The sequence below is a fragment of the Myzus persicae genome, unplaced genomic scaffold, assembly GCF_001856785.1.
Source record: "Myzus persicae strain clone G006 unplaced genomic scaffold, MPER_G0061.0, whole genome shotgun sequence".
NCBI lineage: Eukaryota > Metazoa > Arthropoda > Insecta > Hemiptera > Aphididae > Myzus > Myzus persicae.
In genome coordinates, this window is record NW_019102823.1 from 505,609 (window position 1) to 793,966 (window position 288,358).

At 28.8% G+C, this 288,358-nt stretch overlaps 7 protein-coding genes and 1 long non-coding RNA gene across 14 annotated transcripts in view; 5 read left to right on the forward strand and 3 right to left on the reverse strand.

Annotated features, from left to right (window-relative positions):
* Window positions 1-29,209: 29,209 nt before the first annotated feature.
* Window positions 29,210-179,452, reverse strand: LOC111033179 (orexin receptor type 2-like). Its single transcript, XM_022313820.1, has 8 exons — window positions 179,172-179,452; window positions 158,648-158,940; window positions 154,975-155,134; window positions 63,026-63,173; window positions 53,178-53,435; window positions 51,283-51,424; window positions 31,719-31,831; window positions 29,210-29,509 (listed from the first exon to the last, which is right to left on the reverse strand). Exons 1-8 carry the CDS (start codon window positions 179,199-179,201, stop codon window positions 29,334-29,336), a joined length of 1,320 nt encoding a protein of 439 aa, XP_022169512.1. The 5' UTR covers window positions 179,202-179,452; the 3' UTR covers window positions 29,210-29,333.
* A 16,334-nt stretch (window positions 179,453-195,786) lies between these two features.
* Window positions 195,787-199,401, reverse strand: LOC111033188. The gene is made up of 3 exons (XR_002604382.1): window positions 199,232-199,401; window positions 196,702-196,703; window positions 195,787-195,797 (listed from the first exon to the last, which is right to left on the reverse strand). It is a non-coding gene; the product is annotated as an uncharacterized LOC111033188 (long non-coding RNA).
* A 2,925-nt stretch (window positions 199,402-202,326) lies between these two features.
* LOC111033165 (peregrin) lies at window positions 202,327-233,474 on the forward strand. 5 transcript variants are annotated; one of them, XM_022313777.1, is made up of 20 exons: window positions 202,327-202,471; window positions 202,605-202,787; window positions 202,973-203,119; window positions 227,375-227,619; window positions 227,678-227,898; window positions 227,961-228,088; window positions 228,195-228,375; window positions 228,464-228,645; window positions 228,724-228,865; window positions 228,938-229,142; window positions 229,221-229,410; window positions 230,184-230,376; window positions 230,485-230,603; window positions 230,674-230,983; window positions 231,045-231,396; window positions 231,974-232,121; window positions 232,252-232,367; window positions 232,657-232,904; window positions 232,962-233,101; window positions 233,197-233,383. In XM_022313777.1, exons 2-20 carry the CDS (start codon window positions 202,741-202,743, stop codon window positions 233,381-233,383), a joined length of 3,501 nt encoding a protein of 1,166 aa, XP_022169469.1. In that variant the 5' UTR covers window positions 202,327-202,471; window positions 202,605-202,740. The 5 variants fall into 5 exon arrangements, with proteins under 5 accessions (XP_022169469.1, XP_022169467.1, XP_022169470.1 ...); XM_022313775.1 differs by having other exon boundaries at window positions 202,352-202,471; window positions 202,714-202,787; XM_022313778.1 differs by lacking the exon at window positions 202,327-202,471 and having other exon boundaries at window positions 202,741-202,787; window positions 233,197-233,474.
* Window positions 233,475-234,819: 1,345 nt separating this feature from the next.
* On the forward strand, window positions 234,820-241,069 carry LOC111033187. Of its 2 annotated transcripts, none has more exons than XM_022313829.1 (8): window positions 234,820-235,092; window positions 235,506-235,730; window positions 235,971-236,003; window positions 238,725-238,978; window positions 239,136-239,198; window positions 240,238-240,455; window positions 240,521-240,787; window positions 240,849-241,069. In XM_022313829.1, exons 1-8 carry the CDS (start codon window positions 235,010-235,012, stop codon window positions 241,029-241,031), a joined length of 1,326 nt encoding a protein of 441 aa, XP_022169521.1. In that variant the 5' UTR covers window positions 234,820-235,009; the 3' UTR covers window positions 241,032-241,069. The 2 variants fall into 2 exon arrangements, with proteins under 2 accessions (XP_022169521.1, XP_022169522.1); XM_022313830.1 differs by having other exon boundaries at window positions 235,974-236,003.
* Window positions 241,070-241,146: 77 nt separating this feature from the next.
* Window positions 241,147-245,633, reverse strand: LOC111033186 (DNA polymerase delta subunit 2). Its single transcript, XM_022313828.1, has 9 exons — window positions 245,029-245,633; window positions 244,256-244,383; window positions 243,924-244,189; window positions 243,682-243,830; window positions 243,495-243,610; window positions 243,342-243,434; window positions 242,121-242,313; window positions 241,670-241,780; window positions 241,147-241,292 (listed from the first exon to the last, which is right to left on the reverse strand). The coding sequence occupies exons 1-9, from the start codon at window positions 245,210-245,212 to the stop codon at window positions 241,177-241,179; spliced, it is 1,356 nt and encodes a 451-aa protein (XP_022169520.1). The 5' UTR covers window positions 245,213-245,633; the 3' UTR covers window positions 241,147-241,176.
* Window positions 245,634-245,785: 152 nt separating this feature from the next.
* On the forward strand, window positions 245,786-255,237 carry LOC111033185 (probable helicase with zinc finger domain). Its single transcript, XM_022313827.1, has 16 exons — window positions 245,786-246,647; window positions 246,720-246,836; window positions 248,563-248,767; window positions 248,826-249,017; window positions 249,098-249,827; window positions 249,891-250,098; window positions 250,161-250,532; window positions 250,590-250,816; window positions 251,537-251,660; window positions 251,724-251,842; window positions 251,907-252,053; window positions 252,114-252,444; window positions 253,275-254,293; window positions 254,380-254,489; window positions 254,551-254,770; window positions 254,833-255,237. The coding sequence occupies exons 1-16, from the start codon at window positions 245,981-245,983 to the stop codon at window positions 255,157-255,159; spliced, it is 5,115 nt and encodes a 1,704-aa protein (XP_022169519.1). The 5' UTR covers window positions 245,786-245,980; the 3' UTR covers window positions 255,160-255,237.
* A 4,748-nt stretch (window positions 255,238-259,985) lies between these two features.
* LOC111033183 (polymerase delta-interacting protein 2) lies at window positions 259,986-263,306 on the forward strand (the record flags this gene model as incomplete). Its single annotated transcript, XM_022313824.1, has 8 exons — window positions 259,986-260,038; window positions 260,281-260,439; window positions 260,579-260,657; window positions 260,722-260,899; window positions 261,089-261,252; window positions 261,324-261,529; window positions 262,513-262,615; window positions 262,693-263,306. Coding segments are annotated over 8 exons (957 nt in total), but the record flags the coding sequence as incomplete, so codon positions are not given.
* Window positions 263,307-265,735: 2,429 nt separating this feature from the next.
* LOC111033162 (E3 ubiquitin-protein ligase HERC2) overlaps window positions 265,736-288,358 on the forward strand; it is a 23,076-nt gene continuing 453 nt past the window's right edge. The window contains exons 1-75 of one of the 2 annotated variants that reach the window (XM_022313766.1): window positions 265,736-266,181; window positions 266,250-266,414; window positions 266,497-266,728; window positions 266,796-267,053; window positions 267,124-267,291; window positions 267,354-267,465; window positions 267,532-267,663; window positions 267,729-267,926; window positions 267,999-268,222; window positions 268,383-268,480; window positions 269,106-269,210; window positions 269,271-269,474; window positions 269,556-269,725; window positions 269,995-270,195; window positions 270,257-270,497; window positions 270,562-270,669; window positions 270,764-270,851; window positions 270,937-271,103; window positions 271,267-271,422; window positions 271,477-271,662; window positions 271,743-271,878; window positions 271,939-272,080; window positions 272,148-272,330; window positions 272,388-272,553; window positions 272,778-272,904; window positions 272,978-273,173; window positions 273,244-273,313; window positions 273,377-273,519; window positions 273,602-273,738; window positions 273,800-273,982; window positions 274,042-274,315; window positions 274,374-274,572; window positions 274,631-274,785; window positions 274,863-275,054; window positions 275,136-275,274; window positions 275,382-275,593; window positions 275,651-275,756; window positions 275,982-276,185; window positions 276,266-276,798; window positions 276,865-277,068; window positions 277,158-277,305; window positions 277,396-277,550; window positions 278,467-278,664; window positions 279,857-279,991; window positions 280,108-280,320; window positions 280,401-280,562; window positions 281,026-281,256; window positions 281,323-281,565; window positions 281,636-281,791; window positions 281,915-282,140; window positions 282,200-282,394; window positions 282,456-282,544; window positions 282,608-282,745; window positions 282,809-282,974; window positions 283,047-283,223; window positions 283,367-283,513; window positions 283,581-283,823; window positions 283,889-284,100; window positions 284,179-284,444; window positions 284,534-284,748; window positions 284,848-284,948; window positions 285,022-285,128; window positions 285,194-285,371; window positions 285,515-285,664; window positions 285,740-285,843; window positions 285,906-286,012; window positions 286,072-286,199; window positions 286,335-286,622; window positions 286,689-286,887; window positions 287,019-287,213; window positions 287,461-287,595; window positions 287,679-287,844; window positions 287,905-288,068; window positions 288,134-288,288; window positions 288,357-288,358. The exon at window positions 288,357-288,358 is cut by the window's right edge and continues 88 nt beyond it. In XM_022313766.1, coding sequence (XP_022169458.1) covers window positions 266,004-266,181; window positions 266,250-266,414; window positions 266,497-266,728; window positions 266,796-267,053; window positions 267,124-267,291; window positions 267,354-267,465; window positions 267,532-267,663; window positions 267,729-267,926; window positions 267,999-268,222; window positions 268,383-268,480; window positions 269,106-269,210; window positions 269,271-269,474; window positions 269,556-269,725; window positions 269,995-270,195; window positions 270,257-270,497; window positions 270,562-270,669; window positions 270,764-270,851; window positions 270,937-271,103; window positions 271,267-271,422; window positions 271,477-271,662; window positions 271,743-271,878; window positions 271,939-272,080; window positions 272,148-272,330; window positions 272,388-272,553; window positions 272,778-272,904; window positions 272,978-273,173; window positions 273,244-273,313; window positions 273,377-273,519; window positions 273,602-273,738; window positions 273,800-273,982; window positions 274,042-274,315; window positions 274,374-274,572; window positions 274,631-274,785; window positions 274,863-275,054; window positions 275,136-275,274; window positions 275,382-275,593; window positions 275,651-275,756; window positions 275,982-276,185; window positions 276,266-276,798; window positions 276,865-277,068; window positions 277,158-277,305; window positions 277,396-277,550; window positions 278,467-278,664; window positions 279,857-279,991; window positions 280,108-280,320; window positions 280,401-280,562; window positions 281,026-281,256; window positions 281,323-281,565; window positions 281,636-281,791; window positions 281,915-282,140; window positions 282,200-282,394; window positions 282,456-282,544; window positions 282,608-282,745; window positions 282,809-282,974; window positions 283,047-283,223; window positions 283,367-283,513; window positions 283,581-283,823; window positions 283,889-284,100; window positions 284,179-284,444; window positions 284,534-284,748; window positions 284,848-284,948; window positions 285,022-285,128; window positions 285,194-285,371; window positions 285,515-285,664; window positions 285,740-285,843; window positions 285,906-286,012; window positions 286,072-286,199; window positions 286,335-286,622; window positions 286,689-286,887; window positions 287,019-287,213; window positions 287,461-287,595; window positions 287,679-287,844; window positions 287,905-288,068; window positions 288,134-288,288; window positions 288,357-288,358 — 12,986 coding nt within the window. In that variant the 5' untranslated portion in view covers window positions 265,736-266,003. Of the gene's footprint in view, window positions 266,182-266,246; window positions 266,415-266,496; window positions 266,729-266,795; window positions 267,054-267,123; window positions 267,292-267,353; window positions 267,466-267,531; window positions 267,664-267,728; window positions 267,927-267,998; window positions 268,223-268,382; window positions 268,481-269,105; window positions 269,211-269,270; window positions 269,475-269,555; window positions 269,726-269,994; window positions 270,196-270,256; window positions 270,498-270,561; window positions 270,670-270,763; window positions 270,852-270,936; window positions 271,104-271,266; window positions 271,423-271,476; window positions 271,663-271,742; window positions 271,879-271,938; window positions 272,081-272,147; window positions 272,331-272,387; window positions 272,554-272,777; window positions 272,905-272,977; window positions 273,174-273,243; window positions 273,314-273,376; window positions 273,520-273,601; window positions 273,739-273,799; window positions 273,983-274,041; window positions 274,316-274,373; window positions 274,573-274,630; window positions 274,786-274,862; window positions 275,055-275,135; window positions 275,275-275,381; window positions 275,594-275,650; window positions 275,757-275,981; window positions 276,186-276,265; window positions 276,799-276,864; window positions 277,069-277,157; window positions 277,306-277,395; window positions 277,551-278,466; window positions 278,665-279,856; window positions 279,992-280,107; window positions 280,321-280,400; window positions 280,563-281,025; window positions 281,257-281,322; window positions 281,566-281,635; window positions 281,792-281,914; window positions 282,141-282,199; window positions 282,395-282,455; window positions 282,545-282,607; window positions 282,746-282,808; window positions 282,975-283,046; window positions 283,224-283,366; window positions 283,514-283,580; window positions 283,824-283,888; window positions 284,101-284,178; window positions 284,445-284,533; window positions 284,749-284,847; window positions 284,949-285,021; window positions 285,129-285,193; window positions 285,372-285,514; window positions 285,665-285,739; window positions 285,844-285,905; window positions 286,013-286,071; window positions 286,200-286,334; window positions 286,623-286,688; window positions 286,888-287,018; window positions 287,214-287,460; window positions 287,596-287,678; window positions 287,845-287,904; window positions 288,069-288,133; window positions 288,289-288,356 lie in introns of both variants that reach the window. The other variant, XM_022313765.1, reaches the window with a different exon arrangement.

A 288,358-nucleotide genomic window follows, 5' to 3' on the forward strand; every position in this document is an offset into this window, starting at 1 on the left:
TGAACCCTAAAAAAATGAGATGCTTTCTATTATATTTTGGTTATTTTGAGGTAAAAATGATCAATAAATACAAAAACCTTGTACTTTACCTATACTATATATTGAGGAATATTACTAATATTAATATTGCTATTATCATTATGTTCCCAGCTATAACATAATATTATGAAGCAACCTCAGCTTATTTGTTGTATAGAACAGGTCGCAGATAAGTAACCTACTATATAGTTATTACTTATTTTTTTAACATTATTCGTAATAATACTATATTATAAATTGACGAAATAATTTGAACACTGGGTAACGACACTTTTCTTCATCTATGATAAGATCACTTATAGTTTTATACACACCCTAGTCTTAAACGTGTTAAAAAGTTAAAGGTAGGTAATTTAAAAGTTAAGTTTATTTAAATTTTTTTAAATTTGATTTTCATTAAGTTAATTTTTAACGTAACTGGTTTTTATTGATATATAAACTTAATAAATAACGAATTACTTTTAATGAAATCTAAGTTAAGTAAATTTATAAATAATTGAATAATAAATATAATACAATTATTTTTTTTTTTTATTGAACTTAAACCCGGTGACTACCATTAGCTGTTGTAAGGGTTCTGAACTGTGGTAGGGGTAAGGTTGGTACGGTAGGTTGTTTTCACGATTTTTTTACAGTAGGAAGCAAACATGTGTATGTGTGGCAAGGTTTTTAACTACTATGAACCCGGGTGGTCACCCATCTAGGAGATAGTAGCTGAGGTCGTTGCTTACTCCCAGTCGCATTCCACGCGACTGGTAGCAGCCAAACGCGCCAAGCTAAGCCACAATACAATTATTATTGATAATGTATATTGCATAAATATTTATCTTTTATTATTTTAAACCATATTATAACTGATATAACTGGCTATTTAAACATTATACAAATAAATTTAAAAAAAATTTAATTGTAAGTTTCCACATAACTTTTAACTTAACTGAGTTATAAAATTAGGATAACTATTGGCTTCAAACTTATTAAAATGTTTTCCATTAACTTAACTTAACCCAATTAAACATTATCATTAACTTGCCCAAGCTTGGATGTAAGGATAAAGGTTTTGAATTTTCGATTTTATCAAGTTTGAAACGGGTCATAAATATAGTGCAGCAATCACACACAGATCATAAACAATTTTGTATACCGTTCAGCGTTATCCCCAAATGCTCGAATCTATATAATATAAAGAGGTTAAACAAAAAAACTGACGAGATAAGAAATGATCCTGTATAATCTTTTACCTACTCAAAAATCTTTTTCGATAACCCAAAAGTATTATTGGAATACAATGTAAAAACAACGGTGTATAATATATATAAATATAGGCTTAACAAAGGAAACTTCAAATATTTACTTAACGACAGTTTTGAATATACAAACGTATAGAATCTGATATAATATTACAAGTACACTTGCGAGTAGTGGTGTATTAGTGATTGCAGTTTTGAAGTAAATATTCAACACACTAAGTGAATATAAATTGAAAATGTTTAAATCTAAAAAAAAAATCGTATTCGATACGAAGTCTAATAACAATTATCCAACAATAATTATAATATTACCGGTATATTTATTTTGGACAGCGCTTTATAACGCCAATTTGGGAACACCGCAATAACCCTACAGCCAAATAAACCAATCATAATAAAATATGTACATCACATGACGTTATAGTGTTATAGAATATTAAATATGTTTGTCACATATTATACACATTACGTGTATAAAATATATACCTAATAATAAACATAACTTGAAAACCCACTTTTAAATTAGTTTTATTATTTATATGACAACATCATGATTGTACTTGAACGATTTTTATACAACGAAAACAGGAATGGACCATTCCATAAATATTATTATAGTAAAATAGAAGGTACAGTTGTATTTCGATGAGGTTCAAAGTCAACTATCGTGACCCATAAAAACATAGTTTAGATGAATACACTGAAAAGTTAACCTACCGTATTTACTACCACAATCGTTTTGAATTGAATTATTGTAGAAGATCTTTTATTTATAAATCATTGGTGAATCAAATTACAGAAAAATAGGAATTAAGAATTCGGAATTACATTTTTTCGAACATAGGTACTGGTATCCACCCAGGCGTTTGAAAAGGAACTGGTGTAGGGACCTACTCTCTCCTTAAATCGCTTCCCACGGGGTGTCGCCAATGGGCAACTTTCCCCTCCTGTAAATCAATTCCTTTTACATTTACTTACTGTATAACTTGTAAATACAGATTGTAAATATTATGTTTTGTTCAATAAAAATTATTATTACAAAAAAAAAAAAGGTACTAGTGATTACACATGTTGATAGCCATTTCCATACTATATATTTTACACGTTTTTCAATTTTTCAGTATGAAGATTTCTAAGTGAACTTCAAAACTTTGAATGTCCAACGTCTTGAACATTTCAACTTCAATCGCCCATAAAACATAATTGTAACTTTAAACTAAAATTTTTCTGTGAATAAACTTACAAGGAATCTTGTATCAAATACACAATCCTTAGGTGATAAAATTTAATAGTGTATGGTTGTATGACTTGCATGAATCTTTACTACACTATCATTTCCGTAATTATGATGTGTTTTCTAAAAATTTGCCTAGAATGCTTAAAAATAAAATTGTAATTGTATTTTCTAAATTTTTTAGTTGATATAAGAAAAACTAACTAGGAATCTTGTATTTTATTGCATAGGTTCTTGTAAACAAAATTGTACATATATAAATTTAAAAAAACAAGTCGAATAGGTATTTTAACTATATATTCGACTATAAATACCACAGAAAACACTTAAATGTCCTGAAAATAATATAATATAATATAATATTTAATTATAATATAATAATATTATGTAATAATATATTTGGTGAATATTTTGAGTCTCGTCTATTACAGTTATTCATATTTGAATAAAACAAAATGTATTTGGTTAAAGACCCGTTTTGCGTCTTGCGTAAAAATTTCGATTTTTCCTATATTTATTTTTTTGGATTTTCTTGACAATATTTGAAAGTTTTGAGAGTTTCATTTAACTCCCTAAATGTACCAATTCACTACCAAAAACTACCCTCAAAGTTGAATGTCAAAGCATTCTTCTTCTGCATAAAACGGAGACTCATTCACACACACAAAAAAAACATCATTGTTAAATCAATTCATTCATCACTCAGTTCAGGATCAAAAAAAAACTATTATGATTTACGAACTTCAGGCACATCATAATATATAGGTATAAAATATTAATTTTAATTTTAAACTTATATTCAATTTGAAGTTGTATGTCAATGTCACGCGTTTAGGGTTGTGCAATTTCCGCAATAATGCACGAGAAACAATTACTATTTATTTATCGTTATAAAATAGATTATGTCATGCTTCGAATACATTTCCTTACTTCTTGATCAAGTGCAAAACATAGCTAAACTCAATTATAAGTAAAAAAATGGGGTAAGTGGATGTCGCTCAGCTGTACAGTAGGTTACAAGTGGGTCACTGTAATGGATGGTGTTAAATTTGAATTCAATGGTATAAAATCATAATATACGAAAAACGATTCTGAGCGAAGACAATATTATTTAGTAATTTAGTATATTTTATGATAATATGATTGTGATTAAAGTAATTCATTTAAATAGTAAGTAATTAGTACTAAGCAGTAAATTAAAATCATTAAAAAAAAAGAATAGGTACATTTGAAAAGTCATGGTGTGTATAAAATATAATAATATATTTTAAAAGTTTCAAGTACCCAATAATATTTTCAATTTGCAACAAAATAACATAAATCATTATTCTTGGTTATTCAATATTATGTAATATCGTCCACATTTGAACATAAAAAACTTTTTAAAAAAACTGTGCTTTTTTTTAATTTTTTGGTTACAGAATACATACTTAAGTTGAACTTTGTTTTAAATTTTTAATTCTTAGCTATAAAAGTTGAACATTTTTAAAAATTTTAACTTACAGTTATTTGTAAGTTTTGAATGATATGCATTTTGTCAAAATTTGAACTTTAAAGTCTTATAGCAAAAAAAAATCGTGCTGAAATATTTTAAATATTTTTCAATTGATATTTTAAATAATATTATGCGCCTTGTATTAAATTTCCAAGCTTTTTGACCCAACAAATTAAATTGTATTGACAATTATAGAAAAAAAATTTAAAAAATTTAAAATTTAAAATGTCTGTTTATAGCTCAAAACAAATCAAAACATTTTGAAAAATTTATCAAGTATGTAAATTGATAATATAGATATACGGTGAGAATTTCAAGTATATGCAATTATTTGTTTTTGAATTACGACAAAATAAGAAAATTTTCTCTACTTCAAACTCTCATAAAAATTTAATTTGACTTTCCGTCAAAATTTATTTTTTTGATAAAGGTGAACAAACTTAGAAGGAATCTTGTATTAAATTTTAAAATCTTAAATGTAAAAAGAAACATTTTTATGAATATTTCCAACTCAAAATAATTTGCGTTTTTCCTGATTTGTTGAAATTCTATATTCAAACACTAAAAATATTGTGGATTTTGCTCGACTTCTTTTTAATTTTCACCAACTAAAACTTACGAGGAACTTTGATTACATTTTCAAGTTTTTTAAAAAAATTTTATAAGTGTTAGTTTAAAAAAACACAAATAATAATCAAAAATGTCATATGCCCTTAAATAGTTGAACACTTGTCAAAATATTTTGAACATTTTATGGTGTATAAAAACGCGGATTTAAAATTCAGTGAAAATTTCATGTATCTACAATATTTTTTTTAGAGTTATAACAAAGACCAAAATCGATTTTGTAGAAAACCAGGTCTCCGTAAAAATGCTCGATTTAAAAAAAAAAATTATTTGTTTTTAATGCCACTTTTGAAAACTGTCATTAACTTTTTACTTGTGACCCCCTAAAATACCAAAATAGATTCAATTTCCTACCAAAAAAATGCTGTTGAAGGAAATCGAAGCATTTTTACAAAAAAATTTGAATAATAAAACACACATTATTGTAAAATCAATACATTCATTTCACCGCTTAAAATCTACATTCAAATAAAATTAAATTGAGTAACCTATAACCTTTAAACCATTTAAAAATAAATATTAAAATATATTTTAATTATTTAAAAATACATAATTCTTAATTATATTACCTATTTTTATTGTAAAACGAAAAATAATGGCCATTCAATTGTGTTTATGAGTATTAGCAATAGCATATAAAAATGTATAGTTATTGAATAAAAAAAAACCTTAAATTATTAGACAAGATCCAATTTGCTATCAAAAACAGCAAAACAGAAACTAAAATTGAATTTTGGGTAACGAGATTTGCATGAAATTTAATATTCCGTCAAAACCTCATTTTCGACCAAAGTGAAGGTCAATGAATAATGAGTGTTATGACAGTTGGCCTTTTAACTATGGATATACAATATACATGTATTAGTAAACAATGTTTATAGAGTTGTACTATATTTTATTTTAAAATAATATATTATTATATTGCGGTATATATGCATATTTTATACATTATTAGGTTGGTATATTGAATTAGAAGATTAAATTGAACGGGCGTGGTGCCAGGAACATTTTCCACAAAATTATTTATTGACGGATGTCAGCACCTCTGCACAATCGGACCATAATCGAATAATCATAATCATTGTTGTTTATTTGTTAATCAAAAAAACAATTCAATATTATTTTTACAGCGATGGAATATTTCTGCTATGAATTTACGGTTTGTTATTTTTCAGGAGTTTTTTTATTTTTAATTTAGTTTTGTTGATATTATAGAGTAGAGAAGTTCGAAAAAATATATGAAAAATAACCACTTTATCCAAATAAAAATTATGATTATCTTTTATCTATTAAATAGATAATTTTATTGGAGTTTATTTTTGTCTTTAACAAAATAGATTTTAGGTTTATTATCGTTATCTATGCCCAGTTAAAAACTATTTATCTGGACTCGCTAATGAATTGTTCACATATTTTACGTATTTTAGTAGTACGATAAAACAACCGTTACATTGTTACAATATTGAAATCCAAACAAAATTAATCCATAGTTTTAGGCGCCATTATTTTTGTAAAATATTTGAACTCAAACCTTGAAATTACTCTTCTGAACAATTTCATAAAAACGATTTAGAATCATTTCATTCTAGACCCGCAATGTACCTAAATCACAATGACAAAAAAAAAAATACTTTCTTTACAAAAATGAATGTACTTGATACTGCCGCAGCATGGTAGATATGTCTTATAAAATAGAACAGAGGTATTCAAAGTGTGACTCGTGACTCCAATAAACTGGCGTCTTGAGTATTTAAGGGCAGCCATGATACAGAAGAGGAAAAAAAATAATGATGATGACTATTAATAAATTATTTTATTTTAAATCTGAAAAATATAACATAAGTTTTTTAATATGCACAGTTATTATTAAATTTGATGACTAGAAATAATTCACTTTCTTATGCTATTATATATAAATAATTGAACATTAAAACATAGTTTTTTCTGCGTTCTAACTAATTCTAGAGCCATCAACATTTAGTGAAGAGACAAATAAGCCGAGGAATGAAAGCATTTGTATACTTCTTCAGAGCTCTGATATAGAGTCTGCTTATATTTTTTTATAAACTGTTGTCATGAAAAGCAAATATATCATTTTCTGTGTAAAATGTTCCACACTTTTAAGGTGCATAGTATAATGTAATATTTATATAGTTTTATAGTCCACAGTTCAAAGTGACGAAAAAACGAAATGTGGTGACTGGAATACTGTAGAATTAACAGTTGTTTATACAGGTGAATCGATCAGTAAGTGCATTATTTTCTAGACGGCCGACGAAAGAAGAATGTTTTACAATTTATTTGATAAAATCCGCAATAAATAAAAAAAATCACTGAGACCACTCTTAGCACCCCTCTCACTTTTGTACGCCTTGTTTTGCAACAAAAGCAAATACCTTCTCCGGTTGTAGTGCTTCCAATATTTGGCTGTGGCCGTGCAAAACTATTTATATCAACATGGATATCATCATGGTTTCTCAGAAGCGCTACCGAGAAGCTTTGAGTCCTGTATGGATAATAGATAATTAAATTTAATCTTGATAAAATAAAAATACTATGATAGATAAAATCAATTTGGTATTAAATTCAAATATTATATTCGAATACGTGCGGAAAAATAATATAATCAATTTATAAAACAATTAGTCGAGCGTTTTGAGCAATCGCAATCCACATTTTTGAGACTATTTCAATGATATGTGATGTAATTTTAATTTTATATTATAATTCAGGTCTTAAAATACAAAATCAAACTATTGTTATCGCCTCAATATGTTCAATATTTCAACCATGATTTGTGCGTGTCTACTTTTCTTCTAGCATTATCCTCCTCTTCTAATTTAAAATGTAACTTTATGTTATGCGAAAAGTATAGACTGTATTCATCGATGGTAAAATACATATAACACACGTGTTGATAAATTAAAATAATAATATTATGATTTATGCTCTCACTATAGGTACTTATATAGTAGTTGTCAGACGTCATGTACACACATTGTATCATGTATACACGTTAAGATTAGAACAATTTCATTAAAAAAAATCTATTAAGCTATCTAGCTTTCTGCATCATGGTCGTTTGATCAATTTTCTCGGTAATTTAGTATAACTATAATATTATGTGTTCGATGTTATATTATGTTACGATCAATTAATGTTATTAGTTATTACGATAACGATGACACGGCGTTATGGATAGGCATTTTAAGGGCACCACCGTCAATAATAGAACTTCAATAACTTCTATAATAGAATATAATTATGCATTTCTGTCTAGACTACAGTTATGTCATGTCTGCTCGTATACTAGTAGTTGCGCCTGTACGTTGTGGGAAAAGCTAGTATAATAATATGGCTTTCACGGTATTCTGTTTCCATGCGATCCGTTATCTCGGTATCTTTTATAATACAGTGGGTAATTTGGTTTGTTAAAATATATTATGAGTAGTATATAATAGAGCATTCAGAAGGCTGCCCTTGCTGCCCCGCTGCCCTTGCTGCCCCGCTGCCCTCACTGCCCTTGCTGCCCCACAGCCCTTGCTGATCCTTAAGCCACTGATCCTTGATTACGTACGTGTGTGACGTATATTTACCCCTCCACCTGAACCCGTCTACTCATCACGTGACCGATACATATTTTGTATATTTGCCCCTCCACCTGAACCCGTCTACTCATCACGTGACCGATACATATTTTGTATATTTACCCCTCTACCTGAACCCGTCTACTCATCACGTGACCGATACATATTTTGTATATTTGCCCCTCCACCTGAACCCGTCTACTCATCACGTGACCGATACATATTTTGTATATTTACCCCCATAACATTACATCATAACATATAATGAAATCACTAGCTTTAACGAAATTTAATTTTAGCTGTTAATGAATAACCGATCTATAATACAAAATATCTTAATCGTTTAACAACAAATTAAAATACCTATTAGTGAATAATACATAATGAAATTTGTACCTTCTCACGAAATTTACTTTAGCTGTTAATGAATAACACATTAATAATCAATCTATACTAAAAAATATCTTAATCGCTTACAAACAATAATAATTAAGTAAATATTATAGTATTATTGAATAACACATTAATAACCAATATAATATATTAAAAAATGTCTTAATCACTTACACGTTAGACTCTTAGATAGCTTAATATTATATCTCCTACCAATTAATGGACTCATCCGCACCCGTCTTAGCTCTGCAAGAGCCGACATTCATTCAGTCTGTTCTCAGTCTTACACAATTGTAATTCTCCTCTACGTTTCTATCAGTCTCATAAATTGTTATGAGAAGGTACAAATTTCATTATGTATTATTCACTAATAGGTATTTTAATTTGTTGTTAAACGATTAAGATATTTTGTATTATAGATCGGTTATTCATTAACAGCTAAAATTAAATTTCGTGAAAGCTAGTGATTTCATTATATGTTATGATGTAATGTTATGGGGGTAAATATACAAAATATGTATCGGTCACGTGATGAGTAGACGGGTTCAGGTGGAGGGGTAAATATACGTCACACACGTAAGTAATCAAGGATCAGTGGCTTAAGGATCAGCAAGGGCAGCAAGGGCAGCGGGGCAGCAAGGGCAGCGGGGCAGCAAGGGCAGCCTTCTGAATGCTCTATTATATACTACTATTATGAAAGTTTGATATGTTAGTATAAGTGAGTAAGTATATATTGGTAAATGATAAGTTGAAATTAGTTAATTTTATTACATCTACATTCTTTAAATTATATTATAGTATATTATTCAAAAATTCGACAACGCAATATTGTAAGTAATCAAGAATAAAAAAAAATTCAAATTTTTTTTTTTATTATTATTACTATATTTTAATTGATGGTAATGTTTTTACTGATTAACCTGTATAATAAATGTATTTTTCAGTCACGGATAATTACACAGCTGCGGCCGTGACAGTCTCTTGGAAACTCACAACTCTGATCGGTTAACTTAGTTAATTAGATAATTTACCAAACCTTATTATTCTGTTTTATACTAAAATAAAATATAAAATTTTGAAATTTAGCAATTTCATCTTTAAATATTACACAGGGCACATAATTTAGAATAACATATACAACGGTGACGACCCGTCAAATCTAATAATAACGATTACGGGCAATATCAATCACGACTCTCGGTAAAGCTCAATAATATCGGTAATTAACTCTGTCGTATCTTTCCTGGTTATTTTTCATATACACGTGAACGTCATTAATCATTTTTTGAAGTAGATGATATTGTTTTTATTTTCATTTAATTTCTTATTTTTATACAGTGGTTATGATAATCAATATTCTATTCCCAATATATATTAATATATTATAATACATAATTTCAGGGGTGTTCAACCGAAAATATTATTATAGAAGTTGTATTTTGTATGAAAACTATTTTACGTAGTAAAGCATTTGGTTTTGATTTCCTTCAAAAAAGTAATTAAAATACTTTCTCATTAATAGAGTTTGCACGTGTTGATTAATTCTTATAACCTTAATATACTTTTTACTATTTAATCTAAATATTTATTTTTTCCAATTAACTTCAAGACAATATTGTATTGATAATTTATTATACTCGCTGCTATATATTCAATACCTTTTACTAGCTGGTCATATTTTATAAGCAAAGTGTCTTTAATTGTTCATTCACTAGAAAATATAAAGAGAAAAGTCTTAGTGCTAGAGCGTAAGTTTTGAGCAAAAATTTAAATTATTATTCTGAGGATGGGGTTCTACGCAAAATAATAAGATATAATTATAATATATTCTCAATATTTTGACATGACACAACAGGGGATTTAATCTTCATACAATTTCCGTGATGTATTGCAAGTAATACGCTGAACACTTGAAGCTGCACGTTTCCCGACCAAAAATGTGTTATCGAAAAAATAACAACACATCGTAAAACCGATAGTCTCCAATTATAGCCCACCGGCTCCAAATCAAGTTGACAAAACAATATTATGTACCTACGTTTTTTACTCGCTGCATAAGCTAAATAATATAGTATAGGGTCCTCGTAATAGAATTTCGTATTTTTATTATTGAGTTAAGGCTTCGACATCTGAGGTCATAAACCCGAAAGATATTTGTCGGTTTTTACTGTGGCGGAGGATACGGTCGGTTTGGAACACGTGTATGTGGGGTAAGGATTCATCACTAAAAACATGGGTGGTCACTGAGCTAACGACGCCGGCCGATGATTGACCTCAGAACACGTTAGTAACTGCGCCAAACCAGGCCCCTAAATATATTATTATTTGAAGCCTCGGAATCTAAGGCTGCAACAGTTTTGCAAGGATTACATTATATTATCTTAAACTGCATGAATATTAGTGTAGTAGTTACAAATGATTGATTAAATTATAAATGTCATTGTGTTATTTATGTTGTCCGGATGTAGGGCTTCAAACAACGTGTCCGGTACTACTGTTTCCCGTTTATCTATTTTATAGGAGAGACATTCTGTTATGATATGTTTGATCTAGAGAGTTGTGCCACAACTGCAGGTACATACAGGTGGGTCTTTCATCTTCGTCAGATACTGGTTGGTTGGTGATGTGTGTCTGATTCGCATTTTACTGACTGACGATCTATTTCTTATAATATTATTATAAAATATAAAATGTCCGAAATTATTAAGCATATAAAATAAGTGCCCTCGCTCTATTATTATATATGAAAAATAGTCATAGCGGGATACATCACCAATATTCCCCCATGAATACTACCATGCCATATATATAGGCACATACAGATTAGGTCTATAAGAATTGTTGTTTGAGTTTTATGATTAATAAGCAACGTATTGGTGTAGAGGAGAAAGGGGTATAGATAATAATTAATAATAATACAAGTTGTTCAGCATTCAGTCCAATGCAGTTTACCAAGTACCTATTAAATCTTTAATATTGTATTATTTTATATATTTCGTAGTATAATCACATAGTTAAAGTGTGATACCTATTATATAAACTATGCACCACACGTTGGAGATTTGTTAAAATATACCCTCCATATGTGCCGCGTGTATTCTATTGTTTTTTTTATATATCCTTCATTTGGATAGGAGAAGATGGCCTCCGAGGTTATACCATTTTAGCAATGGGACAGTGATGAAAAAAAACCAACAGAAAATTTATCTCTCCAGTTAAATGTGCATCCTTAAGCTTAAATTCGTGTTAAATGTGGCTTCCTCTGAAACGAGAACACAATTGGCATCTACTCTTAAGACAAATTAAATTATTTATTTCAATAAGTTTTCACGGGGTTGCGGTGTACAGAGATAAAAAAATCAGTGAACCTGGTCCGTAATCGGTCCGTCGGGTCTCGTCGACCGTATGATTACTATCAAATCTCGATTATTATTTATTATCGTTACATTATAATATATTACACATAAATAAATTTCCACTGATTTAATAAAACCTATTGATATTTAAATTTAAAACTAAAGCAAAAAACGCTTCTTTTGATCACTTTATTCTACAAACGAACAATTTTAGTGTACACATTTTAATATTCATGTACCTACGAAGACGAGGTCCTTGAAGGTTAATTTAATCTATCATTATTGTAATATGCATTATAAATAATAAATTGTAGGTATAGTCATGATTTGATAAAATCCATACACCTAGTAAATATGACAACACATTTTTACAGTGACTCAGAAGTAAATCTTAATCCTCAATATTAAATAGTTTCAAAATTCGAGTTTTTAATTTTAACTTTGTGATAATCTAAATCCAAGAAGGCAAGCCAAAACTAATAAATGTCCACCAAGGGGAAATTAACTAGCAGTGGGATTAAGTGCATTAAAACTTGGAAAAGACACTCAAGAAATGTCCGATAAATGTATTGGATAGATTTAAAAGTTTCCCGTTAACATTTTTCTGGAGACTTAACATTAAATGGGTCGATAATGTCTTATGTGTGTTGAAAATTGTTCAGTCAAGTGTTACAGGGAGAGGGCGATTCGACAGATGTTAACTCAGCATCACACATAAGTTTTCGAAACACGAAGAATGTCGCTGTCGATTTGTAATTAGTTTATTATTATAATATTTTGTTGTATCATATGTTATAAGATATCAATCAGAGTTAACTTCAAGGTAAAAATGTAATAATCATTGTAACCAAATGAATTATTATAAAAACAGAGAGTTCATTTATTTGCCATTCAAATATTGTTATGACTTATTAGAAATAATTATTTTTTACTTTTTTAAAAATAAATGCTCTAAAGTTAACTCCTTGCTTGTACATTCTTCCCGGCTTATTTTTGTAATTGCTATGCACTGGATGATTGAAACGAATAATATACGATATAACAGTAAAACTAATAACTATATACACCTATTATATTATTCTACACGTGCGTCCTTATACGCGTCTATCGGCGCACTTACCGTAGAATCTTTTTGAAATCTCACGCAGTCGACAGTAAAAATTTAATAACACAGAACCACAATACCCGGCAGCGTATGGATTTTTATTATTATCATGGTGGACATCACACGCGTTGAAAGAGCGGTCAACAAATAACACTATTATTATTATTATACTACAGTAGGTCTGTACACAAAATAATACATTATATTGTAAAGGCGTCGCGTATTATTATTATTATTATTATTGCTGTAAAAATGTATAATATTGTATGTCTGTACAATATAATATTGTACGCACCAATAAAGTCTACACTCAAAGTCTCAAAGACATAAAAGCAAACGGACACCAAGTGTGGATTCGTTTGAAATCATCGCCGATCTGTTAAATAGGACCAGCACCGGTTAAAGCGGAAAACAGGACGATTTTTCGTTCCTCAAAAAAAAAAAAAAATGCTACGAAATCTTTGTAGTAAGTTCGCACATCGCAGTTTTAGGTATACGACATCAAATTTATATTGGGACCGGACTTATGAAGAAAATGCGTACTTTTGTATACTTTACTCGGCACAGTGATTCTGATTAAAAATCGATGCGTCATTGGAAACCTCAGTTCAATAATACATTAATATAACTGAATAAATATAAATAAGCAATATAATAATAAATTAAATATAATATTATAAATAACTGAAAATTCGGCGATGAAGCATCAAATCATTCGCTCCAGACACATTATTAATTATCTGCATATTTTAATGGTATAATATTTTAACTGCAAAAGTGTTCAGGTCGTTCATTTAAACACTTTGTTATACATACTATACACCTAATAATTTGTATACTTAAACGTGCAGAGTAGATTCATTTCAAAACTTTTAAGCCATAAACCACACACTTGAGTGATATTGATTTAATTTCACCGAGGATATTACTATAATACTATTACTGTGCTTATGTTGTAACATTAAATTATCGTGGTTTTTGACGCCATTGGTTTTGCTAAACAGCATTGACGTACGTCTTTAATTTCGAACTTTGAACTTTTCTGAATTTCCGACCTCGACGATTACAACCATGAAGACATCGTAATGATTTCATATAATTCCATATAACGATGCGCAAATATTTCGAGATTCCAGTATGTTGAGTAACGTAATTAATATTACTACCAAAACTGGTGTCAAATGATTGGCATTAATTTTACTTATGTGTATTCTGTGTACTGCGGTACTATGTTTGCGTATGTATAGTAATAAATCGTCATGTATATTATAAAAGTTTATAAAAGTATAATACCTACTGTAAACTCGTTTCGATATCAATGTTTCTCGCTGTCTTAATTTTATAATGCGTATGGTAGTACGAGTATAGATTATACCATAGGAAATGGAAAAACTAGAAATTGTAATACTTAATTGTCCTTAAGATTTCAGTGTTCGCGTTGGCGGTGTTTTGTGCACTTGATTATTAGTGGGAATTATAATTAATATTTTTGTCTTATTAACGTAGCATACTGTAGTTGTTGTTCAATACGAAATCAGGGTGATTATTCCATTTTCCACACTTAACGATTCTTATATTGACTTAATTATAATATTATAATTATGTCACCTGTACGGCTATATGGAGATGTAGCATCTTCACAGATTGGTATACTGTATACGACAAGGGCGAGGGAATAAACAACGCAATATTAATTATTGTGTATGATGTATAATATTATGCAGAGGTAAAATACATTATATTTTATGAAATCACTTGTATAAACTATATATTGATAATACATTCGTAGACCATTCATCGCTTTTTATTATCTAATCGTTTTTAGAATCCATGAAAGTTAATTGGGTATAAATGACCCATATAATATTGCATTAAATCTCTGGTATTAATTTAAATAGTTTCAAAAACATTTTTAAATATCACTTATTTAAAAAAAATATTTTAATAATGAAGTAAGGTAGTTAGAAATAAGAACCTAGAATATATACATTTTAATGTTATCATAAATTATATAGGCCATAGCGCTGTTTTTTTACCATTTTTTCTTAATCAATAATTAATTAGAATCCTAATTATAGGTCCCAAGTCAATATTGTTATTTCCTATTAAATCATTCTTTTTAGTTTATCTTCAATTTATTGTACACATAATATTTGATATTTACTTTCATATATATTATAGTTATTATACCATATAAACCAGGTACATTTATATAGGTATTATGTTAAGTAACTACAACTATCTTATCCACTATCTACAGCTTTAGGAGACAAACCATTTCACTAATATTGTCAATTAAATTGTATATTTTTTGGAATAATATTATATTATATAAAATAAAAATGAAATTTCCGTTGGTTCTCGTATTAGAAAATTTGGTTGAACAGATTCGGCTAATTTTTAACAAAAATATTTTTGATAGTACGAATGAGGTTTTTGTTAAATAAATGTTCAATTTTATTCATATTATAATTAAGTATTTAAATAGAAAACAAATTAGGAAATATTACGAAATAAAGGGTTAAGTCAGTTAAATTGTTTGTAAAACATGCACGCAAAATATTTCTACAACATTTATTAGCAGTTATCACTAATTTTTACGATGGCTCTATGAACGATGAGGTGGTTGGAGCTGCAGGTGCAAATAATCACGTAAAACAAGCCAAAAGTTAGACAAAACTGTGGGACTTGGGTTTGGAGAATTTTAATTTTGAAAACTAATTAAAAATCTTCAACAACTCTATTAAAGCATGGCCGTGGAAATTTATTATTATTACAAAAATTAATGGCGTATTTACATACAGTGGAACCTCGATAAGTCGAAAAAAATTCCGTTCCTTTCCGAAAATTTTGATTACTCGAAAAAAATCTATGAATAACTCGAACATTCTAATTTCTTGAATATAAACAGATAATGACGAATAATTTCATAAACATTTGTCTTTGTGGCTTAGTCCATTCCAATAATTTGATAATAGCAAATCACAAATTTTAAGGCAAAATAAGATAAAAAATTATCTATTCTAAATTTGCAACACGTTTTATTATATTTTATAAATTTAAATAACCTATATAATCAATTTTTTTTACATTGTATATAATAATTAAAAACTTTAATACATAGGTAAGTCGAATTTTTTTCTAAAACCTTGGTAAGTTGAAAACCTTAGTAAATCGAATACCTCAATAAGTCGAAAAAATTACATTTCCGTTGAATTTCGACCTATCGAGGTTCCACTGTATGTAAAATACCAAAATTCCTATTTTTCAAATTATCGTTATTTGATCAAATAATTTGAATAAATAAAATCCTCTCTGCTATACCCTAACCAACACAATGACTAATTGATATCCATTTTTAAAATTAAAATCCATCGAATCCAAGTCTTTCAATTTTGTCATTTGCTTTTTGGCATTTTGTCATTTGAATATCATGGCTTAATTTGGTAAAATCCACATCATTGACATGAAGAAAGTGTGGAAATTTATATGCGGGCAGTGAGCCGTATGTGCCTAGTAGTTAGTACGTCTTGATAACTAATTTTACGAATTACATACAATTCGCAATTACTTACAATCACATACACTGACATTCATTTAACTCTCACACAATAATACAGCTCAAATATAATTGTTATGTGAAATGCCAAAATATTACTCCTTAAGACACGTCACGCTCAGGTCATCTTAAATTCATTTTAAATATTTAAATATATTCTGTATTGCTGAATTGTCCATTTTTAGGTATCAAAAAAGGATTTTTTTGACATAAATATTAAATACACTAGATATAAACTTAAGGCATGTGAAGAAAATTTGCTTAGCGAGCTACACAGCGTATACTTAAATCAGCTAAAAACGATAACACTTAGATAATTAGCAAACTATAACAGTCTAATGACTAATGGGCATGCAATGTTCCAGAAGATGTCACTGTAAATTAAGTGTAAAATCAATATAAGTACTCCTGTCGACTGTCAAGCAGCGGGGAAAATATGTTATTCGAAATGTCACGGATTTCTGCTTAGTGAAAATAAATGATTATATACATTTGTAAATGTTAAATGTTTGTTAAAAGTAACAATAACTATTTCCGTTTTAATTTTTAGTATTATGAAAACAATAATAATCAGTTGAGACGAATAATCTATTTATCATACTAAAATAGATACAATATATATAACAGATAAAACGATACATTTATTACAATTATTTTCCTGATTTTTTCGTTTTAGTAATATTTTTTTATGTTTAAACTTTATTTAATTTCATATTCAGAAACAAAATAATTGATTAAAACTATGCTAACTGTTGTTACAGAAAGAGAAAATAACTAATAGTTAAAATGGGGGGAGGGTGCATTATTACCAAGCTTCATACTTTCTTAAGTAGGCGGCGAGAACAGCTTGCCGTTTATAGTCACCATTCCGGGATATTATGGAACCTAATGCTATTACAATAGTATTTAACGAAACAGTTTAGAAATTTTGGAAGGGTTGTGCGTTTTGTATAGATTGGGAGTAGGTGACCCGACAGGACTAACTATACTAACCAAAATACTATTATTCATAATGATCCCGTACAGGATCCACGCAGGACGCCGTCATACGAAACAAAAATCTCAGAGTGCTAATTCTATTCAACAGTAGTCATGAACCCAACTGTTTACAACGGTGGAAGTTATCGTTCCCCGGAGGCCGAACGAATATAACATTATTATCCGTCATCGTATTGAGTATTTTTTGTAATATTGAGGCTATAATGCGTATGCATAGTTCCAAGCACTAGCACAAAGATTATTATTACCGTACACCAAAATGTGTATTTAAACGGTCGTAATATTTTGTACACAAATCTTCGGTATCGGCGTAACGTACAACGCCGCGTCTCGTCGGATCTATACTTCTGACGAATTTATCATAGTTTTAATGCACCTACATAAAATATAAACTCGTCTGTACGCGTTCTGCTGATATAAGTACTGAGAAATATTATGTACAGTATACCTGTGCCCGTCAAAATTCTGGTTTGAGTTTTGGCTGTATGTTAAAACTCGGCTCCTCGCAATGTACAATAATTATTAATAACTATTATACGTTATTCCATCTGTTATAAATTGTTCTTCAGTTTTGATATATCATTTTAATATTACAAGTCGTTAATCTGCACACATAGATTTTCCTATTGAAATATTTTTGTTTTTCAAGATTATTTTTAAAATTAATTAGAATTTTCTATTTTGACCTCTCAGAAGTACCAACTAGGTTAAATTTTCTGCCAGAAATCACCCTTAACTATTTAGGTACACACGCACACACAAAAACTACACATTATTGTAAAATCATTCAAGTAAATAAATATACATCGTATTTCTTATACTAACGAAATCTATAAATAAAGACAATTATTGACAATCCATAAAAAAAGTGTATTCCAGTTAAAAAATAATGTTGTTTATTAAATTATATAGGTACATGCAAATGTCGACAGTAAACAGATTTTATGCTCGTTATTATTTGTTTTCGCGTTTCATAACATCTAACTAGGTTTATATTATAAATTATTAGCATTCTATAAATAATTCAATATTCACAGAGAAGTCCGATTGATACGTAAGCATAAGTTGTGTTTAAAAAATGTAGGTTAATCTGTGTTAATTCGCATATCATATTATACGAGTGTAAAATACAGATAAATATAAGTGTGCAGAGATGCATGCGGCTGCTCACATCAAAATCTGCAGTTGGTGCATTCAATTCAACTGGGATTTAGACGTTATTTTCGCAAAAATAAATTAATGTATGTAAAGGCGGACGTGATTGAATGCGATTTCCGAAAGTCCAATATTTACACCGATAAAAAGCACTTACCTTATATAGTATTATCATAATAACACGAGATATTATTGTACATCTTTTCTAAAATATTTACATGGTATATTATATAAATATATTTTGTTTGTCGTTTAATATTCACGAACTGCGTGGATGCGAATCCATCGCATTTATGCAATAAGGGACGAGCGCCGTACCGCATCGGGTATAATTATTTTTGTTGTAAATAAAATGGACCGTTTGCAGCTGTTCGAGGTATAAATTATAATAATAATAATGTGTACAATATATAGGAGCTTTAACGAGGCAAGGGTATACAATATATTACATTTAATCGAAATCACACAATCATTGCAGTTACATGGCGTGGCAACCACGACAGATTACATTGGAATCAATATTGTATTATATGGCAATAGAATACATTATTATCGCGGTTGATCGAAATGCAGCATTCTCCATACCACGCATGGATGACATCACCTATATAACTGTTATGATTATGATATTGACATATTGTCCTATTATGATATTAAATGTTTATAATGTAATAATAATTAGTAGTACACATAGTATACATTTTACCAACGTAATTAATGAAAATCCATAATTTTAATATATCTGCACAAATTTTACGAGTTTGTTGAAAATTGAAAAGTTAAATTTAAAACTATGAATTTTAACAAACACAAAAACTGAATTTTTCTGATTTTGAATTTAGGTAAGTCAATAAACACTATAGTTATGTTAAATGACTGAATCTCTGGTACTTGGGTAATGCTGATTTTCTAAGATATTAATTAATAAAAGAAATGAGAATTATTGGCACATTGAACTCTGTGGTGACGCATTTCATATTATTAAATATAGGCATTGAATAAGCTGCCAACCTGACGTTCCCGTGCCAATAGATAGTGACATATCACCGATTTTTTTTACGTGTTCCTATAACAGGCTATAATATGATTTTAACGCATTGAGATCCATTTATCGTGAAGCTACACATATCTTAAAAAATGAGTGAGGAATTCTTAAATTAATTTATATTTTGTTATGAGCATATAAATGCAAGCCTGGACAATTTGATGATCATTTGTAGTCGAGTTAAGTTAAGTTAATTGGAAATATTTAAAAAAATTTTCAGTTTATAGTTATCCCATTTATTTTTTCAACTCAGTTAAGTTAAAAGTTATATAAAAACTTAAAATAAACTCACTAACTTAAGTTATTTATTTATTTTTGGTATTTATAATTAATTATAGCCAGTTATATGGCCTGAAATAATAAAAAGTGAATGTTTATGAAATTTTATTTAGCTCGTTGATGCCCAGGCTTGCATAAATGTACTAATTTACAGTTATCAAATTATCAGTATAATTCCGAAGAAATATAAAATTAAAAAAATTAAATTCTTCATATTTTCTGTAATATCGCCAGGTTCATAGTAAAATAATCATCTTATATGGCTATATATATATATATATTATATATCGTAAAATATATGAAATACCAACCCGAATTTATATTATATTGTTTTCGACACCGTTTAGGAATACCTACCAGCTGAAACGCGACGTTTACTAGTATATTATATATTTCTATACGTCTATTTCGATGAACACGAATGGTTGACACGTATTCTTTTACTTATAGTGTATATATAAGCCCGAAGTATAGGTACAAAACAATATATCCAAGAGAATCAATCGGCCTTTTATGTTCTCCCGTCACGTCCGTCGCTCCTGATCGTTGATGGTTCACGCACGTAAAAAAAAACGAGCAAAATTAAACGATATAATGATAAAAAGAAAAAATAACAATAATAAAAAGAATCCATTTTTGAAATAAATCGTTTACTATTAAAGTGTGCACCGTGCCGACGCGCGCTAGAAAACTGTTTTGAAAAACAAAGAACATGGTATGTGTATATTTAATCCCGTATTTGATATAATAATTAATATTATCATGCAAATGGATTGAATACTTTTTCATACATTTTCATTACGTTTGGTCCGTGGAAAATCGAGAAAATTATACGACTAAAAATCACACACATATAATTATAGTTACTACCGAAAATGTTATAAGTGTGTGTACCTATATATTACGAAAAAGAATCATGTATATTATATTTCAACGAATTGTGATTATTTATGTCTGATGTGTACAGTAATTTGATTTATATGACAATCGGACGCATAGTAGTTTATGATCAACCAGGAAATAATTAATGAATGTTTGCGTATGCGTTCATATTATTATAATAATAATTATCAAAATATAATAGTAAATGGATCCCTAGCTAAGAAATATAGTTGATAATTAAAATTAATATAAGTTTATTTGTTCCGTATCGACAACCTATTAATTACTATATTTTATCATAAATTATTATAATAAAATATAAAATATCTATTATATATTTAATTTGTGTTTTTGTTAACCTTGTATTTATTTGTGCATAATGTGTATTATTCTTATAGTGCAAGTAATGTACATAAATCATGATGGATAAGATATAGGTTATGAACAATTTATTTGTTGTGACGTGAAAATTGTATTATTATTTCAAAACTATATTAATTAAAAATACATAGGTACTAAAATCTGGTGTGTACACAATATTAAAATAGGTACCTTACATGGCCACCATCGTGCATCTTAATTGACTACGTCGTTATGTTTTGAATTAGCTGAAAATGCAAACAAACAATGGCTTTTTCGCTGGTACGCATGGGAGTAAAATATGCATAACATAGGTTATATACATATACATATGCATACTGCAGTATCTCCACTCACTAATCAATATTAGGTATATGTGATTTGACTTCCTCTTGTCTGGTTCTTTTGATCGTTAATATTATGTAGTATACATATATAGCATTCTTATATTGTAGTTATATGTCTATGGATGTAAGTATGAATATTAAATGTGTGTGTTATAAATACTGCTCACTCGAAGTGCGTTTGTGTGCGAAAGCTTTTAGAGCGAATATCACGTCGTGCAAACGAATATGTGAATAACTGCAGCATCCGGTATATTTGTATGTATACGGTTTAAAAGTTAGTACCAATTTTGATGTTTAAATAAATAACAAGACAGGAAATGAAAAAAAATATATAAATAAAAACTTAAGCATCTGTAGGTAGCCAATCAACGAAGTTCCCGTGAAACGAAAAAAAATCATCTTTAATTATTCGCACTGGAATCTCATCGCACATACAAGATCAATATGTTAATTTTATAATATTATACTATATATTATAATATATAAGCACTAGCCATATAATTCGACTTCGTCCGAGGAAAAATGAACAAATATAAAATACAGCACTGTACAGGTGTATCTCGGTTTTGTGTGTACCTACCTCAGTTTAAAAGGCAAATCGGAGTCGGTGTATCTCGCTTTGAGAAATAATTCAACATAGATGGGCAACCGCAAGTCCCGGATTGTGATTAGCACTTGGTTTATATGTTAGCGAGGTTCAAACCACTCTCTAAACTGTTTTGTATCTCTAAGAACAATCTATGAGATTTTCGTCTAAATCAGTTGCGAGTCGTTCTTGAGTAGGTACCTATATAAGCTACAAATATACATTTGGTTTTAAGATGTAATTCCTTTAATCGAGACCATAAAACGCGAAGATTTGATGCATGTTTTTATCTCATATTTTTGAGTGACCAATAGCAACCATTTATATAGAACAAAATGCTAAAATCTACTATTAGGCCCTATTATAATCTCTAACCAGTGGGAACTATTTATAAACAAAAAAAACATGTTCGATTTAAATGATGAATCTCAAAATTTTAGAAACATCCTCCCATAGTGCGCTCCATACCAGAAAATGTATATGAAACGATTTGACTTTTTTGCAAATGTTAATCAATATATCATATTTGAAAAAAATAAAATGTATAAACTAATCTTACTAATCTAATGTAAATAAATTTAACGTGAGCTTATAACCTTGTGGTAGTTGATGGTAAAAAAGAAGTGAAATGTGCATATAGCTATATTATATGAGATACCCACGTGAATTACGATGGTATGAATCTCGCAGGTACTATTCTTAGAAACAAATTTTTTGGTCCATCATGATTTCAACAATGTTGATTTTACAATGTCGTACATTAATTTAATATTATTTTTATCTTTTTTTTATTCAAAAGGTTTTGAAACTGATGATGGATCACTTTGGTTACGTACTTACATTATAATTGTATTTATATTTAGACGAACAGCATCAGTTTTCGTGAATGTCACTACAACATAAAAAACGATTACTGCTCGTCGGTAGTAATTCAATTCAGTGTGGTTACTTTTCGATAGTATTCTGTTATGTGAAATCGTTTTCAGTACAACTTGTCGGCAAAGACTACTGCATGTAGTACGCAAAAGAAAAAAGAAAAAGTTCCAAAATCAATCAAAAGTTTTTATAAGTGTGTATTTCGTTTATATCTATATTATAGTACACGGAATGATCGAGTGATTTTCCTGTATTAGGAGGATTAAACATTGAAATCTTTGATTTCCTCGAAACATTTCACAATTATGGACCACCAAATAATATCAAAATAATAAATAATAACTGAAAATTTAAGCTAGAAATTAAAAATATTCACAATTATTTTATTAGTAGACCTTTACTTTTTTTTTAAATTATATTTTTTACTCTCTTATATACATTTTCTAATTTAAATTGTATTGTTCTATTATTGTAATGTTTATCATTATTTTATAAAAAATGTTTGTATCATTATCATTATCATGTTAATTAGTTACAACTTATCAATTATTTAAGACTCCCTAATCTCACCACAAGCATTGCTTATAGTTATTAGGGATCAACATTGCTCAAATATTAATTATGTTGTAAAATTATTATAATATTTTTTTCAATTTTTTGAAAATAAAAATATGAAAAAAATTATTTTTGAAGCACCTTAATTCGTTTGTACAATATATACGTATATACTTGAATTAGAACTAATCGTTATTTCCTCAAAATAGTGTGATTAGATCCATTTGAATTGGAACAGATGCGATACATTTTAATTATTATACAATATTACAAATATTATTAATATTATTATTCAAGTTCCAAGTATCTATCTGTTCTTTAACACCTGTATATTCGTAGTATATTATTTATTTATCATTCCGTCACTTTTAGTTCAAAATGGTATAAATTAAATAATAGAAATAAATCGCACTCTTGTTGGCGTTCAATAAGTTGTTAGATACATATTAATAAATTATATATCTATTATAAAATACGATACTTAAGTTATACCTCAAACACAATTTTTTATTATATTTTATAAATTACTTGTACCTGAGGATGATTTTCTCCATGATTGATAAATTCCAAAAAAAAAAATGTCTTCATGTATAATATTGTATAGCATATTTATTAAAAAATACACAGCTGAAATCCGTAATTTGTAGCCAATGAATGAATTACTCCATATATTTATATTAATGTTGTTGGGTTTTATCACCCTGGGTTTTAATTGTTGGGAATAACCTCCCAGCTCCCTTCTCATGAATAATATCATTGTTGTGTATTTCTTTTTTGTTTTATGATTTGCTTATTATGCCTTGTAGCACTAAGATTGTAAAATCTCTTTTAATAATGGTAAAACAAAATATTCATGTATGGAAGGGTTGGTTATTAGTTTTACTAATTATATTTTGTCGATGAGTTGTTAACTTTTAAGAACATATTATGTACCAAATATGAAGACTACCATTTATAGTTTGGAAAACACCAATAATTGAGAAGTTTAATGCACAATCAAAAAAAAAATTATAATAATTACAAATATATACAATAATTATTGTTAATAATAATAATAATGGTCCTTAAATATTAACACCCAAAGCCACTTACAATTTAGTGACTAGTAAGAAAATCAATTACACGATGAGTGGAGGATTTATTTTAAGGTGGGACACATATTTGGGTGAATTAATAACTATTAAAATATGACGTCTTAAGAGATTACAACAGCGTATTGTATGCAAGGGCAGACTGGGAGTAAAAATTTTCACTAAGGAAGAAGGAAATTTGGCCCGAATTTTGGGCTTATAATAAAATTTAAATATAGTTTTTTGTCTTATACTTTGTTTGGTGTTTTTCCGTTTTTCTTTTTATTACTGAAATCTAGAATACAGTTATTTTTAAAATGTTCGAAAGTTATTGGCTCAAATGTACTCAAGCAGCCCAAACTTTTGCAGGCCCAGGTGGGGATCGCCCACCCACTACCCTAACCAGTCTACCCCTGCATGTGTGTCATTTTAATGTATAATAGTGTTGAATTACACATTTAAAAAATATTGTTTGAGATAATTATTTCTTAAGTCAATTATTACCAATACCTACACACACGCACACACACACTTATTATATAAATGTCTACCAATTATTTTTCCGGGTGTATTATGTATAATATTATATTGCATTTAATATTTATACATTCTACGCGATAGTCATGTATTTATGGGTAAATGCAAATAATATAATGTTCACTTCATAACTGAAAATGCGTGTTATAACAAATCGTATTTTATGATTATTGTTACGTAGTAAGTATTATACGTCATGTAATAATAATATTATTAATGTAAAAATCCAATAAACTTTCATTCATAAATCGCTTATTGTAATAATGATAGCCGCAGGTTTTGGTATAATATTAAATACAACATCTGAAGTTGAGCTCGACTTCTGGTTGCGTAGGTACCTGTGTGCAACGACAAAAATTGAACCCGAAAGCAGGTCATAGTTATATATATAGAATCGTTTGTTCGACTTGACGTCACCTCTTTTATGACGTAACTATAGGTAATACCACTGTGCGTGGCCAAAATCCAAACGTAATAATATATCAATATATAGACTACGTATTCCTGATCTCGGAAGCTGGGAAAAGGGTCGAGTGATAATATTTTATTGATTTAGGATATTTTTTTTCTTATGAATTATTTTAAGTTGTATGGTTATTTTAGGAACAAAAATCGGTTGCAAAATAAAAAATGTACCTATCCATTATTAAATCCGTTTTAATTTATTTTGGTAGCTGCGTGTCAACAGACATTTAATTATTTTATCAGTTGTTAATGTAATTAAACCGACGATAATGTTAAAATATTAAATTATTTCGTCTAAAATTATTGACCGATAAATTTATTATTGTACGTATAATGGTTTTCGGAAAATTTATATTCGTCGGGTGGCCTGAAAAACAAATTAATACGTATGAAACATCATCTAAAACGGAAATCGCGGGGTATACATAAAAACTAATCAATTGGAAAAACACTCCGTTTATCTCTAGGTCGGTAAGGTAAGTGGAACTATTATGTAGTAAATACTAAATAATAGTATTAAAGTTTGTCGGTAGCGTACACGAACATGAGTATGAACAGTAATCATGCTGTGGTATAGAAAACCGTACGGAAATAAAATAATAACGTCTCGTCTGTCATATTTATTTTGTCTGGTAAAACCATGTAAAACGTAAAAAGATAGTGTTTTTGCTATATTACCTTTTCACTTGCACATTTTAAATCATATGTATATTATTTAATTATTTAGTATGTTCGTATTAGTACTTGGTTATATTACTTATAATAGTTTGCAACGTGTCAACATTCAATTGTTATCATTGTTACGGTGAAATGTATATTATCACACATTCAGTGGTGGTGGCAGACAGTAGAGAATTGTAATTATGTTGTATGTTTATAATTGTATGAATTATATTTTATTACACCGTGTAGGTGAATTAAATTATATTGCATTATTGTGCTGCAGTCCAAGGATCGACATGCTGAAATTGAAAGTCGGAGTTTTCAGAATGTTATAGGGGCGGGGCGTTTTGTTTGTCTGGAAATATATGAAACTACTTTTCTATATAAATCACGAATTCTGGGAGAAAAATTACTATAACTGCTTTATACAGTATTACATTTTAAAGAAACCAGAACATTCAATTTTAAGCTGTTGCGGTGGTGGGATTTGATATTTTTTCGAGTGGTGGTCGGTGGGGTAGAAATTTTACATTTGGGAAAAAATACCAGCGGAGACAAATAGTCACCAGGTGGACAAGTTGGGATACGATAAATATAAAAAACATAGTAAATACACTATTACACTTATAGAAAAGCGGTTAGTGAACACCCGTGTCACACCGCATAAATGACTAAATTATTCGACGATTAAAATATTACAAATAAAATATCGCTCATAGTTATGGAAATGTTGACGTGGCAGCAATATAATATTCATAAATAGTCAAGTGTAATTACGTCTTCGTCTATCATAAATTCGATTATTACACGACGCAAATTAAAACAGGTACGGTACAATGACTATAACATTATACTTCCTATAGACAAAACCAAATAATTTATGGGACGCCGCTGTACGTAAAATGTAAATGTATAATATATTACAATAATGTCAATCCGTCACTCGAGCGTAAGACCAAACATAACGAATAAAACGCCCAAACAGTTGTCGTCAATTATTTGAGATGTCTCCGTTTTATTCCGACACGACTTATAATTAGAGTGCAATAATTATACAGTGTCTCCCAATGGTTTTCCGACGTCAATAACAATCATATTGGGTTCTGTATTTCTCGGGAAACACTGTACTTGCCGGTGCTGTGCTAATTTTCATTGACGCCTTAGGGCAATAATATATGGCAGCCCCTATTAAACATGCATATTTGAAAATTTGTCGCCCTTTAAAAATTCACGACCTCTGTAATCCTAGGGCACTTGCCCAATTTGCCCCCACCCCCTCGAAACGGCTCTGGTACCTATACATACATTAACTGTCAACCGATATAGTATACGCAACATCTAAGCAATATAATATTATACAATTCAATTCCAATTTTCGATCGGTTATACTATGTCGTTATTGTAACGAATATACAAAATATGTATTATTACGACTGCTGCCGTGCTGAACTTGTAAGTTTGTGATTCGCTTCCCACGAGGATAATTACCGTGCAGCCGTGCCAGGTATATAATATTATAATAGAATACTATTTCTGTTGAGTTATATTGTTAACTGCACCGCAAAAAGCAATATTGTAATATAGGCACCTATAACATTTTCTACCGTGTGTCGGTTCTGAAAATTGTAATCAATATCTTAAACTATTACTGTAATGATAAAAAAAAAATGAAACATACAGTTGATTTAATATTATGTATTATTATATACACAAAATATATACTAACTATCATAATATATACACATACGAGTTATAAAATAATTAATAATCAACACACGATGAATAAACGCGAAAAGAATACCATATATAGTATATTAAGTATATTATACTTGCATTATATAGGTAGTATTAAAGTATAATCATAACAATATAATATAATATAGTATTGAAAGTATAAAATACATGGCGATTCGCCAAGCATGCTCTTCTTACTTTATTCTTCATAACCCAGTTACTCAAATATTTTCAAATTATTGATATTTTTTGTACAACTTTAACAGTATCCTGTAAAGATTACATCAAGATTTAAAAACAAAAAAAATGATTCACTAAATAATTTACAATAAAAAGGGGAAGGGTTTTTCTCATTTGAAAAACAAAAGTTTTTATCGCTCCAAGGACTTAAATAGTACAAAAAAATCTCAAAAATTTGAAAACATAGTCTTTAAGTAAGTATATTTTAAAATTCCAAAAATCAGAATTTGACTAATTCATGATTAAGTGGGAAAATTGGGGCGAGTGCGCTTGGCGAATCACCCTGTATAATGTATATGGTATAGAAAAACTCAAATATATTAAAAACTATATATTTGAAATCATGGCAGAAGACTTGGGTAAAATGTATATACATATATTATATATATATATATATATATATGAGTTGTATTCTCTAGGAAACAGCCATCAGACTTTTATCAAGGGGATAGGTATACATTTAGGTGGAGGGGAAATGCTAGTGGACCGCCGGACACGTGCGACTGGTATATATAATATAATATTATATCGATAATTCCTAGTGCACTCACCAGCAGCACGTATTTTTTTTTCCGTGCACACATATATATATATATATATATATATGGGAATTCGTATTATATAAATGGGCCGAAGTCGACCTCAAATCGTATTTGTATATATATATATATATGTACACACACACACACACACACACACACACACACACACACACACACACACACACACACACACACACGTACACAGAGACACACCACACACACATACAATAATATATTATCGCCAAAGCCAAAATAAGAAGACTAAAAAAAAAAAAAAAATGGATCGCTTCCGAGCGAGTACAATATTATTATTATAGTATCGTTTCCGTCGAGTCACCATTATAGTATCATATTCACTGAATGTCTTCAGGCGACAGTCCGAAGCTCACATTGTCTGTCTTCATCGTGGTCATCGTGAAACGGCAAATGTACGTGCCACTTCGAGACGTGTGTGCTCCCCGGCGCAGGCGATTCTGCCTGTTTGAACCCCAGCAGAGGAACAGCCGTTTGAATTCGTTACGGTACTTGCCTGCAAAACGGAAAAACGGATGACAAGGTATTTTTTAAAATTTTTTTTCAACTTTTATTATATATGGGTTCGGTCTGGGGTGGACAGTATCGTCTTGTCCAATAACAATCACCAACCCTCCTCTCCCCTATACGAGACTACAAAGTGTGGCCTCTATAAGGATAGTACGAGACCCCGAACTATATTATGTTATTAATTATTATATGTACAGAGTGTTCCATTTAGCGTAAGACAGGTATTATTATTATTATTATGTTGAGATACAATGAAATCTACAAATAATTAATATATCTTTAAAATGTCATTTTTTCTATGATGAAAATGTATCAATTTTGAATTTTTAAGTGGTAATACCAATATTTAATACCAGAAATTTCTGAAACTATGTTTTTCAAGAACTTCTTCGTCAATATTTTATTTTCATTTAATAGTTTTTGAGTTAAAGGTATAACCTTGTCAAAACACAATTACAGGGGAAGCTTTTTGGGTGTGTTTACATTTGGCCTTATTATTTCATGGTCAATCATCTGTATATTTATATACAAGCATACTTATTTCCCATTTTTCTTCAATAATGCAGTTATTTAAAATCTAATTTTGGAAATGTTTAATTAAAAACCATATTTTTAAATTCTTGAGATTTTTTGAAATACAAACTTCTGTTTTTCGAATTAGAACTCCTCTTTTCAACTATAAACTATTCAGTAGATAATATTTCTGAAAAATTTGATATATCAGAATCAATATTTGTTTTAGTAGTTTTTGAGTTATTTAACTTTGGGTTCTAAGGAAAAAAGATCCATAACAATAGGTTTTTAAAAGATCCAATGCTTACCCAAAATTCTGATACGATTAAGAATCATTAACGTAACGTTACATTATCATTAAATTGGCTATTAAGCGATTTAGCAGGTTGAATATTTTTAATCTTGACATTTTTAATGTAACGAATAATAATAATAATTATTATTATTTTTAAAATAAGTCATAATGAAAGCAATATAAATGTATATACTATATTAGTATATGTATTATACTATATAAAGTCATAGTTTATTGTCGTCAATTATAAATTATTTGTAATAATTATAATCTTATGACAATTTCTGGATAGCTATTTAGCCTACTTATTCTAAATATTTTAATATATCAACTGAGACTTGTATCACAAATTATATTTATTTTTAAATGTTAACCATTTTGTCTTTTTACTTTTTTGGTAATAAATTACTTTTTTTTATTATTTGTTCTGCCGTTGTTCATTATCTCCAAAAACATATCTTCGAGTTCCTCATGAGTTGAAAATTGTGATCCAAAAATCGACCTAAGCCATTTTTCTGGGTCATTAAACTTTTTATATACGCATTTCGAAGTTTATTCTCGCTATTTATCTGGACCAGTACTAAATATCATGCTCAATCGTTCAATAAATTATTAAATACCTACGGCAATAATGTTGGAAAAAAAAATATAAGTTGAGCGTTCTCAATTGAGTTCTACAAATTCCGTTCTCAGTCATATTTTACCGCATATAAGGACCACTCACCACGTTCAATAGATATAATTTAAATTTTATATTAGTATGTACTTCACTTATTTACATCTACAGTAGGTATATAAACTGAACAAGGTACTATTTTGGTATCTCATATTATATAACAACTATTTAATATACCATATTGCATGGCTATTATACAGTGTGTACCACCGTTCACTGTGTTTTTCAGTTTTTCAGTTTCCCAGTTTTTGCAAACCTTAAAATTGTATAACGTGGTGGGCCGTATAAAAATAAGTAGAGGAATGGCAAATGTGAATTATAAAAAGTTGAGGGATGCCATCTCACAGTACCCCCCTCCCCCACTTCGACCACTGGTCGTATAACAGCTGTACCTACTTTTCAGTACAACTTTGAACTGAATATTTTTGTAGATTTATAATATAAAAATGTAACCACTTCTCTCAAATCACTTCGGGGTCTGCTACTGGTAGGTACATATGTTTATTATAATTTTAGTAAAAAAATAGGTTAGGTCCAAAATTTAAAAGCAGTGAAGGCATTATAATAGGTCCGTTGGAAAATCAAAAGCAATAGACAAGTAAACGATAAGAATACATATACATTTTCAACTACACGAACTGTTGAAAACTATTATGAATATATTATTATAATGATAAAAATCATTTTTTTGCATTCAATGATTTGACTTACCACTCATGAAGTTATATATCAACGGGTTCACTGCACTGTTAGCGTAGCAGAGCCAATGACTTAAATTTGAAACTAGAGCTGTTGCTTGTGTTTGTTGAATGCCCACTGTAAATCTATAAATCAACAGAAATATGTTTGTTATAAATTATTATGATATAAGCGTAATGCCTGTACTATGTTATGAAATGGTTATCATAATATTATGTGTATTAAGTAAATAAGTATAGCGAGTATAACAATCATATTATTATGTAGTATAACTGTAACAACTCTATTTTCATTTGTCATGTCTTTTTAATTAAATATCAAACAGTTCATATTAAATTTACATGCACGTATACAGAATACAGATTCACCGAACATCCGTCTTGGGAAATAAATACCACGAAAATAAAGTTTCTTTGATTCTATTGTAATAGCTATGTAGATGGTATTGCACTAAAAATGTAATGTAATGTCACGACTAATATATAGGTAATATTCACATATTTAATTGTGTATGTATTAATCAATATTTTTTTTACTCGTTGAAAATAAAAAAATAATTTATAAAATTTACCATAACTATTAAATTATGTATTATGTTCAGAATCGTAATAGAAATTTAAATACTGTACTACTTTAAAATGATTATATTTATACAATTATATACAATTGAATCTTAATAAATAAAAATAAACTCGACTTACACATTTTTCGAGTAATTAGTATACTTCAAACATAAGTTGAAACACTTCTAGGGGTACAAAAATAACTGAAATTATACTATGTGGGTTTAATTTAAATCCAAATAAGTGACTAATCACAACTGTGATGTGCTGAGCCATTGCTATCATAGTTATTTTACCTAATGAATTCCAACGTGTAACATCTATTAGGTATCAGTTATTTAAATTACGCATTAAAAACATATCCAATAAGTACGAAAAAACATTAAAATATACTTTTCAAGTAAAATATACAGAATTTCAATTGTAACTTATCATACTTAGTAAGAATTTGGGATTGTTAAGTGATTTTTATTTTAAATACATTTTTAAGGAACTAAATTATTAGCAGTTTGTAGTTTATTATTAATTATTTTAATTATAGTGACGCCTATCTCTATTTAGGTATAATGACTATATACAAGTCGATAATGCAAAACATGTTTTTTACATTTTCATGAATTTTATATTATACACCAAAATGTCTTATTAAACAATGAGGAACCACTATTTTTGTCTATTTAAACGTGCCCTTTTTCTTAGAAAAGTGGGGTTTAAAAAAACAATTTTATTAAACATTTTCTTTCTCCAACGTATTATTTTCTGCAAAACAATCTATTTTTATTTTATTATAAAAGTACTATTTCCAATGTAAACAATATACATCGGGTATAAGTCCGATGCATAATGCACTAATGTGTTACAAATCTGGTATTAAAACTTTGTAGACCGCGTATTTAAGATGTTATAGGTCAGGGACATTGCATGTTTATATTATATTATATGGTTTTACTGTCCAGAAATAAAATAAAACTAGGGGATTGATACAGCGACCGCTATAAAAAAAGCAAAGTAATTTCGAATAATCAAGGGTCCTCTCTAGATTCTGAACTACGAAGTCCCGAGACAGTTGTCATCGTTAATTTCCCACATTCCAGCTCATCTATGTTATAATGCTGATCCGCGACTCTAAAAATATTTGCTTGTCAAATTTAATACAATTAACCAATTACTTCTGCAATGACTATATACATTTCAATAATTATTAGAATAATATTAAAACAAAAATGTGTATCATCAACATTTTGCAGTAAAATCGAATACAATAGTACTATAATAAGTAAGTAGGTATGTGTAAATATCGAGTCTAGATATTTTTTTGCTGCTTGACGTGATATTATTAATTTTTTTCAGTCCAAGTGATTGTTTTGTCACGCAGTGGTGTATATTTAAGGGTATTGTGGGGGGTCATTGCCCCAGACATCACTTTTTCGGGGCCAGCAAATTGTACATATGTATTGTAAGTTTTTATGGGCTTGAAAAATTGCCACTATAAAAACACTGTTGGGGGAGAGGGGGGGGGGGGGAGGTGAAGAAGACTTTAAAAAAAAATGTGTACCAATAAGGGCAGCAAAACCCTAAATACGCCACTGAAGGTGTCATGATAATATTTCTGTAGTTCATATATATATATATTTATATAAGTTGTACAAATAAATAGTGAGATTTACATTATAAAATATAGGCACAAATCGTAGATGTGGCGAAAAAGTAAGTTAAGCTATTTCAAACGAAATTTTAGTGAAAAATACACGCATAACATATTATAATAATGTATCAATGTTGTGCAATATTACTTATTATTATAATATATCTAACAAATGGTTTCTTATGTGTGAGTCATTTATTAATTTTGTCACATAATGACATGATGTTGTAATATTTATATTTTATAGGTCTTGGCACATTCATGATTTACACAATATGCACATCTACATTCGATGAGCCCTTATACTCTGAGAACAATACGTAGTTGCACACGTTTTACGGAAAAAGACCAATTTCATGTTATACACTATATTGAATTTTCTTCTCCCTCGTACCAAAAACAAAACGCACAGCAGCAGAATTTATTTAATCTCTGATTATCTCGACGGCGTACATGTGTACATAAAAAAAAACTTCGGTGGGCGGGGAAAACGATGGCATGCGAAATAAAAACACTCATCATCATCATCTAACCAGTCATTACACGCAGTGAAATAGCGTCGTTTTATAACCGTCTTGAATATTTTATTCGTCGTTTTTATTAGCCGTATAATAATATATATTAAGTCAATGGGCTCGTCAAATCGAAATGTCGTCGCTATAATTCTTCAACCTCACCGCCGTCTCACCCTCTCTCAGAACCCGTCACGAGTTATGTCACTCGAGCTACAGCGTAAGTATATTATATACATAACAGTTTATGTATATAACACACGCGACCACCATTATATAATATAAATACTTTTATAGACATAACACATACATTATTATACTATACGTATACATAAGCAATAAAGAGTAAAATTACAAAAAATCATCTGGTAAAGTATTATCTTGCCAGGGCATCACACGGTGCCCATGCATATTATATTATGTGTGTGTGATAGTGGGTGGGGGAGGAGTGATTTGCTCATAGCCCCATCCGTAGAAAATCCAATTTTTTTCCAGAATTTTTCCTCGGGACTTATTATGATGAACCTCACCGGAATCTATAGGAAAGATGTACTAATTATTCGCAAAAAAAAATTGCCAAAAACTAAGCAGTTGGGGCTGGAGACATGTATGTACGGTATCCTGTATAGTATACACTATACACCTTAAGCATGCGTGTATTGTATACGATGACTGTCCTCTCGATATTGTTTCGAGTATTGCAATTCGTAAGATCACAACGGATGGAGATGAGCGAATCCCGTATTTTTTTACGTTACATGCGAGATGATTGGATTTGACGAAGGATTTTTAAAGAAAGCGTGTCAGCTCTTACTCTAAATGAAAAATAAAACCTATTAAACAGTATTATTTTAGATAAAAAATTAATTGGTTGGTACACTTTCTTTTAGCTTACTATCTACGGCCAACCCTCAAAGGAATAGGTTGTCTAAATATTAACAAGTACATTCCCAATGCAAAACGTAATGTATTATTTCTATATCATAGTACATAATTCGAAGTTTGCTCAGTTTACGCTGGGTATAATAGGCTTTTAATTAAATATCCGGTTTTAGATTTCTCAGAAATAGAATCCCTGCACCTCCCTAATAATTGTTCTTAATGCCCGATTGTCCCAATTTTCTTTGCCTAGGGTCCTTCCGACCGCGTACATTAAAACGTCTGAACCCCTCACCTTTCCTAGCTCACGTCAAACACCGAAACTAACCGTTTAATATACCGTGTGTCTTCGAAACTAGGTACGCTCTATAACTCAGTTGCCCACATTACTCAGTACCGTTTACGTATTTTAAAATTCTGTCTGCGGGAGATTGATGATCCAATAGTCTAGTTTCATGTCCCACAAATAAAATTCAAAAATATTTACTGTGTAATGAGTAATATGGGTAATTTAATTGTACAGTTTACCCTGTTTTCAAGGACACACGGTATATACATGGCACTTTCCATCCATCTTTTCACAAGACGGTGTGGATATTTGCAGACGTTTTCGCTCCACAATATAATAATAATGTCTTGCTGCCGCTGTTGACGCAAAATTAACCTCATTAAATCGGCAAAATTAAACAAAGTATATGCGTATAAATATAACATATATATATATGTGTACATTATTATATCCATTAGCACGCACGCTCTACACACACACTCTCTAATGCAAGCCGTGATTCACCAGGTCGATTTTCACTTGATTTTAACGTTGACAATACTAAAATATAATAATACCCATAAACACATACAAAATAAGATTATATTATACACTATCAAGCGGTTATTTGTACGTAAGCATCCATTTCGAATGATATCATGCCTATGATCGTGCCACAACGACGTCAAAAATATTTATATGAGAAAAAAATCACGGGCGCACATTAAAATTTGAATCAATAATTTAATGCACACGAAATCACAATATATTTTATTTTATCGTTTACCTAACTATAGTATAATATGACAATAATATATTATATAATGGAAAGTTATTGAATTTTAAAAATCAATCACTGTTAGTGTCGTCACAAGTATAAGTATCTACGTATAGGTATATAGGTATCTAAATCGACTTTTCTGATAGAGAAATTCGATTACGCGGTATAACAATATCACGGAAAATCGAGTTTTCGGCCGGCCATTTTTCCACCGGGTAAAATATTGAGTCCGGTCCAAGTTGATTGTTGGTCTGTCGATAACAGTAACAAATAATGTCAAATGCGCATACCTACTGCAGCCATATAAAACTGATACACTTTGGTATGCTTTTACGCAAATCGTTTTTATCCCTCGAGAATACGACAACACGCGCCAACAATAACTCAGGTGTAGTTAAATATACATTTATTTATGAACGAAAACGACGAATTGAAATGCAACGCACAACGACGAGATATTAAAGAACGTCTTAACAATATTTACATACATTTTCCGAGTGTGAAAGTACGTTTATCGACTACTTGAGTAGTTAAGTGGTCTCTTACTATAATTTTTACAAAAAATGGAAAAAAACAAACACCGCGATCATATTATTTGCCCAAACTATTATGAAGTGAATGATGCTCTAACTATCATTTTTTATTTATTCGTAATAAGTTATATAAGTTATAAATTTAAAAATTGAAATTCTCATAAAATATTCCCAGGAAGATTAACATATAAATCAAATATTATAATACATATCATTTTCATTTGCAATACACGTATTTATAGTACCTATGTAGATGTTAGTTTATAAAACAAAATGAAGATTATATTATATTTCGGTTTATATAGTAGCGTGGATATATATGGAACTGAAAATATAATTTAATTTATCAGATAAAATATTTATATTTCATATAATTCGTTGAATAATAGTAATATATAATATTATATTATACAGATGTACAAATCCGTCTATTTCACACCATAAGCTTCTGTACTGTATTATAATAGGTATATCCAAAATAATTACGATGTTATAATAGTAGCATTTATTGATTTACCTAAGATGAAAATAAAAATATTTTTTTCTCACCATTTTAATGAACATAATATTTTGTATTAAATATATTAATCATAATATTCAAATGATTCAAATATTATTTCAAATTCCTTCTTTACAGTGATCCCATTTCCTAGGTCCACCATCCGATTTATTTCACAAGCTACTGCGGTTGATGGTCACCGGCTACTTCATATCCACCTGCCAGCGGACAACATTTAGTATTTGCGGTTTGCGTGATCTCGCAATTATAATTTTATAAAATTATAATATAATATGTATATTAATATACCAAGGTATCCGATTTAAAAAAACAAATTTATGTATCTTCATTTTCATTAAATATTGAATAATTGATTCCAATTAATCAAATACAATTATAAATATAATATATATTATTTTATTGATAAAAATTATTGATGCCATATTGCAAAAAATGTACAAAACGCTCATGGTTGGGAACGTAATAAAAAATATTTATTTTGTCAATAATTATCGTTTTATTTGCTATGATAATATTGCCGTTTATTTTTTACATATTATTATGTATCTATATTTTTTACCAACCATCACAAATCATCTGAAACTCATATCCAAGCAGTATGAGATGTTATAATGACGTACAAAACAAACATTAATTTGAATCACATATATTATACACCTAATATAAGCTTTTACCATAGATTTTCTTATTAATAATATTAAGTCTGTAAAAATGAAATTTTTTTGTTTTTAAAATTTAATGGGACTAAGTTAATATTATAGCATATGCAGCAGTCGATTAACATTATATTTAACATTTTACAGAACTCAATTTGTTCCATACGGTTTTATTGGGACCCAATTATATGAATCCGAATCCTATACCTACCATTTCGATTCCGATTCTTTGTGCTCTGCTATTTCTTTCGTACTTATATAATATATTATATAGCTAGTCCCCGTTACCCCTGGAGACGTTTGTATATAACAATATTTAATCCTTACAGTGCGTATTGGTCTTTTGTTTTGTCAACAAATCGTTTTAAGCCCCGGGCGTGCACAAAAACCAAACTTTATCGCGTAGTGCAAGCCAGCGTACGATTCTCCCGTGAGAAAAAACAACACACATTCGCAATAAATGCTTACACAGCACACCTTTATGAGTATTGTTGCATAATATATTATAATATTATGCAAATATCATTGTGACGATGCATTGTGACTATTTTTTGGTCAAAATGACAGAGGAGTTATAAATTATATTATAAGTCACCTATATATATAAAGCTGCTTCCGTTTTGAGTACCTATTATTTTATAGTTACACACATTATTATGTACTATGTGGAATTTACTGGTGAAATGTATGTAAAAAAAGAAAATAGTTGAAAGCAAAGACAGTTGGTATGTCAGACATGGTCAAAAACTTGGAGCAACATAAAAAACAACCGGTTGGGTAGTACATTTTTTTTCTAATGTGAAAGAAATGGCATAAATTAATTGATGGTTCCCAGAATCCTTATTGAGTGTTGTATAGTATCTGTTCTTAGCTAATTATGGGAATTATATGCGTGATGCGTTTGAAAAGAAGTTTGTCACAGAGTTTTGAGAAAAATGGTAGGTAGAAAGCTGACGGGGCAGTATGAGGAGGGATTTTCTACTTGTTAATCAGGTTTAGGGAATAAGAAAATTACTTAAAGTAAGAGTAAGTAAGAAAGCCTTAGTATTAAGCATAGTATTCTGTATGTGAGAAAAATGTATTTTTTAGGGAGTTAACGTGCTATTTTAGTGGTAATTAAATCAAAACAGGAAAACCTTATGTTTATACTGTGTATAAAAATATAATGTTTTTTAAAATTTTTATTTAATATATTTAAAATAAATTGTTTATTGGGAAACATTTAACAAATATATTGAGTAAACACTTAATACAGGATGTAATATGTATAATATAGTAGTACATAAACTCAATCATAGAACATCTGAACATATTTTGTTCCAAGATTAAATTGTATATTATATTAGTGCCTAAGCGAAAGTTATTGTTCTAGAACAAACACTTAAAATCAGGGGTCACTACACTCACTCGATTCATCGGCAAAATAAACAACTGTAAAATGTATGCAAATTTACGTTTACCGTACAATATTAATTGGGTAAATTTACCGAAATCACATTTCTATACCTTTAATGTTCAAGTATATATTGTCTTCGCGGCCAACACGTGGTGGTTTACCATGACGGGAAGGCGCGATCCGATCAAATTCAAAATAATTAAAGGCTGATTTGCATAAAACTCCCCATAATTTGCATACCTGCGTCCCATGGTAGGTACATACATACAATACATAATATAAACACAAGAATTGCCAGAGCCCCCGTGAGAAAATCGTCACACAGATCGCGTCGTGTGGTATCTACATGCAGGATGTTTCTGCAATGAATATGTCATTATTAGAACATTAGGGTTGACGAATTTTTTTGAGAATCGTTTACATACTGTCACATTGAACTTAGACTGTCGCAGTCCTTCAGTTTTGCCCTTATTCGTCGGTTCTTGTCGATGCTCTTTTGTACCATTTGCTGATAACTGCCAATATTGGATAAGCTCACGATATCTGTCATACTTAATACATATAATTGACATCCATTGATGGATAATTCTGCATATTGTGTACTGATACTTTTGAAATACTGATTGGCAATGCTACAAGACTATACAATGCAAATATTAGTAAATAATAATTTATTTGGCAGTTTAACCTACTACATACAAAATCAGTTATTATGCTTTTATGGTGTGTTAGAAATCATTAAATCCATTTCACTACTATACTGTTTGCCATTTTAAACATTATCAACAATCACCCTGAAAAGTGTACCCTTGGATGAACTATGACTCGTACCTATGATGTTGCTTGTGAATGAGTGAGTATCATATTATAAAATAAAGATAGCTTGTCAGAAATGTCCATGTATATAAAATATAATCATAAAATGCATACTTTATACTTAAAAGAAAAAAAATATAAGTAGAATAAATGGCAATGGAAAAGCCTATCAAAAAGTGTCCAATGCGGCCACCTTTACCGACATTTCAGTTCAAACCGTTATTAGGTGACACATGCTATTATGTGGGCAAAAATATAAGTAAATACAACTAGGTTTACACCTCAAATGTCAAAAACATTGGATAGAACAATATTCAAAACTAAATACAATAAACGTCAATATTCGAATATGGCGAAACTCAGGCATAAAAAGAAAATACTAATCTATTTTAAATTGCCTTTAAATATGGCACATATTCACAACACAAAATCACCTCTTGGCCAAAAACTATTCTCTTAGAATATATGAACCATGTGTAGGGCATTAAACTGGTGCCAAAAATATGAAGATAAGTATAACAAACATACACCTAGGTAGAAATACTATATATTATGATAATATAAACCATCATAACAGATAAGAAAGGATTATTACAACCAAATACATCTCTAATCGAACACAAATATCAGTTTCAAGAAAACTAAATTGCAGAATTTAATTTTGGTTAAGCTTGCCTACATGGTTACATACTAGTCTGTAAATATAATTTAAATTAAGCTTACCTATATACTATATTGTAAATATAATTTTTATAACTAATGGCCTTGAATGATAATGTTATTTTAAATTTTAGTTTAAAAAAAAAAGTACAAATATATTATCATATAATGTCACCAATTTTAAAATTTTTTTCAGTTGAATCGCCTTTTATGGACACGAAGCTACTAGGTATGCCACTATAGAGAAATGTTAGCTGTTTACTCGAGTAGAGGCCTTTAGTGAACTTTATCATAGTATTATATTCTACAAGCGACATTTGAATTCACGTAAAGTCGTGAATTTAGTTTTACTTTTCAAAACCAATCACATATCATGTGGTGATCCTCGACTGTAGATAATTTGACGCCATTTAAAAACTACAGAAACATTCTGCAGCCGTGTAAACCGAATTCGTATCTAACTTTACAATATACACCTATACTTGTATACATAAATTATATATATTTGTACATCTGTATAGTACTCAAAATCCCAAAGTTTACCCCGAACGAATTCAAGAATCTCAATTATAATTTGAGTAGGGATCTCTTTTTAATTTTCTCGAATTTAAACTTTGAAAAGGTTCAATTCATCTGACTAAAAAAAAACAACAAACATTTCATTGTAAAATCAATATACTATGTAGTATGTACCTATATTAATGCTTGCTCCATATAGAATCTAAAACTTTTAATTTTGAAATGTGTCGCTTTTGAATATACCTATAGTCTATACATTATGTTTGCGTAAGCTCGGACACAGACAATATAAACAATTTAATTACATGAATTCAATTACGTTTCGTTTCAACAATAATTTGAATGCTAATATAAATAATATATACAATAGGTATACTATATAGTATATATTCAATTTGAAAAAAAAAACCAAAAAATGTACAACGCTAATCAAACGGTTGATTTCGTTTGTGTTTCATAATATTATTATTACTATTACTGTAGTAGTGTCGATATTATTATTGAGGCGACCCCACGGATGATGACGCCATGACGTGCACGTGATGAGCTACTTTTGAAATGCAGGTTTTGGCTCCAAACATAATACACGATTTTGGGGACGGTAAATACAATAATATGCGTGAGTCCTAATTAAACTTGAAAACACTGCGACGAATATATAATAACATTAATAGTGCTGTTTACTTTTCGCTTTTTCGTACATGCGTGTACGTACATATTATTACGTGCGAGCGATGACGGACGCGTACCCGCTGCAGGTAAACTTTTTGAATTATAATAATATCACGCCAAACCCGTATTTATACTTGAATACCGTAAGCTGAAGAGGGAACTCTCCGTAAACATCCATTAAATGACAAGGAAATTTGTATAAACTATAAAGAATCAATTATATTATATTACGTTCTGTGTAGGTAACAATTTATTCTGCAGGGATATGTTTTTTTGATCAGACATAATATTATTATTATTGTGTATCCGTGCAATGACGTATTTGATCTATCACTCCCTTCTTCCCCTTGAAAGTTATTTTTTCATATGTAATTATGTGTATATTTATAATATTGTGTCTAAAACTGTGAAGACGGCATTCGACAAAATAAAAAATCAATATTATTATAGGTAAAACAAAGAATAAGAAAATTTGATGAATATGTAGAGTAAAATACGCATAAAGACGTTATATTAAAACAATTATACTGAATAAATAAAAGTATTTTTTTTTTTTTTTTTTTTTTTTTTGATCTTAAGCTTCGGCAACTGAGGCCATTAGCTGTAGTAGGATTTGTATTGTAGGTTTGTAATGTATATTTTGGGACGATAGGGGGGAACACGTGTGTGTTTGTTTTTGGCAGAATTTCGAATGGGGCACCCGTAGGTTTCTGCCATGCCCCGGGGGTGGGGGATGGCAGCACTTGTTCTCCGGTCACCGCGACTTGTCCGGAGAAAAATGCCGCCCGGTAGCCGAGGATCGAACCGCGACCGGCTGCGTCGCAGCGGACGCGTCAGACCACTCGGTCACCTCATCCCCCAAATAAAAGTATTGTCTTTGTTTTCTTGGGAATTTTTTTTTTGATATTTCAATTTTTAAATTTAGTTTGAAAATAAGTAAAATATTACAATTTATATTTTATCATAACTCGTTTTAAAACTAAAATATCATAAAACAGTTCAAAGAGAACATAGATAATACAGTTACTTTTAAATTTGATTATAAGTCAGTTCACTCCAATACAAACACTAAGAAACTCAACATGTACTGTTCAACGTAAATTTGTAGGTACCCACCTACGTGCATGAAATTCCACCATCTGTCAATGTAACTCACGTGTTTGTAATGTTTGTATTCATTTTTGAAAAACAGCTATTGACTATTGATTTTCAAATGAAAACTAAATTCTCAATTTCTTAATCAAAGAACACTTTTCTACAAACGATTATGTTTATTACAATATCTATCGACATAGTTTTGTCAGCGGTCATATTTCAGATAAATGGGTGAGTGAATTGTAAATTTTAATATTAAATAGAAAATTATTGCTTCAATAAGTATTTTATAACGAGCCATAAAGATATTCTTCCTCAGAATTAAAAGTGAACTGCAGTTCAGACAAATTTGAAAGTGAAAAAATATGTATACACTCTTGAGAAAAAGCAAAAAACGTTTTTAAAATAGAATCACACGATGTATAGTACACAATTCTACTATCACTCCTCGGGCGGATAATTTAATGGAGTACGAATAGATTCCCTGGTACTTGATTATCTAAATCGAGATCTGTAAATTTATTCCAGGGAAATTAAGAGATATGTATGAGTTCCCATTTCGACCAATATCAATGATGAAAAATGAGAAAAATAAATATTTATGGGGTAATGATGTGCGAATATAACCAAAACCTCATTGGCAGATATCAATTTTTGAAAGCTGTGTGTTTCAAATATTTACTTTCCCCTCAATTGTCAACTATGGCCTATAGTGTTTGAAAAAAAGTAAACTGACAATGATTGACAACATAAAAAAATTAAATAAAAAAAGTTTAATCTACTTTTAAATAGCCACGATGACATGATGGTACACAATAAATTAAAATAATGAGGAAATTCGCCGAACTTAATAACTAAAAAAAAAAATGTTCGGTGACTTGCAGTCAACCTATCCAAGGTAACTCTATGGCAGCACTAATAGGTTGAAGTTGGGGAGTCAACTTATTCGTCCCACAATAATAAACTCGAGAATCAACCCTCCCACGCTGTACTTTCATGTAGGCTTGTGAGATCAGTATTATGCGTATACTTAAACTCGGCAAGACATAATAATATTCGTTATTTTATTATTTTAATTGTTTTCAAAAGGTCAATAAATAAAAAAAACTATTAAAATATGTAGACACATTAAACGCCGTTTCTTTGGGGGTGGAATGGGTCTGCATTATCGTTAACCAATATGCGACCAAAAGTTTAATGACCAAAAGTTGTTCGATCGTCGTTTATTTTGCTATCCTATATTCACACTTTTCTTTTTATATTCACGACCTCCCTACCAGAGCAATAAAAACGTACGTTTCATTCATAACACACAGTTGCAGTGCGCGCATACTCCACGGCAACGAATGACACCCGCCTAAGAAATATTCGCTTCCGGCGTCGATAAATAAAGAGGCCGTGGGCCTCGAGCTTTAATCCGGTAGATTGGGTTTTCGGGATCGACGGGTGCGTCACCGGAGGCGGCTTTTTACCGTGCCCTGGACCGGAAACTGCCGCGATTTATCAGTCGAATGGATTACGTCCCGGGCCCGACTGGCGACTACATATTATTATTACACCAAATATACACACGAACAGATACCGAAATACTTTTCGGGTATTGCGAGTGACGGGATTTGGTGTTTGGACGGCCCACGCATGTGAATATCATAATGTTGTTGTAACGTTTTTTTTTTTTTTTTAAACGTTATTCCTGTACCGATTCCCACACATCTTCATGTATTTCGATACAGATGACATTTTGTGGAATATTATATACGTATATGTATGTATGTACATAGTCGATATTGTGGTATTTCGATGACGAAATTGCGTGACGATAACGCAGTTTTGTAAACGAGTCTACGAGGGTATATTAGACAGGGAGAAAGCTCACCCCGATTTTTGCCTCATAATAATTTTTAGATTTTTGGAATTGCTAAATATTTTTAAGGATCATTTTTAAAAAAATTAGATTCGTTTAACATTTAAGTCGTGTCATGTGATCGATTCAAGTTGTATTTTGTTTAAAATGAGAACTACTCTTTTTACTTTGAATGATTAAATGGATAATTTTTTTGAAGATGATGATGCACATATAAGTATACTAAAATTCGGACTAGAAGTTCGTGAGTTCTAAAATTTTGAATAGATAGATTTTTGAAAGGATAATAATAGTTCATAATAATGAATTTAGAAAATATAGGTGATACCTATGATGATTAGAAAATCATGTTAATTACCTTAAATAGTATAGTTTGTAAAAATTCTCTGAGCATAATAGTTATACTACATATATTGTTATAACTAAATATTACATTTATTGTATAATTTGTGTAAAACCGGACAAATATTAAAGACTTGAAGATTGATAACTCAGAAACGTTACAATCGACATTTGATTTATACGCATGTCAACATTTTAAACAAAATTGCCCACTTAATAATATTTACTGTAGAAAAAAAGAAGTGATAATAATGAGCCATCACAAGACAGTCAGACACTCCTTAAATTATAAAAAAAAAATAGTATCATAGGTACATTGATATCAGGGTGCACCTATAAGTTATATTACAATATATTATATGGGTAATATAAATATGTATATATTAATATTATGATACCGATGTGGTTTGATTTGTTTCTGAAGAGTTTCTCACTATTTTGTAGTTTTTGTCCACGTTTGTAGTCTAAAATCCTAAAAGTACGTATATGCTGTACAATGTGAATTCTGATTTATGATTTTTGAGCTAAATCGAACAAATTTAACACGTGTCGACCATCGTACAGTTCAAAGTTTTGATACAGCATATTTAATATTATAATATTTTGATGATAGTTTGTATACATACAAGTCTATAGACTACAACGTAAGTTTTAATGAACACTACGTGGTACCTATACGTTTTACGTTTAGAAAATGATAAAGTACAGTCCTGTGGTTGTAGCCTAACAGATGTCTGTTAGAATGGCTCTCCATAATAGGTAACTTTTAACTTTGTGTGTGGCGATTACATAACAGCTGTTTTTACCCATTTTACCTGTCTACTTCCAAAATACGTTATTAGGTATATTATATATTTTCTTCAGTGTGTATTAATGTTATTTTGTAATGAACATCCATAGCTCCAAAAAAGTTAAACCGATCAGAAAACAAACGAGTTCAATTTTGCGGGCAACAACTTAAGAACTGACAATACCAGATGTTCGGAATTCCTTAATTTTCGTTCGGTCCAATGTTCCTTCTCTTCCTATTCTACTCATTTTAAAAATATTAGTGATAAATTACATAAGTTTGAAGATAATTAGGTACAGTAGGTATACTAGTAGGTATGAAAACTATAATGGATAATTATTGTATTAAAATATCAAAGTTAAAATTGTGTATAATATGTTTTTCTACGTGGTATTATACGCCAGTACTGCGTTTTCGAGTAAATACAAATCGTCCACGGACTGCATTACGTAGTTACAAAAGTTAAATTCAAAATTACTATCGATGAAGTAGGCATTACAATGTCTAATATAGATATAAAAATGAGACACGTGAGGGAATAATCGTGATGAACATAATGCAATTATAGCTATACGGGACCAGTGGTGTCGGTGTGACATATAACTAGGTATTGTCCGGATATTATAAAACACAAGCATGCAAAATATTGAATAATGAAAAACAAATTATTTTCAACACAGTTTCGGTTTATCATCCAAGTTCCCGTAAGACCGTACATAATACTGCTTCTGGTACTGTTTTTGCAAGGAACAAATAAGATTCCGGACCAGAGCAAGACGATTCCCCCCGAGGCCGGTGAGTGAGACTACGTGTACCTATTATTGACTAATCCCGCTTCCACATATATTGAAAATAACGGACTAAATACAATTGTTTTGTCATCGAAGAAATGTTCCAATGATCACACATCAACTGTGCACAAAATATTGAGCCATACCCCTCAAAACCACACGCTAAAGTCACACGTGTTCCACAGAAATGGTCTTTAACCCAAACTTTCAAAGAAAAGCAATATTTATACAATCTTAGAAAATTCATTATTATTTACCAAATAATTAATGTTGGACAACTTTCTTTGTGGACTATACTAACATTTCGTTTAATACAATTTATAAATAAATGTAGTACTTTCCTGGGTATTGGGACCAACAAAAGTTAATCTCTATGTCCCTATAATAGTCCGTTTCATTCCTCAGCTCCTTAATATAAATATATATTAGCGTGTATAATATACACGACATACTTTGTGATGTAGGTGGTGTGGAAACGAACTACCGAGAAAAGGTTTTATTGTTTCAAACAAATTGATTAACTTTCCTTTCTACGCAGCCAATATTACACTGAGTGTACATCACTACAGTGATAAAAATATTACAGCTCCATAGGTGTATTATATACAGTTGTATAGTCTCGTATCCATTTGTGTAAAATTTTTTAAACAAAAATCGTTTGTATAATATAATTCGAAACAAAATACTATAGGTAACCTACTTTTCAAAATTGCATATTTTCAAAATATGTTGTAGTAATATAATACAATACTAGAAAGCTGATCCCTCACGGCTATGACCGTGACAAATTAAATGCCCGTGGATTTACCCCTTCTTGAACTCTATTAAATGTAAGGTGTACAGATTTTGAACACGGCGTTGTTTTGATCAGATATAAAATACGGATGTGAAATTATATCCAATCATAATAACTATTTTATTTACCAAGTAATATTATAACAACTGTGAAAACCCTATCAAAATCGGTCCTTACTTTTCGAAGTATTTCCCAGACAGGCAGTGAAATCTAACCGTGCAATCAGTATAATAGTATATATATTCATGAAATATTACATTTCGTTTAGTACGTTTATATGTTTTAATCACAGCGTATGTACCTATACAATTATAATACTTTTCACTTGTAATACGGATATTTGAGATTACTATTTGCATTATTGATATTTATACATCTTAAACGTTTTAAATTTTCATCCTATGAGTAAATACATTTTATATTTTGAAACAATATACTAATATATCTTTAACTATCGTAAGAAACTCACATTCAAACACAGATAATATTCCTACCATCAAGTTTCATAATAGATTCACTCTAATGTTTAAAATAACGAATCTAAATGTGATCTGGGCGTAAATTTACTATGTTTTTCACTCGTAAGACGAAGACAAAAAATGAACGTGTAAAATCTTCTTAATAAACTTAACAAATTTTAATTGTTTGGTAAGACGCTCTGTACAGTGCACATACACTCCGTAAAAAAGAAGATATTTTAATTATCGATTTTTCATAAAAACAAATCCATAGAGAATAAAATAGAAACCTTATACGTTTATACCTATAACTATTGAAAGTTACGAATTTACATTTCCGATGAACCAAGACGGAAATAACTTTTATATCCAATGACCGCCTTTACGATTTGTTTTCTTTGCGGTGCACGACGTTTTTCTCTTTCGAAATAAATTCCACCGTTTCGATACGCGTATTTTATGCAAATTACATCATTTACATATTTCTTAGTATTGTCACGGAAATATACTTGATTTTCTGAGAACGAGTGGCACTTTGACGAATCATTATTCGACGTCCCGAGAAAAGCATTTTAATTAGTCAAATCGGGACGGCCATCCTATGTGTTTCGCGAACGGCTATTTCTATAAAAAGACTCGTGTTCATGGTTCTATGGTAAAATAATATAATACATCGTCACCGCGTTGTGTCACGTGGTTGACGAAACAATTAGCTGTACCCAATTTCAACTGACTTTGATTTTAATGACATTGTGAAATCAATCCTTATAATATTAAGATGCCGATCGAGAATAACGTAGGTACAATTCGCTATATTAATTTGATTTTAAGGTAGGTAGAACCGACGAACATTTTGCTCCTTGCAATTGGTGAGACTTAAATATTCAAAGCACGTGAATCAAGAGGAACATGATGTTAATTTTTCTGAACAGCACCATTTGGACTTCCCTCTTGATCGTCCGTAAAACAATATAGACTCGTTTCAGATCCAAAAAGTGCTACATTGAAATAAAAAATTGTTCAACAGAGTAATTTCCAATTTTTAACTATTCTATCTTTTGTCATAATGATTGATTTTTAATTACTGTCGAATCTAATAGTTAACGAAAGTGTTCTAGGTTAAGTCTTATAATTTGCTTTTTGTTCTAGGCAAATGTAAAAAAAAATACTATAACGTCAGCACCTACTGACAAATGTCAGTTACAAACTAAAAAGTTCTACAGATAGAACCTTTCTGTTGGTAATATTTTTTTTTTACTTGGATATTTTTTGTTCAGAACTAAATGTAGTTTCCCGAAAACTAAATATGGTAAAACAAAATTTAGATGTGTCGTGATGCTGAAACCAAAATAAATTTGATAAATGTACAAAAATTAGTATTGATGTAATATTATAGCCTATAGGGTTTCCTAATCATTGGTGTTTTCTAACAATTGTTTGAATTATATTATGGTTTTGTTCAACACAATTTTCCGTTTCAGATAATATCGTTAGTTTTTCAATTGTTATTAATTTTTACACTAAAACTATATATTAAAATATATTTAATTTAATTTATTTTCTTTCAGTTTTTCAGAAGGTACCAAATTTGACATGCAGTAGTTAACGTGTTATCTATCGAGCCAATATGATTGTTTGCGAGATTGAATTATGGAACATTGATAGCTAAACCGACATATTAAGTATAAACAAAAATTGATTTAGCGTATTTTTGTTCTGAATTTGCGTATTTATCTATTATAGTAGTGTTTAGAGTTAATTAAGTAAATTTATGACTTTTAGCTTTTAAACATATCAAATATAACACTATTTTCTACAAACCAACTCTATAGAATTTTTTTTTCGAATAGTGAATAGTATATAAATATTAAAATAGCACAAGCATCATTGAAGTAAGCATTAAAAATATATTTTATGATATTCATAAAGTCACTGAATTTGTGATTTTTGTTTTAGGAATAATTGAGATTTTTCATTTAAATTAAATCCGTAAGTCGATTTTCGTTTGATATAAAATATGCATATGATTAATTATTTAGTTCGTCTCGACTGTAGCACCCACGGTTATTGATAACTGTTATACCACCTATACAACTTTGTTTGGATTTATTTTGTAAGATAAATAAAATATTTTATCTTCAAGAAACCAACTTCACAAATTCAAATGCCACAAAATTCCCCAACTACAGTGATTTTAGCAAACACAAAAAAGACGAATCTCCTAGCTGCGATGGACTTGAACAGTGCCGAAACTTTCGATGGAATCCTCGGACAAAACCCAAATCAAAACAAAAAATCCTGAAATTTCTAAAATTATCTAATCTAATAGACCAAATTTAATCGTATTATTAAACTAAGAATAGAATGTATAATAATTGTAAATAGTAATTAAAACATGTCAACTAATGGTCTGTGCTGCCAATCTGCAATTTAGATCAATAAAAAAATATTATCACAACCTTATTATCTAATTATATAACAGAAATAACCAGTTATGGAGCCAATTTATTGAATTCAAATTGTTTGCATAGGTACTTATAAATATATTTTATGAAGCACGTAGTTATTAAATGTTTGGTTCTAAATAATATTTTATATACCAATTATTATGTAGCCTGACTGGAGAAAAACAATGTATCACATTTACATATTATTCAAACGACCGATCGGTTATGGAATTTATTACTGCTAAATAAACTATTAAAATATTACACTTGAAATTGATTTTACAACTATTATTGGTTATCAAAAGATTTTTGTAGGGTGATAGTATACGTTAATATAAATCATATTAAAGTAAATGGACTAAGTAATTATGTATAATGTATCTATAAATATACGTAATATAAAATATATTTATTATAACGTAAGTCACAACACTCGGAAGTTAAACATGTGTCTTTGTATAAAGGTAAATGGCTGTTATCATAATTCACGTATCACGTGTGTAGTGTGTGAGTACGTTTAATATAATAATATGATACCGTACAGGTAAAGTAGTATTTAATTATTAATTTCACCTCAACAAGTTCATCAGGTGCACGGGAAAGAAGCACAGTGCGAACATGACCACAACTGCCACCAACATTTTCGCCGCTTTCCTTCTGGCTTTTATCTGAGCCATCGTGCTGGTACACCCCATCGTCGCCGTCCGGTTGAACCCTGCGAAATAAACTTCCCAGTGAGTAAATTCGTACGTGTCTTGCGCTCAGGTGGTTTTTCGAACTTATTAAAACTTAGTTTTAACATTTTTAATATAAGAATATATTCCATCGCTCAAGAGCACCTGGAAAATTTACACTGCGGTTTACAATTTCGCGATGCACGGTTTAACCACGAGTACCGTGATCATACGTGTTGCAGAAGGACTGCGGTGTTGATAAATAAATAACACCATTTAATAATGCATAATGGCTTAGTGCCTAAGAAGTAAAAATGTCAATATTTTTTTGCTGAAAATCGGGAGACCTCTTAATATTTTCTATATTCAAAAACGCTGTGAGTGGTATATTTCAAACAGTTTTTTTATCTTGGTAGTTTTTCACAATATATTGAGACATTTTGAACAAGACCTATCCTACTCACTAATTTTGTTCAATTTAATAACCCATACTCTGTTTGCATGTAGAATGTGGCTATTTCGCGTATAAGACTAGAGTGGGGAATCGGGGATTTGGGTAGTCGCAATGGTGTGCGACGCGTTTTGGTTTGTGCGCAGTTCTATTATATCGTTGAACGGAGTAGACAAACGAAACATCCAGAGTGTGTCTACAGAAAACCAATCAAATATGTCTTAAATAGTACTTTTACTTCTATTTTCCGATCATCTAAAAAACTATTAGCATTGCCTATATATTTACACTTCAAATTTTTAATGTTGATACCTAGATAATCATTAATTATGATTGAAAAGTAGGGCTTAGAGTAAACGATAATTGCTACCTAGCTTTTAGTTTCTACGCCAAAGCGTATCTACGTACGATCCACATGGCTTGGACTGTAGACACGCTTTTAAAAAATATAAAGTACTTTATGCACTGGACTGTATTAATAGTATACATTGTTGTTTAGTATTACGATTGCAATAAATTTATTTTCATGCACTTTCATATATTTTTTATTGAATACTTAATTTTTTTTAATGTCAATAAATAAGACGAGTTTCGGTGAAGTATATTTAAGACTATAAATCGAGTGGTTATTTTTGTACATTAATGTAATGTTATAGTTTTATTTGTTATTACAATAATACAATAACACAGTAATTGTTTTATGCAAAATATCTCTTCTTCCACGATAAATAATAGTGTACTCAAGTATTTTACAAGCACGCTTCAATATTTTTCTCGAAAGCTGCTTTCATTACATGGTTCTTAAAGCGATCACGACTTCAAACGTTCTAGACGTATCATTTATTAATTGATATCGTTAAAAAAAATAAACAAAAAATAAACGGTATTCTCAGGAAGGAAAAAAAATGCAATCTAATTTTTATTCTGCAGAGTAAATAGGTTGCCATTAAATTTAACAAAGTAGAATGTATAATATTAATCAAGGTTGTTTTTTTTTTTTTTTTTGTTTTCGAAAATGACTTGCTATAAAAAAAGATATTCAAATATTATGTTGATTCGAATGACAACGGAAACTATAAATTGTATCCGTATTTATTATCATGATGTGTACTTTGGGCGTATTGGGTTTTTACGATAGGTACTAGGTTATTTAATTATTGTCGTAACGTAAAATCGTGTTACTCTAAAACGATGAGCGATTCACAGTAATATCGGCAATATACACAGCACACATGCCGAGAATAAATCGAACCGTTTTTCCCGCGTAATATCGTTTTACCGGCGCCTGTAATAATATTACGTCAGGTATGAGTCTCCATAAAAGTCGGACTGCAAACACTCACCGTTGTAAGCATTGGCGTTGAACATTTGCACAGTTTCCGTGTGTCCGGGTATGTTGTCGGATTTCCACAGAACCCGGACAATCTGATAGTAGGCGACCGACATGAGCAGTAGGGGCAGGATGTAGAGGACGATGGTCTTGGCGATCTGGTAGATGGTCTCAGACTCTTGGCTCCACAGAGCTTCACACTGGGTCAGATAGATGGACGAAATACGCTTCGTCTTTTCGATGGCTTCCAACACCAACAGCTCTGGAATGTCTGAGAGAAGAGCACAGATTACAACGACCGTAGTTTATTTTTATTATATTGTTGTAAGTATTATTATTGTAATGTACAATGCTGTACATAATGGTTTTAATACTACACGTATAAATAATAATTATAACCGGCGATAATATTTTAATGTGACTTGGTGAGGCGCGGTCGTGCGCTCAATTTGCGGAAAATATGCTCTGAGTGAACATACCGACCGGCGTCGCTAGCTCCCCGATGGGTGACCACCCGCGATTCTTAGCAACGAAATCCACAGCTAATGGCCTTAGTTGCCGGGCTTTGGTTCAATAAAAAAGGTATATATAATAATATGTAAGTAATATGTTTAGTACCTAATAATATAAACTCATCTACCAACACACAATAAATATATATGTATGTATATATAAGTAAAACTATATTTTGTAGCAATATAAAATATTTTTTGCAAAGAAAAACATCTTTCTAAATGACATTCTAAATTTTTATCTATGCGTATTAAAGTATACGGATTCATAAATAATGAATATTGAACTATTTAGATTCATCGTCCGTATCCATAAAAATAATACTACCTAGGTACATAATAAAATAAAATAGTAAAAAATTTGATTATTTTTGCAAGTATATAGTGTTAGTATAGGCACTTCAAAATATATAAAACTAATGATATGTTTCTCAAAAATGTACTAGCATATAATAAGCATGATGAGCAAAAAAAAAAATCTCCCTATGCTGAGAGTATTTACAAACAATGACTAGCACAATTTTTTATTGTTCCAATATTATATTGTACATTTTTAGATCCATTCACACGCTATTTCAACTACACGGGCCCATTAGTCATTTAGTATTCATACATGTATAATATATACTTAAGATGGTTTCTAGTTAAAGCTAGACTTCACATCTATAATATAATATAATATAATATTATTTAATGTGTTATAATGTACCTATACCGGAATAAAATGTATGAACAGTGAACACATGATATAATTACAAAAATAAACAGAAACACAATTAACAATTGGTTTTATAATTAAACATACTTTATTATACATGTTATTTGATGTGCTTCCTAATTATATTTGAATAGAGAAAAATAAAATATAACTAAACATACCAAAGTATGTAGGTATAAGGTTTTTAAATGAAACAAACGTTTTATTAGCATTCGTAATTTAGGATTTTAACAAGTATAATAAAGAATAAATACAAATGAATTCAGTACCTTTAAGTAGTTTTTAATAGTTTCTACATATATAAATACCCGTTAGTGGTAATAACGTTCATATTTCTTATGATTTTCAAATTAAGTTTACCCTGTTGTCCATAATTTGCGGATCACTACATAATACCTACAATCTTGTACTTACATACATTGTTGTAAAAATGTCCTATTGGATATTAAAATAAACTTCAATATTATTTTGTAAAGTAAAATGTGTTTAAATTCCATTCGTTTACGGTATTTTTGATTTAATATTATTATTTTGTAATGGAAATGTACAATCTATACCATATGAGTGTGAATATGTACATATCTACAGTACAATAATTAATATTTTACTAACAATATCAGGGTACTCATCACGGAGTTGAAACTTGGGCAGGTACCTATTACCTAATGGTACTGTCTATACCGAAAACGTTAACGTAATTATCATTTCGTTGTAAATTATTATCGATTACTTATAATTTTATGCTTGTAATTTGTATAACATCATACCTAATAAATATTACTAATTTATCTCACGAACCAGTATTATGTAATATTGCTTATAAGTATGTACAGTATTATGTTATGTCATATAGTCATATATCATATAATGTGTTATATGTTTGAACGGAAATTTAGAAAATGTATACAACTGTCCCCATGTAATTTTTATAAATTTTATCTTCGGTAATACAAATAATATTAATATAATATAATTCAATGAATATCCTTTAGAGTAAAGGTTTTTTTTATTACACCGTATCAATATAAGCTACTAACCTAATCATACATTGTTTTGTATTATGTTTTTTTTCGACTATGTTTCATGGCTGGTGATTTGCGCGTCTTATCGTGAATTCGATATGTTATATACTTATACGGAAACCTTCTACCCTTGTAATTTGTTACCCCATTTCAGGTTTAAACCGTTTTGTAAATATTTTCATTCATTAGTCACTAAACATAAAACTTTTTTTCCAACGAAAAATTAAATCAAAAATGTTGACATGTTTAATTTTTCATTATGTTATTATAATAAATATAATATAATATGTATTTACTTATAGCATAATATTTAATATCGTAATACCCGAAACTATTGTTTATTTATGTAATAAGCTATCATACTGTAAAGTGTAATAACGTAAGCATAATATTATCAAATTGAACTTAATTTTTTTATAATATGTTTAAATGCAGTGTATTATGAGTCATAATGTAATATCATAATTTATGACTCACGAGAATGATAATAAGTAATTAATAACAATCAATAACAACATCACGCAATACATTATATATTTTGTTATCAACTATGTCATTAACTTTATTGGCAAGATGGTGGTTACAAATATATAAATATCGTTCAACTGTTTGGTATAGACCATTTCCATAAAGAAATTGCAAATTATTTTGATTTGAATAAATATGGTATTATGTTAATATTAAAAATTGAATTCTCAGTTACTCGCATAAATCACGAGTTTAAATGATCTTGTATTTATTATTTTATTATCTATAGGCATTTTCGGAGGTAGCGAATATTATTCCACCATTACTGTATATAAAAAAGTTTTCAATCGTAATGTGAGATAAAACATTAAGACAGGTGCGGCGAATGGAAAATGCCTTTTTGACTTTTTGTCGTATTTATTATACTTATAAGTAAACTGATTAATATTGATGTACTATTCTGCGATGTTCAATGAAAACCTTTGGCAGTTTTATTTCGTCAACTCGACGAAAATCTGTTGTTTAAGCGTATTATTCAAATTTCTAACAGTACTTTTTATAAATTGCCGAAATAAAGTGTGCTTACCCAATTAATTTTTCTGTATTATTCATTTACGGACAAGTTTACGAGCTTAAACTTGTCTTTGCAGCATATCGTTGTTGCCCGCTGTTTGTTATAATCGTTAATACAGCGGTGCAAGTTTTGTCAAACTCTTGCGATTGTTGTGAATAATTATGTGTAGGTACAGTCGAAACAATTGTAGATACCCGGCATTTCATTTGAGAACTTCCCCGGGTAAATCAATTATACAAATGACTTACGGGCAAATGAGGACACATAAAATAGATTTTATTGCGTTATTCACGTTATCTCGATCTAAAGTTATTACTTATTCCATGTTATATATTGTACTCAATTTGGAGATACATGTGCATCAGCATCGTGGATTATGTCTATATACCTGGTATATTCGGTATGTACGAATAATAAATATTTAGACACGGTATCATATACCCACATGAAATGCACATGCAAATCGACCAAATGAATTTAGACATCATTCAATCATCCGCGACGTAATTAATTTAACAGATTATACAGTTATTGCATGCAAATAGTCCAACGATTAGGAAGTTCAAGATTTATTATAACATATGGTTCTGCAATTCATTAATATGATAAATGTCTGTAGGTACTCGTGAATATGTTGGGATAATATTACGACGATTAACGGTTGTATCTTTGAAATCATATTATTTTATATGGATAGTTGACTGATCGCAAACCGTATAGTTACTACTTAACCGATTGCTCTAATATAATTCGCCTATTTTACACAGGTAAATAAAAACGATAAAAAACGAGGTAGATTCCGTTACCATCAAAATGTTGTTTCATCAGATTATTATTAGATATAGTGATAATCAAGGCCATAGCCACAGAAATATTTCGGGGGGGGAGGTAATCTTAATTAAGATTAGATACTGTAGGTATTATGTGAGTTATACATTAGGTTTTACAAAAGTACATTAAGATTAGTTATCGCTTATCTAACACTATATAAATTGTGATCACATTGTAATCACAGTGACACGTATCAAATATAATAGGCACTTAAAACTATTCAATATTATTTCAAAAAAAAATTTCGGGGGGGTCTGAACCCTAACCCCCCCCCCTGGCTACGGCCTTGGTGATAATTATATTTGAAGATGTATATATATTTTTCTTAATTGAACTTAAGTATCGGAAACTATGGCCATTAGAATTGTGCAGTGGGGTTGTTGCAGGAACAAGTGAGGAGGCGAGGATTCGTTACTAAAAACCAGAGTGGTCGCCCATCCGGAAGCTAGTGCCACTAAGCGATGCTTGACCACAGCACACATTGGTGACTGTGGCCAACCACCTCGCCGCGTACCAGGCTCCGAACATGTATAGTATACTATTATAATGTTATAAATAATAATATCACTACTTTGGGTTTAAAAAATAAAAAATGTACTGGGCACTTCTGTTACAATTACAGTTCGTAAGAATCTACATAATATAAGAAACAGATTTATAGTAAGATAGTACTTACGTTAAATTTGTATAATAATACATTGTAAGTACTTAGTTCAATTCAAGAGGCGAAGGAGGGGTCTACATTGGTTATGGTCATTAAGCGCCATAAAATATTGTTATGGTTATACTAGCTGCAGTGTTACCTGACTTCACACTGTGGATTATAATTAATCTATCTTTTTATCGTTTTCCATATTTTACTTGAAATACCAACTACAAACAAGACTCATATTATGATATTCCAAGACATATTTTTTATGCAAGCACAAAACTTTGGACACGATTCAATGAATACTCAGCTGACGTAAATCTAATATCATGAAGATTAGTATTTGCCTTTATATGTTTACATCAAAAATAAATCCAGGAACAAGAAAACAAATCAGGTTTACAAATAATATAAGCAATCATTGTTATCGTGTTTATAAGTATTTGATTTTCAATTTTTCTTTTTTTAATATACTTTCAAACATTTTTAAGCGCCATATTATTTCTACGAATTATAATAGTGAAATACTAAAATATAATCCGTAAATAGTCAACAAATATTCGATTTTCGTGAGCCAAAACCAAATCCATGCGTGATCCACCTCATCTCAATCTATAAGGGTTGAAAACATACACTATAAACAACTTCCGAGTATCAAAGAATCTATTGATATAAGATAAAACATTTATTGGAAACGGTCCAGTAGTTTTTGGTCCATGGAGAACAAACAAACAGAGGAACATTCGATTGCATATTTATCGATTACATCTCCGTGTACACTACGATTAATGTACAGTTTATGTATTATTATGCGTATAATATTTTACATACATATTGTAGTAACGTGGAGGTAAAAAGTACGTGACTCCACACAGGTGCCAACTTAATGTAAAAATAGCAATCGTAAGTGACCCACTGGATGGATAATAATTGCAACGGAAATAATGAAATACCAATCAAATATTAACATTATATTATGGTGATTAATTCAAATTTAAAACATACCCACCTTTTTTTTCACACAGTAGTTTATCTAGCCGTGTGTACTAACGACGAAATCAAGTATAGTATGAACGGTATACTTGAGAGTAAAAATAATGTAACATTCTACACACGTTGTAGTTCACTAAAAATATACGATTGAAGTATAGCGAATCTTTTCACGCCATTCAGCGATATGCAGCCATTGAAGACGTTCTCAATGATTTTTAAGTTAAACTATAAAGTATATGACGATTATCAAGACGAGTAAACTTAATTGAGTCAAATTAATTATGGTAATAGTTGAAAATTGATAGATTTACATACAAATCATTTTACCACTGTTGTTATTAATACTACAGTATCCTCTCAACTTTCCTCTTTAATTACTTTCTAGACTACAGTAAATACACACTGACAGCGTAAATCCTCTGAATTATTTTTGAGAATTCGTTGGAGTTAAATTATTGATTTTTTTTCTTTTATTAAATTTAAACTTTTAAAGCAATAATATATGTGTATAATATCAAGACGAAGCAAAAAATGAAATAAAAAATAATATTCTACAACAAAAAAAAGGTATTCTTCCCGTATACCTTAAAGATATTTGTTCTTTTTATAAGTTAGTTGTTTTTAAGTCTATTCGATTTTACTTCTCATTTAGTAGGTAAGTTAAATGTCTGGGTTAAAATATGATAATATTTAAAAAAGTTTTTGAATGTTTTCTGTATTAAAAGTTTATTATTTTTTAAATTGTTTTGTTATGCAAGTCACACGATTTAAGTCAAATAATAAATATAGATACATTTTTTAATTAATAGCAAGATTACAAATGTGTTATATGTTATGTCAGTTATTTTTCAAAATGAATAAAGTTTGTTTAATTTGTTGTACTATTTTTTTTAAATATCTGATCACCATATGGTCTGCAACTGTTATGAAATTATTTAGTCGATTTACTTAGCTTGTTATTAACCTAACCGTATACATACACAGCAAGTAAAATCAAAACAGAAAAATCGATTAATAGAAAAATGTTCTCACTGTACATTTATACTTTGTAAGTATAGGTACTTAAAAAATAATTATAGATTTAAAAAAATAGAAACTATTATGAATTTAGTATTTGAATAGGTTTATGCCTATAGCCAATACAAATCTAAACCCATATTTAATGTGACAAAGTCACGCGTTTAGAATTGGGTAATTTCCTGTAACCTCAGGAATGGCCTGTTATATTGAAAAATTCATGAAAGACAATAATTACTTTCTATTAATTATGATGTTCACTAAATGCGCAATTGCATTCTCATTTTATAATAAAATTAATTGCGCATAGTTTAATAAATTATAAGTGAAAAACCAATTCAATTTTAATTTTCTTTTAATCATTCAAAACTAATTAATACAAATAAAACAATTAAAATCAAACAAATTCGTGCATTGCAAGTTTGTGAGAATTTACGTTGGAATGTTATAATGTAAAATTATCGTAGATGATAAAAAATTTAAATTAAATAATGTCAAATCAACCATGATTAATAAAATATGCATATTGCATAATATGTGCTAGATGTGAAAATATGCACTCTGCACTTATGATGCGCATACATATAAATAGGTGCTTAATAATTTAAAATATCTACTTTAATTAAGTATGTAGATTGTAGGTAAATTACTAACAACAGCTACAACTGAACTTAAAAATAAAAATCAAAAAGAATTTTACAAAAATGTCCTTTTGTTAATACTTAAATGTTTGGTAGGTAATCTTAGTTATATTTTTGTGGGTATACATTTATACAATATTTTATCTTCAAAGCTTACAATAACAATTAACATTCCTTTTTTTCAAATCTTATTTATTTATTTTATTATAACCGTATCTGGTGTACGGAAAAAATATATATATCAATATATTCAGCAATTCTATTAAAAGGCATTATAAAAGAATGGAAGATGTATCGTGTATGTAACTTATAAATGTATGTATATTTATTTTAAAAGTTAAAAGGTGAAAAAAATTCGAAGTCATTTGGTGCTAATAATATTGATTCAATGGTTATAAAATTACACAGAGTTGTATTACACATACATTTGAGTTCCATCCCAAATGAAATTCCTAAGACCCAAGACTCAACGTCTCAACACATTTTTGTACAGAAATGCTTACTCGACAACACACAAATAAGATTGAAGATTAGTAATATTAAATTTAATTATATGAGCAATATTGAAATTATTGTATTTACTTTATTTGCTGAATAATATTTATTTAGATATCGTTGGTCTATTAAAATAACATTTTTATCCTAAAAAATATTTTAACTAAAAATTATAAGGTACCTGATATTATATTAAAAAAACATTTTAATATTTTATATTCCCGGAATGATCCGGTTCTCATAACTCTCTGGGAATTTTCAACCTTAACGTGCATTACAATAGCTCTATCTGCATTATTTTAATATTTTATCGTGTTTTCATAATATAGTGATATAATGTTGAATGTTTATCAATGGCATGTTTTATTACGACTGTACATTACTTAAAACGCATTAAAAAGATTACTTTTTATTACAATATTGAGAAAGATTTTGTAGGTAATTGAGGATTTGTTACATCTGTAAAATATTTACATTTTAAATAATGAATATTTTTATTATAACTGCATAAGAAATTAAGCGTTGAACTAATCGTGCACGAATACGCTGATCATCTATGTGGGTCTTATGTACTTATTTAAAGAAAGTAGAAAATATACCAAATATTTTATTTCCACATTTAATTAGTTCAATTTTTTTTATTATAATATTATGTTGACGATGACTTTTCCACTCAGCCGACATTAACAAACATTTAATAAAAAAAAAAAATTTGGGTATGCTCCTATATAATATTCAAGTTTGTTGTTAGTTGTGTAAATAAAACCCTGATATAGATACTTTAAACTCTGAATAACGTATTTATTATATCTGCTGAAAGAAATTAAATTTCGGACGACGCTTCTTCATAGCTACCCTACAACCGTACAAGATTACTACTATTATTCTTTTACCGTTAAAAACGTAAATGCCAACTGAATTATAAAGTGTTTTAAGCTAAATTCATCCCTCGTACACTTATATAACGGACTAGGACACTCGATACATAATATATTTGTACAAATCGATATATTAAAAAAACTAATTTTCTGTTAACTTTTGTGATTTTCAATTCCTTTTAAAACAATTTTTTTATATAACTTGAATACTTATATACACTGCAAGTAGTACAATATTTAAATATTACTATGTGTACAGATTACGTGTCAAAATGTTCGACAAAAAAAATATGCTGCTCATAGAAGTATTTGGTAAACATAGGTGAACTATAAATAAATATGTTTCAAATTAGAGTATTTTTTGGAACATTTTGACACGTATATATTTCAACATGTCACAGTGTTTCAAAGGAAACAAAACGAAGCGAAGCATGACTGCAAGAGTACCTACTACATGACACGAGAATCAAATACTCGACATTCGTCACGCTTCGCTACAGATTAATCTGGGTGGTGTATTGGAAAAACATTTTAAAAGCAAAAACAAACTATTGTAATTTAAATTTCAATTCTGAGAATTTTTGGTGAATACTTAATACTGCAATTATTGCTGTCATTTATTCATACATTTTTGATTTTTGGCAGAACTTTATCCTTCCGTTTATAACCCATGATAATAACTATCTGTTAGAAATATACGCTCTCTAGACTAAACTTCCGATCATTAAAATACCTATACTGAAACTTTTTAGCAGTCTCCCTCATTTCTTCCGAAATCTAATTGATTAGGGCAATATTAAACTCGAATAAAAAGACTTATTTAAAAAAACTACGAGCTCGTGTCATAATATAAAATAATAAAATATTGCACAATTATAGTTTTTAAATGATATAAGAATATCAAATATTAAAAAAAATTGACTGTCGAAATCATGGATGTTATATCGTTATTAAAAAATCATTTCGCTTATACACCGCCGCCGTACTCCATGCACGGGTCACCCCGATAAAACCTTTTACTATCGTCTCCCTTTCTACACCGAATAGTTTATTATTTTATTACCTGAGGCGAGTCCCACGATCCATATGATAATAATGGCTGTTCTGGCACGGCTGGTGGTAGATTTGAACTTTAAAGGATGACAGATGGCGTACCAACGGTCGATGGAAATCGACGTCAGCGTCATTACTGACACGGTAACGGAGACGGTCTGTGTAAAAAAAATAAATAAAAAAACAATATTACAAATCGCAAAATAAAATATAATGTACAAATAATAAGTCTTATTATTCCGGAAAACTGAAACCGGACCAGGAAAAACACCAGTCACCATTAACATTATACAAATATAAGATCTCGTGCTTTAAACATGTTGATATAACATTATTAAATCGAATATAAAGTATATATTTAATATAATTTAACAATTCAATGGCGTAATCATCGTTGCATAATATTATATATCATACATATTATGCATTTTAATTGACATCTGTATCAGTATGCCAACGTAGATTCATAACGTTTATAGCAATTTATTAGTTTCCTCTATTTTTTTTTTTTATAATTCATTATAATGTACCTATGGTTGCGATGTGTACATGGTACATCATAACAACCCGCCTACTATTATTTTCTCTATTCATCTCCCACCTGGAGTCTTAAAATATTTACATATGGGTTAAAATATACATTTGTTTTTCAAAATACTTATCGTAAGGAAAACCATAAATTAAACAAATTACATTATATTTAAATTTTACAATAAAGTATCTACCTCATTTAAGCACAATGCTTGTGGTGGTGGTAAAAAGTTACATTATTTAATCATAGATACAAATAAATATTTTTAAATATTAAAACTAAATTTAATGGTTATTACACAGAAAAACACGAAACAGTAAAAAATAAATTTAAGGATGTTACATTTATTTTATTTTTAAAGAACTGATTCTAATTCATTTTTACATATTATTTAATAAAGAAAATAACCATGTATTAATTTGGTTTTTTATACTTGTAACTCTAAGATTCCCAGTTGAAGAGTAAATTAGTTTTTTTATATTTAGTGGCATTGTATTATAATATTTTGGACATAACCATAATTATTGTGCTTAATGTAAATTATACTTAATTGAAGTTAAAAGCTATAATTTTTAAAATATGACATAAATTACCTTTATAAATTGCTGACAATCTTGAATTTATAAGAAATATTGACTAAAACAGTTAATTATTGGGTTTCTGTTGATAATTGTCATACCAAAAAAAACTATACATATAAATTCTAATGTATGTGGTTGCAATACATTAATAATTTTCTAAAATCATGTTAATTTAAAAAATATTAAATGAAAAAAAAAGTTACTCATGGGGAACAAAGAGGATGAGACACTGAATGTGTGTACGGCATGTAAAGGCTTTTTTTGAGGGAATTTACTCTCTTCACTGATCCAACAAAATACTATTTGACGTCATCGCAGGACGTGTCATTACTTATTTAATGACAACGTATGTCGTGGTTATTTTTGCTTTTAGTATATTGTACAAGCGTTTATTATTTGCATCTATCCCATCTTGCTTGTTAACGGTATGTAGGCACAATATATAAACAACGAAAGGTTGATAATATAATATTATCATTTATCGCCATTCATTATTTTTGGCAAACTATTCACGTACTTGCAGGTTTGTTAGTAAACACGATAAAAAAAAAAAAAAATTGTAACAGGTCGTATCATTTTCATTGTTTTTACGATGAATAAAATTTCACACACAATAAGGCACGCGTTCGTCACGGCGTAAATAATGGGCGTAAAATAAAAATCGTTTTAAAACACTAGGTACCTCATAAATTTACAGGATTGTTATAATATTATCGTCATTATTATTCGCCACCCCCCTTCTCTGGTCTTCGAATATTGAGATGTGCATATATTACTTTAATATTTGGTCCGATTGAAATATCGACCGACTTTACGCTTATGTATATGTGTTTAATAATAATAATGTGTCGCATAAACGTAATTTATCAAATGCGAGTTCCGTTAAAAATATTTTTCATAAAAAAACTAAAAGCACGGACCAAATTGAATATTACTCTTTTCCTCGAAGGTTATATATTTGTTGATGATAATACCCTATCTGCCACATATTTTATACAAGCGTGGGCTGTCACAAGTGAATAAGTATACATTTGATTATTGTTATAAGAACTAAATAACATGTTAATATTATAAACCTACAGTAGTACAATTAAACTTGTTGGTTAATTATATACTTAGTTTTATATCATGCAAGAACATAATATTATATTATAAACCAGTAACAGTGGTAGCCTACTTTTAGCCTTTAGGTGATACATTTCAATGAATTAAAAAAAAAATGCATTCGCTTTGATATAATATTTTAATATGTATATAACTTTTCACAAGTCGTTGGTGATCTAAATGACTTAAAATTTTTTTTTGAATTGTGATAGTTTAATACATATTCATGTTTATAAATAGCCGATAATTATATTTACTATTGTTGTTACCCAAAAAAAACGCTTGATGTTTGTAACTTATATAATATGATAAAAAATTGGTGTACATTATTTTATTATAGACAGCATCTCTTAAATAGTATTAAAATATAATATTACAGCTTGTTACAAAATGTTTTCTTAGCTATTACTTAAATTCAAATAGATTTTTTATGTTTTTTATTCTAGGTGGAATAAATGTATCATTTGCAAAAATAAATTTCCTGGATTTTAAACTCTAAACACATAAAAGTAACCAATAAATGATGATTTTTTAGTCGTCTAGACTGCACGATATTATACAGTAGTTATAATTATTATTTTCAGACGGCACTCCATGTAGGCAATTTAGGTGCATGTGTATCGCGTTTCAGTGCTTTTGTGTACTTCGCGTATTATACAAGTTATAATACTAACATAATATTATTAATATAGATATCCCTGCCAGACATAATAACATAGTCGTCGGATTATTCATTTCCAGATATTAACTTCTCCTAAGTTCCGTTATCTTGGTACTCATAGCTATATGTACTTAAAATATCTTCATCACAAACTATTATTTATCTTCAAAGCTGGTTCTCTTGCATTTGAATATAAAAAATGTTATTCTCCCAGTGTATTCTATACTATTTGTTATCCTCTGCGTAATCGCAGTATTAATATTTATTTTTTCTTAATAAAAATCATTATTTTCCATATCAACATAATTTACTCGGCTCGATCATGTAGCTCTCCAGCGTGCACACGACGTGTTATCGCTTATCGTCGAACGATAAATAACTCGAGCGTAAAACTTTAACCTCCGCGAAGAAAGGTTGTATACACATTACACATATTATCTGATATAAGTATATAGACATTGAAAGCTAAGTGATTTGGGACGCGGATACAACCGCCAAGTTTCAAACACGTAAACACACATACCATATACAATATACACTATACATACAATGGCTTTAAATTCAATATTTAACTTTATCGCCCTCTGTGGGTGACTATTTCATTTACGACATGACAGCTAAGCCGCTTCGTTGTAGATTGCGGAAAACAACAATGCGTCGCGAACACCCACCTATACGTTACACATGAATCCAATACAAGTATTAGTGCGATGCACAAGTGCATACATCTGTGATGTAATACAATAATATTATGTTCAATTTGGATAAGCTTAAATCAGTGTGTATTATTATTATTATTATTATTATTATTATGATGATTGTACAATAAATACGACCTCGCTGTAATAATATTACCGATATGTATAACTTGCACGAACGCACGTCAATTATATTTTAATTTCTGCGAGTAAGTATAACCGACAACCTGGACCATTCACTGGATACGGCTCATATGATATCATAATATAAACAATGTTTTTTTTTATTTCCCTACAAAGAAGTACTAGCTGGGCCTCGCTGAGAAAAACTCATGATATTATATAACAATAAGATTGATATTTAATACAGATAGAAACGTACCGGCAACGTTTTTAATTATTATTGCCACGTAGTGACAAATCGCGAGAGCACTCATATTAGTTAGAAGTTTATTATGATGGAACTATAATTAATATCTCGATTGTAAAACTATAGTTATGTACAATTTAACTGCCGAGGAAACTGGTTAAATTTTGCAATGGCTGCAATTTTCCGGGATAACGAAATCGAATTATTAAATTATCACGGGGGTCCTGCACTCCTGCACACATACATTTTATTTTCAACCGGCCTTTTAGGATTACCATTTACCAGAGAACAATAATAATTAATAAGTAATACAACTACGTTGCGTGCAACGAAAACGACTACACAGCTTATAACAACTCTACATTATTATTATTATTATTATTATTAAATTAACTCGACATCTTTATGCCTCGAAACCGTTTTTGTACCACTCATGCATATTTCGGTGAATATACACGGGACTGATTCAGCCCGACCGACCGGGCAAAAGGTCTTTGAACACTATTGTCGTTCCGTATAATATTAATATAAACATTTTACCGTCAAATGTTCGCATACATGCAACCCCCGCACCTATTCTACCCCCGTCGTCGGTGTATATTTAATATTATATTTCGGTGAATTATACGCTTTCTGCATATACGATAATACACGTTCTGTGTATACCTATATTTTTTGCGTGTTAGCCTATATATGTGTGGACGACGGTTAAATTGTATTTTATAGGGCGAGTTTGTGTAGATTACCACTGCAGAAAAAGGGTAGTCGACGGCCTTTTTGCGCGCAACACGTGACCGTAAATCACCTCACCGCCACCGCCACCGAAAATAAAATGCCTGTTCGATCGCACATAATATGTGGTTAAAACACAATATAATATTTTATACGCACACACACACACACACACACACACACACACACATACATAACACACACTAGAAAAAAATCTTTTCATCTACCTACGCGACTACTGTGCACCTCGCAATGGCCTTTACCCAGCATAATAGTATATTATAATTTTTAGGGCTGGGTCTTATATTTTGAGATGTTTTTTACGACCACAGCAGCGGTGCATGGCTTATATCGTGCAACAAAATAAAGTACAAAACAAAAACCCAGACGGGATACGAGGACCTGCATAAATCATCGCGTTCGAAAAACGATTCCGAGCGGACCGTAACAGCGGTTAAAACCAAGCTTGCATCAGACATTTCTTCAACGTTTCCGATGGTCATTGGAACAGTTTTTCCTCGAGCTCAAACTATCGGGAAACCTACCCTCTTCAAAGTATTCTCTAGACACAATTTTCGATACATAAATGTACTTTTGTTTACTTATATATTATATTAAATGAAAAAAAAAACTACTACCATTGTATCGCTTTAAACTATATAGTTACCAAAGTGAATTTATATGTATCTACTGATGGATTGCGGAAGTTTAACTCGAAAATCAAAATGTTCTTCGTCTGAATGTGAAACGCGGCCTACGATGTGCTACGTGTGTATAATATGCGACTTGGAAAATTGCTGGAACATAATATACAATATCTATACAATTAATCTAGTTTTCGTAAAATTGGTTTTTCAGCTGTGGTTAAGTACGCGATCCACATATACGTTAGTTGTCGAATAACTATTAAAACCATATCACGGATTACCTACCATATTCGTGTTGTATTGGATACAAGGTGATTAATCGAGACGCATTCATGTGTTACTGTCTCCCTGTTAATGACGCTTTATTTCTCTTGCAACTGCATGTAATAAAACATGTTTGTAATGTTTTATTTCCAACCGAAATTCTATAGGACTCCTGATATTTTGAGTGTTGGCATATTATGATTCCGGATCAGTAAACCATCACCATGATGATGATTTACTGTTCAACAATCGTTGCCGATCTGTCGTCGTCCAATGAATGGAGCATCTGTTCATCACCATTCGCATAAGCTCAAATCAATTTTTACTTCTGTTTTTTAGTATCGGGAGTTAAGTAGATCAGTAAATCATTTTGGAACAATAAAAATCTGCGTTCTAAGTATCATTATCCTTTCAATAACACAGCCCATTGTTATGATGAATATTACAGTGCCTACGGGCTACTGACTAGGGGCTACTAAGCATACTTCACAGAAGGTATAATTCAATTTTTTCAATCATTTTACCAATAAATATACATTTTTCTAGTTATTTTACATGTTGGAGAACAGAAAGAACACTTTTCATCACGAAACACTTTAGCCCTAGATTTTCAAGATGTTAATCTTGATATAAAAATGTGTCTATACTTATGTAGACAAAGTAAGTATTATTTAATTGTTTTACAGTTAAAATGTCAATTGAAATGTTTCTAAACGGTCACCGCGTTTTGCGTTTATGTTGTTTAACTGCACAGGAAACGTAGCTTTTATCGCGTTTTAAATATTTCGAAGAATTGAATACGATTGTTTCGTCTGAGTAAACATTGTTATGCACTTTTAAGCATTAACATAGAATTTACGCTTAACGTGTTTGTATTTGATTTGATAAAATATATTTGTTTCATGATTTACAAACAACTACAGCCTTTTTTTTGGGGTTTTTTTTCTTATCACACAACTCACCGCAGTCAATGCTTGAAAATGTTCATAACTTACGTCTGCTTAGGTAGGTGAGTAAGCACAATATTTTATGTATGGAGTATCTAAATATACACATAAGTATTAGCATACACTTGTGGTTAACAATAGAGAAATGAATTATCTGGAAAACCGCTGGCACCGTTATTGTAATACGATCCAAAACCATATATTTTGTACACATTACAATACCTATTATGTTTTACGTCCGCATGAACGAGGGGAATTAAAATTATTTGCGCGTATGTTTTATATCGAAAACAATACAATAATGCAACGAACGGAATGAAAACAAAAAAAAAAGAAATTAAACTGTTTGCCGATTTGATAAATTCGTGAAATACATAAATGATATATGTACACACTCGCACGTGATGATAATAATAATTATTGTACTATGTATTATTATATATTATTATTTTGTAACGCTGTTCACAAAAGGCGCACTGTTACAGTTTCCAGAGAATTGTGAACAATGTCCGTGTGGCTGGATAAGTGAGGGATAGAGCCGTGAATGGGTAGGTGCGACGTCGATGGCGATTATTATGTACGTGTTTAAATTATTTGTGTTCACTAATGGACATCCGTTTTGATATACAACACATATTTACGCCCGTCCGATTATTATATTATTAGGTATAAAAAGAAGTGTGACGAAAAAACAAAATTCGTATTAATGAAAAAAAATCCTGTTCTTATAAATACTACACGATTTGTATGCGTTGTTGATCGATAGTTTAGTTAAAATAGTAATTGAAATATCCAAATTAAGGGGTTGCAAACACGAAGAAGTGTTTAAGTTTTAAGTTACACATCGAGCGAGCGGGGAAAATACGAATTCGAAAAATGTCATAAAGAAATAAGTGTGAAAAAAATATAAGTACATTTAGCTCGCTCATTATTTCGTCCTTCTTGTGGTGTGTTCGGATCAAAATATCTGATCGAAACATAATATAGGGTGACATTTATTATGGCTAGGCGTTAGTGTCCAAGAATCGCTGTCCATGACCAGCGCCTACAACTGGCCAGCACTCTACGTATACAATCAATCGTTTTTTTTTCGTTTTAATAAAAAACTGTTCAAACGTCATAATAATTGTTTACATAAAAAAAATGTGAGTTTGTGCGTGCAAAGGGATTTGAAAAATATGCTTGTGACTCGTTCAAATACCCACGGGAGCTTTCGTATAACATAATAACACCATTTTTCGCTTTTCATAGCCAGTAATTAACTACGGCATTGTTATTATATAATAATGTTAACACGTTTAAATTAAATCGGTCGTAGACAAGAATTTAATATTGTTTGAAACTACAAAAATAATGAAATGCCAACCGAGTGCAGAGTGATTCTTTAACGCAACGGACATTTCATTAATTATTTTGAATTAATTAGTCTGCATTTAATTTTACGGTACAACATTATATGATATTGTAGTTTTGAGTTGTGTTAAAACAATGACATTTAATTGGCACGTACAATATATAATCTATTGATTTTTGCACAATTGATATGTCAACACATTGCATTGATGCATATTGGTTGAATATAATATATATTATATTCAATTAAATAAACATTTAGAAACTGCCATATTTGTAATGTATGTGTACTGCAAAATTGCAATGTATGTATTATACTTCAATTAGGTGTTGGGTTTTAATGAAAATGAATTTAACTATTTAAGAACCATATGTCATTACAAATATGGAACAGAGAATTGCACAATACTACCAGGAAACTTAGCTAATGATATTATAATGTCATACTCTTCACGGTCGTAATCGTTCTTATACTTTTTTAACGTAATTGCTGATCAGACCTGAAGTATAAGAATCTAAAACAATGTTGAATTCCGACGAAAATATTTAATTGGTATGTTTAAAATTAAAATACGTTGTGACTGATTAATATTTATCTGTGGTTTGCACTTAACAACAACATAATATATTTATTGTAAGGTAATTCACGAAATGTATTGTGAAATATATGAACAACGGTAATGAATAATTATACATACATATATAGCATGATAGCATAAGAGCTCCCACCCCATAGGTACATTAATATTATGATGATCGATTAATAGTTTATAATGAAAGGATTTAATAATTTATTTACATAATATAATTAAAACTTTTAAATGTTAATATATTATAAATTGTGTTGACATTTTTCCCCTGTGAGTTTATAATATACTACTAGCTGGCCTCGTGCACTTCGTTGCCCGCCAAAATTGCCAAATCATTCAAACTTTGTTCGATTTGACACAGATGAACGATCTCCGATTGGTTTTGTTTTTATTTTCAATTTAAAAGTCTAAGCGCTAAAACCTTTACTTATAACAACAATTCTTACACGGTTTAATGGAAATAAGTAATAACCTAACTGTGACATGTATAGGCGTAAGCACTGGGCTCGACCTAAATTTTTTTGAGGACACGGTCGAATTTTCATTTATATTTTATTATAATAGTTAATGATATGTTCGTGGAAATCATAGAAATGCTATTTGTCGTGAAAATTTATTAAAATTAAAAATATTTGTGTGTACCACTATGGTATATACTCCAATTTTATTTATCTAATAAAAACATTGAATACAAATACAATAACTATAAAAATTAATACCATAATAGTGTTAATACATCTATGACACAACGTGTTTATTTAATATTAATTAGTAAGAGGAAGCTACATCAATACTACAGCAAAAATTATTTTCCGAGTGTAAGAACCACTCAGGCTGTAGTTCAAGCTGAGCAACACAATTTTCACAGTATACGTAAGGAGAAGAATATCGAATGTGCAACGTTGTTTTTAATTTTTCGAAATCAAAAATATAAAAATTTGGGCACCGTCAAAGTATTAGGGCGCTCTAATTGTTCTACCCAGAAATTAAGTCTGCGCACGCCTATCATGTGTATAGGTCACTAAAGATAACTGACTCGTAACCCATTCATGATCGTCATTTCAATAGATAGACCAAACCACTCTATCGTTTTCAAACCCCACGTCTCCACTTATATAATTCAGAGCCAATGTGCTCTATCAATACTCACTAAAGTAGTAGAGTATTACTTGAACGTCATTCGATTTAAAATCGTTTCACGGCATTTCACCACTTATATACGCAATTGCATCACTTATACATATATATATATATTACATACATCGTCTATTTTGTGGTTTTATGAGTGTAATATGGAATTGATCATCTCGCAAACCAAACTGTTGAGAATTGAATAAAATACATATAATATTATGTAACAACGAAAAGCCTGCAATACATTACCTATATTTATTTATTTTTATTTATCAACAAAACAATTATCAGTAATAATAATAATATAGACATTATAACAAATAGTATACGCTGCAAACAACAATAATCGATATCACATTCAACCAAAGATATCCAGTATTTGCTTATTTCATAAATATTATAACTACTATTTTTTTGTATTATTTAATATTTAATGTAATATGTAAAAAGTTATTGGGCGTTAATATCTACAAAAATATTAATGATTTCGTGCCATGTTGAGATTTTTATACTGATATATCTGCAATATCTGCAATATTATATAATATTATAATTAATATTTCATACCAAAACAATGGAACTGTACCAGGAAAATAAAATTTAATTGTACTTATATATAGTACCTAATAAGCATAATTTTCATTTATTTTCACGTATTTGGAAAAATGGATTTTATATTTGGATATTTAATTTAATTGAATTATTTACAATTCACATTTTATTGCAGTAAAGTAACAAAAGGCATCAATTAAAATATTAAATATTCGTTAAAGAAGGTTATATATATGAAAATAAAATGACATTTTTGTATAAAAATTTTAACTTCAACATTTGACGAACTCATCCTATCTATAAATATTTTTTTCTTTGAAATAACATAATCAGCTAGATCTAATAATCTATAACATTATTTTAATCGATTAAGTTACTAGTATATTATTAAATTAAATTAAATTTTATATTATCATAACTATAGAATTTATAAGTCAAATAAATAGTGTATTAGCTTTACGTAACTTAGAGATTTCAGTCGTAGGTACTTCGAGAATCTCTCGCAACCGTGCCAAAAGTTCTCAAATCTAAATTAGACGCTTCTAATATTAAGGCACTCTTGAATTTCAATCGAACTCCGAAGAGGTCTCACGATTATGTTAAGTGAACATTAATGTTAGAGTTTATAATTACAATATCATTAGAGTATATATTACTCAGTAAACAGAGTATATAATACTATACTATTATTTATTAAAAGTTATAATAGTAAAATATATTTTATGATAATATTAGAATAAATCGAATTAAATAAAAATATATCAAGATAAAATACCTTAAATTACATTTATTAAGATAATCGATTAGATCCATACTCAATAACAACAAAACATAAGGAAAGAATTCAAAATTGCATATATAAACAGTATTTGTAGGCCACGCAGGTCTAATCATATTATAATTTGAGAATGTCTCGTTGCGCACGTCTGAACACTAACCTAACTTGCTAGAGAACTATACTCCCAAAAAGGTAGAATTTAAGATTTGGGGTAGAAAAGTGGGGAGAAGGGCTTATCCTCCCACAAGGCTCCCCTATTTGCGCCTATGTCGAGCATAATATAACACATCATCATAACATCATACATAACTTTAAGTTTTAAACCGACTTAGAATTAAATTTTACACCTTTTTGTGAACTGGTAATGACATTTAATTGGTTCAAAAAATATCAAAATATAATGGTAAAGAATAAAATTATTAAAGAAATTTAAAATAGGGATAAATCAGCAAGATGTAAACCGTTAAAAATATATGGTTCTTAGTTTATCTTATCACTTAGGTACAATTTAAAATAGTTTTTGTGTTTTAACGATAGTTTACATTATTAACGTTACTTATTACAGTGTCAAATTCGTTGGAGAAAAATGAAAATTAACCTGTACTATACCATAATACAATACACTGACATACTACTGTCTACTACTCAATTAATTTTACTAACAGTGAAAATCTGCCACATTAGAAAAAAATTGTTGATTTTGTCGAAAAATTGATTTAATTTTGAACGGCGAGTAGGTAACGTCAATAATTGTAATAATAATAAATTTTGATTCTAAGAAAAATTTCAAAAATATAAACATGGAATATTTTAAATATTTGTACTATTTATTGTGTACAATTAATATGCATAAATAAATATTATGCATCTGCATGGCATATATTAAATTGTTACAACATAATATTCGTATAATAATCTAATAATGTTCAATATTGTTCAAACGTTCAGCCAAAACTTCGATGTTTGAATAATAGATTTTTCACGTTAATTGTTGTAAATTACTGTGATAGGGAGGTTTTATTGCAATTTCAGTGCCTATAGTTGGTACCTATTAAGTATATTTAATAGTAAATGTAATACTAGATACTCTTATTGTTACACTAATTTTACAATATTGTAAATGTCAGTATAGGTACCTAGTCAACAGTTACCCATTAAAGTTTATGATAGTTAATGTTTACTGTTATAAGTTTAAATTGTGAAATAGTAATATTTTTAAGCTATTTAACATAACATAAGTATGAATCTGAAAAAAATACTTTAATATATTCGCACTACTTAACAAATACAAAATTGAGTTTTGAAAATGTTGAGATAACTATAATTTAAACGTAGTAGGTATACATTTAAATATATTTGAAAATTACCTCTAGACGGGTGTGTAATAATTTATGTGCTAATTAAAGAAGATTAATACCTTTATAAGAAACATTATGAGTGATTCTGTTACTAAATATTTTATATCTTCTTTGAAAAATTAATGTTTAATGCCACATATATTTTAAATGGGAATTTTGTTTTGCAAATTATTTAATCTCAAGTAGGTAACATATTAACGTGTATGTTATATATATTGGTCAAATTTCGGTTAAGTATTTAGTGTTGATGATGTAATACAATTATTATAATTTAAGGCAACATGAGTGGTGAGGGGGCAACATCCCTTTCGAGTAAGTGACCACTGGATAAATTATATCCTCCTCCTCGAGAAAATCCTAGGTACGCCTCTGTTGAATGGGTTAATCAAGTTACCAATATTCATATTATTATTAAATCTTTTATGGCAAATATACCTTCTATGTGTATGGTCTTATTACACTTTAGCCAGTCTTTCGTGTTCATGCCTTCATGGTACTAATAATATTAATTAGGCATTGTGGAAGGCTTTCTTCCGAACACATTGCATAGGCACACGTGTAATATACGTAACAGAATATTGATATTATAACTTACAAGTTCAATGCCACTCCGAAAATGCGGGTATAATGATTATAACCTCTAAATCCTAATCGTCGCTGAATAAGCGAAACATTATTTTGTGTTACATGTCTGCAATCTGCATAATGGTTTGGGATCAATGGCAGAAATAATTAATCTAAACAACATTGAAACGTGGACACGGATGTAGTGAAAATAAATAAAATATAGCTAGCCACAAGTTGCAATAAGCCGATTTAAATCAATAAGTAATAGTGAGAGGTATATATTACTGACATGAATTAATGTATAACATAATATTTTTGATATCGTGTAAATAATATTCAATTATTAATAATAACATTTCCATTATGTTTCATATATTATTATTTTTATTATTATTGAGGAGCTGTATATCACGACCTGTTTTTTTAAATTTTTATATAAATTGCGAGTATATTCTTATATTTTTACATAATTGTGGGCCGGAATATTTTTTATTCATACATAAATTACGCATATAGGGATGTTAAAAAAAATGAATATTTTCCTTCAATTTTACAGACTGGTAATATTGGTATGGCCAAAAATATTGGTTTTGCTGTTTATGGTTTTTTGTTGTTAGAAAAATGTATTATTCAAAATTAGTTATTAAATAGCTGATAAAAATGTATATAAATTACCGCACAAACTTTAAATGAATAACTTGTTTTGTTTGAAATTGTTACATCTTTTCTGGTAGTTAGGTAATTTATGTATCTTTTATTTTTTTTCATAATTCGTCTAATTTTTATTTCCTGATTTGTATTATTATATATTTTTTTAAATGTCTCGAAACGAAATTTACTTGCGTTTCAAAAATACCCAAGTTGTATTTTGTGCAATACATGGTTGTGACCTTTTTTAGGGAAAGCAATTTATCCACTCCAAATTATTACGACTCACACTTTATAATACACATCAACCAATACAAACACCCCTGCCATTGACAACAAAAGCTAAACTGATCATTGTTATCCTTTATGATTTCAAATTTATTATCACTGATATTTCTATGGAGATGTTTACATTCAAAAACCAGTATTCAACATACATTATGAGTTGGAATCTGAATGCCTCCCTTTTCCCTTCATAACCATTTAATAATTTTGCCAACGCCACTAATCAAGTCAGTTATCCTTGCAACTATATAATATCTAGTTATAAAATATTATCTTTGCCATAAACCACGCAAAAAAATCGTATAAATATGTGATGTATAGCATTTATGTGAATATATGATACGCTGCATCACTGATGTGTATGTTAACTGATTCAATCGTATCGAGTGTAACACAGATTGTACGGTTTTGCCAAATTAATATGGTAGACAATTAATAATATAGAGGATTTTTCACGCATTTTAAAATAATATTTTCTTCTCTAAAATATTTTCGTATAAGATGCATAGTGGCTTGACAAGGTGACGACATATTATATCGTGCGTGTTCCTATCATGTCTGACTTTGACATCCTTTGTAATAATCTATGGATTTATGCACGTAGTTTTATTAAAGTTTATCCGACGTCGGATTTGCGTCATGTATGACGTATAGATACTATGTAACCAAAACTTGGGAGTGAAAAAAAAAAATGTGATGAAAAAAATAATTATAATACCTAATAATACTACACGTGATATTTTACATCAGTATTCACGGTAGAGTAGTCAGGTATGTCATACACCTAAACGCGTTACGTTTGTACGATTTTTGACCGGCATTTAATGAAGAAATCGTTTTATTTTTTATAACACACATTGACAGTGTGGATTGATTTATCAGGCTTTCATACAGATACATCGTGTTCGACATAATATAGACTATTATAATACGTATGCGAACAGCATTTTTTTCAGCCTGCACGTATATGGCCAGCGAGCATATGGACCGCACATAAATCTTCTATTTTTCTCCGGTTGTTTTTCCCGTTTGTGAACATTTACCATAATATTATAACGAAATGCAATCGTATTGTTGTACCACAGTGACAGGATCCAAACTTTTATATTATAATGTATATATATATTATTACTATTAAGCACGACGTGCGCGCGATCACCATTCATCACTGTGGCGCGACCCCCGTAACCTTAGTCCGTAAGTGGGTATAAGCCCACGTGTAATACTGTAATGCAATTGTATAGGTTGGTCGACTTCTAGGACGACACATTGATATGACAATAATTCAACGTATATCACCCTGGTGACGAACTGTTCCTTTTTTATGAAGTATAAACGCAAGCAGAAACGAAAGACGTTATGGAGACTGCGAACGAGGAGAGACAATCTTGCCGCACTTCGTTCAGTCCACAGATCAACAAGTATTAAACTTTATAAGTTTATTATACTTTTTGATGTATAGATATTATATAGTATATACGATGGCGGGAAATGGGAATAGACAATATTCTTAGGAGTGGTGTGGGGAGGGGGGGGGGTCTTTAGTCCCAAGATATTTTTCTCATAATCATAGTATTAGAACCCTATATAGGAGAAAGTCACCAAATATAAATATGTATCATTATTATAATATAGTACCTACATCGCTCATGTACTGTTCTAAGGGCCTCGTTAATATTTTTTTTATAAAATTACCTATCTATAATAATGTGTTATTATTTTAAGCTGATTTAGACTATCTTCACAATAAATACCTACCTGTAAACAGTGACTTGGCCAAAATTTGATTTTCGAGTTGCTATTATATTATGTTTCTACTTTTTTTGGCTGTTTATTTCAAGTAAACACTCAATATATCTTAAAAAGTATTTTTAAGTATTTTAATATCAGCAACATTTTTATTTATACAATTTTTAATGTTACCTAAATAGTTTTAAGTTTTTTTAAATTTTAAATTAAAACATACATTTCTCGTTTTAAATCTTGAAGCAAATTGTTTTCCAAGAGTTTTTAAATAAAATCCGATTTTTGAACGAGTAGTAAATTATTAATTATACGTAGCAGTTTAAAGTTAAGTTGAGCGGAATAGTGGACCAGCACTTTCCTTGGTACCTTTGTACCACTCCTTTCCACTCATCTAAACTTCAAACTCTAAATACTTATATAGTTATATAATAATAAACTAATTTTCTGTTGTTTGATTTATTATATTGAATCGAATTTTCATATTACCTAGCAATGTATTATACATTTTAATAGTTCACAGAAAAAAAAAGCTGTTTCAGAATGTACAACTAAAAAGGTAGAAAGTAGGTAAAACTTCAGTGGTACAGTAGGAACTAGGAACCTCTTTGTAGCGAATTGGATCTAGTTGGTACTTTTGAGAATTCAAAATGTTGAATCTTAAATACTTTTAAAAATAATCACAAAAAAAATACACAATTTAAATTGTATTCTTGAAATAATTGTTTGGTGAATCTTGATCATAAAAATTTCGACCCTCCTCGCTCAAAATTGTTTTTCGTTGTATATTAATTGTATACAATGGGGTTTATCAATTTATTATCAAATTACAATTTGACACGTCATCCATTACAAAAGCTTATTAATGACAAAGTACACTTAAGCAGGGAAAGTAGATCAACTTTCCCCCTTTTTTAAGAATTAGTTCCAGTATTAACTACTTATTATACTCTGTGCCAGAGAAGGAATCCGTGTCCCAATCAAAAAAAAAAGTTCGAATCTGTGCATCCCCCACTTCCTGGACATGTCTACGTCGAACGATCACAATCGTTAGAGGTGGGCATAAGGGCATATTTTGTTGTCTCCACTCTTCTTACTAACATACAACATGACAAAAATAACATATTTTACTCTGTGATTTCTAAAATTAGATTGAGTTTACTTTTTACACAATTTTAAGGCGAGAATATTATCTAGGACATCTTGGAGGATTTGATTGATACTATTATTTTTAAGTAAGTTATGGCTATTTTTAAACCACAAATTTTTTGAACATTTTAAAATGATCATACCTAGTGTTATTGTGAACTTAAATTATATTTATAAATTATTAACTACAAAATAATTACAACATTTTCACGATATTAACAAATTGTGTCTTTCAATAGTTACTCAGTATAATTGTAATACATTGTAGAATATTTATAAATTATAATTCAAGTACTTAGTACTTACACAGTTCTACTATATATTAATGATTAATAATAAATATGTGGTTTATAAAATTTGGTTGCTTAGGCCGTTAATGTGTTTTGGTTTATTGCTGAATTGCAGATTCCCATTCCTTGTATATGGTGTGATTTTTAAATTGTTATGGATTTAAATTCTGAGCGAAGCGATTCATCGATGACACAATAATTGATGTTATTATTTTTTGTATCTGTGCCAAAAGTAGTAGAAAAATTCTTTGATTTTCAATTTTGGGGGTGGTTTCTAGTACCTAGCAAATTTAATCTAGTTGGTACTTTTGAGAGGTCAATATTGAAAATACCCAACCTACTGTATTAATAATATTAAAATAAATTACTTTCATGGCAATAATATTATACAATATACTTGGTACATAGACTGACAGAGGGTTTTGCTCAGATTCGTTTTTTGAATAGATACAATGATTTTTTATTATTGAATTTATATTTAACACATCCGTTGCAGTGACACACTTGACATCTAACTTTTCAACAGAGCAGTACCCATAATATCAATTAAAACATTTTTTATACAATCACTATGGTTGTGTATCATAAATAAAAGAAAGCTATTTCTAATTGTGATCCAAAACCATAGAACAACTAGGTTCATAATTTAAATATTGAATAATTATAAATTCAAATTATGTTTACTAATATAAATATAATAATTGACAATAATTAATTAAACAATTCATTTGCAAACTTTATATAAGTGAATTCATGTTAATGTTAATTAAATGAAAATGTCATCTGATGACGATATAAATTCTATTATATAATCAAGATGCAATCATCAGTGGTCGCGCACTGGTTTGAAATACAACAAAACCGACATTGTCAAATGGAACCATCGAAACTGAAACGATTTTCATACACACATTTTGAGAATCAAATGATCAAAATCAAAACTATATTAGGATGTTTTAGTTTATAGTTAGTTATTGCATTGTGCTGTCCATGTAAAATGGCATATCTAGGACATTGCAATATAAGGAGATGGCCTAAATATTTTAGATGAAAATTAGATAGATACTGTAACTATTTTTTTTTAATTCAAAATTTGTATAGATGAGTATTTTAATGTTATTGTACATATAGTAAACAATATTATTCATCAAGCATGCTCACCTATTTTTTTATTCAATAATGCAGTTATTCAAAATCTAGGAATTTTTAAATAATATACTTAAAACCCGTGTTTTCAAGTAGGCACTTGATATTTTTTGTAAGTACAACTTAAAGAGTGTTACGTAGAAATGCAAACTTTATTTTTTTTCAAATAAGAACCCTTGGTTAATCTTCTATAGACATTATTCTATATTTATAGAGGACATTTTTCCTTATTTAAACAAAAAAAACATTAATTTGTATATTATACAACTATAGATTGTAATTATAATCATTGTAGTATGAAGTATGCATACCTAATGAATATTTTATAATATGTAGGTGAACAAATAAAATGGTTATATTTTCTGACACACGAATATACCTGTTTACAATGGCGTAACGCGCAGACACACATTTAGTTGTTTCATGTTAACGAGTCAGAAACCCTTTTGTTGAAAAAATCCGAAAGCGTCAAAGTTGAAATGAAAAGTCGCCAGCGACACCGTACGAACAATATTTAACTGAGTATAATATTGTACAGAAAAAGTAAAATTAATTGTAGTAATAATTATTCCACATTTTACGGGTGTAGGCTGGTTTGAGTCTCAAATTAATGAACAAAAAGCATTATGATTGTTCGGTTGGTGATCATTTAACGAGTCTTATTCGTTATAGGTAACATTTTGTGTAGCTAAAGTAAACATTAAATTTAAAACTCTTCGGTGTTGAATACTGTTATTATTATAATATTCAACATTTATTTACTTCAGTCTTTTCATTTTCGAGCTCCATTTTTCCATCTTTTCATAATGGAAATTATAATATCAGGTAGCAGCTGGTTTTATATAGGTGTATAACTCTGTTTCCAGTACAATTTATCAACAATACATTTATATTATATAATTATTACCATAATAACTACCATGATTGCACAAGCAAATATTTCTATACTATTCGTAATATTAGGAATTGTTATTTTGTTCATTTCATTTTGATTTAACTTACTTTGTTTGTTTATTAAAATATAAAGTAATTTCAAAACTATATTATAATACAGCCGCAGCACTGAACGAAAGACGTATTTTATCAAAAAATCTTAGTGAAACCAAAATTGAATAATATTATTTTATTAGCTTTAGACAACGAGGCATTATTTATTAATGTATGACTCTATAGACCTATAGTATCTAATCAATTACACTACTAAACATTATACAGTATTATAAAAAACGATGAGTAACCAAAAGTAATAATAATGTCAATAATCAGTATCTATTTCATATTTTAATACCTAGTACAAAAGCGATACATTGAATGAAAGCGTAGTAGTCAAATTAATTAAAAATATATGGCTGCAGAAAGGATATATTATTTTAGATTCTGAGCTAAACGATGTATTGACTTTACGATAGTGCAGGTACATATATGTGTTTTTTCTTAACTATTCAATTTTTAGTAGAAAAAAATGCTTTAATTTTGCAATATCTTTTTTGACAAAAAAAATGAATATCATATGGATTGTAACAGAAAGTTCTGAAAAATTTAATTAGTTTTGCAATTTTGTTCAAATCGATATCTAAATATTTTTATTTATTGTTTGACAAATTTAGTAAAACCCGCAACAATATGTTCATTATTATGACAGATGCGAAAATTCATAAAATGTTAAATTTTCATACAAGTATTTTTTACTGGAACCAAAAAATGTAAATACAAGAATGGAGAAGGGTAACTACTGTTGTACAGTTGTAGGAGTCGAGGGTACCTACAAACACCAATTTATTTCTAATCTATTACCAGAAACCTCCACAAAAGTTGATGATCAGAGCATTTTTTCTACTATAAAAAGCGTTTTTAGACACAACAAATAAAATAAAAAACACATCATAGTGGAGTCAATATATTTATCACCATGCGCAGAATCTAAAATAATATACAATCACAATTTTTTTTACCGACATTTTAAGGAGAAATTAGAAGATTTTACATATTATATTATAATATTTTATACACTTCAAGAATAACTTTTTCAAAATATTTATGATAATGATATACTATTACCATAGAGTATATATTATATAGTATTATTGCAATTACCTATTTATACTGCGAGTTATCCACACCGTTCTACGGCATGTCGGTATTGAGCCATAAAAGTATTACCTACTCTAATATAATATTGTGACAATAATAAATGATATATCATAACATCAATTTAAACTATTATAATAATTAATGAGTGGCTTGGTGAACCGCGGTCGTATGCTCAAACTGCTGCAAAGCTCTGAGCATACGTACCGGCCGTCGTTGCTTGCACTCGGATGTGTGACCAGTACTGGTCACCCAGGTTTGAGCAACACGTCCCTGCCAAACATATAAACGTGTTCCAACCAACCGCCCCCACAACCAAACACACACACATAGTACCAGGCCTTCATCAAAATAATAATAATAATTAATGATCATTTATTTATAAAATAACAAATGTAATGTTTTTAGTAAAAATTAATTCAACCTACCTTGTTACTAATAGTAAAACATATTTTTTTTTATTATTATTATTTGAACTAAGCCTCGGCAACTATGGCCGTCGGCAACAGAGACCTTAACTCTAGATTATTTATATGGTATATAAGTCACATATTAAATATTATTGATAAGGTTGGACTTAGTAATAAATGTTATCATGTGTTTTATGCGGTCCGGGTGGAAGGCTTCTGACAGAATGTTTGAAATGCCTGCTTCTCGTCTATCCGTGAAACATATTACTAGCTATGTACCTATAACTATTGTAAAATATACTTAATATAGGCTGACCGCCTTCGCCAGGACCGTGTTTCGTGTGTGATGATTCATATGTACATTGTACACTGGCTTACTCAATGACGAGGTATCTCGATTCCAACTGTACGTCATTCTTATCGTTGGGCTAAGTGAACCGTTATCTGTACATTTTATATTAGTAGGCTTAGTTATTGGTGTCCTATATAACGTTTCTGCATATTATTGTATTTAAAAAACATCTTTAAACATCGATAATTTTATGTTGACAGCAGTAGTCAGCAATTAATTACCAATTTATGTCTCATACAATCAGTGATGGAAAACAAACTGCGTGCTTTTTTTTTTTTGAAAAGAGCATTATCCATTTGAAACACCAGATGTTGGCAGTTGTTTTAATTAATTATCAAAATATTTTGAAATAAAAAAAAGGACCATGTTATTCGAAACATTTTGTTTGTTATGAAATCTTAAAATACAATGTTTACGCATATTGCTGCACAATATATTATAATGTTACAGATTTTAGTTTCTGAGCTGAATATAATAATTTTACAACGATATGTGTATTTTTATTGTTTGTATCTGAGGACACTTTTCCTAGTAGAAAAAACCTATCCCGAGGACACTTTTTCTAGTAGAAAAAATATTCTAATCATTAACTTGAGGGAGGTTTCTCATAGCAAATTATATTTTGTCCGTATTTTACCAAGTCAACAATAGTGGGTAGACATTTCTTAGTACCTAATGAGTATTTTTTTTAATAATCGGGAAAAACAATAAAAACATTTGTTAAAATCTTAACACACATTATTATTTAAATAATCGTGTAATTATTCTGGTTACCTCAGAATTGTTTTTCATTGAATGCAAATTTAACACAGCCATTACAGTTAAATACTCGATTATGAGGTACACTCTTCACCTATACAACTGTACAGCAGGGCGGTTCTTACTTGACAGCTATTTTTTTCTTTTAAATCGATGATATCATTTTCTGAGTGATACTAGAATGATACGGCAACATTTTTGTACCCCGGGAGAGAGGTATTAGATGTACGCATTAATAATCGAAAAATGTATATTATTATACTTTGAAATCCGTTTGTTCGGTATCATACCCCGAAAAGAAATAATAAAAAATCCGTGTATATATTTTTTTTTGTCCTGTGTCTCGGCGCGTAGCGTCCGTCCGGCGTAATTCACGTTTCGCGAAATACTCGAGATGCCATCGCCAATAGTATTATTATCATTGTTGTTATACGTGTATATGTATATACACACTATGCCACTATGCCTGTCTCCCTCTCCCGATGTTTGTTTTCCACGGAGGGCCCGCAAAAACCTTTTGAATAATTCTGACGCGCTTATAACACGACGGCTATAGGGTACGTCCGCAGTTATTAAATTTATGTTTTCTTGCTTTCACTCGGGGATCGCCGCGACAGTGCCGTAATTTGTTTTTTCACCACCCCGTCATTCCATCGTCGACAAAGACAACTTTGTCTGAAAATCGAATCTCGTACTACCTGTCGTATATACACCACGGATCGAAGGGAGGCTGAAAAACTAGTGTTGTTGGAGTAATCTATGTACAATATTATAACGACCCGTCGACCGTAAGTCCTCGTCGGAAGATACACAGGCTCACAGCGGATGTTGCTATTATCATTATGTTATAGCATTATGCTATTATTAGTATTATTAATATTATGCAGTAATATGTCTTATCTGCCAACAAAGTTCACCACCATGGGCTAGAAGTTTCGCTAAAAGCCGGTTCGGTGACAAGCTGTGGTCAAAGTTGTTTAAAATAAAATGTAGGGGAGATGTATGTATATATGTAATAATGTAATATAACATGTATTAAAATGTTAAACTGTTCAAATATCAAAAGTTACGCTTAAAGTTTCAATTTTCTATCCCTATTTTCACTAGGCGTTAAACAGATTAAATTGAAAGGCTTATAAATCGAATCGTGACTATATATTGTTATATAACATCAGCTCAGGTGACATTACCAAGATGGGTTGGCGTTCTCAAACCAAACTTTATGAGAGTCTAAAATTTGTGAAATGTGAATTTAAAAAAAATTCTGACTTTCCCTTCCAGTGCGTATTGTAATATAGTTGTTACTTGTTCTCAACACATTGGCACAATGCAACGCGGTGTGAGGCTTCTATCATAAACATTGATTTTTCTATATTATATACAAATGAATTCTACATAATATTATTTTAATATGTTTAGGCAATCATCATAATTCATAAGTGAATATCGTGTAGTGACGACTTTCGAAATTTAACACTATACCGTTCTATACAGCACACTCTTATAACGAAACACACAATTACATCTAGCTTCCGCGGTTCGTATTGTAATATAAAATACTTAAACTTTAAACTTTATTTGAAACCCGAAGAGGGTTTTGCACTTTTGTGCATGCAAACAATGTGGTAGGTACGAAAAGAGATTTTCGAGTTTTCACGACAGAACGACTACGACTCGTTGATGATGTTATTTATATTTTCCTGAACAAATACAATGTAGTATGTATACATAAATTGTTAAACAAGTAAGTAAATATTGAGTCTTTCCCTGACAATATAATGATATATATATATATATATACATTATACATAGTGTTTCATAAATTCATCGACACGAGGTGAAATCATGAACCAACATTTAACTCTTCGTAATATTATTGAGGATGTGTATACGCAAATACTGATTGTGCCGCCGTTATCTCCTATTTCAACCACCTCCATCCCACCCAGCTATATTGTAATATTGCATTTTATTAATTAATTTAATTATTTGAATTTTGTTTAATATTTTCGGAGCCGTTGTTTGTTGAAGCGTTTGCAGGAATGTCGGCAGTTGGGTGGCGGTATTTTATATTGGTCGGAGGGTGGTAGACGTCGGAGTGCGGCGAAGGCTGTCGTGAGCGAGTCAGGGTGAGAACAATCCGGAAACTTTGTAATGAGATTCACAGACCGTCTATGCGATAATGGATAATATAGCCGTAACCAATAATACTGTAGGTATTATTATTATCTGAGCGCAAAGTGTAGTGCTCCAGACCAAGTTCAAACAACATGCAGTGTATCTTTACATAAACCAATTCACCCGGTTTTTCTCACCCTCATATTCCTGCTCTCTAGAGTCCTTGGATTTTGAAATATTAATCATTGATTAAGCCAAAATATCTGATGATAATGCTGAACAATAAGCCCAAAATATCAAGCTGTTAAACACGGGATTTCAAAATTTACATCTTTGTCAGGTACCTGCCTGGTTTATTACCATAGGTCACCTAGGTTTACCTGCCTTGATTTATCGTCAAAATAATAAAGCATTTTTCATCTAGATGGAAAACGGGAAATTCGGAATAAGGATTGGTCATATATAGGGACCTTAATTATATTCTTTTGCATATTTTTTTTTGAGTTCATGTAGTCAGACGGGGTTTCGAAATCTTTACAAATCATGAAACAGAAAAATTAATGGCAACATTTTATTTTTGCATATTTCAGAATATTTTAAAATAAAAGAATATTTCGTATAATAAAGAATATTAGAGAATATATCGATTCATTTGTATAGATGTTCGTTATTTTTTGTTGCAATGGCGTAAATAATATAAATGATATGCCCAATAATAATGATATTGATATATTCTATACGCATTATATACCATCGTATATACGATAATTATACCCTAAATAGTATTGTAATGTAAAAGTCTTTACTCTGTAGTAGATAAGTGACTTGTCGAAGATAACGATACTCGACAAGAAGAGAATTATTACACTACAAAAATAGCTACCTCCAAGCGCTATATTTTTATTACTAGTACGGGACAACACTGCAGTGTCGCGTATCGTGTACTGTTGACATAGGTACAGAGTATAGTTTTATTTCATTAGTTGCTTAAAATATGGTTGTCAGCTGTTTTCAAAAATGTTCTTAATTAAAAATACCTAATTAATATAATTTATTAAAAAATTTTTAACATGCATTATTTTTTATCATGTACCTATTTATTTCAGTTTTTTGTATTATGTGCTTTAATTATTTTACATATAAAAGCATATTTTAGTTAAAGAGATTAATAAAAAAAGGCATATTTTTGGAATATTTTACTATGATTTTTAAAGAATATTGGAAGAATATTTTAAACTTTTTAAGAAAATATTAATATCTTATTTTCGCTATTTTAAAATAATATAATTCCGGCCCCCTAGTCATATAGAATAAGCATAGCACTCGAGCGTGAAGTAAAACTTCTTTCATAGTTCAGTAGTTGTACCAGTAAGTGAAGAAAATATAATAATATAAACTTGCAGTCGAATCTTTTCAATATTTATAATTATTGTTATAAACATGTTTATTACATATTGATTATAATAAATTTAATTAACTTACAGTAACAGTGTAGTAAATTATATTAAAACGTTCTGTCTCACTATACCACACTAATTATTAAATATATAAATTATAAATAGATAAAAAAAAAAAAACTAGCAGTCAGATTTATATGATTTATTTTTCGTTGACGTGGAAATTCCATGTCATAATTTCGATACAAATGCGTCGGTGTTGTACTCTTCTTAAAGTAGTTTTAATTCAATAATTTACAAGGGCTATCAAAAGTAAACAAAATATAATAGATAGACAGGCGACTTGTAGCGAAGTGATATTCAATTTCATTCGTCGTCGAGGATATCATTTTATAATATTAACTGTAATACTCGATTCCTGCACATGGGTTGAAATCTATGAGTATGACCTGTTTCTATCGTTATAAAGTAATGATATCACTATCAAAAATCTAACCTAACCGTTATAGACCCCTCCCAAAAAAGTCTCAATGCACATGAAAATTGGAGTGACGTTAGGTTGTGGACAAAGAAAGAGTAGCCTTGGAAACAGTGCAGATATCACTACATTAACATTAACATTTCGACTTATTTTGTTAAGTGGTGGTTGTTTAACTGGCCTTTTTACCGGTTACGTTTTTGATTAAAACAATATTTATACGAAAGTCCGAAATTAAAAAATCGGCATCGGTAATTCGGTATAATCGTTTTACATTATATTTAGTTGTAACTTGTATATAGGTATAATAGTAGACATGTATATTGCATAATGTACTTAACTACTATATAGATATATGAGATAAAACTGTATAAGTGTATAACGAGTAACAACTAACGAGTTGAAACTTTGGAGCTCGCGTTTACCCACGACTACTCATAAAATATATGAAAATTCTACCGTTTGAAGTCTATATTTTTCACTTTGTATGCTAGATTGTACCTATCTTTTCTTTTCATAATAATAATAATAATAATGATCATTATCATAATATAATATTATAGAAAACGGGTGTGCATAATATTATAATATATTGTATAATTTACATGTCTGCGATATAATATTATACGAGTATATGCGGTGCGTGTACACGCAGTGGACAGGTCAAATTTGTTTGTGCACCCCTAAGTTGTTCATGATAAATTCTTAAGAAGATTTACCATCGACATAGTAACGACGACAAAAAAAAATATCCAACATCTGCCACTGTGTGTATGTACATTGTACAATAAATATTTCAATATTAAGTAGGTACGATACACGAAACGAATGAACAGCGACGCGGTCGTATTATTATAGGCTCGTGACAGGGGCGACCTTGACCTACGGGCGTGTGTCCGTCGCAGCGGTGGTGGATATCGTGTACAGCGTGTTCCAATTATCGTCGAGTGTGTACTATTAAAATATAATTATTATATAAATAATAATATCGCGGAGACGCGGCCGCACGTGACCGACGAAATGATCAGATCTGGAGGGTCGACAACATTAGAAAAACATTGAATATGTGCATGACGTATAAAGCTGTTGCTGCAGTTGAAAGTTGTTTGAAGACCTATAATTTACTGTCAAGTCACGGTTATGTTGTGCCTACGAATTGGCGGAATCATTTTTCCTTGCCACTCGATTTTTCCAGAAAAACTCCACGCGGGTTGTACAGACGGTTCGAGTGGTTGTTATATTTTCGCGACGGCTCGTTGTTATTGTAGCCTTGTGTATACCGTATAGGTATAAAACACGATATTCACTAGGCATAAACGATTAATTAGTTAAGGTTTATATAATTTTGTGTTTTTAACTTCATTTTTTAAATTACATTTTTATTAACTTAATATTTATCGATATAAACTTATCAAAAAATGGGTTACTTTCAACAATCCAACTTAAAATTTATTGTTTAAAATATAATGAAATGAATATTGATGAATTTAGAGTTCGGTTTTGAAGGTAGTATAATTATTTAAAAAAACACTTGTGCAAATGTGAAAAAGGAAAAAAAAACTTTTAATGTATATAAAACAAACGATTAAAAAATCATTCAACAAACAGTATATTTTTAATATTTTAAAAAGTACAATAAACATATTGGAGGATACCTATTATTTGTTACCACAAACTTATAGTTTTGTAGTTGTTTTAGGCAACAATCCAAAATTAGATACATTTGCACCACATTATTTTTTATCGATCGAATTAAAGTTTTTTCATATCTATATACCTTAGCCTTCATATAGAATATTTATGAGACAATGTTTGGATCCAAAAAATCCGAAAATGTCGTTGTTTAAATAATTTATAGGAATATATTTTAACGTGACCCGATTGCTACAAAAATAATAATAATTAATAATAATTGAAATCAGACTGAACAATGACATTTTGTAAAATGAAAAGCTGTGTTTTCTTTTATTATTTTAGATTGTTGATAACCTATTTTTATGTTTATCTCATTCAAAATGTTGCTGTATTTTTAATTTCGTATCTCTTGATACTTGTGTACATTTTACAGTATAAAATGAATTCGTCGGTTAGAAAAATATTTTCGCCGGAGTCTCTTACGTACTTTTTTAATTTCAAACTGTCACTTTTTAGATTCTTAGAGGACGAAGAATGTATTGATTTTATAATGATGTATATATTTTTTATATGTATCAGTACGTGTATTATAACATAAAAAATTCTTTGATTTTCAACTTCAGTACAGTTTCTGGCAAGGGAATGAATCAAGTCGTTACTTTCAGAAAGTCATGATTGAAATTCCCAGTACTTTTCTAGATAATTGTGATAAGCAAAAAAAAATATGGAAAAACGTGATCTAGTACGTACACAAATTGTCTTACAAAATTAATTTTCTTATTTACTTTTAATTTGTATCTTAACATTTTACAACATGATTTAGTTTTCAAAATCTTTTGACTCTGAGCTATTTATAAAAATTTGACATTTTTTTTTTTATAAATATCAATAAAAAATGTTTGGGTCAGTCAAAAAACTTAAAAATCAGATGCATTACAGTTTTTACAAAAATGTGCTTTGATAATTTATGTACTAATGGTGGTCTATTTGAAAAAATTTAGTTTTTGACCACCCCAAGACACTCGTTAAAATGGTATAAAATCTAAATATCCGAAAATATAATCTTTAAGAATATACATAAAAATTAACAACCACAATTTGAATAAATGCATTATTTGCGCTTTACCACCCGTGTAGCGGTAGTGTGCATGTTTAGTAAATCACTCTATGCATACAGAGTGTATCATAGCTAATTTATGTCCTTATACAGACACTCGGTGTCACTCTAGTATCCCATAGATATATAGATATAAACATTCGCATGGCAATTTGGATGCTTAATGGAACCAAGTGGTAATTCAAATTTTAAAATATTTACAAATGCATATATTATTTGAAAAATACTAATTCTATAAATCGCACATTTTGACGGGGACAAAAACAGCACAAGCAAGGTAAAACAGGGTGTGAGCTGCAGCTTAAAGTCTATAAATCCGGTACCAAATGACCAAAAATTAAAAACCTCTGTGTATTGCTGAACAGTGAAGTAAGTTGATGGGTCATGCCGTTACGGTTATAATGTTATATATTATTGTTATTATGTACATACGTGGTATGTGTGTATTGAGTTATGTTATGTATGTTGTATGTGTATAATACTGAATATATATCGTTATCGGGTAAAAACATAAATCGTTGAGCCGGATGTGCCATCGTTATTATTACTTTTGCGTTAAAAATGACCTACACGTTTTTTGGCCCCTTGCGTTTGATTTATATTACGATCACGTGAACCGGACAGACGGCGACGTGTAGTGCCGTACGCAGAACTGTCTCATTGTGCGGTCACAATAAATCTAAGTAACAAATGATTTAGAAATACATAAAAACAAAACATAATATTCAAAATTGAACTGTTAGGTTTGAAAATTCGCGTTGCTTCCATCCCCTATAATACGGATATAATAATAGTGTGTCAATGACAAAAAAGTTCTATTTTATATTATATTATTACGTATACAAGTAATAGCTGTAATTTATTATGATATTACCTATTATAGTTTTTTGTTATATTTTGCATAACTCATATCTTAGTCAACTACTACTGTTATCTGTGTCTTATCATATATAATATATTACATATATTTGATTAAAATAGGCATCATACAGATTGGGAATATGACACAGTTAACGTAAACTGAAAGTTTTTACATGATTACATCATACATTATTGGCTAATCCTGTCATTCGATCCCAAAGGAAAAGGCACATTTAGGTTCAGTAGTTTTCCCACTTAACGTATTCATATAACAATAACGAAATCCTTGGATGAATATCCGAAAATAGGTAATATAGTCCTGTAAAACTTCCTCCATGGTCAATATTGACCATTTAAGCTAAATAAAGACTTATTATTTGTTAATTACTTGTTGTACCACTCGTTAGGCCGATCACGATCTTGAGATGAAGCTTAAAGATTAGGGTGGTCCTTATTTATAGAAGTAAGAAAAAAATATTTATACTCTTAATGTAGGACACCCTCTATTAAATATAGCAGACTAACCATCATAAAAAATCTTACCACAGTAAAGTGGATATCACAAAGCCATGATTACTACAGTAGATTCTTTAAAGCGATACTAGCAGCAGCCAAAACTCAAAAGGCATGGTATCTCAAAAGGCTGCCAAAAAGTGTACACACCAGTTAGGTCAGGCTATTGTTAAAAACTATCTAGGTAATATATAAAAAATGGTACCGAAAACATTTAGGATACCTACATATTTTATTGGAATCACTAAGTTACCATAAATAAATCTAAATAAACCTGAAAGTAGAAGACTAATGACTTCAGCAGACGAAAAACAAGTAAATAAAATAAAACGACGTACTGAAAATGATATAGTAGAGCGTATTAATAAGATTCCCTCAATGAGCTGGAAAACTTCATAAAATCGAATAGACGAAAAAAGTTACCTATATTTCCAGATTCTCTGTTAAACCTAAGATCCGCATCTAAAATATATTTGGTGGGTCTATACAGAAATACTCTGAATAAAGCAGGGAAATTATACTGACCACTGCCTATTAGTATTAGCTCCGTTATAGCTCAGAAGTTTTCGTACTCATGCCAATATAATTCAACTATGAACAAAATTTGTACTTCCCAACGATCAAATTGGGTTTATAGAGAGCTTGGACAAGTGTTAGCTCTGACTTCGCATGCAGATGCTGGTTTATAAAAAGCCTCAAAACTGGAGCTGTGCTCATAATCCGAATGTCTAATTATTATATAGTGTGGAGAGAAGATTTTATTTTTAATCCCATAACAAGAAGATTGTGAACCAATATTATTTAATTTAAATAACAGGCAATCTAAAGACACCTTGAGTTGGGTTATGTTTGATCGTTTGATGGTCAAATAGTGTTGCATGACACCAAACACAAGTACTTTAGGGTAACCAATGCCTGGTCAGATACACTTTTTCAGAAACTAAAAACTAGAAATAACCTTCCGAAAAACTTAGCTGGATTTGGTTAAGGAGCTGACACAAAACCCCTTTATAATTGCCGCTCTAGCACTATTTTACTCGATGGCAAAATATCCCACGTCTCAGTATCGATGTGTAAAACATATGCGAAAAAGGTTGATATATACATTATACAATATACTATAATCAACAAAATAATTCGTATAATATCTAGTTCGCTGAAATTCACAATCTTGATATTAAAACTCGAAGACGCATATAGAATTCCATGACCAAAGTAAAAAACAACCAATATTTACCAATAAATAATATATCCTCCAATAACTCGTTTAAAATCCCGAACCCAGAAGGGTGGAAGCTATTGAATTAACCTTATAAACAATGACCCATATCTTTGGGAAGCATAGCTTGTTCTATATCGAGTCAGCCAGTAAGATCTTCACAACTTACAACAACAAGCTGTGAAATGGCTCGAAAATTCCAAATCCATAAAATAATATGATATTTCAATAGAAATAATGCAATAGAAACCAAACAGGACGGTACCTCAAGATGATTAACACTAAAACACCTTTATTTTATAGATACATATTTAATATTTTAACATATTTGTATTCATAATAATTACTGTTTGCTTAGTATTGTGAATTTAAGGTATATTATGTGTGTGTTTGAGTCTATGCGAAAAATCGGTGAAATATTATGTGATAACCTAAAATGACTTCGGGGAACAATGTGATGAATACGAACTGTTGTCTTCAATTACCCTCATATACACCACGGTCGGCTTTTTGTTCACGCTGACGCCTAGCTTTATTCATTCCATCTCATATTTTAGATCTCACCCACACATACTATGTTATAACCAATATACGCAGTGATGAGAAAATATTATTTTTCGATTTAAACGTAAATTAAGCCCGTTAAGGTATATAATATACCGATCGTTTATATGGTCTCAGTGTATCCCCATGATTGGCGATGGCTGTTGTAACCTTACCACATTGACAGACAGCTAGTTGGCTTAGTACAGACTGAAAGACTAAAATTCCAAACCAATATAAAAAACTTTAAGCATACATTTATAATATAGGAACTCTTCATGACTGACGCAGTGTTCGATTGTTTTACTACATTTTACAACTACATAATATATATTATTAAATTTCACGCGCACAGACCTCGGACGTCTATAACACATATTGCGCATATACGAATAATATTATATTATTTAAAAAAATATACGAGTTGCGCGGTTAAAAGCTGATCCATTTCAATTGCAGTCTCTGTGAATTAAATTTTACTTATTGTGTGTGCACCACCGTTACGTAAACATCCAGGTCAGCTTATATACGTACAAGTGTATTAAAGGTGATGACAGACAGGGGAAAAAAATCGAAAATTTTTTACTGCCCCGACATCATTGTAAAATCAATACATTCATCGCTCCTCTCTGAATCTAATAATATATAAATATATAATATACGATTCAATCTACGTTGTATTAAAATATGAGGTCCACAAACACACAAAAGCCAGCTGCGCCGATTTCTATACCTAAATGTGTAGGTTGGAAATTGTATGCAGCTTAAATTTAAAATAAATAAATAATTTTACTAATAATCGTAAAAACACCGGTGTATTATCCACAATGATTACCCACCCGCCATGACAGCCGTCGAGGCAGCTACTGCGCACACAACTTTATTTATCGTTTTACATGAAATTCCATTTCGTTTTTATAATATTTTAATAATAATAAAATATAAGGACCACTGAGGTTTGTTCGTGGTATATCAGGCAATTATAATCTGATGAATAGAACCATTGCGGCCGTTGTCGGCACAGGATTCATTGGATTTCCACCGATCCAACCTTTAAAAAAAGAAAACCTGTTGTAGACGTATTGGGATTTGGAGTTAATTATTCTTGTGAACATAATAAACTAAAACTAGCTAAATATGCGTAATAAACCGCTTAATCTCAACTATAATATCTAACCACTAGAAAATTAATACAAGATTGCACATAAGTTTTTTTTTTTGGTAGGAATAAAATAGTAAGTTTAGACGTATAGAGTCATACTACTTTTATGGGCGTTTGAAGTTCAAATTCGAACAAAATTGGATGTTAAAATACAAACTAACAATTTCAATGACTTTGTATTTCGGTGTATTTCAAAAAATATTAATGTCTTGAAGATTTTCGTTACTACAAATATGAAACTATTTTCTTAGTGAAATATAATGTATGGTATGTATTATATGCAGTGGCTGTCAAATGGGGAGGGAGGTGAGAAGGATAGATCCCCCATGACCTTTTTTTCCAATGTTAAGGATATGATATCCATAAATTACATATTATTTAATAAACAAATAGTGAATGTTAAAAAATCAGTCATATCCCCCACCATGACAATATCATTTGTCCGCTACTGATAATACGTCGTATGTATACTTTATGCATATTATGTAGGTACCTACTATTATGTCATAATATAGACCAGTGGGATAGACCAACTCGTTAGTACTCGTGTAAATAAATAAACTATTTGAAATATTTTATTATAAACTATATTTATATCACGAACCTATAGGATAAATCTTATACCATCAATGATGTAATATCATTATAACAATTGTTGTATATGTATAAGTATATTATATTATATTAGTCTAGTATATGCGATGTTTTTGAAAAATATTAGTTTAACGTACCGTAATATTTCATCAATAAATTATAAATTAATATCCTTATGAGTAGAATCTGACACTCCGACTCCGGCCACAATCATTTTTCTTGTATAATGATTTATTGTTGAAATCAAATTTAATACATCCACTAAAGTGACCTAATCAATGACGATGTATAATCGAAATCTACAATATAACAAAGCGACTTTGCCGGTTATTTTACCGGTTGAATAACCGTTTTGTTTTTTAAAAACACGTATTTCAAATAACAAATACTTATAACACATAATGTCTTGAAGTGAAAATTTGATACCTATATTATTATGAATTATCTTTAAACAATTGATTGCTTTTTTAAAATTATTTTTAAGTGACTTGATGTCTGTAACTTTGTATTTATTGTTTAACAAAACGCTATATACTCATTAAGAACTAGAAAGCGCATAAGATCAAATCATATTTGTTAACACCTATTACTCAATAATCAATATCAATAAAAGGTGAACTTAGCGCTTCCTAATTGAAAACCCAGCCGTTTAACATTATTTTTGGCCCCTGGACAATTACGAGGTGATATAATGTCATAGGGTCGAATTATGGCGAGACAGGTAATTGTTTCGAACACTAGTTATGAGTTTACATAAAGTTTATCCAACATTGTGTTGCATAATTCGATACCTACGATAACATTCCTGGTACTTTGGACGATCTGTTGTTAAGCGTTCGACGCCGTCGCGGGATCGTTGTAAACGTAATAGAAATCCAATATATGCAGTACCTACCCATATCAGTTGATTTATTTTACATGAAACCGGAGCGTATCATAATTATATACCTAACCAATTATGGATATAATATCAGTTGTATAAGCCAAACTCCATGATGCGCTAAGCACTTTATAACCGTTACGAGTCTACTCTTATTGGAAAAACATAACAATATTTAAGCAGTTAAGGTGAAATATACAAAAAGTATACTATGTAGGTATATTTTTACTGTACTGCAATATTTTTTTTTGTTTTGTTTTAATAAGGGGCTCCAGTGGTAAAGCCACTGGTAAAATGATAGTATTTTAATTAATTATAATTAATATTATAATAGTATTAAAATAATATGTGGTTGTTTTTCTCTCCTGTGTGTTCTCTCTTATGTACTATATTAGAACTAAAGTTATTTTAGTAGTTTAATGCCTAATGGTTAATCCACCTCTGTGTATACGCCACTGTTATAGTATTTATTATCTTATAAATATTTAGCATTATGGGCGGGGATTTGAGACTCTGGGGACAATAGGGCCATCATTATTTGAGAAGTAACACTTATTAATTTTAGATGAATCCATCTTTTTGTAAAACCGATTTTAAACTTTTTCAATATAAATATATTAATTGGATTTACAATATCTTCCTACAAAGCGCTCATTATACACGTCACGCTTAGCCCAAATGTTTAATATCCGTAAATTGCGACAAAGTTTTCGTTTTTTTCCCCTGTATGCTCCTTGTCAAGAACACACTGACGTGTGTATTTCCGACTTGCAGCACAAAATTAATGGCAGCTTCTTCCTCGTCGCACAATAATAACAATAATAATAATAATAATATCATATCATCCAGCCGATAATTTATACGCATTGCGAGAACTACTAATTGCGCAACCCATCAATTAGTGGTTCTACCTTGACGATGAATTACAAAATACGTATTCGAACATACCAATGCCAACGGAATCGAGAAACAGATACCTTTAAAACCATCATATTATTATCTTTGTTAGGTTCTCGTGTTGTTGGAGATGTGCAATTTAAAACAGTCGAAAATACGCGGCTGTTGTAAATACAATAAAAAAGGTATAACATAATTATACAGGTACGTAGTAAATACTAAATAGCCACCACGAACAGATCGAACCTATCAGATTTATATACCAACTGGATGTCTTATACATTATTAAACTTTTCATATGTTTTTATGACATACCATTCATGGTATATCAACTAATTATTAACACAGATATTTGGCAGCTTGAATGTGGTTCAAATTAAGTTTATAAGGGTTTGGCGACGATAAATAGTTAAAAACAAAATTTCAAAAAACTGTAAAAAACGTTTACATGATATAACAGAAAATCTAATTTTATTTTAGCTATTGCAACTAGTTACCTAGTAAACTATAGCTGATGAACCTTGAGATTTTTAAATTTTCACCGTCATTTATTTTTTTTAAATATTTAATAGCTGATAGAATATTATTTTCAAATAGATAGCATAGCCGTATGGGTAATCATTTTTTTCGGCTCTATTTAGGATTTTTAACGTCTTAATATTGAACACTTAAATATTTGTTACATACAAGGTCAATGATAATAGTATGTGATTCTACCGATCATTTTTATAATATAATGTTTAATATTTTTGGGATAATTTTGTTTGTTGGTATGATTACTTCCATAGTTCAAACTATATAGTATACGTACTACGTATTTTTTCAATGACACTTGACTTACGCCTAAATATTAATTATTATAGTACATTTTTCATCCCAAGCATCGTATATCTGTCGTTTAAAACTTCGTTTGAACAGAAAAACAAATATAGCTGATACATTTTATAAACATTCAGTTCCATATAACTGATATAATTATGTTATCAATTTTGAATTTTCAAACGGTGTTGGTGTTTGGTTAAAAATAAAATGTCTTATACATACAAATTATATTCAAAGAGTTCAACATTTCATATCAAAATCAAAAATGTTTTGGAAGTATTTTTACCCTTGGCGATGCAATTTATCTCTCCCTACGGTATGTTACAAAATAATAGAAACTTAAAACGTTCGAGGAGGTAACTGAATAATTTGTTATTTTTCTTAATATTATTTTTCCACTGTCATGATTAATAGGTATATTAGCTCTCTCGCCACACACACACATATTATTTTAATAGTATATCACCTCATCGTCATAAATTGATGTATAACGTTGTCTTTGAAAGACGTAGATTATGAACTCCAATTTTACCAAATTTATAATAAAACGTCGAGTCTCGTTCCAGATTCAGAATGTAAATTTATATTTATTTAATTTGTTACCTTTGTAGTTAGATACGGCAGGTACTTTTTTTGGCCTATGTAAATTTAGCTCGGCACCCATCTTCATTTTTTAAGTATAAAGTTTAATATTAGTAATTACTATCCCGGTATCTATTATTCCAATAATCCCTAAAATTGTTAAATACATTAACATTACAAACAACGTTATTTAAAAACATTATTACTGATGAAAATTGTTGTACATTTACCTATATTATCCAATTGCAATTTTGTTAGCATACCTACCGTACAGTTGGCTGTAAATAGTTTTTTTTTAGCTCTGCCTGTTCTAATAAACACGAAACACACAGATTGTGAGAGTACAAAAAATCGTAATATTTTAAAATATTTACAACCACGAATCTATACATTTGAATCTATAAATTTTATCCTTTCGGAAAGCCTATATAGTATATAACACGTATCGGTGGCATACCTATACAGACATCCGGAATATGTAAAAAATTGAATTATGTTATAGTATATTTATACGATTATTCCGAAAACAGAAATAATTCCTATAGGTCGTGTATATAATATTACAGTGCACAATGTACATGTTCAAGTATCGATTAATGATTTTTTCAGATATTTATTAATTATTAGTTATCACTGTTAGTCCATCATCAGTCACTTTGCCCGGGCTCGCATGGCTAATATGTTAGCCGTGCGCTGCACTGCTACAGGGTGAGTATTTAATTGTTTTCAATAAAACGAATGCCTGAATACCAAGAAAACTGAAAATTACAAACCTGAGCTAATATTATAATATTGGATTAAAATCGGTTATCATATCATATAATGAACGCGTGTGCCTATATAGTATAAAAGTAATTATAGTATTAAATCGTAAAAAACCCAAACACACAATGAACGTGGTTTGCATTAAGTTAAGGCACGACGTGCTTTAAAAAATATTCGTCTACCCTCTCATTAATTTATACAATATAAAATATTCGTTATAATAATGATACACTGTCTCTTGTTTCACGTTATCCGATAATTAACGACCGTTTAGATTAAAGTGAGCATGGCGATAATATATTTTTCGTGTCGAGAAAAGTAGTAGACGTATAATTTCTTTGCCGCAGAGTGTATTTAAGTTTGTTTTTTATTTTGACTTTTTTCCCTTTACTTTTAGGTAATGGGTGACAACTCAAAAAATATTATTGCGATATTCGCTGCACTATAACGTTTAGTATAATATTATGTGATATGTATATTGTACAAAAGCCATGGTAGGTCGAAAAATAATATAACATACTTACAACAATGCATTTTATACGGTATGTCGGTATCTTTACGACACGACCGATTTGGTGGAATATCACTAAATTTAAAAGTATAAAAAATAAAAATTCTATATACTCTGTACACAGTATATTGGCCGCGTGTATAAGTACATTTTATATCTCGTACGTGCAATAATACGACCACGGTGGGCAAGCGATAAATCGTTCGACGAGTCTCTTAACCACCCGACCGCGCGTAATCTATTCACATCATATTGTATATATTATACATATACATCATTATTGTAAGAACGTCTATAGACTTATAACAAAACTCAAAGTTTCGTTTGGATCGCTGTAAACTATTGTGACCTAAAATAGTATTGAAACGTACACCTAGCCTTAACATTGAATAACATAAATATAAAATATTGCATTATGTTTCGGATACATTCGTATTAGTCAAGTATTTAAATACCTACTCTTTTCATATTTCAAACAGAAATATTTGAAAAACTCAAGTACACTTGTATAGTTGCATGTTAAATTCTATAATGATTTGTCTGTTGTCTTTGTTTGAAAAGAAAAAAATATATTTTATCTTCATATAAAAAAAATTATAAACCAAAAAAAAGAACTATACTCAAGAATATTCTCTCGTAAAAAGTATTTAAAAATATTTTTATGTGTGAGTACTTTTATTTATATTTAAACATTCATTAATCATTATAAAACACATTTAAATAGCTACACATTTAAATACTTTTTCATTCAGTCAATGAAATTCCTATTTGAAATAAATTTAAAAAGTGTAGTCTTAACGAGCGTGGATAGTATTGGGCTTATATAGATTTGTAGTGGGAATAATACCTACCCGTATTGAAACTGAAACATGACATTTTTCTGAAATATTACAATTTACGTATTATGATTGACATGTATTGTGTTGTACATTTCTGCATACTGCATTTGTAACTACAACAACAAAAAACCAACCAACATTCCAGTTGAATTTTGGTACATACATTTAGAATCACTGAACATTCAGCAATGTGATGTTATATATTATTATTTAACTGAAATCAAACGATAATACACATTATACTGTGCGTTATGGTATGCCTCTACTCTCTGATACATTAATATTGTTAGTCATATGAAAGGTTTTATAGTTAAGTTAAAATATTGTTTATTTAGTTTTGCAGTGTCGAAAGAGGTATGATAGAGCTGTATAATTATACACACAATGAAAATGTTTCCATTGCATAAGAGGTACCTGAATTATATTTTATTATTATGTGGGTATCGGGTACCTACGTAAGTAACGTCGTATACGTCCAAGTCGACTCACTGTTGTCTCGTCGTAATTAAATTTTATTTCATCTCGAACCATTCAAACGTCCGTGGCAATCAAAATAAAATAATGAAAAAAAATCGTACGTAATATTTAAATGAAATGTATATAGTTTCGTAGTACCTGCAGGGCATATAGCCCGATTGATCGATTGTATGAGTCTGATAATTATTGAAATTGCACGTTTCCCTCACAGCCCGAATGCGTCCTGTAAATATAAATGTAATAGTGGCCACACGTCCACCAGCTGCATAAGAATGCACCGTATAATACACTGTACAAACTACCCATACCCATATTATAATATTACATTCGGCACTATAATATATAGGTAGAGTATAATATATTAGCCAGAAATAGCGTCATATCAGTTTTATGAATTATAATTATTCAAAGTATATAATATTATGGACTATTATATAATACAGTTTCACCGGTATAGCCACTAATTAAATTATATTTTTAGTAGAAATATGCTAATAGAATAAAAGTAAAATAGTTATTATACGTATAACGTAACAACATTATAAAATGTTCAATTAGGTTCTAGTATCGAATAGTATAGAAAAACAATACAATCGCAAGGTCATATAATATTGAAGTACTGACGTGATTGACATTGTAAAAAAGGATACGACTGCAGATTGGATTCTGTAAAAAACGGTGGCAATTCATAACCATCCAAGAAATAGAAAAAAAAACACACACACACAATATTACTGTATCATAATAAAATCGTAAATATAAAACTGTGTAAATACAGGGTTTAACTAACGATTACAAGTTATTATTAAACGATTGCAATTACATTACGTATATGATTTGTGGGTGCCTGGACGATGGACCTTTTTATACATGATCTTAATGCTGTGATACAATTCACAATATATTAACGAAGACGATTATCATCGTACAGCTAGATTGCCCTGCTTTAAAATTATTATAATATAGATTAAAAAAAATTGTTTAGCTGGTTCTCGTTTTTTGATTTGACTATTGTTGCAATATAAGAGTTGAGATGTCTGTGTCCACTGTGACTTAATACGAACGTCGGAGAGACCGCAAAAACAGTAAGTTGTCAACTGTTGGCATGTAGCGTTCTCTCAACTTCGACGAGTGCAGTTCTAGTCACCCACACTTTAAAAACTCGATATTTTTTCCTCGTCCACGCGAGTTCATTTGTTTATAATAATATACAGGTTACGTGAGCTGTTTTTCACATTTTCAAGCGGCGTGAGACATTTTTTTAGTCGTTCAAAGCGGCGACGAAACATTTGACACATTTAAACCGATCTCCAGAATATCCGAGTAAACACACGGCATTCATATAGGTATATAGTATATTATGTACAACAGTCGTAAAATATATTGCATTCTACGGCCCGTATATATATATATGTGTGTATATAAGTAGTTAGACCCTTTTTCAAACGGCGTTCCCCAACGAATTACTTTCATTTTGTCACGCGGTCGTACCAAACGTCCTAAGAGCTAGCTCACACTTAAACACGCGTAAAACGCTATACATAACGCTATAAAATACCAACAGATAATATAGGTATATATGTATGTATACATATCTACCTCTGTGTCACAACTCACAAGCAATTGGCCATGCTCGATAACGATCTCAATAGCAGTGTATAACCAGTATATAGGTACATACTGCATACACACAGGTACATTATGTATTATACTGCAACTATACGCGGTGTACGATGTGTAAGTATTTTGACAAGGCTTATCGCCGAAGTATATAATATAGTAAAGTTAGGTAATCTCTGTCTGCCTATACGAGCTATCGGTCCACAGATATAACAAAATTCTAGACGACCTACTTGGTCGGTATGGGTATTCGAGTGGCTTGCGCATGGATTTCGTTTTGCTAATGAAAAACGAATATTTTTTTTTAAATAAAATAATTGTTGTTATTGTTTATTTGTTAGTCGAGTGTACAATAAAAAGCAATAATCCTTAGGTGCGTAGTTATTATGTAGACTCAAAAACTATTTGACTAGGTAGTTTTTACGAACATTTCAGAAATTGTTCTTAGATACATCAAAAAAGTTGAGAGAGTAGCTTGAACTAGTACGTTTAAAAATATACAAGGCGTTGTATACAATCTAGGTCGAATGAGTTCACAAACCGAAGTACACCAATACTGATTTACCGGTGAACTTAAGTACACTAAAACCGAGATACACCAAGGTGACCAATAGGTATAGCACCGTATTTTATGTTTGTTCATTTTTTTCTCTCCGGGGCGAAGTCCCAGTAGATAGTATAATATAAAAATGAGTTTTCGAAATGCAGCACTGCATAGTAGTTGACAGTTGTACACACGAAAATGTATTGTTATATCGATATGATATTATTAAGCTGAAGATAAATCAATACATCATTCACATTACATAGGTATTTAATATAATATTTTATAGTATAAATATAGCTGATCATTTTAAGAAAACTAAAAAAAGGAAACAAACGTGAGAAAAAATGTCATCGGCTATAAGAAAATGTAATATAAAATCTAATCACATGTGTACATTATATTATATGCGATAACCGTGTGTAACTAATCTTATTATATACATGAATTTCCATAGCCCATAATACATTTTGAAATAAGCTTAATTTGCAGTAATCTTGGCTTCATATTCATTTTCATCCGTTTTCATGGAACCTACAACACTTTTGCATATTTCTTAAAGAAATAGCTAGTTCGTGTCTTTTAACTTTAAAGTTTCAGGGTTTAAGCGGCTTTTTTTCTCACGAGATATCAAGAAACGCCAATACGCTACTTTTGAATTTTGAGTTTAGGGCAGACCACAATAGCTTGATATTTAGTACACTATAAGCTAATTATATTATAATAAGCTCCACGGATTTATTGGGTACTGATTTCACAGAAATGATTATGAGAACACGTCGGGTTGGTAGTCAAATAAATATGCTCATAATATGCCCTTAGGCACATCAATATTCGTCGACAATATGATTTATCTGTGCATAATGACGTATTACGTAAAATGTAAAGTTTTATTTTAGATTTCGGTTCTGGATTTTTAAATTTGTATGAATTCGGGAGGATAGCTACGCCCACTGGTACATCGTATAAATTATCCATGGAATGACGAATGAATAATATTAATATAGTATTATCACGAACATGGTGTGCACAATACCTACACCGGAACTCGATGTATACTGAAACCCGACCACCGAGGTGTTGACCGTTGGCTATTGTCGTAACAATAAAGTATAAATACTTACACGAGCGATACCGCATCAAAAAATATTATATCTTCTTCCAGCTCCGTCCGAAAAACATTTGGTATGTAAAATACCTAACGCCTAAAACAATATTATACCGATTTTCGCACCAGAGATAAAATTTGCAATTTCTGCATTCCAATTTGAGTTGTCTGGGAGATAATATTTTATTTTAATTTCAGTGTAAAAATGTCAACCCCTCCATAAATAATATACCTACTTTGTAAGCATACACAATGAAAAATACAATTGTACGTGGCACCGGCAACGCCAGGAAAAATAAAAATAAAATTCCCTTCGTGACGGACCATTCGCGTCAAATTCGTATAATATAATATATATATATATATAACAGTGTACTCGAGCGCCCCCGAGGCATAGGAGACGAGCTCGTGACGATGAATTATTATCCGCAACGTAACCTAGAGCGTTTTAATCGGGAAATCATACAGTGCAGAGACTGCTCTCTGCCAACGAAAGAAACTCTTCACAAAACCGTATTTTCATTAATACAGACGTAGTAAAGTAAAATCGTAAAATAAATTTGGAGGCGCCGCATTTGTTATACAAGAATGTTGAATTTTATTAAAACACGAAGGAGTTGCAATTCTGCATATATTACTGTAAGGTGATTTTTTTCTCAACCTCGGGATACTTGTGTCGCTTTAAGCTGAGTTTTTTGGAGTTTGTATAAGACATTTTTAATCAAATCTGAAATAATTACAAATTAAAATATCATAGAGATAACATCAAAGGTGCAAACATTGGAAAATTAAATTTTTAATAATTTAAGTATTTTTTACCTTTTAATATTTTTAACAAAATATAGCAATAGCAATATATATTTTATTTTATGCGTTTGACCTTTTTTCTAAAAACGTTGAATAATTATTCCCGATAATTTGTTATCAGTTACAATTTACGACTTTTAAACTTTGGATAAAAGTAGTGCTGCAGTATTAAAACATCTAACTTCACACTAAATGCTTAGCAAAGTGTGATGAGCTGTTACTTGTAATATTTGTACCACCCACGTATTCGGTAAAGTATCTTGGAAACAATTGAAATAAAAAATATTGGATGCCGATTGAAAAAAAACTTGAAAAAAAGAGTATGCCGGGATAGGCGGTTGTGATAGGTGCAACTAAATAACTCGCCATAGCATAAAATTGAACAAAAATATTGGCCGATAATTTAGTGGTGACAGTTGTACACAATCACACGTAAACAAAACAACCTCGAATATAATGAAATACGAAAAATGTGTTTATTTTTGTCAAACGCCGAAACTCTATACGTGTGGCGTGAAAGATAAGATCCGTGGCGATGGCGTGTCGTATCGTCGTCATCGTCGCTGCTGACAGTTGTGGATGGACTTACACGGAAGTGATCCAAAAAATAAAAACAAAAATATATGAACATCCATCAACCCGAAGTTTGAACTAAGCTTTTGGTTATTTATCCGGCGTGGTTGAACGTTATTAGTCACGAACTATATCATTACTATTATTATCACTCTGTCATATATACGGTACTAGCTAGGCTATATGTTGTACATATATACAGAGTGATAAGTTTAACAGTTTAACAACTCAATACCGTGTAAGACTTTTGTGTTTTTGAAAGATAAAGATTATATGATTAAATAAATAAATAATATTTTGATATATAATACATAATATGTCATATCATTTCAATGAGTAATCTGACCTTTAATAATTTACAATTTTTTGTGACACTGAGTTTCAGAACCGTTTATTCATATTAACCTTTTAATGTACCTACCTATACATGAATGTTGAGTGGTTAACAATATTAGCTTACACATTTTAAGAATAGTAACTTAATATTTGTGGTACATAAAAAAGTTTGGTTTTCGACTTTTCATATCCAAATTTCAAATGCATATACATTGATAAATAACTATTGTAACTAAAAGTTGATCAGCATTTGATATATTCATAGAAAGATATTCTGCTTTAGATTATGAAATCAATTTTTAAAAGCTGTTATTTAATAGTTTTTAAAAATCTAAAAAATCACCGTGATTAAAAATGTTCTGTAATGAATAATGATAAGTTTTCACAGTTAAAATAACCACCGTACTTATGCTTAATTACACATTATTCAGTTACAGGCTGCAAAATATTTTTTATTCCGATAGTATCAATTTTTTTTTGTTTACTTGCTTGACATATCTATTAGGTAAATATTTTGTTTTTTCTTGGAGGTATAAATGTACATAATACCGATCATATAGTATAAGAAACGAGATGTATGCTCATGAGCTCAACACGAATCGTTTTTACGTCCTAGTTCTTATCATTAAGCATAAGTCTTATTTCTTATACCTTATTCCTTCTACTATGCAGATACCAACCATCCAGACTGAAAGCCAGATAATCCAATTTCAAGTCCTCCACCACTATTTAAAAGTAGTGACAACTACTTTGTCAGTCGCTTTTTTCTGTTTGTAATAAAATATTGTGCAGTTTAGAAGTGAAAAATGAGATTAAGAAAATTTATATTTTTTTTCTTAAATAACGTTGTCAACGTGTACATAGTATTTACCCATATAATAAATTATATTTTATGAATACCTAATTTTTTTTATCTTCCAGTAAAAGATAATGTTTATATAATATGATTATAGTTCCCGCTTTTGATATTGTATAAAATATATAAAGCAGCACCTAATTTAAAGTATGAAAAGAAAGTAGCTTTAACAGTTTTACGTAGGTAAATATTATCTAGTACAAAAACATCGAATCAAATTTCATCCATTCAATGAACGTTTTTTTTCTACCTACACAAAATTATAAATGATTTATAACAGTTATTGTTTTCATCCAATTTCTATAGAATACCAATTATTATGACTATGTTAATTTTAAAAACAATAATTAGCTATTCCACCGACTAAAAGTAAAAATGTTAAAAAAAATTCATTGAAATCGTTTATTAAAATTCTGCACATTTATTCGGAAAGTAATGGGAAACGTAAAAAGAACAACTTGAAAATAGGAACCATATGCTTCTTTAATTTTTAATATATTATACAGAGAGACCACAATAGAATATTAAAAACCTTTTGAGCACTGTATATTAGTTGTGAAAAGTTATTTCTGTAGAAGAAAAAAGACGTCGAAATAAAGTCAATATAGCTTATCCGCTCCTTTTAGAATCTAAAAATGCATTTCAATAGATGAGAATAATGTTTGGCAAATTGTTATTGTTGCGGTGCGAGAATCACATTTAAATAAAAATAAAATATGTATACTACAATGGACGAATGGTGAACGATCCGTATTGTGTATGTAGTTGCCATGAACTTTTGAGAATTGTTCACCGATAACACAATTAAAGTTACAGTGAAGTAAAGTCTGTAAGGCAAGTCTGCAAAGCGTTATTAAAACAAACATTTTAACTAGAAATTATAATTGTGTACCAGCGTTTTTATGGACCCGATGACCAAAATAAAAAGTTAACATTACTCGCGATACATATACCCTACACAAATTAAACGTACCTAATACTAATACATAACGTTTCACAACACTTATTTTATTGTACAAATTAAATTTCTAATAGTATTATTGTTTTCGGCGGAATAATATAGGTATATATAGTGCGAGCATTCCATATCATTTTCTAAAATATTCCTGAAAGGTTATTTTTTTTTACTTTTTAAATTGTTGTTTGGGTCGTTTTTTATCTAAATATATCGCGTGATCTGCATGCGCCGACCGTATAATTGCATTTATCAACATTTAAACAGTCTCGCTTTTAAAAATTCAAGATGATCACTATTCAATGATAAACCTTACCTTGTTTTCTTCAAGCACGTACAACGGTAGAACGAGCATGCATAAAGTGGTGTTCGCCGGTCCGAAATGTTTGACATATTATTTCGACCATGGAACCGAAAAATTTAAAATTCACTGCGTTACTTTAAACATCAAAAGAAATGTTTTTTTATTTACATTCGTACATAAAATATTGAACAGATAGCACCAACTGTCACTTTTTAAAATCAAATATCATTCAATATTAATAAACATACGTATGCGCATTTGTGAAGATGATGTTATTATGATTGTTTACATACGTGAAAAATATATTTTGGGAAATTATCATTGCTATTTGCTTTAGACATTTGAATCGATTTTCATCATCGTAGGCGTCAGGATTAATGAAACAGTTTAGTGAGAAATGTGTTTAATGAATAACCAGGTTTCAAAATTACAGTATAAGTACCACCAAATACTTCGTAGTACTACAACTTACTATAGTCTGTAGTTGATAAATAAGTAAAATATCAACTTTTAGTTCAATTTTATTTTTCTACACACTCCAGCTGTATATTTTATCGAATAATGCTCGAATTTAATATGAATATTCATATTTACTTTTCAGTTCATCTTATACGATATTATAATGTGCAATGTATTAAACATACCACAGCGGCTACGCTTGTGGTTTTTAAGTACATAACAACAATTTTCACAACATTGTCGGAATAAAAATAAGAATAAAAACTAAAAAATTGCTTAGTAAATAGTAAATACCTATCTATATTTGTTGACATATTTTGACGTTTTTGAGTTTATTTATAAACCTAATATAGGTGTATAAAATCTAGAATATAGTAGAAACCATTTTTAATGACACGTGTTATACTGACAAAGATCTCGAAAATATAACAAAAGACAGTACAGTTAATCGGTTTTTCATAGTTTTACCGTCAATTATAAGTTTAAGACGTAGTCGATCTTAGTCAACTTCGATTAAGTTATGGTTTTGTATAAATACCGTGTTGAATTGAAGCAAATCGAGAAAACTAAAGCAATTCACAATTGAAGGAAAATCAAATGTAATTTTTTGTTTAAAAAAAGTTGAAACAATAATTATGACATAGGTAGCTAATGAATAAGACGTAGGTCACTCTACAATTTCCAACATATAATATGTCCACATAATGGGAAGCTCGGGAAAAAATAGAATAGTTGTTTTAAAACGAAAAATCAGTTCAGAGACTTCAAAATTGTACATTATCGTTTATTATGGCCAATTTTTACTGGTCCCTTGAATGCCATTATAAACGGTTTCTACTGTATATAATATAATATTATGCATACCTCTGGAACATATTTCTACATTGTTTTACCCGAAAATGCGGACCACATATAATACGACATAATAAATACATGCTGTATAAGGATAGACTGCAAGAGTGTACGTTCGTTTGGCTCTAAATCTAAACAATGGTGTCATTTTTCTTTTAAAGGGGGGGGGACAAAGTGGGTATTTTCAGTTTAAAAGCTGTGCGACCGTACTGTTTTTAGTGAGATTACTGGTGGTAATTTACTATCGGGGTGTACTTAACCTTCATATGAATTTTTTTTACCATGAATTTAAAATCTAAATTATTTTTTTATAGATGAGTATTGAGTTGGATAAAAACATGTAATTATACAATAAGTTAATATTATTAATTTTTAATAATATCGTTGTTATCATTAGGTATTATTACTATATTTATTTAGTAGATTGTATTAATATAATCTATATTATTCATTTGTAATTTTTATTTTCCTTTTCTATAGTTGGTAAGTATTTAAAGAAAATTGATGGACCATTTACGTATATCCAATTATTTTTTGTACCTAATCTATAATGTGTATAGAATACAAAACCGATCCCGTTTAAAGTCATTTAACATTTGGCATTTAGATAATAGTAACGGCTTACTAAACTATAGGTATAAGAACGTTTTTAGACACAAATGAGTTTCAATTAAATCCACTTCCTAGATAAAATGGCAAAACCGCTGAATAAAGTAAAATGCAATGCAAATGAAAACACATTGGAAACTGCACAACGTTAAACAAAACATTGAGGAATAAATCACCGATAATAGATCAGATACGTACATACATCGACAACAACAATATTCTACATTGATACAAGGTTGTGTGTGGTCTTAAGAACTGAGCTTAGGAATGAATATTCCGGAAAATTAAAAAAATCTAAGTAAGTATTACTTTTCATAATAATTGGAGATTACGAAACAAAAAGTAAACGATTATTACGGTTTTAATATTATTATTATAAAATAATTGTTTGGTGAGTCATTAATATCTCTAAAAATAGACCATCTTAGCTCAATATCATTTTCACCTCGCGTATACAATGATTTTTCATTGTATTCAAATTTAATACATAATATAATATTATTCTAAATGAAGAGGTATACTATATGTATACTCAACATCTACTTAGATATGTTAAATTATAGAACCTTTACAGTACCTTAATTAATTCTTAAATTATCGTAAGTTGAACAAAAGTTATTCAATTATTGTACATTATGATCAAAATATGTAATAAAATACAGCCGAGTGGTTACGAAGTTGACAGGTTTCTTTTAATGGTACGATATTATGCAATTATATAGAGCGCAAAAAAGTTATATAGGTAATTAAAAATTAATAAAACCCAACATAATATGGTACCTGGTTAAAAAAAGGTCCACTAAGTGTCTGGTAGTCAGTGGTTCAATGACATTTTAATCTGGACTTGCTTTTATATTTTACCTTTTATGCTATATAAAGTACGGCTCTCGCATTGGGGGTGTCCGCTTACATTTTTTCATAGATTTCAGCTTTCACCTTCACATAGTTAAACGATGAACTCTATAGACGCGTCCTCCCTGCAGGGGATGTATAATTTTGAATGGTGTATTTGGATTTTGTTTTCATTTATTTTTAGTTAAGTACCTAATAGTTATTTTTTCCCAGAAAACGATTATTGTCAACTACAGTCGATACGGTACCACTAATATAAATAATATAATATGGCTACACACATAGTTATTGACTTGTCAAACATACCGTCTATTTTATTTCCATAATTTTATCACCGGAACAATTAATTAATATTATAGTATTACTTGTAAACTAGGTTATAGTCGATGACGATCAATGATGGTACGAAATATACCTATAACACAGTACAATGATATTATTTTGTTCATATTTTCATAATTGTATTATTCAACATAATCACGGAACCAATTTTACGTAGATTCGCGGGAAACACGTCACAATATCACAAACTATGAAGCACTAAACAATAAACAATATAATGAGACGTGTAAATATTATAACATTGTTGTGTTAATTATTGAATTTACTATACTTGTAGTGTGTGCGGGAAATCCCTCTCCCTAAGTTACTGTAAAATGTATCCGCTATGGGACGGTGTTTTTCGAACTAAAATTAACGTCCGTTCTCGATTTTTGTTCCAATTCGAGCACTGATTTACAGTATATTATAGTATATTATACTCTGTAGGTTGATTCACCAAGCATAATGATCACCTCTATTTTTCCTTTTAGTAGCCAATTAACTCAATTTCTGATTTTTGGAATTTTAAAATATATCAACTTAAAGGCAATATTCTGAATTACTTAGATTTGTATAACATTGAAGGAGTGTCGTGTGAAGATACAAACTTCGTTTATAAATTATAATTAAAAGTAAATCAGATGATTTTTTTGAACATTTGTATGTAACTAAATTGAAATCGAATGATGTAGTTTCCATATTATTAACATGTGTAAACTAATAAGGATAATAATAATAATAATAATAATAACATACTCGATAATAGTCCTATATAGTTGTTTAACAAAGTTTACACTCGCGGGATAAATACTTCTGAGTTCATGAAATATTCGAAAGCTCACTGCTTGATTTGTATTGTGAAAATAATTTGAGTAAAACACAATATTTTAAACAAAAACTGAAAAATTAAAAATTAAAAAACAAAACATAGCATATTATACCACTGCGAAAAAATGCAATTTATTGTAAATTGTTATTTTTCAACATTGTAAACTGTCTGTTTTACTAAAGACTGCATTATATTATAATACCTAACTAATATATTATTACGTGGCTGAAGTTTCGTTTATTTATATGAATAAAAATTAAACACAATCCGAATCTTAGAGGAAGAAAAAACTACAAATCCACTGAAACGGTATAATAGACGTACAATAAAACATAAATATAACCATAGAAAATTAAAAAAAAATCATTATTAATCCTTTAAATATAGCATTCTTGAAATGGAAAAATAAAATCATTAATTTTATAAATATGGAAATGTAAACAATGTTTTAGGGAAACTAGTGAAGTTTGATTAAATATTTAGCGATTAGTGAAAGCAATATGCAAAGTTATTGTTGTAATAACCCATTGGCTATTTATGTGTAATTAGTAATTTAGTTTTAGTTTGTGTACTAAGTGTATTATAGTACCATATTATATAATGTATATTATTTATTCATTATATAAAAATAATCATAACTGCTGCATAACTGTAATAATAATAACTATTTTATGATTTCAGGCACTCGACTGTAATCTGTAATGGTTATTTTGCTTTTTTTTATATATTTATAACTCAACATTCAACAGTCATAAACGTATTTTTTTGTATGTTAAACAAATTATTGTTATTGCTATTATTACATTGAATAAAAGTATCAAGTTTAGAGATTTACATATTAATAATACGCTGGTGTGTTACTTAATAATTATAGTGTAACGTAGTCATGAACTTACAATCTACATAATAATGAATTGATTTTCTTTAATATTTTAATTAAGTACAAAAAGATAATTATATAATTGAAATATTAAATATTATATTACTCTAATATAGTCTATAGTGTAATAATTTGTCAATGTCTGACTACGAAGATGTACTTTTGTTCCCCTAACTTACGCACTTAATATTACACCAAAATATTTGAAAAGGCATCCTTATATTAATATAATCTGCCCACAATATGTCAAGTGTTTCTATCTAAGTGTAAAGCGAGTTTGAGGAAAATGCCATTTTGACAAAATTGACTTAGTGTAATCGAAAATTGTATAATGATCAATACAAATCTGCATACCGTTACACATCATATTTTCCACGAATAAAATGAGCGGAAAACTCTGCTCACCCGACAAATTCAACTTCAACTTTTAAATTATCGGTCGGCCGTTTTGAATTCTATAAATTTAATGGCTTGTGTACATTTACTTTATTATTACTGCTGAAAAACCATATTTAAATATATTGATATGCCACGGAGATAATGAAGACTAAATATGGCACTTTTGGGACACTCTGTATAATATTGTATATTGTTATATTTGCATAAATATACATATCATTACAGTGTTATAATATGTTTAAGATAAATACATAATTTCACGATGACAAAAATATAGATGAAGGTGCACGTGCTGAATACATTATTATTATCGAAATATTTCATACATGTGCATGTATAATGTATATCATTATTATGGATGGTAGTGACGTATAGTGTCACCGGTCTCGGTGAGTATAAGCCATATTTCACAATGTTATTATTACAATAATTCAAATTACTTTGAAATTAATTGCTTATTAATATAAAAGCGTAAAATTTATTTTTTTTGAGAGAGAGAGAGCTTTAAACAAACAACATACGAACAAGAGAAATATGACAGAAAACTACCGAGGCTGGATTGTTGGTTTTGAAACCCGTTGATCACAATATATACTATGATTTCCAATATTAAAATAATGAAATCGCGGTCAAAAGTGGTTCTGAGCGGAGTTGAATTGTTCTGTGGTAAAAATTGACATTTCTTCGAAATTTGTTTAGTGCATACATACCGTTTAAATTCTAGATTTGTTTTTGATCTGTATAAAAGCGAACAGTCTTTATTTCAGATATTTGTTGTGTTTTTCAAACTAATGTTTTCACGTACTGTTAAAGTAAATAATTTTTTTATAACTACATTTTTTTTAGTTTCATTATTGCCAAATATTTTATGACAATTTGTCGTATATAATATGAATACAAAATATTTAAGCAGTATGTTTTGATTTATAAGCATTTAATTAGTTTAAAGTTTAAATAAAAAGTAGTGAATAGAGAAAGAGATATATCTGTCATTTCACCACATTCATCTAAACTTTAAACTATGTTATATAATATATATTATGGTATTTTGCCAAACCAACTCAATTAAAAACAATACAGACTTCCCAATCGATAGATAGATACCTACCAACGTCAAATCACTATACTTCTCAGTTTGTCTTTGACCACGTTATAAATATATAGGACCTATATATTGAGACTATCGATCATTTAGCAAGTGCCCACAACAACGAAAAAAACCCATTCCAGATTATCGCACCCCTCAAATCCACCAATCTCACATCAGAGTAATACTCTATGTCTCTATTACAATTCCTAACAACCCACCGCACCGTCTCAAAAGACGTCGGTGTCATGATCTTCTTGATCCTTCACCACGAAAACAAAATAGCAGTAAAATTTAATAAATAATAAACACTAATTTGGGTAATATCACTTAATAACCTCCCTTATCATTGTTCTTTGTGTCCAGTATGTCCATTATAAACCAATGCCAACCAATTTGAGTACCTATTGTATTACTATTTAACTATTTACGAATTTAAATATTTATAAGTGTAAATCTAGGTATGTACAAAATAGGTTTATTTACATTAATATTGTATATTATATTTTCAATAAAAATAAAAATAAAAATGATAAATCATACTCAAAGTTGTCATAATAAATTATGTAGCAGAATTGGCAGAATTCATGAAAATATTAATAAATCGTCACAGGAAACATAAAAAACCCCTTAGAAAACACCGTAATAAAAAAATTTAAAAAAGGAATGTTTAACATTTATAACCTTAACGAAGGTTATATGCCTTTAATCATCATTAATGTTTAAATATAATGGTCTATTTAACTATCCATTATATTATCATTATTATTACTCTATCACGTTTGTTATCTTGCTATACAAATCGAAATTCCTTTTGTCACATATACAATAACCAATTGTCCAGCTATAATAGTTTTAAACGGAAAGCTATTAAAAAAAATAAAAATACATCAAAAGCACTTTAATCTGTTTAAAACATTTCACTTAAAAATGACATTAATTGGTCAAGATATGAGAGCACAATAGTTCATACAATATAAAACAACCACCGCTTCTTTATAATATTAATAATAGGGACGTCAAAGTCATGGTACACGGAACTTTTCGGGTACATTATATATAGCCAAAACAGTTCGCAGGAAGCAATGATAAAAATATTTTAAAATAGGAATCAGTGGGAGTCTAAAAACACAAAAAAACTTTACCTATGCGTGGTCATAAAATCCCAAGTGAAACAATTTTTGCGGGAATTGCGTACGAGGACTTAACATAATCTCCGCCTTTTTTTTCGCTCACAATATCGTAAAGACCCCACGAGTGCTGGCTGTGTACTAGCTGTGCAGTCAGACACACTATATACAATAATAAAATTATACCGCAGTACCGTGTGCTGGTTACTCGGTATCTCCGGTTCTTCTATGCGGTTCCGAGCAACACCGAAAGCAGCTGTTTCGTCGCAATAATATTGTAATATGTATCCACCGACGGATATTTGATAATATACACACAATATACCTATATACTGCGCATAATATAATATGTATTAATAATATTACTAAAATTAAGATGTATAATATTCAGGAGTGCTTAATTACCTTGCTCGTGGCTTACATGACACTGAACGCGTCCGTATATATTATCAAGACGAAAAACATCCATATTGTGTATACGTGATGTTCGTACAGGTACAATGTTCACCGACTGTGACGTTTATATTATACTACGTATACTTATATCGTGTATTATATTATTACATTAAACATGCACGGCGTGCGATTTCCAGCTGTTAAATGGGTTACACTTCTGTGGAGACGTAGGTATAGACACAGGGGCGGCGTAAATAACTATTTTATGAAGCAACCACTTCATGTAAAAGTGGGGGTGGGTACGTCTTATAAATTATAATGATAGACCCGATTATAATTTACGAATAATTTATATACTTTTATGAATTGGGTTTGTAGGCGTTAGTCATCCGTTTTAACACGAGAATAACTGGTGGGTGGGTAACTACTTATTTTAATTTATAGCCGCTTCGCATAGTAAAAAAAAAAAGTTCACGCTGACACTGGACTAAATTGATGATCTAATGCATATGGGCAAAAACGCCCGACACATAAAGGTGAGAATTATAATACGTTTTGTAATATATTACAATACTATCATTTTTAATACTTTGGTCCTTGCAGTGATTCGGGCCAAATAATCGATGCTCACCAATAAAATGTTTCATAATAATAATCAAGAATAAGCAAGACCGGTGATCGCTCTTTGCCGTCCAACCGAACGACTACTAGACAAGTAATGCCAAACTTAATTATCTACGTCGTGTACCTATAGATTCGATAAATTTCAACATAATAATACTTAATATTATTAACAAGAACAACGTATTTTCCAATGGTGATAATAGTGATAACAGTTTAATGAACATTAATATCTGGATACAAATGTTGAAATGTTGTGAGCTTTGGTGTTTAATCTTACATTTTGTACTTATAAAAATTAGAATAAAAACTAAAAACAATTGAATTTTTGCGATTCACTATAAAAATAAAGTTTTCAATTAACCTTCGTTGATGAGATAAATTCCAACTGCCAAATTCTAAGTTCCAAATTGCCTGTGAGTAGAACTTGATATAATCCCAACCCTAAGCTATTGGTAGGTACCAACATTAGTGTATGATGTAGATGACCCTGTTCTTGTTTATATAACACGCATTTGGTGTAATGAATCCGACAAAGTTTCTTCATCAAGTATCTTCGATATTGTATAATATATGCATTAAAATTAAACACTTCCATTATAAAATTATGTTCATGTAATCTGTTTAGATTTGTTTTTTATTAAAACTATTACTATCTTGTTATAAGTATATACATTGTTTTAATATAGTTGATGAGTAAAGTTATCGTTTAAAACATTTTATCGAATTTCCAATAGTCTCATTAATCTTATTAACTGTACAGCACTACAGCCAACTTAAATATAAAGGCGTGGTAAAGGATCAAAGGAAACATTACCACCCCCAAATAGCATTGCTTTTCAGTCCTTACTTAATTTTCTTTTACTATACTAATTTGGTAATTAATTATTAGCAATTATTAGTAACTAAAGTATTTAGTAATCTTTGGGACTTATGTAACAAATGTTGTAAAAGAAATGGTATGTACCTATTATATATGGATTTTATATTGATAAAAAAACGGGTTGAGGCATTTCCACAACTCAATCTCAAGCAATTATGAATCCGATGAATATTTGTAATACGTTTTTCTTCGGTCTTTTCCCGAATAAAAAAAAATCGAGCTCCGGATCCACCACAGCGGTAGGTATGCAGATACATATTGTATATATTCGGATGAAAGCGTTGATAATATACCTGTGCGGAAGATATAAAATACATTATAGTAATACTTATACACGGTTTCTATCTATATTCTATGTATCAGCATTCGTATCTAATCATCCGATTCAGAGGATCCAAAACCTTTAAAAAGATTTGTATAACAATAATATAATATAACTGTAGTGGAGTGTAGCTTTGATAGAAAACAAAAATGCTACAATACTTAAATACATCGAAAATATAGGGATTTCGTTCAGAGTTCTTAACATTTTGATATAATATACGCTAAAGCGTTACGATTTGTTTTGTTAAGGTTAATATTCAAAATAAAAATAAATGAACAAAAAGGTTATCTCAATCGCACATTTCATAAGAATCGAGTAAATATTATTATTATTTGTGTACCTGTAAAATAATTTTTTTCTGAATTTTGATTAATTGTCAGCCGTACAACTATAACTTATTTATTAAACACAAGCGGCTTCGAATTTTTATTGGTAAACATTGTGTTTGGGGTAGTGTTTATTTATCGACCAGCCAACAACAAGTTATTATGAACAGCAGTATGTTGAATCTCATTATAGTCGTCTGAGCGTCTGTGTGTACATGGACACGAATTCTCTTCAACATACACTCATAATAAATGTTTATCGGTCGACGAGACTCGTACGACTATATAAATGCGATCGTACCAAACGAAATAACCATCGACTTTCGTCCGTCAACATAAAATTAATATAATGTAAGTGCGCATGTCATACAGTCGTGTATATAAGAAGAAAAAAATGAGATCGGCTCACGAAATTCGGCTGTTTGCCGATGGAGTTCGTCGAAAACGGAATGTCAACGATAATAATATATGATATAAGTTTATTAGCATTCGTGGTAAATCGTAAATTCACGGATTTAATTTATAAAGGTAGGCAGGCAAACTTATACCTTATCCCTATTCGTGTCGCGTAGTTAAACACGTACGTACTTAATAAATAAAACAACAACAGTTCCCGAAATTAAAAACGATTAAGGCACAAAAAAAACCGAGTTAAAATTTTTTTTTAAAACGCGTGTTGTGCGCGACCATTAATCGCATATGGTTTTTTTTTTTTTTTTTAACAAAACAAGGGTTACCTAGGTGTTAAACTCGAAGGTTTACCGAGAGTATTTTTACAAATGTATGACGACCACTAAACCTACGCGCATTATGTGTAATATGTGTAATATGTGTACGGCGTGTGTTCGGTGCAGGACATATTTTGTACAAAATGCGTGTCGAAAAACAGACAAAAAACCGCACTGTATAAGATCGAGCACACGTGCTAACCGAATTTAAGCCGACGTTTCTACCTGGACGTGTTTATTTGGTGCGGTTTAAGCAAAACATTAAACTGATTTATGGCCCAGTGATACGACACGTCGTCAATGCGTAAACTCGCTCGACCATAATATATATATATATAATATTATTATATTATATTTGTTGGAGTAAAATATATTATAATAAATATGTTATTGTCTTGTACGGAGGATAAAAACGTAGCAATACGGAATAATATGTTATAACTATTATAATCGACAAATACTTAACATTCCGTAAAAGACAATAAAAATTCGGAAGTAAATACCTTTAAAGTATTCTAATTACCATAACACGTTTACGTACAGAGAACACAGTTTTATCATATAGCTTAATATTTACATAAAGATTAAGAAAAATCGTATTTTACTTTAATTATGTACAGTTCAAATTACAATATTTTATAAAATATGCATGTATATAGACATATAGTAACCATATAATATATTCATATGTGTAAATGGTGTAACTATTTATAATACATACGAATCATAACTCATAAGTCATGAACATGCGTTGATTTAAAATTCATTGGTAAAATATGAAAATGGTATGGAATCTTTAACACATAAACGAAATTTAATTTTTGATCGACCGATTATCAGTCTCCAATAGAAGGATATGAATTCGAAGAAACCGCATCAAAGAAAAAAAATTATGTCCACTATGACCAAGGATTATAAAAGCCATGCACGTTTATGCTATGAGAGAGATGACATTTTAGAATTTCAATTTATTTTTTATGATGAAAAGTCGTCCAAATCAGAAAATCATATCTATTCTGATTATCAGAAATTAGATTTCGTTCAAGTGTTAAAGATCGTAAGAAAAAAAACACGAAAGTGCGACGAGTTTAGGTATGGTTTATGGTAATAGTGATTCAATGGATTTACCATAATATACCTACGGACTACTATGTAGTAATATTGAGATTTATTTCTAGTTAAGTAATAATACATTTGGAAACAGTAGTACGATTAATACATAAGTTTGGTTGTTAATTGTATGTGGTTCGTTGCCTATTACGATTAAAATATAGGTAAACATATTAAAGTCAAACAACACTTTTTTTTATTAGAAAAAAAAATGAAAATTCTAAAACCGAAACAGCTAGTATAACAGTGGTGTTTATGTTATACCTGCCTGTTTCTTATTTCTCCCAGAAGCAATTCAAGTTAATTTTATTTTAAACAAGTAAGGTGGTTTGAATTATCGTTGTATATCGAAGCAGCTTTTGCACAATTGCATTACCTTAAAAACAATAATGTTTTGCCGCGATAGGGTTTTCGTTTCCATGTCAATATACATGATTGCGGATCAAAGTGAACATTATTGTTTCGAAAATAACATTATTGCGTACCTATAGTTGTTTATTTAACACATAATACTCGTTATACTACTCACGCAGTGCTCTGCAGTAGAACACTAGAATATTATTGTTTGGCGTATGATAATTGTCTAAATGGCTCAATGAAATATAATGCAATACACGTTATACACACAACACACTTATACGAAAACGGTATAATATCGTTGGTGAATATCCTATTAGGTCCATTTCGTGTACCCGTACCGAAAGCAAAATAGACCGAACAATCGGTTTCCGTCCTACAGTATATGTACAAATAATTTAACCAATAAAAGTTCAAACTGGAAAAGTCAAATCCAATTTTAGATTTTATTCACAAACTAACTCCCCTACACCCTACACCCCCTACCGACAATCTTCTCAGTCGCTCGCACACAACGCCAATCCTGAACGGTGACTGTGTCGTTCGAATCATCTCAGACTGCAGTCAGACAGTAAGACCCATCAGACAGTTCCGACAAAATACGTATCACGTACAACGCTGTTATTGTTATTGACTTAAAACGAAACGAGCACACAATACACATAACTGGGTAATATTCTATAATACAACGACGAACGAAGTCAAAATAGTGTTTCAATTCATTTTGTGTTTGACCGTGCACATTATATTATAAAGATACAATTCTAAAAATGACCTCATAATTTATTAAATGTTACCTTTAATTTGTGTTCAATTTCCAATCCATACAAAATTATTATCTTCCCGCTGTATAAGCATACTATAATAACATAATATTTTTAACTTTTCTTTTTTTACGTAACGTTTTTTTTTTTTTGAAAATAAAAAACAATAAAACATTTGATAGCCGTATGATTAGATTATTGTGTCGTTGTCGGAATAAGTTCCTCAAATACCTAATTACTTGCGTTGACTGATGTATTTTTAATTTGCATTATCACATATTGCGCTAATATTACATATACTTATTTATTATATGAATTATATATTTCATAAAATAAGTACTTAAAAAATAATCTAAATTCCATTAAATGGAATTAAATATGATTTGAATCTTTGACTGAACTGATAAATAGAAAAATGTACCATAGTGAGACCTTATATAGCTGAAATTTAGGTATATATATGTTTGTATTCGGTTAAAATTGTCTTTATAATCTACTTATAAGTAGGTAATATATGCACAATTTAGTATCTAGATATATATACCATGTAGGTATCTACAGTGTGTTTCTTTTTAAAGGAAGGTAACACTAAATAATTCTGTCCAGTGGCATCAGATTGATATGCGGTTTTCGGGAGAAGATAGGGAATAGATAAATACACATTTCTTGATGATTTTTACATTTTTAGATCTCTCCACGTGAGCATGCGCAATACAACCTGTATTTTTTTAACGACAACAGGTGTTTTGAATACCAAATTCAGATAGACCGAATTTTTTTAAATCAATTTGGTTCTTTTTACTGTAGCTCTAAAATCAAAATTGACTAAATGACAACGAGTTAAAGTTTTGATTAAAATTATTGAATTTTTCATCAAATGTACTAGAATTTTAAGAATTTTTATGAAATTACAAGTATTTTAGTAAATTTGGCTTATTTCATAAATGGCTACAATGGTAAAACAATCAAAGATATTACAAGTAATTATCCACTTGTATCACGAAAAATAACAATAAATCAAAAAATTAATAATTGAAATTGAAACTTTAATAAAGAAGTTATGAGAAATAAATCATATTAGTTTGTTTAATCTTTTCTTAGTAAATTAAACGTTTACGTCTAATTGATGTTAGTTAATTCCTCAAAATTAAATTTAAATGATTTAATAATGCGTGCAAGCCTACGGATAAAAAAAAAATACTTGGAATTTCATAAAAATTCATAAAATTCTAGTGCGATTGTTGAAAAATTCAATAATTTTACACGAAACTTTAACTCGTTGTCATTTAGTCAATTTTGATTTTAGAGCTATGGTAAAAACTAAAAAAGAACAAATTGACTTAATAAAATTCGATCTTTCTGAATTTAGTATTCAAAACACCTATTATGCCATTAAAAACAATGCAAGTTGTATTGCACACTGTATGTACTACAATTATTAGGATTAATTGTGTTGAGTTTTATTATAACTATATCTATCAGAAGGTGCAGATATTATAACGTTTAAAACTTATTTCTTTTTAATTAGTGACAATTAAATTTAAATGTGTTTCATAATATGATTAATCAACCATAAGTGTATCAAATACGAAGAACTTTTTAAAATATTAATTGTAGCTGGACTAAAATGGGTCTTTCCATAAATTAGTAGTTCTATGAAACATTAAAAATACTATAAACAATTTTTGATTACAAGTGGTTTAATACTAAACTAATATGTTAATAACATATTAAATTACTCGATGATCATGAAGAAACTTATGAAAGTACGGTAATAAAAATGTGTATCGTATGTGGAACGTTAATCTTAATAATAATCATTATAGTATACCAATATGTATAAAAGCTTAGTTTTCATGAAGGTTTTTCATTTTAATTCTTTAATCGTAAGATATCTACCATAAAATTAAATTGCATAGTAAAATTGTTAATACAAAGTATAAAAACTCAAATAAATAAAATTGATATTATATTTGAGAGAATAGATAAAGTAATCACATGAATTTGTTTAATCAGTGATTAAGTATCATCCTAATATGTACAATGTTATAAAATTTTAATATATTACTTACTTTTAATGATGTTTTGATTGGTTTTAAAACTAATCAAACTATACTTAAAAACCCCTTCTAGACTCTATGGTGACTGGACGCTGGTACTTCTTATCATTAAGATTTTGCAATGATTACAATACTTACATTTAAAATGTATTCCTTTACAAATCCATAATACTACTAAAATATAACAGGTACTAACATTTAGTTTGGATTGTATACGCCTCATTTAATTGTATAAACAATATCGATCAAACGAACATTAAGTCATTAATGAAATTAAATTAAGTTTAGAACAATGTATAAAATATAAATAAAGGATGGCAGCTTATCATACTTTGGATTGTCAATTAACATTTTTGATAAATTATATTTTGTGTAGTATACATTATTACTATAATACTATGTGTATTAAATATAACACCATTATTTAAAATAATTTAAACTTTAAACCAATTTTTCGTTCAGCAAAATTCAAAGTAAGAATATATATTATCTAATTATTAGTTTTGCGTTGTTTAAAAATCTGAGATAACCAATTAATAGAAATAGTTTAAATACAAGGGATATTTTGTTTGATATTTAATAATAGCTATCTCGATCAATTAATAATTAATAATTATCAACTCATTCGTTTTAACACAATAGTGAACTCATATTGTATAATAATTGTATACATGGCATTTTTGCGATTGCAATTGCATTGATTTTAATATATTTTACTTCATCCTAAACGGTTACAGGTTGTTGTGCACATCACTGCACAGCACAAAATCCAAATATAATTTTCGCATTTTATATTAACTTTTACATCAAAAATACTAGTAGCTCTGTCCGGGTTAGAAATAGAAAGTTTTAATATTATTTCCAGTGAATTCACATCGAGACGTACTAGGTTAAAATTAGGTTTATTAGATATACCTATCACACACACGCCCGGTAAAGTTTTGTACACACAATACAAATCCACACAAAGCTAGATTTAATAAATATTTGTACATTATCTGTTAGTATTGCATCCGATATAATTCAAGAAACCCATTATGGAGTGGTACTTTAAGAAACTTGTGATCTCATATAAAGTTAGTAGGTAATATTATTATATTATATACATATAGGTACGTACCCATACGCGTTGTTTGTTTATACGATTACCTACTTTACCGTGGATAAGTCATAAATACTTAATACGCATCGGTTACGATATTATTATTATTATTATGTTGTTAAAAATCATAACCATTATCATTGTTTTAAATTCTAAATTTAGCCAGAATTTAAAGCATGTATTTATATAAGTGAGCTATGAAGAATTAATACCATAATTTAAGTAAAGTCGTTATTTTAAGTGCATCGCCTGCCGCAGCATTGTCGTTACTTTATTCTGCAAAGTGTTCAGATATTACCGTTGCTCAGAGGTATGCCGCCACAGCACTCCGAAATAACTATATCTCTATAGTGTGCCTATCTCATGTCATCCATCGTAATTTGTCGTTTTTTGACAATGATATAGAGACAAAATATTGACTAAAACCATCATATATTCTATTTTGTTTTTACTAGCTATATAAATCGTGTGTACTAAGCACACAACCCGATAAATCTTTAACTGCACTAGTCTTCTATGACCGGATAACCTGTTCAACTAGTACGACGACTATAACCAGTCTTCATGCTTAGTGCTTACCTAAGTTTATTGTATTTAAAGAAAATATATTTTTAACGAATTAATTTCCATATAAATTACATATCGGCCTCATATTCCATGTATATTGTTTAATAATTAATTAATCTAAATATGAATATTCTTGAGAATATATATTTTGTAACTCATCGACCCCTGTTACAAATTATTGTCATCATTATAGGTTTCAGAAATATCATATCCAAAACAATCTAATATTTTAGAGTTCGAAAACTAATTTGATCTTCATGTTCCTGACAACGTAAGACGTATAAACTTTCCAGCAATTCGCTGGGTGTTCAGACACCTGGGACCACTCAAAAAGCAATTACACAAAAAAATTACTTAAATAAATACATTTTTTGAATTAAACACATTTCAGTGTAAATCTACCTCAATACTAACTGCTTTTTCGTTTTGTTTTTCAATTAAGACTTAAAATTTGAATACAAGAGTAAAGCAATGAAATATAGGTACGAATGAAGAATTAATGTTAGGTTAAGTCCCAAATACATTCTTACACTGCGATTTATAAAATTCTTCAAGTGAAAATATTTAAATCCAAACTATACATTTGTAGTACAGTCTCAGACATTATTCAAACCACTGCATGATCGAGGTGTTTACGTCAAACGCAGACGTGTATGTTGACGTGTTGTTAAGAGACGATCGTTATTAAGCTCTTGAATAAAAAAACGAGCATTGTTTTCCGAACAATATTAAAACTAGAAATATTATATTATGTTCTGTTATTCCGGTAAGATCCATAAACTTATTAGATAAATATATAATATAGTGTATACCTAACCCACACAATCGAACAAATCATATTTCTTTTAAGGTCACCACTGCACGTTTATTTATTGTACAGTTATATAATATACATATTTACGTCATTTACGCACTATTTGCATATGGTAATTATCGTAAACATAACCTTCGTGATTTTTGACCTGCAAAACTTTAGATTTTCCAAACAATCATAAAATTGTATTCAGTACATTTTTATTCTAGTTGTATTATTTTATCCGTCGTCATAATGATCATTATTAGGTACATTATAATAGTTGGAATACCTAGTGGCTATAGTATAATATACATCTCTACACAATTTTAAAACAACTCCAGAATCACAACAAGGTCACGCGTACCTAACAATTGGTAGCTAATACATATTAGTAAGGTACTATAGTATATATTATACAAGGTGATTCAAAATGTATGTTACATCCATTTTCTCATATTAATATTCTAAATAGTGAAAAATATATGGCACAAAAGTATTTTGATTTAGGAACATCTATTATGATTTCATAATTTTATAGTTAAATACATTTTAGAGCATGAACAAAATTGATTAATTCAAAACTCTATGTTTGAGACCTATTTAAAAAAGTAAAAGTTTCCATTTGAATTTCTAAAGTTGACCCCCCAAATCCCCCTAAAATCTTGTACCTAATTATATAATTATGAAATCATAATAAATGTTTCTAAATCAAAAACCTTTTGCAGTATATATTTTTCAGTATTTCGAATATTTATATTGATAAATGGCTGTACATAAATTTTAAATCACCCTATATATATATATATATATTACATTTAAAACAAATAACAATATTATCCATTGGCACTATAGAGTATTGTGGTTTTCAGTTTTAGTTGCATATTATTGGTAGTCGGTACATATTATTATTACAGGTGTATGCAGTTAAATGTAGCCAAAAATAATTGAACTATGTATAACAATTAATAAAAATTATGTATAGACAACTCGATTAAAATTGGTTATTTACGGACTTTCGATGATAATTATCTCTAAAAGTATTACATTTTTTAAAACATAGTTTGAATAATCATAACAAAATAACATTTTTGAAAATGAAATTCTACTATCTTTTAAGTTTTTAGTTTTTCGAATAACAGCATGCATTTTTAATTTCATATACCAAAGAAAGAGTATCTTTTTAAGTATGTGAATGTAAAAGAACCGAATTACAAACGTGTGTTTAAGTAGTTATAACTTATTACATATAACTTTTATAAGGATTTAAAGTTTTAATGAGTAGAGTAATAGTCCAAAATTTTTTGGGGTATCATTATGACATATCACTCCGCTCATCAAAACTTAAAGTACAAACAATAATTACCTAACTACTCATTTAATACATAGTTTTATTAAATCTAAAATTTCAGAAAAATATTCAGCTTTAATATAGGAAGTTAAAAATATATGTCGTCATTAAAAAAATTAAAAATTAAAAAATTATATGTCAAAAATATTATTTTGAAATTACATAAAGTTATATAGCAAAAAATATTTTCAAAAATGTTTCTACTCTTTGAAATATTGAGTGTAAACTGGTGAAAAAAATGTCCTGTTTATGTATCTATATACACACGTAGATAAATTATGTACACAGAGCACTAAAGTCAAAAATCAACAACACAGATATAATCAAACGATTTTCGAAAAAAACTATAATAATGGCTATGGATCAGAAAGATTTATACGTCTTAATGTCTTATACAACAATAGAAAGAGTAGTAATTGTACCACCGAGATTTAAATGAACCACATAAATTATTCGAAATAATCATTGATTTTAAAAATAAAGCTTTTATACTTCCATATAAAAATTATAGAAGTAACCTTCAATCATTAATTTAGATAGAATATAGGTATATAATGTAAATATATTTATTTTATTATTTTATTTTATTTTATTTTACTAAATTCATGGTAAAATGTATAACAATTTAAATCGTCAAATCTTCCGGCTGATATACACTTTATATGTTATAAGTATTAAATATGTATTATTACATGTTTGTATTTAGCCATTAGTTTCTAACTTATGGTTTGAGCTTGTGATATTATACCAACAATTGTGTAGTACATGTACGAAATTAATGTTGGAGAGTGGGTGATCATTTAAATGGTAATTTTGTTAGTACAAAAACCAGCTTTTATTGTTTAAGCTCCCCTGAAATAGTTTTTCGAGGGCAGGTAGTTCCCCGGCAATACATATATTTCCTAGGACAGTCACCGTGGCATTATTCAGCAGAATAAAAAAAAACTAATCACAATAATTTTCAAATATAAGTCGACTAAATAATGTATGTAATATGTATCTACAGTTCCTACAACTATAGGAACATGTTAAATAAAAAATCCTGTGTTTAAACTACCTATATTTTTTTACACAAACACGGGGTCATGATTTAAGATTATAATATTAAATATCTAAATACTTAATAACTTGTATATTTTATAGAATAAAATACGAATAAAGTTAGATGTGTATTACAGAAACAAATATATACAACAGTGCTTTAATAACAATAGAATTTTGAAGTAATATTATTAATAATTTTCTCTAAATGAGTACATTTTGTCGTCAATAAATTTCAAACCTTACTCAGAATCGATTATTAATTGTCGTTACAAATTACAATACCAATTAAAAATAAGTAAAGTTTAAAAAAAATTAAGAACATAGGAAAAATAATTTATTACATTATTACTTGCATATTTTATATATTTAAACTATTTAAAAAAACTGTTAAAATGCAGACATAAAAAATAAAATAAAATTGTTGTCACCTGTTTTAATACATTTTAATGATTTTTAAGGATTTCTGTTACACTGTTTTAAATTAATTTCTTATATTTTTTTACAGAGTTGCAGCATCTGAAATCTATTCATAAAGGTATATTATCATAAACTATATCTACCTCATTATAATACATAATATTAGCATGTTCATTATTGCACACTTGTAGGATTGTAAAGAAATTGAGTATTTATATAATGTCATTCAAATATATTTTCAAGTATTAAAAAAGTATTTGAGTGCATTTTAAATACTATATTACTGCATTGAATACTTTCCTTTGAATAGCTTTTTTCCGACTTCCAGTTTAAAATATTTTGAGTTAGTGTAAAAATAAACGATCCCCACTTTTTGTTGAGAAACATTTTATAATCAAGAATAAAGTTTGACAACTAAATACAAAAACCCAGATAAGTTTTTCTTGCAGCCATTTAAAAATATCAAAAATAAGTAGGTTTGGTTAAAAATAACGAAATTTGCAAATTCTTTTAAATTTTAATAATACTAAGGCTCCACAATTTAATACAAAGTGTGAAGGTTAGGTTAGCCATCATAAATGTATCTTATAAAAATATAAATATCTCAGTACCTCGTTTTTTTTTTATAGACATTTGAAGTTCAAATTTTGATAAAATTCGATACCTATTTAAACAAAAAATAATGATAGGTACTTAATGTATGTGATTTGTTGTTAGCAAAAATGAGTCCATCCTGCCTCTCGTATATTACTAATAGCAAAATAAATATGTATGAATATATACCTACTTAGCAACATAAGTCGATGGACTGTCTGAGCTCAGAATCGTTTTTTGCATGCAATGAGTCTTCGAATTATGGACTAGTTTTAATTTTACATAAATTACTTCATATTCACAGACCGAATTGTACTTATCATAAATCTATTAACATAACATTACAAAACAAGAATTTATATGTACGTATGTTCCATATTGATTAGTAAGCTGGGTTTATCTGGTAGGTAATTGTTATTAATGTTAATCTATATTCTAGGCAGCTCGTTTTAAATCCAGACGTTATATTATGACTTATGAGGTAGTTCCTACATTCTACACATTATAATCAAATTCAATAGTTGTTCGCAATAATCGTATAGAAGTGTTGCACAGTGTTTAGTGCGGCAAAGTTAAGTCACCATGTAGACGAAAACATTACCAATCCAAGTCAAAAACTAAAATTATTAAACAATTAAAAATCAATTTCATTAATATTATAAATAATATTAATAGATGTTGTTTAAAAAAAAAAAAAACAATAATCATTAGAATCAGTTGAATATAAACAGTTTAGAGTTAAAATTCCATTTAAATAACAATTTTAATGACACAAAGTATTGGTGGGATTTATTGTTTTCATTATAATTAAACAGGAATGCTTTTTTTTAAACGTTTCAAGATCGAAAAAACGTAAACATGCGTTTTACACACCGTTCTTAATTTTCATAGCTGTTTTCACCACGTACACATAAATCTATTTTATTGGTATGTTTTCATTATAAAGTGGTTCTAACGTATCAATTGGAATTCGAAACGCCTATAGGGTGTTACTATTTATGGCTTCACAGATATCTAGCAAAGATTGGCAATGATATACAACATTTCTTTATTTTTATGTGCCCCGTTTGGTGGATGTTATATCTGGAAAACGGGTTGGCTTATTTATAAGTAGTCTTCTTCCAATACATTTATTTGTAAAATGTTTTAACCTTTGTATATCCTATCTATACGAGAATAATTATCTGGCGTTCAAACTTGCATAAAATACGGGACTTGTAACTCGCCTTTGGCCACCTATAAAAATAAATAAAACAACTTTCGTTAATTCTTAATTTTTACCATTATCATGTCGACATTATACTATTATCTATTCAGTTTTCGTTAACGAAAAACCGAATACAACAAAGTTGTGAAAACATTATTAACTAGGTATACACACTGTCGATACATACATGGACAAGTTTACAAATCAACTTATAGTAGTATGTTCGTGTTCATATAAAGTTTTCAATCTAGAAATATACTGAGGTAACTTATACAATGCTTTGACTAATATATTTTTTTTAAAGAAACAGTGGCCTACTCGCTGCAGACACGATAACTCACATTATTTTGCATAAATACCAATAATACTATTGTTTGGTTTAACTATATGTATAGGTACAACTCTCAATATGTCCTTGTTAAAATCTAATTAATTAAAAAAAAAATTATAATAAATAATAATAATAATGATAATATTAGAAAAAAAGCTCAATATTTCCCCAATTTTATTAGGGCGATATTATTACTATAGGTGCCATTATTGATTTGGTTCTATTATTTTAAAATTAACGGTTAAGACACCTTGGTGTACACTTGATTAAAAACCTACATTGTATATTTGTTGTATTTCGATGGTTATTCCTTATTTGGGTCATTTATGGATCACAACTCATGAGTTGCATATTTTAAAATTACAAAAAAACAGAACTTAGATATTTTATACCACGCAAGTATGCATTCAAATATAATATTTTTGTTTTTATTATTAAAATGTTGAGCTGTTTGAGTTTGGTCAATAACCGAGATATTCCAATTATTCATGTTTGACCAGTTTTTATTTTTATAAAATATTTAATTTGTGAGTTATTTTTTCCTTATTGAATAAGGAGTAAAGGTCTTAAAAATGTATTAAAATAATAAAGGTATGGGATGAAATTCGAGTTGAAAAAAACTACAATAAAAAATATATAACACAATTATTATAGATTATAACGACTGACCTTCCAACCAAATTACACACTGTAAAAGTTCAAGATAATGATTGGTACATAGGTATAACCGTCGATTATAAATACCTACTAGTATTGTAATATGGTATATAAAATATTATATCATATAGGTACCTATTACACATAATGCATATCATTATAATACTTAGGTAGAGTGATTGTATTACCTATAGATTTTAGGATCATGGTGATTTTTCAAATATAATACAAGCATATATAAATATAATATACGCATATTCATCAACTTTTATGTTTTTTCCTATATATATTTACAATTCAAAAAATATTATTTATAAGATAGATTTTAGTATGAATGGTTTTACTGTCTATATTATTTTTACTCTAGTTAATTTGTAGGGTTTTAATTATTTATATATTCAGTATCAACTTCAAAAGTATCGATTTTATAAATATTAATTATTACTATCAGAAAAAATCCAGTAGACATTTTAAAGGAATACATATAATTGAAATCTATTTGTACATATCGACTTTTTTCTAGCGATTTTACTATTACATTTTGTCTTTACACCTTATAGGTATTCCGAGTATTGTTCTGAGTATTGTTCTATAATTCTGTAACATTATTTATTGTTATAGTTAACTATCAAAAATATTTTTACGACAGTGTTTAGGTACTTACTTACAATGTTCATTTTCCTATCACATATACATATTTTGCACTTCTAACTTCTAAGTTTTGAGTGAATTATTTGTATTTATTATGTCATGGTGTTTTAACATATTTTTTTGTTTGAAATATAGTTATAATTTACGTAATAAGATATTTAGTAACAATTTATATTTATCTAATAGCTTATACACATATATTTAATGTATAACTAGTATATAATGTATATTCTAAATAATAAGTATTAGGTATATGTATTCTATCTTTAAGCGCTTAAACGTGTTACAATTTTAGAAAAAAAATTGTCTCCAAACATTTTACTGATTTTAGATAAAGGACAGGGTAAAAGTGTTCAAACGTGTTACGCCAATAGAATAAACACGAAAACAAATTTACTTAACGATTTGTTCCGTCATTAAAAACGTGTATACAAATTACTGCTCTGTCAATAATGTTTTTGAATTTAAAATTAAACTCATATAAAATACTTAGACAAATAAGAATTTAATTTGAATGTTTAATGTATTTGAGTATTTCCCTGCACATAAACACTACCATTGATAATAAATACTAGTACTACTATCATCGTCGGATCCATTTAAATCCTATTCAATTGTGCATTATCGAGTTATATAAATATATATGTTTGATTAATAAAATATAGCAATGTACAATACGATAATCCTACTTCATCAAAACTTATCAGTGTGTACATATAGGTTAGTTATAATCACATAAATAATCCAAATTATTTTTATGATAAATTAATTAAAACGATAATATTTATTTTTACAACATTTAAAAGTATATACAAATATGGATGTGTTAGGATTAAGTACGGTGTGTAGTTTAAAAAAAATTTCAATTAATGTAATGAAAAAAAATATGTAATAATTATTTTATTTTTTGCATTTTAAAAAAGAAAAACTATTTTTTTTTCGTTTTAGAAAAAAAAGTTTATTTACATAATTCATTGTGATTTAATATCATAATCAGATGTGGCAGTTACCGGGTTAATATTGTGTATAATTGTAAAATATATTATATGTATGTCATAAATTCATAATTAATGAAAACGAGTTGAACAGTACTGCGAGTGAATTGTGCCCGTATAATGCATGTAGAACTATGCTAAGTCACGTGAGTTGAATGATTGAAGTTGAAATCGCATGACATACAGCTACTTAATTGTATAATGTGTTTGAGTCATTTAAGTTTTAAACTTCAAAGTGCACCATGTAAACATGATTTTTCATTGGACATGAACTTTATTACATAATTTCCACAGCTAAAAATAAATAAATATAGGTAATATAAACCATCTCCAAAACGAATTCCAACGAACACGTCAAAGGCACCCCTTAGTAGTTGGTTTTCATAGGTTAAGTTAGGTCACATCCCCGTTTAATCAAACAATATTTGATGCCTGAAGGAGAGAGGAGCTGAACTTTCGACCTATCCATGAAACTAGCAAATCGTCGTTTTAAAAAAAACGTCTTTCACAACACGTCGTATGTCAAACACTGAATCGGGGAACAGTCAGTGAAGAAATCCATCAACATATTACAGTATTATAGGTAGGTACTACAAAATATATTCGAAATTGTCAACAATTATACATCCTATATTGATGAATTATGAGTTGTTTAAGGCCTCCAAAAAAGTTTTACAAGCCCTATTCATGCCCAATATGGGAGTGGTATTCATCCGAGGGAGAAGGTGATGGTTATATTTCAATTACAAGATATATACTCAAAACTCAGATAGCGATTTCTCCGGTCTTAATTTATTATTATTTACACTAATTTTATTTATTTTTGTATTAAATGACTGTATCAGCATATTTTAAACTATTTAGCTATCAACTTTATAATAGGACTTGCACAATGAATAACAAAAATATATATTAATTATGTAAAACTAAGTTGAGATAAAATTAATTTTATTTTGTTTAAAATCTATAAATACAACTTAACAATATTATAAACTAAGAATGTTTTTTACGAATGTAATTTAATACATTCAAGTTCATAATAAAATAAAACATGAACTAAAGAAATGCATGAACTGAGTTAAATATACTTGATGAACAAGCTTGATAAAAAATGAATTTAATTTCAGTTTTATATTATGAACATTTTATGATTTATAATAAGAATCAAATTAGAGATAATGATAATGGTGATTTGTAAAATTTCAATATTCCAAGGTGCGAATTGGTACTAGAATATTTGTAATTTAATATTTATATATTTTTATATAAGTGCATAATACAACCAACGTGGTGTTGAGTCAAAAATAAAGTTATGAGTTATTATTTTTTTTTTTTTAATACGAACTCATAATGCTTGTACTTTATTAGATATATATAACTATATAAGAAATATAAATTTCAAAAAAAAATAAAACTATTAAACATATTAATAATATTAATTCATTAATGTTTGTCTGTGTATGTATAATATTATAAAATACATTAAAAGTCGATTAAAAATAATGCTAACAATGTTTTATTTATAGGTCACACATTAGAACAAAGCCTTGTTATAAATAATAATATTATTACCATCGTTTCGTACACAATAGCGAGACAATACTAAAATTCCGTTAAATGTAATTTAACATTGCTAAAATGATTTTTTAAGAACTTAAAATGTTTATACCAATTATATAATAATATATATCACTTAATATTTTTCTATGTTGTGAATTCAATAATATTATAACTACTTATTTGTATTGGTTTTATTATGATATTCACAAGACATAGTATATACTTATGTACCACTACATTTTAACTCCATTTTTCATTTTTATAAACATATCTGCCGTTTTATAGGTTCAAATATTTTTTTACTGCCACATTACATGGCATAAATATAATTTAAGGATTAAACTTCTATTTATTTAGTGACGTACCTACTTAAAAATGTACCATACTTTTCAAAACTATCATGCAGCTAGATAGTTAAAAAGATATTTTTTAGAACAAAATTGAATAGTGTCAAAGGATTTGGGTATCGATTATCTATATAACATAAAGTACAAACTATCAAACCAAATATTTTGAAATCCATGAGCTTATCGAGTCTTAGGTTCCTATACGTAAGTTTAGAACACCACATATCCCTGTTGTGTCAGTCCATCTGTAGTTACCAATGCATTTATTGTATATTGTATACCCATATATATAAATGATGGTAACTATAAAAATGATTGTCGATATTAATTTTTCCATTTGAATATTAGTATTCATAATTCAAAACAAAAAAATGAAAACACTTAACTCGAATTAATAAATAATTGTATAACGGTTCTATTCAAAGTAAAGTACTAGCCAGTATTATAAAATATCAAAATAATATGAATATTTAATATTATAGATTCATACTAGCCAATATTAAAAAGCAGGTAAGTGGGAAATGCTCTGCTGTGTATTAAATATCTAGGGAGTCACTGTAATGGATGTGTTAGATTTGACTTCAACGATATAAAATAATTGTATACAAAAAACGATTCTGAGCGAAGATAATCTGTCAGTCTGTATTATACTCGTACCTTAGTATATTCGATAATGTTATTGTGATTAATGTAATTTATTTTACGATAAGTCATTAGTACAAATGTAGGTTAAATTACAACAATATAACTAAATTCTATGTTATTTAATATAATAATATGTAATTTCGTAATTTGAACTTAAAATAACTATAAAAAAAACTGTACGTGTTTATATATTTTTTAGAATTTTCGGTTACACAATACATTTTTATGTAGAATCTTGTTTTAATTTTCATTCCTTATCAATAAAAATTGAACATTTTATACATTTTTAACTACAAAATAATTTAAACAGATTTTGATAAATGTTGATAAATTTCCTCAATATTTATAATTTAATACATATAAAATTAGATCGTGCCAATGGATCTTTAATATTTCCCAACTTCTACTATAACTACTTATAAGAACCTTGTATTACATTTTCAAACATTTTGACCAGAAGAATAATATTTTATTGTCATTTATACAATGAAAAACTAAAAAATATTTAATGTTAAACGGCTATAGATAACTTAAAAAGAATCAAAATCTTTTGAACATTTTATCGTGTATAGAAAATGAGAAAACAGACATTTGATGAAAATGGCAAGTACCTACGGTTAATAATTTTTGATTAATAAAAAAATCGTTGTATGAGAATTCGTTAATTTTTGGTCAATATCCATTGTCCAACTTCAAACGCTCGTAGAAAATTAATTTGACTTTCTCGTAAACTATTTTTTTTTGTTAAATATAGGAAAACTACGGGTCTGTTTGATGTATATACGGATAGCTTCCCCCTCCCCCAAATCAAAAACTAAAATTGCGCCTATGGGAATTATAGTTTATTGAGTTGTATTAAAATTTAAATTACGTTTAAAAACAGGAAATTTAGCATTCTCGCAGAGTGAGCTTTCCTAACTTGTTTATTGTTAATGTTCCTACCTATACGTACTTAGATTAAGAGTATGGAAAATATGGATTGCTTTTCATCAGCTCAATATTGCAAATATGACAATTCCTCTTGCCATATATTACGTTAATGTACTACTAATAGACCTCAAATTCTTTGTATTAATGAACGTAATTTATTTTGATTAATTAATTGCTATATAGACAGTTTAAAGAAGGTTGTATTATATTTACATATTTTCCGTTCTGTACAGACACATTATTAGATAGGTACCTACACAAATGTAAACGTAAGATAATTTTATTTTCTATACAAGCATGCAGGTTTAATACAAACAATTACCACACAATATGTGTGTAATTAATAAATAATCAAGTATATAATGTTGTGTTATTCTTCTAATAGAGTGTTCAAGTTTAAAATACCTATGTGAATTTAATATTATTTATTTATCATTCTACATGTTTGAGAAAACCATTATATACCAAACCAACCATTCATATAAAAATGAACAAAAAATAAATAAATATCTGAAGATATTTTTACAATATTGATAGCAAAAACTTTAAAGAACAACTGCAGACTAACATAATTTACTAAATAATATCAATGAAGCAGTCTCGTGGTAATCCGAAATATTCCACTCTAACCTAAGTTCCCAACCTAAAAATCCACCTATACTGCAGTGCTTTTAGACAATTCCACAATTTTGTTTCCACCACATTAGGTACAAAACATCCCTTCCAGGCTTTTTGGTAATCATTTATTTTCTAATGCATCAATCTATATTATGATATTATCTATTTATGTTATTCAATTGAATTACTATACATTATATATTATATATATATTATACTATATATACTATACTACATACAAGTACTATAATACATTATTTAACAATATTATAAATGTATTTATAAACCTAAACATAAAAATTAATTTGCTGTTTAAAATGTTTTCTTGGGCTGGCAGTATGAATTGTATTCTTTCTTGTAAAATAATTATCAAGTTTCGTAAAATCAATGTCTTCATTATTTTTAGATCAAAATTAACATTTAATCATTTAGTATATAATCACACAATGTTCTCTATTTAAGTAAATTAACCGCAAAAAGTTGTTTACAAATTATATAAGGTTTAGACTTTTAGAATTTAAATTATATTCCAAAATATTCGCTTTAACGCTCGAGAGTTTGACTGCCAGTGTCAATAAATGATCAACGGAAATGTATTGTTTCAAAATATAAATAAAATTCTTATCACCAATCACTGGAAACTGATACTACGTGGAATAAATAATAATACATGATGGTATTTTTTGTTCATTTCGGTAGCAGGTAACTTAATTATTTTTAACAAAAGGCACTGAACACGACTTGGTGCTAAGTCAATTAATTCACTTAAAGAGTATTAATTAATCAGAAGCAAACAAATAACTTTGATGTTTATCTACTGTAAAAATAACACACATTATTTCACATTGGGATATAATTAAATAAATACATACGAGAGTAATTACTACCGAGTACCTACCTACCGACGAACTACGAACGAACGCGGTGAAATAAGTTATCAAGTTAGGAACACAAACATGGCTTTTAATTTACTGTACATTTTTTGTCTGTTTGAATATGTGTCGGGGATAATCATCAAATTCTAACTTATGTATTGACCATTAAAGTTCTAATTAATAATATCCAGAAGTTTATATTGATTTTTCTTCTATAATTAATAGCATAGTGTACTGTGCACACAATGCCTTAGATAATATTCATTATGTATATACAAGATACTTTAAGTCTGAACAAGATTATAACTGTCTCGTTACACCAGTTTGGGGTTTAATGGTTATAAGGGACAATGTTTTTTGGCACGAACCCATTTCCAAGCACTAAATAATCTGGTCAGTTTGTATTGCAGATAAAAATAAAAAGGTGAAAGTTTAAATTTCAAATGATTTATGTGTAATCTTTAAAAAAAATTTGACCATATTTTAAAATTTTTGAGATTTTTTGTACTTCTAAAGAAGTGTCCTGATACAAACTTCTATTTTTTAAATAGGAACTGTTATTCCCTAAGCATGGTTACTCCCATTTTTTCCTCTAATAAATCCTTAAAACTGGTTTTACATAAATATAAAATAAAAGTAAAATTAGATATAGTATTTATTATGTTTGGCCTATTTTTAATAGTTAATGTTAATAGATTAATATTAATGCGTACAAATTCGACATCGCCATAGCTTATAAACTCATTACTCATTAGTCATTACTATGGACCTTTGATCCTTAGAACTCTAAGTCAAATAACTCAAAAAAATACTTGTACACATTTTGATTTTGATACATCAAAAATTTCATAAAAACAATCTACTATATAATTTATAGTTAAATCGGGGTGTTTTTATTTGAAAAACAAAAGTATACATATATCTCCACAGAACACTCCTTAAATAGTACAAAAAATAATTTGAAAATGTTGTCTAAAAATAGGTATATTTAAAAATTAAAAAATCGATTTTTTAAAACTTCATAGTTGTAGAAAAAACGGTGCGAGTATGCTTGGTAAATCACCTTGCATATATATTTTAATTAATCAAAACTTACATTATATTTTTATAATTGTTCACTCTCGGTACAAAGTTTCGATGCGCAACCAATAGCTAAATTGGTTAGAATAACCATATTACTAAATACATTTTATATGTGATTTTAAATATGTATTTCTAAATTTGAAAATGTCTATAATTTTTACAAATACAATAAATTGTATAATATGGTATGGAAATTTAAAAAAAAGTTGAATATTTTATAGTTTGAAATATATGAATGAATAATCTAATGTATTAATATTTAATATTTAATAAATCGTGTATAAATATGATATAATCATGCATATATACATATATAATATATGCACATATTAACGTGTATTGGAAATATTAATGAACTAACTTAAAAAATCTTTAAAAAATCTTTTAAAAAACTTTTGTATACATTTTCAATGCAATTTTTAGAACATATTTATACTTGGAAATAGTTAGGTTGGAAAGAGGGGGTGCCAAGAAAATTCTCCCTGAAATATTTATGATAATAGGTTCGTTGTTATAATAGATTTTCCGTTTAATTCAGTATTCATTTTCGATAGGATTTATTGTAATTGTTTTTTAATTATGTATTGGAGCTAATTTGTACTTAAAATGTTGTAAAATCGTGAAAATCAAAATTGATCCTCAATACATTAATTACTATCTGTATTGTGGTCCATAAACTATATAGCGTAATAGAAATATAGATGAACTATACAAAAATAAAATTGCTCACTAGAAATTTCAGTCCATCCGTTGTCTCACACTACACTTAATGTACAACACCGGCACACTGCCAGAGTTTAATTCAGAACTGTACCAAAGTGAGTTTATTATATTATATTTACAAATGCAAAGCGTTACACCCTTTTTGACATGGCGTTAATGCAATTCGATGTTGGTAAATGCTTTTCAATATTATGGACTAATATAAATTTGATACACGTTTTCGATAATATTTCGTGTTCGTGGTTCATTTTTTAATAACACGATTCATCGTGTCGGAAAATGGAATTAATGATGGTTGCCCAATTTGCGCGTATACGATAACACACTATAAACATTGGACGAGCAATTTACCAATTAGTAAGTGTTATAGTATATTAAAATCAATTAAATTTAACTATGTGCGTTATGTAAAACCAGTTATCGATGACATGAATATAAAATGTCTAATCCAAATTTTTTCATTTACATAAACTTATTAAATAATAAATATTCAATATTGTGCACCGTACTTTTTGGTACCACTTAGTTAGAATTAAGTGATTCAGATGAAAACTCTAAAATGTATATTATATTGTATTTTAACTATGAACGTATTCCTCGAGTAATATAAACTTAAGTTGTATAAATTGTAATTATAAAAACTGCAAGTTCTTTTTTTATTAAACAGTTCTAGTAATAATAATTGTATTATTATTTAAAATTTTCTATCGTTTACAGAATAAAGTAAATTCTTAATTAATTGTAGGTAGCGTAACATATAATTTATAAGTTTGCAACACCTAACGGGTTTCTTTCGTTATATTATACGTTAACAAATGATTACTTCTTATAAGCTCAAAATAATTTTAATTCTATTATACCAATTGGTAAGGTACTAACTAACCTATTCTTTTAATAAAGTCAAAAACTTAAAATTCTTATGCATTTATATATAGCTATTAGTAATTATGATACATTTATATGTATATTAAAAGTTTCTAAAAAAATAACCATCTACACTGTATGCATGAATGTAAAATAGTAGCTAGGTACCTGCTACTACTTAATATTTAAATGTTGTGTTTTCTTAGTAATTTAATACATTATTTATAACTTTATAATGACTTATATTAAAATATATATTTTAAACTAAATATACATGTATGAAAACTTTATACCAAATTGTATACTGTATTTTTATTTTTACATACACATTGCAATTACACATTTAGGCATATGCTTATGTGTAATATTATTTATTGATTTATCGCCCTAAACAATAACAATAGGTATTCAATAAACTTGAATCAACAAATTGTAAGTAAATAATATTGATGATAAGCTAAAACTAATTCATAAAAGGAAACATTTTTTTATGATTATCACTAAATTGCTTCTAGCTACATAAATCATTAAGTAAGTACATACATTGTTCATTTTATTTTATTGCAATGATAAAATGTTTTTGAGTGTTATAAGACAAATCTGGATAATTACTGTTTGTCGTTTAGTTAAATCATATTTATTTATGAATGTAGTGGGTAATAAATTCATTCTTTGGATTAAAGTCAAAATAAAACTTAAAAAAAAAATATGCTTGAGTATACATATGATTTATAACCCATTAGTTATTGTTTAATAGTAATGAATTTAAGTTAAAATTTATTTTTCTTGTATTTAAATAACAATTACAACATTCAATTTAATATATATCCCCTTATCGTGACCGATAAAAAAGTTGACCTGAAATATTCCACAACTTATTTACAGTTTTTCCTAGTTTTTGTTTATATTTTGGCAACAACACTGTTCCAATAACTTCTTGATAAAAATGATAAAAATGTATTTCCTAAAAAGCGGAGTGGTTAATAAAAGTATATTCAGCAATGAATAATTACAGTGATATTTATAGGGACATGGAAATATTTACAACAGTACACACAAATAAAATAAAACAAATTAAATATATGATATTATCTAAAATAAAATGTCATACGATCTATTGGATGGTTAACTGCTCCCTATAGAGCTTTCTAATCATGATACCTTTAGTATGTATGTAAGACTTAAAAAAATTGTTAGCCATTTTCTCTTAACAATCGTTTACGAGGATTCTCAAAAAAAGATCGTTCCATGATAAACAATGTTTTGTGAACATTGTGTATGACGTCGTTGTAGAAGAAAACTCTCATTTAGCTATAATTATATTATATATGCAACATGCGTATGCAGAGTTGGCAAATAGTGGTTTTTGTACCCTTGAGTTTAGAAAAAAAATTTGTTTTAATAAAATAAAAAACCCTATAGACATTTAATTTTAATTGTATTAATAATTAAGTACAAAAATACTAAATACATAACCTCACAAATAAACATATTGATATCATAATAGTAATAGGTACGTGACAACAAATTGAAAACTTAAAAATCTTCTGTGCAGGTTTTTAAAACTTTAAAATCTACTAGTTAAGTAATTTATAAATACGCTTTAAGTGTAGGTACTCAACAATTGAATTTTTTGTCAACGACAAATGACGATGTATCATTTTGTAAAAATTGAATTCAGGTTTTTTGGAATATTAAAAGACTTATTAGTTATTTGTATTGGACATAACTTGTTTTTATGAAGAGAGAATTATCTACAATTAATACCAATAATGACATAATAAAATATATTAGAACGTCATAAATCCATAGCAGTAAAAACATAATATAATAACATACTTACAATAAAAATATCTATAATACACACAACGTCATATGTGTTTTATTTAGAATGAAATTTATGGTCATATTACTCTAAAATAAAATTATTTAAATTCTATATTTTGACTTAAAATAATTTTTTCTTTTTTATCAATAGTGTTATCAAAACTACTGTTTTCTTAACTACTTCAGGCTGCTTTGGCCTAATTTCAAAAATACTACGTCATTGCGATGTGAATAATAAAATCGGACGACCAATTAATTTGCCTGGTATTTAATACCAGCAACATAGGTAAATGTTCTATTAATATCATTAATATTATGTATATCATGGTAAATAATCAGAATTTTTCCGTGAAAAGGGTACATTTTCCCTGAGTTGTCAGAACATGGCGTCTTGTGTCAACACCTGCAGTCCGGACCACCATTGACCGGACGGTGGTCTAGAAGCCGTCGCACTGTCCGTCAATAATACACAGCAATGAAACCGTACCTTAAATAATTCATTGGACTGGCCTCTGTTTTGTAATGTTTTATTTTTATAGATTTCTTTTTGGAAATCGTTCAATTGTATATGTCATGATATCAGGATTTATGAATCCGATGATTTATATATTTCAATATTGCAACATAAATAACTGCAAACATAAAATGAAAAATCAAATTTTTATTTAAAAACATTGTCTAAAAATTGTATTCAACTTTTTATTTATAAATGTATAGAATACTTTCAATATTCTATAAGTGTATAAAAATTAATCGTATCAGTTAAATCACTTTTATAAAATGATAATTTGTATTTTCAATAATAAAATTTGCATGGTTTTTTTGGATGGTTCAATAAATACCAGTAAAGTATAGCTCCCGTTTGGGATACAACTATACGAGGGATCTAAATTCAACCAACATTTTACTTTGCATATTTTAAGGATTTTGCTGTTTAAAGCATATTTAGGCATTATCTAGCTTTTTTCAGCATATTTTAGCAGTATAATGTAACTTGTAAGTCCTTTTAGAAAACTGAAATTGTTATTTAAAATCAAATTTATTCAACAACAAATTTTTCTTCTTTAAAAAAGTCTTACATCTTATATTTTTCAATAAATGTGTGTGGCTCGTTGCGTATTGTGCGTGATTTATTGTACTCCACGTGCCCTAGAATACTATACGCACGTTTTTCGATTTACATTGTTCAATAATTGCATACGCACCAATGCCATCAAGTCAAATGTGTTATCGTAGAAAAGTTAATTGATGATATTTTCCGCGATATTGTTCGTATTTTCCGACGATAACAAGTATCGATCAATATTATATTGACCACATTCCATTAGTCTATAAAAACTCAGTGTAGTCTACTAGTCTCTCGTGTTCACTTGTGTACATTCTTATAAACGCACAACAACCGACGAAAATCCGGTTGAAAAGTTTTGTTTCCGAGTTTAAAGATGTATTTTCGTCAGGCGGTCATGTTTAAATAATAAAATAAAATGAAAACAAACAAATTTTTATTATATAAAAGGTTTTTAAATCATATTTTAGCAAATATTTAATTGTTTTTTAGAGGAATTTACATGTTTGTAAGAGCATGAAGTTCCTATCCATATACTCTATAATTATAGATATCACTTATCAGCGATAATTTGCAAAAACATCACTTCACCATTTTTTCCCTAGCATATAAAATTAATTTGCTTCTAGATTGCTGATTTCATATTGCCCATTTTCTAGTAAGTACTTTAGTAGTAATTTACATATCCAATTAAACAGAACATGGTTTCGTACACCAAAATAAGATTATAAGCTCAAAACTCAATTTTCAAATTTTAATTTAAAAATATATGAAAAAAATAACACATATTATTATGTTTGGGTTTCTTTTTTCATCAAGATATTATTTTTGATGCCGTCATTTGAAATCACTATTATTAGTATATGCATTAATTAGCCGTGTTGAATGGTTAATATTTGATTAAAATGGACTCGTATATTTAAAAACATATTGTGTATACAATTATTAATTCCTTTTAAATATAATATGGGTTAACAATCCAATAATGGCACGAACTCGCATGACTCATTCTGAATCCCGTCATTATTCATAAATATAATTAAGTATATGAAATCATTTATAAAAAATCAATAATAATATTAACAAAGCTTTTAACCGTCCATTATGAGTTATTACAGTTTATAATTGGTACTCTAATTTCCTAAGACTTACATTCCACCCATATTAAGTGTTCGTCTTAAATTCCTTAAAGTTACGTTTATCCTGCAGCGTCTGGACCGTGGATGTCTAGCGTCAACATCGTCCTGGGACATACGTCGACATCTAAACGCCGTGCTGTTCCACTGTCTGACGATGCAAGGAAAACGTTTCTTTACACCTATTAAGTTACCAACCTGATTCAATTATAATACTTTATTTTATCTACAGGTATTGATTAAATTATACGTGTAGACTATTAAATTGGTAAATGTTTACTATTCAAGTAATTCAAAACTACATTGTTCAATTTACTAAATAAATATTTGATCACTAATTTTGCTTTTTGTTTGACATATAAATAATATTAGAAGTACAAATACATAGCTGATGCACGGTTCGCTAAACAAGAGTGATGCTTATGACAAAATGATGAAAGGAACAAAAAAAAATAAAAATTATAGTTGTAAATTATAATAATAATGAAAAAAAGTAAGAATGCAAAAAGTCGTGAATAAAAAATATGTGGGAGTAAATAATAAGTATTTTGTCTGTTGCCCACACATTTGTATTCTGATTTTTTCATCCCAAAACTCATTGTCGAGTCAAATATAACCAGGTACACATTGTATGCGAAAGTGATAGATATGAAGTTTTTTTTATTTTTAAGGTTAACCCTTGACAATTTACGTAGTGTTGCACTCACGTCATTTGCACAGACTGTAAGGCTCCTTTGCGGCAGACGTATTATACGTTCAGTAATAACACGATTCGAATGGGTTGTATGATACATGCAATTGTTAAAATACATTTTTTTTACGCAGCTATCGTGTTTAAATATTAAATGGTAAATGGGTTAGTTAATGGTAAACTATTGCGACCGTATTTCTTTAAAGGGAAGCTGAATGGTAGACGGTAAAATTAATTTTTGATAAATGAGTTCCCGGCTATGTTAGATGACTTGACTTTCCACTATAGATACGAATACAAGGGAAATTTATTATTTCAAAAAAATGGGGCCCCGGTCCATAATGCAAATATTGTTCGCAACTGCCTCAGTGAAGATTTTCCAAATCGATGGGTAGGGACAGCAGTCTAGTAGTGGCCGCCAAAGTCACCAGATCAAACACCATTAGATTATTTAATTTGGTGTCACTTGAAAACAGTGGTGTACGCCGATCCACCTACGTTCTTCTTGATTTCAAAAATAAAACAACTGTTGTATGTAATCAAGTTACAGTGAAACAAATTATGTCTGCTACTAATCGTGAATTTTCAAAACGCATACAATGTTTTTTACAGCACAATGGTACAACATTTGAACAATTTTTAAGATCATAAAAGATTTTACGAATAAAAATATCAATGTTTATTAATTTGTTAGAAAAAGTGATAATAAATAACAACTAACCATTAAATACTGCGATTGCTATAAATCAGCCATTTTTTAACTTACCTATCCAATTACATTCAAAATTTTGTTGCAATTATTACAATACAATAAATTGATCAGAATATTATTTTTATCAATGTATTGCTTATTTCCATCGCATTCAGACTTTTTCAATCGATAACATACATCAACTCATCAAAGTATACGATATATTTTATACTCCATTTAGAAATCATGTCATTATTTTTTTATTTAAATTTAATTATCCTTTGTAATAAACTAATATGTAAAACATATGGGTGTATAATTGTATAAATAGGCCATTGATGAAATGAAAAGTAGTCTTAACAATCAATTTAAAGTTAAAATATAAATACCTTATAATCTAAAATTGGCGGTTAATTAAAAAATATTGTACTCGTGGAACAATTTATATTTTATACACTATTATTACAAGAGTAAAATAAGTCATCCAATTCATATAATATTTCTAACAAAGAAATGTATAATGTAAAATATTTCTGAAGGTAAAATTGACATATAAATAGTAAAAAATATTATACTCTATGAATTATATTTACGCGAAAAAATGTAAAGCAGTAACAACGTCTAATATGGTGTTATAAAAGAAGCTCACTTTATTTTACCATTTGCTATGACGTGATAGCCATAAATATAAACTATACTACTCGGACCTTGTTCGTGAAAAAAATAATAAGTATACAAAAAAATATCATGTAAAATATAATTCATAGAAACTTAATTTGCATGACTTAAATAAATACTTGTTGTATTAAAAAAAAAATCAGGTAAGTATAGGTGTCGCTCTGCTGTACAGTAGGTCACAAGTGGATCATTGTAAAGGACGGTGTTAAATTAGAATTCAATGATATAAAATCATTGTATACGAAAAACGATTCTAAGAGATGTACAATATCATTTAGTAATTTAGTATATTCTATGATTTAATTGTGATTAAAGTAATTTATTTAACTAGTTAGCATTAGTACTAAGAGGTGGATTAAATTCATTTTTGCAAAAAAAATTAAAAAAGTCATTGCGTGTATAAAATATAATAATATACTTTAAAAGTTTCATGTACCCACGAAAAATATTTTTAGTTTACAACAAAATAACAAAAATCATTATTCTTGGTTATTTAATATAATAATATGTAATTTCATCCACATTTGAACAAAAAAAAAACTGCGATAATATATTTTTAGAAATTTGGTTACAGAACAAACTACTTGCGTGGAACTTTGTTATACATTTTCAAATCTTAGACACGAAAAGAAAAATTGTTAAGAATTTCTATCTTAAAATAATTTACAAATGTTCGTGATTTTTACGTATTTTATCGAAATTTGAAATTAAGACACTCATAAAAAATGATTGTAGATTGGAGGTCGACTTTTTTCTTTATTTCCACAGACAACAACTTATGAGATACCTTGTATTACATTTACAAATTTTTTGACCAAGTGAAAAATTTTTATCGACTTGAGTTTAAAAAAAAAAACAAATAATAATCAAAAATGTCATCCACCAAATAAAATATGGTTCAACACGACAACACAAGTCAAAATATTTTGAAAATTGTATAGTGTATATGAAATGCTAACACAAATATTCAGTGAAAATGGCATGTATCTACTGTCATTTTTCGTTAGAATTACACTTAAAAACCAAAATCGATTTTTCAAAAACTTGTTTTGTTTAAAATTCCCGTTTTTCCTTAATTGTTTTTTTTTTTTTTATCGTTTTTTGAAAACTATTGGAAATTTTATCTTTGTTTTTAACCTGTTGAATGCAAGAACTAAATTTACTTTCCTACCAGAAAAGTTGGTGTTGAAGAAAATCGAAGCACTCTTACTGCCCTAAACCATGATGACAGACACAAAAAAACACACATTATTGTAAAATCAATACATTTATCGCTCAGCTCAGAATCTCAAAAGTAACCTATAATTGAACAAAACATAATTTTCATTAGATTATATATAATCAATTTAATTCGAAACAATTGTTTGGTTTATAAGTGTACAGCATTACAAAATAGTAGGTATTTAAGAACATCCTATCAAATAACTATTGACAAACATCAAACAATTTCATTTATTTGAAAGACGTATTTATACCCATAATCCATATATTTTTTTTTTCAAGCATATAAATGTTTAAGTCATATTTAATATAAATTCTGCGAATACCACTACCTACAGTTCTACCATATTATTATACGTTAATCATGGTGTTATTTGAACTCTAACTTATAAAATATATATGTAGAAATTTATTATCCAACCATTTACCATTTCAGTTGTTTTATAAATACGAAAAATGTGATTACAGAATTCATGCCAAATTTATATGATAAGCAGATAATTAGCGCTTAATAATCATGAAAAAATTTCATGCATTCGCCGTAATTACAACAGTCGTAAATTGAGTCGTGGATTTTGTGCTTTAATAATATTATACTCGTATAGTACCTAGTTACCTTTGGGCTTTGGTGGATAATATTATGTTCTCATGTGTCAAGTACTTAAGTGTAATGGCTTAAACGTTTACGTCATTCCAAACATCATTGAATTACAATTCCTGACCAAAAGTTAAGACTTGACGACGGACCTATATTGTAACAGATGTGATTTTCTGTACACAAACGCTACAAAACCCCCTTATGAAGTTATGCCTAGGAGGTCATCATCATCATATTTCAGAATTTTAGCCAAATTATATTTTTTTAAAGGACTTAGTATGACTGAAAAACGAGTTTAAAATCTCCCCCCCCCCAATTTCGTTCAATTCTCTCCAAAACCTTAGTCAGTATTTTGAAAAATCTTATTTTCTCAGGCAGAAGCTTTTTTGTTTAAATAATGCTGGCCAACTTCACATAAAACGTGCTGAAAAAAAGATTTATATTTACTATTTAATATTTTATACTGCTCACACGTCATGGGGTCAGAATATCAACACGAATATAGAATTGTTTGAATTAGTTTTGAATTGTATTGTCATTTTGTGTACAGTCTCTATTTATCAAGAAACGAATGTTTTTCACTAAGTGTATGACTTTTGTTCATATCACAAAGGAAGATGGCCGCAATTGTAATATTTTGTCATTCATATACGTATAGAAATACCGAAATTCTATTTCAATATTTCCATAGTTGAAATTATCGTTCTGCTTCTCTTTTTAAATATTTTGTAAATATTAATGCAATAATAAATTTTAACAAGAAAAATAATTTTCAACTATCATCAATATGCGTTGTTATTAAACCTAATAAATCTCCTTTGAGTATTTAGTTTAAATTATAATTTTAAAAAATAATTTATAGTCTTAGTCTTAGTTTTCTTAAATAAAATAAAACAACAATGGAAATTAAAATATGAATATAAAGTTAAAATAACTTAACCTTTTGTCATTTTCTGCTTTAGTGGACTTAAAAAAAATCTATATGTTTATTTAATTTAAACATTTTAAAATAAACTAATTTAAATTAGGAACAGTATAGATCTTTGGTAAATTCCACTTAGAATTGATTATTTAATAAATTAGTAATTACATAATATTATATTTACTATACCAACTAATAAAGCTGTTTTACTAAATCATAACTGAACTCTTATTAAAACTGAAATACAGTAAGACTTACAAACTTTGGAGAATGAATTAGATATTTTATATTGTATGGATGTGCTCTCGTCTCGCTTATCTCGTTACGGTACAAGGCAGTCAAACTTGGTTTGCTGTAAGTACCTACCTATTTATAGAATATTTTTAAAATCTTATGGTTCAAAAATAGTTTTATTTTTACAAAATGATTTACTTACGTAAGCCCTAAGGTTACAAATCTTTTGGAATTTTTCGTCTCTCGAGAAAATTTGCTCTTTCCTAACTTTTGTAATAAATTCATACCTACATGAATAATGTGAGATACGTACTTTGGTCGTAACTTGCTATTTGCTGTAGGGCACGCGTTCACATAATATTAATTGTTGATATATTTTATTTAGTTTCATCTTTGTAACTTGATTTTATTCATGTCAACCTTTAAGTTAAAATGTTTTTATTCAATGCATATGTCAATATTATGAAATTGTGGGTGAAGATGATACACGGCTAACTGGTGATATTATAATAATTAGCTTATTAAAGCTATTATAACAAATATCTTATTTGTATGACTTTCAAGAAAATGTATATTGTTTATTCGTACCCCTGTAAATGTGTGAACTATATTAATAATGTTCAGAATATTAGCATTTAATGGTGCCGATTATAATTCATTGGTAATGACAGTGTTCAAAGTTTTCTCTCGGCAAAAAAGACCCATGACAAATTTTGTTTGCACATTTCCTAGAACCTTCTTAAATATGCACAATTATTCAAATAGTCCATGCTCGTACTAATAATCATCTCATCGTAAGACATAAAACTAGAGCATATTAAGGTGTTTTGATCGGTTAAGTAACAATACGTTCGAGATTTCAAGAAATGTATGATAATCATAATTAATAGTACCTATAGAACTTCACAGAATTCATAAGTGTACACACACATGCATAAAAATAATTGAATTTTCAAAATTCATATAATCGGCATGGTAGACATTCTGAAGTACTGTCGTTATGCACTTATACATGTGTGTTTAAAGAGTATATTATGTAATAAACAAAAGACCGAAAAAAATAAAAAACATGATATTTTTTTTTTCACTTTCAACATTTTTTTACAGTTCAATATTTTAAGTGCCATATGATTACTAATTTTCCATAAAGATAGTCATATTCTACATATTACATATACATTATAAAGTGTTTACATTTTTTTTAAATTAAAATATTGATGCAACGCCACCAGGTATGACTTTATGAGGACAAATATATTTCTAACCTTCTAACTGTCCAAATGTTATGAATCTAAATTTATTTATAATAGGTAATATAAGATAGTAAGGATCTTCAGCCCTTGCGCGTTATAATAACCAACAACCTTAGATTTTGCAACCCCCGCAGATGTTTTATACATACAATGATTATTATATTTCTATACACATTGAGTTATAATAATAATTTTTTTTTTAAATTATTATCTATACATTTTTTTGTTGCTATGACAATGACCTGTACAAATCACGGAATAATATTTTTTTTTAAGTTTTATATTAGAAATAATAACCATAAGTCATATTCAAAATAATATTATGCAAATCGTTTATTTGTTTATTTAAATTAAAATTTATTCGAACAAACTAAATATGGAATGATAGTAGTATTATTAACAATAATAAAATTAATAACTCATTAAATATTTGTTCTTATACTGTATAATTACTTCATTTATAACATCATGGGCTGTGAATGATATATATTATTGAAAACAAACTAAAAAAATTGTATTCGAAATAAATGTCATAATAATGACAATTGCAAATTATTCCATGTCGAAAATACTTACAAGTTCTTGTAGAAGGTAATCATCAAAATAATAAAAGCACAACTCAGAATGAGAAAAGATAATATAATAAGGAATAATGAAGTTGATTCTATTTTGACTGTTAGGGTAATAAAATCCACAAATAACCACCCAAATATCAACCTCAGATTATTCAAATTTTTAGTATCTAGCTAACAAACAAAAACGAATTTAACAAGATAAAGTATAAATAAAGATTATTGAAAAATGGCTAATTGATACTTATTAGCTATCGCGTTAATAATAATTGTTTTACGTATCTTTGTTGCCCTTACAAAGAATAAAGACATAATGCGTATAATAATAATTATAATAATATAATTATATTTTAACCTAAAACCGGGTTTCTTCTTTCTTTATTCATAGTTTATCTCTGGCTTTGATTTAAAAGAGCGTTTCTCACTTTTAGACAAAATTTAGTTAAAAAGCAAAGTACAAAATTTACTGCTATGATGAGATATTACAGGTGGCAAATGTTTCAAAAGTAATTAATTAGTTATAAATAATTGCTGATCTGACTACTGTAGTCTTATTGGCTGTACCTGCTCTTGAAAAAATAAGGAAGGTATTGTTTACATTGGTCCTTTTACAATTAACCTTTCTACCAAACCTTACCTCACCTTACCTGCCCAACTTAATGCTTTTAACCTTTTAAAATTTGAATGATTGAATCTACTTAATATTTTAACGTAAAATATGATATAGAGCCCCTTTATGAAATATGTTTATGTAAGTCATCTAAAAATACTACTAAACATTTAGTTATGCATCGATATATACGTTGGTTATGATTAAAACTGGCAGATAACCTAAGATAAATATCTCATAAAAATATTTTACGGAGTATTTGAGTAAATGTCCTTTACTTTTCTCAGTCATTCTTGTCAATATTGTGTTTATAATTAATATTTATTGTGCAATTAATAACTCATAAATAATTACCTATTTATAGTATTGGTTCATGTGATAGAATAATAGATAAATTATTTAATATAGTCTCATGTATCCACACATACGTGAATTTACCTATGGGTAGTATAAAAAAATAAAACGAAAAAACAATCAGAAATCGCTCTTAACTTACATCCAATTAAATTGAATTTTTCAGATGATCTGGCACCGGTATTTTGCTTATATTGTTTAGTTGTTTTTACTTTCTGTATGGAAATCATCATAACCTAGGCCTAAGAGAAATGAGACTACGCCTATTTCCACCATAAGCCTGGTTGCCAGATTTCTGCATGGCCTGTTTTTCCAAAACCGAACAAGGTTCGGTTCCTGTTTTCGTTTTATTTTCATTAGTGGACAAAACTAAAACTTGGGCAATGAACATTTTAAAGCATTTATAAAATTAATTGAAAAACTTAAAAGATGTATGTCGAATAAAAAATAATTTTTTTTATTTCAAATACATATAATTGAAAATTTAAACACTGGCCATTGCTAACAATACTTTATAACAGACTCTGTAATACGGTATAGGTCACTATATATGGATTTTAAGTTTTAATTATTGACAAAAAGTATATTATACAGATTACAGATGAAATACATTTTGGAAAAGCAAACAAAATTAACTTAAATACGTAATGACAATACTAAAGAAATTCAAGTTTGTCGGTTTTTACACACAAACATATAACACTATAAATATTTATCAATTAGCTTTTAATTTTTTAATTTTTTTTTTATCTGTAGATTACAGGTAGATGGAAAAATTAGTAATATCTAAACAATAGTTAGGTGACTAATCCAATAATGTTGAGAATCAATGGAATAGAGTATAGTTGTACATTTTCATATTCGTTTATTGTTACATTATGTGAAATATATATAACACTATACCTAGCCAATACACTAAAATAACTACATTTTTTGAAACAATTTTATATGTTCAAGTCTTAAGTATCAAAGGGGGATACGCTACTGAAGTATTAAAAGTTTGCGCATAATGTAATTCATTGAAATTAAGTTTTACTATATGTATAAAATATACATTATGTCAATGTAAAACATATAACTCTCTAAAACCTTAAATAGATCGCATTGTAACGAATATCATCTTAAAAGCTCATGCAGACATGCCTCTATGGCACTATGTGCTCAATTAAATAGGAACCTTTGTTTCAAATATAGTAATGAATAAACAGACATTCACTAACAATTCACACAAGATGCAACTAAAATACGCATACAAATAAATTAATTACGAAGTATGAAGAGCTTAAGCCTAATTAAATTCTGTGATTTTTTTATAATTTATTTAAAGCTTTATCGTAAAAAGTTATTTTCTAAAAAGCTCTTCATTAAAAAAATACCGTTTTTACCAATAAAAGAACGACGTTGATTTATATTTATATAGTTCGGATTTTTTCAACCAATAAAATATCTTCAACCTAACCACTGCTACAAAACCAAACTAATTTTGTGACAGTAATAAGAAAAAAACACTGACCTGAAAGTACAAAACCATTTTGCAAGCAACAGTGCCCATGAACCATGTTTCTGTGACATCCCACACCACGGTTGGTGGCAAGCAGATTAAAATCACCAAAAAGTCAGCCACCGCCAAGTTAACGATGAAATAGTTCGTTACAGTTCGCATTGTTCGATTCCTAAAAAATGTAGGGTAAATAATATCAATATAAATTTTAAAGGATCATTGTGTTCAAAATCATTTAAAGATAAAACAATTTTTCTAAAACCTAGTCATAATTGTTTATTCACTACAAATTATCATTGATATTATTATACATTATTAATTATGTGTTTGAATTGTGTTATAAATGTACAATTCTGTTTCAACGTATTCATCAACGCTATTTTAGCAACAATGAAATCTAGATAGTTTATTTTATGCCTACAGCCAAATATTAACGGGTACTAATGATTATTCCATATACAAGTAAATAATAAAAAATAAAGAAAAGATAAATGCATAGAAAGTTGCATCTGAAATGTAAAATATATTCACAAGTTATCGGATGAAATGGGTATAACAATAATTTTAATTAATAAATGTAAAAGCTATTACATTTTTGATTTAAAATATAAGCAGAATAATTTATTAAATATATGTTGATTTTATTTTCAAACAAAAATTGTTTTTGTGTTTTTATTCAAACACAGAAATGTTTATTTTAGATAATCATTGTTAAATAGGTAATAATAAAAGTCATACACTTATAACGATGGATACAATTTAAATTGTGATTTTATGTGGTCTGTTTAATATTTATACTATTGTTTAAACTTTAAATAGAAATTTAAACATACATAAAATATTTGAATAATTTCCGTTTGCAATACATTTGCATTGGTAAATTATACAATTATCCTATAATGTCAATAAAATCAGCAAGTAAGCTTCATCTAAGATTCTAATGACCATGTAAATTTTCGAGGACATCTAATGAATTTAATTATCGTTTAACCTACGACCCTCATTCTAGTTTTATTAAGACCAGTCATGCGTACAAAACGACTTATTCATAAGTAAAAATTAAACCCTTTATCATTATTTTTAAATTATTATTTCAATTTTTTTTATATTATTATTACTATTACAATTTTTAAATTTTTCGTTACTTTTTGTTATCCGAATTTAATGATAAGGGCATATAATTATAACTTAGATACAACAACATAAATTAGACAGCTACTATACACAATGTAAATTTACAAATTACAGTTTACAATATGCTTGTGTACTATTAATATGGATTTAAGTATTAACAATATAAGAAGTAATGGTGTTTAGAGCAATACAATTGTATGACTTTAATAATGTAACACTATCATCTGACCTCTGTTGGCCTTGTAAGTTGTTATTATTTGGATATGATATTATGTGAATTCCAAGTTGGTTTCCTGTCCAAAATTATATTGAAATATTTAATGTTGGGAAAAAAGGGAATTATTGTAAAATAAATTGTACACCTATGTATTTAATTAGAATAAAAATGAATATTAAGTGGCAAAACATAAAAACATTTCGGTAGGATTAATCAAATCAAGTAGAAAATAAAGATTTTGATTGAACTCCCTAAATAAGTAGTCAGCAGTTCTTATATAGAAGGTTTACTACGATATATATATATTTTTTAAATTTTTATTTCGAAATATACAATCTGTAAATAAAGTTTACAATAAGCATATGTGATTCAGTACAAAAATACCAATGAAGAACATGCTTAAAGAAATTACCCAGCTGTAATACTTTTAACGTGATTTGAGTTTGGCTTTCCCAGAGATTAAGTCAGAGCAACATATTATCTGTATATGAGTGATTTATGAGACTGAAATGAAATGTTTATGGGGTTGCTAGTATTTCTAGATTTTTTTGTGTATTAGGATAACTAATGACGAGGAAGCGATGAGTTATTCGACCTTATTTTGAGTAAGGAGGCGATAAAAGATAGTAGTGGGCTTAATACTACTTTAAATTAATTTAAAAAGTTAGTTAAAAGAGAGGAGTTTTCGTTATTTTGATTTGACTATGAGTTGGATTTTTGGTCATCTGCGACCTGTGCTTAAGAAATATTTGGTATTGAGGAAAAATCTGTTTCAAATATTTGCTGCTGGGTAGTCATTATTATTATTGTGCACATAAATTATATGACTTGTATTGGTTTTTTTATTGTTTAGGTTAATATCTTGTTTGCTCGGGGTTGGTGTAAAGAATATATTTTGTAGTTATTCGTAGACTTGGCATCCCATATAGTTTGCTGGGAGGTCTCCTTGGCACAGCGCATATTGGAAGATGTCTCGTTAGAGTTATTTCAACGGGTAATTGGATGTTCGACTCCGTAGAGGACACATCAAAAAACATCATGGAACAGTACCTTTGGGAGTGTCCGTAGTCTTGACAGTTAGACATTGTATAATGTCTCTTCGTATATTAATTTTATGTGGAGTATTGATGATATATTAAATATAACTTTTTTGATTGAGGCTGCATCAAGGTCAACCAAAAATATTGGAAGTTTTGCTTTAGTAGTTTTTTTTAAGAACGTTAGTGACTTGCGGACTTCAAAACCTAGGTCTTCGATGGCAATTCCAATCTCAACTATGGGTGTTCATGGGTGGTGGTTTTTGATTACTGCACGAAAAGACTTATCTTCTAGTGGTTGGCAAGTATGGGACAGTTCCCCATTTTCTTTCAGATAACAAATTGTGTCACGGTATGTTTCAAGATTAGCTGTTTGGATTTTTAATTCATTTGTTGATGAAGTTGTCAGAAACGATCAATTAAATAAGTATTTTACGGAAATTGACAAATTCCAATAAGCCTTGGACGATTTCGTTTTTATTTGATTCTGTTTAAGCAGTAGATGGAAGGATATGTTTTGTTGTAATCGATGTACATTCAAGTTCGAAAATATCCTTCATATCAACGGATGAATTAAAAACTTCACCTGAGACGCTCTGCATTCGATTTTTGGTAGAATTAACTTAATTTGATCCCTCTGTATGTGAGCCGTGAGGCAAGTTTTGATTAAGGTTATTATTTTTGGAAGTTATTATTTATAGTTACTTTAGTTACTTTTTTAACTAAAGGATTTATGAAGAACACTAGTACGCACATGGGTTTGATAAGCTATTAAAAACTGAGACGATTGGTGGTGAACATGAAATATTCCAATACAATTAATGCGGTTAATTTAAACATAAGAAGAAGACAATATAATAACTTGACTGTTTGGTTTGACTGTCAGCAAGAGACAAATTATTTTTATAATGTGTGTTTACTACCTACTTTGTCTGTAATTTAATTTATGATAAATTGATAACTTACATTAAAACAATAATACAACACCTATCGAAATCCATTACTGACTACTATTAATAATTCAAATAGGTACATAAAAAATTCATTAGGTATCTTTTTTTATTTAAATTCGACATAATATAACCAAGAAGAGGTGAGGAAAATAAAGAAGACTGGGAAAAGGCATAATTTGATTGTTCTTGACAGTCTACATAATTCTATACCCTCCCAATTGAAATAAATTATTAAATAATTTTCGTTCGGTTTCTTTTCAATGTCCTCGCAATGCCAATTCAATTAAGTATAATAATATTATAACATTATAATTTTTTTTTCAGTAATATTTAACGTGTCTTACCTATAGACGGCCACGCAGACTAAAGCGTTTCCGATAAGTCCGACCACAAAAACCATTGAGTGCATGACTATAAATACCCATTCGGATTTTTGGGGCGTAATGTAGTCGACCAGGTAATTGTGATATTCCTCATCGGTATAGTTGGCCATGTAGTCATAATCGGTGACATTATCCGCCACGTACGATGGAACAGTTGATTCCCGTCGAGTTGTTACGTTGACGTGTCCTTCGGCCATGGCCATTGCGATTATTGTAATCAACGTCCATCTCACCAACATTGTGTTTAATCCAGACTATATTACAAACAGATGAATCAACTGGTTAATTGTTTTTCAAGTAATTCATCTCATATACTCCATAACTATAAAATAAAGTAATTTATTTAAATAAAATTTACCAAACATAACACAAATACACAATAACCAACGTTTTATATTATTATGGTGAATGGCATACTTTTGTGAATGACGTGGACAATAAAAACATTATATATTATGTTTTATCTAAATGAATAAAAAAAACCCCTTGTGAGACAAATAGTGGACGAAAAAATATTTTTAATTGTTATTTTAAAGGTTTAATTGATCACTGAGTTGTATATTACTATGAATTTTAATACGCATAAGAACAAATATAGTACCCACCTATTACCCAATTCAGAAAATCATAAGTATTCCTTATTGGAAAATTCATTACCCTCATATAATGATTACAAAATTATAAAATATAAGAAATAGATATATAAGTAGATTAATATAATTAGCTTTCAATTTAACCGTCATTTATTCATTTTCTCATTAAAAACAGATTATTATTATAGCTTAATAGTTAATAAATATTTAATTAAAAATACTAAATGTACTTATTATAAATTGTTTTATTTACAAATATTTTTATCATTAATCTAAAGTGAAAAAAAAAATAAAGCTAACGAATTAATCCAATGAGTAACGATAAAGAATAAAACACAATTTTCGGTCAAAACAAATTGAATGGTACAATTTTAAAGAAAAGTTTATCACTTATTTTTTACAACTTTTCATTAAACAATCAAGTAGTAAGCCCCAAAGCAGTTCGACAAACTAGTCTCTGATTAGCTCAGGGAAACATTTTTGGCAACATTCAGCATTTTTAAAGTGCCTTTATTCCAAAAGCGTTATAAAATAAAGATACTTTTTAACAATTTTTCGCGGATTTCGGTTTGGCGCAAAAAAGTTCAATAAATGTATTGTAGGTGTATGGTGTAGTGTATTCAAACTAATCATATACATAGTGTATAGTTCTTATATACAAGCAAATTTTTTTTGTTTTTAGGTATATATTACCTAAATATTTATTAATATTTAAACCAATGTACAAATACACATACCATCTTTATAAAATTACAACTTAAATTTATATATTATGTAAAAATCATGTATAGTGTTAAATATGACATAAATGATAAATAAATAATAGTATGAACTATATAATACTATAATAGTATTAGTATTAACTTCGTGTAGTAAACGTTTTATTTCACAAAGTAAAAAATTACATTATGTCAAATTGAAGTGACCATTTCATAAAATATTTTCGTATTTTACAAAGTGTGAAAAAGACATTTCCACTTCATGAAAAAATCAATTGCATGAAGTAGCTACAACATATTGTAATATATTAAATACACTCAAGACTCAAATAGTTGAATTATTTTTAATAATGCAACTGTAGTCATATTATTTATTCAATGAGCATTTCGTTAAAAAATGTAAACAACAAATCATTCTAAATTAAACTAGGTAAAATCACAAAATATTTCATTTATTCACGGACTACTTTAAAAAATAAATGCAATTATATATTTATATGAAAAGTATATTTTACATTACTTTTTTTTTTATTATTATTTGAATTAAGCTTCGGCAACTATGGCTATTGGCAACAAAGAGTTTAACTCTAAATTATTTACATGTTATATAAGTTACATATTAAATACTATTGATAAGGTTGGACGTAGTAATAAAGGTTATCATGTGTCTTATGTTGTCTGGGTGGAGGGCTTCTGACAGAATGTTTGAAATGCCAGCTTCTCCTCGTCTATCAGTTTCATATGAAAGGCATTCAGTTATGATGTGTTTGATTGAGAGAGGAGTACCTCAGCTGGCACAAAGGGGTGGGTCTTCCTTCTTCGTCAGATACTGTTTACATTACTTATTAGTTATTAATGATCATTAATTGTGTATACTATATATTATGTGAGGGTAGATAATATCTGCTTTTTAAGTAGATAATGTTGACATTAGTTAGCTTGCAGCTCGACAGTATACAAAAGGCCTTTTTTTTTCATAAATTATATAAAAAAAAACCATACCTATATAGTTATCTTTTATTTTTTTTAATAGGGCTTCAACACTAATGATTATTAGCCTATAGCTGTATAACATAGAGAGAAAAAGAAAATAGGTTGAGAAAATGAAAATAAAATACATACAAATATTTACAATTTATTACTTAAATGTACGGTATGCAAGAACTTGTATATTTCTTCTGTGTTTTTTTTTTCGTTAAACGCTAGTTGGAGAAAAATTGGATTGGAGAAGATTTTCCGTGCTTGGCGTATTTTGAACTTCTATTAACCATGTGATTGATAGAAAGGTTTTCCTTGAATGAGTCTCATACTGGGGCAAGTTTTTTGGAGATAAGGAAGGAGTATGTGAGATGCGTGTGGCTTATTCTGACTCGTGTTATGATGGCTTCATCTCTTCTTTTTAGATTTCCGGGGATATTATCCATTTTTTGATGGAAGGCTTAATATTTCTTTGTTTATTTGTAAGAGGACCTCGGTCCAGTTTTTTTGCCATATTTCCAGAATTTTAAGGTTGATGGTGACTAGTGCCTCAGAAGTAATGGTTAGGTTGAATTCTATCTACTTCTGAGGTAGTGTAGCTTCATTTATCAACTAATTGTATCACCTTTTATATTCTAAATTATTCCAAATCGAGGACAGACACTACGTCGATGTCGCCTATTTTAGCGGAAGAGCATTGAATAATTGAATTAAATTCCACTTTGGCCACTTAATTAAATAAAATATGTTCTTTGGACTGACTTCTGAGAGTTATGTGAACAATCGAATTATACTGAAATTATAGCTTATAAAGTATAAGCATTAGATGTGAGTGCCATATATTGTCATATAATATAGCATGTTTAAAGAAAATATCATAATATTTAGTACACTAACACTTTTATAACATAACTCAAACACTTGGGGCAATCATAAATTACTCGGGAGATGTGTCTAATAGTTTCCTATCGTTTACTCAACAAGCTATAATGTAATATCCAAGGGTCGACAGGACGGGCGTGATACCGAGAACTTTACCGCAGTGGGCCGCTGCTCAAAAATAATTAAATTGGTATAAATATAATTTATAAATATTTTCGTATCACAACTTGTGAGTATGAAAAAATTGATTATAATAGGTGTTTAAAATTTTTGATTTCGGTTCGGCAGATCGTCCACCCCCCCCCCCCTCCTCGGAATCAGTCCATCATCAGAAATTATTATTTTTAACTAGAGCATGGATTTAAATTCAAATTACATTTTTTTCTGAATGTTCTAAAACATTGTTTTCTAAGAAAAAAATTCGTTTAATAAATCAATGAGTTAGAAAATGAAATTTTTCTCTAACATTTTTTAAAACTTTTTTGATATTAAAAATTATTAATTATTTTTATTGTTTGAAAGAATTTTTTGACAATTTTATAAAAACTTAGCTTAAAATCCTTCAAAAATAAAAATGTTTGTTTCTAATATTTCTAATTTGATTACGTATTATGTTCGCTCCTATAACCTATGACTTCAGTTATACAAAACGAAACAACACTTGCCAATAACAGTCGAAGCATTTTATTCGAAAATATTAAATAGCATATTATTGTCCAGTACACAAATGAAACACAAAATACAACGAATATACCTACCTGTCTAAAAGTAAATTTTATTTTATATTAATTTAAATTGGCTTTTAATTGATGTGGGTATTTTATTAAGCCTTATAGGAATATTATAATGCTATGCACTTTAACCTAATATATTGCACACAATAATAAAATATAATACTATTCAATTATTGATGGGTTAATAAGAAAATAAATACATATAGGTATAGTTTCGTCACTTTCGTACGTTCGGTGTAACGTTCTTAATTCATAGAACTATAGAAGTAAACTTTTTAAGTTATAAGTGTTTATGAGAGAGGTTATTACTGGTTAATTTAGTGGTGCACTCTATAGGGTCTCAAGGTAGCAGCTGCGAATAATTTATTTTTTTGGTACCAATTAGATCTTATTTACTAACAGAAACCAGTTTAAAAATTAAAGATCTTAAAGAGTACTTGTATTTTATTCAAATGTTCATTCAGTATTTTAATATTTCTAATATTTATATTATTATAGTATAGAGTATAAATAATAAAAAATAAAGTTTTTCTAAGTTAAGATTATAGGATTGAGACTAAATATTACCATATTATATAAATAAACATTGTAGTGATAACTATTAATAATGTTTAGAAGGTTGGTGTTAAGGATGTGTGGGAATAAAGACCCCCGCGAGTCTGTTTTTGGCATCGATTTGGTGTCTGAATGGTATATTTTCCATTCAACATACTATCCCTATTTATTTTTGAGTGTGCGCCACTGTGTTTAATGTTGTGTATCGTTCCTACTCCCTCGTTACTCGTTAGTGATACAATCGGATATCGATGTTCCATAATGTTATTTGCATTTAAACAATTTAATAAAATGGAACCTTCTCAACTACCTTAAATGAAAACTCGGCTTTCAGGAGGATCAAGAAGATTATTGAAAAAAAAAGAAAAATCCTTAAGAGAAAACAAAAGCGTATTTTTGTTTGTTTTTATATATTATCATTTTTACATTAATTTGTTTTGTATTATCTATGATCCAAACATCTGATTAAAGTGTATGAAAATATCGTTTATTTTTTTTTTTTTTTTTTGTAAATATTATGATTTACACTTATTACCTATAAATCAAATATTCTTATAGATAAGTAACCATTCCATCTACTTACTACCTATGCTATAACCAATTCATGAGATTTACAATTTTATAATAATTTTAAAAAAGGTTAAAGAGGTAATACACAAAACTAATCAATATAATTTTAAAAGTTAGATTTTCTTTTAGATAAAAGATTATGAACGTCCAAAAAGTTGGCCCACCGATCACGATCCATTCAAAATCCATGCCAATATTTTGAGAGTAAATTTTTAGAATTTGAGAGTCCATTCTCGGAATTTGTTATTCGTTCCTTCCACCCCTATTCAAGTTACCCCCAACTTCGAGTAGCCTACCCCCACCTTACTCAAAACAGTCCGAAATGGTATCAAAAATACCATTGTTGGTAGAACAATATTTCATTACTATATATTATGTATTATTATGTATTATGTATATTACTATTGTGGTTCGGTGTGTCCATTCAGTTACAAAACCCGTTCTGAGTGTACACACTGGCCGGTGTCAATAGCTCCCGGATGGGTGACCACCCGGGATTTGTAATAACAAATCCTTTCCACACATACACACGCGTGTTAAAAACCCTACAGTACTCTCCCCTACAGTATCCCAGGCTAATGATCTTGGTTATCGATGCCTTAACGTCAATAAATATATTAAATATATATATATATTATTATTATTATTCAATTGCAGTTTACTCTGATGTATTATTATTATGTGTATTATTGTTTTTAAAAAAAAAGGTCATGCGTGGCATGATACCAATATTATAGAAGTCACTAGTCAGTACTCAATAGAGGTTATGTAATATAATATAAAAAATGTTGTAAATGTAACACACACGATAATGTAAAATAGTTATACAGTAGCTTTCAATGAAATAAAAGAAACATTGTTAAACAGAAACAAGTGTAAGTTAATAAACAAACAACCTCCCCGATTGGAAAATAATTGAAAATGCCACTGATTTATTTTATTAATAGATTCTGAGTGGAGCAAAGACGAAAGAATGTATTGATTTTACAATGATGCTTGTTTTTATAAACAAACATTGAAATATACAAAACTTATAATACATATAGACATTAAAAATGCTGATTAGATAGTAGTAGTACTTGGTACTATCACGATACCTATGAACAAGGTATGATCTGGCGCGAACTTTTTGAGTCTTTGAAGCAAATTGTATATTTTTAATATTTTTACCACCGACCATCCCTTTTTATCACACCAAAATGAAACTATGTATTATATTAGATCATATTAATTATAATATTTATCATGACGATGATTGTGTTGAGATATTACAATTATACCACCCACCTATATTAGACATGAATCATTCGCTTCAAATTGTCCTATATCCCACCACCGCTGGTGAGTATATGCACAGGATACTACGTATATACGAGGTAATAGTGATAGTACTATTATACTAAATAGTATAAAATATAAATGAAAGATGCCTAACGTCAGCACTATTGCGGACTGCAATTTATTAAAATAAATAACATAAATTTATTCTAATTTGTTGAACAAAACAAAGTTAGTTCGAAACTACTGACTTAGAATTATTTAGATTATGCTGAATTACTTTCCTTAACATTTCTTTTGATTGTTATTAACAAAAATATGTTTTAATGTTGTCACAGTTAAAAAAAAATTGTTATAGTTTTTAGCTAGACATTTTTTCTTATTTTAAAGTACGTATATTCTGTATTTATTAATAGCTTTGAAATTGTTAATAGTATTTTGCATTATTAACTAGTTTTATCAATAGTGTTTTAATTTGTTTTCATAATTTATCAAACTTAATGAGATAATGGATGAGGCATTTGAACCACAATCTCGAGGGAGTATAGTAAAGTAAGTATTAGTAAAGTATTAATATAAAAAGTATTTGTAAAAAAAGCGAGTTAGTGGATATCGCTTTGCTGTACATTAGATGTCTACGAGGTATCTGTAATGGATGGTATTAAATTTGAATTCAATGATATCACATCATTGTATTAGAAAAACAATTTTGAGTGGAGACGGTATGTCAGTCTAGGATATTTTATATTGTTTTTACTTACTATTAATATGGTAACCGGTAAGTTATTAAGGAAAAATATTAAATATACCTATGTGAAATTGGGTTGTTTTGGAACCGAATTAAGTACAACAAAATGATAAACGTTATTCTTTGTATTAATATGCAATTTTGTACAAATTTAAACTTAAAATGTTTGTAAAAAATAACTATTATTTATATATTTTTTAGATTTTTTAGTAAAAAAAAAAACTGGTTAAGTGGAATCTTGCTCTAAATTTTCAATCTTTAGCTATAAAAATTGTATACATTTTATCTACAAAACCATTTTCAACTTTTAATTTGATAAGTATTGTCAACATTTTAACTTTAATTGCATATAAAAAAAAGGAATTTTTAATATTTTTTCAACTGCTATTGCAACAATATATCAAGAGTTTTGTATTAAGTTTTCATGTTTTTTGACCCAACCCATAACATTTATTGACATTTGTAAAAAAAAAAATGAAAATCGAAAATGTCCGTCGATAGCTTAAATGAGACAAAATATTTTGAAAATTTTATCGACTTTATGAATTGATGAAATAAACATATGGTGTAAATTGCAAATGTGTACAGTAATTCGTTCTTGTATTACAACAAAATAAGAAAATCGCTACAAAAGAAATCGAGTGAATATTCAATATTGTAAAAATCTTTAACTATCTAAAAACTTCAAACGCTCATAAAAATTTTATTTGACTTTCTAAAATTTTTTTTTGATTAAGGTAGATAGACTTATAAGATATTTTGTACTAAACTTTTAAATCTTACATATAAAAAGAAAAATTGTATAAATTTCTAACTAAATATAATTTTGTAATTTTCGCGATTTTTACGAATTTTGTCAAAATTCTAAGTTTAAATGCTTATAGAAAATTATTATGGATTTACGCTCAACTTTTTTTTTAATTTCCATTAACAACCACTTAAGAGGAACCTTGTATTATATTTACAAGTTTGTTGACAGAGCGAAAATTATTTTTATCGACTTTAGATTAAAAAAAAACAAATAATAATCGAAAATTTCATCTGCCCATAAATAGTTCAACACGAGTCAAATTATTTTGAAAATTTTTAATTTTATGGTGTATATAATATAACACAAATATTAACTGAACATTTTATGTTCATTTTTGTTAGAGTTAAACTAAAAACAAAAATCGATTTTTTCAAAAACTGGTTTTGCCTAAAAGCACCAATTAGAATCACTTTCCTACCAGAAAAATTGCTGTCGAAGAAAATCGAAAAACGCTTACTGCCCGGAACCGTGAGGAGAGACATAAAAAGATAAACAAATAAATAAATATAAAAACACACATCATTGTAAAATCAATACATTCATCACTTCGGCCAAAATCTAAAATTATATTACAATAATTATTAAACTATAATTCAAAGTCTAAAAAAAAATGATTATTATGAATTAAACTAAAAATTTGCTTTTTTATTGCTATCTATTTGAAAAAAGTTCTAATAAAAATAATACATAAATAACAAAATGTAATTAGTGTTTCTAGTATTAATATTTCTATGCTTTTCCATATATAATATTAAAAATTTCATTTTTATTATTTATGTTTATGACATTCTTTGATGAGGTCATATCTTGGTTCAAGTCACCAACCCAACAGGGAGTTTTGAGCCACTTACCAACCTTAAGAAAGATGGACTTGTAGCACTCGTGGCTATAAATATAAAATAATATCTAATTTATTATAGGTTACTATATAGCCATGCTTCTTTAGACATAAATTATATTTTTCTATATTGATTACTAAATAAATTATATTTAGTTTTCTAACTACCTGGTGACCCGCCAAGAAGGCTGGAGAGAAACTGGTGCAGAGACCTAACAATAACATAAAAAAATTAATAACTCTCATTACCCACACAAAATCCCCCACGCCATAAGTACTACTACTGTCGGGTAATTCCTTAAACTCATGTAAACTCACGTAAAAGCACATAAACACCGCATATATGCCTATTGTAAACTAACCTTACAGATTGTATATTTTCCAAATAAATGTTAAAAAAAATGTTTTCTAAGTAGTATTATAAGATCATAAATAACAGATATGCTGTTTAAACACGTCAAACCAATATTATTTTTTTTTCTTAAAAGTGGTTCTAATAAGCCATCGTAGTACAGAGCACACGTCATTATTAAACACATATTATTACTATGAAAATCAACTGTTAAAAAATGTATAAGTAATAATGAGTTCCTTGAAAAACTAAGAGAACCACCCATAAGTATAAAACTTATATTGACTTAATTTAGTTAACGGTGTTTATTTATGACAAATGGTCTTTTCACCACTTCCGTTACAACTGACAGTGGAATTTCCTGGTGAATTATCGAATGCCACGTCATTGATTAAAAGGTTAGGGTGGTTTTGGGGAGTTTCAAAATCTTTTATAACGGAGCTGGGCCATTTCATTAACAGTGAGCAGATTTATTCACACTTAACAATATAGATGTTAAGGTTTAAACATTCATCAATACAAATACAATCTATAAATAATGCATTATAAATTCACTTATTTCATTTAATACGAAGAAAACAAATAATTGCAAAATAATCATTAATAAATTGTCGTTTATAATATTTTACTTTGATAGGAAAATAATATAATTGCAATCAGTAGTCTATTTAACTTTTCAGAATTTTCTGTGATAAATTGAAAAAGTTAGTAATGGTATATGTCCAATAAACACGTTGCAAACAAATTCGTGTTTACAGTATTAAAGTGCTAACTTAATTAAAATATGAATTATATAAATATCCATAGAATATCATTCTTGCATCATAACAAATATTCTGTTCCTAGTAATAATGTCAAAGTATATGTCGTTTGATGGGTTCTTGATGGATATACAAACGAATATTCGGTTGTTTATGCATAGTAATGCGCTAATGTTTAGCGACCCCAAAAGTTATTACACAACATATTTGGGTATATTTCAAAATATATTTGATTACATATTCCCTGGCATTCAGATAAAACAATTTACTAGGTATCATACGAAGCAGCAAGTTTAAAGTACATCATTCGCCCAAATATGTATATATAAACATAGGGCCCAGATAGACCGTGGATACTTCATTTCCTTCATCAAAGATACCGCACTGTATAATTAAATTCAATAATACAACAAGTAAGCAATCTACTCAATCGTACAAAATAAAATAAAATAATATATATAATATATATATATTTATAACAATTAATTAAAGACTTTTATAAAAATACGTGTAGTCTCTCTCAGTATAACCTGGGTTATTACCCATACAAAAGAACACTATTAAACTACAATATTAATATATCAATATTAAGATAATATTTAATCCATAATATATCATTATCCAAACGCTATTCATAATTTAATTAAGTATTTCAAAAATCTAATAGTTTAAGCAAAATATATTATAATAAGTATACGATGTTATAAGTAATAATTTAAATCACTTTCAGACCAATGGCCACAGCTGCAGCCGAGGTTTTATTTCTTTAATAAAAAATAAACATATTTAAATTATTGGGCTTAGCAGCTGAAATTGTGTACGAACAATATTCAATATACAATGGAAGTAAAATTTACTAGATTAATTTAAAAGAAGATTTTAAATATAATTTAATCGTATGATATTATATCATATTATTATAAAATATAAATAGTAGGTACTATGTTAAACGGATAAACACTAGTACGCATTATAACCTACTTGTCTTACCTACTGTATTTAATAATTATATCTCTATCTATTATAATTTATAGGTAATCAATAGTTAGTTGTAAATAAATAACTTAATGAAATTCATGCACATAAAAACAATTTATAGTATCCTGACTCTTGAGTGAACCATAATTATACCTAAAATAATATTACATTTTTATTTTTGTCTTTTTATCATAACGTTATTACATTTCAGAGTTCACAAAAATTTGGTAAATCAGTGATACTTTTTACATTTAATATAGATTCAATAAATCTATATATATATATATTATTATATCATGGAACATAAAAACCCTTTTACGTAAGTATCGATATAAAATCATCAATTGAAAACTTGAAAACTAAGACAACAGGCTCGCTCCTACAGACAACCTGTATCTATATATGTATACAATTTATAACGCGCATTCCACAGGTACATAATATAGTCACGTGAAAAGGGTTTGAAATAAAATTGAAAACTTTGGAAAAAAATAATCTTCTGTGAACAAATCACGTATTTTTCCTTTCAGTCGTTTTGGTGTTGACTTTTATTTCAATAAAACGAATAGTGCATGAGGTTATGACTCTTAGAATAGGTATACTAAAAACGAATTGCGCTTAAGGTACATAATAATATTATATAGCTTCTAATGTTTAGTTTGTATGTAGAATAACGCGCGTTTTATATGAACTTACTTTTTACTAATGATGAATTTGTATTATGCAGGCATATTTTTTACAAGTTGGTATGGACGAATGGAATAGATGTAATGATATGAGTTAATTATAAAATTTCAAGACTATTTAGATATCTAGTAATAAATTAATAATGTATGTTTATTCATAAAAATCCGTAAGTACAAAAATCTTAGTTGGTAAGCATCACACACGTTATTTAGGCCAGTTAACTCAGAGTTATAACAAAATATGCAAATATATTTACTTTTTTAATAAACGTTAAGTACCTAATTAATGTATATTTTATAGCTTACAGACATCATTTAGATATATCATAATGTACAATTATCATTACTCAAATTCATATTTACTCAAATAATAAATTATGCCATATTGCCATGTAGAGTTTATTGACCAATAACTTAAATATTTCTAAGTTTTAAGACATTTTTATTTTTATGAAAATCAAGCCATAACTCTTAATCTATACGCTTTAAACTTAGGTACTATTACAATCATACAATTTTTGTTTATTATTTTTTATTTTCAATTCAGTAATGGTCTGACCAAAAAAGTCTCTCCAGTAAATTAATATTTTCCAGGAAAAAAAAATTTCACATTAATCAAATTACAATTTGTTTTATAATAAAATATAATATAATATAATCCACTCACTAATGCATAATGATTAGATGACTACCAATAACTTCATATATGATAATATATATATAATAAATTAAAATAATGTAAATTAGAAGTATAAAACAAGTAGGTAACGAGACTTCAAATTTGAAGTTAATCTAATCGTTATACACTCATTTGAAAAACTATAAAACCTTTAACCTAATAAAGAATGTATGGTCCTTGAATTATATTATTTATATAAGTTAATATAAAATTTTTTCTTTAATTATTTAATTAAAAATTAAATAGATCTTATGATCTAAATATCTAATTTCTCAGAAAACATAAAGGTTAGGATTAAAAAGCAAAATATTTATTAACAAGTCATACAAAAATATCATGCTAATAATTATAAATTATGCGTGTGTATCATTTTGTACACGTATATTGAATTAAATAATGACGATTTGTAAATATTTTGTAATATTGTGGTAAAAGATTAGGTAATACAGTGCAAAAGAATTTTACTATAAAAAATACTTACACAGTTTATAATTAAAATAATTAAACTTAAAATATTAATTTAGTTTATAATGACGATGTGCATATTTTAAGGAAAATCGTTAGACTTAAATACTCACCTAACACGAGTAAAATAGGATTTAGAAGTGGGGTGATATAATGATATAATTTAATTAACCTCGTTGTTTATCCAGCAATCTTGCAACGACATCGAGGATTATTATAAGAACGCTCAAAAACCGAAAACAATCATAATTGTTTATAACGTTGATATACATTTTTAATATTATGCATAAATCAGAATTCTATGATATCTAAAAAAAATAATTTTAAGCACAAGTTAAGAGCCTAAGACTTATAATTTTAAATTGACAATCACATCTAATAATATACCAAAATTAATGTTTGTTTATTCGGCCTCTATGGACTCTAAGTCTCAAAAATGAACTAATTGTTTTCGATACAAGTTATGTCAATAGATTCCTTGAGGCTAGGGGAGGGCTTGTAGCTTTTTAACCCATATGGGTCGTCGAAGTAGAGTCGCATTAATTTACAACAGTAAAAAATAGGGTTCTCATTTGAAAAATAGAAGTTTGTATAGCTACAGGGCACTCCTTATGTATAGTACAAAAAAAATAAAGAATTTGAAAATATGGTCTTTGAGTATATTTAAAAATTTCGAAAAATCAGAATTTGAATAAATTCATCACAAAAAGGATAAAAAGGGTTAAGCATGCTCAGTGATCACCCTGTATCTGTATATAAATAAATAAATATTAAATAAATAAAATAAAAAAATAAAAAAATAAAATAAAATAAAAAAATAAAAAAAATAAAAAAAAATAAAAAAAAAATAAATATTCTATAATCGATAAAATATATCAATAGAGAAGCATATAGGACCACTGGACCCGCTATTCATTAGTATACAATAATTAATATAACTAAACATAAAAAACTTCTCAGTTTTGAAATTATATCTTTTTTTCATGACTACTTTTCGAAAGATTATGATGTCATAAAAAAAACTGAAATGCTGTGAACTTGTGACCAAGATATGAAAGCATTTTAATAAAGTTGGTGATTTATTGTGAATGATTGTGACTATTGAGTAATGAGTTAAGAAAAAATTATTTATACGTTCTTATATTCTTAAAACTGATGTTCTCAACAGATAATTTTACTATAATAATAAGGTAACCTAACCTTATAACTGTTTAATGTTTTTTTTTCAGAATCAAACTAAAATAACATCGGAAAGCTTACTACAGTCTATAATTAATAAAAGGTATGCCTATAAAATGTGTGATTTATATAATTATATAAATTAATTAAAAATTAATTAAATCGTTATTATTTTCATGTTGATTCTCTAGACATCCAATGTAGGTACTACGTATGTTCAGCAAAGCGTTATCCACTCCCCCGCTTTTTTTTATTGATTTTTTAAATTTTTATTTTAACATTTTTAAAAGTCTTTTTTACTAAAATATTTATAATAATTTATTAACCTTAATTGACATTTAATCAATTGACGTTGACTTATTAGGTAGGTACTCAATTTATTTAATGTATTAATATTTCTTATAGTGTAAGGTTGGACCTAATGGACCTATATCCTTTTATATTTACGACTGTCGTATAATTGTTTTTAATTTTAAAAAAATTAATGTTAGTGATTTTAACTAGAAATCGATAAGTTATAGCTATCGGAGGCTATTCCAGCACACGAGGGTCACAACCTAAAATAGTAGACAATTTAAGAGAATGATATTTTTGAAATCAGGAGACAATTCGAGTAAACTTTTTAAAATAAAATTCTCGGGACGCAATTTGTGCTGAATGAAAAATAATATCTTATAAAATTATTTCCCTCTTTCATCAAAATGTAAATCTCATTGGCCGTCATTGATAATATTTTAATGCATACTGCAATAATTCACTCAATTGTAAATGAATTAACAATTTAGTTGCTACCAAAAATATAGCCACTTATACACGAAGAAAAATGCTAAAACGTAATTTTAAAATTCTTTACATCAAAGTATCAAACTCACATTATATATGTGTTATATATCTATTTATATTTAATTATCATGTTATATATCACATGATTCACCACGCTTTCTCAAAGTAAATCTTATTTATACAAATTAACAATCATAATTTAAATTAATAATGCATAATTTTACTAACCATTTAAGAATATGTGTATAAATTATAAAAATACTATAACAAAATGTTTTAGCTGCACAAGAACTTATCATTGTTAAAATTCATAATTAATCAATTAGTAATGTAAGACGATTAATACATTTACCGTGATTATACATACAATTATTTAAATGTTGTTGAGACTCTTTAAACAAGCACCTATCTGTATATAATATTAGTAATCATTGTTTAAAATTTAAATCTTTAATTGTTCACACACAATTATAATTTATAACAGAAATTACACGTATTAAATTAATTACAAAATTAATTGTTACTTTAACATTTTTAGATTAAAGTTACTATAACATATTTTATACTTTATAGGTATGAATGTATGATACAAATATTGACAATTAATCATAATTTTACTTTTCTTTGATATTTTTTTTATTTTTAATACACTATAATAGGTACAGTTTACTAATTTAAATTCTATACTTTAATTTGTTGTTATATTTACGTAACAAATTGTATGATTGTTATTATTTAACACTATGTATAATTTACTGCAGGTATTTAAATGTAAACAAGATACTAGCCGTTCTGAAATAGTGCCAAAAATAAATACACAACAAGAAATAACAAAATACCATATCAATCCAATCTGAAAAATAACTTCTAATACACTAACAATCCCAAAAATTGTCTTCTGAAAAAAATATAATAATAATTTAAAAATCATATCCTGCTTTAAATCAAACTCTTCTTTTCAAATGACACATTCGACATGCACAGAACATTTACTCTGCAATAGAAAGCCTATCAAAAGAAAAATATATATAGGTACTATGATTTTCAGATGTATAGCCTTGGCAGTATAAGACATCTAAGATAATTATATTGTTTCTTGAAGACCTAAAGTTTAGTACTCAAAATAGTAGGATTAATGTTTCAATATCAAAATTTTAAATTAAAATTTGTAACTTATAAATCAAAATGTAATACAAATACTTAACATACAACTGCCCATAATTGTCAGTAACTTAGAATATTTACCTACACAAATAGGTAAAGGCAGTTTAACAGTCACTAAATTTAATAAACATTAGAATTAAAAAATGTGCCAAAATAAACATTGTATTACTCATAAGTAAATGTAACCAAATACAAATTTTGAACTAAGTCATCTTTATTTGATTTACATTCAAATTTATCCATACACTAAAAATTAAATTTGTCCAGGTAGATAATGAATCTTATTTTCAGAAATAAATATTTACCAGAATTTAAATTAAACAATTAATATCAATAATTGTGTTTGGACATTTAAATAAAATGTGTAGGTACTACTTAACATACTTCCACTTCATTTTGTATACGATAATTTTACACACACATTTAATTGACTAAAACTAATTAATAACCGTAATTGATATAATTGCATGAAAAATAAAACTAATTATTAAAACATTGGTATAATATGAATTACAATGATAGACACACCTATTACCTATATTATAATGTGGGTAATATATTGTATATTAATACTTTTTAATTTATATGTTAATTGCACCAATTGTCTAATTCTATTTCTGTTCATAAAATGGGAATTCACAATTCTTACTTTGATTAACCGTAAACCCAAGTTCTATAATTAATCTTAAAAAGTTTAAATATCATAAAAATCAAATGTTTAGAGTTAAGAACCTTAAGAACCTTTTGAATTTCAAGAGCGTCCACTAAAAATGTCAAACCAACCGTTTACCTACTATTTTTAGTACCTGATTATTATTTAGCTTATGCAACAATAGGTAGTAGATAAACTAAATCTAATAGTTCTAGCTTTTTTTAGCTATTGTTGTTTGATATTTAAAAATGTCAATTTAACTGTATTTAGTTACTCTTTCTATATGTTTATGAATTTAAGTACACCGTTCTTGTTACATTTTATATATTTTGTACAATTATCAACCACTCAAACTGAGTTAAGCATATGAGTACCTAATACACATTAATTTTACTTAAGCTGCGTCTTTTTTATTTTACGTTACATGCAACCACAAAATACTTTGCTCTTAAACTCTCATTACTACTCTCGATTTATCAATGAATTATTAGTCACACTGCACCTTCCAGTTAAAAAAAAATAACTAAATTTAAGTATGTACAGTGAGTACAGTTTTTTTTTATTTTACTTAATGTCTTTTTACAGATAACTGGGCTTCGCTGAGATAATTCGTGAGGTAGCCAAAAAATTAATTACCATTCATGTATATTGTATATTGCTTATAATTTATTAGAAAGGTAGGTATTGAAACTGAGTTTAACATGTTAAATCAAAGACTTTATTCAAAAGATATGTTTAAAAAATGTATCATAGTAAGTTTTTAATTACTATTAACATAGAAAACTTTTTTGATAATTAGTATAATTTTTCATTTTGAACAAAACCAAGTTTTTTAATCTTACTATCTCCAGTTTTCTTTTTGTTTGTGAAACTGTATTTGAAAAATTGCATGATCTAGATCGGAGTTGATTTTATATGGCACTTTTAAAAAGTAATTTTTTCAGTAGGTATGTTTTCCTCAGAATGTTATTAAGTATGTAATATGTACCAACTATATTGTACTTACCTACAGAGCTTGCGCTAAAGAAATATAAGAGTTGCACATACTGTTTGTTTTACAGAAGTAAAAAAATTTGATGTTCGCTTCGCTCTCACATAATGAATAATACATACTATCATACATATTAAATAATATTATATTATACGTCATAATATATGAATATTAACAATTAAAATAACAAATTCCTTTAATCAAATTTTAAAATGATTTTATTTTTTATGACAACCTCTTCATCAGTATCACCACTATCACCACAGTTTTAGAACCGTTGTATGCCCGTAGTTTTAATCTTTTGATAATCATAAATAAATAGGTATTTACTATAACAATGTTTTAATCATAATTTCTAATAATTTCAGAAATCAAAATGTCAAATGGTTACAAGCTCATAGACATAATATAAAATTAATTATTAAAAATTCAAATCATAATATGTTTTATGAACTGCACAACATTTAAATAAGAACTACACATTTAAATTTAGAACTGCGTATTTTATGCACAACTGCTCATTAGCGCAAGCTCTGCTTAACTTTAACTACTGTTCAAAATTAGTGAAGAAACGTAAGCAACCGTGATTTTTATCCAGCCCCGCACTCAATGAAGGCTATAAAATACCTCATGTGTAACAACTGATACACATACATCACCCCGAAGAAGTGTTTAGGTACCAGTCAGGTAAGTATTTAAAATCATTGTGTTAAGTTCGATATAGATTATAAATGGACAATATCCGCCACTGCAGTCCCGTTACTTGATCACTCATTTCGTTTCTTTTTAAAATTTAATACACAATGTTCAAGACATTTCTAAAAACGAAAAATAGTGTAAAAACAATATTATAAAATATCAGAGAGGACTTTATTATTTAATGACAATTTTTATATGAAATTAAAACTTAAACAACAAGAACAAGAGAAAAACTATAAATGATGAAATAGGTAGATTACAATAGCTCATGTACATATTATTATACCTACCCATAAAATAAATAGGAATTTGAGTAGTATTTATTTAATAGAAATTTAGACATTATTTATGTACCTAAGTTAAAAATAAAATTGTATTATATTTTGAATTTTGATTATTATACTTTATGAGGGACTGTAGTATAAACATTTTACATATCTTATCCAGAAATTCATAGGCGGAAATAAACTAAGACCCCCTTATACAAATGTCTTTGTGTCTTATCATAATTTTGTTTTTAAATTATTGATTAACTATTGAATATTGATAGTTATATTATACCTACGTTTTATAGGAAAAAGTTGTGTTAATAAACTTGGGATAAAAATGACTTTAAATTAAAAAATATAGAACAATATTGTATACATAAAGCTGTTATCAGAATGTACATACAGTACTACAAGTGGCAACAACACATTAACACTGGCAATCACTTTGGCCATAAGCTATTCCACAAAGAAGCGTCCTATAATACGGTTGAGAATTTCATAGATTCAAATTCGTTTTAACTATCCCTGTCCATCCCCATTCTCCAATATTGAAAAACAGTTGTTATATTGATAATGAAGACATTATGAGAAATAATAATGAAGTAAAGCCATGTTGGTATAATTAATAGCCCCCCCCCCACGTTTTACATCAACTTTAATCTATATCTACAACCGTTCGACTACATAAATTGTTAGCAACCATGATTTTACTTAGCCCTTCTCCAGAATTTTGTTTAGCCCTCTCACCCACAGAACATTTTTTTTTAATTACATTTTTAGAATATAATATATTGTGTATCTGATACACTACAGGTTATAGCCTCCACTATAAATTACTCAAGCTGCCTATATATTATGATGTATAAGTAGAGTGTTTGATAGTACCGCAACGAAAGTAAGATCAGAATTTTTCCCAAACAACAAAAATTGAATGAAAACTATCTTTAATAAGTTATTACTAAAATAAAGGCGTTAACGTTTCGAGTAAGTATCGATAATTAAAAAAAATAATTAATTAGTTAGAAAAAATAATACTATCAAAAATGGGTATAGTTATTATCGTTTTAAATTATACCTCTTCACAATTCAACTTTCGGTATTTTGGATAACATTTATTTGCGCTGCATTTTATTGAAGTAATTAGCCCTTCTCTAAATAAAATTTTTTTCGCTTAAATTATACCTATGTGATTAAGTATAACACATCTATTTATATTTATATAAATAATTTATATACACTTTAGTTTTCGATTGACGAGTGATAAGGAATTACTGAAATGAACTTGTACTGTTTTTTATTTGTAAAGTTAAAGTAAAGAAGTTCATTTTCTTTTAAAAAAAATAAAGTATCATTAAGTGAAGGAACTTCAGTATTTTATCTCCAAATAATGAATAATGTAATTTAATTACCTTTTAAAAATAACTTACCCCAACAGTGCCACACTGGTCGGTACCTAGTTTAAAATCAGTAGGTACATATAGGTACCTAGTACCTACGTAAGTTATCTTACTGGGTCAGATTTAAAATGAACATTCCTACGGGATTTTTAAAAAATACAACTTGGTATCTATCACACGGAATAGCATAAATAATAATTGAGAATAAAATGAATTCAAAATAATATTCAGCCATAAGAATACTAAACATTTAGAAAGAACAAATTATGGTCATTAGACACAATATGCACAAAATAATATAAATTAACTATCTATATTTTTATGTAAGAATAAAATTCATTTATAAAAATGTTTCTAATAAAATACATTAAATTTGGATTACCGAAAAAGTTTTCTTTTCTAGTGAATTCCCAAATTATTTACTAGCCGTTAAATCAAAACTGCCCACACATTTAAAAATCTATCAATTTAATTTATTTAAATGTTACGAGTTTCTATAATTTGAACGCAAGGTATGCTTAAAAAAAAAGAAAACCTATTTAATTATGATTATTTGATGTAAGTAGGTATTCTTTTGAACAAATAGCGTGTATCTTAGAAAAAAAACATGAAATATAATCCATAAATTAAGTATATAAAAAATGTAATTTAATTAATTTAATTCGTGGTCCTATATAATATGTCTGGGAAAAAAAATTTAAAAAATACGTTTATTTTCCCTTACCGTAAAATAATACGTCGATCTAATATCCATTAGGTGAGCAGCTGATGTATGACAATCAACACAATATCTGGACCGACATCTTGATGAGTCTTAGAAGTCGGATAGAAAATTAATTTCGAACCACACGGCGGACGAATAGCACGATATTATAGTATTGGACAAAACAAACATGAAATCACGGATATCCCGACACAACGACGGTAGTCGCACGCGCGCCGGCAACGTACGAATGCGCTTTTACGCGGCAACGTGCGCGATCCACGAAGATTTCTGAACGCGCCGTCGTTTTTGTTTACTTCCATCCGCCACGGCACCGCGCCCGATCGCGTGTATCAAACTGCTCCGGCGCGCGCATTCGGTACACCTATCACCTATGCCAACCGCTTTTTTTCAAACCGTTTCGGTAGGTTTAGGTACAATAAATGAGACAATAATAATAATTGTTTGGTGGAAAAAACGTATGTATGGGTAATAATATAGGTAGTCGAGTACCATGACACCCGTCATGATATTAGGATAATATCACATACAAATATTATCTTATAAGTGCGAATGTATGACTAAAATGTCTGTTACGCTTTCGCGGCAAGAACCGATTTCGGCGATGAAGGACGTGGCTACTTTTTTTTTTTTTACCTTACTCGTGATGTTCGACAATCATGACAAAACTACTGATATGCAAGCGATACTGCGGCAAATAGGTATTGCAGTAGTGCAAATATGAATTGTAAGTTTTATAAAACAATAAAGATTTCAATGTATTCTCCCACTCGAGATTAATACACCAACACTCAAGCAATAGTATATAATATATTAATACCTACCAAATAAAATAGTAGGCATAATGCATATATGATAGAATATTAGAATTTTATCATTTCGTTATAACCGTATAAGAAACAAATTAAATATTGTATACCAGATACCCAATTATAATTTGTATCCGGAAGTATAGTCATACGATAGTTATATTGAAAAATACATCTAGGTACTGACTACCTACCGGGTATCATTAAATTATTTAATAATACCAATGTACATTACACACTATACATTTAATTATAAAATATTTGTATTATTATAGATACTTATACTAAGGACACCGAATGTAAATTATGATATAATCATACATATAAAAATACATTTAAAAATGTTGTGATAGATAGAAACATTAAGTTTTAATATTATTATAAAAACTCATATTTACTAATTTACTATGAATGATCGAACAAAGTTATTTTAGTGTTCAAATTTAAATAAAACTATTAGGTATCAACCATAGGTACAGTCATTTTCACTATTTCATAATAACGAGCCCTTTAACTTTAGAAGATTAAAAAATAGCATGTTTCTTTAATTCTCTTATGAACATTACTAACACTAAATTTAAAATCAATATAAATTGACTTCGTCAGTATTCTCAATTGCCTAGATGCAGGTACCAACAACTTAGATATTAAATAATCAGGGTAAACTGGAATACATGATTTTAAATAAGCATTATTACTAAGAGCCAATTTAAATAGATAAAATGAAAAATAAATCCACACTAAATGTACTCTAATTACATTTTATATAAGATCAAACCTTTTAACTGTTTTAAAAACTAAACTTGTTACCTGTAGTCTATACTCTATTTGCTGTTATTCGATAAATATAATACATAATTGATAACGTAAAATGTTATAATTTATACAACTAAATTTAAATAATATGGTACACAATTTCAAACTAAATGAATGATATAACTGTAAAAAAAATAATTTAATAAACTACATTTGAGATTCTGAGCAGAGCAATGAATGTATTCAATTTACAATGAGGTGTGGTTTTTTTATTATTATTATTTTTGTGTCTGTCATCGCTTTTTGGAGCAGTAAAAATGCTTCTATTTTTAACTTAGAAAGTGGTTTTTGGTTGTAAACTGTAAAGTAAAATACCTTGTTGGTACTTCGGGAGTCAAAAGTAATAAATCCCTAGCACTTTTCAAAATAACCGGAAAAAATAAAAATAAAATTAAGGGAAAATGCCAAAACGATCATTTTTGCGCAGAACCAGTTTTTGAAATGAATAACTGCCAAGAATTGAAATTTTCACCGAATATTCATATTAGCATTTAAATAACAAGAAATAATTTAAAATACTTAAGATATTTATGTACTAGTTATGGGTATTTTAAAAAGTGTACTGTTTTTAGTTATTTTTCAATTTATGCATGATACAATTTTTGTCTTTGAGAAAAACGCATGAATAACTAGCAGTAAAATAAGTAGTTTTCTGCTTCCCCACTTTTTTTAATTTAATTTTAACAATTACGCATATATATCAATTAGAGACTTCTGATTTAAGAAGGCCAAAAAAAAAAATCAAACTGTTAAAAAAGTACGTGTGTAACAGCCTTATACATTTTATAACAAAACAAAATTAGCAAACCGTGAAATATTGCTTGGGAAAAATATTTTTGACCGGAAGTTTCACTACAGAATCAAGTTGTGAATAATTTAAATTTATTTTATTATATATACCTACCTAAATGTTAGTGGCTTATTCATGCATTTTTCATGGGGGAGCACATAATTTTCGCAGAAAACTGAAATACTATACTTACTACTTAGGTACTTAACAGGTTACAACTATAATTATTATAAAAATATAAATTTCTTGTAAAAACCATTTAATTGTAAAAGACAATATTTATCATGCATAACATTGCTTATCTATCTTATAAGCGTGTAAATTAGTAATATTGTAAAAATACCAAGTTTATTAAAACATGCAATAAATAAATCAATTTAAAAAAAATATTCCCAACACAGAACTGCAGGTTACATTTATAATCACGTAAAAAAAATTAACATCGGTATGGACCAATGGGGAAAATTCTGGACCCTTGGAACCCCCCAACATCCAACTCCTCCACAACAATAAGTTATAATCTATGAGAGAAAATTTAAAATCGCAATACGAAACAATGTATCTACTTTCCATAGTAGGTAACTATAATAGTTTTTACTCAAAATAAACAGAATAAATGTTTTGAACTGAAGTTAATTTTTTACTTTACACGTATATGTATTAGTTATCTAGGCTCCTGCGTGTGTCACTAACACTTAGACTACCTAATCTAACATTCTAACTTAATTTCATTTTTATTACAATTAATAATTGTATTCATAAAAACCATAAGGTGGCCCAGAAAGCATAGCATCCATTTTTAACAGATTATAATTTATTGTAATTATTACCTACCCAGTAATATATGTGAATTCAAATATTGAAATGTTTAACTTTATCATTAAAACAGATCTTTAAAAATAAACAATTCACATTGTCTACGTTTTTAAAATCTCTAATTTCATTTTTGAAGATAATTAAAGTTATTCTATACATTCAAAATAATTGGTACAATGTCAACTGCTTGTCCACACACAATCTAATTTTCTGTACATCCGAAACAACCAATACATTTTAATATCATTGTAGTTTTTATGTATTATTAAATGATAAATATTATGATTTCAATATTTCATCAACATCCACATATCAGTTATCATATTTATATATTCCTCGTGATTTTATAAGAAACAATATATATTTTTTATAGTTAATAACAGTGAAGACTTGTATTTTGTGTATAGGAACATGTAATTGATTAAAATAAATATAATCTTTATAATGAAAAAAATAGATACTTTTTCAACATCACTCAAGTATACATCACTGAAAAAACTCCATTATCAATAGTTAAGAACTAATAGTAATTAATCAATAATATACAATCGTTGCTTTGTTTTTTAAAACATAACAACATAATGTTGGATACCTGTCACTAGATGGCATTGACCGTTTAAATAATGAAATATTATTCAAACCAAACGTTTTAATAAAATAACAAACATTACAAAAACATTTCAACACTCCTGTCGTCAGATTAGTTTTACAATAACCCACAGATATTAACTGAGCAATTTTTTTTGTTCTAAACCCACTCAGAAAAAAATATAGATTTCAAATAAACGATCTTAAATAACGTTATAAATTAATAAATAAGCGGAGATCCGGTAAATAATTTATAAGTTATATCGATTAATATAATATGGCATCTAGATATTCAATGTACATAGGTAAGGTAATGGTGTATTACACTATTGTCTATTACATATTAATATTATACATTGATTAATTTTTAAATGATATTATCATTTGTAACATAATTAACCACGCTAATTAGGACTGAAAAATTCGTACCGTATACCCATATGATGTCAAATGATTATGTCTATTAATGTCTATTTATTAATATATTATAGATAAAACGTAAAAAAGTCACAAACGTTATTTTTAATTAAATATTTACGCTACGTATTCAACGTTTATTGTTTATTTTTAATCTTTAATTATGTTTATTGATATATTTTGTTTAATGATATTCTAATTTTTCGTTTAATTTTTGATTTTTTTTCTAATTTTAATGTTATCAATTTAAAAACGTAATAATAATAATAATAAAATAATGGTTTTGGTTAATACAATTTGTGAAGTTTTTGTTTTCAACTATAAATACAAGTTTGATACGATTTGTATCTGTGATAAAACATTGAAAGATATATTTATACCTATTCATATCAAAATATTTCTGATCTCAAGGTTTATATTTTATTTCAGGTATACATACTTCAGAGTTCAGAATATTAATTAACTTATCCACAACTCATAGGGTGGCTAGGATGATTGTCCGACATTCTTAAAGAAATTAAAAACACAAATTGGTACATAAAAGTGATTTTTGGGTCAATGATTTATGGTGAATCATGTAGTGTTAACCTTATTAATCCTTGTTTTTAATCTAAAATATAAATAAATTTAAATGTCTCAATAAAACAGAATAAGACAAATCAAATTAATTTATACACAGAACACACGAGTAGTATTAAATTGCATTTTATGCAGCATGACTAAATAGTTTTAGGTACTAAGTCTTAGTACAAAATAAAATATCTGTATTTAGGCAAGTTTTTTTTAATATTTTAATATTTAAATATATCACTACCGTTTAGCCCGGTATAGGTACATAATATTTTTAAATCAGTAAAACCTTTTTAAAAAAAATCAAAACATTCAACAAAAGCTTCTGACAAAAAACAGATCATTTTGTCATCAATATCTCTTCTAATCAGAAGTCATAATAAATTAAATACAGACTTTCAGTGTCAGTCACAGTTAGCTGTTTAATATTATAACTAGTCACTGGTGTAGTTGGGCGTATACCCACTTCTGTGTTTTTCTGTAAGTGCGTATACTTGTAGAATAACACATGATTCGCGTATTAGAATGCATTAATTCTACAAACCCATTTGAAAAATAATTTTTAATTCATAAATAAAAATGTTAAACAAACCAGCTTATCGATTTGACGATTTCCATGATCAAAACAGTTGATCTGAAGAAAACATATTTATTATACAGTATAGTATTTTAGAATATACTACAGTACAACCCTTGGTGCAACCTTACCATGGAGATCTAGAAAAAGAAGCTGCAAAAAAAGTGTTTTTAAAGCAGACAATTTTCAGAAGCGTGGTAAAATTGAGCGTTGTACGAATGCGTAAAAGAACGAAAATCGTGAACTTCGTACGTCTATAACATAGAAACTAATGATTTCTGCCAAGTTATTTTAGCACCATTGTTCTTAACTCGTAGTCATACATAGGTTTCCGAAAAAAAAATGAACAATTCGTATGGGTGCTCAACTATAGATTTATTCCATAAATAACTAATAAAGAATAATAAGCTAATTAAAAGTAATTTTTCCTGGTATTTATTTTTCTATTACCGAGGATTTTTTTAGAGTATTTTTATTTCGAATCTTTTTTCTAAGATTTTTTTTCGAATATAATTTCTATGATTGTATGATTGTAGAGGCTGAATTTCGGGGTAGTAATATAGTGTATGTAATCATAAATATGAAAATAATATTTACGTAGTATATAGTGGGGTGTGAGGGAGAAACCCCACATTTGCCTATATCAAGCACATTTAAGCGTATACTCACTACATGTCTACATCACTAACTAAACTGCAGTCTACACGATATGCGTAGTTAGTAGGTACTATTAGTATGCTGTGCAATCGGTATAAGAAATGGAAGACAGCTGATTTAGGACAGTCAGTACAAGTCGCAAAGGGCGTATGTCCAAAATTACAAATTTTTCAGGATAACGATACGACTTTTTCATGGCCATATCAATAATTGATTCATCTTAATGAGACAATTTTGATTTCTAAGAGTACATATAAATGCAATATATATTGTTTACATTTATACTATTTGTTTTCTAATAGGTTATCCAAAAAATTTAAAACTTAATGATGAATATACCATTGATTTTAGGCTTTAACTATTAAAAACTTTTACTATAAATTAAATTTAATAATAAACACAACTAAAAGTTCGACAAAAAATTGCTTTAAATAATTTATTTAGTACTTTTAAAAGAGGTAGTACAACATTTTAATAAATAATATTTCTTTTGACAATTTGACATATTATTTACTAATTGTTGTTTAAGATATTTCATATAATCTTGTAGACTTCGAATAATTGATACATAAATTCAATTCAAGAGCACCCCGAAAAATATTTTAAAGTTTTTTTATTCATAAATAATTAAGAAGCTTTCAGGATATAAATTGCAATCTCAAGCCTTGAATATAGTTCCCACCTACCCTTGATGACATCGAACATATAGTATGTGTATTGTGTTTTTACATAAATTTCACATTCATTGTGCACAATTAATACTCTATTTTTACAAATAAAAATAAAAACTATACATTAAACTTTCTTTTTAAATTTTTAAACACATTTGTGTAATGTGTCTTTTACGACATCCGTTTACAATAATAAATTAATTTAAGTTATATAACTATTTAATTTATCATAAATCATTCGAATTTTATTTATTTTCTTCATGCGACATAAAAACAAGTATTTGAGTAATCTATTTAGACACGAGTAAGGATTAATAAGTTATACTTAAAACACTACAAGGGAATTATTTAGTCAACCATAATATAGTTAAAATTTATATACTAATTATTATCTGCATTTAAAATAAAAATCCTTAAATTGTTTAAAAAGTGAAAAAAAAAACTAGGAATATTTATATAATTATATTTATACGTGGTATGCTAAGGCGACTAATATTGTGAAAGTTATTTAACCTGGAACACGTGATGTCAGCTGTAACTTTTGAAACAGGAACTCATAAATGTTAGTCGTATTTTTAATTTTTGCTGTCATAAAGAATTGAGTTGCATTTCCTACGACAAATCTGTCTATAAATAATATGATTAAATATATATGTAAAATTCTAAAAATAAATTATAAGTATCATAATATAATATAGTTCTTAATAGTTAAGAAATAACTTAATTTTAAAAATGAGTTAATTTGAGTCCCTTCATAGGAAACGATAAAACGGAAACCTACCTGATATAACATATAATTGTAAACAAAAATAAGTAAAATCAAAAAAATCAATGTAAATAATTCTTAAATAATTAAAACATAAGTAAATTTTTATTTATATGAAAACCAAAGATATACATATTATATTTATATTGCTATAAATAATTACTTCGATAGTAATAGTAAACCTAATATACGGATACCTAATATATGGATAGTATACGTATACTATCCATTTTTTTCTAGAATACAATATTATACTCAAATGCCCAATAAATATATTGTAATGAACAAAAAATAGTATAGTTTCTAGTTAACAGACTAGGCAGTCCAGAAAATGTACATACTACAAATTGTACAAATTCCAAACAATACGTATGGTTCTTTGTTTTTTTCACCGTAGCAATACCTCAATACATAGGTGTATAGTGTATACCATATAGATATACAAAACAATGGGGCAGCAGATAGGTGACGTAGCTTGTGAAGTTATCGAGCCAACATAATTTATACATAGCGTTTGACCAAAAATATTTATTTTGCACTAACGTTGTTATTATCATCAGCTATTTCTATTTGTTTTTAATTCACGTTATTTTAATACATTAGGTAAGTAAGTATTAAATAATTTTTTTTTTAAGTTTGTAATACATTGATACATTAATACCTAAATAAGCTAAAAGATCTTCGCACACTAATTGAACAAAGCGCGGTGACAGAATAACAGATACATAATGATAATTACCTAATAATATATGTGACTAGCTCGATTTTTTCGCCACACAGACTCAATCTCAGCATCATTGTGTTAAATTTATTTCAGATAAATGTGTAGTAGAAACTTCAAACTTCAAACGTGACATTGTGTTCGGAACATTATGATTGTCAGCTTGTCTACGAAGGTTTACACTTAACAAGTCATTTTTTACAAGTATTCTATAATATGTAATGACGTAATGTTATTGGAGTTTTCTACAAAATGCAAGACATGTCTTCCGATACAAAAGTGTACTGCAGACATTAAGAGGACTGACAATTATTTTAAAAATATAAAAAATTATAAATATTATAAAATGTAATATTATAAAATTGAGAAAAATATATTATATAAATAATATTATGAATTTATGAATTTTTCTGGTGTTTACCTCTGCTATCTTCATATAAAATCAACTCTGGTGGATCTGTAAACGTGTTATATAATACTTGGTCTACGAGTAAACTCGAGAAAAAGATACCTTTTTGTCATTTTCCTCGAATTTCAAGCTCTTCTGGATGTTTCACACGTAATATACGAAAAATGATTAATTATCTCTGATGAAAGCTCAAAAAGTACCCAAATAGTACATTGTATTGTTTACCATTATAGAGTTGAATAACTTGAAATAAAATTGTAGTACAAAATAAAATAAATAACCCATCAGAATTCGTAGCTGGTTTCGAAGGGTACAAGTACGTATAGACAATATTACTCATATTATAATACTCTAAAATTATTGATCATAATATATTATAATATTTTATTTTACTTTATAAGAATTTTTAACTGAATGTGATGGTAAACTAATAACTGATGTTATACATAAACTTTTTGTTTGTATAAAAAAAGGTGTTTGATTACATCCAGTAGACCAGCAGTTCCCAACTTGGGGGGGGGGGGGGGGGGNTGTTATTTTACTATGTGTAAAATTGAAATCACTTTATTAGTTTTCAGATTATCAGGCATTGATAACAATTATATATTAGGTATAACGATAGAGTCGATAGACCGAAATATTATTTAAACTTTATATTAATATTTTTGTTTTTATATTCAATATTTTTTTCTTATATCTACTTGATATTATTACTTCGAAAATTGATTTATAATACATTTTTTTAAATGATGAAAATAATAAAAGTAAATGGTTGTATATTGTATAATATATAATTATTTTGTATGTTTTATTTGTACCGCTCACGAAAAATAATTTTAGTCTAAATTCTAATTTAAGGGGGGGATGAGATTTTAGTAAATTTACAAGGGCGTAGAGTTAAAAAGGTTGGGAACCACTGCAGTAGACTATAGTCTATGGACCAACTACCTTTAAACCCTGGTACCATGGCTTACAGCTTACATAATACAATATAACGACGTATTATCTCAGATTATTACACTCGGCGATATTTATATTTTAATACAAGTATTTGCTATGCTGAAATGATATAAGTTATAACTTAGTTATAAGTTATAACTGTTATAAGCATATCGACAATCGATGTAAAATAATAAACTAAATAAACCCAATACCGGCGTAACTATAGTTATACCTATAGCTGGTATTAATTTTACATAATGTTATTATTTATAACAATATTGCTACCACAGAACAATTTATTTTAGAAAATAAAAATCTATTGATACATTTATTTTGCTTGTAGATTTAATTCATTTATTAGGAATTAAATTAGAAGCTTTTATGATCACGGCGGTAGAGAAATATGTTTTACACAAAATAGATCTAAAAACACATTATTATTGATTATTGAATAAGCATTCTTATTCAATACAAAAATAATACATCAATAATAATTTAAATTATTCACCTTTAATGTTTTATATAATATAGATACTTAGACTATTGTAAATTTGTAAATGTGTAAACATCAGCTTTTCAAAAATAAAAATGAATTGTTGATATCGATGATGTATATTGTATACCAATAAAGTTTTATAAAGTGCATATCTCACCAAATGTGTAAAAAATATTGTAGTTATGTTAAAATAATAATACATATTAATATATGATGTTAGCTGAAATTCAATATTTGGTAAATTAGTAATGGTGGGCTGGTATACACTAATGTTTTTTGGACTGAAATCTCTCTCCAATCCACCCCTGCTAGGGTTCGTTTAGATCAAGCGCTGATGTTTTAATGTTATAATGAGTTACATATTATTATAATACGTTGGTTGCCTGGTAGGATATAAGTAGCTTGGTATCTATATACTTACAATATTATTGAATTCCGGCGAATCGTCCAATTATCTAACAGGTGATCGTATAAAATATGTAATTATTAACATTTCTACCGAATTTATAATCGTCTTTCAAAACAGGATTTCCTTGATAAATAAATAATGCATTCATCCGACCGTCCGCGACTCTTTGATTACAGTGATAGGGATATGATGTATTATATAACATATATATCTATAAACGATAAATAATATTATAATACTTTACTTTATTCATAATGTATACATATATGAAACGTCGAAACACAGCGTTCAGGGCAATGGCTTAACGTAAAACTTGGTGGCCCAAGTGCCTTAAACATGCAATTATTAAATAGGTAGGGATGCTAGGTTTAGTCTGATTTTAGAAGCAAATAAAAAAAATGATGTCAGTAATAATATAATTGTTTTACTATCCATACGCATTTATTTGAAATTTTGAAACAATAATATTGTATAGGTACTAAAAGTTAAAAATGAACTTTTTCAAGCATTAATTTGAATAAAATAAAAATGTCACAGAGGATTTTTTTTTAATGTCACGATAGAAGTTCTACATACTATGACTAAGTGATAATATATGTAAATATACCCATCACCACATTTTAGCCTTTTGGATCATTTTCCCATACAATAAGTACCTATAGAGTCTCATGCCGTCACCGGCCAAATACATAAAATACGATTGTAAGACTCGAAAGTCACAATCGTAATATTATGATTGTTTAAAGAGACTTCCACCGTGAGAACAATATGATGGTCTATGAGCTGTGATCACAATGTCATATTATTATACTCTTATTATATAAAATTACGTATGTACGTGTATTAAATATATTATGTATAGGCAGGGTTGGGAAGTATCTAAGATACGTAGCTTAGATACAATTGTATCTTGTACCTTGTATCTCGATACAATTATATGAAGTATCGAGTACCTTGTATCGTGATACATTTTTAGACAATGTATCGAGTATTTCACAAAATAATTTTGTCAAAAAATACAAGATACTCATGCGATACTTTAAAAAATTAATTTTTTAGGATTATTTTTACTCGCCTATCCACCAACCGCGACCATTTGACTATGTTTTAGTATAATACTATAATATGTGTAAAATAATATGAACGATGAATTTAAATTTATAAATCCATAATTTAATTGCAGTACAGCTTGAACGAATTTATTTTTCAACCTATTAGCCATATTAAGTTACATCTGTGTACTGTGGCGCACCACACATACACGTTGAATGGGACTTTATGTCTTTACCGTACATTTTTTGTCGTATCATAAACTATTCGATATGATATCTATAATTTATTTGTATCATTATTTATTCATGTAATTTAGCGATTGACTTATTATGATGTATTTATACTTAATTAATATTTGAAATTTTAAAATTAAATGCATTTAACGTTTTTTGTCGTGTCATGTATACTACTCAGTATACGATATGATGATTTCTTTAATTTATTTTTATTATTATTTATTTATTTTATTTACCGATTGACTCATTAAAATATATTTATACTTAACTAATATTTTGAAATTTAAAGTTAAATGCATTTGTCTAGATTCACAACCTACCTAATTGTATTTAAATAAAATTTTAAAAAAATCCTATGCGTCGTAGGCTATGACTAATTTTTTCAAATGTATCGAGTATCGAGTATCTAAATATTTAAAATGTAAGTATCGAGTATCTAAATAGGTACTTAAAATGTAAAAATCGAGCATCTAGTATCTCGCCCATCCTTGTGTATATAGGTCGTACCTATTACATATGTTGAATTATTCGTTATTGTAGTTTATAGGTATAGTTGTTAATTGTTATATAAAGTATAAACTCAATAATCTATTGGTAGGTAATTTAACTGGTTTATTATAACTATGCGTCTATATAGGTACAAAGCTGATTCGCCAAGCATTATGCTAACCCATTTATTTAAATTAAGACTATATGTTTTAAAATTCTTGAGATGTTTTGTACTAATTAGAAGGTAGGTACTTAAGGAGTGGCATGTGATGATATGACTTTCTGTTTTTCAAATGAAAACCCGACTTTTTACTGTAAATTATTTAGTGAACAATTTTTTTAAAAATTTTGTTATACCCAATCCAGAATTTGAACTAGTTGTTACTAGTTTTTCAGTTATTTTAATGCTCATATACTAAGAATAATAGTCCTTATTTCAAAAATGGATTTACAAAAATTTTAAATGGATGTAATATTGGCTCTAGTAATCATTTATACTTAGACCATTTTTATAAATTAAAATGTTGATTTATATTAACTACTAAAATGAACATACTACCATAGCTCTCATATCGCCCAAAAATAATTATTATGAACCCATTTTTCTTAGTACCTACATACACAGATTTAAATATCTTCAAAACTACTAGTTAAAATTTTGATTTGTTAGGTCAACAATTTCAAAAAAATTATCGACTGAATAATTTACAATGGGAAAGAGATTTAGTCATTTGAGAAACACAAGTTTGTATTTCCATATAGAAGTGCGAAAAATCTTAAGAATTTGAACTTAATCTGTATGTGTACATTTAAAAATTCCAAAAATCAGATTTTGAATACTACATTATTGAAAAAGAAAAATGGGTGCATGCTCAATGAATCTTCCTGTATATAACTGCAAAATACAGGATAACTATGCATTTGAATTTGGGACCTTGAATATCACCTAAGATTAATTTTTTTATGTAGGTACCTAGCTGCAGATGAACTTTTTTAGAGCATTATAAATATCTTAAAAGTCTATTTTTTGTGTACACTTGAGGTTATTTTCCACTGACCCCCCCCCCCCCCCCATACACAAGTTATGTATTCGCCACTGAATGTAAGTATACCTACTCAATTATGATAATTATGATAATATATTATGTAATTTAACTACAGGTCGTAATGTCGTATACGCGTGTCGTTGACATTTAATTTTCGTTTTGCACGAATACGTTTAAAGTGTTTTAATGAGTATAATTTTCAAACGATGGATGGAATACAATTCTAAAAATTAGTGGAAAATTTCAAAAATCAAATAGTCAGTGACCACCCAAGAACTCCCCCCCCCCTAGTGGGGGATCAAGCATAGTAACCCCCTCCCCTTTTAACATAATATATTAATTCAAATTCTGAATTTTAGAATTATTTAATATACTTAAGTAGTGTCATTACTAAGTCAATGTTTTTGAATAATCATAATTTTTAGTTGGGTTCTTATAAGCTGTGGTAAAACACTTCTAAACTATTCTAACTTCTAACTTCCTAACCTAACATTATATTATTGTGATTAATCATTTTTTATAATAGTTGAAAACAATTGTTAATGTGACATTTGCTGTTTTTTTATTGCAATATTGCCTTGAAATTTGGGACCGTATTGGACTGAGCAATTCACATATCGTTCTTAATGACCAATCGATGTCTTGTGTTAGTTTTAATTGTGACCATTGTAGAAAACCTAGACTCACAGAACTATATGTAGTAGCGAATATAATTAGAGCTCGCGGATAACCTAACCTAACCTAACCTAACGAACTCCAAAATTCGATTACATTTTTTGTTTGAAAACCGGGGTGTACTATTTCTTTTGATCTCGAATCAATTAATTCATATTTCACAAGATCTGAATCATTAATATTGCATTTAGCTCTACTAGAAAAGAACTGTGAGTAACCGTAATTCTGCTTTCGAGTATGTAAAATCCAAATAATTGCCAAATACATTTTCAAGCACATCAAGATTTGCACAAATTTCTGTTTTATGCAGCTGGATAAAGCAATATTATTTTTTGAAAGCTCGTGTTGGAAAGTCTGCTGAATTGTCCGATTGAAGTCTTCTTTTCCGAAGAAAAATTTTATTTACAAATGCGTTTATTTTTTTGGACGCTATGGAAATCATTGCTCGTCTGTGAACTGATATACTTACTTATCTTTACTATTATATATCATAAATGTACAGTTTTTACTTTAAAGGTTCATCAAATAATATTATGAATTAATTTCAAACAAATTTATTTTTGGGTTATTTAAAAAAACTCTCAACCGACCCGTGGTTTGTGGACCCCCGAATAACCATCTACGGACCCCTGGTTAAGAACCTATGGTCTAGTACCTACCTGTTATACTCTAATAGTTTTCACTCTGACCACAAATTATAAAATGTATGACTATTTACAGGCTTACAGCTATAACAATTTGATACCTATATTAATTACAATAATGTTCAAACTATTTTAGACCCCATATCTTAAAACCTATTATCATCGACTATTGACCGTAGAACATAAAGTTTAATAATGTGGATGCTAGAAGTTTAAATTTTGATTTTAACATTTTTCATCTATATAAATAACAATAAAAAAGTTGGTTTAAATTTGAATAAAGAAAGTTTGTATGCAAATGACACTATTTATAAGAGATAACAAAATGTAAGTAATTTTTTTAAAATAGGTATGGTTAATTTAAGTAAAATTCTAAGTTCCAAAAATTAAATTTAAAATATAAATACATTGTTAAAGTCAAAAATGTGGGTAAGCATTCCTGATGCGAATCGCCCTGCACAATGTACTATTATACGCACATATTGTACGTGTGCGTGTGGGTAACGTGAATAATCTTTTCAAAAATACTTAAGTCGGATTACGTTCGAACAATCATTTTAATATAATTCTACTCTAACACTCGACGGAAATTTTCAGTTTAAATAAAAAATACGTTCGACACAATACCGACCGCGAGAACGGGTACAATATATTTAAATACAATGCGCTTTATATATTATACATAAAATAATATAATGACGCACTTCGGCAATATTATCATTTTGCATTCATGATCAGTAACACGAAAGTTATATGTATTACATTTTAATGTGTCGCCGGGCAACAGGTACAACACATTTATAATAATACACTTTGGTATAAAATGACCTAAGGAGCTCAAAAATATTATTGTTATTATTATTATTATTATTATTATTATTATATAGGTACCTATAAAGCAGGGGTGGCCAAACTGTGGCTCGCGAGCCGTATGCGGCTCTTTTTACAGACATTTAAGGCTCGCATTTTATCGTAAAATTTTTAATATGAATTTATGTATTTGAAAAAGTATAATATTTTATTAAATTACAATGTGTAGAAAAAAATTTTGCAAAAATATAGTGTTCTTGATATAATTTTTAATTATTAATTATTTTCTTATTTGTTGCGTGTTTATTTTGTTTGAACATTTTATAAATTCGGTACCTTATCTTATTTACAATAATCATATATATTGTACATACAAATATATAAATATATATATATTATATAATAATTATATATACATATATATATGACCTTTTTTCCATTTTGGCTCATCCACATTTATTAATATATTGGGTGGCTCGCGAGTCTCTTCTCTTTGGCCACCCTTGCTATATAGTATGTAATAATGTAATATAAATGACAAGAATCAAAAAAGGCTATATATACCAAATATAGACGCCACAATAATTACAGCCGTTTTCATGATAATATAATTTTTGCAGCAAACAAACAAAGTTATGTAAAGATAGTTGTACTTTTCAGAAGACTGAAGAACTATCTGTAATATGTACTCCACCTAAACTTTTGGATCGAAAAGATGATCTTTTAAATACAAAACATTTAACAATTATTATGTATAGTGAATATTATTAAGACTATTAGGTAAACATAAACTAGGTAACTAGGTTTGTGTTTACACTGTGCAAAACTAAAAAGCTACTTTTTTTAGAAATGTTAACTTTAAAGTTTTAAACACTGTGATGTTCATCTCATTTATAATTTATGGCCCTCAACGATCGAATAAATATTAAATTTTTAATTTAAAACTGTTAGACAAATACATATGTATGATAAAGTAAATTCAATAGTCTACATGCCCATCTTGATGTGTTATGTATATCCTAATTCCTAGGCCCGTAACTAGAAAAATGCATAGTATTTATATGTATATGTCTAAACGAAATTTGATGATTATGTTTTCGGAAAAAATTACCAACAGCTCGTGTATTTATGAGTAGAAATTATCGAAGCCGATTTTGTCATACAAACAATTAGAAATTAGAATATCATAATAGACGACAGTATTATATTATTACATTATCTCATATATTACAAGCTTTTATAATAAATGTAGGTATAAACTATAAAGTATAAATTAATGTATGTTTTCAAAATTACAACTTCATATTACAAATTTTTTATAGGAATTTCATGCATAAAATAAATATATTATAAAAAAAAGTTTAACTTACTCTTCTTATTAAAACCATACATATAGGCATATAGCTTAGGCAATAACTCAATATATGAAGAATACCAATTAAATTTAAAAATATTGACGTTGCATTTTGTATATAATAATAAATTATATTAAATTATATACTTTAACTATTATATACTATATAATATGTAGAGTACGTGCATTTAACGACTAAATCTGAACAGCGAATGACAGTTCCATCGCGATCGAAACTTTTTTTGAACATTAATATAAACAACGAGATGTTTTCACGAAATGTATTTATTCCTTGTTAACGACTGACGTTTTGTGCATTAAAATGAAATAACTTTGATTTTGTTACATTTTAATACCCCCGACCTACCTGCAGACCATTATACGTATCTTTGTTCACCCTTTTCATATACATAAACCCGAGTAATCATTATCCCTCTAAGCATAAATAATGTGTTTCAAAGTAATAATAAATAATAACATGTGTGAGTAGTATATTGTACATTATGTCATTATAGTAGGTGTACCGTATTCGTATACTTAATAACGTTTTAAAATTTGTCCACTTAACCTCATCTAATGCGCACTAACCACAACTGCACACTGCTGTGTTGTAATTTTGTGAATAATATTTTTTAACGTATTGAATGAAATTGGTACTAAATAACTACTTTTAATAAATGAATAATTATTTAAAATTCTACTAAAATATTTTTTTTTTATAGCTACTATAAGAAAAGAAAAATTAGTAATACAATTTTGTTTAATTAACTTCTAAATATTTGCACATAAGCAACACGATTAATGTTTTAATTAGTGATTACATTTTTTTTTTATCACTGCTATAACAATGTAGGTAACTACTTTAGTTCTTGAAAATGTAAATACCTACCTCTTTTGATGAACTTAAGTGAAAGATAAAAGTGACACAAGCTCTCCTCCTTCCCATAATTTCCCATATTTTCATATACATATACAATATATTTAGACCTTTACCTATGGCTTTATATCATTAATTCATAGACATAAGTAATATGTATATAATACTAATGACTAGCTGTCCCTCTCCGTGTTACCCGTGCCAAATATTTGTTTTTATGAATGTATATTTGATCAATATAAACAATTTACTTTTGAGTTGTTAACAATAATAAATAAAACAAAAATTACGTTGATCGTATATTACAATGAAAATTAATATTAAAACTAAAACACAGACAATTTAATAAACATAACTTATAAACAAGACTGCGAAGAATACAAAAAATAATATTATAGAATACAGATTGTTTTTCTCTGTACATTTAAAAGAAAAAGGCGGGTAAATGGGTGAAACTCAACTGTACAGTAGGTTACAAGGCGGTCACTGTATTAAATGGTGTTAGTTTTTTATAAAATATCATTGCATACGAAAAAAGATTCTGAACGAAGCCGGTTTGTCGGACTAGGATATTTAATATTATATTTATATTGTTATTATTATTGTAGCTGGTAGGTTGAATTAATATTATTTGCATATTATCTTATTTATATATAATGATGATATACTTGAAAAATTTCAAGTACCCCCGAATAATATTTTTAAATTACAACTAAATAACTTAAATCATTATTCTTGGTTATTTAATCTGTAATTTAGTCCAAATTTGAACTTAAAAAAACTATACAAAAAACTATGTTTGTATCATTTTAGATTTTTTGCTCACAGAATGAACTACTTACGTGGAACCTTGTTTTAAATTTTCAATCCTTACTTAGTAAACTTTATTTTTATTAAACGTAGGAAAATTTAAGAAGAATCATATACTCTGTCAATTTTCATAATTTTGATGAACTTTGTCAAAAATTTACCTTCAGAAGCTCATAAAAAATGACTGTGGATTTATGATCAATTTTTTTTTAAATTACCGTTAACAACAACTTATGAGGAACGTTGTATTACATTTTCAAGTTTTTTGATAGAGCTAAGATCGACAAACATTTTTAAAAAAATAATAAAACTCGAATTTTTCTTATATTTATAAATAGCTCAGAAACAGTGACAATATTTCGAAAATATTATGGTACATAAAAATTGTTTGCATAAACATTCGTACTAATATAAGTACTAATGAACTGTTTAACGTCTTATCCGTTTCTCTTTGGCTTATTTTTTTTTTGTTCAATTAAATTATTAGAATTGTTAATCGTCTTCAATGAATGACGACGATTGAGGTTGACCCATAGAGGATATATGATAGATGATATTATATTATAAATCCATAAGCTTTATACTTAATATGTGATATGTTTATTTTTTAATTTCATTGTATTTAGTAAATAATAATACACCTTCAAAATTGCGTGCTCGAATGATAATTAATTATTGTTTTGTATTAAGTACTTTACACCTTAATAAGGAACACAAATTGTTATTCCTCTTTAAAAATCCAATTTTGCCAACATTTTAATTTAGTATGTATAGGAGTTAACAAATGTACAAATGTATTTTTGGTATTTTTAGGCTGCTGTGAAATCAATTTATAAGAATCCTTGTGTTAAATTGTTAAGATTTTTTCCAGAAATAAACATTTAAAGTACCTAAGTACAATAATATAACATTATATATGTGCTCGCATTTTTAGTTCTGTTCAGTTTTACTTTTATTCATCTCAATTTTAATCAAAGTTTGGAATGGTAAAGACAATTCTTCGAAGAAAATCGAGATCAATCGGCAGGAATGCCGTTTATCCGGGAGAGGAAATACTCATGTAAGTTTTTTCTTATTCTTTTGGAACTGAGAACCTAAAATATAAAAATTATTGTTATTTGTCACCGACAAGGAGACAAGCTAATGCACACCAGTGCGAAGGAGACGCATACAAGTATTTAATTTCCGAGACCGCAATGCAAAAATTAGGAGGACCCGAAACAATAGTTGTGTTACAAAAAAGATTAAATATTTTTTGTGGTTGTATTATTATTTTATTGTTAGTATAGGTGTAGTACAGTAGTATTATACTTTATTTATAGTATATAATCAGTAATAGTAAAATTGTATGATATTAATATATTATAATATCTACCTATGTATTAAAGCTGAGCCCTGAAAGTTGAAATTAATATTTAATGTACTACCCATGTTACAATATCATAAATTCATAACATAATAACTGATTACAGAAATGAAATGTATAAAATTCTCAGATTTTTTTTAATTTATCTCTATGTTCCAAAAAACAAAACTAATTTCTAGTTATAGATATTACATAATCAATATAAAATATTCACTTTTAAAGACGGTCTATAATTCTATATAATACCAGTGTTCGGAACGTTCACTAAAAAAATGAACTCGTTCACGTTCACGTTCAGTACTTAAAAAAGGAACTCGTTCGCGTTCACGTTCCTGTTTTTTTCAAACGAACGTGTTCACGTTCACGTTCATTCAAAAAATGAACGCATTTATTGGGCGTTCATTTAATTTTTTTTTCTCAGTTATTACTAATTAAATTTAAATTCGATATCATAGGAACTATAATGGAAAATATTATTATAATATGATTAATTAAAATATTTTAAAAATATATTTATTAAATGGTAAATAAATTAAACTTCTTAATAATCGATTAAGTTCATTAAAAATATAAACGGCGTTCACGTTCACGTTCTATTTTAAAAATACGAGTGACGTTCACGTATCGTTCACTATTTATGAACGTGAACGCGTGAACGTGCGTTCATGAACGACGTTCTTTCCAAACACTGTATAATACTATGCATACATAAGTAAATATAATGTTATAAACATTATCAATGCCTTCATATTATCTGCAACTCACATATCTAAGCTGTTTTGTTTTACAGAGCATAGAATTAATGTCTGAATAATACTTTATAATGAAGTTATTTTTTAAAATAGGATTTACCTATTTACCATATCATTAAATAATAATGATAATAAATCTTTCTTTAAATTATTAAGATAAAAATGAAAAATGCATTTTCTAGACATAAATACATGATATAATTTTCAAAATGTTTTAGTTTTCTGATACCACTTGTTTTTGTTTCAATTTATGTATGAAAACATTTTTTTAGTAAGTTTTGACAAAACTCAAGCAAAGAAACTTTGTAAATTAATCTGTTGTTAAAAATGCAAGACATTTTGATTTTAAATTATGTGTTCATTAAATTGAAAATGAAAGATTAAAAAAAAAGTTTGAACACCTGCCAATAGGTACTTTGTAATAAAGTACCTAGTTCAGAGGTTAAAGGGGCTGGACTGCTGGAGGCTGTAACGTAGCATATGTTTTAAGAAGTAATATTTAGGCAATTCTTATGACATATGCATTTTGGCTGTGTCAGTCATATACTCATATGTGAATGTTAGCAATCCGTTATTTGCGACTGCCACCGAAGAATGCAGATCTCGCAAGTGCACTGCACACATGTCAATGCTTTGCGGAAAATGAAATATATTTAAATAATTATGTTTGCATAACTATACAAACTACATATGCTGTAATAAATTAAACGTACTTCCAGAAATTCGATTGTAGTCTTGAAAAAATAGTTGAATATTTGTTCAAAGATTTCATACATACACGTCAAAATGTAAAATTCAAACTCCAAAGTATGCGTAATTAACACTGCTTACGGGTCTAAGAAGTATGAAGAAAACGTCGCAATTCCCTAAGAACTACCTATAGAAGAAAATAATAGTTGTTGAACACATTATTATTTATTTTGTAAATGTATTCTGAATAAAAATGTAAAAATATAATATAAAATTAAGACTGATTAGAATTAAAATATTTTTGTCAAATATTTAATAGCTAGGTACTACAAAAATGTGACAGTCAGAAAAACGAAAAAACCTATATGATAAATGTACATAATATAGGTTTATCATCAATTAGTTTAAGCGTGAAATTGTATAATACATGTACAAATCATAGCTAATATTAATAATTGGTTTTAAATGCTATTATTAATCATTTTTTCTTTTGCGCTGTATAAAATGTTTCTCATTACACAGTGCACGCAGTATAGTAAAAAAACTACGTTTCAATGCTAATATTCCACTAATAGTAACCAGAGGGGGCTTTAGGACTTAAGCCCCCCTCCTCCAAATATCAAACTCTCAATACCCGGTATTACTCTAGCCCTAACAATAAAATATTAATACCACAAAAAAAATAGTCCCTCCCCGAAAAACATTCTTAGCTACGGTACTGATATAATTTATGGATATTTAAAATATATTTGTACGTAAATAAGTACTTTTATAAATTATTTTGAAATTCAGAGAAATCTCAAAATATTTAAATATTTGCGCAGTGTTTTCGAAGTAGTTGTACATCGCAACAATTTGTAACAGGTAATAAAAATGTATATAGAATTTCGACGTAATAGTAATAAGTAATAACTAATAAGAGCAGTTGTAGTCGTGACTTTGTATTATGTTCGGAGCAAGATGTAGATAATACCACAGAATAAATTCTGATTTCACCAACTTGTTGAGCAAAAAAAAATTACATTTTCAAAAAAAAACCTAGGAAGTAAACTACTTTCGTTCTTACAGTTTAAATATGAATACCTCTAGTCTCTACACAGTATTTTTTGACAAATCTGCGTTCCTTAAGTAGTTTCTGGTGGACAATACCCGCCCTAAATGCAGTCAAATTACGACTTAAACATTTCTTAATAAAAGATAGGAAGTAGACCAAGACCACAGAATCTGTATTATCGTATACCTACCTACATCGTGGTCGAACTCGTCGAAGTAATAAATTCGGAGTATTATTAAACATGATTAAGTATAATATCTTTAATCGTGTTATTAAATGATGATTCTCGAGGTAGTTGTAGCAACCTTATAAAAATGTACATTGCTTAACTACATTCATTTCCACTTGGGCGCTAGCTGCAATTCTCGCAAGCAGGGTTAGGTCAATTCATAGACATAAAAATATAGAACAACAAAAATTGCGTTTAGCAGCCTGTAAATCTTAGATCGTGGTAATCAGTAACCATCAGGCATTGTAAAGACTGAAGAGTTCCAATACGAATTTTGAGCTTATACATTTCTCACCCTGTTACTGGACAAGATACACAATTTATCCGTCATTCGAAATTACTTCAAAGGCTTAAACTTTAAACCATCATTACCTTAGATCATAAAATACAATATTGTATCTAGCAACGAAGGTTGGCTACCCTGAGTTTCGTACTCCAGCGGCCACAGTCTGTGTCTATTCGTATTTCGTAGTTCGTCAACCATCAACTGCGCCTCTTCAGGCTTAACCCTACGTAGTTTGTCAATGGCTGAAAGGCCGCCAATTCTATTTTCCATGCGATGTTCGCCGTGCGGGCTTATGGTCATGTCCAATGACTATATTTTACCGATTTGTCGTTCTCGTTAGTCGTTGGGATTTTAAATCGTGCTCAGTCGTTACCCATCACCATGGTGCTCGTTAATCGTGGTACGCCGTGAATGGACAGTGTTATGATTGGTTGGACCTTTGATATACCTCATATCAGCAGTTAATACCTAGTTGGTAAGTGAATGAAAATTGAGTATTATCTAACTCAATATTTTTTTTGTATATGGAAAAAAAAGGTATTTAGTCTTAAATTTTGTTTAATTATTCGTGATGTCTACTACACTTATACACTGTCTCACATAACTAGGTAGATACAGTTTTATGCGTGTGAGCTTAATTATAATTTATCACCCAGTACAACATATTACTTCATATCCTCATAAGTGGTACCTCATTGTAATGGTTCATGTTCACAGTATTTGAAAAATAATAAGAAATTCAGTATGGAACCGTTCGGATCGACAGTTAATGAATATACGATTAATTCCAAGTGAGAAAATACATTATAATAATTAATGTAGGTAGTGTTACAAAATGTAATTTTAACCTAGGTCCATTTTGAGAGAATTTTAAAGTGTTTTAATAATTTATGTATTATTTAATTTGTACATTAGTTATCTAGTATCTGCTTGGTACCTAATAATAATTTTAAAAAATGTTTATGATCTATTTTAGGTATGATGATATAATTCACAGTTGCAAAGTCAGAAAGTTGACAATCCCACTTATTAGATGTGATGATGAAATATTTAAAAAAACTATTAAGCGTGGATGTTTTGATGGAATAGACCATATCAATGATGGTAAATTATTACCAAAAAGGTAAGAATTGAATTAATTTGAAACCCTGCAATATAGTTTCTTCTTTAGGACTTTAAGCATTTGCATAGGTATTTGTTTAAAAATCTTAATTTTTTTTATAACAGGTGATTTAATTTGTAAATGTAATTAATTACCTAACAAATTTAGTCTTTTTTTTAATTACATGTTTAAGCACTTAATAGCTTAATGCGATTTTGCATTTGGTAAGCAATCAGTTATATTTGTACATACATTTTTCGGTTCTGTCGAAGAATATCGGCCTATAATCAGTGGTCGAAATAGCTCAAGATAAGTGGAGGGATGCCTTACAATTCAGATTTAGGCCTATACGAAAAATAAAAAGTTTTCTTATACATAGGTATAAATATAAAAATCATAATAATTATTTCATTTTAAAACACAAGTCTTAGGAGGAATGCGTTATTCTAGACAAAATAAGTAGAGGGAAGAAAAATGTAAATACAATAAAGTAGAGGGATGTCATCCCTCCGTATCCCCCCCCCCCCCACTTCGACCACTGCCTATAATATTATAATTCACTGAAATGAATAAATCATTAAACAATTAGGTAGGTATGTTAAAGTTAATTATGAAGATACCTGAAGGCATGTAGCTGATTCATGTCCCTGAAGCATTGGGTCATAAAATATCTTCTTTGGTGACAATCAATTATTTCAATTAATTTTTGAAAAAATACTCAAGCTGTAGAATTCTTTCATTGGAAAATTCTAAAAAAATTGTTTGCAGTTCTCCAATTTTGTACAACCAAAGTGAATCAGTAAAATATATTTTCCATAAAAAATCTTACTGATACTTCACTTAAGTTGTTGGTTTGTTGGCCTCAATTAGTATGTTCCCTCCAAGCTAAACACCAATTTTCTTTGTATTTCCAATGATATATTTGCCATATAGGATAGCTTCACTTTCAATATTTATATGTTTGACATATTTTTCTTGGTCTCTTCAGAAGTCTGTGTATGTAACATTTTCTTAAAAACATATATTAGGGTGATTTACTTTTTAGTATTATTTTTACTGCACAAAAGCCATCTCCAAACCTCTTGTCGCCGAAGTAGTTTAAGAATACTCTGGTAAACTATGCAAAAAAAAATATAATGCACCACTGCCCCTATAAAATTTCAATATTTTTTCACTATTATCATAACAACTTATGGGGAACCTTGTATTACATTTTCAAGCTTTTTTACTCAGCAGACATTTTTTGATTGATCATTATAAAAAAAAATTTTAATGTTTAAATAGTTCAAGTACAATCAGATTAGAATTATTAATTTACAGGTGAATATCCAATGTTGAAAAAATTTGAATTTAAAGCTCTTTAAAAAATATATTTGTTTTTCCGCTATACTTTTTTTTGTTATAGGTAGGTCTGTTGTAGGTGTGATACCTAACATATAATTTTAAAATCTTAGATATACAAGGATAAAATGTCATGAATTTTTTTAATTTTCCGACTAAAAAACTATTTACCTTCAACTTATTTTTTTAAATTCACAACATCTTACAAAGAGCCTTGTAGTTTTTATGTCTATACTTTTTTGCTTTTGAGTAGCTTTAATGGTATTTTTTTTTTTTATATATATAGTATTTTGTTTGATATTGTTCATGTCATGAACCGTTTTAGGTAGTCATTACTTATTTGTTTATACTTATTATTTAATAGCCAGATTGTTATTAGGATTCCTTTGCTTTTCATATTATGATATAATTTTTAAATATTGTGAACTTTTGGAAAAATCTTTAATATGAAGACCTTCTCTAAAAATAACCAAATTTAAAAATATAACATAAATCAAGACAGACATCAATAGACACTTCGGTTGTCAATTGTCACAGGGTTTGTTCAGGTTCAATTACATTATTATTTTCTTTCGATTTAAGAACTTCATCTGATTGACTGGGTAAAGTTGGGCGATTACCACAAATCTTCATATACCTGTAACATAACACATAATAGTTAAATTTTAGATAAATTGACTATGTATATTTAGGTTCATTACAATAATGTAAATGTCTATATGAAAAACTTCAAAAAATATAAATACTTGTTTAAACTTATCTAGATTAATAGCTACATATTTTAAATCATTCAAACATGTTAACATCCATTGGTCTATATTTATCTCTTCAATACTGTTAAGTTCAGAATTAAATGGAAGGCATCAACTGAATTTGTGTTGGGATTTATAAAATTCCTATTATATGATAAGTAGGAATCTTGAGAGAAATTTAAAGTTTCTATTTTTGATTTTGAAGATTGTTTTGTATTCAATTTAATACTTTATTTTTGTAAGCCTCTGTAATATATATTTTACACTTAAGTTTACAACAGTGGAATGTGAAGACGTCATGGATCGAGTTTTTCTGAATAAGTGTTCACAGGCTTGACTACTGAAATGGTAAGAACATATTTGGCTTCAAATTATCGCTACTAAACTGTTTCATCAACTAATGCTGTAGTATTTAATTTGATACAAGAAAATGCATTGGCTGTAATACAATTATCTTTTAATGTATATTATTTGCTTTTAAGTATAGAATTCCTCCAAATTTTTAAGAAATATAGTGAACCCCAAATACAGTAAATTATTTCATGAATACTGATATTTTTATCTAAGTATAATGTTAATTATATATAATTAATTTTGTACATTATTCATAATTTTTAAAAATTCTTCTGTTCCTGTATTTTCTAGAATTGTCATATTTTTTATTGGCTTGAATTTGCATTGACTTAAATAACTTAGTGTCTCCATCCGATGAATATCCCAGAATTTGTATACCAGATTTATGCTTTTTTTAATGCCATATAATTTATTATATTCAATCTTGATATTACATCAGCATTAGTAAATCTGTTATCTGTACCAAAATACTTTGGCAAAATGGGGATGCTTTTTCTGCAAGAGGCTTAGCTATAATTACTTAAGCATAATCCGATTTAAAATTCTTTTGAAAATAATCCGCAATTGTTGAAGAAGCTTCAAATGCAACAACTTTAGCAGTTCCATTTTAAAATGGCATCAGGAAAACAATTATTTTGTAGCTTACTTAATTTTTGCAGGCACTATCTTCACTAATCTATATGCATAGAGATAAATTTCTTGAAGTTAGGTATTTCTTTAGTTGTTCAATGTGATATTTTCCTTCAACTTTAATGCATTTGTTAGTTAATATAAATTTATATAAAAATTTTATTGTGGGAAGAGAATGTATTTAATTTTCCTTGAAGAGTTTCTTATAACAATTGCCAACCAACTAAATAAAAATATACTGCTTTATTTGATGAGTATATCAATATCAGTATCTGATTTATGTGTTTAATATTATTCAATAAAGCTTTCCGCGAGGCATTTAAAAAAAGCTGGAACTAGTGGCCATCATGTTTTCAACATTTGTTTACTCTTAATTTGGTTGACCTACACTAAGATCTGATATTAGTTGTTTTGTCCTATATAATCAGATATAATATTCACTAGTTTATATAGGTTTGTAATTAATAACTGTCCTACTATGTCTTATATTAAAACATTTTCCCTTGCTTGCTTATTTCTTTTTGTCTGACTATACTTAGGATTTTTCCATTTGTCATTGTTCACTGTGACACATTTATTCATAGAATGTGGATCAGAAAGTATTTCTTCAGATGTTGATTGTATTATAGGTGTCTCAGGTGTTGTGTTCCATTTGTTATTTCTTTTACATTAAACAAATTACACTTAAGCATTCTTAACTCTCCTGATGGACAAATCCCTCCCTAAATGCCGTCAAATTACCACTCATTCTTCGACACCGAGTGACTACACCGTATTATCTACATCGTGCCTAAAATACAGTATTTTGATTGCACAGTGGCATCTAGGGGCGGTGTCACCAAGCGCCAGTTTCAATCGGACTCTAGACCAAGTATATTATTCTCCTCGCCTACTATTATATAACATTTTTGATGAAATATGATAGTAGTCATAATAAAGTAAATGTTTAATGATGATGGCGCAAACCCTGAAAATTAGAGATAAGGAGACCTAACTCCGTAATACAATGTGGGCGGACAAAAGTCGCACGGTTATTCTGCCACCAAGAGCGCGTCATTCGAAAGGAGAGCTACATTTTACCACATATTATAATATATACGCACTTTTTAATTTTTCGAATTTGAATTAAATATAAATTATGAATTATTATTCATTACCTGGCCGTGTTAAATTATACCTAAATAATATACAATTCAAATTAAAAAAGTTTAAATTTCAAAATATTCTGTATTGATTACTATTCTAATGATAAATAATGCATAATTTAAAGTTTTGATAATTTTGTTGTTGTCTTACCTTTTTTTTTTTAGTTTTTCAATCCGTAGATTGGTTTTTAACAAAATGTTTTACAATAAATGACTTCTCCATTTTTCCCTATCATTTGCTATGTTCTTCAGTTCCTTGTAGGAAGTGCATCCTGCATTATTTGACTAATATATCTCGTCCTAGGGCTTCCTCTTGATCTTATACCCTCTATCATTCCTCCGATTATTATACTATGCAGTTCATATCCATGCCTTAACGTGTGTTCTATCATCTGCCATCATTTATAAGGTCTATCAATGTTCGTTTTTCATCTATTGTCCTTAGGATGTCTTCATTTAATCTTCTATCAATCCAGCTTATTCTCTGCATCTTTCTCCAACACCACATTTCGAAAGCTTCTAACATCTTTTTCTCTCTTATTAATCGTCCAGGCCTCACTTCTGTATAATGCCACACTCCAGACGTATGTTTTTATAAGCCGTTTCTTCGTTAATATTTTCATATTTTTTGATATTAGTAATTTTCTCTTTTTGAGGAATGTATTCTCTGCTTGACCTATCCTGCTTCTAATTTCTTTTGCTGATTTCCCGTCGTCTGTTATAATGCTGCCTGAGTATTTGAAATTGTCTACTTGGATAATTTCTTTGTTTTCTAACGATATATTTATAGATGGTATGTTTTTCTTGTAGCATACTAGGGCTTTGGTCTTGGCTGCATTTATTTTCAGACTATATTCTTTGAACGTAATATTCATTACATTTAATGCTGCTTGTAAGTCTTCCTCAGATGTTGTAAGCACGACTATATCATCAGTGAAGCGAAGCATTGTTATTAGTACCCCTCCTATTTTCACTCCCAATTCCTTCTTGTTCTAAATAAAGTTTTATGACATTAATTGCTTTTCCAATAAATACATTGAACAATGCAGGTGAAAATGGGCACCCTTGTCTCACACCTTGTCTTACTTAGAGTGCTTTAAATAAACATTTATTCTTTAACCAACTTGTTTTTTGTTGTTTGACATCTAGAGCATAACCTGTTATACACCCTGATACAAAACAACACATAACCATAATTTTTAGATACAGGTTACTTAACTTTATGAATAGTTGTATTAAAAAAAATTAATTAAAACCTAATTGTTGTACCTATATATTGTCTATTTATAAATATAATATTTTGATGATGTATAATCAATGAGACTCCGGTTTCAATGCATTTTTTGGGATTTCCTACACAATGCCTTCTAAGCTTTAAATGTGTTTCGAGTAACCATAACATTTATTTAGGGCATTTTTTATGTTTTTAGTTGACTTTTAACCTATTTCTCATATTATAACTAAACAAATTGGCTTCAATTAACTACGTTAAATAAATCGTTTTAATTTTAAACTATATAACATCAGATAATCTAGTTATAAATTAAACAAGGCTGAAATTTATCTTAATGTCACACCAACCAATTAGCCAATTTCAACTTTTATCAAAGTATTATAATGAAGTACAAATTTAATTTTTACCCTTTTTATATTTTTAAATGTACGTACACAATTTTGCATGTTAAATTCATTTTTTTACCATATGTTGGTTGTGAAGAGCACAATACGTATGTACCAAAAAATATTGTACGCTTTTATCGTAAAAAATTGAAACTACAATGAAACTTCAAAAAAAAGGAAAAACCAAGTGCAGTAGAAAATTATTAAACCTTAAATTTATGTATTATTTATCTACTACTTTTTATTATCATTACAGAATATTATGAAATTTAAACTTTTTTAATACCAAAAACCTTTTTGAGTTGTGTTGGTAATTCATTTTTAATTCAAATTAAAAAAATCTAAAAAATGTATTGTATTATATTGCATGTGGTAAAACATAGCCCTCCTATCGAACGACGCGTCCCCGGGGGCAGAATAACCGTGCGACTTTCGTCGGCCCACTTTTATGACAGGCGGCTTTTGGAGTACGAGTGGATCATTGCAGCTACTTCCGGGCTCCGCACACGCATGCGCTCACCATAGTCTTCTATAAACAGTATCAACATACCTTATTAATTATGAATACTAGTGATGATAAGCACTTGTCCATAAACTATTCTAGGAATGTCATCCGATATTAAAATTTACAATTTAATATTATAATTTATAATAATTAATTTTTATCTTTAATAATAATATGTATCTACATGTAATGCTGATGTTAAACCATAGATTCTTAACCTTTTCTGGTCCATGGACCCCTTTGAAGTATAAAATATAATCACGGACCCCCCACCAAAAAAAAAAAATAATAATAATATTTAAATAAATGTAAAAATGAAATTTTTATTATTTTTTAATGATAAATCTAATACATAATACTACTAATAACGAAATCTATATTAGATTATTATGAATAATCACTTTCTAATAGTCAAATAAAATTTCTAATGTGACATTTGTTGTTGTTTTGATTGCAATATTGCCTTGAAATCTGGGACCGTATTTGACAGAGCAACGCGCATATCGTCCTTAATGTCCAATCGATTTCTTGATTTAGTTTTAATTGTGACCATTGTGGAAAATCCAGACTCACAAAGATAGGTAGTAGCGAATGGAATCAAAAATTTCATTGCCCTGGATACAGCTCGTGGATAAGCCATCGTCAACGAACACCAAAATTCGATTAGATTTTTTGTTTGAAAGTCGTGGCGTGCCATTTCTTTTGATCTTAAATCAATTAGTTCATCTTTAACAAGATCTGAATCATCAATTGTATTTAAGTCCACAAGAAAAGGATTGCGTAACCATATTTCTGATTTCGAAAATGTAAAATCGAAATAATTGCCAAATGAATTTTCGAGCACATCAAGATGTTCACAAATTTGCGTTTTCATGGAACTGGACAAAGCAATATTATTTGTTGATAGCTCCTGTTCAAGTGTTGGAAAGTTCGGTAAATTTTCTGATTGAAGTCTTCTTTTCCACAGGGAAATTTTACTAACAAATGCGTTTATTTTTTCGGACGCGTCCATAATTGTTACTTCTTTTCCTTGAATCGATATATTTACTTCGTTCAAATGACTAAAAATGTCTGTTAAATAGGCCAATCCATGAACGAACTCAACACTATCAAAATATTTTGAGAGTGAACTTTGCCTTTCTATTAAAAAATAAGAAATTTCTTCTCGAAGTTCATACAAACGTTTCATAACTTGTCCTCTGAAAAGCCAACGCACTTCTGAGTAATAAAGAAGAACTTCGTGTTCAGATCCCATTTCTTGACATAAAACTTTGAAAAGTCGGTGATGTAAGGCTCTAGCTCTGATGAAATATACAACTTTGACTGCAGTCGTCATAACTTCTTTTAAATTGGTTGGTAGAGTTTTTGATGCCAAAGCGTGCCGATGAAGAAAACAATGAGTGATGATGATATCGGGAATTTCCTTCTTTATCAACGTTGTGAAACCAGATGATTTACCAAGCATCGAAGGAGCCCCATCGGTGCATAGCGAACCGATTTTTTTTTTATAATTTAATTTATGTTTAGAAAAAAAATTAGTAATCATTTCAAACACGTCAATTGCCCTTGTAGTTTTCAAAAGTGGTTGACAAAATAAAAATTCTTCTTTACTAGTTCCAGAATATATGTAACGTACAAAAACTAATAATTGGCTGCATTGAGAAATATCTGTACTTTCGTCAAACTGCATACTGAATGGAAAAGGGGTTGAATCTAATTCCCGAATTACTTGTTCCAAAATGTTAGTGGACATATCAGAAATCCTAGAGTTAATAGTATCATTTGATAAAGGTATAGCTTCAATTTTTTTTCGTTGTTCCAAACCACATACTAATTCTACCATTTCTAATGCACATGGTTTTATTAGTGACTCGCCAATTGTATGTGGTTTTTTACTTATAGCAATGCGGTAAGCTACTTTGTAAGAAGCTTCGAGACATGGTTTTTGCGGAGGTACAAATCCAAGTTTGGGTAATGTACCGGCTTTTTCAAAACGTGCTTTTTTTATTTGAAATACTTCCAGACTATCTGGCGCATGTTGAGGATGTACCGAAGCAAGATGTTCTTTAAGCTTTGTTGGTTTCATGCTGCCATTTGCAAGTATTTTTCCGCAGATAAAACATTGTGGTTTTTGTGTACCATCGCGTTCGGTAATATATGTAAAACCAAACGACGTATAAGAGTCATCGTACTTTCTTTTTTTCGACATTGTAATAATTATTAAAATGTGAAAAATATAAAAATAAAATGGTGTGAAAACTAGAGTGAATATTATAACGACGGTTGAGACGGACAATGCACAACGCGACGGCGACAGGTCAACTGAAGTGATGGGTATTGGGTTTCCATGTTCAATTGAAATGCTCGTTAGATTATATTATTATATGCCCGTATATTATTTTACGATTCCGATAACTTTATCGTTTATAATTTATATGACATAATATAAGATTATCGTTATCTAAATTATTTGAGGGCAAGACATTTTTATTGTTATCTTAAAAACACTATCGAAACAAATTTAGTTTTGGCTTTTTAAAAAAAAAATTCACAGCTACTCCGTGGACCCCCCGGTTAAGAACCTATGTGTTAAACGTTATGGCGAATTAATTAATTTTTTAATTCTATGCTCTTTCTACTAGCTCTTTGTACACTGATTACACCTATATGTTTACCTCTCAGACTATACTATGATCTTGTGAAATTACTGGAATCAGGATCACTATCAAAGGATTTAAAAAAACAATTATACAATACAGTTATAGTACCGGTAATATTTTTTTTCTCTAGAGAGAAATAACAATAAATAAAAAAAGTTTAAAGAAAAATCAGTAAGATTTAGTAAAATGTGCGCGGTTAATAAATGAAAAGTGTGTGGTTTTTTTTTACTATATGAATGTACAAACGAAGTTTATTGTGTCGAACACAATTTCGCCTTACGTGGTTAAGGAACCGTTCATAAAGAATCGTTTAACAGCGCGGTTGTCGGTGTTAAAGGTAAAGAACTATCAGCATCAAAAGTATCTCATTGCGTTTATTGGTTCGGAAGCCTATAGTGAATTCGAAGACATATGTTTACCAAGTCATCCCACGGATGAAACGTTTGATGATTCAGTCATGTATTTGGACAATATATTCTCCAAGACGTTTAGTGGCAAGTTTTAAATTCAATCAGTGCTATCAAATTCTGGGGGAATCGGTAGGTACAAGAGTTAATCACTACTTTAAAAAAATTAGCAAGTCACTGTGAATTTGATACATTTTTGGATATGATGCACTATGCGATATAATCGTAGGTCTAGCGGATGAAGCTTGTCAAAGAAAATTACTGGGAAAATCATCATTAACTTTTCAGAAATTATGTGTAAAAGCTTTTTACTTAGAATTAGTGAAAAATCAGCATAACCAAAGAATAAATAAATTACAAGTTAATTGGATTGCTAAGAGTGTCAAAAATAAATCCCAGTCAGATCGGCTTAAGAAATAAAACAAGTGCAGTATCAAGTAGTAAGCTGCGGCCCAACTGAGAGCGATTTACGTTTTTGCTATAGTTTGTAGCGATTTTGCGTTTTTGTGATTTTATCAAAAGTATGAAATTCATGTGTAGTGGCCCCACTGGGCGCATGTAGCGTTACACACGCGGTAATCGCTGAAAAAAACAAAAAAGTTGGATATTCGCCGATTAATCGCTGTCAAAATGTCTTTCGCGTCGGTTGTGTCCGAACAAATAGCTTCCGCTATCTTTGAACAAGAAGTTATTTGGAATCATAGACACCCAGACCACAAAAATACTACCAAGATCCAAAAATGTTGGTCCAACGTTGGAAAGGATCTCAATATAATCTGGTCATTTAATTGATTAATGTTACATAGTTAATTCTATAATATCTTTACTAACAGGCATAACTATCAATAAATTAATATAATTAGTATAATTTAACTTGTTAGTTATAATAGGTATATTATCTCAGTATACTTACTCAGGATAGTCGCTTAGGACACAAGTCTTGGGGTAATATACAGTTGCAAAGAAATTGGTGTGTGACTACAAACGATTAGTATGAATTGTAATGTCTTTAATAAAGAAAACAATACAATTTTCTTTTAAAAGGACGAATATCATCTAATGGCAGCCTGCTTATACAACTATGAAATATCGCTTATTTTTTAACAAAATCCAATAATAATTCTCGGATCGAATGTTATAAACTGAGAAGTGTTATAAGCTATTTAAAATGTGGTCAAAATATTATGCTAAACAACTACAACGTAACAATAAATTAATGATATAGTTATTTTTAATTTTTATATTTTCATATTTGTTTACGTATTATCGGGTATCGAAAATGTTTTCACGGTTTTTTTTTACAGCAGTTTACGAGTACTAGGAACTGATAATTTATATAGTTTTCTATAAGAATAAAAAATAACTAATATGATAAAAAAAATTAGATCGTAAATATTCTTCTCATAATATTATTGTTTTTTGACGAAGAAGCTGATTTAATTTCTATATTTGTACAAAATAAAGTAATATAAGTAATATAGTTCCGTTGAATCTTGTGCTAATGTTCCAAATCTTTTATTTTATCTTTCTCCAGTGTTCTTCAATATAATTTTCTGTCCTTCCAAATTATCAATTTAATTGTTTCGTTGATCCTGTTTTCATACTAAGTTGTAACACATACTGCCTTCGTAATTGCGATGGGGTGCTCAACATTTGTTTCAATGGCCTTGTTTAATATTCTCCACTTCAAAAATAAAATTCCAAATGAATTTTCCACCGTTCGTCTGGCTTTAACTAAACTTTTTCTTTTTTTCGCCATTCTAAAGTTGCTTTTTAGGATGCGGTCTTAATAGATTGATTAAAAGTGGTAACGCTTCGTCGCCTATAAATGCATATGGTGCTTTAATGTTGGTATTGGGTAGTTCTACATCATCTGGAATATTAAGTTGATTTTGTTGAAGTTTTTGAAAAAACTGAATTTTTTTAAAACTCCGCCATCGCTTTCTCTACTATATGCATGAATGTCTACCGCTATAAACTTATTATTAGAGTCAGAAATTTCAAATACATTAATTGAAAAAAAATGTTTGTAATTGTAATGCATCGGACCAGAAGGTTGAGGTTGATCGATTCGTATATGTTTGCAGTTTATACTTCCTAGGCAATTAGGAAAGTTCCATTTAGCATAAAAATCGTTTGCATTCTCTTCTGATTGGAGCTTGAGATGTCATTAGATAATGAGGTGCAGATTTGATGTCTCTTTAATCCTTCTGAATTTGAGTTAGAGTTCTCCCAACTTTGCACATAATGTTTATGATTGGGCTTGTGTGGAAGGTGCCTACGGCTAATCTAATAATCAATCCAATTTAGTTTATGGTCGAATATCATACCAAGGATTTTTATGATATCTGTATGTGATAAGATTTTGTTATTTAGCTTGATGTCGTATACATTTTCATTACGTTTTTTATGAAAGATGATGATTTGGGTTTTGGATGGAGAGAAATTTAAACCTGATGTAGCTGACCATCTGAGGAGTTCATCCATGGCTTACTGGATGAGTTCGATTGTTTTTTTTTTATATTTTTGCCACTGTTAAATATGTTACAATCGTCTGTATATTTTATAAGGGTAGGGATGTTGCATGATTGAAATATACAGGTTATTGCATATCGACTCGGATTGTTATCCTCTGAAACAAAATGGCTGCGTAAAGGGATATCACAAATTACAAATATCAATTTTTCTTATCATGAAAAATACGCTCGCATAAAAATTGATTATTATTGGCTCCCTTTACGCTGCCATTTTTGTTTTTATCATCGAATATTTGATTGAGAGGGGGTATATATGCAATAACCTTGTATATTTCAATCATGGGATGTTGTCAACAATATTCTTCATCGCGTCTAAGAATATTGTGACACTGAGCCCTGAGTGACTCCACTTCGGTAGTATGGGTGGTTGATAATGTTTCACCGGTTTTGGTTTTGGAATGATTTGTCCTGTAACCTTTATACCTTTATGTGGTGAAAAAGAGATTTTTTTTTAAATCTGTTTGATTTTTTTTCTTTTGCAAATTGTCATTGCTTATTTGCATTCAGGATTCCACCGCGATTAAACCGGGAAAACTTTCCAATGGAAAAATATTTACTGCGTTTGTAATAATTTCAGTGAAGGAGGCAACTATGGAGTCTATTTCTAATTCATTTGCATGTTTTTGGGTCCAGTCTTGAGTTTCTAAGTGGTGATCAACTAACTCAATAAAAATGCATCCAGTTGGCTTTTGTAAGTTTCCACGGTTTGATTGGTTCGCCTGGAGAGGATTGGTGAAGTATATTGTGGTAGAATTGTAGCCAATGGTCGCTTCCGTTATACATACTCTGTTAGTCAATTTCAGAAGCAATGATGTTGCTGGATATTGTTAAGTTGATGGCTGATAAAAAACTGTTTGAAAAAAGTTGGGCCGCCATCATTTAATAGTATCAGTGAAGGGTTTTCTAATAATTTTTCTATGGTTTTGCCTCAGCTGTCGGTTTGAGATGATCCCCATAAGATGTTGCTGCTATTGATACCGCCCAGAATTAGGAAAGTTTAAGAAGTTGTATTATTATTGAATTTAGATCTTGGAGTAAAAGAAGAGTGCTATGGGGAATATATATATTGCATATAATTATTGTAGTCTTGAGGAAGGCGTGAATTGCTATTACTTCCAAAGTTGTATTGACGTGTACTTATTTGCTGTTAAAACTATTTTTTATGTATATTGCAATTCCACTTTCCCTGATGCATCGGGGCGATTTTTATCGTATCCCGTGTATCCGCTAATGTCGCCAATATGGAGGTTTTTGATATGTTTCATAAGTTTTTATTTTATAATTATAAAATTGTTTATGTATTATGTGTACAATTGTATTGTGTTTTAGAATAGTAAATGAATGTGAAATGATAAAAAAAAATGTATGTGTACTCATAGAGTTGTAATTGTCCTTTAATGGTTCATGGGTATGTATGTTATGTATTTATAAATGTTATTACGTATACAGTTAAATAATTATAATCGCTATCGCCGCAGTATATGAATGCGCGATGGCGGTCATTAAAACAATAAAGAAATACAGTCTTATCCGCAGCGCACACGATCGTTGTTTTTTCCCATTAACCCATTGTCCTAATGATTAACGTCTGTCCTCCTCACATATGTTCTGTACGTTTAAGTGCAAACATAACAATCAGGATATTAGATCAAGTGATGTTTCCAATCCACCACAGACAAATTGTCTCGGTCGAATTAGTTCAGAAAGTAAAGCACACTAGCCCAAATTTGACAGTGAAACTGAAGTACTTTAAAACTAAGATATACATACATAGAGTTGTATTTTATATTTTTTCACGGGCTAAGTCGGGTTTTACTGCTTTAAATGGTTTATCCGAAATTAATAGACTCAAAATCTACGAGACTGTTCTCAATAAAATATATTACTGACCTTGAGACTTGGGAGTATTAATATCTTATTTTTTTAAATTCTATAGGTTAATAAAAGCACATGATTTTCATTTTTTTACGAACACAAATCTTTTGCCCTGTAACGTTGGGTGGGACTGCTAGTAATTCATATTTTTCGATTGGTTATATTGCATTTATATTTTAATAGTAAAAATAATTTAACTCAATGCATGGTTTTATAAATAATTTATATTCAAAAGCTGAAAGAGGTGAAATATATTAAGTCGATACATGACACTATAAGTAATTAATAATAACGATGTATTTAAAGAATAATAAAGTAACTTAAATATATTATCACACCAAATGTTGAACCTGAAAGCTGTATTTTCGTATGAGTTTTATTTTATGTGCGGAATTGTAATATTATGGCCGATCCATGACAGAAGACTATTACTACTTCTATAGTTAACTATATCAAAATAAATGGGTTATATATATCCATACGTTTTTAAGGCAAGCCTTATGTGGTGCTAAATATGTTAACATTATAGTTATGGAAAAAACAATTTTATTTGAATGTAATTTTTGTCAATCATTGTTATTTTTTTACAAGAAGTTGAAATAGTGTTTTTGTTTAGATTCATTATTGAATATAATGTACTTAAAATAGTAGGTGATTAGTGTACTAAAAACTCGGTCTTATCAATTCTTGTACATTAGTACTACACGGCTGCAAATTATGAGTGTAAGCTCAAAAAACAGGCAATATGCAAAATACTCATGCATAGGTACCATTTTTTTCTTAAATAAACCTAATTTAATTTTTCAGAACTTTATGTAAAACTAAAGAAAAATTAAATACAATTGACACTGAAATTAAAATCAAAAAATATTTACTGATGTTTGTGGATTTGAATTAATTGTTTTCAACGAAAGCCGCTATTCTGAACCCATCCTATGAATTCGGACAAGAGCTATATATTAAGGGAAACGTCTTTAATCTGAAAAGTATGTTTTAAATACTTATAAGAAATTTCATCCTGAGCATTTTCGTCACAAATGTAATACTTGTAATGTGTCTTTTAACTCTAAAGTACTTTTGGCAAGACATGTGTCTTTGCATGTTACCAGTGAAAGAGAAAAGCCATTCGTTTGTGGCACTTGTAATAAATCGTATTTCAAAAAACACATACTGCTGCATACTCTAGATAAAATGTTTTCTCAGGAATCTAATTTAATAAGCCAAAGAATGACACATACCTTGAGAAACACCGTATACATGTAAAGTCTGTAATAAAGTTTTCCCTCAAGCACCAGCTTTTAAAAACCCATGTGAGGGCACATGCCATATAAAAACCAGTCAAATGTGATATCTGTAAACCATGTTTTTCTCAAACTTCAGTTTTATAATTACATACTGGTATAAATCTGTTGAAATGCGATGTCTACAAACAAGGTTTTTTTCAAAAAGGAAATTTAAAAATCCATTCAAAGACACATACCAAAATAAAACTGTATAAATGTTAAATCTGTGAACAATGTTAAAACAATCCATACAAAGACACATATTGGGTAAAATTAAAAGCTATATAAATGCAATATCTGTGAACGTGGTATTTCTCGTAAAAGAAATTTTAAAAATACATCAAAGGAATACAGACCAGATAAAGTCTTCCAAAACAAAACACATTTTAGACATACAAATTGCAATAAAACTAAACAATATTATTCGTATTATCATTTAACATGTGTTCAAAATATAATCACTTGAAAATATAAAATTTAATATTTATGATTTTTTTTTAATGGTTTTTAAACATATTTACCAAGTGTTGATAAGTATTTTCTATACGTCATAAGATATTAAAAATATTTTGACTATTTTTGAACTATTTATAAATGTCAATAAAATATTGTTCGTTAAGTTGAAATGCTTGAACATTCAATGTGAGGTTTCTCACAAGCTTAATAATAATAGTTTAACAATATTTAAGATAGGCAGGTACATCGGCATCATTTTTTTTACAAGCATTTAAAGATAAAATTTTGATAAAATTCTTCAAAACCTCGGAAATTTGTAAATTATTTTGTAGTTACAAATTCATAAAAATTTATCTCACAAGTAGTTCAAACTGTCACCATAAAATATACAAACACTGTTTTATTTTATTGTTATTTTAACTTAATGTTAAACATCCGATGACTATTTGTCCAGTTAGTGCTCTACTCTTGAATCATGGGAGTAAATGCGAAAAAATATCAGCAACACTAACTTGACAAATGTGACGCTTTCAATCTAATGCATCTGTAGTTCATACATTCTACATGATATGTGTACGCGCGTTCGTCAGCGGATTGTCTCTTATAATATAGTATAGTTGTCCATCGACTACAGTAAAATGGCTTATCCGACGGTCATTGATATGAATCTAGCAACAGTCGCAACTATAATTTTCTCACATGGAGCACTCCTATAATAAAAAAAGTGAACTTCATTGTAGTGGTTTTCTTGTCGCAAGATGATAATAATGATGCAAATAATTAAATTAAATTATTGAGAAGCGACCATCGACTACGATAAAATGGCTTATTCGACGGTCATCGATATGAATGTAGCAACAGTCGCAACTAACTTTCTTACATGGAGCACTGCTATAAAAAAAAAGTGAGATTTATCGTACTACCTTTCTTATCACAAGATGATAATAATGATGCGAATAATTAAACCACAGAATAATTATTATGTGATTTAACTATTGAGGAACTGAAAATGAAAATGAGTAAAAATCTATTTTTAAAAAACATGATACAATTAATTACTATTATATAATAATGTAAGGTTATATAGGGGAATAATGTCGTAATACGGGGAAAAAAGTAGTTGCTTGTAGAGATTTGAGATTAGTGTTTTTTTATTAGCCTTGTCCTTTATACTCAGTTCAAAATGAGATCGGACCTTGGCGGCGGAGTTATGCGCATGGGCATGGCTTTGTTCCGTGGCAGCGCCCGACATGCCGCTGTAATGCGGAACGAAAACTGGTCGCCGCCGAGGTTCGATCTAATTTTGAACGGACTATAGACGATTTTACATATCGCTGAAATTCAGGAATTGGTTTAAGAACTTGATAAATGCACAATGCAAAAACTGCGTTTGAGAATAAACTAAGCATCCGAAAAATATAATTTTATAAATAAATAATATTTTTGTCCTGCTAAACATCTCTTTTAGAACAGTGTGCGTCATGTCCGTCCGTCCGTCGGTAACCGAATTATGATTGTTTATATTATTAAGATATTTATTCATAATCCAATAATATAATGATAAAATATAGGATGTTGATGACTGAAATTTTTAGATTCTGAGCAGAGGGATGAATGTATTGGTTTTAGTATTTTACAATTAGTATGTGTGTGTACAAATGTTTACTTCTTGTAATTTTAAAATAATTTAAATTGTATTATACGAATTGATGAAGTGTAATTTATACAGATATGAAAAAATCTTTTGATAGGGTCAACCATAAATTATTTATAAATAAACTTAAAACTTAGATTTTTTCTAAACCTCTTACTTCTTAGTTTCACTCTTTTTTTATCAGGCCACAAATATATACTCCATTCCATGTAAGAGCGCACCTTGACGCTTGAATTGCGGAGCGACGTCCGGACCTCCAGGCTGAGTCTTTTTGCTTTGCTATTGGTCGTCGTTAATCGGCTATTATAGTCGTCGTCTCCGACGGCGCTGTAGGAAACAGGAAATCGCCAAGTGTAATGGGGATAGATGCGCGAGTTTCGACCAATTTTCGTCCGCCGCCCGGTACGCCCTTATTTGGAACGGAGTATAGTTACATATAAACAAATCAATGTTACCTCTGATGTATCTCAAGAAGATCACTTGTCTCCTATATTGTTTTGTCTATTAAAGATATCTCTAGTGTCATTTCCTATTCAAAAAATTGTATTATTGGCCAATTATGCGTTTACAAAGACGTACAATAATATAGATGATGCACTCAAATCACAAACTGATTTAAATGATATTTATAAATGGTGTAATGAAAATGCTATGCATTTAAATCTAAGAAAATGTTCCACTATTACCTTCTCATTAAAAGGAATACCTATACAATTTAATTATTCTTTAGACTAAGTAAATCTATCAAGGGTAACTACAATACTTGATTTAGGAGTACAATTTGACACAACTTTTATTTAAAGGTCGTAAAAATTATTATTTTTAAAACATTTCTACAAAATGAGGATTTTTAAGACGTTTCCGTCCACAATTTAGAGATAAATTCTTTACTAACTTATATAATTCTTCAGTTCGTTCCCATTTTGATTATACACCACTTATTTAGCACCCATATACTGTAACACTGAGACAAGATCCAAATAAAATTCAAAACATTTCATACGATTTTTATGTTTTCAATATCATTTTTACAAAGTTCCTCATTCTCCCTACGACTTTATAATAAATTCCTTTTATATACCAAGCTTAGAAAAACGATCTATGCAGCTAAAATTTAAATTTTTATACAAAATACTTAATAATTTGATTGATTGTCCCGAACTACTGCAAAATATAAACTTTAAAATAAATCTAATAAACCGTGGAATTACGAATTTGTTTTATATCAAACATACCAGAACAGATTATATGTTAAATTCACCATTAAATATGTATTAATGTCTGATAGAAATTCAATGAAAAATATTGATTTTTTATGAATCCTTATTGGCATTTATGATGTATTATTTTAGAATGATTTAATAATTTTTTTTATATTCTCCTATAAACTTTTTTATTATTATTATTATTATTAACACTATTATAATTTATATTATCCATTTAATATTACTATATTGTAATATTATTTTGTATTTTTTTATTATTATTTAGAAAAAAATACATCTACAATCTATACAATTTTTTAGTACAATAATTAGATTTGATAAAAAAAAAAAGCGTGTGTGCATATGACCACACGGTAGAAGTGAAAACTTCAGCAAGGTGAAATTAATCATACGAAAAAATACAAGTTGTTTTTTTTTACCTAACCTAACCGTCGACTGCAGCCTCAGAGGCAACTCCACTGTTGTCGACCGCGACACTCTACATGTTACGAATAATAGATTAATAAATAATAATGGACTTCGGACACACACACACACATCCTAAGCGACCTAACCTACCTTAACCCTAACCAATTCTGCCGAGCGAGTATGGCAGTGACGCTTCGACTATCTTTCTCTCTCGCTCTGCTGACTGTTCCTCCCGTGCTTAGTCGACTCGGGCCGACTTCACCCGAATGAGTGTTACATAGCCGAACATGACGCCTCAGTTCAATTCAGTACCCACAAAAAATGCTAAACGCGCCTAAAGAAGTTTTCACTTCGAAATAAGAGAATATACAATTAACGGTGAATATTAAGGTTGGGAGGTTATCCATTAATAACACCCAGCACGTGCGTTAGTTATTGAATAATGATTATTGATGTAAAAGATCCTTACACCATTTTCTTTTTAGTCTTCGTCGAGGGTTATCGGGTGTGTTTTAGATGATAATTTTTTGATTAATGGATTAGTATGTGATTGGAGTTTATTATGAAATCTAGTGTAATATGTTTTAGAGATTTGATTTAGGGTTTGTATTTTTAAGTCTTTGTGAAGGTTGGAGTTTGTTATGAACCAAGAAGCAGAAGAAACTTGATGGAGACAGATGGACTGGAAAGCTTTTATTGATCTGGTGTTGGAGGGTTTTGCGGCTCCCCATAATTGGATGCCGTATGTCCATAGCAGCCTGAGTAGAGACTTGTAAATTATTAATTTGGTGTCAATGTTTATTTTAGATCTCAATAATGGTCTTAGGAGGTGTAGACGGAAACTAAGGGCTTTTCGTTTATTAACTAAGTGAGAATTCCAGGTTAGTTTACCGTCAAGGTTAAGATCGGGGTATTTTACTTGTGTGCAAGCGGGGATTGGAATGTTGTTCATTAAAACTTGAGGACATGTTTCTTTTTTTAAGGTAAATGGTATGAAGGAGGACTTGGATTCGTTGATTTTGATTTTCCACCTCTTTGTCTAAAGGTGTATAATATTGAGGTGTCTTTGTATCATATTTGAGGCCATAATGGGATTTGCATTGGCTATAATTGCCGTGTCGTCCGCGTGGGAGTTCGGTATAGGAGGTTTTAGGAATGTCACTACCTTGGGGAACTCCGGCAAGAATGTCGAGTAGCATGAGTTCTGGCGTACAATGAAAGTACGGTACTAAGCCACTAAGGTACGATTTTATAAGTAAGTAATAAGGCACAGGCAGACATTTTTTTTAGTTTGAACTGTAATCCTTCAAACCAGACTGTTGAACGCTTGTGCTACGTCCAGGAAGACGGCAACACAGTAATGTTTTTATTCAAGTGACGAAGATATAGTGTCGACTACTCTGTGGAGTTGATGGATCGATGGGTGGTTCGGTCTGAAATCGTATTGTGTATCTGGGATCATTTTTGCTATGATAGCCAGAGGAATGAGCCTTTTTAGTAAGATCTTTTTAAATACTTTTGATAGAGAGAGTTGGTAATAAGCTTATGGGGCGATATGAGGTAACTTTTTCTGGAGGCTTGTTCGGTTTTAGAAATAGTATAATTTCGGAAAATTTCCAGGTTAGGGGGTAATAAAATAAACGCAACATTGCGTTGTAGATATAAGAAAGTAGTATAATTACTTTTTTTGGTAGGCTTTTGGCAGTGATATTTACGATCCGGTCGTACCCGGGAGCTTTTTCGTTGTGAAGTTTTTTAATAAGAAACTCGATTTCACCGGGACTAGTGTGTTTAGCTGGGATTTTGCATTTAAAATTGTATGTATTACTTGTAATTGGAAATTATTTCCGTTAAATAAATAAAAAATGGAAAATGGTAGCTATTAGTTAGACACCTACTACTTAATATTTAAATGTTGTGTGTCCTTAGTAAATTAATACATTATTTCTAACATTATAATGACTTATATTAAAATATACATATTTGACTAGGTATATATAAATACCAAATTATATACTGTATTTTCATTTTTACATTCACATTGCAATTCCGAATAATATAGTTATTAATATAATATCGTGCTAAATATTAACAATAGGTACTCGATAAACTTGAAACAGCAAAATCGATCTTGGTTTTTGGAAAAAATTACCGTAAATACTTAAATTTTCACGGAGTGTTCATATTAGCATGTTCTGGGTTAGGGTTACATACACCTTAACATTTTCAAAATATGTCGACTTATGATGAAATACTTATGGGCATATTGAATTTTAAACTATTATTAGGTTTTTTTTAAATGAATGTTCAAAAAGGTAAGCAATTTTTTTCTTGAATATACAAGGTTCCTCGTAAGTTGTTATAAGTGGAAATTTAAAAAAAAGTTAAGCGTTAGGTAACGTTAGGTTAGGTTAGCGTCTGAAGTTAATATATGACAAAATTCATAAAAAGATTCTATTTACATCTAAACTTTGAAAATTGAATACAAAATTCTTCTTAAGTTTTCCTACATTTAGCAAAAGAAAAAAATTACATTGTAACCTACTGTACAGCAGAGCAACATCCACTTACCCTCTTTTTTTCCTATAAATGGCAGTAACTAAATTTTCGTTGGGTCAAAATGCGTGAAAATGTATTACAAGGTTCCTCATAAGTAGTTATAATAACAGTTGAAAATATTAAAGACCCAACTTTTTAAGTATATAAAGTTCAAGTGTTGAAATAATTTATCAAAATCTCCAAATTTTAAATTATTTTTCAGTTGAAAAATGATAAAATAACATTTAAAAGAAGGATGCTCCTACTGTAACCAAAATATCAAAATAAAATATGTTAACACAGTTTTTTTGCAGAGATTTTAAAATCAAATTTCAACGGAGTTACATATTGAAACCAAAAATAACAATTTGAGTTATTTTGTTATTATTTAAAAATATTATATTGTTGTATACAAAGGCATTTTCAGCTGCAATTTGTCAAAAATTGATTTTATCTTCTATGATATTAAATTGTCAAATAGTAAATAAAATTACTTTAATCAAAAAAAATATCATCTAAATAATATATACTTAGTAATATTTAAGGCTGACAAGCCGTCTTTGCTCAGAATAATTTTTCGCATACAATGATTTTCATATTTTATATCATTGAATTCAAATTGAACTCATCCATTACGGGATTATATAGTGGCTCTATACGGCAAGTTGTTCTCACTTACCCGTTTTTTATATATTATCATGTAAAGATAATATGTTGGCTTGGTCATCTACAAAAATACTTCATTTCAGAACTAAACAAAATTGTAATAAGTACGAATTAATTACTATAATCTACTATACCTCCCAAGTATTTTATTTCTCCACGCACTGCAACGGTGTCGACATATTGGGTCCCTTTCTCTACAGTGTTGGGGACCTTGAATTACGGACGTTTCGTCCCCGTGAATTATTAATGTCAATGGGACATTAATCCAAGTGTTCTTATGGTTTGGTTCCCTGCAATATTTTTAATCGCTTTTTTTTTAATTTCAAATTTCAAATATTTTTATAAAATGTAAAATATTATAAAATTTATTATTACCTAATGGTATTTAAAAAATATAAAAATATAATACATTTACGATATAATTTCCGTCTTTCAAATTTAATTTTTAAATAATATAATTAAACTTTGACTAAATAGGTTGAGCTGCCGAATTTAATTTCCTATCTTAATACCTAGTTGACCTGAACGAAACGCCTGTTTACCGCCTTTACTAACTTACACTTACTTTTTAATCAAAAATATAATTTATGAAATGTGTACAAATTAAAAATTAATTCAATAACATTAATATTAAGGCTTATGTGTTTATTCTTTACTTATTATATAAAATCAATGATAAAACCTAGTATACAAGAATAACTGTTATCTGCATTCTGCTTTGCTTCTTGTCCATAATAAAAATTATTGTTTTCTGGTAGGCCGTGTTCCAGGCGCGTTCGATTTTCCGACCCGACATGTTGTGTTTAATATTTACTACTATGGCTATTAATAATGTTTATCCACTATTATTATTAAACGTAATATTATTAATAACTCATAAGTAGTGCGTTTAACCCTTAAATTATAATATTTATTATTGGTTTAACAACAGAATAAAAAAAAAACCGCCAATTTCAATTGATTAACTGATAACGGTGATAACAATCAACAACCAACAACTACACGCATGATAATATTATTATGTTTGTTATTTAAACAGAATAATATTGAGGTAATGACTATTATGGAAATATCGCTTGTTGTAACGTTTTTTTAAAGTTCGATTTAGACATTTAGTGTCATTTAATATTATTATTACGATGTTTGTCATTTTGCTTAAAGGTACTGCTCCTAAATGCTCGTATAATATGTAGTGATTTTTTTGTTGTCAACTGTTTACCTTTAGAAATATTTTGTGGTAAGTTCCTTTATTACTTGTACTTTACGTCTATACTATTCAGTGTACACTGTACACAACAATTTAACTTACTTTTTCGTATTGTATGTTTGTTTACTATGCTGGCGAGAGTGCCTGCAGAGGGGTGTTGGGGTGAAGGGTATGGTTAAGCTGACCATATATTTTTACAGAACAAAATAATGAAATTAGTTAATTACATATTAGTTTATTTAGCATTTCAATATTATTGCTTTTATAGGTTGGGCAATGACTTTAGGGACGAGTCTTCTTGAAACTCCTCATTTTTTTCTAACGTCAGAGTAATCAATGGACTGAATATAGGAGAAATTTAGAACCTAGTTTTTCATCTAGATTGTTTGTAAGTTATAGGTTAATTTGGCAGCTTCAATAGTTAAATTACTAAAACATTCTGACCTTCAATTTTTTAACACCACTGTATGCAAAGTCATCAACTGACTGTACAAATAAAAGCCATAGCTCGGAAATGGAGGACTGAGAATTTCTGTAAACCCATTGGACACTTTAAGAAATAATCTTTCAGTCGTACACAAAACTGCCAAACTCTTTCGATAGCAAGCATTAGTGTGAGCCAACTTGTTTTACGGTAGCCCAGTAATTTTTAATATTCAGTTTCACCCGCTTCACATATATTTTTTTGATTTTTGTTGGTTCTCTATCTATCTTCAGAAAACAGGACATTTTAGTGTCCTGAAGATTCCCCAGGGGTCTACAGTTTGTTCCAGAGATATGAAAAACGGGACGTAATATCACCTTAGGCATGCTTCTATTATTTTAGCTAATATGTATTAATTTTTTATAATTTGTAAAAATAAAATTATATGTATCTACCATATTATATTCTTGACTTACAACTTTCCTCCCTTCCTTATATTTCTCAGAGCTCCCTTGAAGCTGTTCTGCCTTAATTAACTCATGCCTATTAATAAATATTGTTTACTTTTTCATACTCTATTTGATGTAGTCGTGTCAGAAAAAAAACAAAAAAAATGGGAGACTTTGATGTGCTCCAATATTGCCGTCAGCTACGTAGCCTAAAGCCACCTCCATACGAATGTCCAGTAGCTGATTGTGACAAAGTATACTCAAGTATGACTGGTTTTCAATATCATCTAGCTCACATTCAACACTCAAGTCCTATACCTCCATTAGACATAGTTGCGCCAAACAAACAAACTATTGTTACTCCAGTCGTCAGTAAAGCTAAAAGTATGAACAAAAATTTACTTAGTATCTATATGTTGTAACTAATATTTTAATAATGTAGGTAAAAAAAAGAAAGGAAGGCGTATAACATTTACAACACTTTCAAGAGCATCTCAACCTGAAGTGATAGAACCTGTAACGCCTGTTCATTTATCAAAAACTTTATGTGAAGTTGAAGTTGCTGATCACAAAGTGATACGATTTAATGCCGATGAATTTTTACCAATAATATCAAAAGATGAATACTTAAAACAAAAAAAAGATATTAAAATCCCCTTCAAAGTAAGTTTTTATCTAATCCAAATTTTAATTAAGTAGTGTCAAATATATTATTTCATTTTTAGACAGCTGCAATACTTTCTTCTTTATCAAAAAGTAAAGAAGCTGTTCAAAACTTACCTCAAGCTGCATTTAAAGAAATTGACAATTACGATATACTTTTAGCTCCGCCTATGCCCAATTCGTACATAAGGTATCTTAATGATATCTGCCATTAAATACATAAAAAATAAGATTTATTATTTGCTATTATATTTTTTACTAACAAATTTGGAAAATGTATTGATTAATTTATATAGATTTATTGAAAAGTCGGTTGAAGAATTGGATACTGAAGTAGAATATGATATGGATGAAGAAGATGCTGCTTGGCTGCAAATTATGAATGAACGCAGGGAATCTTCAGGCTTAGCAGGAATATCAATCGCATCTTTTGAGTTATTAATGGACCGTTTAGAAAAAGAATCTTATTTTCTTGTAGTAAGTGGTTTGTTTATTTTATTGTGTTAAACATTATTAAATTCAATTTTTTAGTACTTTTAATTTAATATTTAATTTATTTGTATAGCAAATGAACAAAGAAGTTGATAGTAGTTTAGCAGTCATTGACGATGAAGCTGTTTGTTCCATCTGTCTTGATGGTGAATGTCAAAATTCTAACGTCATTCTATTTTGTGATATGTGCAATCTTGCTGTCCATCAAGATTGTTATGGTGTTCCATATATACCCGAAGGACAATGGCTTTGTCGGTAAGTAAAAAATTTTAAATGAAGTTTGATATCAAATTTTATAACTTGTCTTTAAAAACACATTATTATTGTATTAAGACGATGCCTACACTCACCATCATGTATGGTTGACTGTGTATTATGCCCCAACAATTGTGGAGCATTCAAACAAACTGATCGTGGGCTATGGGCTCATGTTGTGTGTGCGTTATGGATACCAGAAGTTAGGTTTGCAAATACTGTAAGTCATACATTCAATTGATTTGATTAATTAATTTAAAAAGGACTTACGTACTAAATGTGTGTCCTATAGGTGTTTTTAGAACCAATAGATAGCATTGAAACAATTCCTACTGCTAGATGGAAACTTACATGTTATATTTGTAAACAACGTGGTGTAGGAGCATGTATCCAATGCCACAAATCAAGTTGCTATGCAGCATTTCATGTCACATGTGCTCAACAAGCTGGCTTATATATGAAAATGGAGACTATATCTAATGATATTTCTAATATTGGTACATTGATTTTTTCTAAATACTTTCAAAGTTTCTATTTTGCAAATTATAATAAAAAATATTAATTTCATTTTTTAGGAGATGCTGAACCAGGTACAGTTTTAGTTCAAAAAATTGCGTTTTGTGATGCACATGCACCAGTAGATTATCTAGCTGAAAACCGAGGACGACAATCTCCTAGCGAAAAATTAAATAATGCCAGACGAGTTTTAGCTAAAAAACGTTCTGCTGCACCAGTCATATCGATACCTACAATACCACCCGAAAGGTAAAGTTTCTTTAATCTGTCTCACATATGTAACAGTAACCTTGGGTGGCATACAATTTTTATCCGGTTCTATCTAGACCACACTCATAAATAAATAGGTTTTTTTGCCCACCTTTTGTAGTCAAAAAATGTCTGTACAATATGCATGTTGAGAGGACGTGATACCCGCATGTGTTGTCCCCGTCTTACAAGTGCGTAACATAGCAAATTGTACACTCAGCAGAACAAGTGTAGCTCCATTAATTTAAAAATTAAAGTGAATTGACCTCTTATAAAATCTAAAGTTAAGATTATTATCTAGGCAACCTCATAGGCTTTTTATTATATTTTTATTTTAACGCGAGTTTGAGTATTTTAAAATTGTAAATTTTTTATACATCTTAAAATACTTATAAATTTCGTTAAAATAAAAATACAATAAAATGCCTATGAGGTTGCCTAGATAATAATCTTACCTTTAGATTTTATAAAAGGTCAATTCACTTTAATTTTTAAATTAACGGAGCTACACATGTTCTGCTGAGTTTACAATTTGCTATGTTACGCACTTGTAAGACGGAGACAACACATGCGGGTATCACGTCCTCTTAAGTGGTTGATAGATTAATAAAGTGATGCTCCGTGAGCACAGCACTTGGCCCATGTTAACCTTACTTATTTCCAATGCTACAAGCAGAAGTCTGCAGCCTGAGGTTACTCTTATATGACTTGAGTATAATATATTATTACCTTATACATTATTAAACTCCTCAAAATTCTTCAAATTTGTATAGAGTTACTGAAATAGCAAATTTACTGTCAGTGGCCAAAAAAGGTCAGTTTGTACAACGCCTAATAGCTTATTGGACATTAAAACGGCAGTTTCGAAATGGAGTTCCGCTTTTAAGACGTTTACAAACTAGTCAACATTCTAATGTGTCACGACGCGAAGAGCCAATTGCATCAAGTGGAAATGAAGATGATCTTGTAGGTGCTATATTAATATATTATAACAACAATACAATCTTATTTTTCTCAATTCCAAACATTAATACTTTTAATATCTAAAATGTTATTAATTAATTACATTTGTAGAACGAACTATATCGACAGTTGAAATATTGGCAAGCTCTTCGTCAGGACTTAGAAAGAGTTCGCTTACTTTGTGAACTGATCCGTAAAAGAGAACGTTTGAAAAAAGAGAATATTAAAGTGTAAGTATTAAATATTCTCCAACAATTTTATTTTGTTAGCTGGTCTAACAAGATTACATTTTTTCCTAAGATGTGAACAGTATACACTAAAATCTCTATGGCCATTCCATGCTTTCCTACATTCAGTATTACAACAGTTAATTTTAAAAGACACAGGCCAAATATTTATTGAACCCGTTGATCAAAATGAAGTCCCTGATTATGGAGATATAGTGAAACATCCAATGGATTTACTAACAATGGAATTAAAAATAAAAAATTCTGAATATACTAGCCTTGAAGAGTTTGAAAATGATTTCAACTTGATGGTATCAAACTGTTTAGCTTATAATTCAAAAGAGACTATATTTTATAAAGCTGGTATAAAGATGAGAGACCAAGTGAGTTTAGTTTATTTTGTGTTATAATATACTTAAAAATAAAATATGTTATCTTGTTTAGGGTGGAACAGTTTTAAGAACTGCCAAACGAGATCTTAAGATTTTAGATCTAGATCCTATTTCAATGACCTTAGCTGAAGACAGTAAAGAAGTTGAAGAAACTACAGCTTTAAAATGTACTCCTAAAACAAATGATGAAGTCAAAGATGACAAGAGCTCAGAGTTTGATAATGAATTGAAAGAGATATGCAATCCATCTAATACTATGGGTGATGATGATCGTATGTGTAAACTTCTACAGTTAGCTGATAAATGCAGAGGTGGCCGACAAAGTAAAAGAGCTCGTCTGATTAAAACAGAATTGACTAAGCTTAGAACTAAAATCGACCTGGAAGGAAAAAAATGTGAAAATGGTAATTTTATGATTATTTTAAGTTACAAAATTTTGGAATAGTAAAGTTATGATTACATGGTGTTATATTATAGGCTATTTGAGTGGTTAATAATAACATACATACATATATTTCTATATTATTATTTTTTTGTATTATTAAAATAATTTCAAAACCCATCTTATACTTTATTTAAGTTTTTAAAATATGTTCATGCAATATATACTTAAAATTAAGAACTTATAAATAATGATGTTAAAAAAATTACTTAGAAAGAACACTTGATTATACATAAAGACATTAATAATAAGAAACTCAAAAAGCATATAACTAAATAAACTCAATTAATAATTAAATAAGAAGTCAATGACAATAATACACTTTCTGAAACAAAATAATAGATGTATAATTATTTATGGTAAAAATATATTTTCCATTCAATTCTCCCCCTATTAATTCATTTCTTTACAGTAAAATTACAAATTAACTCATTTTAAAATATAATAGTATTGTTAATCAAACCAGAATCATTGTGAAACACATGAAAAAAAAAATAGGTCTATAATATTATATTCTGTGTTATCATATATTATTATAGATGAAACTGACGAAATTGATGAACAAGAAAAGGCAGAAGTAGAAAAAACAAGTTTAAAAAAGAATTCCAAAAAAAAAAATGACCAACCAAATGAACAGTTTGTTTTTAAAAAACCAGAAACTCCATCAAAATCAACATCTCCAGCCACGTAAGAATAACAAATTAAAAACAATAATTATTTTAAGGACTTCATATTAATACTATCACTTGTACTATTTTAATTCAGATTATTCTGAAATATCAATAATAAATAATATATTATTAACTTATTTTTATAGAACTTCTAGAAATTCTACACGTAAGAAATCATCAACAGACCCTTCAACTACACCTCCTCTTGTTAGGCGTACAAGACAATCTACTAATTTTGAAAGTTTCAAAGCGTACAGGTCCAGTGAGTTGTTTTTTTAATAAGTTGTAAATTATATGTTAATTGGCTATTGTGAGTGAAGATCATTGTATTATATGCTTTTATTACTTTTATTGAATAAATTAATATAAACAATACCGTATTCTTACTTATTACCTTATATTATCCAACTGCAATATATATTTTTTTTTTTTTTTGTAACACAAAATCTATGTATGTATAAATTCAAATTAAATGAATAACTTACAATGTTTTTAACTACCTTTAAATTAACTTTTTGTTGATCACTTAATAATCACTATTAAATTACTAGGTAAGAGAACTGATACAGAGGATGATTCTCCATCAGATGAAGAATCTAGTTATTTAGATTCTGAATCTGGTTCAAATTCTAGTACTACTACTGGAAGTGGTTCAACTACTGATGGAAGTAGCTCGTCAGGAAGTTCATCAGATTCAGAATCAGAAAGGGTACAAAAGAAAGGAGGAAAAAAAGATGAATTTGCACAATTACAATTGGTCTGGGCTAAGTGTAGAGGGTATCCGTGGTATCCTGCATTGGTAATACTTAATAAAATGCATTTTAAGTTATAAATATTCTATTTTTTTTTTTTCTAGATAATCGACCCGAATATGCCACCAGGACACTTGCATAATGGCATACCTGTTCCAAGTCCTCCATCAGAAGTATTAAATTTAGCAAGTAATTACAAAGAGCTTGTGTACTTGGTATTATTTTTCGATTCCAAACGGACATGGTAAGTCAGATTATGATAGTTGATAATTAGATGTGTATGTCCTGGTTATTGTTAGTTGTTACTGTGTAAAAATTGATGATAACATACTTTTCTAGGCAATGGTTACCTCGTAACAAATTGGAGCCCCTTGGGGTTACTCAAGAACTTGATGATATTAAACTAACAGAATCGAAAAAACCAGCAGATCGCAAATCTGTGCGTAAAGCATACATGGAAGCTCTTGTATATAAAACTGATCCAATAATTCCATCTTCTAATTTAAGACGTTCAAGTAGAACATAATATTCACTATTATTTATGTTAATTTTTCAGTTTTGTGCATGTTGCACTGTTAATTATTTTAGAATTTCAATTTTTTTATTGTAACAACAGAAATTTACATTTTTATTTTATTATTAATATTGTTTTTAAATAAGTATACCAATCAAAAGCAATGTAATAAAAATAAATAAAGACAAAAATTTAACCTTATTTAAAAAAATTTAACCGTGGATTTTTATATTCTAATTTTTCTGTTAAATGTGTTAATTTTTTTTTTCCGTTGTCACAGTGTAACTAAGAAATAGTTGACAAATCAATAAATAAAAATATTTAGTATTTCATCAAAATTGTTGTTTTATTATTTTACACGTAAAATCTGGTGATGATGAATAGGTCCTGGGAAATGGAGTTCAAAATGTTTACAATCCCCTAAAACAATATACGAGCAACATAATATATATTTAATATTAATGTGCACGTAAAATATTTCCCCTATATGGTTTTACTATACTTATAATAATAAATCATATGGTCAATGAATAGCCTTTCCTCTCTGAGAATTTTGGCTATTTGCAATACTGATTATGACTTGATTAATAGATAAATAGAATATCTTGACTACAATTACAATAATAAATCTAAAACATTGTACATTTAAATTATGAGTAAATTCTAGTTGAACTCAATGTAATGGGTATATGCAAGCCAATCGCTTTATAACAGTTAGTGTCACTGAATGTATATCATAAATTGAAGAGAACTCCAAAATGTAATATAATATGAGAAGGTGTGTTCAATATTGAAAATATCGAAACCATTTTGTTGTTTATGTATCATTATTGACACAATTAAATTTCAAATTTCAATTATGTATGTGGTTGCTTGGGGCCTTTGATTCTGTCAATATTATTCAATAGGTACAGCCATGGCTTACAACATAAGATCGGCTTACTATCAAAGAATAATATATTGTATTACTAAATGCAGAAATTCTCTATGCTCAAACTTTTAAATTATACATTTCTACAGCACCAAGATAAACGATAGCGATAATGAACCATTCTACATTAAATCATAAAACAATCGAATTCAATGAATTTTTACTATTTTGTATTGTGAAAACATCCCGATTCCAGAAAAATTTTTTTCGCACCGGTTTCCGCGAGAGAACATCAAAGGTTCACAGCTCGCCGTGTCGTGTACAACTGAATATATTCGACTCGAAGGTAACGTGTGACCTTCATTTGTCACATTATTAAAGATGCGGAACACGACGAGTGACGAGGTGTGATTCTCTAGAATCCAACTTGTAGGTTTAATTATACCTTGTGTCTACAATAACTCAGAACCATAGTCTAAAGATTATAACCGTGGTATCTATATTGTTGATAATGTACTATAATATGAGTTATCAGTTATGCTGATTACTGCACTGATTGTCCGCCAAATGACAATATATATTTTAGTGTACTAACTACTACGGTGTAGTAGCGTCAACTGTCTGTTCCCTTTAACTTTAGTCTTCATCTACCGAATAACTGTGGTTGTTCTACGCAGACATAATTATTAATATTTTCTACTAATCAACTAAATATGTAAATATTGCGCCTAAAAATCTCGGAGATTTGTTAGTCATCAGATAATATTATGTTGTTGAGCTGTACAGTTGAGAACTGTGGAAACAAGTTAATGAAAGGAAATGGACGGGAAAATGGAATTATATTTCATCGGTAAGGTCTATTAATATTTTAGTCATTAACATTTAAGATGTTCAACAACACGTCAACACGTCGTATTAATGATAAAATAATGATAAATTAAAAGACGTAATGGATTCTAAAGATGATTTTGAAATCATAACCGTTTAATCATTATCTTGACCTATAATGTTCACATAGTTAAGGGTATATTAATACATTACACATGGAAAAACCCAGTACCCAAATTATGTATACAAAATGATAATACATTTTTTTTACTCAAATTTTTAATATTTATCAAACCCCGTTCGAGACATTTTTTATATTTTTTATGTTTACCTTAAACCTTATAATTATGTAATCGGTACTATTCACAAAATGCAATACATCGATTATTTTAAATTTAAAAGGTTTTAATATAAATTTCCCGTTTTATATTTCAGACTTCCTTTGCATGATAAAGAGTTACATAAGAAATGGCTGAAAGCATTAAAAATTGATGACTGGACCCCAACTAAGTATTACAATGTTTGCAGTGATCATTTTAAAGAAGATGATTATAAAAAGTCACCTTCTGGAGATATATTAACGGATTTGTTGAGCAATGCAGTTCCTTCAATTTTTGAAGATAGTGCAGATCCAACAAATAAGATATGTTTTTTTAATCAGTAAGTTTGAATTAAAAATATACAGATGTCCATAGTAGGGAGAAAATCAAATGACAATCAGATGTATTTTATCCAAATTAAAACTACTATCATATCTTTTTTATATAGTTTTTATCATTTATGATATATTAAATATTAATACACAACCATATAATTTTTAATAAATGGTCTGAAATACATTTCAATGTCTGCATGCATTTGAATATTTTACAAATTAATATTATAAAACTAATGTTTCAGAAGAGATGCACGCGCCAAAGCAATGAGAGAAAAGTATGTTTTTTCTTACTATTACATAAATTATCTTTGTATATATTATGTATTTTTTGTTAATTTAGATTAGAACAAGGTAATATTACATATATATTAATATATCTATAATGAATACAGATGAATGTATATTAGTAAAAAATATTTTTAAACAATATAATTTGAAATGGAAAAATGAGGATAAAGATAATGATTCAATTTCAAAAAATCTTGAGTAAGCTTAGAATTGATTTCATGATTTAATATAACAATTCTTATAAATGTAGAGTCTTATTATCGGTATGGAAACGGTTCAACATATATTGTCACCTGAACATTTGTCACTCAATTCACTTGGAAGGTAAGACTATTACTAACCAAATACAATAATTGTTAAAAAAACGGGTAGTGAATGTCGCTCTGCTGTACTGTCTTAAGAGGTCGCTGTATTGGATGGTATTAAATTTGAATTCAATGATATCAAATCATTGTATACGAAAAACGATTCAGAGCAGAGATGATATGTCAGTTTAGGATATTTTATATTATTATTACTTATTACTTATATGGTAGCCGGTAGTTGAATTAATATTATTCTTAAATCATCAGCGATATTGGAAAAATATTAAATATACCTATATAAAATTGGACTGTTTTGGAACCGAATTACAACAAAATGAACCATTATTCTTCGTTTTAATATGCAATTTTGTCCAAATTAGCACGTAAAATGTCTATAAAATAACTATTCATATTTATTTTGGATTTTTTAGTTATGGAAAAAACTGCTTATGTGGAGCCATGTTTTAAATTTGCAATCCTTAGCTGCAAAAGTTTAACATTTTGTTCATTTTTAACTACAAAATCATTTTCAATTTTCAACTTGATAAATATTGTCCATATTTGAACTTTAAATGCTTGTAAAAAAAGAATCGTTTCCATGTATTATTAATATTTTTCAACTGCTATTGTAACGAGTTATCAAGAGTCTTGTATTAAATTGTCATGCTTTTTGGCTCAACCAATAAAATTGTATTGACATTCATAGAAAAAAAAGGAAAATGGAAATGTCCGTCAACAGCCTAAAACGAGTCAGAATATTTCGAAAAATTTGTCATGTTTATGAATTGATAAAATAAACATTTGGTGTAAATTTCAAGTGTATTTCAAGTATCTGCAGTAATTCGTTTTTAAAATACAACAAAATAAAAAAATCGCTTCAAGAGAAATCGAGTGAAAATCCTATGTTGTAAAAATTTCTACTTCAAATGCTCATAAAAATTTAATTTGACTTTCCGGTAGAATTTTTTTTTTTTGTTATAGGTAGGCAAACTTGTTAGGAAACTTGTATTCAATTTTTAAATCTTTGATATGATTAGAAAATTTTTTATAAATTTCTAACTAAATATAATTTGCTAATTTTCATGATTCTTACAAATTTCGACAAAATTCTAAGTTCAACAACTCATAAAAAATTATTGTGGATTTAAGCTCAACTTTTTTTTTAAATTTCCATTAACAACAGCTTACAAGGAACCTTGTATTAAATTTTCAAGTTTTTTGAAAAAATGTTTGTCGACTTGGGTTTAAAAAAAACATAATATTCAAAAATTTAATTTGCCTATAAGTAGTTCAGTACAAATCAAAATTTTACATTGTATTGGTATAGTAAATGCTTACACAAATATTTAGTGACAATTGCATGTATCTACAGTCATTTTTGCTAAGGTAACATTGAGTAACACTAAAAACCAAAAATTATTTTTTCAAAAAATGGTTTTGCTTAAAAATTCCTGTTTTTCCTTAATTTTTTGTTTGTTTTTCCTGTTGCTTTTGAAAACTATTGGGAAATTTAAATTTTGACCTCCCGAATGCCCCAATAAGATTCACTCCTACCAGAAAATCAAAGTACTTTTACTGCTAGATACCGTGATGACAGACCAAAAAAACAAACACACATCATTGTAAAATCAATACATTCATCGCTTCGCTCAGAATCTAAAATAGTATTTTAGTATTCAACTAAGTTTTAATTAATGTGTTGTGTACTATATATATGTTGATGATGACATGTGATTATGTTATTTAAAAAAAAAATCTTAATGTATATTTTTCATATTTACTGTATTTGAAATGTACATATTTTAGAATTACTTTGTAAGATACTCTCAGTTCATATAATTCACTTCAATTTCGAACAATACTTAAAGCTTTTACAAACACTTGATAAAGTGATTAAATCAGTATTTTTTTCACTTTTACCTAAAATATTTTTATAATTTCCCAATCACCTATTTTATTCTTATATCATTGTCTCTGGTTTCTTCGACACCATTGTAAGTGTGTGCACATTTAAACATTTGTAATAGGTTATGCAATTTTAAATTTTCCGTGCTTTCTATATTTCTCCCTTTCATATTCAAATTTTGAGTTATAGATCAAAGTTAATTTGTTATCAAAAAAAAAGTACTTGATTAAATATAGTATTAGTTGCAAATGTTCAGATGATGATTGTCAAAGCTTATTCATGCCTCAGTCTATTAAATCATAATAAAAAAAAAAAATCCATTTCAATATAGCAAATTTTCAATAGGTACTACTTAAAATAAAAAATCAGTTTTAAAAATTGTTTATTCTATAGTTGATTGTTATTGTTTTTGTGGCCTTTCAACTGTGAAGATTTAAATTACATGTTTTTTTTTACTTTGATTTTGGAATACTCATTAGTAGAAATGTCTTTTACAGAGAAAGAGAATACGTCGCACCAATTTGTTATGTTCCCAACTGTAAAACACCAAGAGGATTACCAATCTATAATTTTCCATTTGGCGATGAACGTTTATTGGACATATGGTCACAAAGAACCGGATTAAGTACAATGTATGACACAGAATTATATTTAACTATAACAATATGTAAAAGCCATTTTCATGAAAATTGTTTCTATGAGAAATCTTTACAGTTAAAACCTTATGCCATTCCATCTTTAAATTTGGTTGGTAAGCATTATTGAATTCACATTAGGAAATATTGTTAGAAATTTGAATCGTTAGAACTTTAAATAATTAGCGATTGATTAATTGCAGGGATTAAAATAATTCTTAATACCTACTAGTTATTTATATTTTATTAAAATATTTTTTTTTTATAATTTAGATTACTCAGGATCTCCGGATAGTTGTTGTCTAATCAAAACTTTATACTCGGAAGAAAGTGCAGGTACATTTAAAATATATATATATACTGACTAAAACAATAATTAATAAATACAATAATATGACATTTGAAAAAATCTATCTATTATCTATTTTATTTTTTTTTTAATTTTGTTTGAATGACACTAAAACATTTTTAATGATTATTTTCTATCGTATACAAATCCCTATCCAACAAATATTTGAATAAAATATTTTACAATATCTAGATTTTATGTGATAGTAAGAATAATCATTATTTTATTTTTATATTTTACTAGTTGAATACCCCAGCTTTGCCAGCTTGTAGTTTTTACTTTGTTTTTTTGTGGAAAATCATTCAAATGAATCTCAGGTTTAGTGTACTTCAGTTCACTCACAAATTGGTGTCAGTGTTCCTAGCTTTGTGAAATAATTCCATCTAGATGAGACACCATAAGTTGTGGATTGGATGTAGCACTTGGTATATGTTTAATGTAGTTCAAACTTCATATTCTTTTAACTTTTCTAACATCCCTAAGAACAATCTCTGATATTTTCTTCAAATTTAGTTGAGTAGTTTTTGAGTTAATAAGTTACACACATACATTGGATCTTTATCCTAGTGCGACTTTTGATGCATGTTTGTACCTACTTTACCCGAATAACAAATGGCAGCCATTTTTTTTATGAAAGTTTCAATTTCCCCAGCTGATACCCGTTTGACAACCTCTTTAAAATGCAAATAATTTCTTATTGCATATCTAGATCATTAGAATACCCACTATTCTAAGTTTCAAGTTTATACGTTCTGTAGTGTTTGAGATGTAGCTATGAATGGGTTAGGGAGTGGTATTTGTATTATATATATATATAGGAAAATTAATATTTCATAGGTTAGGAGATTCTTATATCAAAGACCAAACATATTAACATGTTTTATAATTTCTTTGTATGGTGTAAGTGGTTGCTAAATGACATTGCATTGTTGATTAGATTAGATAAAATAAAAAACCATTCATGGATTAGTTTTTTTAAGCAATTATTCATAATTACTCATTCATTTGTTTTTTACTTAAATTTAGTGATGACTTCTACTGGTGATCGCACGTGGGGATGGTTGGGTAGTACTGAAGCATTTGGAAGACTTCCTGAACCCAATGAGTTTATTGTCATCCCTAAATCTGATATAAATAAGAAAAAGTATAAACTTATAAGCTCAACTCAAGCTGCTCATTGTTTAATATATGCAGAGAACAATGAAAGAGTATTTGATATTTACAATCCTCGTGCTTCAATTCTTGTAAGTTATTGAAATACTAAGAAATAATGGGAGTTAAAATTAATATTGTTTTTGATTTATGTTAGATGCAATTAAGATATGATGGTTATTTTGGATTTCCTGGTGGATTAATTGATGATGGTGAAGATTTTGTTACTGCTGTTAACAGAGAAATGGCAGAAGAAATGAATTTAGATACCACTAAATATTCTGTCACTGCCGATGATCATATTATATCTCATTGGAGTGAGAAAAAAAAACTAGCTTTACACTTTTACAAATTAAAAGTTGATTTGGCTGATTTGATTGAGATTGAAAGACAAGCTTTGCTTGCACAAGATTATGGAAATGAAGTAATTGTGTTATTGTTTTAATAATTAAAAAATTTTTAACTAATTTTAAATAATTTCATAGGTGCTTGGTACAGTTAGAGTTCCATTGTATACATTGGGCGACCATTACCGCGGACTTCCAGTATTTTTGAAGCACAAATTTATTGGTTGTTCTCGGGATCAACTTATAGCTGCACTAACAACATTAAATATTTTAACTCCTGAAGAAATTCAACTTGCTTTAAATGAAAATAGTGGACTTTAATAATTTTTGTCTAAATATAATAAATGTACTGTACAGCATTTTGTTTTTTTTGTTTTTATACAATATTAAAAAAAAATTGAATGGTATTAATAAGCAAATGTCTTAAATGAAACTAAATGAAATTTGTATATAATAGTGAATGATATTAAGGAGCAAATGTCTTAAACGATATTGGACGACATTCTAAATTATTGAGGTTCAGTAAAATACAAGTTTGTGTTGATGAAAAAGACGGCACACTTATAAGTCTCGTAGGTTTGCCTGGAACAAAACATTCAAAAAATGTAATCTTAGTTCAGAGAACGCTACATCCGCATGTGTCTCAGTCTTAAAAACATGCAATATTAAAAAAAATTGTATTATGTAGAACCGATTTTGTGTTGTTAGCTTTATATCAGTGGGGCATTAACAATTTATGTACTCATAACGTTCTTACAAATTCAAATATGAAGACAACATAATTTTCTTCTTCAAGCTTAATAATAGGTCAATACACTAATATTTAAGCTAACGACACAAAAGTAGTTTTGCTGAACTTAAATTTGATATGTTATAAGTTTGTAAAACGGCGATTAACACATGTGACTGTAACATCCTCTCAATTTATTATTTATTTGATGTAAATTAGTGTAAATTACCACTGGTATTTGTTTTTAGGGATGTCTGAAATGATTTTTGATTTGATACAAAGAACACATCTGGCATTTCTTTTATAATAAATGGATCTTGTCCTTCAAATGGATAACATGCTAATAACAATATAACCATTTATTTATTAAATATAAGTACGAACTAATAATTTTTGTTTCGTTAAGATATCCATTTAATAATATTTTGGATTTATAATTCATATTATAAGCCTCAGATTTTAAGTACAAAGAAAAATGCAACTTAAAAAACAAGGTTAAAATAAACACCTTTTTGTTTAAATATCTTCCGTTCTCAATAGTGAATCCAAACACAATAATAATTGTTTTATTTATTATATAAAATATTGTTTGAAATCATTTAATATTTCATTCATATTTATTATTTTTAACAATTTAATTTTAAAATAAACTTACGGCTATACAGAAAAACAATACTTACGAATAGTGTCTGGTGCAGATGGTATTTGGTGCCCCCAATCTAATATTTTATCCATAATATCAATAGGATCTTCTAAGTTGGTAAATCTTAAAACATCTTGTACAGTTTGTCCAGATGATCCAATTATAAGATGGCCTTCAATTTCAAACTGATTTGGATTTGTTACTCTGTGTAAACTTGAATATTCAGAAGCCTATAAAAAAAATTAGAATGAACCACAACAAAAACAGACAGGCTTAGTTTATAATACTTAAATAAACAATTGTTATAATTTTATCTATCTAATATCTATTTTCATTTATTTTGGAACATTCATTGAATGGTCTCAGTGCAAGAACTAGCCGTATCCATTTTTTTTTTATTTGAGTTACATTTTCTGATAGAGAATAATTATATCTACATTTTGGTGCAATAACCAGATATCTCCGCAGTGGAAGTTAAACAGGGGGGATAAATTCCCCACAACCTTTTTTTACATGTTTAAAATCTAATAGCCATAAAATAGCGCATGTTGAAAAATCAACCTTACCCCCCCCCCCCTTGACAAAATCATTTTATCGCCGCTGTATCTTTGTCTGTTAGATAGCTTATATCATATAAATGGAAATAAAAAGAGTTCACTACAATAACCTGGTATCATTTTATGCGTCCTTAACAATTAAAATAAAATATGGATATATACAATTCTTGCACTGGAACCTTATAAATAAAAAGCTGAATTTTCATACCAATTAAGAGGACGCCACACCCGCATGTGTTGTCTCCGTCTTACAAACACTTAACATACCAAATTTAAGTTCAGCAGCTCACGTTTTATGCAGTTAGCTTAAAAATTAGAGTAAATCGACCTATTATGAAACTTGATGATAAGAACTTTATCTGTGTTTTGTTGGAAGTTTTTTTACGACAATTCAATTTTTAAGTGAGATATGCTTGTATAATAAATGTAAATTAAAAATGTTCATAACTCACTTAAAAACTGAATTATTGTAAAAAAACTTCCAACAAAACATAGATAAAGTTCTTAACATAAAGTTTCATAATAGGTCGATTCACTCTAATTTTTAAGCTAACGGCATAAGACTTGAACTGCTGAGCGTAAATTTGGTATGTTACTCGTTTATAAGACTGCGACAACACATACGGGTGTGGCGTCCTCTTAAGAATAATAATTATAAAGTGTCCAAAATATCAACTCTACTTTAAGATGTTAATATTTACTTTGGGAAATAAACATCTGTGAAACGCTTGTTGAGGTAATGTTCTATCTGCTGGGTCAAATTCTCCAGGCATAATTTGAACATCAACAGTTGACTAGAAAATTAAATAATTCTTATAAAATATAAAGAGTGAAAATAAATGAACTGTGCTTACAGCTAATTGGAATAATAGGTCATCTAACTGTTTAATTGCTTGAATGTCTCTAGGAAAATCGTCTATCTTGTCACGGTAATTTGGCTTTTTCATTGGAGTACTACGTATACTATTTCCTGATAAAAAGATAAATATTGAAATATTAAAATAATTATTATTAAAATTTCTACACTTCAAAAATAATTACCAGCTATTAAAACTTGGACAATTTTTGAGACTTTACTGTTTTCTTTTTTATCACCCAGTAAACCATATATCCAATCCACAAATAATTGTACTTGGAAATGAGTAGCAACGTTAGTGGCTAATTCTAAACCACTTATTATTACAAGAAACCTACAAAAATAAACTTGATTCATTATTTCATTAATACATTATACTCAACAGATTCTTAGAAAAATGTAGGTACATATTTCATATGCATTATACCTATCATCTCCTGAACTACGAGTAGTGAGTACTCTAGATGCAGCTGATGGAGTAGGCCAACAAAAATCCAGTACGTCAAATTTACCGCCATCATGAGGGATACCTTTTACTGCTATAATACATCCAGTCATAATATTATTTAAGGATAAACTACTGCCATTCAATCCATCAAATGTTAAAGGCACTCTTTGTAATTCATCTTCAAGTATAACTTCATCTGTATCGGAAACAAAATGAGTTCTAGGCAGTTGGGGTATCAAATTGTTCTAAAAACAAATATTAACCAAGAATTAAATGCATTCATGTTGTGTATAATATGAATTCTATATTACTTCTTCACTAATTTCCTTCAAAATACTAGGTTTTAGTTCTTGATGTTTAAATAGTGTGCCAATTATAATACATTCTACGCCAATTTTATCATGTAACTCGGATAATTTATAAATATCACACCCTTCGCCTATTGAAAACAAAAATCAAATTTATGACATGAGTATAATATCATATAAATTATCAACTAATAACTATAATTGAATTGTATCGGTAGACATCAGCTGTTAACAGTAGATCTTATGCACACTACATTACACATATTATATATTATATTTTTCGTTCTACGTTTTCATATATTACTATATTACCTACAACAATTTGTGTTGAATATGCAATATAGAACTTGATTTACTAAAGTACTTTTAATTTTTAATTTTAAGATTTCACTAATTTTTTTACTGAACAATTAGACATAATAACTTACCTATTATTAGCTAAAAAATAAATAAAATTGAAGAAAAGTTAAGATTAAGTGTAATAAATTTGTAAATAAAGACTACGCTTTAAGTTATAATCTATAGCTTAAGTAATCTATTTATGGTTAAATTCCTAATACAAACTGAAAAAAGTAATATATACCTAATACCCAACTTAATAAAATCACTAATGTACAAAAATCTGGTGTTAATGGATTTTTTTTTTTGACGTGGATTTAGGTATAAGCTGGTATTGAAGATAACAATAAAAACATATATTTTTTTTAAATTGTTATTATAGCTAGACAATGAATTGAATATCTTAAATGTAATGACTAATATACTATTATAGGTACCCCATTTTTGTTGTATTTTCTCTTGAAGAATGTCTCTCATCTGCACTAGTCTGTGAGCGTAAATGTGTGCAAACTGTCTGGTGTAGTTAACATCTTTTAGATGGAACATCGACGACATGTCGACGTAATTGAACGACGACCGTTCGAATTCAGTTTCATCGTAGTTGCCGACGAGTTCAGGCATGTTGAACTTCGAAAAATAATTGCCGGTAAATTCGTAAATTTCCTTTAAGAGCTGTGTAAGTGGAAGTGACGAAAAAAAACGTCAGTGGTCGATGTTAATTTTAAAAACACCACTCAACAACCGAGAAGAATCCTATGATGCGATGAATCGACTAAGTAATTATTATTATCTACGGGCTACGCAAGCACGAATTACAATGACGACTGACAAATGCCGAAGATGTTAGGACGACAATGCGACTTCTAAAAGGTCTTACTTGTCCAGTATTATACTTTTATACGCTCACTTCACTACTCTTAACTTCAGCGCAACAACTGTACAGTTAACCACTAATGTTTAACGATACTAACTACTTAGCACTATAACTACGGTCTGTTCACGGCGGTGAACACAATCATAGTATCATACACAGCAATACAGCATTATAATCAAAGCTGAAAATGAGCGGGAAAAAACTTGATTGGATGTTAGGAACGGAAACGACGACACTGACAAGATGTATTGGTAATACAATTTCCTTGGGTTTCTGAAACATCAATAATATTAAAATTGGAAAGAAAATTATCTTGATAAGAATAAAAATTTAATTGATAAGCGGAATAGGGAAGTTTATCCATTGTTTATGTTTTTCCTACGCCTAAATGTGTGTTATGTTCAGAACTAAACAGTAAATGATCAATTGCATTACAATTGAACAAACTTATATTAACTATGATCACATAGGTCGCAGGACAGTAGACAAGCAAATTCTTACACTCTTGCTCATACATGGAGACCAATTTTGCCGAGGTTGAGCACAGAGCCATCGAGTACCTGAACCACAAACAATGGAGCAACGCGTTTTTCTGTTTCGACCAGTTGTTGGAAAATGCTGTGGCCAAAAGCTTGCCGTCAGAACGGTTTGTCGGCTATTTATTGGGCCGGTCTCAGTGCAGTCTGGAATTAAAAAAATATGAAGATGTCATTCACGATTGCCGACACATCATATCTATGCTAACTGATGATGAAAATGCCTATAGCTCACGTGTGCGACGTAATCTAGTCAACGCGTTGTTTGCGTTGAAAAGATATGGCGAAGCGGAACAAGCTGCCTTGGAATGGGTGGTGAGGTCAGACAATAGCAGTGAGGCTAAAAAAATGTTGGACACTGTACGCTTGGTGTGGAGTATGTCAAAAGAAGACATCCCTGCACCAGTCCAGACATTAGAAGATCAGTTGAACCAGATCAATGAAGATCTGCTGTTTGGAGATAGACTAGATTCATGGATTGCTACTGGTGTGAGGGAACAAAGTCGAAGGAATAGAAAGCATCCCGTTGAACTAGTTGATGATGAAAAAATGGTTAGCCAACTATTTGAGTCATCCAGTAACGAAAATAATGGCATACAGCATTTTGAGAGAAACAGCCAATTCTTTGAACGGTTTAATGGAGCTGGTAAGTAATAATTTACCATTATAACATATGGTTTCTGTTATACAACTGATTCATAAATTGTTTACTCCTTAGGACAAGAAAATGGTATGACTTACTCTAATATAGCAAAGCATAACGGTAACGGTGAATCATATGATTTAAGAACAAATTATCAGTCAAAAGTCACTGAAGTTTTCCAAGAACCAACTAGTGAGTAATTTTTTGACAATTATAAGATTAATAAACAAAATATGTAATAATAAGTAATTAAGTTATTAATTCTATCACTTTACAATTGCTAATTTTTGTATTTATTTACTAAGAAAAGATTATTAAGTGTTTAAAATAAAACTTATAAAGTCCATATTTATAATAATGATCATTTTATTATTATCAATTAATATGTAGGTACCATTACATTGATAAGAAGTTGCACACAAATAAAATTTAATGGTTTGCTAAAGTTGAATTGACAATGAAAATGAGCCACGCCAACTCATTAGCTGGCTCTATCGCCAACCAGTCTTACTTAGGTCCTCAGTGGTGTCCCTGTACCAATTTAGTCACCTTACATTGCACGTACATACATATCGTTATTTAAAAGCATCCCTATCAACCATGGTTTCAATCCCTTTAGGTTAATTGTGCCACCATAATCAAATACACCTGAATATGCATTGGCCACCAATCTAAGATGGGACTCAACTGTGGTCTGTATTGCCCTCTACCTATTGGTGAGGATTACTGTGACTTCCAATATCTGCTCCTGAATTCTCTATCTGCAAAGAACTCAGTTAAGGTTTTTCTTTTCAACTCTTGGTATCAACTTTTCCCTCGTCAACTCTCTCTTAACTAATAATGTGAGTTTAATTATGCATACGCTTAATTTTATACTCCAAGCAGGCTTTCAAATCTATTAGTATGAGCTTTGAAAATTTATGTCTATTTGCCAATGATATGTTCATAATAATAATTGTCGATTATAATGTCCTTGTTAAAATCTCATTAAAAAAGTTGATTGGACAATCGTGGGTAATTAACTAATGTTTAAGGGACCATTAGCTCACTATTAATTAATTTAAAATGTAATGATTGTTTACCAACATAAATATGTTTATTTACCAAATAATAGATACTATATTTTAAATTCTTATTGCACATATAAAAATCAAATTGATTTTGTATGTGTTAGATTTATATTATTAATTAAAATAATTATAAATCTCATTTTTTCATTTGAAATTGTTTACTTTTGTACCCTGCTTTGGTAGTATTTTGTTACATTAAAATATCAAATTTAAATATCCATTTAGCCTAATAATTTATTGAGCTGATACTATTCTGTCCCATACTAACCACCTAGAAACCTATGTATTCTGCTGTATGTTTTTCTTAAAGAGCTAATGTGTGTATTATCCACTTACACATACACTTCAACAGTTGAACACATTGATTTAAAGAAATATATACTTAAAAGTTAAATTGATTTATAAGTATGTATATATATATATATTGTTGAAATATTCAATTTTTTTCCTTACACTTAATCAGTATAAATCTAATATAATTTGCTTAAAAGCTAAAAAAAAATTGGCTAGAAAGAGATATTTTACAAAATACACCTTTTTTTATTATTCAATAAAAATTTTTATTCTGATAGCAAGAATACTAAAAAAAAAATATCTACAAAAATTAATAATATTATATTTATACAATATCTCACCTGCCTGCCTAGTTAATTTATTGTCGAGCATACGTATAGAAATTATTAATACAAAACTATTTTATAAGCATTTAACAATTTAAGTTTGTTCTTAAATCAAAACTAAAATTATTCTGTATTGCTAATGCAATGCATAAACTATATATTTATCTTAATTTATAATTTTAATAGCTGTTCTATCCCTATTTTTAATAATAATAATACAATTTTTAGGAAAAGAAAACCAAACGGAGTTAAAATTTCCAAAAAAAAATGAGATGAGATATTCTTGTACATATTGTGGTATATCATTCCATTTAGAAAATCAACTCCGTGCACATTGTGCTACTGAAAACCATCAAACAGTAATTATGTCTGATGAAGGACGTGATTGGAAATGGCGTCCACCACCACGAGGATTCTCTTCTGAATGCTATACGTATGATTATCTAGTTAAGTTGTTAATTAGTCACTATATTAATGATTTAAAATTTTAGCTTATGTGAAGCTTTTTCGGATGAAGAAGGAACAGAAAACTCATGCAAATATGGAGCTCAGTGTGTTGAAGCACATGGCATGGAAGAATTAACTGAATGGAAAGAAAGATTTGAGTACAGGCGAATGAAATTACAACGTGCTAGTGAAAATAAACTTTATGGGAAATCTTATACAGAGCAGTTATTAGAAAGGTAAAACAATAATAATTTGAAGATAATATATTTTAAAATAGATTTCATCAATACTAACATTGTTATTACCACTCTTGCAGGTGGGTACAGTCGACAAATCCAGAGAAAATTATGCGTGAGAGTTTGGACAGTGTTGTCGAATCTCACGATTGTGATTTAGTAACTACTGTTGAATCTAAAACTAGTAACCGTGAATGGACCTTTGTCCTAGAAACAACTTCATCTCTTCAAGCTGTGGCTTTACTTCAAGATACTTATCGTAATCATTTTTCTCTAACACATATTTTGGTTGATAATGGTTTGCAACAAGTTGCTTTTGATATGGAGCCACCAAATGATCAAGAGTGGGTATCTCAAGCTCAACATCCTGTTTCTCAGTCTTTGTCTTCCAAATTAAGACATCAAATTAAAGTTTATTTTACAACAAATATTTATGGAACCTTTAGACAAGCAGTAGTGTTTGATTTTGGTCTTGGTCCTGTTCTGGTTAAACATCTTTGTGTAGACGTAATACCTGTGACAGATTGTGGTAAAGTCAAAGAAATTCACAAAGAATTAATATTATCCTCTATGGAACGATGGAACCCAAATAATTCAAATATTGTGGAGTTTCAATCATCAATTGGACCTACTCAAGTACAGGATGATAGAGAAAGAGAGCAAAATTTGCTATTGAGTTATTCTGCGCCTTGTCCTTCCACTTTTTCTTTAACTCATACCACCATTTCAGAAAAAAAACTTACAAGGAACAATTATAGAGCAAGAATTCATGAGTTATTATATGTTGAAGAACTTGCACGTTATGAACAAGTATTGTTTTTTTTTTTGATTTATGCTTATTTATATAATGTTATATGTATTGTTTAATTTTAGGTGGCCAAATACAATTTGACTGCAAAATTGCAATTGGCTAGCTGCTATCTACTCTCTCCTAGTGGCGTTGCAGCTAGTACAGCAAAATATTCTCATAATAATGAGTTGTTTGCATTATTACAACTCGGAACAGATGTATCTGAAGATACTTCAGCCGGAAGATTAATTTTAAATAATTGTACCACTGTATATCTTTCCCCGTCTAAAGGTAAAAACTTTTTTTTTGTATGATATTTAAATTATTATTTTTAATATGTAAAACTATTTCAGACAAAAAGTCATCTGATGAAAAGCGAACTGTTCATGAAGCACTAATTGAAGATAAAGGGAAAAATGTTATCTACCTTAAATTATCTGCCAATACAGTTACCGGTCTTGGTCTTAAAGCGGATACAAGTGTTAAATTTGATGTTCAGTTTCAACTAAATCGAATACCATACTGTGAATGGCATTATGCTATTGATCATATAGCTGACTTCAAAATTATCTTTCCTGACACTTTTTTGGAACCAATTATACCATGGAGTCCAAAACGACAATGGGTAGAAATAATTGACAAAAAACTAAATGTAAAACAAAGAGAAGCTGTTATTGCTATCACAACTCCTACAAACATTAGCTTACCTCCAATACTAATTATTGGTATGTTCATAAAATATTGAAAAATTTTTTTTTAAGTTTAAAATATCTGTTTTTTAGGTCCATTTGGTACGGGCAAGACTTATACTTTAGCACAGGCCATTAAACAAACATTATTACAAGATAATACGAGAATCTTAGTTTGTACTCATTCAAATAGTGCTGCAGATTTATATATAAAAGACTATTTACATCCATATGTTGAGGATGGGCATACAGAAGCAAAGCCATTGAGGATATATTATCACAAGCGTTGGGTGTCCACTGTTCACAGTACCGTTCAAAAGGTGATAGACACAAACATCTATAAATATTTATTAAAAATGGATGATAATATTTTCCAAAGACTTTTATTTATAACTTAGGTTTTTTTTCAAGAATCAATATAGCTTGTTGTCAGTTAAATGTATGATGAAAATATAATATTTTGATAAAAAAATAAAATAAAATTCTTGGATATCTCAATTTTCCCTCATATTGGCTACACTTTGAATCCTAATATAAACTAAAGTTTTAACCTACACACTTTTATACTTATTTCAATCATTCTTTATTGTCCAAAGTATTGATTCAAATTTGTTTTATATAACCTGGGGTTCTCAGCTTCAAGTGTGATATGTAAGATACAATGTTTTTTAAGCCAATGATTAAGCAATAAATTCATTCAAATATTTTTAAATATAATTTGTCCTCTATTTTCCCTCTTTCTCTACAACGATTCTGATCAGACTGTTAGTATGATACCTCAATACTTGTATAAAAGTCTTGAACTACTACAACTAATAAAATAACTAAATATTAATTAAATATTTTATTTCAAGAGCCAATTCATCATTGTTTTTAAATATTATTATACTTTCGACATTGTAGTAATATCTATAATTTATTTTCGAACATAGTAATATTGTATACTATTAATTATTATAGCGATAACTGGATTATATGACTGAAATTATAGCATGTGGTATAAATATTCTAAAATATGTTCTGAATTTTTATTTTTACAGTACTGTATTTTGGATCAAAATGGTTCATTTAGACTACCAACACTAGAAGAAATCCTAAATTATCGAGTGATAGTAGTAACGTTAAGTATTTCTATGTTTTTGTCATCTGTAGGATTAAAAAAAGGTATATTTCTTTTCCATTTTATTACACTGATAAATATTTACTAAAAAAATGTATTTTTTAAAGGTCATTTTACACATATTCTCTTGGATGAAGCCGCACAAGCTATGGAGTGTGAAGCTATTATGCCATTAGCACTTGCTAATACTGACACACGGATTGTTTTAGCTGGAGATCACATGCAGGTAATTAAGAATGAAAATTTAGTAAAAAATAAAAATAACATTTACCAATTCTTAAAAATTTTAGTTGAGTCCAGAAATATTTTCAAAATTTGCTAAAGAAAGGAATTTACATGTATCACTACTAGAACGACTTTATGATCACTATCCTGGACAATTTGCTTCTAAAATACTATTGTGTGAAAATTACAGAGCACATGAAGCCATAATACATGTATGTTTCTATAATAATCTTGATTGAAAGAATGTTGATTAACTTTTATTTGTTTATTAGTTTACCTCTGAATTGTTTTATGAACAAAAACTTGTTAGCAAAGGCAACCAACCACAGCATGATAGCTTGTACCCTTTGACATTTTTTACAACTCGTGGTGAAGACATACAAGATAGTAATTCAACGGCATTTTACAACAATGCTGAAGTTTATGAAGTTGTTGAACGGGTATCTGAGTTACGGAAAAATTGGCCAGTTGCATGGGGAGCGTTTGATGAACATTCTATTGGTATCATGACTCCTTATTCAGATCAAGTGTTCAGAATTAGATCAGAACTACGCAAACGACGTATGGGTGGCATATCTGTTGAAAGAGTTCTCAACGTACAAGGTAAATAATAATTGCATAACCTCTAACAAATTCGTAAGTTACTAGTTAAAGTGGATTACTGTTTAACCCTCTTCTCCCTCTTGGTATTTATTTTTTACTATATTTTAGAGTTTAGATGTATAAAAATTAATACAATCTTAAAATTATCTTGATTTACAAGGTGATTTTTAATGCTCACTCCCATTTTTCACTTTAATAGTATGTTTATTCAGATTTTAATTTTTAGAATTTTTTAGTAAACTATTCAAATTTCTGTCACTTTTTGTGCTATTTAAGGAGTATCCTGTGGGGATACTAACTTCTATTTTTCAAATAAGAACCACTTTTTTATCGCTGTAAATTATTGAGTGGATGATTTTCTTGAAAATGTTGATGTATCTAAATCAAAATTCTAAAATAATAACTATAATATGTAATATGAGATATAATATTTATTGTACTTGAATCTTTTTCACAAATTATTTATCTTGATAAATCAATAGCGATTAGTAATAATTAACATTTCAAATTGTCTAAGCCACCATGTCTTCTTTAATTGTATAGCTCAAAAACTACTTGCCTAAATTTTGATTTAGATACATATAAGTTTTACAAAAAAAATATCTGCTTAAAAACTAAAATGGGGGTTCTTATTTGAAAATCGCATGAAAATATTTCAAAAATCAGAATTTGAATATATGCATAATTGAGCATTAAAATAGTGTAAGCATGCTTAAAACATCACCCTGTTTGTATTATATATAGTTTTTTAAAGTGACTCTTCCCATTGAATACATCTTTATACATTATTGACTAGTTAGAATACAACTTAATGCTTTTTTTATGTTTAGGCAAACAATTCAGAGCAATATTTCTGAGTACTGTACGTACCAGACGGACTTGTTTGGCCAATAATGTAGGTGGTGGTGAGAAATCTAACAGTGGTATAAACAAACTTGGCATGGATGATATGGATTATGGTTTTTTATCCAACTCAAAGTTGCTAAACACTGCCATTACCCGTGCACAGAGTCTTGTTGCAGTGGTTGGAGATCCTGTAGCACTTTGTTCAATTGGACGATGCAGAAAAGTCTGGGAACGGTTCATTCAAATATGTGATGAAAACCAAAGTCTTAATGGTATCACATGGATTCATTTACGAAATTTGTTAGATAACCTTGAATTAAAGAAATCATACATTTTGAACCCTTTGGCCCCAGAATTTGTACCTAGGCGTTACCAGCAAGAATCTTACATAAAGATTCCTCAATCTTTGGCAACTTTTAATGCGGCTATACCACCACCACCCATAAGGTTTTCTCAACCACCACCTTTATTTTCTTCGCCCATATTTCCATTCCCATTGTATATACCTTCCATCACTCAACCACCTCCACCAGCTTTTATTTCTCTACGACAACCAATCATAAATCCTTCTCAAATGTGGCCACTTGGTCCACTGACAACAACTGCTCCAAATATTTTTCCAAGGCCTATACTCCAGCCACCAATACAAAAACCAAATGATGAAGAAATCCGGCCACCTCCGGGTTTGGTGCCTCCTCGTAACCAAGGCTTAGTTCACTTGGTTCAAAATGGGCATGCTGACCTTCAATTTGTTCAGAATACTGCAGGAGTGACTCCTGTAAACTTGCCTTCTCCAAATATGATTGTACCAAATGCCAATTTGATGGGACTTCAAGATCAATTCAACAAAATGAATATGTCATCAATACAACCATTTGCAATGCAACATCCTTCACTGGTGCAGCCATTCAATATTAGGTCAATGGTTGATGTAAACAATAAACATGCTGAAACAATTACAGCGCAGCAGACTCAACGTAACAATGATCGATCAATGCTTGAGGTATATTTTTACATATGGAAGCAATTCTATCTTAACTTAATCCAAATGAAAAAATACTCTTCATTATTTAATTTATTTCATTCTAGGGTATGTTACCTCATAACATTAGTATAGAAGAAATGATGACTTCTCAGACAAAACAAGTGGAGTGGCTGAAATTTTTAACAGATAATGGTGGTGCTTTAATGGGACAAAAGTATGTGTAAAATCTAGTTCTATAAAAAATTACTTAAGTATTAATTTATTGTATGTTGTAGATTTATCGAACTATTACGGTCTCAAACACAGTACAAAAAGTCAGCTGTCCAACAGCCACCGCCTATTCAACAACCACCCCCAAATATTCCATTGCAAATGAATGTACCTCCTCCAGAAATAGGAAATAGAGTTCCTGATGACTTATTAAATATCTTGATTCAACAACAGCAAAATCAAAAACAGCAAATTAATCATAATGGTTTTGGGAACCCATCGCAGGTAAATTTAAATTTATTACATAAAAATATGCATTTATATTAAATTTAAAAAATATTTTACAGGGAGTTCCACATTTAGATGGTAGTGGAACAGACGATATGTATAAACCACTGAGTAATCAGTTTACACTCAATCAACAACATTCAAATATTGAACAAATTGATCGCACACCGCTATATAAACGACAGGCACAAGCACAACCTAACGGCAATATAATGTTACCAATGAATGGTGATCGTCAGGCATTATCCCCTCAATATCAGGGTATGTCGACATATGCAGATGCATGTAGACAATCACCAATGGTTGAAGAACGGAAAAATCCTGTAGATAACCAGTTTGGCAATGATCCACAGTGCAATAATGCATTCTATAATTTTTTCAACTGAATGCATTTGTAATAAATTTTTGTCTCTGTAATTTTTTTCTTGAATTTTTGACCTAAAATAATTTATATTATATAAATATCAGTAATTAAAAAACAAAAAAATTTTTTAAAAAAAAAAACAAAAAAAAGATATTTGTATTATATTTATATTATCCTATTTTGAATAGTTTGTAGTGATTGTATTTTCAAATATTATATGAATATTTATTATAATATTATATATATAAACTTATTCATATAAAACTACACTTAATTTTAACAATTATTAATATGATATTTTGCGGATGAACAATTTCATGTTTAATATAGGTTTATGATCACCTATGAAAATACATTTAATTACAAAATTTCTTCTGAAAAATGCATGCAATAATAAATAGCAATTGTAATATTTTTCCGTGTAACTATTTAGGTGTTGTATATGATCGAATATTGGCTATCTTGTAAATAAATTGTATTTTATTGATTTTTTTCTGTATAATGAAGTATAAATGTATAACATTATTATTATTATATTATATAAATATTATAAACCTTTACCATAAAACTATGTACCTAAATATATATAGAATAGCATGTCAAATTACGGTTTTTGTATTTGTGTAAAATTATTATATATCTAAAAATAAACATAAAATATTCACTAGCAATATCGAATTTACTATGTAATTTATTTTTACCATACTACCTTTAATTTCCATACCTAAATAAAATGCTTCGTGCTTTAAGTGTAAAATAACAAATAAAATTGTCTACAGTATTGTAACTGGATAAGTACAGGCGTACAACCCATGCCCGGCACACGAAAGGTCGACGTTTTCAAGATATTGATGAAATAAAACACTATGTGACAATGCAGTTAAAGCAAGCTCGAAAATTTCCAAAAATTACTTTCAGAGGCACTTCCGAAGGACGCTAGACACTCACATGGTGAATGGACTCAGAATGAACTTACTTTGAGTTTTTGCAAGAGATTTATTTAAATAAACATTTTTTTTTTTTTGAACAGTACCGATTACGTATTGATTAGACCTTGTGACTTGCCTATCATAGTTATGCAGCAGCGAATCTAAAAATCTGAAATGGGGGAGAGGCTTTACTTTTTTCAAAAAAAAAAAAAAATACAATTATAGAAAACATTTGATGTCAATTTAGTAACAGTTTTACACTTTTACTTTTATTTTAAATTTATGGAATTTAAGACGAATGTAGATGAACTATAAATGTTATACATAAATACATACCTCCCTAATACATAACATTCCTTAAGGTCCTGTAGATGAGTAGTTCTCAAATGCTTATTGACTATCATCATAGCTGTATATAGAAGAGGAGACTCAGACCCCTCTACAGAATTATTGTTGTCTATTATTCCGTTTAGGTAAATGTAATTGTGTTTATAATATTGAACTTGACGAGATGGTGAATGATCATATAATACCTTCAGACCTTCTAATATCATCACATTTGTACCCAATTATTTATTATAGTCGTGTTTCACATCAGATCATAATAAGTTAGATTCTGAGCAAAATGAGTTGTTAGTGCTGTAGCATACGACTCGTTTAAACTTGAAAAATAAAAAAACAAACAACAACGACTAACGAGAGAGGTAATAATTATAATTCGGAACTGATTTCCGTCGGTCATTTGTCGTGTGTGCTCATTTTTAACCGGTTCTTTTGACAAGCACCCTAGAGTCCTTCGGCAGCATTCCTGACGAGTGTACCGTCCACTACGATGCCGGAGTACCAATGATGGTACCGTTTCTCGTCTATAAACCGTCTTCCTGCCGTTACATACCACGAAGAGCCCTTTGCACAAGTCAGTGATCTTCAACTTGTTTGTTTTCAAAGGCAGAGCATTTCCGAAATTCTCTTGGCATGATGAACCGATTGACTGAGGATAACAACAATAGCAAACGATAGTTGTTAGAACGAAATAACAACGCAAATCAAATACCTAAGTAAACCTCCGGGTTAATTGATTCAGCCGTGATTATTTTATTATTGTACCTATATTCGAATTTAAACGGAGTATATATCGACTCGAATAACGACTATTTCACTTAAATTTTCCCACCCCCACCCATTTCAATTCATAAACTTTTTCCTATCCCAATATTTAGTGCTCCATTCCTGCCGATTCCTGCAGCTCAATCACCGCGCCCCAAAAATTAAAAAAACAGGGTGCGACGGGGGAAACTTTAACCAAGTTAACTTTTGAGTATAGGTATTTGTTAGGTCTGAGAATAGAGCAGTCTATTTTTTAAACCGATTGATGTTAAGGGTGGCTTACACAAAATATTGTTTTAATATTTAACGTGTAAATTGTACCTGTAATAGTAATAATAATAATAATAATAATAATAATACTCTACGAGCGTACAACAACACTATGATTACCGAATATTAGTATCAATAATTTTTAAACGATAAAATAAATGCAAAACAGAGAAAGAAGGAAGATTTATTGAAAAAAAGTGAAAAATTCCAGCAAGACGAAATGAGGCCAATTTGAGCAGTCGAACAAATCCACTACGATATTACGAATGTGCGTGTGAGTATTGATCAATTGCGTAAATCTCAATCACAAGAAGCACGAGTTCAACCAAGTGAAGAACGGTTATTGGAGCAAAAACAAGCGGGTCGGTTCGTAATAAACACACTCAGAGTAAATGACCGACAACAAGTGCATCGAGCATTTACATCTGATTCGTTCCTTCGTCTGTCATTCAATTATGAGCCAGATATTGAATATTTATTACGCTCTATGAACAAGGAATATCCTACCATTGTCATGAGCTTAAATTTAAAAATGAGCCAGCCGGAATGTGTTGGAAAATAAGAGTTTTAGTTTAAACTTACTTAATTTTTGTATTATGGACATTTTTACTATTGACTAATGTGTATTAAAAATGTAGATATATTAGATAAATTATTTGTGTAGTATTGTAATTGTATTTATTAATAATTTTGATTTTACTTAAAAATTTAACTATTTGAAATTTGTAATTTAATGCAATATAAATAATACTTAGATACGTAATATATCTATATGTATACTATGTAGAATTTATCATTATTTTTAAAATGATTACTTTTAATGATTATTAATTTTGATTTTACATATAATTTTACTTCTTTAAACGATTTTAAAATAACTGACGGCAATGTTGCATGATAAATGAGCGCATCTGGGATATAAATCAGGGTGTTGAATTTTTTATTTCGGGCGCAAATGGGCTACAGCCATTCTTAATACCTACATACAGTAGACGTTTGTTTTCGATGGTTAACTTTGAGTGGGGTCTCCGAATAACCCGTGTCACACCCACACGTAAAGAAATATATGTCGATACAAAATATATAAACAACAACGTTGGTGTATAAGTTCTCGGCTGTTTACTGTATAGTGTGTACCTAGTGTTGACTGGTTCCAAAAGGCCCCATCAGCAATCTCTAGGAAGGGCCCCCAAAAGCACTTTTTTGATAAAAGTTTAATCTGATACATTTCTAGTAGGTATACGTCCAAAACTTTCATGCCTTTAAAACATGTTTCTTAAAAAAACATATGTTTTTAGAATCCTTACTAAACTTAGGTAGATATGATCAAAAAAACAATCAATTTTCAAAGCAAAATCAGCGAGTAAGTGGATGTCGCTCTGCTGTACATTAGGCGTCTAACCTTGATGGTATTAAATTTGAATTCAATGATATCATATGATTGTATACGAAAAACGATACCGAGCGGGACGGAATGTCAGTTTAGGATATTTTATATTGTTATTACTTATTATTTATATGGTAGCCGGTAAGTTGAATTAATAATATTCTTAAATTACCTATCAGTGATGCTGGAAAAACATTAAATATACCTATGTAAAATTGGGCTGTCTTGGAACCCATATTACAACAAAATGATAAACGTTATTCTTTGAGTTAGTATGCATTTTTGTCCAAACTTGAACTTAAGTCTGATAACAAAAACCATTGCATGTATATTATTAATCGCCCAAACTACATTGAATAGATTGGGTTGCTCAGATGTTCAAGGCGTGCAATAAAAATGGATTAAAAAAGTTTTCAACTATCAGCTATTGAATAAAAAAATCTTTATTAAAATTGGTTATATTTAGTATTAGAATTTTAGTAGGTAGTAGAGATGCGGCCACAGAATCTCCTTATCGGCCGCGCCATCTCCTTATAGTACGAAATGTTTTCTTCTTAATTAACTTCTGTTATTATTCGATGTGGTTGTCAGGTAAAGTTAGTCATAAAACATAGTACCTATTACGCCAGCTGCTATTTTTATAATAATAATAAGTTTAATGCAACATCAACAACTTTTTGACATCACATTTCCTTTACCTATATGTACAATATTGCACCACCCCCGGTATTAGGCCGGTAAGCAAAGCTTGTGCCAGGGAGAACAGTTCTTAAAAATAATAAATAAATAAGAGAAAAATAATATAATAGAATAAATACAAATATGTAGTATTTAGAGATAAGTCCTAATATATTATGTAGGAATACGGGATGTATGTAGTATCTGCCCGCTGCCGTGACGCGGAATGAAATCAAAACCGTATTATAACCTACCCAAAGTAGTCGAGAAAACACGGAAGTACCTTTTGTTTATCTAAACGTGATAACATCGAAACTGATTGTAGGTACCTGATATCATTGAATTATATGTCAAATAAGATGAAATAATGTAATTATCCGCTAAAAATTGTTTATATTATACTATAATACCTATAATATTTTGTAAATCAATACAATTACCCGAGTGTTTTAGTTTATATTAGAATAAAAAATGTTCAAACATTTTGGAAAAAGCAATATATTGTGTTTATGTAAACGTTATTATGTCAGGTAATACATTTTTTCTTTATATATCTATAATATGTACATAATGCTGTACGGTACGACACTACTAATGCCACTGCTCTGTACTAATACAGTACCTAGCTCATCATTTGAAAACTGCATTACAATTTAAAAACTTAATTTTATTTTAACAGTTTGTAATATTTTACACTGAATGATTTATGTATTTAAATTTTAATAGAAAATGAGTCCCTAATTGACATTGTGAATGTTTTTGTTATTATTAGATTAGTAGAAGTGGGTCAATTAAATGTACCAAAACCTATTGAAAAATATGAAACCGGTCAGTTGTTTTTTCACCGGATATTTGGATACAGAGGAGTGATATTGTTTCCGTGGTTAGCCAGAGTATACGACCGTGATGTTGTCATCAAAACAGAAAAGTAGTACTTAATACTTATTATAAGATATAATTAGATTTGTGCATTTACTAAAAATTGTACGACTAACCAGTAACCACTACGCTATTGTAGTATTACATGATAAGAGGTAAAATAAACTAACTTTTTATTTTTTTTGTTTTAGTGCAGCGGGAAAAGATGTTAAAGGAAAGACACACACGTATTATCAAACGTTGATAGATGAAAGAGATTGTCCATTTATTGTAATTTAATTTAAAATACTTAGAAAAATTAGCATTAACGGCTTATTATTTTTATATTTTTTAGAGGGCTCAGACAGAAGCTGTTACTTTTCTAGGAAATCAGGATACCAGTCGTAGCTTGTATGCGATACCTGGTCTAGATTATGTAGCTCAAGAAGATATACTTCCATACACAGCAACTGAAAAACAACCATTACAACATGAGCTTTTTGATAAATTCCTCATGTATTATCCAAATAAAGGTAAATGATTATTCCAGTATTATTGTTATTATGAGTAAATTTATTTCAAGAACTTGAATTATTGTTTTACTAGACACTGGTAGAGTTAATCTTTCCTTTCAGTTAATGATTTAAAAATATTTTTCAAGTTTATTTTTTAATTTACATCATATAATTAATTATTCATCATATAATCTTGTTTCAATGTAGATCCACCATTTGGGGCTCAAGAAACATTGCGATCGTGGCAAAAAAAAAATCATCCTTGGCTGGAATTGTCGGATGTTCATAAAGAAACTACAGAAAATGTTAGGGTTACAGTAATACCATTCTACATGGGTTATAGAGAATCTCAAACCAATTCTGTGTACTGGGTGAGTGATATCTGAAAATTTTTAATCATATGATTTTTTTAGTAATAATTTGCTGATTAATTTATGTTTAGTGGAGATATTGTATACGATTAGAAAATTTAGGTGAACAAAGCGTTCAACTGAGAGAAAGACATTGGAGAATATTTAGCTTGTCTGGAACATTAGAGACTGTACGTGGAAGAGGTGTTGTGGGCCAAGAACCTCTACTCTCAAAAAAATCACCAGCATTTCAGTATAGCAGTCATGTCAGCTTACAAGCTCCTAGTGGACACATGTGGTTAGTTGTTTATTTTAACTTAATTACAATTATCATTTTATATCAATATATTTTTTACATAAATTACAATAAAACAACATGGCCACATAGGTATCACATACATCTTTTGTTAAGATGACTACACTTGCATGTGGGTGAGCATGATCCGCGACCACTTCTCTCCGCCCGATCATGTTCTCAGTTTTTCCAGCATTTATTTCTAAACCTACTTTTTTGGCTGTATCTGATAATTTTCCCGTTTGCTCAATGAGATTTTCCTTACTTTCCGCCAGTAATACTATGTCGTCTGCGTAGGCCAATACTTCTATTGTGCAACCTTTCAATCACACTCCTTTCTCTTCAACATGGCTCTCCCTGATGACCTTTTTTAACACTATATGAAATAGTATGGGTGACAACGCATCCCCTTGTCTGAAACCAGTTGATACAATATTGCCAACTTTTATTTTGATTTCCGTGTAGGATGTTTGCTTTTACCAGGTTAATTAATTTCTGGTGCAATTTCTGCAAACAAACTGCCTTAGTATATTCAAGAGAGATTCTTTATGTCTCCAATCTTACGTCTTCCTGAAATCGATAAATAATTCATGTACTTCTCTGTCAAACTCCCACAGTTTTTGGAAAATTAGTTTCAAAATAAATATCTAGTCTGTGGTAGATCTATTTTGTCTCAAACCTGCCTGATAATCCTCTAAAATATCTTAAGTCCACGGCTTAATTCTGTTTAGTATACATTTGGATAGAACTTAATAAGTAACGTTTAATAGAGCGATGCCTTTATAAATATCACACAACTGCTTATCTCCCTTTTTGTGTATAGGATATATCAGTGCTGTTTGCCACTCTTCTGGAATTACTTTGTTTTCCCAAACTTCTTTCATTAGTCCAGACAAATAGTCAAGCAAGCTGTTTCCCATACTTTAAGTTTATATAATATACCCTGGATTTAAAATAAGACATGTAATTGATTTTGTTATTTTTAGGGGAACATTTCGAATGGAACGTGAAGATGGACATTTATTTGATTGTCGAATACCTCCATTTTCTCTAGAGAGCAAACCAGATGATAAGGTTACATTTAACACTGTATAAGAACAATTTTAAACGATTATAGTTATTGTATTTATTGAAATTAGTTTTGTTTAAAAAATCCTCAATATTAGTTTCTAGACCGTTAAATGTTGGGTGATCCATTCTTAAGCCACTGGTGACTGTTTCATCTTCTCTGTGTGGACAATCGTCCTGAAGATTGCATACTCATTGCTGAACTATAAATAAAAGTTATTCAAAAACTGAAGAAATAAATAAATAACATAAATATTTGTAAAAATAATTTATTTATACATACATAAATATATAATTTTTTTATTCTTAATTCTGTAAACTGATCACAGTGTGAAAACCAGTAGTTAAATTTGAATACATGTTCATCAGATTTATCGGCATAGTTTTAACTCCATAACAGAATGTGCGGAAAGCTTAGCATTCTTGCCAGTTATCATTATTTAAAATAATTTTAATTTATATGTTTGGTCTGTTTGAGCGGTGATATTGATAAATCAGGTTATTAGCTTAACATAGTTTGGCCACAATTGAATATTTTAAATTATTATAGCTTAAGTTGTTTTAAATTACAAACATATTTATAAGTTTTAACAGAATCTTTTTTGAATAGTAATACCCACTTGATTAAATTGTCAAATTTGGAAACAATGATGTTTTGTGTAGCTCTAGATGACTCCTACATATTTAAGTAGTTTATTTGTGTTTTTCAAGATTGGTCTCTATGCATAAATAAATATTATTATTATTATTTATAAAGTTCATTAATAATGCTGGTTACTGATGATAATTTTATATGATTTTGTCTGTCTCTTTGTGATAGTAATATTAAACTGTTATTACATTTATAAAATATAATGTTAATCACCTAATTCTCATACTATACTTTTATGTGTATAATAAATCATAAATGTATTATTATTTTCAGTTAAAATATTTATCAATCATTGTACATGTATAAAAATGTAAAATACAATCAAGCAACACATTACATAAATAAAAATATTCATTAAACCAATTTTTTTTAGTTTCTGTGGTTCTGTAACAGACAAAAACAATCAATTACTATTAAAGTAATACATTAAGTATTATGTACCTAATTATCTTAATAATTGCGGTTAAGTAAAAAATAACAATTTATTTGCTAAGTCAAAAACATGTTTTGATACAATGATGTATTTATGTATTTTTTTTTGTCTGTCATTACCTTTTGTGACAATAAGATGCATCAATTTTCTAAAACTGCACATTTTAGTATTTTACAGTATGAAAGTGAATCTGGTTAGTGCTTTGAGGGATGGGGAGGTTGTCAAAGGTAATTCCCAGTATTTTCAAAAGTGTCAATAAAAAAAAAAAAATAAAAAAAAACTGTCAACTTTTACGCAAAACTAGTTTTTGACAAAATCGATTTTGTTTTCTTGTAGGAACTCAACAATGAATAACCTTAAATAATTTACATTTTCACCAAGTGTTTATGTAACAATTTTCTTCACATTGTGAATGTGCTATTTAGAGGCATGAGAAATTTTTTTTTAATTACCAATAAATAATTTTTACCTGATCAAAAAACTTGAAAATTTAATAAAAGTTTTTCGTAAAATAATTGTTGTTATAAAATAAAAAAAAGGAAGAATTTTGATAAAATTCAGTAAAATCAGGAATTTGTGTTCCAATGTTATTTGTGTTAACATGGTAGTAACATATTATTCATTTATTGTGTCCTATTATTAGAAAGTACCTTCTTTAATAAGTAACCTATTAATTTAATAGTAAATTTTGTTTTTAATCAAATTTACTGTTCTATGTATTCAAGGGTAAAGCACATGTAAATTATAAAAAACAATCATATTTCAAGTTTACTAATTATTACTAACAAAATAACGAAATGCAATGGGTAATTTTGTTATAATCTTTGTTGATGGACAATGAGACCCGAATATAGGTCGTCAAAAGGGAAAGCAGTTAAAGTATTGATCTAAGCAACAAAAACAAATATCTATGGTTGCTACGTAAGTAACCATACAAGTTCCTACCTGGCTACCTACTGCCTGTAAAATATGAAACAACATTAATTGTACCAAAGTGTCCTTTTAATGTTTGAACTAGAAAAATGGACATTTATTCCAAAAATCATAAAACAAATGTGTTCAAATAATTCTATTAGAACAACTGTAGGTACCTACAATTTGAAAATTTTTATCCTGGAATAAGTTGAATTTGAAAAAAAACGGTGGCGATCTGTCTTGGAAGATCTATGACCTTCTAAAGATCTTATGGCATAATTCTAGTTTAGCAACCTATCAATTTTTTTATTTTTATAATGTGTGTTTTTGCATGCTTTAGAGGAAAGTAAAAAAAAGTCAGACAAACTTCGTTTTGAAGTTCTCAGTGAAAATGGTTACGCCTCGGAGCGTAACGACGAGTGCCGATACACGCGTTATCACTGAGCAAGAAAAATTATTTTTAAAACAATTATAAATGCAGTACTTATTGTAAGTACTTGCAAAGTTGCAACTGTAGCATATATTATAGCAACATATTGTACCTACTTGCAACTAGTATCATGATCACAACTTTTTATAAGTATTAACTATTATTTATTAATACATTTCCAAGATTTTGGACCTACGAGTATATAGCTTAAAAATTGCATTGATAGTTATAAAAAAAAAATTAAATATTTGGCATATGGGCACTGCTCTGCAGGTAGGTGGCGAGCGGGTCACTGATATATTATATAAAATCATTGTAGGTGTACGAAAAACTATTCTAAGCGAAGACTATATTAGGTAGGTACCTACTTAAGATATTGTTCTTATTAAAAAAGTAATTTATTTTTCTAATATTAATACAATAGGTTGAATTAATTTTTTCTCAAAACATGACATTTGAAAATTTCATCTCTATCATCGTAGTATAGACGCGTGGATAGTTCTATACTTCTATTGTTATTAGATCTTTATAATATATTGTATGCGTATTTTTTCAAATTTAGAAAGTGTTTCTAAAGTTCTATGCTAGCACCTACATAAAATAAAATCAACAATACGATTTAATAATAATAATGTTATTTTGTGATAGAAACATTTTAAACTGATAACAAATTTCCCATTGATTTGATTTTAGATGATAAGAAATCAAAATTATAAACACGGTCTAAAATCTAAATTTAAAAAAATACGAATACAAGAACAAAATGTAAAATATAAATCCTAAGATAAAATACTGCTTTTGAACTCTTTACTTAAGTTGTATTAAATCAATTTATTTCATTAGTTAATTATGTACGGCTGATTATTAAACCAAAAAAAAAAATGATAAGTTTACTATTGATTGAATTATTTGGACAATTTAATGAATTATTAACAATTGTCTGCAATTATTAATATCCATCACTCGAATCAAAATCAAAATGAGTACTAAAATCGAATTTACCATAAAGCAAAAGACCGCTTTTGATCCCAAATGGCTTGCAATAGAACTTCATGAGGCATTGGATGAAAACCAACTTACAAATTATTGGAACGAGATGATAGAAGATTCTGAACTGATCCCTGTGGATAATAACAATTTATTGCATTCAAAAAAAGGTTTAATTACACACAGCAATTTAATGTATACATTTTGATTAAAAATAAACATTTTTTTCTTTTAGTAGAACCATCTGGACGATATTATATTGGTCTTTGGGCAGTAAACTGCCCATGCAAAGATGACCCATCTGACAAGGTATGTAATTGTGTTTCTTGTAAATCCGATGATGTCAGTGAAACACTTAAGTCCAAACAAATGTTTGAATCTCTAATGTGGAAACCTAATTGTAGTAAGTTATTCTAATATATATATATATATATGAATATTACAATATGATGTGCCTGGACTTTGATTTAATATCTTTTGTTTAGATAAAGATGATGTAAAATCGTTGATATCTGTATTTGCGGCCGAACAAAGGAAACTATGTGAAGATATATGTTACTCAACATTATTTTTTAATCGAACACAACTTAGGATGGCAATTGCTTCTCGTTACTTTGGTGCTTTTTATAGAGATTCTTTTTTTCAAACTCATTCAAATAATCAAACACAATCAATAATGACACACCAACGTTGTAAAAATTCTATTAAAATAAAAAAGTAAATAGTATTATAACAATGTTTATTTTTGTTTATTAATATAATTAATTGTTTTTACATTTGTTAGCAATACTAATGATGATGAGAAAATGTCTTTATTTGCTAAAATTGGTACCCAGACGGCATTAAACTTCTCATTTGGATTTCTAGTCAGCACTTGGCGATCAGGCAATAATTCTGATCTATGCACGCAAATGCTTAAAGACTCACTAGAAGCACTGCAATGTATTCCAGAAGATTACCTTATTGATGAAAGCAATGTTCCTACTTTCTGGATTGAAACTCTAGAAAGATCATCAAAGTTCCTATTTCAAGTAGTCAATGGGTACTATACAATTTATATATTTTTAATCTTTAAATATTATTTTAATACAAATTTTATATTTCATTTTTAGAAATATTAATGTATCCGAAAAAGAAAGTATTATTGTAAATCACATTCCAAATACTGACAGACAATTCGCTTTATGTCTTTCATTAGAACTAGGGCTACAAAAAAAGTCACTTAGTCAAATATTACAATGTGTACTAATGTTTTTTGAATTGGGATTACACTGTGACAAGTAATTCTTATTTTTATCTATTTATATTTTGAATAATATAACATACATTTTTTAATTTTTAGGATTTCCAGTAGGCATTTACATAATTTGTTAACAATAACACTCCGTCGCTTAAATTGGGTAGTATCTAGAATTCAAAACAATTTCAACAATGATGTGAATCATTCAAATAAAGTATTCTGTTTTTTTTATAGTAACTTAACTATACTATACTAATATATATCTATTATACTCTTTAAGGATAATGTGACAAAAAGTTTTTTAAGATTTAACGGTGATGCTGATAATCCTGAAGCTACTGGCATGAAACAAACAGCTGTAATGATTTTAGCATTTTTAGACCAAATAGCTGTCACTTACTTAACGCTTCAAGTAATAAAAACTATACTATTTTAATTAAAATTGATGAGTAAAATAAATTTTTTTTTAAATAATAGCAAAAAGTGCATGAAATTAAGAATAAAAAGAATATAGTACAGTATTGGGGTAAACAATTTTATCCTGAAACCAAAAAAAAAGTAATATTAACCCTTGAGCGTCTGCATGTTGAGTCTGTGGTGTGTTCAAGAAACGAAATATTGGTGGTAACGAGCAGTGGAACTTTACATTTTATTAGTTATTCAATTGACTCGTTGGTAATTTGAGTTTGTATATTTAATTTTTAATATTGTTTCAAATAATTCAAAAACCTACAATTATATGATTAGAATTTTGAAGAAAAACAATTGATGAATGTACCTATGAAATCCGTTGATGTTTATGATGAAACCTACTTGGCAGTTACTCAAAAAGGAGAAGTGTATTCTTGGGGTGTAAATGAATTTGGCGCTTTAGGCCATGGTCAAAAATATTCTTCTTTTCCTACTCCAGAACTAATTGTAGCATTTTCTAAAGTTATAGTTGTTATGGTTTCATGTGGAAAAGATTTCTGGTAACTATTATTTAACTATGTGAATATTGACTTTTTTTATGAACTTATAAATGTTATGGGTTATATTAAAAAATATTATATTTTTATATAAAAAAAAATTAAATAGTCTAATTTGTGAATTGTATAAGGGTACATATTATACAACTTAAAATTATTTTAGTGCTGCTGTTACTGAGGATGGTAAATTATACATGTGGGGTAAAATATTACCCAGTAGTAATTGTTGCTATACTCCAGAGTTAGTTAAATCTATTTCAGGTAATTACCTAAGTAATCATAACTAGAGCACGGATTTCTATGCATTGTATATTTATTCTGATTTATTATGTGATATTCTAAGTAAGCACAACATTTGTTTCATGGCATATTAATTGATTATAATATGAAACTTTTTTAGTATATCTTTTTATGTAATTTGACCTTTTAACATTCTAAGGTGTTAATTGGATTTTTATCTTTTACTGAAAATTTAAGAAGTTTTCTTGACATTTTGCCAGGAATTAAAAAATAAGTTATTATTTGAATTTGAATTTTATATTTTTTAATTTATATATGTATGTATGCATTTCTTGCTAATATGCCTCATAGTTAAAATATCTTGATGTTTAGCTAATGGTACATACTAAGATAAGAAAATAAATATTGTTTTAGATCTTGAAACATTAATATTATTTATTTATTAAATGTTTATGATCATAATTAATTAATGAACAAATAAATGTTGTTTTTTATACTTTTTGAGTACATATTTTAAATTTTTAAAGTGCATATAACTATGCATATTTAAGCAGTTTTAGTGTGTATAAATCCGTGATCTATAATAATTACTTATTCTGAATTCACAGTTTTTTATAACATACATGTGTTTACCTATTTTTGATAGAATGGCATGTTTCAAAAGTTTCTTGTGGATCATCTATTAATAATACACTGGCTTTATCTCGAGAAGGATATGTATTTTCGTTTGAATATAGAAACTCTGACCGAGGTTTGTTTTTCAAACCTATGTTGTCTTTTTTACAATTTTTATGATATTTTTTTTCATTAGGTTGTGATGATAAATCTTTAAATGTAATACCCAGCATGATTGTGTTTGATTATGAAATTGTATCTGTTTATTGTCATAATGATGTAAATGCTGTTATTGATTGTGCTAACAATGTGTTTACTTGGGGAAGAGGTAACAATAATATGTTAGGTCACAATAACTCATTTCGTGTCAATCGACCTAAGGAAGTCAAATTTTTAAGTGGTGAATTTCTATTATATATATATATATACAAACGTGTTTTATATGTTATTGTTACCCCTATAAACTTATTTCTATTAACAGGCAAACAAGTTACATCTCTTTCATTAGCAGATGATTATATACTAGCATTGACTGCTACAGGCCAAGTCTATTGTTGGGGTCGGTTAGACAATGAAAACACTACACAATGTAGACCTGTCAAATGTTTAATGAATAGACAAGTGAAAAAAATTGCGTGTAGCCCAAATCAAGTAAATATAATTGCTAAAATAACATTTATAATTTGATGAAAATACCATTTTATGTTATAATCAATAATATTTAAATCACAAATAATAGTTAAAATACTGGTTTGTTAGATCATTAGTTATTTATATAATATTTTTAGTGAGTTAGAAATTTACTCATTTATTAAGTTCAAAATAATATTATTATTATAATTTATTAATAAATAAATATTAACTATAAATCAGTTAAATATTAACTATTAATTTGTTTATTTTATTTGTTAATTTTTAAGTGTTTTGCTTGGTATGATTGTGAAGAATTTAATGTTGGAACATCTACATCATTTGTAACAGACTTACAAATTCAAACATTAAATTATTTAGAACAACTTTTATCTAATGAATTTAAAGCATATAAAACATATATTGATTGGCCACCTTCTCAACAGCAAGAATGTGTATTAATATCAGTATTACATTTACTCACTTTACAGGTAAATTTAAGGCTTTGAATATGACATTAAATTAATTTTGATACATTATTTCTGTTAATAGTTTCATTCAATGATTAACAACCATGTGAGTGCTGACACTGTTGGACTTATCGGAAGCTCAAAGTTATTATTAAGTATACGTCAAACAGTTACTGACTTAGCATCAAACACAAAAGTAATAAATACGGTTAAGTTAGCTGCTCAAAAAACCTTAGAAGTTGGTTGGCTTATCCTATTTCAAACGCCAAATGAAAGAGCTAATATGTTATGTACTATATTACAACCTTTGACTTCACCAAATGGTATTAAATTATTGGTTTTAATAGTTAATTGTTCTAATTGTTTAAAACGGTTTCGTTGATTTAGATGAATCCCAATCAATAAGTGGTAATCAAGAGTTTATGATAAATCTTATTACAAACAGTTTATTAGGTGACAATATTCTACATACATTTTTACAAAAAGCTATTCAATGTAAGTTTATTATTTTAGATAATACTGTATACATTTATATGTGGAATATATATATTTTTTGATAACATTGTTTTCAAAATTATTTTTTTTAAAGGTGAAAACATTCAAAATTTTGAAAGCTTTAAACACAATTTTGACGGAACAAACATATCTCTTTGTTTTATTGTTTCTCAATTACTCAAGTATGTTAATATTAAAGTAATTTTCTGTATTAGTGAAGCTTATGAGTTATAATAATGTAATGATAATACTTATTTATGATTAAAGCAATTACTTCACAAGTCTTTCAACACAAATCCATACCGTTAAAGTGCCTTCAAACAATTTCAACCGATCTCCTAGTTTAAAATTTATAATGAATTTTCAAAGACTTTTAATAATGTCGATTTATCGTAAAAAAAGAAATAAAGATGATAAATGCCATTGTGAATTAGGTAATTATAAGTATATTATATACGATCTAAATAATTTATTTTGTTTAAACATAAAATAATTAGTTATTTAATGAACTTGAACCTTTTATTCAAATATAATTATAGTATTATTTTTATTATAATTTAAAAACATATTTATCTCCCTTTTAAATGGATATTTAAGGTATGGATGATCAAGGTGCTGAAATACTGCTTACAAAATATTTAAGTCATTTTGTCAAGCGATCCTGTCAAGCTGTAAGACTAGCAAATCATGTGGCGTCCCGAAGTTCTAAGCACTATCAAATTATCACAAAAATTATAAGTGTGACTGGATTTGGTATGTTGTGAAATTGAATTTCTTATTATTTAGTCTTAATATTTACCTTTTTAGACAAGTTATTTATGGAGCTTTTAATAAGCTTGATTATGGTCCATCAAAAAAGCCCTCTGTTTTTACGGGATATAGATTGGTTTAATCTTTTCATACCCGTACTTAACGCTTTGGATGCATTCAATTTGATGACTCCAAACTTAGAACGCGAAGAAGATGATAATTTGTCCTGGCCTGGATTTTCTAGTAAGAATATAAAACTAAACATTGCTTTTAGTATATAATGGTTCCCTAATGGCTAAATAAAAATTTTAATTTATTAACAGGCTATACTTGTAATACATGGTATAAAAATGTTGAAGATGTCATGCTGATTCGAAAACCTGATCTAGAAAATCATAATAGGAATGGAGGACATTGGGTAGTGTTTAATAAAAAAGTCTATGATATACAAGAAACTAGGTATTTTCAGGTTATTTTTATTATATTATTCTTACTAAAGTTATTGTTAAAAATATTCAGATCTAGTGAAATGAATTATTCATTTGTCACTATGCTACACTCGTCATCTATTTATGAACATGTATTAACTGAAATGCCCAAAGAAACTTTACAATCCTGTTTTGTTGGAAACTATTTGGATCCGGATGAGGACATAGTTGAAGTGAGTAATTAATAAGCAGTATAATTAACTTATTTTAATATAATATATTATTACATATTTTGTGCAGCCTATTGAATCAAATTTGACAGAACCGCTGCTTTTAGACATTCATCGAACTCTTGGCTACTTGTTAGGGCTTCATGCGCATTGGCTAACTACTTTATCCCAACCGCATTGTGGTTATCAATGTTTTAAAATTTGGTTTCCTTTATTACGAGCCGGTGTTGATGATAGTAAAAATAATAACTATGTGAGTAAAAAATTAATTGAAAGACAAACCTGTATTTAATACTATTTCTTTAATTAGGACGAATGTGCAAAAATGTTAATATTAACATATAAAGAAAGTTGTAAATCAGTTGATAGTCAAATACAATATGGACCCGATCACCCTGTTGAAGAAATTATTCAACATTTAGCTAAGGTGCTAGTTAAACATTTAAATTTAAACACAGCTGAAATAAAAAAAAAAGGTAATTAATAAATAAATTTATAACAATGTGATATATAATTTTCTAAAAATAAATATTATTAAAACCAAATTTAATCGTATTAAGAATAAAGATATATTGGAGTGGAAGTACCTACTTTATTTAAAGAAACAAAATTAAATTAATATACTAGAGTAGCAATTGTGGACTCACATCATACATTTTTTATTTGAAAATTACTAATAATTTATACATTAATTTTACAGAAAAATCAATACCACTGGACATCATTTTTAAATTGTTTGGTCAAATTAAAATACAAATTCTCAAAATGAAACAGGATATGAATTTAAACTATAAAGAAGCATGTTCTCCTATTTTGGATCGATGCAGGTCTGTTGTAATTATCATATTCAAGTCGTATACTTAGTATTTCCATCATCTAAAATATTATGTAACTTTTTAGGTTTTTGCTAAATGAATTAAGTCCAATTTTATCTCCTAAAATAAGTGCAGCTAAAAAATTACCTATTTTAAAAGCTGAATCTCGATGGAAAACAGTGATTAACTCCGTTGTTTCTAGTATAAAAACAAAAAAAAATGTTAGGAATCATAAAGCTCGAAACCAAAATCTTCCATTGCAAAGTATTTCAAATGACGAAGTGAGTAATTTTGTTTGATATAAAATTTGGTTATTTAATAAAAATCGAAAATGTTGTTATATTTCTATAGGAAGACATGAACAAATTTGTTATAATACCCAACATAAAATATGTACCGGCTCCAAAGAATTTACAAAATGGTATTATTTTCAACCATACATTTTTAATTTGATTTTAATTTTTTTATTATATTCTATTATAAGGGGCGTCTGAACAAATAAAAGATACAAATGATACAGAATTGATATCTAATAAGCATAATCGAATGGAAATAAGTAAAACAATTCTATCATTTATTCTATCAAATGTTAACATCCATGAATTAAGAAATTTGTTACACTCAGAAGTAAGTTAGAATATTATTTCATTAACCTTACTTTGGTCAGTATTTACTATTTATTAATATTTATGTACATTTTTCAAATTAGATAGATAGATGTAATATGATACAAACTGGTTATGAACTTATTAATAAGTTATTTAAAAATCCTACATCAATAAGTTCTGTAAAATATAGTATTATATCAGGTTGGTTATCTGCATCACCAAAGAGTCCTACATCAAGGTTAGTACATAATATCATAAATTATTTCTAATTTTAATTTAAATTTATACTACTGTTATAGAAACAATAATGAAGTTGAACTTGTATCAGTGACTTATAAGCTTAAGCTTTTAATAGCTAAATGTGATTTCATGAGATGTGCCTTGGAACAAATTAAAATACTTGTATCTCAAATAGGAGAAATTCAGAAATCAATAGGGATTCGAGATAAAATTACAACAATAAAAAAAATGACTTGGTGCCGGTAATTATATAGTGTACTAATATTTTAATTAAATGTGTTATATACCAATATATTTTTAGATTTGCTATTGCAACATTTGGGTCCATAACACAAATTTTAAACGACAAAGAATCTAGTCTGTTGATTAATTCTAGCATATTATCTGCTATTAACTCCATTATTAACGTCTTAGACCTTGCTGCAAAACGACCAATTGAAAAAATAAATACAAAGCAGATTATTTACGAAGAGGATTTAAATAAAATTAAATGTTTAAGAGGAGCAGACATCATACCTTCCTTAAAATTAGGTGCTAGGGTTGTCCGTGGTGAAGATTGGAAATGGGAAAACCAAGTATGAAACCATAGTTTGAAAATATAATTTATATTATGTTAAATTTTAATGTTTATAGGATGGTTTACCTCCTGGTGAAGGGCAGATTGTTAGTAAAGTAGGTGATGATGGTTGGATTAGAGTTCTTTGGGACCATGGAGTTTCTAATTCTTATAGAATGGGTAAAGAGGGGAAATATGATCTTAAGCTAGCACCTGGATTAGATGCTGGAGACGATGAAGAATCTGATTGTAATGTTTCTTGCACAAATAACGGTGGTAAGTTTTTACTTAATCTTTTATTGTTTAAAAATAAAGTTGATTAATTAATTTATAGAAATACACGAAAACTCAACAGAAAATCCATTTGATATACTCAAGTGTGTCATGATAAAATTTCTTAACTGCCTTTCATTATCAAGTGCTGTTCATTCAATCAAAAAAGAAAATTCAATTCAAGTTCTCTCAAAATATTATTACAATACTTTAGAGGTAAAATTAATTGTTTCTTTCATTATTAGTAAATTTATATTTGTATAAGCTTTGATAATATTATCTTTCACTTCTAGAAGGGTTGGCTAAGTTCTAATATTTCAAACGTCACACTTTTTCATACTGAATGGATCAACATTTCTCTATTAAAAATAATTTCAAAAATATCCGATGAATACAAACAGCAATTTGCATGTAAACAGTGGATTGATATGCTTTTATCTATTATTTCTCATTCACCAACAGTATCTACCACTCTGACTACCCAGGTTGATATACAAAACTATACTATTCTTAAAATTTTAAAATTTATCTTATTTTATTTATGTAACATTTAAAATGTATACAAGGTGCAAACCATACAGTTAATCAAACTTTTGATTACTCCTGAAATGACTGATTCGTCCATTGTTACATCTGTAGTAGAAACTCTTATGGAAGTTATTGGATCTTCAGTATTACAAAGTAACTCCAAATATGATGTAATCGGTAAATATATTAGTTTTTATTATAGTTTTTACATAATTTTTGATTATGAAATAATATACTACATTCTTAACAAACAAATAATATACATAATACTTATTTTTGTCAAGATGGTAAACCGACAGTGCCTTTAACTGCCTCATGTTCAAACACCATTGCTGAAGAATGTATTCTTTTATTACGTACATTATATAATAACAACAAAAGTACAATGCCAAAAAATACTACTGATTCACTTCCTTATTTTGACTCCCTGATTGTTTTGAATGTAATATCAGCAACTGAATATTTGGCAAATCCCATTCTTGAAAAAAATATATTTGTGAGTAAAAATATTCATTTTAACTTATAATTAAAATAATTTCTTGCTATTTTATAGAAACTACACGGCTTATCTTATAGTGCAATGGCATCGCTAATGGTTATCGGAGGTTTTGATAACCGACCTAGAATTGGAGGAACTGTGATTAACGGAGATACTGAAGGTTTGTTGACTTAATAATTTTTATTATAAATATAAAATATGTATAGTGAATATTATTATGAGAAACTCCAATATATTTTATCACATAAATAGTTCTCATTGTCAATGCATAAATAAAAATTTCTTAAACATTTCCATTTTATTTTATGTCTACTAATTGGAATGCTAGTTTAGAAGACAATATTGAAAACCTGTATAATATTTTAATAATTATATTTAATTGAAGCTACTGTAATGAGCATTGAAAAAAAAGGAAAACTCAAAGTACTAGTACACAGTACTGGGAAAATGGAAAGTTTTTTTATCAAAGACATAGAACATATTCCAAGTTGTACAATTTCTATGGACTTCATATCAGAATCTATGCTTTATACATGGACAACAATGTTTTCTGCAGTAATTACTAATCAAAGTTTTAAGACTGTCACAGGTAGAATATAGTCAAACCGAAATAAAATTTATATAAACCTTTTTTAAATATTATTTTTTTTTCTTGTTATTTATTCTTAGGGGGATTAGTTAATGAATCTCTTCTTTGCTATCAAAAGGCATTATTAGCTGGTATAAAAGTTGTTAATGCTTTATTACAAAATCGAATATTGCTTCGTAAAATATTGACACAACTGACAACAAGTGATGGGAAATCTCAGAACTTATTTCAATTAATATTATCAAAAGCTGTTCAACCTTCTCCGATAAAACCAGAATACTCAAAAAAAGAATTAGAAGAAGCTGCCATAAATTTAACTCAGTACTTAACAGTTGACGTTCAGTCTAGTTCTGGGAGACATTTTAAATGGTCAAAATATTTTTCTAAAAGTACATTAAATATGCTATTAGCACAATTATCTGATTTGGGATTCAATAAGCAATGTGTGTTTAGTGCTATTGAAGCACATGGTTACACATCATTAGATGCATTAGTTGCCTTATTAATGGAAGGAAAAAATGAATGTTTATCAGATGTCACTGACACTTTATCATCCTATGAAGATTTTTCAGATAGAGATGAATCATCAACAACAGAAGAGTGTCCTGAAAATGTAAATTTTTGTATTGATTTCACATTTTTTTATCAATTTATATAAATGTTTTTTTTTTTTTTGCAGCCTACTATTGGTGATGAAAAAGTAACATTTAAAAGACGCAATGATTTTGATAGTGCTGATGGATATGCAAATTATGTAAAATATGCTGTTGATGTAGGCATGATTGTACGCTGTTGTAGAGAGTATGAAAGTATTAATGTTGGATGTGAAGGTAAAGTTATTAAAATTATGAGAGATGGCGGACTACATGATCTCAATATCAAGGTATTTTTAAAATTATGAATTGTCTGTATTAGTTTATAACCAAAATTTAAATATTCAATTTAATAAATATATTAATAATGAATTTATAGGTGGACTGGAAGTCTATTGGCATTGTATATTGGGTACGATATATTCATATAGAATTAATAGATTATGGCACTTCAACCTGTGAATATGATTCTATAGACAACAATAAACTTAATGACAAAATAAACTTGCCTCAAGAATCTAATGATGGTAAGTATTAATAATCCAGATCATTAATTCAGTAGTTAATATTATTATTCGTTCAAAATAAATAAACCGTTTATAATTTTTTTTTTTCAGATAAAAATACTACACTAATATCCAATCATCCAAATAAAGAACAAATTTCAGAATTTATTACAAAATGTACTTCTTCAGCTGAAGAAAATCTACTCACTAATTTATTTGATTGGAAATCAGATAGTCGCTGGACCAGTGAGAATCCAAAAGGAGTTGTAAGAAAAAAACATTTTAAATAAAATGATTGATCTAGGAAAATTAGGCCTGACTGTTTACTCCCTATATCTGTGTGAAGCCCATTTTGCATTAGCTGGTCAAAAATTTACCATACAAAAAATGTATACCATTAAATACTAGCTATTTGATTAATGCAATACATATAAAGTTAACATTGAGAATAGCCAAAAATCAAAATTATTTTAGGTCCTGGTCCATTATCATGTAAAACAAATTAAGTGTTACTCTCTAATGGTGAATAATATTGATACATTTCTGATACAACTAATGTTGTTAGGTCCCTTTGGTGCATCAGATGCAACTTGTATTTTGCACCTACTTCTCCTAATTTTCTTTTTAATAACTACATTGGTATCAACACTGCCTAATAAAAAATAAAGTTACATCACAATTAAACTAAACAAATCACATTTGCTTCTTGAGAAATTCTACTTGTACATTTATTTATAATGCTTTCTTTTGTAACATAATATTCGATTCAATGAATTATTGCGGCTCCTGAGACTAAGTCTTGAGTTTGGATATTTATGGTTTTTAAAATTAAATAACTAATATAATGAGTAAAGAATATGCAATTTCTATCTCGTTTTGGTTTTGTGATACTCAAACCATGTGTGTACTATGAGAATAAAACTGAAAAAACAAATTATGAGAAATTTAATTAGAAATGTGTAAGTTGAGTGTTACTGCTGGGTAGCTTCTCCCCTTAAGCATTCACTGCCAATTTATCTTAAGTGCATATTCTTATTGTAAGTATGTTTACAGATTGTATATATTCTAATAAAGGTTTAAAAAAAAAGAAAAAAAGTGTATATTTAAATGGGTTGTCACTTGTCTGGATCCTTAATATATATTTATTTTTTTCCTGATACAGTTATTGTTTTTTTTTTTTAGCATTGGATAAAATTGGAGCTTCGGCCGAATATAGCAATTCGTTCTTTACTAATGAAATTAGATGAAGAAAATGAGAACTGTAAACCATTATTTGTAATTGTGAATGCTGGTGTAAGTTTTAATATGATGGAAGAAGTTAATCGTGTTATTATAAATTCTTTGGATCGGACTTTACAACTTTTGCATTCAGTGAATAAGGTATTTTGAAATATTATGATAAATATATTATTTTATAAAAATTATTGGAAGAGATAAAAAAAAATATAGCTCTGAACCTGGGATTTAACTCTAATCCCTCACTTCCTGGGTAAGTGTTAAGCTACCAATAAACTATCCATAGAAATAATTATAAGTTATTAGTCTTGAACTCGAAAGTTAGTAACCAAAAATCCATTCAAATGGAAATATGGCATTTTAATATTACAAAATTTGCAATTATAAAATTTATATCATATGTAAGTAGTGTCTCTATCTTACAAATGTACAACATAATAACATATTTTTTTTTTTTTTTTTGATTTAAGCTTCGGCAACTGAGGCCATTAGCTGTAGGTTGTGTGGTACTGTAGAGTTTTGGGACTGTAGGGGGGGGAACACGTGTGTGTTTTTGTTTTGGCAGAATTTCTATTGGGCACCCGTAGGTTTCTGCCATGCCCGGTTGGGGGATGGCGGCACTTGTTCTCCGGTCACCGCGACTTGTCCAGAGAAAAATGCCGCCCGGTGGCCGAGGATCGAACCGCGATCGGCTGCGTCGCAGCGGACGCGTCAGACCACTCGGTCACCTCGTCCCCCAGCAAAAACTGTTTTGCACGGGATGGAACTACTCAGTCTGTAGTCCTAGTTGAGATGCCAAAAGTGTACCCAATATAGGAGATAATATTTTCTGTGTCGTAGATTTTTTTTATTTGTTCGATATCATTAATGCCAAAAGAGTTATAATACTTTTGAAAATCTGATTTTTTTACGTTTTCCAATTCTAAATAACTTTTAATATATTGGTGTTATCAAAAAAATAAAAACACTACAACACTGTTACAATTCTCCTCTATTCATGTTGGAGATTTGGTTTCTTATTTAATACTGTAATCTTCTTGGTTTTTCCTGCGCTGAACAGTTTTTGCTAAGTCTTACATTTGTAAAACGGAGACAACACATGTGGGTGTGGCATCCTCTTTATATAAGGTTCAGTTTGGAATGAAATAGCCCTTTATAAGAACTTCTTGTCAATCTTAAAACTTAATAATGTTATTTTATAGTTTACAATTAAAATACCATAATATTGCTAGTTTTATCTATTACAAGAATTGGTCCATAGGTAAACAGTTTTCTGTATAAAGAAAAGAGCGATAGTTAAAATAAAATAAAATAACTTTAATTAATTTAATTTCAGTGCCATAAATGTATTGAAATAATAATGCGAACTAATGAAAAAACTTGTATTATAACCGGATTGAAAGTTGATGTAATGATGATTAATCAAGAATTTGTATCAAACTCATTAACACCTCAATTTGATGCTGTACAAGTAACTAATAAATACCTTATAATTGTTTATAAAAATAAAAATAAATTTAAAATATTTTCATCTTTGTTGTTCCCTAACCAGTTATTTCTATAATTTATTATCTCATGTTTGTTTAGGAATTTCCACCTCAGCCAGAAGTAGAATCGAAAATCAGAGTGGATTCTGAATACGCTGTTTATGTTTGGGGTTTAAACGATAAGGGACAACTAGGAGGATTGAATGGATCTAAAGTAAAAAGACCAACTTTTAATGAAGCACTAACTGCACTCAAGCCAATTGAAATTGTTGGAGGATCAAAATCATTATTTATTGTTTCAAACGAGGGAAAGGTATAACTTAATATAATTGAACTATTGCAATCATGTTTATTTAATATTGATTGATTTACACATCATAATTGTTAATTTAGGTGTTTGTGTGTGGAGATAGCAGTGGTGGTCGACTAGGTATACCATTTTGTGGCAAAGTTAGTTCTCCACGGCAAATACCGGGTCTCAGCCAATTTGTTATCAAAACTGTAGCTGTTCATTCTGGCGGTAAACATGCAATGGCATTATCACTTGATGGAAAAGTAATTTGTTATTGTTCTTCTCATAGTTTATGGTTACAATTTAATAATTTCTATGACAATATAATTTGAGGTAATTCCCTTAAATATCTAAAATCTTCAAAAAGAAAAATGTGATAAAAGTTGCTAGTATATTACATATGTAATTTCTTAACTTCTTGTTAGCTCTTCAATTTTGAACCAATGCATATATTGTATATGAATACACACAAGTTTAATTACTGATGCCTGATAATCTCTACAATGTTATTGTTCAAATAAATATTTACCTATTTGTATGTGACTAAAAATATTTTAATTTAATTATGATTTATGACTTGTGAAAATTTATTAATTAATTTTTTTTATTCGTGTTTTCAATATTTTCAGTTAGATTCATACTTGCATGTTTGTCGAAATGTGTTTTGACTATACATTTTCAATATCTAAGCCTTAGTGATATATGATTGTTATTTTAATTATGCAGGTTTTATCTTGGGGTGATGGGGAAGACGGTAAACTTGGTCATGGTGATACACTTACTTTGGACACACCAAAACTTATTGACACATTATTAGCCAAAAGAGTATTTTATATAGCTTGTGGTAGTGCTCATAGTGCAGCAATCACTTCTGATGGAGAACTATATACTTGGGGTCAAGGACAGTACGGTCGATTAGGACACAATGATGAAATTTCTCAACACATTCCAAAACTTGTAAATTATTATTTCAATAATTAACCTTTAACATCAATGTAATTTTTTTTTTTTGATTTATTTCAGGTTGAAGAGTTTGTTGGAAAAAATATTACTCAAGTAGCATGTGGGAGTCGAGATGCTCAAACTCTTGCTTTAGACAGTGAGGGTAATGTCTATTCATGGGGCGATGGAGATTTTGGTAAACTTGGTAGAGGCGGTAGTGATGGTTGTTGTACTCCAAAAAAAGTAGAAAGATTAGTTGGGCATAGAGTTGTACAAATAGAATGTGGTGCCCAATTTTCTGTTGCACTAACTGCAACCGGCCAGGTAAACATTTTTTTTTCTTTCACATTTTAAATATTTGTTTTCATACTTATTATTTTATTTCCATTGTTAGGTATGGACTTGGGGTAAAGGTGAGTACTACAGGTTAGGATTGGGTCGAGGTGAACATGTAAGAAGACCAACTCTAGTTAATCAACTGAAATTAGTTACAATTGATCATATTGCTGTTGGTACATTACATTGTATTGCTGTATCTACACAAGGTGATGTAAGTTGTATTTAAGTTCAAATATTTTTTGATACAGTTGTGTTTTAGTTGTTAATATTTATGATACGTATTTACTAGTTTACTACATTTTCCATTTTTTAATCTTATTAAGTTTTATTTCAGGTATATTGTTGGGGTGATAATGATCATGGTCAACAAGGTAATGGTACAACAAATGCTAACCAAGAACCTAGATTGGTTACTAATTTTAATAACATAAAAATAAATCGTGTTGGTTGTGGCTCTTCCCAATCTATTGACTGGAAATGTCCTGTATTACCTTTACTGATGTCTCATGAACATGTGCAATTTACTCGAATAAAAGATTCAATGGGAGCTACAGCTTTAAGTATGTATTTAATATTTATTACTGTATATTACTAAATATTCAAAACCATTCAATATTAGATGAAAATGTTGAGACTAAAATGAAAATTGAAGATGAACAAAATAATTGCGAAAAGGAATCTTTATCGAGGACCATATTATCATTAGACTCAGCTGCTGCAAAGCAAAATGCTCTTCAACATGTTTTAAATGCTCTACGAATTACATTAGCTCGTGAAATTGTACTTGCTGCTCTTATGTCCCCCTCTGCTGATGGTAAACTGTATTCAATTATCAGTTTTTGAAAAATTCTTAATTCATTTTCATTCATTTTTAGATGTAAATATAAGTCATGAGATAATCCAATCAGATCAAGGAGGTGGTGAAGCGCCAGCTCCAGTTTTAGATGTAAATCTCTTACATTTAGTACGTATATATATTTGGCATTTTATACTATGGCAACACTATTATTGATTTTTAAAATTTTAGAGTAATGTGGTAACCCCAGATAGTATAGAAAACTCATTACATATACCATCTTCTCTTACCACATCAGCTAGTACATTGTCTTCAAAGGCTACCAACACTATGTCAATTGTTGCTGCTACTATAAAATCAAAAAATCAAGTAAATAATTGTTTCGGTTTATTTAAAAATATATATATGTTAAAATTGAAACATATTTTATAGGTTATTGGATTAAATGACACATCATTGCTTGCTCATAAAACAATTGATAGTTTTTTAAATACATTGGATGAGAAAAACATCAGACTTTTACTGGACTTAGCAAAATTAGCTTCTGTTTATAGGCTTGGCCCAACTGCAGAATCTATTTTAACAAACACTTTTATTTGTAAGAACAATTATCTTTTCAATAATGCATTACAAAAATTGGATAGTGATATGCAAATCGCTCATTTTACAGCTTTTATATATTCTAACAAACATATAAAATTATTATTGGAATACTGTGTGTCAGAGATGGAAGCTATTTACTCACATTGCTCATTCCTAGTGTCACCACCTTCAAAACATACAGTTCAGGAGAGTTCTCATCCTTATCAAGATGACTCCTATCTGTCTGGATATGTATCTATACCTGGTATTTCTACATATTCATTTTTTTAGTATCATAAAAAATATAAAATGAAGAGAATTTATTTTAAAAATATTTTAGAAAAAAAATTTATAATACAAACTATTGTAACATATATTATCTGACATTTAAAAATATTTTATCACTAGGTGCGATTGCTTTATATATTGAGTTCAATCAAAACTGTTCAACAGAAAAACTCAAGGATACCTTAACATTAATGGATGGTTCTGAAAATGTCATCAGTGTCCGATCAGGAAGAGATACAGAGTGGACTATGCCATTATTCATTCAACGTTAGTAACTTTTGTTTAATTTTTGAAAACATAATAGTAAATATATTCTTGTACTTACAATTTTAAGGTGATGAACTTCATTGGAAATTTATGAGTGACAAGTCATTAAATGGTTGGGGCTGGCGTTTTGTTGTGTATCCAATTATGCCTTTAACAAGACAAAGTGGTACTGACCGTGAAGTACTTTCTCGACCGTGTTTACCAGTTGTTCGTAGTCTACTGCAAGAATGTCTAAAACGACAAAACGATATAACACTTACTAAACGACTTACTGCCACATTGATGTTATCATTACATTTAACTACACTGAGTATAAAAAATACATAGTTTTACTTTAAAGTTATCTTTATTAATATTTAAAAAATTATGGAATAGCTCTTGAAGAGAGAATTTGGTGTATTAATAATCTGAGTGTGATATTCAAACGTTATCGAGATCTGGCCTATGAATTATTTGTTTTACCATATGGAGAAGGCTGCGTAGCTGATATACTTGTCCGAACTGAGCATTTGATGTTCAAGCAGTTTGAATATGAAGAAACAGCCGTATTATGTGGAAAACAACTTTGTTATTCTGAATATTTTAAAGTATTTATTTTACTTCCCTGTCCAAAGTAAAACTTGAATAATATTATTATAATTATGTTATTTTTGTTCTATATATAGGCTTTAGTGTATATGATGAAATGGTTAAACAGTAGTTTACGTTTCTGGCATTTTGATGCCTCTTGGTTTGTCGATTACTGTTTTGGTATTGATGTGGCTGGAGCTTTGATTAATCGAGAACATTTGCCGGAAGATTTTCTTAATCAAGTACACAAAAAAATAAAATGCATTGACAAAAGTTATGATAGAGATGATAAACATATATTTATTAACAACTTAAAATTCACAAAAGAACATGATGAACAACTGTTACAGTGGTTAAATAGGTAGTTAATATAAATATAATATAAATTGATAACTATAATTTATTCTATGCTATACAAAAACTATATTTCTATTATTATTTTTTATTAAGTAAACCTGATGATTGGAATATGACTTGGGGAGGAAATGGTCAAGTGGTGTATGTTTGGGGTCACAATCACAGAGGTCAATTGGCGTGTGTGGATTCTAGTCAAGTTAAAAAACCATTGGCATGTGATTCTTTGTCTGTTTTGAAGCCTACTCAGGTTATTGGAGGAGAGCAAACTATGTTTGCAGTCACTTCGTATGGGAAAGTATACGCTTCAGGTATAAAAATAACAAAATTATTGCCTAAATGAAATAACATACATAATATCAGTATAATAGCTTATAGTTTATAAATATATTAAATATTTGTACATATAGGATATACCGAAAGTGGACGTCTTGGTATCGGTCCATATAATCCAAAAAACCCTTATGTAGTCACTCCTCAACTTGTCCAAGGTCTTAACAACATAATTAAGGTACTATAGTCTTATAAAACATTTACATAGTTGTTACTTATTATATTACAAATTTGTTATTATTTTCATTAAGGTGGCTGTCAATTCAGGGGGTCGTCATTGTTTAGCTTTATCAACTACTGGGGAAGTATATGCATGGGGAGATGGAGATGATGGAAAACTAGGACTTGGGAATAGAGTGTGAGTAAATTCATTTTTACATAACAATTTTAGTTTCTTTCAATAACATATTTATAACTTTACAGTTCACATTCGAAACCTCAACTGGTACAAAGCTTAAGTGATAAATGTATTATTGATATTGCTTGTGGTGGTTTCCATTCTGCTGCAATTTCCCGTTATGGTCATTTGTATACTTGGGGAAAAGGTCGATATGGACGTTTAGGGCATGGCGATTATGAAGATTATTTATACCCAAAATTGGTAAACTATTTATATTAATTAATAATGATTGATACGCATTTTTAGTTCACTTTAATAATAATAATATTCTTTATTACAACATAGACACTAGAATATAAATATTCACAAAATAAAACACTAGCTATTCAAAATTGTCTTTTCAGGTTCAAGGTTTAATTAACTATCATGTTGTGAAAGTTGCATGTGGAAGTGGAGATGCTCAAACAATGTGTGTCACTTCAGATGATAATGTTTGGTCGTGGGGTGATGGAGATTATGGAAAACTTGGACACAATATTTCAGAATCATGTAAAGTATGTGCAACTAAAACTAAAAATACAACCAATAAATAATAATTATTATTTTTCATTAATATTTGTACATATTAGTTACCTTGTAAAATTGAATCACTTTCGGGCAAGGGAATCATTCAAATTGATTGTGGATCACAGTTCTCAGTTGCACTGTCGGCAAATGGAACACTATACACATGGTAAATAATTAAAAAGTTAAAATTTTCATTATTACTTATAAGTTGCATATTTCTATTTTTAGGGGCAAAGGAGATTATTTTAGACTTGGCCATGGATCTAGTGAACATGTACGTAAGCCAAAACCAGTCAGTGGACTACAGGGCAAAAAAATTGTTCAATTTTCCACAGGTGCAAACAAATTATATTTTATTAAAAGATTCATAAGTATAATTTACCTTATTATTTAGGATCACTTCATGTACTTGCATTAACTGATGATGGAGAAGTATATGCCTGGGGAGATAATGATGAAGGTCAACTGGGTGATGGTACAGCACATCCGATTGCAAGACCCCGTCCTATTGCAGCTCTTAAGGTGAACTAAAATTTGATTATATATAGATGCACAATTTTATTATTACTTCTGTTTAAAATTGTATATCATATGCATTAAAAATATTATGAGTAAAACACAATTTATTTTCATTATTTTATATATTAAATATCTTAGGGAAAACGCATTCAGCAAGTGAGTTGTGGATCAGCTCATTCATTTGCATGGGCTAGTGAAGAAGCTTGTCATACAGAAAACTCAACTCCAACTACAATACCGCTAGAATATGATATATTACAAGAATTCAGTGTGCATGAATTAAGAAATCGATTACTATTGTTGCATCATTTTTCAACCATAATCAATCAAACTGTATTATTATTTATGCCAATACGTGGAGAAATCAGCTTAGATGCAATACGACCCTACATGGTATATCCAGTGAAAGAAAGCATATTTAAAAAAGTAAGAAAAATATTACTGTAGCTTTTATGAAAAGTACAGATGATAATAATTTTAATTTGTGTTCAGGTACTTCAGTTATCGATGGTTAGAGAACAGCGTCATGGACCAATGTTTGAATTAAATAGAATTAGAACACGTAAAACAAGAAAATCAACATGCAATGATTATACACATACAGTTTTTGGACAAATGGTGAATAATATGGACTTTTTAGATGAAGATTCCTTATTTTTATGTCATCGTGTATGGAAAGTACAATTTGTTGGTTAGTTCAGTATATTTATTAATACTAATTTAATAGTTATTTTTAGATTACTAAGGTAATACATCAGTTTTTACTAGAAGAAAAACCTAGTAGATTGTAAACAAATAATTTTAACTCTCATATATTTCTAGGTGAGAGTGTAGATGATTATGGTGGTGGATACAGTGAAAGCATTGCTGAAATGTGTGAAGAGTTACAAAATGGATCCTTACCAATATTAATACAAACACCAAATGGCCGAGAAGATACTGGGACAAGTCGAGATTGTTTCATACTGAACCCATCAGCTACAACCAAAGTTCATAATAAAATGTTTGAATTTCTTGGTGAGAAATAAATTTTAGTTACTTAAAAGTTTATACTATGCTAACCAAAAATAATATTTTTCATGACATTTAAACAAAATAATAGTTGTTTTATATTATATATATATTTTTTAATTGATTTGTACATGCATTATTTCATTGCATCTATGGTTATATGTAACTTATAACCATAAATAAAGTAAAATTAGTTTCTTGTATTATTTAAATTTTTAAATAAAAATTAATATTTCTTATTATTTAATAACAGGTGTATTAATTGGAATAGCGATACGCACTTGTAGTCCATTGAGTTTAAATCTTGCTGAACCTATGTGGAAACTATTGTGTGGCATGAAACTTATGCCCACCGATTTGATTGAAATTGATAAAGATTATGTGCCTGGTAATTTTATAATTTTATATTTATATGTAGTACTAATTTGAATTGTAATAATTATAAATTTTAATAACACCAACATTCTATAGGATTGCTGTATGTACGAGACTTAGAAGGAGAAGATGAATTTACAAACCTTGATATATCATTTTGCACTACATCCTCCACAGGTCGTACAGTTGTTTTAAGCAGTCAACATAAACATGTAACACAGTATAATAAACATGAATACATACAAGCTTGTTTAAACTTCAGGTAATAATTATTTATAATAACGATAAAAAAATAATTTTTAACTAATACATATTTATATAGGTTACAGGAGTTTAATGAACAAGTAAAAATTATTCAAGAGGGTATGGCCAGAGTTATACCAGTACCATTACTATCCATATTCACAAGCAGTGAATTAGAAGCTATGGTTTGTGGGTCACCAGAAATACCCATAAACATGCTACTCAGTATTGTTACATATAAAGGTATATCATAATGACAGATAAAAAATCAAATTATATTTTCAGTTAAATAATAATTTTTTTAATAGGTGTTGAAGCTCATGATAAGCTAGTTCAATGGTTTTGGGAAATTTTAAGTGAATTTTCTAATCAAGAAAGGTCATTGTTTCTACGATTTGTTTGGGGACGTACAAGACTACCAAGAACTATTGAAGATTTTCGTGGCCGAGATTTTGTTCTCCATGTCAGTAGTTTATATTTATTATTAAATAACTATTTTTTTTTATATATCAAATTACATTTCTGTTGTAGGT

What these genes read in the sequence shown, in the direction of transcription:
- LOC111033179 (XM_022313820.1), bottom strand. Translation starts at nt 179,201, where the DNA reads ATGGATATTAGATCGACGTATTATTTTACG. An exon ending in GATCGTGGGACTCGCCTCAG is followed by an intron (nt 53,436 to 63,025) that starts GTAATAAAATAA and finishes CTCTTCTCTCAG; the next exon opens with ACATTCCAGAGCTGTTGGTG. An exon ending in GATATATAACTTCATGAGTG is followed by an intron (nt 29,510 to 31,718) that starts GTAAGTCAAATC and finishes TCCGTTTTGCAG; the next exon opens with GCAAGTACCGTAACGAATTC.
- LOC111033165 (XM_022313777.1), top strand. Translation starts at nt 202,741, where the DNA reads ATGGAACCGTTCGGATCGACAGTTAATGAATATACGATTAATTCCAA. An exon ending in GAATATACGATTAATTCCAA is followed by an intron (nt 202,788 to 202,972) that starts GTGAGAAAATAC and finishes GATCTATTTTAG; the next exon opens with GTATGATGATATAATTCACA. An exon ending in AGTCGTCAGTAAAGCTAAAA is followed by an intron (nt 227,620 to 227,677) that starts GTATGAACAAAA and finishes TTAATAATGTAG; the next exon opens with GTAAAAAAAAGAAAGGAAGG.
- LOC111033187 (XM_022313829.1), top strand. Translation starts at nt 235,010, where the DNA reads ATGTTGTTGAGCTGTACAGTTGAGAACTGTGGAAACAAGTTAATGAAA. An exon ending in GCCAAAGCAATGAGAGAAAA is followed by an intron (nt 236,004 to 238,724) that starts GTATGTTTTTTC and finishes TGTCTTTTACAG; the next exon opens with AGAAAGAGAATACGTCGCAC. An exon ending in TCCATCTTTAAATTTGGTTG is followed by an intron (nt 238,979 to 239,135) that starts GTAAGCATTATT and finishes TTTATAATTTAG; the next exon opens with ATTACTCAGGATCTCCGGAT.
- LOC111033186 (XM_022313828.1), bottom strand. Translation starts at nt 245,212, where the DNA reads ATGCCTGAACTCGTCGGCAACTACGATGAAACTGAATTCGAACGGTCG. An exon ending in CGTAGTTCAGGAGATGATAG is followed by an intron (nt 243,831 to 243,923) that starts GTATAATGCATA and finishes TTATTTTTGTAG; the next exon opens with GTTTCTTGTAATAATAAGTG. An exon ending in ATCTGCACCAGACACTATTC is followed by an intron (nt 241,781 to 242,120) that starts GTAAGTATTGTT and finishes TATTGTTATTAG; the next exon opens with CATGTTATCCATTTGAAGGA.
- LOC111033185 (XM_022313827.1), top strand. Translation starts at nt 245,981, where the DNA reads ATGGAGACCAATTTTGCCGAGGTTGAGCACAGAGCCATCGAGTACCTG. An exon ending in ACAGAGCAGTTATTAGAAAG is followed by an intron (nt 249,018 to 249,097) that starts GTAAAACAATAA and finishes CCACTCTTGCAG; the next exon opens with GTGGGTACAGTCGACAAATC. An exon ending in TTCACAGTACCGTTCAAAAG is followed by an intron (nt 250,817 to 251,536) that starts GTGATAGACACA and finishes TTATTTTTACAG; the next exon opens with TACTGTATTTTGGATCAAAA.